A 215000-nucleotide genomic window follows, 5' to 3' on the forward strand; every position below is an offset into this window, starting at 1 on the left:
CCTGCAGACGTTACAGTCTGTTTACCCGCTGCAGACGTTACAGTCTGTTTACCTGCTGCAGACGTTACAGCCTGTTTACCCGCTGCAGACGTTACAGTCTGTTTACCTGCAGACGTTACAGTCTGTTTACCCGCTGCAGACGTTACAGTCTGTTTACCCGCTGCAGACGTTACAGTCTGTTTACCTGCAGACGTTACAGTCTGTTTACCCGCTGCAGACGTTACAGTCTGTTTACCTGCAGACGTTACAGTCTGTTTACCTGTTGCAGACGTTACAGTCTGTTTACCCGCTGCAGACGTTACAGTCTGTTTACCTGCTGCAGACGTTACAGTCTGTTTACCTGCAGACGTTACAGTCTGTTTACCTGCAGACGTTACAGTCTGTTTACCCGCTGCAGACGTTACAGTCTGTTTACCTGCTGCAGACGTTACAGCCTGTTTACCCGCTGCAGACGTTACAGTCTGTTTACCTGCAGACGTTACAGTCTGTTTACCCGCTGCAGACGTTACAGTCTGTTTACCCGCTGCAGACGTTACAGTCTGTTTACCCGCTGCAGACGTTACAGTCTGTTTACCCGCTGCAGACGTTACAGTCTGTTTACCCGCTGCAGACGTTACAGTCTGTTTACCTGCTGCAGATGTTATAGTCTGTTTACCTTCAGACGTTACAGTCTGTTTACCTGCAGACGTTACAGTCTGTTTACCTGTTGCAGACGTTACAGTCTGTTTACCCGCTGCAGACGTTACAGTCTGTTTACCTGCAGACGTTACAGTCTGTTTACCCGCTGCAGACGTTACAGTCTGTTTACCTGCAGACGTTACAGTCTGTTTACCTGTTGCAGACGTTACAGTCTGTTTACCCGCTGCAGACGTTACAGTCTGTTTACCTGCTGCAGACGTTACAGTCTGTTTACCTGCAGACGTTACAGTCTGTTTACCCGCTGCAGACGTTACAGTCTGTTTACCTGCTGCAGACGTTACAGCCTGTTTACCCGCTGCAGACGTTACAGTCTGTTTACCTGCAGACGTTACAGTCTGTTTACCCGCTGCAGACGTTAGAGTCTGTTTACCCGCTGCAGACGTTACAGTCTGTTTACCCGCTGCAGACGTTACAGTCTGTTTACCCGCTGCAGACGTTACAGTCTGTTTACCTAAAAAACCTCTGAGTTAAAGGTCTGTGTTAATGTTCCTGTTTCCCTCTCTGTGTTTTCAGGACGTGTCGCGGGCCTCTCTGGCGGAGCTGCTCCTCTCTGACATCCTGCAGATGGAGAACGAGGCGTTGGAGGAGGAAAACTTCCCTCTGAACGAAGGAGAAGCTGAAGACGTCCACGTAGATCTGGAGCGAGCGGCCGGCAGCGGGCCGCTTCTCGCCCCCCGAGAGAGGAAGGCCGGCTGCAAGAACTTCTTCTGGAAGACATTCACCTCGTGCTGAGCCTCGGTCAGACGCTGTACAGACTGTGTGAAGAGTTCAGACTGTTCTCAGCTGATCCTTTCTGAATGTAAACACCATCAAGCTATTTTTAATTGTTAGTTTGAATAAAATCTGTTTGAGACAAATGCTGGCTGAGTCTGCTGATGGAGGAGGAGAGGAAATAAAAGGTTTTTATTGGAGCTGCTCATTAACAGCTGGGGGGGGGCAGCTGTGAAATAAAAGTTAATGAAGGTTAATAAAGATGGAGGAGTCTTCATGGCAAACAGAGAAAACACATTTTAGCTTGCCATCAGCTGTTTAGTCACACAAGAGATCAGAGAAGAAGACTTCCTGAGTCACACGTTAAAGCTGCACAGGACGAAGACTCCCAACATTAAAAGCATCAAATTTAAACATCAAACTTCCTTTCATTTTGAGGTTAGAAACGGTTAATCAGCAGTGAAAAGATGAGACAAATATTTATAAGAAAAAATGAATAAAGCATTTCCAGCATGGAGACCGCCATCGATGGGACTCCAGCGCCCCCTGCAGGAACAGACGGGGGACGTCACTCAGGCTTCGAACATTCAGATTTACAGACTATGGTGTAGGCTGTGTCCTGATTTTGTTCTAAAACATATCTGTTAATTTGAGTAGTGGAAAATATAAACAAAGGAGGTCTGGGCATTTAAATGAACTAAATGAAAACCATTCAACTTCTCACTGATGGTCTGCTTTACTTTCTTAGATAATAAAGATCTTTAAGTTCTACATTCAGACAGATTCATGAGTCCATCACAGGAGCTGTAAAAAAACAAAAACAAATTAACAAACAATCATATTCCATGTACCAGAGTTGGGAACCAGACTATGTTTAGGCAGGCTTGTTGCTTTCAGCTGATTATTCCACCTTTTGTTCAGCATAGAAAGAACTTTCAAATGTGGCGGGACAGGTGTTAATGCACGCCTGCCTGTGCGGTTGTACGTCAGTGCACATATACAGTTGCATCTTTTTCCTGCAGCACATTAATCTCAAGTCCTCTTTCTGAGAGAACCGCCACTGCATCTGTGTCGGTTTTCAATTACTATTTATTCTTTTTAATTTTAGTGTCAGAAGAAATGGTGTTGTCAAATTGTACATTGACAAAAAAAACAAAGTAAACACAAACTATAAATTCCGTCACGCGGGGAATCATGGGAGCTCTCTCTGCTGCTGAGTTGACTGTAGTTGAGACGATCTAATGTATCCGAGTTTAATCTACATGATGTTTTTATCACAGCAGAACATACAGCGACAGTAAGGCAGCTTCTAGTAGCAGCTCACGCTCCTTATGTACCGGCCTTTATACAACTACTATAGTTGCAACTATAAACATTTGGTGACAAAAAAAAGTAGTCCACCAAATGACGTGACTCCCCAGAGTTACAGAGAAGTTGGTTTGATGTTTTTTTTCCAATGATGGTTCTTATGACGGTTCTGATTCTGGTTCTTATGACGGTTCTGATTCTGGTTCTTAAAATAGTTCTTAAAATTGGTCTTGTGATAATTCTAACATGGTTCTGATGATGGTTCTAACATGGTTCTTATGATGGTTCTAACATTGTTCTGATGATGGTTCTAACATGGTTCTGATGATGGTTCTAACATTGTTCTGATGATGGTTCTAACATCGTTCTGATGATGGTTCTAACATCGTTCTGATGATGGTTCTTGTGATGGTTCTTGTGATGGTAATAAAACAAGCTCTGCGTTTTAGAATAAATCAAAGAACAAATATATGAGAGGGACGACTTTTTTGGAAACATTCACAAGTTGAGTTCAGAGCACAAGTCCTGGTGTTAAACTGGTCCTCAGCTATTACACACTTTGAGAGGGTGTGTGTGTGTGTGTGTGTGTGTGTGTGTGTGTGTGTGTAGCAGCTGCTGCAGTCAGATTAGCAGCTCCTTTCATTCATTAGCTCTTTGTTAAGAAAAGCTTTCAGGAAGTAAAACCTTAATGAGAGCTGATGAATGACAGCTCAGGCATTCACACACTCACACACACACACACACACACACACACACACACACACACACACACACACAGGGGAGGCTTTGCTCGTCACTAACTAAAGATAAACTTGCTCATACTTATGGATGAGTATGTGCTGTTATGTCAAAGTAGATTTTTAAACCTTGTATTAATTTATTTTTGGGACATTTTTTCATTTATTGGGTCAGACAGCTGAAAAGAGACAGGACACATCTGGAGAGAGCTGGGGACGACATGCAGCAAAGGGCCGAGGTCCGACCCAAACTCACAGCCGCTGTGACCACAGCCCCCGCACACGGGAAATCATCGGAAGGCTGTCGGCCCCCAGATTTTTGAATATTTATTGAGAGATCATCTCTTATCGTCTGAAAGTCTCACTCATTGTAAAAATATTTAATGTATGATTCATTTTAGCAATCTTTGATCCCAGGACCTTTTTTTACTTTCTGTTCCAAACATCAGAACTGAACCGGTGAAAAGGTTTGTTGCTCCCTTTACTTGGGAGTGAATTACAAAATGATGCAGACTAAACGAGCTGCTCTGATTGGATGAATTTAAAGGGATGTTAAACGACTTGGAGGACACATCTGGCTGTAGACGATCTCTCTGATGTGTTTGTGGACGGTCTTGACAAACATTTGCTTTTAAAATTTGTTATTCTTGTTGTTAAATGTCTCATAAAGGCTTTAAATTTGTCTTAGATCTGAACTGAAGACCGACTTTATAAACTGCATTCTTGCGCATGTTTTGCTACAGTGACTGATTTTTTATTGAGCAGCACAAAAACATTGAATAATTTGCGCGATGCTGTCGTCAATGAGTGTGTGTGTCTGTTTTATGAAGGTGAGTGTGCAGGTGTCTTCAGTCGCTGACAGGAAGCGGTGATGACATCACACACCTCTCCGTCTTGTTGAGAAGTGAGCGTTTCTTTAATAAACAGGAAGCAGCTGCTGCCGCCGCACCAGAAGCCTCAGCCGGTACTTAACCTGTCAGCCAATCAGACGCTAGCATTTCAAACGGCTTCAATAAACTTTAATGAGCTTTAATTACAGCTGAGAGCTTCACTGGAACGCATACACACACTGCCTTTTAACTTTTTGCTTGTGCGTGTGAATGAATGGCTGCTGATGCCGTTTTCAACCTTAGAAAGTCGATTCATTGAAAACAAAAAGACGACTAATCAGCCGCATTATACAGCATATCACACACACACGTACGCACACACTCAGAACACGATGACATAAGCACTGGTGAAGGTCAGAGGTCAAACTGCTGTCAAATGTCTGAACCAATCAGAGAATGTCTGATAACCCAAAGAAACAAAGCTTGCGTCTCCATGGTAACATTATCAACAGAGTCCAGGTTTGGGGGTTTGTGAGGTCTTTGTTGAGCCTGGAGACTCAAAATCAAATGGTAATGTGTAGACAGGTTAAAACACAGCAGTTCCTCTAGTGTCCACTAGAGGCAGTCTCATACCTGTTTGACTATTTCTGGTAGTTCCCTGGAGCTGGCAGGGTCTGTTGATTCAGGAGCTGATGAACATGTTATGGACAGTGGGTTAACAGCTTCAGCTGACCCTGGTACCTCTGCCTTGTCCTCAGGAGACCAGCACACTGGATGTCCGGCAATTCTGATTTATCGCTCACTGTTCTCCTGCCTTGAGCTTAACCATGTCAGGTAACCACTAAGAAAGGCTCTCATTTCATTTAATAGACTCACCTGAATTTTCACTTGTTTTGGGTTATCCTCGGTTAAAGAAACGTAACCAACACATAGACTGATCAACTGGGGTGATTTTGGGATGAATTTTGCCAATCATCCTTCCTTGTGTCTGGTTGACCAAATATCTGTACCAAGAACTCTGACTCCTCAGATTTTCCTGATCCCTTTCATGTCCCTCTCGTCTACCTGGATTTAGAAGAGGTGTGACTGCCTCCCTAAGCTCTCCTCTCCAAAAGGTCACCTCTACTTGCTGTCTGCCCCGGAGAAGGAGGCCATTCAAAGATCCCAGGATGCAGGTATCATTCGTCCCTCCTCCTGCCTTGCTGGAGCATGTTTCTTTTTTGTGGATAAAAAAGGCAAGTTGCTCCTACATTTGATTCAGAGGCCTGAATGATATGGTATCCTCTTCCACCCATTTCCTCTGTTTGAACAGTTGCATCTAGTTCAGTGGTTCTCAACTGGTGGGACTGGACCCAATAGTGGGTCGCAAAAAGGGTGCCTGGAAAAAAATGTTGTCAAAGGGAAGTGATTCATAAACCTGTTTGTTTTAATCCATCTCTTTGTTCTGTTACATGTTTTCAACCATCTGAGGTCCAAACTGCACCATTTTTCATTAAATAAATTTGATTGGTACAAAAAATTTAAATTTTGATCACAATTTCTCTTTAAGGAGTTGGTGGTGGGTCCTGAGGCTGAATGGGATGAATGGAAAACCGCCTTGAACACACCTCATGGCCACTAAGAATATCAGGTCATGTCATTTCACTAATGCCCCAGCAGCTTTTTTTCAGGCCCTGGAGAATGATATTCTGAGGTACTGGTTCTCAACTGGTTTAGCCTCAGGACTCATCACCAACTCCTTAATGAGAAAGTCCCACCCAAACTTCTGATATTTTTCAACCATTTAGATCTGTTAATGAAAAAAGGTTCGGACCTCAGACAGTTCAAAACATGACAAAGAGAGGAAAACAAAACAAACATGTTTTAAAAGTGCTTCATAGATTTTTTGACACTTTTTTCCCCAGGCACACCTTCGCGAGCCTCTGAAAACGGCTAAGCGACCCACTTTTGGGTCCCGACCCATGAGTTGAGAACCACTGTTCTAAAAGACATGTTGAACAAGGTTGTTTTTGTCTACCTTGATGAATTTTGATCTTCTCCAGCCAGGGGAAGAGCACGTGTTACAATGGTTGCTGGAGAATCAACAATTTGTCAAGGTGGAGAAAAGATTTCCAGGGTTTGCTAACTTCTATTGACATTTTATTCGGAACTATTTACATATCTCCTCCTGGGGCATTCCGAGGTGTTCCAAGGCTAGATGGGATATATAATCCTAAGATACCTAAACTTCTTCACTTGGGGTAAGGCTGACTCCCCACCTGGAGAGAGCAATCTATTGTTTTCCAGCAGAGAACCATGGCCTCAGACTTAGAGGTGCTAACCCTCGTCCTAGCCGTTTAGCACTTGGCTGCAAACCGTCCCAATGCCTGCTGGAGGTCCCAGCATGAGGAAGACAACAAACCACATCATCTTCAAAAAGCAGAGATGAGATTTTTCACCTTGGGTTTCTGTCCAGGAAAATCACAAACACAAGGGGCAACCCTGGCAAGGCCAAAACCCATTGGGAACGTGTCTGACTTTGTGCTGAGGATGCGGACTCAGCTCCCACTTGTGTCATACAGGAACCGGATGGCTTGTAGCAACGGCCCCGGGACCACATATTCCCGCAGTACTCCCCACACTATCATCTGAGGGACACGGTCAAAAGCCTTCTCCAAGTCCACAGAACACTGGATGAGCAAATTCCCATTCCCAAGACAGCCCAACAATGTTCAGAGCCTTCAGGCATCTCCAGGCATCTCATCCACACACACACACACACATATATATTTATATATGAAGAGCTCTTTTCCAAACGCGATAAACGCCAAATTAAAAAAAAAACGATCTCGCAATGCCATTCTGTTGTGTACTGATCCTATTCACTGCTGCATCAAAGTTTTGTGCCAGACCGCTATATATCCTTGTTTAAAATGTACCTCAAAGTGCAGTTTCTTTCCAAACCGCGATAAGCGCTGTGACTGTTTTTTGGCTAAACGCAGTATCTCCTCTCGACCAATCAGCGTTCGATCAGCGTTCTAAACTATTCAAGATGGCGGCGCCCTGAAGCGAGGAGTTTTGTTTGCCGGTCTCACTCTTGAAACTGTAATAGCTTTTAAAATGAACACTTTTGACGGTTCAGATGAGCAGGTGATACTTTCATCAGGTGGAAGACGAAGTCGATTGAACAAAGAGAACCATCAACGCGAACAAATTAAGAAAATTTGCCATTCTGGTGGCGGATTGATTCCAACAGCAGGATGTACACACACTGCTGCCACACGCTTTTGCCATGCAGATAAACTGACACCCGATGACTTGGTCATGAATTTTCACAAGTTTTATGACAAACCTGAAAAGGTTGAACAGAACAGGGCTCTACTTCATCTGATGACTGTAACAACGGTGAAACGGCAGCGTCAAAAGGTCGAGGTCGAGGACAAACGAAAGGGAACGTGTCCGTGAAGTTCAGTCTGCTGTGTAACGACCATCCAGATAAAGTGCCTGTCTGCAAAGCAACATTCCTCACAGTGTTAGGTGAGTATTGTTTTCATTTAAGAAATAATTGAATACCACTTCGTAGATAGTTTTTACCAAATGTTTACTTCCAACCTATATTGTCTCTATCCTTTACTGGTAAGTTCTGTACAGCAAAGTTAGTACTAGCTTAAAGCTTATTATAATGAATTCACAAATGTGTGTCAGTACAATTTGGACTGGTGGAAAAGGTTTTATTACACTAATGTCTTTTATCAAGAGAGGCATTTTAAGTGTGTTCAGAGTAAATGAAGTTTGTTACGTGAACCTAATGCTGTTTATCTCACATTGGTTTAAACTGTAAAGGTAGTAGCCTATCTAATTAAGGTAGATGACTGACAACCTCAATAATTACATTTTTCAGGCATCAGTAAGGACCGTGTCTCTCGGGTTTCACAATATTATGCCAAGACTGCTGATGCACATCCAGAGAGAAGAGGTGGTGAGTAAATTTCTCAGAGTTTGAGGGTGGTGTGGTGAATTTAATAAAAAAAAACCTGTAGTGGCAGGTGGTGTTTACAGTGTTCTTGACTTGGAAAGTCATGTTCCTCAGGACTTCCTATGTTCATCTTCAGTTCAGTTGCTGATGTAAAAAGCAAAGGATTAGGGTTAGGGTAGGGTATGTATTGTAAACAGTGTTTCTTTTAAATGGTTACCTTTTGCCATACTTTTAATAGAGCCTGGCTCTTTGGCATTGTGGTCAAGTGGCACGTTTAGTACTCTTGAGACCTGGGTGGGGTGACCTCGAACCCAGAGACGTGCCACTAGACGCGTCAGAGCGCACACTCAACCGTAGTGACGGGTCACTCTGTCACAGATGCACTTTGAATGGTCCTAATTATTAGGACCATGTTGTTTTATGTGGCGGACAATGTTGTCCTACTATTAGAAGTTTCAACACTTTACTGAATGACTATTGAATGTATTTTTTATCATTGTTGTTATTTTATTTGATTGGTTGTTTTTTGCCATGCTTTAAAGATGCTTTGAAAGGTCCTCATTTTAAGATTGAACACAATAGGCCAATTTTATGTTTGTTATTGTTTATGAAGTTATTTTTTTTATGTGGTGGACAATGGGAACTCCAATCAGTGTTCTTTTTAAAAACATGAGATTTAAACACAAGGTGATTATATATATATATATATATATATATATATATATAACATATTATTGATTGTATTTTGTTTTAAATATGAGCTTTTGATATTGCAGGTCCACTGCATGTTCTTTTGTTTTAAAAAAGAAAAGACAGAAAAATTGTAATGCCTGGATTTATAGCGTTTTGTAAAAAAATATAATAAACTTTGTTTTTTTAATCAACAACATTGTTGTAAGATTTCACAATTATTGTTGAACATTTTTAGACTGAGCCAATAAACTTTTTTAACAGGATAAAATTAATCTTTGTAAAATTTGTTTTTGTTGATTTTATAATATTTCATGTTTTACTTTTCTACATAAAACACAGTCTATCAAAGTCACATTCCTCGTATCTGTGAACATACCTCGCAAATAAAGCTGATTCTGAGTCCAGGATTCTCTTGTACCTCAGAAAGATCTTGTTTAATCTCAACATGGTGTTACAGTATCATTCAAATATAAAAGAAAAACAAATGAACTAAAGTATTTTATTCTTTATGATTTTTCATATCACTGAGGATTGCAGGTAAGAGTGATAAAACATTTACAATCTAAGTGATGAAATCAGAATAATTCATTAGTTTGAAACAGAGAGAACAGAGTCAGCTGATCTTCAGTCAGCAGAGTTTCTCAGACTGACACAGAGACACTGAAGAACCATGAGACCAGAGCCTAAACCCAGGATAGAGAGGTTCAGTGAATGTGGTGTTGAAGGTGTGGAGGTGGATCAGTCTGTCAGAGGAGACTCTGTAGAAGGACAGAGAGCCAGCAGGACAGTCCACATACACTGCTACTCTGTGAGAGACAGAGGAGGAGGAGGAAGAGGAGGAGGAGGAGGAGGAGGAGGAGGAGGAGAAGGAGGAGGAGGAGGAGGAGGGGGAGGAGGAGATCTTTGTTCTTACGTCATTGTGCCAGACAGAGTAACCTCTATCAGAGCAACTCAGACTCCAGGACTGATCATTATATCCAAACACACATTCATCACTGTTTCCTCTCCTTCTGATTCCTCTGTAACTCACTGATACAGAAACATCTCCTCTCCACTCGACCTCCCAGTAACAGCGACCAGTCAGACCAGTCCTACACAGCAGCTGACGCCAGTATTCAAATCTGTCTGGATGATCAGGATATGACTGAAGCTCCTCCACACGTGTCACCTTCCTGTTGTTGTCAGACAGTTTCAGTTCTCTGTTCACTGTGTTTGTGTCCAGTTCCAGCTCACAGGCGTCTGATGGAGAGAACAACAACACAGCTGCAGGTTATCATCTGTTCATTCATCAACAACTTTACTGACACTTACTGAGAGTAGGCCTGGGCGAAAAAAGAAAAAAATGTCATATCAGTCGATATCGATAATTATCACGATAATTGTCAATAATTATTTCTTTCAAATTTAAAAGCTGATTTTTGTTCCTGAGTGAAAGTTGAAGAAACCAGATGGTTAATGATGGTTTAATTATACTTTATTATCAGAACATGAAGAATTATAATGAAACAGAAACATTTCAGCATCATAAGCTCAGAGCACGGAGCTGAAACACTGATATGACAGTTTGTTGCTGTGGAGTCACACTCACTGGCCCGCTGGGGTCCACACCATGCATAGACAGTTTATATTATCTACAATACGCTCCACACTAACACTCGTTTATGACATTTGGACATTTATTTCCTTCTGTGTGTTTTAATGGATCATATTGTTTCCAATGGGGGAACAGGTTCGTAGTGTCGTCGTTTTAGCTGCACTTCTCTTCAGCACAGTTAACAGAGAACTTTACTGTTTTTTGTCGGACTGTAAAGAGCCAAAATGTGTCTAAACTCCGGACGTTAAGCGTCCTTTCTTGTCGTCTTGTCGAGGATATTCTCTCCTGCTTTGAGACGGTAGGTTCAGCGTTTTCTTCAGAGTAGCTCTCACTAATTTCAGCTGTTTCCTTTCCCCTCCTGAGGTCTGTAAGCCTGCCCGGCGCTGAGCCTGTCTAACCATATCCCTGCGACATGATTGGCTGTACGTAGTCTTTTTCTTCTTCTCTTTAATGTCGGGTGGCAACTAGCGTCCAAGGCGCATTAGCGCCCCTGTTTCCCTGTGGTTGGATGGTGTAAATACAGGTTTACATCTATCGACCTTTTATCGAACATTTTTTATATTTATATTGACAAATTATATCGCGATAATTATCGTTATCGTTTCATCGCCCAGGCCTAACTGAGAGCCAATCAAATTTACAGTTCATATTCAGCACTGAATGATGTTTGACACTGGAATGTAATAATCCACTTCTAATCTAGTTCAAATGTAGTTACCATGGCAGTCAGGATGAATGGAGATCCAAATCAACAAACACATGCAGTGAATAAAGTCTGACTAATCAAAGTGCAGCACAAAGAAGCTGTGAACCATCTGCTGTCTCCAACTGTTCTGTCCTCAGAGGTCACATTCAGCACATTCTGGATTATCACTTTTATTTCAGTTTATATTTTTTATTGTTTACTATTTCAACTCTCATGAGTTTCCATCACCCTCACTTTTATCATCACTTTGTGTTACTTCCAGCCCTCATCCAACATGTGCTGCTGTGTTCTGATGAAGAGAAATGAAAACACACTCACACTTCCTCAGACCAGGTTTCAGTGTGTGCAGTCCACCATGGTCCAACCTGGAGGAAGAAACCAGATCAGAATATACTTCATACATCTAGATTTAAATCCACCATTAGTTCATCATTCAGAAACAGTGAGACAGCTTCTGTGTGTCTGTCTGTCTCAGAGGTTGCGCTAGACTTTCTTGTCATACATTTTCCGTCATAATCTAAAACAATCTGTCATTTTCATTTTGTATATTTTTATGATAATGAGACATTGCCTATTTATTTATTTTAGCATATGATTATAGAAACAAGTCGATCACATGTTACATTTAATTTGCAGAACAATCTTACAGATAATAATTTTATAAGAGCATGAGGAGAAAAATCAACACCGACCCTGTGAAGTCACTTTTATCGTCAATAAAGCTACGGAGCAACATTTGTTTTCCGGTCACAGTTACACATTTTTTAAATTACGTTAAATAATACATTCAAACAAAACTTTAACATAACAAGACATTTTGTCTAAATTTAAAGAGCATATTGCAGGTTACATTTTTAATAAATTAAAACTTAACTTTGTCTGATAAAGGCTCTAGAATATGTCAATGTTTGATTTGATGTGTTATACAACACTAAAGGGCAAAAATTAGAGGAGAAAGTGTCCGTTTTCAGTATAGCTGTTTAGAACGCTCTTTTTTTCAACATGGCGTCATATGACGTAGCATGGGGGACTCGCGTTCTCTGACTCTGCTTTGATCCAATGTGCAGCAGGTGGTAGTGGGTGAGAGCGGGAGTTTCGGGTCGTGTTTATTGTGTTTATTCCATTGTTTAACATTTAATTGGACCAGTCAGATGGTTAAATATTGTTTAAATAATGTTAACCTAATAGGAAGAAACATGGAGTTAGCTTTCGTGCCTGGATTGGTTTTGTGCAGTTTCAACATTTTGTGACCATCATGCAGATAGCTTAACCATGCTATGAAAACAACCATAGACAACGAAGTCATGCAAGTGAGGTCAGCCTACAGGACAAGACAATAACTAATTAATTATGCACACTCGCCACCAACTGGACTGGGAGGTCTACTGCAGGTGCTTTACATGTGGTTAATGACAGAGTTGTGTGAGAATTAGAAAGGAGTGGTGGACACCCAGTGATTCTAATCAGTCAAAACCTTCAGATTCTTTTTCGTCATTGTTCAAAAAATTCTGTCAAAGACGGAGAATATTCGGTTAACGCGACCTCTAGTCTGTCTGTACCTCAGTGTCTCCAGTCTGCAGTGTGGATCCTCCAGTCCAGCAGCCAACAGCTTCTCTCCTCGTTCTCCTGGATGATTGTAGCTCAGGTCCAGCTCTCTCAGGTGGGAGGAGCTTAGAGCTGAGGCCAGAGACGCACAACCTTCTTCTGTGATCAGACAACCTGACAGACTACACACACACACACACACACACACACACACACGATCATAAAAAGGACTTAACAGATCTTCATATTTAACTTTCTTTATTCCAGTCCAGCTTCCTCAGACTAAAAGACTGGGAGCTACAGAACGAGCTCAGAGCTTTACAGTTTTAATGTGGTAACATACAGTAACTAAAACTTTAAACCACTCATTAAAGGAACATTTAATAAATGATGCATCAAGAAAATGATCTTAGAGGAATAATCTGGATCAGCTGCACACTAACCTGAGAGTGTCCAGTCTACAGAGAGGACTCTTTAATCCAGAGGACAGCAGCTTCACTCCTGAATCCTGCAGGTTGTTGTTGCTCAGGTCCAGCTCTCTCAGACTAGAGGACTGGGAGCTGAGGACTGAGGACAGAGCTTCACAGCTTCTCTCTGAGAGGTTACAGCCACTCAGCCTGAAGAGGATTCAGAACAACACAAATGAAAGCAATTAAAAACAATAGTTATTATTTCTGAATAAAGAGAACTACATTAAACCTGGATAGTTATGTGGACACATACAGAGCTTTGTTTGAAGCTTTGATCACAGGCAGCAGCCTCAGAAGAGCCTCCTCTGAAGCAGAGTATTTCTTCAGGTCAAACACGTCCAGATCTTTTTCTGATGACAGTAAGATGAAGACCAGAGCTGACCACTGAGCAGGAGACAGTTTATCTGTGGAGAGACGTCCTGATCTCAGGGACTGTTGGATCTCCTCCACTAGAGAACGATCATTCAGTTCATTCAGACAGTGGAACAGATTGATGCTTTTCTCTGCAGACAGATCCTCACTGATCTTCTTCTTGATGTACTCAACTGTTTTCTGATTGGTCTGTGAGCAACTTCCTGTGGGTGTCAGCAGACCTCGTATGGGATTCTGATTGGTCTCTAGAGAAAGACCGAGGAGAAAGCGGAGAAACAAGTCCAGGTGTCCATTTGGACTCTGTAAGGCCTGGTCCACAGCACTCTGATATAAAAGTCTTGGGTCAGGTTTTTCTCTGGATACTTCAGACCTGGATGTTGTTTGTTCTTCTGACATCAGATTGACTCCAGAGTTGATGAAGGTCAGATGGACATGAAGAGCAGCCAGAAACTCCTGAACACTCAGATGGATGAAGCAGAACACCTTGTCCTGGTACAGTCCTCTCTCCTCTATGAAGATCTGTGTGAACACTCCTGAGTACACTGAGGCTGCTTTGATATCGATGCCACACTCTGTCAGGTCTGAGTCATAGAAGATCAGGTTTCCTTTCTGCAGCTGCTCAAAAGCCAGTTTTCCCAGAGACTCAATCATCTTCCTGCTCTCTGGACTCCAGTGTGGATCTGTCTCAGCTCCTCCATCATACTTGATGTTTTTCAGTTTGGACTGAACCACCAGGAAGTGGATGAACATCTCAGTCAGGGTCTTGGGCAGCTCTCCTCCCTCTCTGGTCTTCAGCACATCCTCCAGAACTGTAGCAGTGATCCAGCAGAAGACTGGGATGTGGCACATGATGTGGAGGCTTCTGGATGTCTTGATGTGGGAGATGATTCTGTTGGCCTGCTCCTCATCTCTGAATCTCTTCCTGAAGTACTCCTCCTTCTGTGGATCAGTGAACCCTCTGACCTCTGTCACCCTGTCAACACACTCAGGAGGGATCTGATTGGCTGCTGCAGGTTGTGTGGTTATCCAGAGGCGAGCAGAGGGAAGCAGTTTCCCCCTGATGAGGTTTGTCAGCAGCACATCCGCTGACTCTCTGGACTCTGTGACATCAGTCAGGGTCTGGTTGTTTTTAAAGTCCAGAGGAAGTCGACACTCATCCAGACCGTCAAAGATGAACACAACCTGGAACTCTTCAAACCTGCAGATTCCTGCTTCTTTGGTTTCAGGAAAGAAGTGATGAACAAGTTCCACCAAGCTGAACTTTTTCTCTTTCAGCACATTCAGCTCTCTGAAAGTGAATGGAAATGTGAACTGTATGTCCTGGTTGGCTTTGTCTTCAGCCCAGTCCAGAGTGAACTTCTGTGTTAAGACTGTTTTCCCGATGCCAGCCACTCCCTTTGTCATCACTGTTCTGATTGGTTCATCTCTTCCAGGTGAGGCTTTAAAGATGTCTTCTTGTCTGATGGTTGTTTCTGGTCTGTGTGGTTTCCTGGATGCTGTTTCAATCTGTCTGACCTCGTGTTCATCATTGACCTCTGCAGTCCCTCCCTCTGTGATGTAGAGCTCTGTGTAGATCTGGTTCAGAAGGGTTGGCTTTCCTGCTTTAGCAATCCCCTCAAACACACACTGGAACTTCTCCTTCAGGTTAGGTTTCAGTTTACATTGCACTGCACCAAATGGTCCTGAATAAAGAAAGAACTGAAATCACTGAACAGATCCTGATATAGATCACATGACTATCTGAGTTTGGAATTTTAAACCCTTTTGTCCTTTTTCTAAAATACTAAATCTGTTAAAATGTTCTTACTGCTCTGCAGACGGTCAGCCAGCTCCTCCTGCTTCATTCTCCTCAGGAAGTGGAGAGTGATCTTCAAAAAATCCTCTTTACAGCTTCTCCCCTGCTCTTCATCCTCACTCTGACTCTCTAAGCATTCTGGGTAATCTGGACTCAGAACCCTCTGGACTCTCTTCAGCTCGTTCTTCACAAAGGTGATGATGTTCTCCTCCAGCAGCTGGAACAGAAGGAGACACTGGATATTTAATATAAACTGGTAGAACTCAACATGTGGTTCATCTGTCAGTCTGAAGGTCAGCTGGTCGAAACAGAACAATAACTTAGCATTAAATTATTGTAATGGTAGTAAATTATATAAGAGTGTGTTGAACAGACCATAAAGATGGAGTCCAGGTCTGTTGGATTCTGCTGGTCTGATTGATCTCTGGGAACCTCGGAGCTCTCCTGTTGAACTCTGTGACACAAGAAAAACAATGTGTCATATATTATGAAGCTCTGAACCAAGATATGAGTCTTTAAACAACAGAGTCAGAACATTAACTTCACTTTCAGATTTCTGATGAAATCAAAGTTAACAGAAGAAGACTCAAACATAAACACAGCTCAGAGAGATGACACCAGGAACAATAAAGGTTAGGAGTCCAACCTGCATTTTCAGAGAAAAAGAACTCAGGCTAGCTACAGACAGATGTTCATGAAGAAACTACAAGTGGCCACCAGGGGGGGCAGAAGGACAACCTGAGAGAGTAATCTGTAGGAACAGGAGACTGGCTGGACCTCTGAAAGAGAACCATGAACAAGCCGAGGCCAGACTGTTTATTGGGAAACAGGAGCAGGTGAGGGACAGACTGTGGACTGAAAACAGATGTTGACCAGGCTGTCGACGTGGAACGAGGCAGGATTGGTGTTTGGTTAAAGGACTTCTTCTGTGTCCCCCACATGAAAATAACTTTACAAGTCATATTCTATAACTTAAAAGAATATCATGTTGTTAAGTATGTTTAGTATCAGAAAAGCTTATATTAATAAAATACAGTATATCTAACTTTGACTTAATTAGATATTCTGGTTAACATCGAGCTAGATTGAACCTGAAAGGAGCTACAACAATGGTTTATCATATCTCAGCAGAGGAACAAGATTGTTTTCTTTATTTTGAGGATAAGACCACTTAGAGAACTTCTGGATTCAAGAAAGTTCAAAAAGGACACAAGTTAAAGTTTGTTCATAGAGAGCAGGAATCCTTCCTCTGTCTCTGATGATTATAAAAGTGTTCTTGTCCTGAATACTGGACTCAGTGTAGTTAATGAAGCATGTTATGACTGTGGCTCTTATATTATGAGCTTTCTTATTGAAATGTGTGTCAGTGTAAATTGTTCTACCACCCTGCTGAGGGTTGGTGCTGTTGTCTTTGTCACGTCTCTCTCTCTCTTTGTGCTGCAGGTGAGTAGGATAGAGGGGAAGGTCTGGGCTGTTTAAAGAAGAGAAGGAGGTGTATTCTGAGGGCCTCTGGTGGAGAAGTAGGAGAAACAGGAGGAAAGTACTGGGAGAGGTGAACATGGACTGAAGACAGGAAGTGAGAGTGATGTAAATGTCTGAGGATGAAAGAGTTGTAGAAAAGCAGAACAGAGCTCTTTGTCTGTGCTGCCTCTGACAAAGAGCTGCTAAACTGCCTCTCACTGTTTTTATAGCAATGACATTAAAGATCTATTCTTTTATTTTCTGTTGTAATGATCCGAGGGATAATTAGAAAAAATATGACCTCTGCTCATCAAGCTCCATCTTTGAAATCAGCTGCTACTCTGTAAACTGGATTTCTATTTAAAGAAACACAAACTCAGTGATATGGTTTATCATGATGAGTCTGATCACTCAACTCTCTGACTGGTGAACACTGTGATGTCACTGCCCGGGATTAAAACAGAAAAGAAAATGTCCAAAAATTCTCAAAGTATAAAACAAGTACAAAAAAACAATTTGAAGGTGTTTTCTATCTAAGAAATAAAATTGACAAATTTTTCTTTTTTGAAGCTCAAGATCTAGGCTGACAGATGTGAGCTTGCTTCTTTTTAACAAATTTGACCTACAGTCAAGTGAATTTAATGCCTATATAAATTAACAGGTGCAGCAGGTGAAGCAAGTGAAACTCTGAAAAGTAAATGAAGTTAGGGGGGTCTGGGGGGTTTCTCCCCCAGAGGAAAAATCTAGCTATTTTAACATTCAAATGAGGCTTTTGGAGCATTTTGAGATTATATCCTGATAAATGAGGAACTTGTTTTGACACTAAATAAGAAGCCGACTCTGTTCTTAACCTTAAGCAGTCTAAAGTAGTAACAACACAGAAATACCCTCAAACAAGTTACAGAAGTTAGAGTACAAACGTATCAGACTTCAGTCTGGAGTAACAAATGAATAATAGTTTCTTTGCAAAAATGTACCTTTTACAGAATATTAATTATATATATTTTTAATGCATTAATGTGTTCCTCATTTTGTTGTCATTGCTACAGTTGGATCTAATCCTATTTACATACCTGTATCTGGATACCTTGTGAATTCACAGGGCATGTAATAAAGATATTTAGACAAATAGTGTATTCATCCTATTTTGCATTATAAATCTGAATCTGAGAAGTAACTAGCAAACAAATTTAAGATTTTCTATAAATTCAGTGGAGTAAGAAGTATATTTTTACTAAGTACAAGAAGGCTTTTTTAAACATTTTTTTTTAACACAGAACTTATTTTATTTTATTTATTTGTTTGTTTATTTAACATGGACACACAGTAACATTGGTGCTGTAACATTTAACCATGCACAAGTTTATAGCAAAATGCTAATTTGCAACACCTGTCCACGGGAGGCTTTTAGAAACAACAGAGATAAAGATAAAAAGGGTAAGAAAAAGAAAACAGTTCAGTTATAAATACAGTGCAGTTATGAATGCAACAGGGATAAAATACTAATGAAGCTTTTAAAGCTAAACATATTGTGCACCTCTAATACACGACAATGGTGCCATCTCATCGTTTTTTTCTCCATGATTTTTAATGATTGGTTATATAGGGATATGATTGGCTTTAAAGTTGTTTGTGAGGCTTGAGACCAAGAACTGATGCAATATGATAAATGTGATAATATCATAGCATGTATATATAGCTGAGCTGTACTAAATGAGAGGTATTTTCTAATGATTCTGAAGCAGTTTAGATTAGATCTCGCTTTTTTACAGGTGTAATCTACGTGTTTTTCGAATCGTAGGTCAGTCTAGAACAATCACTTTACAAGTACTTTACATCTTCAACCACATTGATGGTCTCATTATTTATTTTAACTAAGAATGTTTCTTTATCCCTTTGTTTGAGCATAGAAAAGCATATTGAAACTGTTTTCTTAATATTTAATGTTAAGTTAGAAGACTCAAGCCATTTTGCAATACAGTGCAAGGAGTCATTGAGGTGGGCAGCAGATTGCCTAGCAGATCTTGCAGGTGTGTATATAACCGTATCGTCGGCATACATTTGGCAGCCAACTGCAGGACAGATCTCAGGTAGGTCATTGATGTACATGCTGAATAGCAGTGGACCTAGAACTGACCCCTGGGGTATCCCCATGCTGTTGTTACGGAAGATGGACTTTTGCCCACTGACTCTGACACATTGCACTCTTCCACTTAGGTATGAGTCAAACCACTGCGAAGCCTGATCAGAGAATTGAAATTTAGAAAGTTTGGATAGCAACACATTGTGGTTAACAGTGTCGAAGGCCTTTTTTCAAGTCTAGGAAAACTCCTCCCACAACATGTCCCTTATCCAGAAAGCATTTTATTTTCTCAATAAGATAACATTTTGCAGTCTCAGTAGAATGTTTGGGTCTAAACCCGAATTGTTGTTGATGCAGCAAGTGGTTTGTCTCAAGATGTAGTATGAGTTGCTCTGCAACAACTTTTTCTAATATCTTGGACACAACTGGGAGAATGGCAATGGGTCTACAAATACATGTCAAGTCTGGCTCACCACTTTTGTAAATTGGACTGATAATGGCTTTTTTCCAGCTCTCAGGGAAAGTTTTTGTTTGAATTGACATATTCACCAGATGTGTTATTGGCTTAAGTAATTGAGTTCTATGATATTTGATCAGTTCACCATCCAAATCATGAATATCCCTAGTCTTTGAGTTGTTCAGGTTACTCATGAACTTTTTCCAAAGTTACTTCTTTGATGTAAAATCCATTTTGAGTTTTCTGACTGAGTGTGTCTGGTCTTAACTCGACAGGTTTGAAGTTTTTGGATAGTTCCTGAACTGATTCTATAAAGAAAGCATTAAACTCACTTGCAACCAATGCGTTGTCTGAATTAAATGTGTTGTTTATTGTTAAACCCTTAATTCTATGATGTTTTGAGGCATTGGAGTTGATTTAAGTGTTAATGTTCTTCCACAGTGCAGAGCTATTGCCTTTGGACTCTTCAATAAGCTTTGAAAAAAAATTCATCTGAGCCCTGCGTAGTTCAGCTACAACTTTGTTTCTTAAGCCAGTATAAATTAAATGATCAGTGTTAGTTTTAGAGATAAGACATTTTGTAAGAGCAAAGTCACATCTTTTCATTAATTGCCAAAGGTCTTGACTAAACCATGGGAGCGAGTTTCTTATTGGTCTGCTCTTCCATGTTTTAGTGTGTTTGTCAATTAATCCAGTGATAGCTGTTGTAAAATGATCACAGCATTTGTCCACGTTATGTGTTTGTGGGGTGAGAAAGGCTCCACTGGAAAGGCAGATGTATTACCCAAAGTGCTAGTCAGCTGTCGAGTTGGGCCTGGATTTAAGTGCACATTGCCGGCAAGTAGAAGAAGAGTAAACAAAATCCGAGCAGCTCTCCAGCCCGCGTCTGGTGGCTGTGTGGCTCGCCCCGAACTCGCTGCTGCATGTCGGCCACCGTGGTGGAAAAGGGAGGCGATAGCCATGTAGCCATGACCATAGAAGTTAATCCGTGGTTTGATGGATAATAATCCCATTGGATCTATGATGCAACTTTGGGCTTTGAAGCTGAGTTTTGCGATCGGGTCTTGCGCATGGTCACAGGTGTACACCAGAGGAAGCAGCAACAGTCATGTTGGGTCAGTGTGAGGACACAGAGGAGGGGGTCCCTCCTGCTCCCCCTCCCATTGGCTCAAGCAGAATTCTCCAGAGAATATCCTGCTGCGTTCTCAGCTCACTCTGAATTGCTGCTGAAAAAATGACTCGGGGTCTGAGAGGAGAAACTCTGGGTGAAGTTCGAGCAAAACATTTCTGCTCGTGTGAAAGCACTATAAATCTAAGGTATGATGTTCTATAGTGTGAACACATGGAGAGGCTCTCTGAGGGAGAACTTTCTGATCATCATTCTCTGTTTGGATTCTACTTCATGCACTGTGCTCACCTTATTTACATTCAGATACATGTTATTTTATATTGGAAGCCCACCAGCTGTCATTCAACATTTAATGATGACGGTTCAACAAAAAGTTAAAAGCTTTTAGTTACCGTGGCTTTAAAAGCTATTATAAAAAGTTTTCATACAATCACAAATGATCAGATAGAAGAGTCTGTTTACCTCTTCAACAGAGCTCTGAGCATGGTTTGAAGAAACGTATGATGTCATGAATAAACATTCTCATGTCTCTTCAGGGTTTAACTTCTCACCCTCTCTCCTGTTTTTTTTTATCTGTAAGGATCTGAATGCTCTGACATTTCTCCTCTCCTCGTGCTGTCATGGCGTGCAGTGAGTGAGAGGTGGAGCGAGCCCGAGAGAGTCCCCCTCCCCCCTTCATCTGTCAGAGTAGACCTCCCGAGAGACCGGAGTTCAAGAGATTTCTGTATGTGTGAAAAGAGTTTAACTGTCCGGTTAGCATGTTAGCATGTTAGCATGTTAGCATAGCCTGCGTGCTAAACTGAGAGTCATCGTGTTCCCTTTACTTCTACTGTAATAAGAGCAGCTAATGAACCTGGGGGCTAACTGTTAGCTTACAGCTCTTTTGAGACTTAAATTAAACAGAGAGTCTGAACAACAGTGAAAAGAGTCTCTTACCTTCAACCAGAGGATTATAATATTTTACAGGACTCTGCCTTCAACACGGAGAACAGAACTACGTCACCACTGGAGAAAGTATAAAGTAGTGATGTGTCGGTCATGAACGATTCGTTCAAAACGAACGAATCATCTGGGTGAACGAACTGAATCACTTACTGAAAAGAGTCGTTCATTTCTCAACTTCAGTTGTTCTCTCCTCTCTCCCGTCTCGTGTCTCAAAGCTCCCGTTCACAGTACGTTCAGTGAACGAACTGAACGAGAGTTCCGACGTGAATCACTGAACGAACTGAACGAGAGTTCCGACGTGAATCACGCTCCGACGTGAATCACTGAACGTACTGAACGAGAGTTCCGACGTGAATCACTGAACGAACTGAACGAGAGTTCCGACGTGAATCACTGAACGAACTGAACGAGAGCTCCGACGTGAATCACTGAACGTACTGAACGAGAGCTCCGACGTGAATCACTGAACGAACTGAGAGGGAGAGAGAGACTCAGAGCTCCCGTTCAGAATCAGTACACACAATCACTTTCACCACCCGTTTTTCATATTTTAGGTTTCACTATGCAAATAAAAGATGTACGCAAATAAATATTAGGTTATTAATTATTTTTAATTAGATAAAATGAAAACAATAAAAAATAAAAGTGAGAAACATAAATTACAGTGCAATTAAAAAAAACTACATGTAGCCTATATTAAGTAAAATTAATTGTCATTCATGATAATGTTTGCAAACTGAAAGCTTCATAACAACAAGCACATACATTTTCGCGACACCCAGCTTAATTGTTATTAATTAATGATCGTACAAATCATTGACTGACTGGTGAAAGTGATTGTGTGTACTGATTCTGAACGGGAGCTCTGAGTCACTCTCTCCCTCTCAGTACGTTCAGTGATTCACGTCGGAGCTCTCGTTCAGTTCGTTCAGTGATTCACGTCGGAGCTCTCGTTCAGTTCGTTCAGTGATTCACGTCGGAGCTCTCGTTCAGTTCGTTCAGTGATTCACGTCGGAGCTCTCGTTCAGTTCGTTCAGTGATTCAGGTCGGCGCTCTCGTTCAGTTCACTGATGATGATGATTCAGTTCTACTCCTTCAATCTGAACTTCATGAGGGCAGAGAGGTTCAAATCTTCCTTCTACAGTTGGTGTGTCTGTGAGGTGAATAAAGGTGAACCAGGTGAATAAAGATGTCCACCTGTTGAACTCCACACTTCCTCCTCCTTGTTGTCGCTCTGTTCTTCTATTAAACTGTAACACCAATAAAACTTATCCACTCTGAAGTTGCTCCGTGATATTTTCCTCCACAATGTAATGAATTAAAAAAGTATGAAAAGTTCAACTGTAGACAAACATGATCAGTATCTGTAATCTTCATCTTTTTGACCGTTTAATTAAAGTTAAATATTTATTCTCTGCTGGTCTTGATGTAATCCTCATTTCAGAATAAGCAGGGCTCAAATTAAACAGATTGGTACTCAACGTGTGAGCTGTAACAATCCAGAGGAACCTCCAAGACCTGAAAACCTCCAAGACCTGAAAACAATGTGTTTGTTTGTTTGTTTGTTTGTATCCCTGTTAGCTTCCCCCGTTAACAACATCATATCTACAACAACTAAAGAATAATAAAGACGTTTTACAGAAATGAACAAAAGAAACAGACAAAACGTTTACAGCGTCTAACAGATAAACACAGTGACACAGAAAGGCTCATCGTCCCTTCAGTACTGACTAAAGCTTCTCTGTACAAAATGTTTTTTTAAACTGTATACAGGGTTTTGACTTGTTGGTGAATTGTCTCTGTACGTTACTGAGCGTTGAGATGATGATGAACGACCTCCCACAGCTCGTTGGATGATGGTGTGTATCAGTACTGAAAGATAATCTGACAAGTTAAAAGAGTTTTATTTGTTATTACGTTCAGTAAGAAAACCATCAGTGAATACAATAATCTGTGTTTGACTTCTAACCAACAGACATTTGATGTGAAACCACAGGAGAGAGAGAGCAGCTTTATTCTGGACCTGTTGTGATTATTTAATGTTACTTGTTACTTTAGCATTCATGTTGTGGAGTTTGCAAAGCGGTTTTGTAAATGCATTCTTCTGACCCCTCCCAGCCACCGTAGATTTAAACTTGAAGATGAAGTCGGAGTGTAAAATGTAAAATGTGCTGAAACAAGTCAAACAGACACATCGTCACGTCTCCACCTTCATCTCAGAGTCTATTAAATCATTTAATTGTAACATAGATGTCACATGGCGTTGGTGGTATAGTGGTTAGCATAGCTACCTTCCACGCGGAGGCCAGCCGCGTGTAGCCGTAGAGGACAAATCCACGAACTGGAGGCGCTTCACGTTTGAGCAGGTTCAAATCCAGCTTGACCCAAAAACAAATCCAATATTTGGACCAGAATAATTAACGCAGACATTTTCCTCAACATCGTCCTGTTTATAAAATAATGATTAAATAAATGTTTAATCATTTATTGTTATATATATCTTTGTTGTACTCCTTTAACCTCATGATGTTCTAATAAAACAGAATACTCTGTGCTGCTATGACGGTCCCTCCTTCCCTCTAAACACCTGAGCGATGACTTTGATCATTCTGTCATTCAATTAATCAGAACCGCTTCATAAGACCCGTTTCTCTCACGGTGCCGTATTTAACCCGCCGGTAAACAGACGTTTTATAAATGGGTTCGTTTCACTCACGTGATGTACACACATAGGCTGCACACACACACACATAGAGATCTGTACACTCGCGGCCATCCAGACGCCTCAGAGACACAGATCGTGCAGGGCCGAACTCGGCCTCTTTAGACAATAGACCATGCCAGGTCTTTGTTATGTGTGCGCCATCGTAAGGGCGACCACGTGGGTATGAAGCCATCTCCCCCCTCTCTCCCCCTCCTTTCTCTGTCTCATCCACACACACACACACACACACACACACACACACACACACACACACACATCTACACTTTTACTCCTCCTCCACAAGCCTTTGCTTGATAATGTTTGTTGCTTAGATTAGTTTATGATCGTGATTTGTTTGATTAAGTTCATTGATTTTGGATTGATGTTGCTTTGTTTAAATAAATTCTGTTATAATTTAAGAGAGCAGTTGTTTGTGATTACTGGTGTATTTACATTGTGACATAAGCTGGGTGCGAAGGCTTTGTGTACGGATTTCACGTCTTCAATTTATTAAATATAGTTATTAATTATTAATAATATGAATAATTAAATAACTAATTTGAGACTGATTTGAGTGATATTTTGGTTATTTTTCCCTGATTTCAGGGTGGTGCCCCCGAGTTGATTAAACATAGTTTAATGATATTGTTATTTATATTGTTAATAATTAAATATAATTCTTAAAGTATAACTAAAGTTGACTTGATAAAATCCCTTGTCGTTCCACTGCTAACTGTCCTCTTGCTCCTGCACCCTGCCGCCTCCTTGGTTCAAATTAGATGCTTTGTCGGCCTGGGCCGCTGCTGCGTTTGCCTGAGCCCTATTGGTTGAGCAGACGTTAGCTTCACTGCTGGTGTCACATGCTCCTGCTGGAGGTGGCGAGACACCAACAGATGTCTCTGTCCTCGCTTCTTTACGAACAAAAACGCTTGCAATAGCAGCTACATTTTGAATAGTGGTTGTGCCGCTATTGTTTTTTTCTTTGGTTTTTGTTTATCTACCACCACGTAGCTGATGCCTGTCCATTTTGAATTGGTCTGATTATGACATCAATGACGAACCAATGATGGCACAGGGAGGGGGAGGGGCCAGGCACTTCTTTATAACCCACACATGAAGTGCCTCTTTGTGTAGTTTTATACTGAAGACATATTGGATGAGTGTTTCCGACTTTACGACAACCACAGCTGAAAGTCACCAGATTACACGGACACTCTTTAAACCATAACACCGTTTCAGACGCCTCACAAAAACACAGTTTTTTGTCTGAAACGCTACCTCCTTTTTAAACTAGGCTACAATAAATATAAAGATTGAATAAATGATAAATGATAAAGATGAAAGTTACATTTTATTTATTGATTATTTGGATCCCCATGAGCCACTACCTAGGTAGCAGATACTCTTCCTGATCCACTCGTACAAATATGAATTAAAATCCACACAAATTAAAAATCCACACAATTTAAATTATTAAAAGTCCAAGATGGAACAGAAAAGATAAAAATATAAATCAATGACAGCACAACAACAGGCAAAGTACAAATCAAGAACAACCTACTGCAAGTCAGAAAGGTAATCTCTCATATGTTCACGTTATATCGATGCATTAAATGAAATACAGCGTTGGACAAATCTTGTCATTATTGGTCCAACTTAAAACTAAACAACAACTAAGAAGTACATTTACATTTTTGGTTGAAGGATTCTCTCGTAGAAAGATCTTGTTTTATCTCAACATGGTGTTTCTTAAAGATGTTACATATCACTGAGGATTGAAGGTTAAAGAGATCAAACATAATCAAAGTGATGAAATCAGAATAATTCATTAGTTTGAAACAGAGTGAACAGAGTCAGCTGATCTTCAGTCAGCAGAGTTTCTCAGACTGACAAATGACACAGAGACACTGAAGAACCTGGTAACCAGAGCCTAAACCCAGGATAGAGAGGTTCAGTGAATGTGGTGTTGAAGGTGTGGAGGTGGATCAGTGTGTCAGAGGAGACTCTGTAGAAGGACAGAGAGCCAGCAGGACAGTCCACATACACTGCTACTCTGTTAGAGACAGAGGAGGAAGATGAGGAGGAGGAGGAGGAGGAAGAGGAGGAGGAGGAGGAGGAGGAGGAGGAGGAGGAGGAGATGTTTGTTTTTATGTTATTGTGACAGACAGAGTAACCTCTATCAGAGCAGAACAGACTCCATTGATCATTATCTCCAAACAAACATTCATCACTGTTTCCTCTCCTTCTGATTCCTCTGTAACTCACTGATACATAAACCTCTCCTTCCCACTCGACCTCCCAGTAACAGCGACCAGTCAGACCAGTCCTACACAGCAGCTGACGCCAGTTTTCAGATCTGTCTGGATGATCAGGATATGACTGAAGCTTTGTCGCATATATGACCTTCTGGCTGTTTTCAGACTGTATGAGGTATCTGCTCAATGTGTTTGTGTCCAGTTCTAGCTCACAGACGTCTGATGGAGAGAACAACAACACAGCTGCAGGTTATCATCTGTTCATTCATCAACAACTTTACTGACACTTACTGAGAGTAGGCCTGGGCGAAAAAAGAAAAAAATGTCATGTCAGTCGATATCGATAATTATCACGATAATTGTCAATAATTATTTCTTTCAAATTTAAAAGCTGATTTTTGTTCCTGAGTGAAAGTTGAAGAAACCAGATGGTTAATTATGGTTTAATTATACTTTATTATCAGAACATGAAGAATTATAATGAAACAGAAACATTTCAGCATCATAAGCTCAGAGCACGGAGCTGAAACACTGATATGACAGTTTGTTGCTGTGGAGTCACACTCACTGGCCCGCTGGGGTCCACACCATGCATAGACAGTTTATATTATCTACAATACGCTCCACACTAACACTCGTTTATGACATTTGGACATTTATTTCCTTCTGTGTGTTTTAATGGATCTTATTGTTTCCAATGGGGGAACAGGTTCGTAGTGTCGTCGTTTTAGCTGCACTTCTCTTCAGCACAGTTAACAGAGAACTTTACTCTGTTTTTTGTCGGACTGTAAAGAGCCAAAATGTGTCTAAACTCCGGACGTTAAGCGTCCTTTCTTGTCGTCTTGTCGAGGATATTCTCTCCTGCTTTGAGCCGGTAGGTTCAGCGTTTTCTACAGAGTAGCTCTCACTAATTTCAGCTGTTTCCTTTCCCCTCCTGAGGTCTGTAAGCCTGCCCGGCGCTGAGCCTGTCTACCCATATCCCTGCGACATGATTGGCTGTACGTAGTCTTTTTCTTCTTCTCTTTAATGTTCGGTGGCAACTAGCGTCCAAGGCGCATTAGCGCCCCTGTTTCCCTGTGGTTGGATGGTGTAAATACAGGTTTACATCTATCGACCTTTTATCGAACATTTTTTATATTTATATTGACAAATTATATCGTGATAATTATCGTTATCGTTTCATCGCTCGCGCTCAGACATGAACAACAACAGGAGTACACCTTACGTTTTGAAAAGTTCCACTCGATATTCTGTTATATTTCAGTCCTGAAACAACAGCAAGCAGCTGAATATCTGTTAATGTAGACCTACATTAACAGATATTCAGTTAATGTAGACCTACTATATTTTCGGAGGTGGTACGTAGTCTAAAAAGTTTGAGAACCACTGGTTTAGAAGAAGAAGAGCAGTTTGATCCATCAGACTAATCAGCTGTTTCATGATACTTTATCTGTTCTGATCAACTCTAAACACATATTTATTATTGATCTTCATGGACTCTAATGTCAGATATGTTGGAGTTGGATCACTGTGTTCACTTTCTGTGTTTTGATCTGAATTCTAAAATCTTTCAATCAGAGACAAAAACAGAAACTCATTTCTTTAACTTGAGTTCAAAAGTGACGAGTCCTGTCAACAAATACAAACATAGACATTTCATGAAGTTCAGGTGGATTTGATCCAAATGGTTTGATGAAAATAGAGCCAAATGTAATCTGTAATTGTCTTTCATTCATCATTGATGGTTGTCAACACAAACTGTTTCTGTTGTCATTGAAGGAAAGGAGCCTCGAGGGTGGAAGTCACAGAGAGTGATGATAAGAAAGGAGGAGATGAAAACTTGTGATGTGAAATATGAAGCAGTCTAAATGTTTGTGTGTCTGTCCATATCTGAAGTGTTGAAGTGATTGTGATTGAAATTCAAAGTGATTATCCAGTGATAAGATAATCACCATTCATCACATCCAACAGAAATGTATCGTTTACAGCACACACGTTTTGTGACTTCCAGCTTAAACTGGAACATTATACATTTCTGGATTATCACTTTTATTTCAGTTTATATTTTTTATTATTTAATATTTCAACTCTCATGAGTTTCCATCACCCTCACTTTTATCATCACTTTGTGTTACTTCCAGCCCTCATCCAACATGTGCTGCTGTGTTCTGATGAAGAGAAATGAAAACACACTCACACTTCCTCAGACCAGGATCCAGTGTGTGCAGTCCACCATGGTCCAACCTGGAGGAAGAAACCAGATCAGAATCTACTTCATACATGTAGATTTAAATCCACCATTAGTTCATCATTCAGAAACAGTGAGACAGCTTCTGTATCTGTCTGTCTCTCGCTAGACTTTCACTCTGCTGCCACACTGGACACTGAAATAACCAGCGCTACTTCAGAGTTTGGAATTCTAATATTAATACTGCAGTTGCATTCATGTTGTCTGCTGTTTTTCTGTGGGAGCTTACATGTTTGATATAATGTAAATATGAACTGCTTTTGTTGTTAGTTTGTTCATCAGCAGTGTATTATATTCTATAAAACCATCGTGACAGTCGGATCCCTTCCCCATTCATTGTGTATTGAAAGCTGGTTGCACGCTGTGCTGGAAAAGAAGGCGACACACAGACCAGCGTGGCTGCGTGACTTTTTTTCACATCTTTTCTTCCTCACAAGGTCATAATCATGCATTTACAGAAACAGTGGTATATTGTTCCAGTAAACAGACCTTGTGGAGTTCTCTTTTGATTGAAAGACTCCTATATTAAAGTTAAAGAGTGACCAGAGGAGTCGGGCAGCGCGACTTGCAAGCTAGGAGTCTGTGCCTCTGCCTCACAACTTTCCCTGCAGGCTGAGAGCTCAACTACTGTACTGTAGCTAGTAGGAGCGCAAACTCCCGAAGGTGAAAAAGACGGGACTTTAAGAGCAACACAGCTGTACAGAAAATGCACGTTGTAGACATCGCTGAACACAATATAAGTCGTCACGCAGGAAAACAGTTTAAAGTTTTTATTTATCTCAAAGAGACCTTAAAAACAGGGTGTGACTTATATACCGGTGCGACTTATATTCTGGATTTTACGGTAAAGTACTTATTTGACGCACTACCCTGGAGGCATCACGGGCAGCCAGTGCAGTTGGGTGTGCACCACAGTGAATATTTACGAGGTAGGGACTGTCATTCTGACACAGTTGTTGTGCAACATGCTTTTCAATTGCAGCACTCTGGCTAACCACCCTGGAAGCCATAATGTGGCTTCGGCTGGTTTTGTGATCATTCAGAGCAGAGTTCTTCATAGTTTTGCACCGTCTGGTAAATCTGTTACTCATGTTAGCTTTTCTGAAGACGTCACAGAACATTTTGTCATCTTCGCTCTGAAGCCACGGGAATTCTTGCTCCCATTGAACACGGTAATCCCTCCTTGCTCCCACATTGCTGCAACTTGCTTGTCCCGTAGCTTTAGCTGCTACCTGCTGATTATCTTCATCAGTTGTAGGTGCTTATTCTTCAGCCTCCTCCACTGCATCAGTCCCTCTTTTTTCACCACGTCTACCATCATCACCAGCAAAATAATTTTTTCAAAGAACGCAGTACACTGTTGTTTCAACAGTTTGTGACCATCATGCAGATAGCTTAACCATGCTATGAAAACAACCATAGACAACGAAGTCATGCAAGTGAGGTCAGCCTACAGGACAAGACAATAACTAATTAATTATGCACACTCGCCACCAACTGGACTGGGAGGTCTACTGCAGGTGCTTTACATGTGGTTAATGACAGAGTTGTGTGAGAATTAGAAAGGAGTGGTGGACACCCAGTGATTCTAATCAGTCAAAACCTTCAGATTTTTTTTCGTCATTGTTAAAAAAATTCCGTCAAAGACGGAGAATATTCGGTTAACGCGACCTCTAGTCTGTCTGTACCTCAGTGTCTCCAGTCTGCAGTGTGGATCCTCCAGTCCAGCAGACAGCAGCTTCTCTCCTCGTTCTCCTGGATGATTGTAGCTCAGGTCCAGCTCTCTCAGGTGGGAGGAGCTTAGAGCTGAGGCCAGAGACGCACAACCTTCTTCTGTGATCAGACAACCTGACAGACTACACACACACACACACACACACACACACACACACACACACTCACACACACACACACACACACACACACACACACACACACACACACACACACACACAGGATCATAAATAGGACTAAACAGATCTTCATATTTAACTTTCTTTATTCCAGTCCAGCTTCCTCAGACTAAAAGACTGGGAGCTACAGAACGAGCTCAGAGCTTTACAGTTTTAATGTGGTAACATACAGTAACTAAAACTTTAAACCACTCATTAAAGGAACATTTAATAAATGATTCATCAAGAAAATGATCTTAGATGAATAATCTGGATCAGCTGCACACTAACCTGAGAGTGTCCAGTCTACAGAGAGGACTCTTTAATCCAGAGGACAGCAGCTTCACTCCTGAATCCTGCAGGTTGTTGTTGCTCAGGTCCAGCTCTCTCAGACTAGAGGACTGGGAGCTGAGGACTGAGGACAGAGCTTCACAGCTTCTCTCTGAGAGGTTACAGCCACTCAGCCTGAAGAAGATTCAGAAGAACACAAATGAAAGCAATTAAAAACAATAGTTGTTATTTCTGAATAAAGAGAACTACATTAAACCTGGATAGTCGTGTGGACACATACAGAGCTTTGTTTGAAGCTTTGATCACAGGCAGCAGCCTCAGAAGAGCCTCCTCTGAAGCAGAGTATTTCTTCAGGTCAAACACGTCCAGATCTTTTTCTGATGACAGTAAGATGAAGACCAGAGCTGACCACTGAGCAGGAGACAGTTCATCTGTGGAGAGACGTCCTGATCTCAGGGACTGTTGGATCTCCTCCACTAGAGAACGATCATTCAGTTCATTCAGACAGTGGAACAGATTGATGCTTTTCTCTGCAGACAGATCCTCACTGATCTTCTTCTTGATGTACTCGACTGTTTTCTGACTGGTCTGTGAGCCACTTCCTGTGTGTGTCAGCAGACCTCGTATGTGATTCTGATTGGTCTCTAGAGAAAGACCGAGGAGGAAGCGGAGGAACAAGTCCAGGTGTCCATTTGGACTCTTCAAGGCCTGGTCCACAGCACTCAGATATAAAAGTCTTGGGTCAGGTTTTTCTCTGGATACTTCAGACCTGGATGTTGTTTGTTCTTCTGACATCAGATTGACTCCAGAGTTGATGAAGGTCAGATGGACATGAAGAGCAGCCAGAAACTCCTGAACACTCAGATGGATGAAGCAGAACACCTTGTCCTGGTACAGTCCTCTCTCCTCTTTAAAGATCTGTGTGAACACTCCTGAGTACACTGAGGCTGCTCTGATATCGATGCCACACTCTGTCAGGTCAGAGTCATAGAAGATCAGGTTTCCTTTCTGCAGCTGCTCAAAAGCCAGTTTTCCCAGAGACTCAATCATCTTCCTGCTCTCTGGACTCCAGTGTGGATCTGTCTCAGCTCCTCCATCATACTTGATGTTCTTCAGTTTGGACTGAACCACCAGGAAGTGGATGTACATCTCAGTCAGGGTCTTGGGCAGCTCTCCTCCCTCTCTGGTCTTCAGCACATCCTCCAGAACTGTAGCAGTGATCCAGCAGAAGACTGGGATGTGGCACATGATGTGGAGGCTTCTGGATGTCTTGATGTGGGAGATGATTCTGTTGGCCTGCTCCTCATCTCTGAATCTCTTCCTGAAGTACTCTTCCTTCTGTGGGTCAGTGAACCCTCTGACCTCTGTCACCATGTCAACACACTCAGGAGGGATCTGATTGGCTGCTGCAGGTCGTGTGGTTATCCAGAGGCGAGCAGAGGGAAGCAGTTTCCTCTTGATGAGGTTTGTCAGCAGCACATCCGCTGAGGTGGACTCTGTGACATCAGTCAGGGTCTGGTTGTTTTTAAAGTCTAGAGGAAGTCGACACTCATCCAGACCGTCAAAGATGAACACAACCTGGAACTCTTCAAACCTGCAGATTCCTGCTTCTTTGGTTTCAGGAAAGAAGTGATGAACAAGTTCCACCAAGCTGAACTTTTTCTCTTTCAGCACATTCAGCTCTCTGAAAGTGAATGGAAATGTGAACTGTATGTCCTGGTTGGCTTTGTCTTCAGCCCAGTCCAGAGTGAACTTCTGTGTTAAGACTGTTTTCCCGATGCCAGCCACTCCCTTTGTCATCACTGTTCTGATTGGTTCATCTCTTCCAGGTGAGGCTTTAAAGATGTCTTCTTGTCTGATGGTTGTTTCTGGTCTGTGTGGTTTCCTGGATGCTGTTTCAATCTGTCTGACCTCGTGTTCATCATTGACCTCTCCAGTCCCTCCCTCTGTGATGTAGAGCTCTGTGTAGATCTGCTTCAGAAGGGTTGGGTTTCCTGCTTCAGCAATCCCCTCAAACACACACTGGAACTTCTCCTTCAGGTTAGATTTCAGTTTACATTGCACTGCACCAAACGGTCCTGAATAAAGAAAGAACTGAAATCAATGAACAGATCCTGATATAGATCACATGACTATCTGAGTTTGGAACTTTAAACCCTTTTGTCCTTTTTCTAAAATACTAAATCTGTTAAAATGTTCCTACTGCTCTGCAGACGGTCAGCCAGCTCCTCCTGCTTCATTCTCCTCAGGAAGTGGAGAGTGATCTTCAAAAAATCCTCTCTACAGCTTCTCCCCTGCTCTTCATCCTCACTCTGACTCTCTAAGCATTCTGGGTAATCTGGACTCAGAACTCTCTGGACTCTCTTCAGCTCGTTCTTCACAAAGGTGACGATGTTCTCCTCCAGCAGCTGGAACAGAAGGAGACACTGGATATTTAATATAAACTGGTAGAACTCAACATGTGATTCATCTGTCAGTCTGAAGGTCAGCTGGTCTAAACAGAACAATAACTTAGCATTAAATTATTATAATGATAGTAAATTATATAACAGTGTGTTGAACAGACCATAAAGATGGAGTCCATGTCTGTTGGATTCTGCTGGTCTGATTGATCTCTGTGAACCTCGGAGCTCTCCTGTTGAACTCTGTGACACAAGAAAACAATGCGTCATATATTATGAAGCTCTGAACCAAGATACACATTATACACCAATCACTCTTCATGGACACACAGCTGGGTCCAGGAGAGTCTGGTCTCTGTCTCTTCATCCTGATACAAACAAACAGCTGGTTAATGAAAGCTTTTAAAACAAAGATCATTTTTAATCAGATTGTTCCAGTTCAAACTAGCAGATGGATAATCAGTGATCAGGAGGCAGAGCTGAAGTTCTCCACAGCTCTCTCTGTTTCTATTAGAACAGTATCTCACTCAGAATACAGACAACACTGTGTCTGTCCTCAGATTCTTTAGACTGATGGAATCAAAGTTAACAGAAGAAGACTCAAACATAAACACAGCTCAGAAAGATGACACCAGGAACAATAAAGGTTAGAAGTCCAACCTGCTAGCTACAGACAGATGTTCATGAACATGCTGCCTACCGCAGCAATAGGAATACAGAGGATGCAGTTTCCACTGCGCTGCACTCTGTGCTCACTCATCTGGACAATAACAACACATACGCACGAATGCTGTTTGTTGATTTTAGCTCAGCATTCAACTCTGTCATCCCCTCCAAGTTGAACACTAAACTCGGAGACCTGGGCTTCAACTCCTCCCTCCGTCACTGGATAATGGACTTTCTGACCAACAGACCCCAGTATGTTAGGTCTGGACACACCTGCTCCACCACCATCACACTCAACACAGGCGTACCACAGGGCTGTGTGCTGAGCCCATTCCTCTACTCCCTCTTCACCCACGACTGCAGACCTGTACATGGATCCAACACCATCATCAAGTTTGCGGACGATACAGCGGTGATTGGCCTCATCAGCAACAACGATGACACGGCCTACAGGGAGGAGGTACAGCATCTGGCCGCCTGGTGTGCTGACAACAACCTGCTCCTCAACACCAGCAAGACGAAGGAGATCATCGTGGACTTCAGGAGAGAAAGAGGAAGCACGCACAACCCCATTCACATCAACGGGATGGCTGTTGAACGTGCCTCCAGCTTCAAGTTCCTGGGGACCCACATCACAGAGGACCTCTCCTGGTCCACTAACACCTCCAGTCTGGTTAAGAAGGCTCATCAACGCCTCTTTTTCCTGAGGACACTGAAGAGACACCACCTGTCTTCAGCTGTACTGATGAACTTCTACCGCTGTGTGATCGAGAGCATCCTGACCAGCAGTGTCTCAGTCTGGTACGGAAACTGCTCTGTCACAGACCGCAAGGCGCTACAGCAGGTGGTAAAAACCGCCCAGTGCATCACAAGGTGTCCACTTCCTGCCATTGAGGACGTCCAAAGAAAACGCTGTGGCGAGCTCACGGCATCCTTAAAGACTCCTCCCACCCTGCCCACAGACTGTTTACCCTCCTGCCCTCCGGCAGGCGCTTCAGAAGCCTCCGGACCAGAACCAGCAGACTGAGGAACAGCTTTTTCCCCAGAGCTGTTTCTCTACTGAACTCTACCCCCCAAACTCTGAACTCTGTCTCTCTCTCTCTCTCCCTCTCTCTCTCCGCACCCTGCTGACCCCCCTTTCCCCTCCATATCACCTCACACCCATCATCCCCCCACCACTCCTCCTGGTCACACGCACACATCTCTCATCCATCTGTACTATTGTATTATAGTATGTTCATATCACCTCAATAAGTTATCGACCTGTACAATATGTCCATATTCTTTATATTATCTGTAAACTACTATAGCATGCTAGGTGCTAAGGTGCTCACTGCACCTTAATCTGTATATTATATTGTATATTATAATCCTAAGAATACACTTATATTTATAGCATTTATTTATATTTACAGCATCCCATTAATCCAGCCATCCAGATATACCTAATAATTCACTTTTTTTAGTCTACATCTGTAAATTTTGTAATTACTGTACATAGCACAGACTCTTACACTTTCTGCTTATTTGCACTTCTGGTGAGATGCCAAACCTCATTTCGTTACTCTATACTTGTATATGTGTAATGACAATAAAGTTGAATCTCATCTCATCTCATGAAGATACTACAAGTGGCCACCAGGGGGGGCAGAAGGACAACCTGAGAGAGTGATCTGTAGGAACAGGAGACTGGCTGGACCTCTGAAAGAGAACCATGAACAAGCCGAGGCCAGACTGTTTATTGGGAAACAGGAGCAGGTGAGGGACAGACTGTGGACTGAAAACAGATGTTGACCAGGCTGTCGACGTGGAACGAGGCAGGATTGGTGTTTGGTTAAAGGTCTTCTTCTGTGTCCCTTGCAAGTCATCTTCTATAACTGCTGGAGACAAAGATGAATCGTCTAGAAGTGAATGTGGAAGTGAACGGACTGTGCGAGAATGACACCACATTACCACTAACTCAGAATAGTGGACAAGAGCAAGCTAAGACACAGCTAAGGAGCACAGAGACCTCTACAAAGACAAAGGTGGGCTCTGTTTTGTCTAATAAGTCTACTAATGGTAGTCCTCCTTGGAAATGTCTTGGTGCTAAGCCAAAGACAGGCAGGCAGAGCACAGCGAGCTGAGATATGTGATGAGACCGGCTGGCCTGCACTACCTCCCCTGCAAAGTGCCTCTTCAACCCCTGTATCAAGAGGGACACAGCCAAGGACAGCTGCGAAAGGGAAGGTTAGGAACAAACCTCCCCCACAAATGAATGTGGAACTACAGAACAGATATTCCCCTCTGTTGCAGAGTCCTGGATCTTCATCTGCTTCTCCATCCTCAGACACCAGGGTAAGGACTGAAAACATATCAAAAAGTAAAAGGCTACAGGGAAAGCCTGGGCTTGAGACTCTGATTGTGGGTGACTTTGCTGTTAAAGATGTACAAAGGATGTGCGGTAAAAACACTACTGTGTTTTCCCAGAGATATGGTCTCTGATTTAGCAGAAAGGATCCTGCATATTGTGGCTGAACACCCGACTGTGAAGAATGTCATACTACACATTGGGTCAAATGATGTCACAAAACAACAATCTGAAGTCTTGAAGCAGGACTTCACTGGTCTGCTGAAGATGGTCAGTCCCTTGGATGTGGATGTGTTTATCAGTGGTCCCATACCACCAGTCAGAAGAGCAGAGGAGAGATTCAGCAGGTTGTTGGCACTGAATAATTGGCTCACAACTGCATGTAATGCCCATTCAGTGAATTTTATTAATAATTTTTACATTTTCTGGGAGCGCAGACATCTTTTTAAGGCAGATGGATTTTGCCTGAACATGTCAGGGGTGAAACTGTCCACCTCTAACCTATTTTACTCCCTGCCTCAACCATCAGTTCTCCCTGCCAAGGACAAGAGACAAAAGAAAACAGCTTTCAAGAAAGACAAAACACAGCGGGATGAAAACCTTCGTCAAGAATAACGTCTGGCAGTATCTGAGGAGAGACCTAAAGAGGAGAGACATCAGAACCAAGAGGAGGGGTCTCCATCCACCTTTGACCCCCTCACCAACACCAACACCTGTGAAGTCTCACCGCCCTTACCCCCTCGAACCCCGGTCAGATCATCATCTCCCTCCTCCCCCCACCTGGAGTTCACTGACCAGATGAAGGAGCTGGTCAATGCTGGATTAAAAAGTACCCCCCGTCCTTCTCCCTTTTTCTCTTCCATAAACACCCGACGGCGCCCACCATCGCCCATTCCGAGACGGCTCTCACCCCCCCCCCCCCCACCGTCCCTCCACGGGTGCGTCATGTTTTGTCTCCTCAGCTTGATAAGGATGAAATGCAAAACATTCAGTCCACCCCCAGAGCCATGTTCCTAAATATTTACAGGCCACCTAAATACTGTGCAAACTTTTTTGATGATTTCACTGAACTGCTGTCTGTGATCTGTATTGACTTTGACTGTGTTATTATTGTTGGTGATTTTAACATCCATGTTGATAACCCCCAGGACAGAGGGACTAAAGAACTGTTTCACACTCTTGACAGCTTTGGACTGACTCAGCACGTGACAGAGCCCACACACAACAGAAGGCACACTCTGGACTTAATCATCTCCAAGGTTGTTGTTTCAGATGTTGCCCTCTCTGATCACTCCTGTGTTTTATTTGAGAGTACTATGTCAGTGTACAAAAGTATTCAAACAAAAGTGATTACAAAACGGTATATCACTGAAAACACCAGTGAAATCTTTAACCAGGTTTTCTCTTCCACAGCTGCCTTGTCCTGGGGCTCAGTCTAAAATCACAAATGTTATTGATTCCATTGCTCCCACTAAGGTGAAGGTTGTCTCTCAAGAAAAAATCTCCATGGAGAAATTCGACACTGGTAAGAAACAGAAAAAGAGTAAAACTAATCTCCAGGTTCATTATGACATCTACAAAGAGAGACTTCACACTTATAATTCACAACTGAGGAATGCAAGGCAATCTTTCTTCTCTGACATCATCACCAGAAACAATAACAATGCTCGTGCCCTGTTTGCTACTGTCGACAGGCTAACAATCCGTCCTGTGTCAATAGCATCTGAATTTCATTCTACCAGAGCCTGTAATACATTTTCCACCTTCTTTACTGAAAAAATCCAGAAAATTAGACAAACTGTCAGTAACTCATCATCAGGATCAGGAAATGTGCTGTGTCCATTTAAAACCAACTTAAGCACCATGACACAATTTAATCAAATCAACCTTAAAAACCTGGAGGACATTATACAACAATTAAATTCTTCCTCCTGCTGTTTTGATATTCTGCAAACAGGTTTTTTCAAAAAAGTTTCCCAAGTCATGGCTCCAGATCTGTTACAAATTGTAAACCTGTCTCTTCTCTCAGGTGTCTTCCCACAGGCCCTGAAAACAGCAGTCATCAAGCCACTATTAAAAAAGAACAATCTAGACAAGTCAATAATGAACAATTACAGGCCGATATCAAATCTTCCTTTTTTAGGTAAAATAATCAAAAAAGCTGTTTTTCAACAGTTAAATAACTTCTTGACATTGAGCGACTGTTTCGATGTCTTCCAGTCAGGTTTTAGACAAAATCACAGCACTGAGACAGCTCTGGTTAAAGAGTTTAATGACATCAGTTTAATCACAGACAGTGGCAGAACCTCAGTCTTAGTTTAACTTGATCTCAGTGCTGCGTTCAACACAGTTTATCACAATATATCACTCGACCGAATGGAAAACTTGGTGGGAGTTTCTGGCACAGTACTAAACTGGTTTGAATCCTACTTAAAGGACAGGGACTTCTTCGTGTCTAGTCAGACAACAGCAGCTGATCCAGAATGCTGCTGCTAGAGTTCTCACCAAAACCAAGAAAGTGGATCACATCAGTCCAGTTCTGAGGTCTTTACACTGGCTCCCAGTCTGTCAGAGAATAGACTTTAAAATCCTGCTGCTGGTTTATAAAGCGCTTAATGGTTTAGGGCCAAAATACATCAGTGACCATCCAGACCGCTCAGGTCGTCTGGTACAGGTCTGCTCTCTGTCCCCAGAGTCAGAACCAAACATGGAGAAGCAGCGTTCAGTTTCTATGCTCCTTATATCTGGAACAAACTCCCAGAAAACTGCAGGTCTGCTGAAACTCTCAGCTCTTTTAAATCCAGGTTGAAGACTCACCTGTTTACAGCCTTTCATTAAACAGCTTTAATAAGATTTTAAACTTTAACTCTGCACTGTAACTTTTAACTCTTTTTATATTTTTACTTTATTTATTTAAATTAATTTCAATTGAATTATTTTTATTTGAACACATGTTCAGATTTAATAATTTCAGTGATTTTTAAGTCTTCTATTTTAATGTTTCTTTTCGGCGAATTTCAAGTTTGCACCTCTGATGTTGATTTTATCGATGTATTGTTACTTTGTGGTTTTTATCTCTACTTTGTAAAACTTTAAATAAAATGTATTAAGATGTAGAATCATCTTTCAGTGGATCGACTTTTAAAATAGACAAATAAATCTAGCTAATTATTTTGGCAGGTTTATTTTTCTTGAATCAAGACAGTTTGACTTTATCTAAGAATATTTAACTTCTTTGCAGTAGGGTTTTTTTGCGAGAGGTGAACATGGACTGAAGACAGGAAGTGAGAGTGATGTAAATGTCTGAGGATGAAAGAGTTGTAGAAAAGCAGAACAGAGCTCTTTGTCTGTGCTGCCTCTGACAAAGAGCTGCTAAACTGCCTTTCACTGTTTTTATAGCAATGACATTAAAGATCTATTCTTTTATTTTCTGTTGTAATGATCCGAGGGATAATTAGAAAAAATATGACCTCTGCTCATCAAGCTCCATCTTTGAAATCAGCTGCTACTCTGTAAACTGGATTTCTATTTAAAGAAACACAAACTCAGTGATATGGTTTATCATGATGAGTCTGATCACTCAACTCTTTGACTGGTGAACACTGTGATGTCACTGCTGAAACAATAAACTGATGAGTCCTACAACACATCATGAAGCTCTGAGACAAGATATGAGTCTTTAAACAACAGAGTCAGAACATTAACTTCACTTTCACATCTCACCTTCCATCAGCAGGACGTCCATCTTTAAAGTGAATAATAAGACCTTTAGACCGGTCACTCTTCATGGACACACAGCTGGGTCCAGGAGAGTCTGGTCTCTGTCTCTGCATCCTGATACAAACAAACAGCTGGTTAATGAAAGCTTTTAGAACAAAGATCATTTTTAATCAGATTGTTCCAGTTCAAACTAGCAGATGGATAATCAGTGATCAGGAGGCAGAGCTGAAGTTCTCCACAGCTCTCTCTGTTTCTATTAGAACAGTATCTCACTCAGAATACAGACAACACTGTGTCTGTCCTCAGATTCTTTAGACTGATGAAATCAAAGTTAACAGAAGAAGACTCAAACATAAACACAGCTCAGAAAGATCACACCAGGAACAATAAAGGTTAGAAGTCCAACCTGCATTTTCAGAGAGAAAGAACTCAGGCTAGCTACAGACAGATGTTCATGAAGATACTACCAGTGACCACCAGGGGGGGCAGAAGGACAACCTGAGAGAGTGATCTGTAGGAACAGGAGACTGGCTGGACCTCTGAAAGAGAACCATGAACAAGCCGAGGCCAGACTGTTTATTGGGAAACAGGAGCAGGTGAGGGACAGACTGTGGACTGAAAACAGATGTTGACCAGGCTGTCGACGTGGAACGAGGCAGGATTGGTGTTTGGTTAAAGGACTTCTTCTGTGTCCCCCACATGAAAATAACTTTACAATTCATATTCTATAACTTAAAAGAATATAATCTTGTTAAGTATGTTTAGTATTAGAAAAGCTTATATTAATAAAATACAGTATATCTAACTTTGACTTAATTAGATATTCTGGTTAACATCGAGCTAGATTGAACCTGAAAGGAGCTACAACAATGGTTTATCATATCTCAGCAGAGGAACAAGATTGTTTTCTTTATTATGAGGATAAGACCACTTAGAGAACTTCTGGATTCAAGAAAGTTCAAAAAGGACACAAGTTAAAGTTTGTTCATAGAGAGCAGGAATCCTTCCTCTGTCCCTGATGATTATAAAAGTGTTCTTGTCCTGAATACTGGACTCAGGGTAGTTAATGAAGCTCTTTTAAATCCAGGTTGAAGACTCACCTGTTTACAGCCTTTCATTAAACAGCTTTAATAAGATTTTAAACTTTAACTCTGCACTGTAACTTTTAACTCTTTTTATATTTTTACTTTATTTATTTAAATTAATTTCAATTGAATTATTTTTATTTGAACACATGTTCAGATTTAATAATTTCAGTGATTTTTAAGTCTTCTATTTTAATGTTTCTTTTCGGCGAATTTCAAGTTTGCACCCCTGATGTTGATTTTATCGATGTATTGTTACTTTGCTGTTTTTATCTCTACTTTGTAACACTTTAAATAAAATGTATTAAGATGTAGAATCATATTTTAGTGGCTCGACTTTTAAAATAGACAAATAAATCTAGCTAATTATTTTGGCAGGTTTATTTTTCTTGAATCAAGACAATTTGACTTTATCTAAGAATATTTAACTTCTTTGCAGTAGGGTTTTTTTGCGAGAGGTGAACATGGACTGAAGACAGGAAGTGAGAGTGATGTAAATGTCTGAGGATGAAAGAGTTGTAGAAAAGCAGAACAGAGCTCTTTGTCTGTGCTGCCTCTGACAAAGAGCTGCTAAACTGCCTTTCACTGTTTTTATAGCAATGACATTAAAGATCTATTCTTTTATTTTCTGTTGTAATGATCCGAGGGATAATTAGAAAAAATATGACCTCTGCTCATCAAGCTCCATCTTTGAAATCAGCTGCTACTCTGTAAACTGGATTTCTATTTAAAGAAACACAAACTCAGTGATATGGTTTATCATGATGAGTCTGATCACTCAACTCTTTGACTGGTGAACACTGTGATGTCACTGCTGAAACAATAAACTGATGAGTCCTACAACACATCATGAAGCTCTGAGACAAGATATGAGTCTTTAAACAACAGAGTCAGAACATTAACTTCACTTTCACATCTCACCTTCCATCAGCAGGACGTCCATCTTTAAAGTGAATAATAAGACCTTTAGACCGGTCACTCTTCATGGACACACAGCTGGGTCCAGGAGAGTCTGGTCTCTGTCTCTGCATCCTGATACAAACAAACAGCTGGTTAATGAAAGCTTTTAGAACAAAGATCATTTTTAATCAGATTGTTCCAGTTCAAACTAGCAGATGGATAATCAGTGATCAGGAGGCAGAGCTGAAGTTCTCCACAGCTCTCTCTGTTTCTATTAGAACAGTATCTCACTCAGAATACAGACAACACTGTGTCTGTCCTCAGATTCTTTAGACTGATGAAATCAAAGTTAACAGAAGAAGACTCAAACATAAACACAGCTCAGAAAGATGACACCAGGAACAATAAAGGTTAGAAGTCAAACCTGCATTTTCAGAGAAAAAGAACTCAGGCTAGCTACAGACAGATGTTCATGAAGAAACTACAAGTGGCCACCAGGGGGGGCAGAAGGACAACCTGAGAGAGTGATCTGTAGGAACAGGAGACTGGCTGGACCTCTGAAAGAGAACCATGAACAAGCCGAGGCCAGACTGTTTATTGGGAAACAGGAGCAGGTGAGGGACAGACTGTGGACTGAAAACAGATGTTGACCAGGCTGTCGACGTGGAACGAGGCAGGATTGGTGTTTGGTTAAAGGACTTCTTCTGTGTCCCCCACATGAAAATAACTTTACAAGTCATATTCTATAACTTAAAAGAATATAATCTTGTTAAGTATGTTTAGTATTAGAAAAGCTTATATTAATAAAATACAGTATATCTAACTTTGACTTAATTAGATATTCTGGTTAACATCGAGCTAGATTGAACCTGAAAGGAGCTATAACAATGGTTTATCATATCTCAGCAGAGGAACAAGATTGTTTTCTTTATTTTGAGGATAAGACCACTTATGGATTCAAGAAAGTTCAAAAAGGACACAAGTTAAAGTTTGTTCATAGAGAGCAGGAATCCTTCCTCTGTCTCTGATGATTATAAAAGTGTTCTTGTCCTGAATACTGGACTCAGTGTAGTTAATGAAGCATGTTATGACTGTGGCTCTTATATTATGAGCTTTCTTATTGAAATGTGTGTCAGTGTAAATTGTTCTACCACCCTGCTGAGGGTTGGTGCTGTTGTCTTTGTCACGTCTCTCTCTCTCTTTGTGCTGCAGGTGAGTAGGATAGAGGGGAAGGTCTGGGCTGTTTAAAGAAGAGAAGGAGGTGTATTCTGAGGGCCTCTGGTGGAGAAGTAGGAGAAACAGGAGGAAAGTACTGGGAGAGGTGAACATGGACTGAAGACAGGAAGTGAGAGTGATGTAAATGTCTGAGGATGAAAGAGTTGTAGAAAAGCAGAACAGAGCTCTTTGTCTGTGCTGCCTCTGACAAAGAGCTGCTAAACTGCCTTTCACTGTTTTTATAGCAATGACATTAAAGATCTATTCTTTTATTTTCTGTTGTAATGATCCGAGGGATAATTAGAAAAAATATGACCTCTGCTCATCAAGCTCCATCTTTGAAATCAGCTGCTACTCTGTAAACTGGATTTCTATTTAAAGAAACACAAACTCAGTGATATGGTTTATCATGATGAGTCTGATCACTCAACTCTCTGACTGGTGAACACTGTGATGTCACTGCCCGGGATTAAAGCAGACAAAAAAAATGTCCAAAAATTCTCAAAGTATAAAACAAGTACAAAAAAACAATTTGAAGGTGTTTTCTATCTAAGAAATAAAATTGACACATTTTTCTTTTTTGAAGCTCAAGATCTAGGCTGACAGATGTGAGCTTGCTTCTTTTTAACAAATTTGACCTACAGTCAAGTGAATTTTATGCCTATATAAATTAACAGGTGCAGCAGGTGAAGCAAGTGAAACTCTGAAAAGTAAATGAAGTTAGGGGGGTCTGGGGGGTTTCTCCCCCAGAGAAAAAATCTAGCTATTCTAACATTCAAATGAGGCTTTTGGAGCATTTTGAGATTATTTCATGATAAATGAGGAACTTGTTTTGACACTAAATAAGAAGCCGACTCTGTTCTTAACCTTAAGCAGTCTAAAGTAGTAACAACACAGAAATACCCTCAAACAAGTTACAGAAGTTAGAGTACAAACGTATCAGACTTTAGTCTGGAGTAACAAATGAATAATAGTTACTTTGCAAAAATGTACCTTTTACAGAATATTAATTATATATTTTTTTAATGCATTAATGTGTTCCTCATTTTGTTGTCATTGCTACAGTTGGATCTAATCCTATTTACATACCTGTAGCTGGATACCTTGTGAATTCACAGGGCATGTAATAAAGATATTTAGACAAATAGTGTATTCATCCTATTTTGCATTATAAATCTGAATCTGAGAAGTAACTAGCAAACAAATTTAAGATTTTCTATAAATTCAGTGGAGTAAGAAGTATATTTTTACTAAGTACAAGAAGGCTTTTTTTAACATTTTTTTTTAACACAGAACTTATTTTATTTTATTTATTTGTTTGTTTATTTAACATGGACATACAGTAACATTGGTGCTGTAACATTTAACCATGCACAAGTTTATAGCAAAATGCTAATTTGCAACACCTGTCCACGGGAGGCTTTTAGAAACAACAGAGATAAAGATAAAAAGAAAAAGAAAACAGTTCAGTTATAAATACAGTGCAGTAATGAATGCAACAGGGATAAAATACTAATGAAGCTTTTAAAGCTAAACATATTGTGTACCTCTAATACACGACAATGGTGCCATCTTATCGTTTTTTTGTCCATGATTTTTAATGATTGGTTATATAGGGATATGATTGGCTTTAAAGTTGTTTGTGAGGCTTGAGACCAAGAACTGATGCAATATGATAGATGTGATAATATCATAGCATGTATATATAGCTGAGCTGTACTAAATGAGAGGTATTTTCTAATGATTCTGAAGCAGTTTAGATTAGATCTCGCTTTTTTACAGGTGTAATCTACGTGTTTTTCGAATCATAGGTGAGTCTAGAACGATCCCTAAGTACTTTACATCTTCAACGACATTGATGGTCTCATTATTTATTTTAACTAAGAATGTTTCTTTATCCCTTTGTTCGAGCATAGAAAAGCATATTGAAACTGTTTTCTTAATATTTAATGTTAAGTTAGAAGACTCAAGCCATTTTGCAATACAGTGCAAGGAGTCATTGAGGTGGGCAGCAGATTGCCTAGCAGATCTTGCAGGTGTGTATATAACCGTATCGTCGGCATACATTTTGCAGCCAACTGCAGGACAGATCTCAGGTAGGTCATTGATGTACATGCTGAATAGCAGCGGACCTAGAACTGACCCCTGGGGTATCCCCATGCTGTTGTTACGGAAGATGGACTTTTGCCCACTGACTCTGACACATTGCACTCTTCCACTTAGGTATGAGTCAAACCACTGCGAAGCCTGATCAGAGAATTGAAATTTAGAAAGTTTGGATAGCAACACATTGTGGTTAACAGTGTCGAAGGCTTTTTTCAAGTCTAGGAAAACTGCTCCCACAACAGAAAGCATTTTATTTTCTCAATAAGATAACATTTTGCAGTCTCAGTAGTATGTTTGGGTCTAAATCCGAATTGTTTTTGATGCAGCAAGTGGTTTGTCTCAAGATGTAGTACGAGTTGCTCTGCAACAACTTTTTCTAATATCTTGGACACAACTGGGAGAATGGCAATGGGTCTATAATTACATGTCAAGTCTGGCTCAACACTTTTGTAAATTGGACTGATAATGGCTTTTTTCCAGCTCTCAGGGAAAGTTTTTGTTTGAATTGACATATTCACCAGATGTGTTATTGGCTTAAGTAATTGAGTTCTATGATATTTGATCAGTTCACCGTCCAAATCATGAATATCCCTAGTCTTTGAGTTGTTCAGGTTACTCATGATCTTACTGACTTTTTCCAAAGTTACTTCTTTGATGTAAAATCCATTTTGAGTTTTCTGACTGAGTGTGTCTGGTCTTAACTCGACAGGTTTGAAGTTTTTGGATAGTTCCTGAACTGATTCTATAAAGAAAGCATTAAACTCACTTGCAACCGATGCGTTGTCTGAATTAAATGTGTTGTTTATTGTTAAACCCTTAATTCTATGATGTTTTGAGGCATTGGAGTTGATTTAAGTGTTAATGTGCTTCCACAGTGCAGAGCTATTGCCTTTGGACTCTTCAATAAGCTTTGAAAAATAATTCATCTGAGCCCTGCGTAGTTCAGCTACAACTTTGTTTCTTAAGCCAGTATAAATTAAATGATCAGTGTTAGTTTTAGAGATAAGACATTTTGTAAGAGCAAAGTCACGTCTTTTCATTAATTGCCAAAGGTCTTGACTAAACCATGGGAGCGAGTTTCTTCTTGGTCTGCTCTTCCATGTTTTAGTGTGTTTGTCAATTAATCCAGTGATAGCTGTTGTAAAATGATCACAGCATTTGTCCACGTTATGTGTTTGTGGGGTGAGAAAGGCTCCACTGGAAAGGCAGATGTATTACCCAAAGTGCTAGTCAGCTGTCGAGTTGGGCCTGGATTTAAGTGCACATCGCCGGCAAGTAGAAGAAGAGTAAACAAAATCCGAGCAGCTCTCCAGCCCGCGTCTGGTGGCTCGCCCCGAACTCGCTGCTGCATGTCGGCCACCGTGGTGGAAAAGGGAGGCGATAGCCATGTAGCCATGACCATAGAAGTTAATCCGTGGTTTGATGGATAATAATCCCATTGGATCTATGATGCAACTTTGGGCTTTGAGGCTGAGTTTTGCGATCGGGTCTTGCGCATGGTCACAGGTGTACACCAGAGGAAGCAGCAGCAGTCATGTTGGGTCAGTGTGAGGACACAGAGGAGGGGGTCCCTCCTGCTGGAAGAGCTGCACTTATTTATTGACTCCTCGACACTCACATATTGAGATCCAGTTTCTGTGGTGCAGTGCTGCACTGAGAGTTTACTTTAGGAGAGAAGCTGGACTCACTTTTCTGGGAGTATCAGTTTTTCTTACAGTCACAGTACAGAAACATAACTCCCCCTCCCATTGGCTCAAGCAGAATTCTCCAGAGAATATCCTGCTGCGTTCTCAGCTCACTCTGATTTGCTGCTGAAAAAATGACTCGGGGTCTGAGAGGAGAAACTCTGGGTGAAGTTCGAGCAAAACATTTCTGCTCGTGTGAAAGCACTATAAATCTAAGGTATGATGTTCTATAGTGTGAACACATGGAGAGGCTCTCTGAGGGAGAACTTTCTGATCATCATTCTCTGTTTGGATTCTACTTCATGCACTGTGCTCACCTTATTTACATTCAGATACATGTTATTTTATATTGGAAGCCCACCAGCTGTCATTCAACATTTAATGATGACGGTTCAACAAAAAGTTAAAAGCTTTTAGTTACCGTGGCTTTAAAAGCTATTATAAAAAGTTTTCATACAATCACAAATGATCAGATAGAAGAGTCTGTTTACCTCTTCAACAGAGCTCTGAGCATGGTTTGAAGAAACGTATGATGTCATGAATAAACATTCTCATGTCTCTTCAGGGTTTAACTTCTCACCCTCTCTCCTGTTTTTTTTATCTGTAAGGATCTGAATGCTCTGACATTTCTCCTCTCCTCGTGCTGTCATGGCGTGCAGTGAGTGAGAGGTGGAGCGAGCCCGAGAGAGTCCCCCTCCCCCTTCATCTGTCAGAGTAGAAGTGGTTTCCTGATGTTGACTCACTTCCTCTTACCCAGAGAGGAAGGGGGAAGGGGGGGGGGACGTATCAGGAAGTTGGGTGTTATAAGCTGCAGCAACTTAACACATCTCAGACGTGTGAAAATAAATACAGAAAAAAGTGTAAATAAAGCACTTCAAACTTTGAGTATGACTCTTAATACTTCATTAAAACATGATTCACTGGTTCCCCTCCCCACCGTTGGGTCAGTGGTGGTCAGGCCCATACTGACGCCCTGCTGCGGGGTTTCCTTTTTTGTTCTGCATGGAAGGGGACCCTAACCACCCCACATAGCCTAAAGCCCCTCCGGGTAGCCAAACCGGAGTTCAAGAGATTTCTGTATGTGTGAAAAGAGTTTAACTGTCCGGTTAGCATGTTAGCACGTTAGCATGTTAGCATAGCCTGCGTGCTAAACTGAGAGTCATCGTGTTCCCTTTACTTCTACTGTAATAAGAGCAGCTAATGAACCTGGTGGCTAACTGTTAGCTTACAGCTCTTTTGAGACTTAAATTAAACAGAGAGTCTGAACAACAGTGAAAAGAGTCTCTTACCTTCAACCAGAGGATTATAATATTTTACAGGACTCTGCCTTCAACACGGAGAACAGAACTGCGTCACCACTGGAGAAAGTGAAAGTATAATGTATAAACAGGAAATAGCACAGGATGTTTATCACCATGGCAACAGGGTTTCAAAGGTCACAGCCTTCATTGGAGATAAGAGTGTGATTAAACATTTAATAAAACACTGATGATGATGATTCAGTTCTACTCCTTCAATCTGAACTTCATGAGGGCAGAGAGGTTCAAATCTTCCTTCTACAGTTGGTGTGTCTGTGAGGTGAATAAAGGTGAACCAGGTGAATAAAGATGTCCACCTGTTGAACTCCACACTTCCTCCTCCTTGTTGTCACTCTGTTCTTCTATTAAACTGTAACACCAATAAAACTTATCCACTCTGAAGTTGCTCTGTGATATTTTCCTCCACAGTGTAATGAATTAAAAAAGAATGAAAAGTTAAACTGTAGACAAACATGATCAGTATCTGTAATCTTCATCTTTTTGACCGTTTAATTAAAGTTAAATATTTATTCTCTGCTGGTCTTGATGTAATCCTCATTTCAGAATAAGCAGGGCTCAAATTAAACAGATTGGTACTCAACGTGTGAGCTGTAACAATCCAGAGGAACCTCCAAGACCCGAGAGCTCAGGAGCTCCCAGGAAACAATGTGTTTGTTTGTTTGTTTGTTTGTATCCCTGTTAGCTTCCCCCGTTAACAACATCATATCTACAACAACTAAAGAATAATAAAGACGTTTTACAGAAATGAACAAAAGAAACAGACAAAACGTTTACAGCGTCTAACAGATAAACACGGTGACACAGAAAGGCTCATCGTCCCTTCAGTACTGACTAAAGCTTCTCTGTACAAAATGTTTTTTTAAACTGTATACAGGGTTTTGACTTGTTGGTGAATTGTCTCTGTACGTTACTGAGCGTTGAGATGATGATGAACGACCTCCCACAGCTCGTTGGATGATGGTGTGTATCAGTACTGAAAGATAATCTGACAAGTTAAAAGAGTTTTATTTGTTATTACGTTCAGTAAGAAAACCATCAGTGAATACAATAATCTGTGTTTGACTTCTAACCAACAGACATTTGATGTGAAACCACAGGAGAGAGAGAGCAGCTTTATTCTGGACCTGTTGTGATTATTTAATGTTACTTGTTACTTTAGCATTCATGTTGTGGAGTTTGCAAAGCGGTTTTGTAAATGCATTCTCCTGACCCCTCCCAGCCACCGTAGATTTAAACTTGAAGATGAAGTCGGAGTGTAAAATGTAAAATGTGCTGAAACAAGTCAAACAGACACATCGTCACGTCTCCACCTTCATCTCAGGGTCTATTAAATCATTTAATTGTAACATAGATGTCACATGGCGTTGGTGGTATAGTGGTTAGCATAGCTACCTTCCACGCGGAGGCCAGCCGCGTGTAGCCGTAGAGGACAAATCCACGAACCGGAGGCGCTTCACGTTTGAGCAGGTTCAAATCCAGCTTGACCCAAAAAAAAATCCAATATTTGGACCAGAATAATTAACGCAGACATTTTCCTCAGCATTGTCCTGTTTATACAATAATGATTAAATAAATGTTGAATCATTTATTATTATATATATCTTTGTTGTACTCCTTTAACCTCATGATGTTCTAATAAAACAGAATACTCTGTGCTGCTATGACGGTCCCTCCTTCCCTCTAAACACCTGAGCGATGACTTTGATCATCCTGATTAATTCAATTAATCAGAACCGCTTCATAAGACCCGTTTCTCTCACGGTGCCGTATTTAACCCGCCGGTAAACAGACGTTTTATAAAGGGGTTCGTTTCACTCACGTGATGTACACACATAGGCTGCACACACACACATAGAGATCTGTACACTCACGGCCATCCAGACGCCTCAGAGACACAGATCGTGCAGGGCCGAACTCGGCCTCTTTAGACAATAGACCATGCCAGATCTTTGTTATGTGTGCGCCATCGTAAGGGCGACCACGTGGGTATGAAGCCATCTCCCACAAGACATCTACACTTTTACTCCTCCTCCACAAGTTTTGCTTGATAATGTTTGTTGCTTAGATTAGTTTATGATCGTGATTTGTTTGATGAAGTTCATTGATTTTGGATTGATGTTGCTTTGTTTAAATAAATTCTGTTATAATTTAAGAGAGCAGTTGTTTGTGATTACTGGTGTATTTACATTGTGATATAAGCTGGGTGCGAAGGCTTTGTGTATGGATTTCACGCCTTCAATTTATTAAATACAGTTATTAATTATTAATAATATGAATAATTAAATAACTAATTTGAGACTGATTTGAGTGATATTTTGGTTATTTTTCCCTGATTTCAGGGTGGTGCCCCCGAGTTGATTAAACATAGTTTAATGATATTGTTATTTATATTGTTAATAATTAAATATAATTCTTAAAGTATAACTAAAGTTGACTTGATAAAATCCCTTGTCGTTCCACTGCTAACTGTCCTCTTGCTCCTGCACCCTGCCGCCTCCTTGGTTCAAATTAGATGCTTTGTCGGCCTGGGCCGCTGCTGCGTTTGCCTGAGCCCTATTGGTTGAGCAGACGTTAGCTTCACTGCTGGTGTCACATGCTCCTGCTGGAGGTGGCGAGACACCAACAGATGTCTCTGTCCTCGCTTCTTTACGAACAAAAACGCTTGCAATAGCAGCTACATTTTGAATAGTGGTTGTGCCGCTATTGTTTTTTTCTTTGGTTTTTGTTTATCTACCACCACGTAGCTGATGCCTGTCCATTTTGAATTGGTCTGATTATGACATCAATGACGAACCAATGATGGCACAGGGAGGGGGAGGGGCCAGGCACTTCTTTATAACCCACACATGAAGTGCCTCTTTGTGTAGTTTTATACTGAAGACATATTGGATGAGTGTTTCCGACTTTACGACAACCACAGCTGAAAGTCACCAGATTACACGGACACTCTTTAAACCATAACACCGTTTCAGACGCCTCACAAAAACACAGTTTTTTGTCTGAAACGCTACCTCCTTTTTAAACTAGGCTACAATAAATATAAAGATTGAATAAATGATAAATGATAAAGATGAAAGTTACATTTTATTTATTGACTATTTGGATCCCCATGAGCCACTACCTAGGTAGCAGATACTCTTCCTGATCCACTCGTACAAATATGAATTAAAATCCACACAAATTAAAAATCCACACAATTTAAATCATTAAAAGTCCAAGATGGAACAGAAAAGAGAAAAATATAAATCAATGACAGCACAACAACAGGCAAAGTACAAATCAAGAACAACCTACTGCAAGTCAGAAAGGTAATCTCTCATATGTTCACGTTATATCGATGCATTAAATGAAATACAGCGTTGGACAAATCTTGTCATTATTGGTCCAACTTAAAACTAAACAACAACTAAGAAGTACATTTACATTTTTGGATGAAGGATTCTCTCGTAGAAAGATCTTGTTTTATCTCAACATGGTGTTTCTTGAAGATGTTACATATCACAGGATTGAAGGTTAAAGAGATCAAACATAATCAAAGTGATGAAATCAGAATAATTCATTAGTTTGAAACAGAGTGAACAGAGTCAGCTGATCTTCAGTCAGCAGAGTTTCTCAGACTGACACAGAGACACTGAAGAACCAGGAGACCTGATCCTAAACCCAGGATAGAGAGGTTCAGTGAATGTGGTGTTGAAGGTGTGGAGGTGGATCAGTGTGTCAGAGGAGACTCTGTAGAAGGACAGAGAGCCAGCAGGACAGTCCACATACACTGCTACTCTGTTAGAGACAGAGGAGGAGGAGGAGGAGGAGGAGGAGGAAGAGGTCTTTGTTTCTCTGTTATTGTGACGATAGGACACACAGCTTGCTGGGTCCTTGTCTTTCTTGTGAATGAGAGATATAGAAGCTTGCATGAGCGTGGGTGGCAAGGTGCCCTGGTGGTATGATTGGTTAAACATTCCGAGTAGGAGTGGAGCAAGCAGGTCAGAAAACCATTTAAAAAACTCCACAGGATACCCGTCAGGGCCTGGTGATTTGCCACTGCGCATTGAACTAATGGCCTCTTTGATTTCAGAGAGTGTTAAAGGGGCATCTAGTGTCTGACTATCATTCGGCGAAACTTTTGGTAAAATTAATTTATCAAAGAAATTACATAACTGACTTTCATCGTTAGAGGACACGGAGGTATACAGCTTAGAATAAAATGACCTAAATATGTTGTTTATCCTATCTGGGTCAGAGGTTAAAGAACCTGACTCGTCTCGTGTCTGGGTGATCTGGTTGGAAGCCAATCTGGCCTTTAGTTGGTGGACCAGAAGGCGACTCGCCTTGTCAACATGTTCGTACATAGACCCACGAGAGCGGAGGAGGAGACGTTCAGCTTCTGTAGTGAGAAGAAGGTCAAGCTCTGTTTGGAGTCCTAGCCTTTCTTTGTACAAGTCAGGTGATTGGGAAGTCGACAGTAAGACATCAAGATTAGCTATAGATTTTTCTAATTCCCTCTGGCGAGCCCTGCGCAGCTTGTTCGCATGAGACGTGTACGAGATAATTCTACCTCTAATGAAAGCCTTCAGGGTTTCCCACAATAATGAGGGGGAGGTTTCATCATTCTTATTAGTTTCGCAGAAAAAACTAATCGAATCAGCAATGTATTTGCAAAAGTTTACATCGGCCAGCAATAGTGGGTCTAGGCGCCAAACTCTGAATTCCTTTGGTCTGAGGTCAAAGCGGAGGTCCAGAATCACAGTAGAATGATCAGACACAGTAATAAGAGAGTATTGGGTGGAAATAATTGACGGAATAAGTGTTTTATCAACCAAAAAATAGTCTATCCGAGAAAACGATCGGTGAGCGTGCAAGAAAAAGGAATATTGTCTGGTAGAGGGGTGCGAAAACCTCCAGGGATCGACATAACCATATTGATCCATAAAGGCCGAAAGGGTCTGTGACATTTTTTAAGATTTGCATGGAATATTGAATTTCAGTCCCTCAAGGTTCTCCTCTGCTCCAACCATCAACCCCCAACACTCCCCTCTCCCCAGCAAAGTTTGACATATCTCCTCCTGGGGCATTCCAAGGCGTTCCAAGGCTAGATGGGACATATAATCCCTCCAGCAAACTCTGGGTCTACTCCGATACTTAAACTTCTTCACTTGGGGTAAGGCTGACTCCCCACCTGGAGAGAGCAATCTGTTTTCCAGCAGAGAACCATGGCCTCAGACTTAGAGGTGCTAACCCTCGTCCCAGCCGTTTAGCACTTGGCTGCAAACTGTCCCAATGCCTGCTGGAGGTCCCAGCATGAGGAAGACAACAAACCACATCATCTTCAAAAAGCAGAGATGAGATTTTTCACCTTGGGTTTCTGTCCAGGAAAATCACAAACACAAGGGGCAACCCTGGCAAGGCCAAAACCCATTGGGAACGAGTCTGACTTTGTGCTGAGGAGGCGGACACAGCTCCCACTTGTGTCATACAGGAACCGGATGGCTTGTAGCAACGGCCCCGGGACCACGTATTCCCGCAGTAGCCCCCACATTATCATCTGAGGGACACGGTCCAAAGCCTTCTCCAAGTCCACAAAACACTGGATGAGCAAATTCCCATTCCCAAGACAGCCCAACAATGTCCAGAGCCTTTAGCATCTCCAGGCATCTCATCCACACACACACATATATATATTTATATATGCGCATTCATATAAATGCACAAACGTGAATGATTGATAGACACTTGTGTAATATTTGAGAAGAACTGAGGAGAGGGGTGGACAGATTTTCTAAAATGGCTAATTTTGTCCCTCTGCCAAAGCTTCCTTCTGACATGGAGATGGCAGAGGTCATGTTATCTCATGTTTTTCAGCTGTATGTAAACCCTCAGGATGTTGTGTCAGACCAGGGGCCCCCAGTTTGCCTCTTGGTTTTGGAAGGAGTTCTATAGACTCTTTGGGGCCACAGCTAGTCTGTCCTCTTGTTTCTACCTGGAAGACTACAATCAGGAGCTTGAGACCAGACTCCACGCTAACCAATCTTAAAAATGTACTATCTTTATAATCTTCAAATGTCAAGCTGGCTTTGTTTGAAGTGGCCGGAGAAGGAGCGAGCAGGCTGCAGCAGCTGAGATTTTAAAAGCTTCAGTGTCAGCATTCGGTCACTACCGTCATGGCAATTCTCTTTTCTCCCTCCACTCAGCAGCAACATCCATCACCACCAGATTAACCTAGACACACTACTGACACAGATACACACCCACACACTGCAGGGGCAGAGACAGGGGTGCACATTTCACTATTGACATGATCAATACATAATGAGGTCGTGTTGGGTCAATACCTCATGTAAATGAATCCATCTGTTACACAATAACATCATTTATTATCATGTGAATTAGCATCTTTGCACGTCACACACCAGCACTATTGTCTCATGTAGGCTTGTATATTTAATGTTTTCAATGATTTTATAATATTTCATGTTTTACTTTTCTATATAAAACACAGTCTATCAAAGTCACATTCCTCGTATCTGTGAACATACCTAGCAAATAAAGCTGATTCTGAGTCCAGGATTCTCTTGTACCTCAGAAAGATCTTGTTTAATCTCAACATGGTGTTACAGTATCATTCAAATATAAAAGAAAAACAAATGAACTAAAGTATTTTATTCTTTATGATTTTTCATATCACTGAGGATTGCAGGTAAGAGTGATAAAACATTTACAATCTAAGTGATGAAATCAGAATAATTCATTAGTTTGAAACAGAGTGAACAGAGTCAGCTGATCTTCAGTCAGCAGAGTTTCTCAGACTGACAAAGAGACACTGAAGAACCTGCTAACCAGAGCCTAAACCCAAACCCAGGATAGAGAGGTTCAGTGAATGTGGTGTTGAAGGTGTGGAGGTGGATCAGTGTGTCAGAGGAGACTCTGTAGAAGGACAGAGAGCCAGCAGGACAGTCCACATACACTGCTACTCTGTTAGAGACAGAGGAGGAGGAGGAAGAGGAGGAGGAGGAGGAGGAGAAGATGTTTGTTTTTATGTCATTGTGCCAGACAGAGTAACCTTCATCAGAGCAGAACAGACTCCAGGACTGATCATTATATCCAAACAAACATTCATAACTGTTTCCTCTCCTTCTGATTCCTCTGTAACTCACTGATACATCAACCTCTCCTCTCAACTCAACCTCCCAGTAACAGCGACCAGTCAGACCAGTCCTACACAGCAGCTGAGGCCAGTGTTCAAATCTGTCTGGATGATCAGGATATGACTGAAGCTCCTCCTTCACACGTGTCACCTTCCTGTTGTTGTCAGACAGTTTGAGGTATCTGCTCACTGTGTTTGTGTCCAGTTCCAGCTCACAGGCGTCTGATGGAGAGAACGAGACACAACACAGCTGCAGGTTATCATCTGTTCATTCATCAACAACTTTACTGACACTTACTGAGAGTCAATCAAACTTACAGTTCATATTCAGCACTGAATGATGTTTGGCATTGAAATGTAATAATCCACTTCTAATCTAGTTCAAATGTAGTTACCATGGCAGTCAGGATGAATGGAGATCCAAATCAACAAACACATGCAGTGAATAAAGTCTGACTAATCAAAGTGCAGCACAAAGAAGCTGTGAACCATCTGCTGTCTCCAACTGTTCTGTCCTCAGAGGTCACATTCAGCACAAACAGGAGCCTCATTTCCACTTTCACTGTCACACACAATGTGATGTAGTCACACCCTGAATCATCTGTGTGCTCATCAATCCTTGTGTCTATGGCTGGGGGATCAAACTGTCTCCATAGGACTTTGTACATTTTACTGGATAAAGATGGAACAGCCTATCACACAGAGAGGAGAAGGACACGCCCACTTCACAGTGTAAACTTTAGTTTGAGCTGCAGTAAATAAAGTGGAGGTCTGATCCAAAAACAGAAATCCCAAAGTGGAGCTGAAAGTGAACTCCTGTTCTCCTCCTTGGTGTCATGATGTCACTTCTATGGACGTGAACAGCAGCACCCTCAGCACACATCCTGACAAATATTCACACTACAGATATTCATTTAGATTTATTAGGATCAATATTTAAAACATGATGTGATCATATGTTCATATGAGCCAGCCCTTCTTTAGTGTGTCGACCCGTCAGTGAACAGAAAGGATTAGAACAGTGGTTCTCAAACTGTGGTACGTGTACCACCGGTGGTACGCGGGCTCCCTGTGGTGGTACGCAAAGAAATCTCCACAATGTTTAAAAAAATAAAAAATAAACCTGTTCAGCATAAAACGCCATTTTTTTATTGTTGTCGTGCTCCTATCTTATCTGTCTTGTATCTTTGGGTTGTATTTATATCAAATGTGTTTTCCCCTCTAAATTAATCTAGTTTTTGTAACAAACAACTTTAATCTGCTCAATTTTTGCTCGCGCTCAGACATGAACAACAACAGGAGTACACCTCACGTTTTGAAAAGCTCCACTCGATATTCTGTTATATTTCAGTCCTGAAACAACAGCAAGCAGCTGAATATCTGTTAATGTAGGCCTACATTAACAGATATTCAGTTAATGTAGACCTACATTAACTGATATTCAGTTAATATAGACCTACATTAACAGATATTCAGTTATTTATTGGAGTTCAGTACACAATCAGCAGCAAGCAGCTGAACATTTTTAAAACGGAGCCAGAAGGAGCTTCAGTTGAGATGCATGTATGCTCTCTCTCTCTCTCTCTCTCCCCCTCTCTCTCTCTCAGGCATGCAGCAGGGAAACACTGGAGATTAAATATTCTCAAACAGGTTGTTGGTATAAAGTTGTCATTTTTATTGTGCTGCACTATTTTAGATTTGGGTAAATGTCAGAGTTAGTTTAAGTGTCAGTTCTAGCACTAGCCCTTAGTAGTCCTATAGTGTGGCTGCCAACAGTCAACAATAAATAACCTCCTGATTAAAATGTGTGTAGAAATAGGCCTACAGTGTATTTTAAGATCTACCATAATGGTGGTACTTGGAGAGCCAAATATTTTCGGAGGTGGTACGTAGTCTAAAAAGTTTGAGAACCACTGGTTTAGAAGAAGAAGAGCAGTTTGATCCATCAGACTAATCAGCTGTTTCATGATACTTTATCTGTTCTGATCAACTCTAAACACATATCTATTATTGATCTTCATGGACTCTAATGTCAGATATGTTGGAGTTGGATCACTGTGTTCACTTTGTTTTGATCTGAATTCTAAAATCTTTCAATCAGAGACAAAAACAGAAACTCATTTCTTTAACTTGAGTTCAAAAGTGACGAGTCCTGTCAACAAATACAAACATAGACATTTCATGAAGTTCAGGTGGATTTGATCCAAATGGTTTGATGTAAATAGAGCCAAATGTAATCTGTAATTGTCTTTCATTCATCATTGATGGTTGTCAACACAAACTGTTTCTGTTGTCATTGAAGGAAAGGAGCCTCGAGGGTGGAAGTCACAGAGAGTGATGATAAGAAAGGAGGAAATGAAAACTTGTGATGTGAAATATGAAGCAGTCTAAATGTTTGTGTGTCTGTCCATATCTGAAGTGTTGAAGTGATTGTGATTGAAATTCAAAGTGATTATCCAGTGATAAGATAATCACCATTCATCACATCCAACAGAAATGTATTGTTTAGAGCACACACGTTTTGTGACTTCCAGCTTAAACTGGAACATTATACATTTCTGGATTATCACTTTTATTTCAGTTTATATTTTTTATTGTTTAATATTTCAACTCTCATGAGTTTCCATCACCCCTCACTTTTATCATCACTTTGTGTTACTTCCAGCCCTCATCCAACATGTGCTGCTGTGTTCTGATGAAGAGAAATGAAAACACACTCACACTTCCTCAGACCAGGATTCAGTCTGTGCAGTCCACCATGGTCCAACCTGGAGGAAGAAACCAGATCAGAATATACTTCATACATCTAGATTTAAATCCACCATTAGTTCATCATTCAGAAACAGTGAGACAGCTTCTGTATCTGTCTGTCTCTCGCTAGACTTTCACTCTGCTGCCACACTGGACACTGAAATAACCAGCACTACTTCAGAGTTTGGAATTCTAATATTAATACTGCAGTTGCATTCATGTTGTCTGTTGTTTTTCTGTGGGAGCTTACATGTTTGATATAATGTAAATATGAACTGCTTTTGTTGTCAGTTTGTTCATCAGCAGTGTATTATATTCTATAAAACCATCGTGACAGTCGTATCCCTTACCCATTCATTGTGTATTGAAAGCTGGTTGCACGCTGTGCTGGAAAAGACGGCGACACAGACCAGTGTGGCTGCGCAACTTTTTTTCACATCTTTTCTTCCTCACAAGGTCATAATCATGCATTTACAGAATCAGTGGTATATTGTTCCAGTAAACAGACCTTGTGGAGTTCTCTTTTGATTGAAAGAGTCCTATATTAAAGTTAAAGAGTGACCAGAGGAGTCGGGCAGCGCGACTTGCAAGCTAGGAGTCTGTGCCTCTGCCTCACAACTTTCCCTGCAGGCTGAGAGCTCAACTACCGTACTGTAGCTAGTAGGAGCGCAAACTCCCGAAGGTGAAAAAAACGGGACTTTAAGAGCGACACAGCTGTACAGAAAATGCACGTTGTAGACATCGCTGAACACAATATAAATCGTCACGCAGGAAAACAGTTTAAAGTTTTTATTTCTCTCAAAGAGACCTTAACAACAGGGTGCGTCTTATATACCGGAGTGACTTATATTCTGGATTTTACGGTAAAGTACTGATTTGACGCACTACCCTGGAGGCATGGCGGGCAGCCAGTGCAGTTCGGTGTGCACCACAGTGAATATTTATGAGGTAGGGACTGTCATTCTGACACAGTTGTTGTGCAACATGCTTTTCAATTGCAGCACTCTGGCTAACCACCCTGGAAGCCATAATGTGGCTTCGGCTGGTTTTGTGATCATTCAGAGCAGAGTTCTTCATAGTTTTGCACCGTCTGGTAAATCTGTTACTCATGTTAGCTTTTCTGAAGACGTCACAGAACATTTTGTCATCTTCGCTCTGAAGCCACGGGAATTCTTGCTCCCATTGAACACGGTAATCCCTCCTTACTCCCACATTGCTGTAACTTGCTTGTCCCGTAGCTTTAGCTGCTACCTGCTGATTATCTTCAGCAGTTGTAGGTGCTTATTCTTCAGCCTCCTCCACCGTATCAGTCCCTCTTTTTTCACCACGTCTACCATCATCACCAGCAAAATCACTTTTTCAAAGAACTCAGTACACTGTTGTTTCAACATTTTGTGACCATCATGCAGATAGCTTAACCATGCTATGAAAACAACCATAGACAACGAAGTCATGCAAGTGAGGTCAGCCTACAGGACAAGACAATAACTAATTAATTATGCACACTCGCCACCAACTGGACTGGGAGGTCTACTGCAGGTGCTTTACATGTGGTTAATGACAGAGTTGTGTGAGAATTAGAAAGGAGTGGTGGACACCCAGTGATTCTAATCAGTCAAAACCTTCAGATTCTTTTTCGTCATTGTTCAAAAAATTCCGTCAAAGACGGAGAATATTCGGTTAACGCGACCTCTAGTCTGTCTGTACCTCAGTGTCTCCAGTCTGCAGTGTGGATCCTCCAGTCCAGCAGCCAGCAGCTTCTCTCCTCGTTCTCCTGGATGATTGTAGCTCAGGTCCAGCTCTCTCAGGTGGGAGGAGCTTAGAGCTGAGGCCAGAGACGCACAACCTTCTTCTGTGATCAGACAACCTGACAGACTACACACACACACACACACACACACACACACACACAGGATCATAAATAGGACTAAACAGATCTTCATATTTAACTTTCTTTATTCCAGTCCAGCTTCCTCAGACTAAAAGACTGGGAGCTACAGAACGAGCTCAGAGCTTTACAGTTTTAATGTGGTAACATACAGTAACTAAAACTTTAAACCACTCATTAAAGGAACATTTAATAAATGATTCATCAAGAAAACAATCTTAGAGGAATAATCTGGATCAGCTGCACACTAACCTGAGACTGTCCAGTCTACAGAGAGGACTCTTTAATCCAGAGGACAGCAGCTTCACTCCTGAATCCTGCAGGTTGTTGTTGCTCAGGTCCAGCTCTCTCAGACTAGAGGACTGGGAGCTGAGGACTGAGGACAGAGCTTCACAGCTTCTCTCTGAGAGGTTACAGACACTCAACCTGAAGAGGATTCAGAAGAACACAAATGAAAGCAATTAGAAACAATAGTTGTTATTTCTGAATAAAGAGAACTACATTAAACCTGGATAGTTATGTGGACACATACAGAGCTTTGTTTGAAGCTTTGATCACAGGCAGCAGCCTCAGAAGAGCCTCCTCTGAAGCAGAGTATTTCTTCAGGTCAAACACGTCCAGATCTTTTTCTGATGACAGTAAGATGAAGACCAGAGCTGACCACTGAGCAGGAGACAGTTTATCTGTGGAGAGACGTCCTGATCTCAGGGACTGTTGGATCTCCTCCACTAGAGAACGATCATTCAGTTCATTCAGACAGTGGAACAGATTGATGCTTTTCTCTGCAGACAGATCCTCACTGATCTTCTTCTTGATGTACTCGACAGTTTTCTGATTGGTCTGTGAGCCACTTCCTGTGGGTGTCAACAAACCTCGTAGCTGATTCTGATTGGTCTCTAGAGAAAGACCGAGGAGAAAGCGGAGGAACAAGTCCAGGTGTCCATTTGGACTCTGTAAGGCCTGGTCCACAGCACTCTGATATAAAAGTCTTGGGTCAGGTTTTTCTCTTGATACTTCAGACCTGGATGTTGTTTGTTCTTCTGACATCAGATTGACTCCAGAGTTGATGAAGGTCAGATGGACATGAAGAGCAGCCAGAAACTCCTGAACACTCAGATGGATGAAGCAGAACACCTTGTCCTGGTACAGTCCTCTCTCCTCTTTGAAGATCTGTGTGAACACTCCTGAGTACACTGAGGCTGCTCTGATATCGATGCCACACTCTGTCCGGTCTGAGTCATAGAAGATCAGGTTTCCTTTCTGCAGCTGCTCAAAAGCCAGTTTTCCCAGAGACTCAATCATCTTCCTGCTCTCTGGACTCCAGTGTGGATCTGTCTCAGCTCCTCCATCATACTTGATGTTCTTCAGTTTGGACTGAACCACCAGGAAGTTGATGTACATCTCAGTCAGGGTCTTGGGCAGCTCTCCTCCCTCTCTGGTCTTCAGCACATCCTCCAGAACTGTAGCAGTGATCCAGCAGAAGACTGGGATGTGGCACATGATGTGGAGGCTTCTGGATGTCTTGATGTGGGAGATGATTCTGTTGGCCTGCTCCTTATCTCTGAATCTCTTCCTGAAGTACTCCTTCTTCTGTGGGTCAGTGAACCCTCTGACCTCTGTCACCATGTCAACACACTCAGGAGGGATCTGATTGGCTGCTGCAGGTCGTGTGGTTATCCAGAGGTGAGCAGAGGGAAGCAGGTTCCCCCTGATGAGGTTTGTCAGCAGCACATCCACTGACTCTCTGGACTCTGTGACATCAGTCAGGGTCTGGTTGTTTTTAAAGTCCAGAGGAAGTCGACACTCATCCAGACCGTCAAAGATGAACACAACCTGGAACTCTTCAAACCTGCAGATTCCTGCTTCTTTGGTTTCAGGAAAGAAGTGATGAACAAGTTCCACCAAGCTGAACTTTTTCTCTTTCAGCACATTCAGCTCTCTGAAAGTGAATGGAAATGTGAACTGTATGTCCTGGTTGGCTTTGTCTTCAGCCCAGTCCAGAGTGAACTTCTGTGTTAAGACTGTTTTCCCGATGCCAGCCACTCCCTTTGTCATCACTGTTCTGATTGGTTCATCTCTTCCAGGTGAGGCTTTAAAGATGTCTTGATGTATGATTGTTGTTTCTGGTCTGTCTGGTTTCCTGGATGCTGTTTCAATCTGTCTGACCTCGTGTTCATCATTGACCTCTCCAGTCCCTCCCTCTGTGATGTAGAGCTCTGTGTAGATCTGGTTCAGAAGGGTTGGGTTTCCTGCTTTAGCAATCCCCTCAAACACACACTGGAACTTCTCCTTCAGGTTAGATTTCAGTTTACATTGCACTGCACCAAACGTTCCTGAATAAAGAAAGAACTGAAATCAATGAACAGATCCTGATATAGATCACATGACTATCTGAGTTTGGAACTTTAAACCGTTTTGTCCTTTTTCTAAAATACTAAATCTGTTAAAATGTTCTTACTGCTCTGCAGACGGTCAGCCAGCTCCTCCTGCTTCATCCTCCTCAGGAAGTGGAGAGTGATCTTCAAAAAATACTCTTTACAGCTTCTCCCCTGCTCTTCATCCTCACTCTGACTCTCTAAGCATTCTGGGTAATCTGGACTCAGAACTCTCTGGACTCTCTTCAGCTCGTTCTTCACAAAGGTGACGATGTTCTCCTCCAGCACCTGGAACAGAAGGAGACACTGGATATTTAATATAAACTGGTAGAACTCAACATGTGATTCATCTGTCAGTCTGAAGGTCAGCTGGTCTAAACAGAACAATAACTTAGCATTAAATTATTGTAATGATAGTAAATTATATAACAGTGTGTTGCACAGACCATAAAGATGGAGTCCAGGTCTGTTGGATTCTGCTGGTCTGATTGATCTCTGTGAACCTCGGAGCTCTCCTGTTGAACTCTGTGACACAAGAAAACAATGTGTCATATATTATGAAGCTCTGAACCAAGATATGAGTCTTTAAACAACAGAGTCAGAACGTTAACTTCATTTTAAGATCTCACCTTCCATCAGCAAGACGTCCATCTTTAAATTCAATAGCTAATCTTTTAGACCGGTCACTCTTCATGGACACACAGCTGGGTCCAGGAAAGTCTGGTCTCTGTCTCTTCATCCTGATACAAACAAACAGCTGGTATTATTATTATTGTTATTAAAAGATGTGCCAGATTTTGAACACAAAACTTAACTAAACAGGTAATCCAGGCTTTAATATTGTCCAATCTTGACTATTGCCCAGCAGTATGGTCTAATTGGTTCAAAACAGAGCAGCTAGTGTAGCGCTCCGTTGTGAATACAGAATGAATGTTGTTACGATGCATAATTGTCTAGCTTGGTCATTTGTTAAGAACAGATTCGTTTATTCATTACTTGTATTCTTCAGAAATATTTCAGTGATAAAGAACCTCGCTCCTCTGTTCCTCTCTGAACTCCTGCACATCAACACACCCACCCGCACTCTCAGGTCTTCTTCTTCTATTCACCTCACTGCACCACCCGCCTGTCCACCAGGGGGTCCAGAGCCTTCAGCTGCTCTGCCCCTCCCCCGCCTCTGGAACTCCCTCCCACCACACATCCGTAGTATTGACACTCTCTCCATTTTTAAATCTCATCTCTAAACACATCTTTTTAAACTGACATATTCAGTCTGATCATTCCCCTTCCAGTCTCATAAATCCTCTACATCCTGTAAATACTTTTTAATGTTGATTTTATGTATTGTTACTTTGCTGTTTTTATCTCTACTTTGTAAAACTTTAAATAAAATGTATTAAGATGTAGAATCATCTTTCAGTGAATCGACTTTTAGAATAGACAAATAAATCTAGCTAATTATTTTGGCAGGTTTATTTTTCTTGAATCAAGACAATTTGACTTTATCTAAGAATATTTAACTTCTTTGGGGTTTTTTTGCGAGAGGTGAACATGGACTGAAGACAGGAAGTGAGAGTGATGTAAATGTCTGAGGATGAAAGAGTTGTAGCTCTGAGACAAGATATGAGTCTTTAAACAACAGAGTCAGAACATTAACTTCACTTTCACATCTCACCTTCCATCAGCAGGACGTCCATCTTTAAAGTTAATAATGAAATCTTTAGACCGGTCACTCTTCATGGACACACAGCTGGGTCCAGGAGAGTCTGGTCTCTGTCTCTTTATCCTGATACAAACAAACAGCTGGTTAATGAAAGCTTTTAGAACAAAGATCATTTTTAATCAGATTGTTCCAGTTCAAACTAGCAGATGGATAATCAGTGATCGGGAGGCAGAGCTGAAGTTCTCCACAGCTCTCTCTGTTTCTATTAGAACAGTATCTCACTCAGAATACAGACAACACTGTGTCTGTCCTCAGATTCTTTAGACTGATGGAATCAAAGTTAACAGAAGAAGACTCAAACATAAACACAGCTCAGAAAGATGACACCAGGAACAATAAAGGTTAGAAGTCCAACCTGCATTTTCAGAGAGAAAGAACTCAGGCCAGCTACAGACAGATGTTCATGAAGATACTACAAGTGGCCACTAGGGGGGGCAGAAGGACAACCTGAGAGAGTGATCTGTAGGAACAGGAGACTGGCTGGACCTCTGAAAGAGAACCATGAACAAGCCGAGGCCAGACTGTTTATTGGGAAACAGGAGCAGGTGAGGGACAGACTGTGGACTGAAAACAGATGTTGACCAGGCTGTCGACGTGGAACGAGGCAGGATTGGTGTTTGGTTAAAGGACTTCTTCTGTGTCCTTTGCAAGTCATCTTCTATAACTGCTGGAAACAAAGATGAATCGTCTAGAAGTGAACGTGGAAGTGAACGGACTGTGCGGGAATGACACCACATTACCACTAACTCAGGATAGTGGACAAGAGCAAGCTAACAGACGGCTAAGGAGCACAGAGACCTCTACAAAGACAAAGGTGGGCTCTGTTTTGTCTAATAAGTCTACTAATGGTAGTCCTCCTTGGAAATGTCTTGGTGCTAAGCCAAAGACAGGCAGGCAGAGCACAGCGAGCTGAGATATGTTATGATACCGGCTGGCCTGCACTACCTCCCCTGCAAAGTGCCTCTTCAACCCCTGTATCAAGAGGGACACAGCCAAGGACAGCTGCGAAAGGGAAGGTTAGGAACAAACCTCCCCCACAAATGAATGTGGAACTACAGAACAGATATTCCCCTCTGTTGCAGAGCCCTGGATCTTCATCTGGTTCTCCATCCTCAGACACCAGGGTAAGGACTGAAAACATATCAAAAAGTAAAAGGCTACAGGGAAAGCTAAAGCCTGGGCTTGAAACTCTGATTGTGGGTGACTTTGCTGTTAAAGATGTACAAAGGATGTGCGGTAAAAACACTACTGTGTTTTCCCAGAGATATGGTCTCTGATTTAGCAGAAAGGATCCTGCATATTGTGGCTGAACACCCGACTGTGAAGAATGTCACACTACACATTGGGTCAAATGATGTCACAAAACAACAATCAGAAGTCTTGAAGCAGGACTTCACTGGTCTGCTGAGGATGGTCAGCCCCTTGGATGTGGATGTGTTTATCAGTGGTCCCATACCACCAGTCAGAAGAGCAGAGGAGAGATTCAGCAGGTTGTTGGCACTGAATAACTGGCTCACAACTGCATGTAATGCCCATTCAGTGAATTTTATTAACAATTTTAACATTTTCTGGGAGCGCAGACATCTTTTTAAGGCAGATGGATTTTGCCTGAACATGTCAGGGGTGAAACTGTCCACCTCTAACCTATTTTACTCCCTGCCTCAACCATCAGTTCTCCCTGCCAAGGACAAGAGACAAAAGAAAACAGCTTTCAAGAAAGACAAAACACAGCGGGATGAAAACCTTCGTCAAGAATAACGTCTGGCAGTATCTGAGGAGAGACCTAAAGAGGAGAGACATCAGAACCAAGAGGAGGGGTCTCCATCCACCTTTGACCCCCTCACCAACACCAACACCTGTGAAGTCTCACCGCCCTTACCCCCTCGAACCCCGGTCAGATCATCATCTCCCTCCTCCCCCCACCTGGAGTTCACTGACCAGATGAAGGAGCTGGTCAATGCTGGATTAAAAAGTACCCCCCGCCCTTCTCCCTTTTTCTCTTCCATAAACACATTATGACATCTACAAAGAGAGACTTCACACTTATAATTCACAACTGAGGAATGCAAGGCAATCTTTCTTCTCTGACATCATCACCAGAAACAATAATAATGCTCGTGCCCTGTTTGCTACTGTCGACAGGCTAACAATCCGTCCTGTGTCAATAGCATCTGAATTTCATTCTACCAGAGCCTGTAACACATTTTCCACCTTCTTTACTGAAAAAATCCAGAAAATTAGACAAACTGTCAGTAACTCATCATCAGGATCAGGAAATGTGCTGTGTCCATTTAAAACCAACTTAAGCACCATGACACAATTTAATCAAATCAACCTTAAAAACCTGGAGGACATTATACAACAATTAAATTCTTCCTCCTGCTGTTTTGATATTCTGCAAACAGGTTTTTTCAAAAAAGTTTCCCAAGTCATGGCTCCAGATCTGTTACAAATTGTAAACCTGTCTCTTCTCTCAGGTGTCTTCCCACAGGCCCTGAAAACAGCAGTCATCAAGCCACTATTAAAAAGAACAATCTAGACAAGTCAATAATGAACAATTACAGGCCGATATCAAATCTTCCTTTTTTAGGTAAAATAATCAAAAAAGCTGTTTTTCAACAGTTAAATAACTTCTTGACATTGAGCGACTGTTTCAATGTCTTCCAGTCAGGTTTTAGACAAAATCACAGCACTGAGACAGCTCTGGTTAAAGAGTTTAATGACATCAGTTTAATCACAGACAGTGGCAGAACCTCAGTCTTAGTTTAACTTGATCTCAGTGCTGCGTTCAACACAGTTTATCACAATATATCACTCGACCGAATGGAAAACTTGGTGGGAGTTTCTGGCACAGTACTAAACTGGTTTGAATCCTACTTAAAGGACAGGGACTTCTTCGTGTCTAGTCAGACAACAGTAGCTGATCCAGAATGCTGCTGCTAGAGTTCTCACCAAAACCAAGAAAGTGGATCACATCAGTCCAGTTCTGAGGTCTTTACAGTGGCTCCCAGTCTGTCAGAGAATAGACTTTAAAATCCTGCTGCTGGTTTATAAAGCGCTTAATGGTTTAGGGCCAAAATACATTAGTGACCATCCAGACCGCTCAGGTCGTCTGAGACAGGTCTGCTCTCTGTCCCCAGAGTCAGAACCAAACATGGAGAAGCAGCGTTCAGTTTCTATGCTCCTTATATCTGGAACAAACTCCCAGAAAACTGCAGGTCTGCTGAAACTCTCAGCTCTTTTAAATCCAGGTTGAAGACTCACCTGTTTACAGCCTTTCATTAAACAGCTTTAATAAGATTTTAAACTTTAACTCTGCACTGTAACTTTTAACTCTTTTTATATTTTTACTTTTTTTATTTAAATTAATTTCAATTGAATTATTTTTATTTGAACACATGTTCAGATTTAATAATTTCAGTGATTTTTAAATGTTCTATTTTAATGTTTCTTTTCAGCGAATTTCAAGTTTGCACCCCTGATGTTGATTTTATCGATGTATTGTTACTTTGTTGTTTTTATCTCTACTTTGTAAAACTTTAAATAAAATGTATTAAGATGTAGAATCATCTTTTAGTGGCTCGACTTTTAAAATAGACAAATAAATCTAGCTAATTATTTTGGCAGGTTTATTTTTCTTGAATCAAGACAATTTGACTTTATCTAAGAATATTTAACTTCTTTGCAGTAGGGTTTTTTTGCGAGAGGTGAACATGGACTGAAGACAGGAAGTGAGAGTGATGTAAATGTCTGAGGATGAAAGAGTTGTAGAAAAGCAGAACAGAGCTCTTTGTCTGTGCTGCCTCTGACAAAGAGCTGCTAAACTGCCTTTCACTGTTTTTATAGCAATGACATTAAAGATCTATTCTTTTATTTTCTGTTGTAATGATCCGAGGGATAATTAGAAAAAATATGACCTCTGCTCATCAAGCTCCATCTTTGAAATCAGCTGCTACTCTGTAAACTGGATTTCTATTTAAAGAAACACAAACTCAGTGATATGGTTTATCATGATGAGTCTGATCACTGAACTCTTTGACTGGTGAACACTGTGATGTCACTGCTGAAACAATAAACTGATGAGTCCTACAACACATCATGAAGCTCTGAGACAAGATATGAGTCTTTAAACAACAGAGTCAGAACATTAACTTCACTTTCACATCTCACCTTCCATCAGCAGGACGTCCATCTTTAAAGTAAATAATAAGACCTTTAGACCGGTCACTCTTCATGGACACACAGCTGGGTCCAGGAGAGTCTGGTCTCTGTCTCTTCATCCTGATACAAACAAACAGCTGGTTAATGAAAGCTTTTAGAACAAAGATCATTTTTAATCAGATTGTTCCAGTTCAAACTAGCAGATGGATAATCAGTGATCAGGAGGCAGAGCTGAAGTTCTCCACAGCTCTCTCTGTTTCTATTAGAACAGTATCTCACTCAGAATACAGACAACACTGTGTCTGTCCTCAGATTCTTTAGACTGATGGAATCAAAGTTAACAGAAGAAGACTCAAACATAAACACAGCTCAGAAAGATGACACCAGGAACAATAAAGGTTAGAAGTCCAACCTGCATTTTCAGAGAGAAAGAACTCAGGCTAGCTACAGACAGATGTTCATGAAGATACTACAAGTGGCCACCAGGGGGGGCAGAAGGACAACCTGAGAGAGTGATCTGTAGGAACAGGAGACTGGCTGGACCTCTGAAAGAGAACCATGAACAAGCCGAGGCCAGGCTGTTTATTGGGAAACAGGAGCAGGTGAGGGACAGACTGTGGACTGAAAACAGATGTTGACCAGGCTGTCGACGTGGAACGAGGCAGGATTGGTGTTTGGTTAAAGGACTTCTTCTGTGTCCCCCACATGAAAATAACTTTACAAGTCATATTCTATAACTTAAAAGAATATCATGTTGTTAAGTATGTTTAGTATCAGAAAAGCTTATATTAATAAAATACAGTATATCTAACTTTGACTTAATTAGATATTCTGGTTAACATCGAGCTAGATTGAACCTGAAAGGAGCTACAACAATGGTTTATCATATCTCAGCAGAGGAACAAGATTGTTTTCTTTATTTTGAGGATAAGACCACTTAGAGAACTTCTGGATTCAAGAAAGTTCAAAAAGGACACAAGTTAAAGTTTGTTCATAGAGAGCAGGAATCCTTCCTCTGTCTCTGATGATTATAAAAGTGTTCTTGTCCTGAATACTGGACTCAGTGTAATTAATGAAGCATGTTATGACTGTGGCTCTTATATTATGAGCTTTCTTATTGAAATGTGTGTCAGTGTAAATTGTTCTACCACCCTGCTGAGGGTTGGTGCTGTTGTCTTTGTCACGTCTCTCTCTCTCTTTGTGCTGCAGGTGAGTAGGATAGAGGGGAAGGTCTGGGCTGTTTAAAGAAGAGAAGGAGGTGTATTCTGAGGGCCTCTGGTGGAGAAGTAGGAGAAACAGGAGGAAAGTACTGGGAGAGGTGAACATGGACTGAAGACAGGAAGTGAGAGTGATGTAAATGTCTGAGGATGAAAGAGTTGTAGAAAAGCAGAACAGAGCTCTTTGTCTGTGCTGCCTCTGACAAAGAGCTGCTAAACTGCCTTTCACTGTTTTTATAGCAATGACATTAAAGATCTATTCTTTTATTTTCTGTTGTAATGATCCGAGGGATAATTAGAAAAAATATGACCTCTGCTCATCAAGCTCCATCTTTGAAATCAGCTGCTACTCTGTAAACTGGATTTCTATTTAAAGAAACACAAACTCAGTGATATGGTTTATCATGATGAGTCTGATCACTCAACTCTCTGACTGGTGAACACTGTGATGTCACTGCCCGGGATTAAAGCAGGAAAAAAAAATGTCCAAAAATTCTCAAAGTATAAAACAAGTACAAAAAAACAATTTGAAGGTGTTTTCTATCTAAGAAATAAAATTGACACATTTTTCTTTTTTGAAGCTCAAGATCTAGGCTGACAGATGTGAGCTTGCTTCTTTTTTAACAAATTTGACCTACAGTCAAGTGAATTTTATGCCTATATAAATTAACAGGTGCAGCAGGTGATCTATATAAAACTTTGAATAAGTTAAAGTCTGAAAAGTAAATGAAGTTAGGGGGGTCTGGGGGGTTTCTCCCCCAGAGAAAATATCTATTGTAACATTCAAATGAGGCTTTTGGAGCATTTTGAGATAATTTCATGATAAATGAGGAACTTGTTTTGATACTAAATAAGAAACCGACTCTGTTCTTAACCTTAAGCAGTCTAAAGTAGTAACAACACAGAAATACCCTCAAACAAGTTACAGAAGTTAGAGTACAAACGTATCAGACTTTAGTCTGGAGTAACAAATGAATAATAGTTACTTTGCAAAAATTTACCTTTTACAGAATATTAATTATATATATTTTTAATGCATTAATGTGTTCCTCATTTTGTTGTCATTGCTACAGTTGGATCTAATCCTATTTACATACCTGTAGCTGGATACCTTGTGAATTCACAGGGCATATAATAAAGATATTTAGACAAATAGTGTATTCATCCTATTTTGCATTATAAATCTGAATCTGAGAAGTAACTAGCAAACAAATTTAAGATTTTCTATAAATTCAGTGGAGTAAGAAATATATTTTTACTAAGTACAAGAAGGCTTTTTTTAACATTTTTTTTTAACACAGAACTTATTTTATTTTATTTATTTGTTTGTTTATTTAACATGGACATACAGTAACATTGGTGCTGTAACATTTAACCATGCACAAGTTTATAGCAAAATGCTAATTTGCAACACCTGTCCACGGGAGGCTTTTAGAAACAACAGAGATAAAGATAAAAAGGGTAAGAAAAAGAAAACAGTTCAGTTATAAATACAGTGCAGTTATGAATGCAACAGGGATAAAATACTAATGAAGCTTTCAAAGCTAAACATATTGTGTACCTCTAATACATGACAATGGTGCCATCTTATCGTTTTTTTGTCCATGATTTTTAATGATTGGTTATATAGGGATATGATTGGCTTTAAAGTTGTTTGTGAGGCTTGAGACCAAGAACTGATGCAATATGATAGATGTGATAATATCATAGCATGTATATATAGCTGAGCTGTACTAAATGAGAGGTATTTCCTAATGATTCTGAAGCAGTTTAGATTAGATCTCGCTTTTTTACAGGTGTTTTTCGAATCGTAGGTGAGTCTAGAACAATCCCTAAGTACTTTACATCTTCAACCACATTGATGGTCTCATTATTTATTTTAACTAAGAATGTTTCTTTATCCCTTAGTTTGAGCATAGAAAAGCATATGGAAACTGTTTTCTTAATATTTAATGTTAAGTTAGAAGACTCAAGCCATTTTGCAATACAGTGCAAGGAGTCATTGAGGTGGGCAGCAGATTGCCTAGCAGATCTTGCAGGTGTGTATATAACCGTATCGTCGGCATACATTTGGCAGCCAACTGCAGGACAGATCTCAGGTAGGTCATTGATGTACATGCTGAATAGCAGTGGACCTAGAACTGACCCCTGGGGTATCCCCATGCTGTTGTTACGGAAGATGGACTTTTGCCCACTGACTCTGACACATTGCACTCTTCCACTTAGGTATGAGTCAAACCACTGCAAAGCCTGATCAGAGAATTGAAATTTAGAAAGTTTGGATAGCAACACATTGTGGTTAACAGTGACGAAGGCCTTTTTTCAAGTCTAGGAAAACTGCTCCCACAACATGTCCCTTATCCAGAAAGCATTTTATTTTCTCAATAAGATAACATTTTGCAGTCTCAGTAGAATGTTTGGGTCTAAACCCGAATTGTTTTTGATGCAGCAAGTGGTTTGTCTCAAGATGTAGTATGAGTTGCTCTGCAACAACTTTTTCTAATATCTTGGACACAACTGGGAGAATGGCAATGGGTCTATAATTACATGTCAAGTCTGGCTCACCACTTTTGTAAATTGGACTGATAATGGCTTTTTTCCAGCTCTCAGGGAAAGTTTTTGTTTGAATTGACATATTCACCAGATGTGTTATTGGCTTAAGTAATTGAGTTCTATGATATTTGATCAGTTCACCGTCCAAATCATGAATATCCCTAGTCTTTGAGTTGTTCAGGTTACTCATGAACTTACTGACTTTTTCCAAAGTTACTTCTTTGATGTAAAATTCATTTTGAGTTTTCTGACTGAGTGTGTCTGGTCTTAACTCGACAGGTTTGAAGTTTTTGGATAGTTCCTGAACTGATTCTATAAAAGAAAGCATTAAACTCACTTGCAACCGATGCGTTGTCTGAATTAAATTTGTTGTTTATTGTTAAACCCTTAATTCTATGATGTTTTGAGGCATTGGAGTTGGTTAAAGTGTTAATGTGCTTCCACAGCGCAGAGCTATTGCCTTTGGACTCTTCAATAAGCTTTGAAAAATAATTCATCTGAGCCCTGCGTAGTTCAGCTACAACTTTGTTTCTTAAGCCAGTATAAATTAAATGATCAGTGTTAGTTTTAGAGATAAGACATTTTGTAAGAGCAAAGTCACGTCTTTTCATTAATTGCCAAAGGTCTTGACTAAACCATGGGAGCGAGTTTCTTCTTGGTCTGCTCTTCCATGTTTTAGTGTGTTTGTCAATGAATCCAGTGATAGCTGTTGTAAAATGATCACAGCATTTGTCCACGTTATGTGTTTGTGGGGTGAGAAAGGCTCCACTGGAAAGGCAGATGTATTACCCAAAGTGCTAGTCAGCTGTAGAGTTGGGCCTGGATTTAAGTGCACATCGCCGGCAAGTAGAAGAAGAGTAAACAAAATCCGAGCAGCTCTCCAGCCCGCGTCTGGTGGCTGTGTGGCTCGCCCCGAACTCGCTGCTGCATGTCGGCCACCGCGGTGGAAAAGGGAGGCGATAGCCATGTAGCCATGACCATAGAAGTTAATCCGTGGTTTGATGGATAATAATCCCATTGGATCTATGATGCAACTTTGGGCTTTGAGGCTGAGTTTTGCGATCGGGTCTTGCGCATGGTCACAGGTGTACACCAGAGGAAGCAGCAGCAGTCATGTTGGGTCAGTGTGAGGACACAGAGGAGGGGGTCCCTCCTGCTGGAAGAGCTGCACTTATTTATTGACTCCTCGACACTCACATATTGAGATCCAGTTTCTGTGGTGCAGTGCTGCACTGAGAGTTTACTTTAGGAGAGAAGCTGGACTCACTTTTCTGGGAGTATCAGTTTTTCTAACAGTCACAGTACAGAAACATAACTCCCCCTCCCATTGGCTCAAGCAGAATTCTCCAGAGAATATCCTGCTGCGTTCTCAGCTCACTCTGAATTGCTGCTGAAAAAATGACTCGGGGTCTGAGAGGAGAAACTCTGGGTGAAGTTCGAGCAAAACATTTCTGCTCGTGTGAAAGCCCTATAAATCTAAGGTATGATGTTCTATAGTGTGAACACATGGAGAGGCTCTCTGAGGGAGAACTTTCTGATCATCATTCTCTGTTTGGATTCTACTTCATGCACTGTGCTCACCTTATTTACATTCAGATACATGTTATTTTATATTGGAAGCCCACCAGCTGTCATTCAACATTTAATGATGACGGTTCAACAAAAAGTTAAAAGCTTTTAGTTACCGTGGCTTTAAAAGCTATTATAAAAAGTTTTCATACAATCACAAATGATCAGATAGAAGAGTCTGTTTACCTCTTCAACAGAGCTCTGAGCATGGTTTGAAGAAACGTATGATGTCATGAATAAACATTCTCATGTCTCTTCAGGGTTTAACTTCTCACCCTCTCTCCTGTTGTTTTTATCTGTAAGGATCTGAATGCTCTGACATTTCTCCTCTCCTCGTGCTGTCATGGCGTGCAGTGAGTGAGAGGTGGAGCGAGCCCGAGAGAGTCCCCCTCCCCCCTTCATCTGTCAGAGTAGACCTCCCGAGAGACCGGAGTTCAAGAGATTTCTGTATGTGTGAAAAGAGTTTAACTGTCCGGTTAGCATGTTAGCACGTTAGCATGTTAGCATAGCCTGTGTGCTAAACTGAGAGTCATCGTGTTCCCTTTACTTCTACTGTAATAAGAGCAGCTAATGAACCTGGTGGCTAACTGTTAGCTTACAGCTCTTTTGAGACTTAAATTAAACAGAGAGTCTGAACAACAGTGAAAAGAGTCTCTTACCTTCAACCAGAGGATTATAATATTTTACAGGACTCTGCCTTCAACACGGAGAACAGAACTACGTCACCACTGGAGAAAGTATAAAGTAGTGATGTGTCGGTCATGAACGATTCGTTCAAAACGAACGAATCATCTGGGTGAACGAACTGAATCACTTACTAAAAAGAGTCGTTCATTTCTCAACTTCAGTTGTTCTCTCCTCTCTTCCGTCTCGTGTCTCAAAGCTCCCGTTCACAGTACGTTCAGTGAACGAACTGAACGAGAGTTCCGACGTGAATCACGCTCCGACGTGAATCACTGAACGAACTGAACGAGAGTTCCGACGTGAATCACGCTCCGACGTGAATCACTGAACGAACTGAACGAGAGTTCCGACGTGAATCACGCTCCGACGTGAATCACTCATAGACTGTAAATATTACTGGACGAACCCTGACCCGTCTGTGACATAGGCAGAAAATGAGTCCAATCGACGGCCGCATCAATATTGGATTTGCAGTCTCAACCTAACTTCGGATCAACCTAACGACAGCAGTAAGGCGGGACCGGCGGGACTTAACTCCGCCCATTCAGCTCGACGTCAGCAGTCCACTTGACAGCATAGCTAACAGCTAGGCTGCTATCATCAACTATTCCTGCTCATCCTGAGAAAACTCTACAAACAGTAAGTTAACATTTAACTTTTCTACAACACAGTTAAAACGAATTATATTCAACCCAAATATGTAATTAAAGTCTTAAAACTACACTTTGTTAAATATACAACTATGGTTATTAGTTATTTGTCAGAGCAGTTAGACTTTGTCAGTGTTAGCAGAGAAATACATTAACAAAGTTTTATCCATAAACTGTAAATAAATATGAGACATCCAGAAGAAATCAATATTACAAAGCATACAGTTCATGTTACTGTTCTGACAAAAAGAGGAATGTCTGTGTTTTATATTTACTGATGTCAACAGCGATGAGGTGAACATGACAACTGAACAAATAATTATTTAGTATTTATTATAAGACATTTGTTTTCTATTGAACCTGTGAAGTCATGGAGTCTGTGGACAGTGTCAGCTTCACACCAAAAACTTTAAGTATTAGAAACAATTATGTTTAAGACTGGCATCTATTATGATGAGTTGCAGCTACCTTGTTCAATATTATTCCTGCAGATGTGGCTCAGAACAAAAAAACAGCCTGAGCTGTCACATGTAGTTAACTGTACATTTTGTCTGAGGCATTAATTGAACACCTTTGTATTTCTCCTATAGACACAGTGTGGATTATTGGTGACTGGTCCGTCGAGGTGCCCAGAGAGCTGCAGAGACAGAGGAAGAAACCTGAGCCTCAACAACATCTGTGTTTGTTGGTTCTTCTGGGGTGGACTTCAGTTTCTTCTCTTCAACAGCTCGCTGTGAGGGAGGTCTCCCCCGGATGGACTGAGTGATGTCACCCACAGGCTGAGAGCTGAGGCGGGTTTTAAACCTCCTGACAAACCGTTACACCGCGCCCACCTGTCAATCAGGTCAGCTACACGCCTTATTGTGAATAACTCTTATCCTTCATCAAATCAAAACTGATGAGTCATCAAAACATTCACCCCCCGTACAGTGTGTGTCCATCCAGACATGAGCTAATCACAACTATTTGTTTGTTTTGTACCAAGCTGTAAACATGTTCATCTCTGCTGTAAAAACAGGCTTTTTTTAATGTTGTTTTTCAGATTAAATAAATATTTCTATATAAATGCACTCCTTTATGTCTACTTATGAGTATACATTTCAGATTAATGCTCAACTCAATAGCTTAGGGAAGGAAGTCTACTTTTACACAACTTCTTACTCTTTTGATAAATACTAATGTAGTTCATTTCTGAAAGTGGGATGGAACAGAGTCATTGCAAAAATTTGCCCTTAAACACAGCCCCATTCTTAAATCAAGATACATGGAGAGTAAATAAGATCAATAACTTGTGAATAAAAACAGTTAAAAATGATTTAGAAATGTAGACTTATCAGCTCAATATCACATAATATCAACTTCTCCCATCTAAACTGGACAAAGGGTTTTAAAATGGGAAGAAAATAGTTTGATTGCAAGTTGTTTGGAGGAGATCTAGTTTTATTTGAACAGCATGAATACAGTCTTCCAAGGTGCAAACCCTCCTCCTCCTCCTGAAGCCTGTGGAGCTCCTTCATGTACTGCTGTCTTATCTGCTGGCCATCTTCTCTCAGAAGAACTTTGACTGTTGAAAAGTCATTCTGAAGAAGCTCGAGCATGTGACATGGATCCAGGAGAACATGGACTTTTAGTGAAGGGTCTTCAGGATGGCAAAAAAAGAGAGAAAATATCAGTTATTCATTAAATCATTTTGTTTGTTCTCATCTATTTTTCTGTATTCATCTGTGTGTAAGAACACATTTATAAATTCAACAGTGTACTACCCAGACAACAAAGGTACAGTATTCAGGTAATCAACATCTATTCAAAGTTAAGAAGATAAACATTATTGTAATCATGCTGTTTTCAGCTCTCTCACTCACACAATGATATTCCACATCAAATGGTCTCAGATTTTGTGTGAGGAAAAATTAAGCAGTTTATTGTGGATAGTACTTCATCTTAACATGAAACAAATATAACCTGAATTATTTAAATCATTAACAGGTCCCAACTCTCTGTGCTTTAGTACAGAACATACAGTAACTCATTTATTATTAACATGAGCTCAGTACATGGCTGTATTCTTCAAACTATTTATTATACTTTATATCTATGTGCTTTAAATCTTATTTTCATTCCATATGTTATTTATATTTTATATTTCTACAGCTATATTCTGTGTATGAGTTCAGTGAAAATTAATCTGGTTATTAATATAGTTCTTAATGGTTACAGATGCTCTTACAAAGTGAAGTTTTTTTTATTTGTTAACAGTTTGCTCAAATCTTAAGACACGACATCAACCATGTAACTTTAATGTCATCCTCTATAACCTACACAGCACATTAGGTTCAGTTCAGTTTATGTTACTGACGGATAATTACTACACAAAGTTTGTTTTTAATGTCCACATTTACGTGGAATATAACATTCATCATAACGTCAGATAACCATATTTACAGTCTGTGGTTAACCACCGAGATGAACCTTTAGCTTCTAACATCACACAAACTCACTATTTTCAACAACAACATCTTAACAACAAACATTTCTAAATAATGTAAATGATGTAAATAATGTAAATAATGAGCTACACAGTTAGCCGACTGGTTTACAAGCTAACGCTAAACAAGTTAGGTCCGTAAATATAAACACATGAGTAAGCAGTAAATATAACACTACTATATCACTTACCGAAGAAAACTGAAGCATCAACTTGTTGGATGGTCTGTTAACCGCACAGCAAGCCATGTATGTTGTCAGATATGTGTTAAACAAACTCTCCAAACGAAGTAAGAAAGAGAAATCAGACGGATCAAGCTGTTAGCCTCCTGACCTGCTGACCTCCTGACCTCCTGACCTGCTGACCTCCTGACCTGCTGACCTCCTGACCTCCTGACCTGCTGACCTCCTGACCTGCTGACCTGCTGACCTCCTGACCTGCTGACCTCCTGACCTGCTGACCTCCTGACCTCCTGACCTGCTGACCTCCTGACCTCCTGACCTGCTGACCTCCTGACCTGCTGACCTCCTGACCTGCTGACCTGCTGACCTCCTGACCTCCTGACCTGCTGACCTCCTGACCTGCTGACCTGCTGACCTGCTGACCTCCTGACCTCCTGACCTGCTGACCTCCTGACCTCCTGACCTGCTGACCTCCTGACCTGCTGACCTCCTGACCTCCTGACCTGCTGACCTCCTGACCTCCTGACCTGCTGACCTCCTGACCTGCTGACCTCCTGACCTGCTGACCTCCTGACCTCCTGACCTGCTGACCTGACAGACAGATGCAGCGCACAGAGCTGTCAATCAAATCTGACACAACCAAATATGGGCATAGTCGTTTTCCTTAATAGAATAAAATCTGATGAGTTATAAAAAAATTCCCCCCCCACAGTGTGAGGAGAAGGGGCCGTCAACTTATCAGATATATCTCGTTTTTTGTCCCAGGCTGTAAACATGTTGATTCCTGTGGTAAAAACGGGCTTTTTTGGCTGTGGGCTTATGGCACTTCCAGCGCTTCTGCAGCCAGCCTCAAGCGGAACCTCGAGGAACTGCAGTTTTTTGTACTTCCGCATTGGCTTCATTTTTCGAGACCGGAGGTTTCCCCTTGTATAAAACATGCAGAGCAGCAGGAAGACACACTCACTGTAAATATAGCTGTAGAGATATAGCAGGCCTTAGCATTAGCTTCAACACCTGTTGTTACTGTGAGGAACAGAAGGTGACTAAAGCATCAGGTATGAATAATGAGGGCCTGAACACTGTATGAGCACATTATGAAGCTAACATTAGCAGCACCATGAACTAGCTGGCTTCAGTAGCTAACTACAGCTACACAGTTAAAACTTCTTCACACACACACACACACACACACACACACACACACACACACACACACACACACACACACCTCCATGTTTACCTCCTTCAACTTATCCCACAAATAATCTCTATAAACACACATTATTAATGCACATCTGTAGAGCAGGGAGCAGATGGTTACTGTCTCTCCATGTTTTTATGGTCATTCGAGCCAACAGAGACTAAACGCAGTGACTCCATATTTGGTCCAAACTGAGTTCACGTTTGCTTTACTTTAAAAACAGATCAGAGCAGAGAAGAGTTTCATTTCTGTGAAAAGTGTTTTTTAAATGTGTTGTGACTCAAACTGCAGTGACTGCACTCTGACTGTGTCATCTGTCATCTACCTGCCAGCTTCACATTCATTCAGCTAAATACACATCTGAAGCTACACACCTCAACTTTCATCAAGGCTAAGCTAGCTGCTCTCATAGCACAGTTAGCCTTAGCTAAAGCTGCTACTAAAGCTGCTAGCTTAGCTGCTAACTGATCTCCCCCTGGCTGTTATCTGGAAATAGAAACTATATTCTTGATAAACTCACATCTTGTGTGTTCAGTCTGTTTTTCTACACGACTAAATGAAGCAGCAGCTAAATGTGATCATGATGAGAACAGTTCAACTGCTGTTAAAGATAACTAGCTTAGCATAGATCTCAGTGACCTTTGACTGGAGGGGAATTCATGTGATTTGGTGCTTAAACTACCTCTAAATCATAGATTTAAATATAATGATGTGTTGATTTATTCCATAGAAATATGACTCAGAGATACATTCAGACTGTAGATCAACAGTTTGTGGTTGTAGCAGCTTCTATATCACTGATGTTCACACAGTAAATGGACCTATTACAGCCTCTCTACCTGTTTGTCTCCATGGAAACTTAAAATGCTTTTTCCTGTGCTGTGACTGTAGTTACTGCTCTCTGCCTCTAGAGGGCAGTATAGCTCTGTACACCTCCAAACAAACCTGAGTGTAGTGAGGAGACAGACTCTTGGCTCAGCTCATAAAAGTCTCAGACAGGCCGAGTCACAAAGAACTGACCAATGAGAAACAAGTGAATCTTCATATGTGTGTATGAACTGCTGTGAATTTAGACTTCTTCTTCTTCTGTGGTGACACAATGTGAAATAACTCCAGTTCATCATGAAGTGAACACAATACATCAGTGGAGTGTGCTGGAGGTGATATCAGCTTCCTGTTCACTGTGAGTCACATCTAACACTCTTACCTGTGCTGAGTTCAAGGCCTGCATGGATCGTCTGTAAAAAACAGAAACAACTGTTAGAAAATATCTGGTTCCTTCATAAAAACATGAGAACATAAAAAGTGAACATTACATGAATCCAGTCAATATATTTATATTTTGATACTGTATATCATTTATAAACTCACTACTGTTCATCCCTTCAGTTTACAGTTTTTAATCAATATTCTTTTCTTAACCTCAGTTTGAAGAGTAAACTTGCTCTGGACTACACTTCCCATGATTCTTAGGGTTTTGTGGACGTAAACATGAAGTGAAAAGTCTCCATGAAGTCGGTGAGTTAGCCGTGGGCGACACGTGAAGCTCTGTTTGTTATATTGGTTAACATTCAGTCCAATAGTGTCCATGAACAGTGAGCTGAATGAGCTGTTAGCAGCTCCTGTTCTCATGTTGTTCACACAAATATCACTGGATTACTTTGATCCTGAAGAAAACGTCCAAACATGAGGATTCTCAGGCAGCTTCTGCACTTATTATCAAAGCAGAGTTCAAGTGTCAGTCACAGCCAATCCAAATCTGTCTGTGTTCAAACCTGACGCAGGTATGACTGGACTAACAAAGGGACTACTACAGGTGATTTACAGTACCTGAGTGTCACTGCTGACAAACTAGAATAACTAACTAACTTCCTGCTTCCAACACCTGCACACACCTGTCCCTTTCAGCCCTCACGTCTCTGCTGCCAGCTCTCCTCACAGTGTGACAGCCTCTGTTATAGTCAACTACTGAGACTCAGTTATATAGAAGAGAATGAGTGATAAACTGAGAGATTTCACAAAGAGCAGCACTTTAACACCTGGATGTACCTGCAGGATTCATGACGTCATCACTAGTTAGGAGCCAATCAGGGTGCAGTATGAAACTTACAGTGTGATAAAGCAACAAACACACAAACACTGAGACTTTACAGTGAAGTAGGAGACGTGTTGTGTCCAACAGTTCAACTTTACAAATGAAACATATTGAAATATTTAGTTTCCATATGAAGAGGTTCTGGGTTTTTACATGAGGTGTAAGGAGAGTCATTATAATCATTTAACTCAGTTTCTTATCTTTGTTTCAGTTAAAAACATGTCAGACACAAACTATTATTCAAAGTAGAGCATTTTAAATGATCTTTTATGAAATGATCCTCACTAATAATCAGTATTAGGTCGGTTTGTTTGACACCTCTCTGACTCAGGAGACTCCAGCTAGCATAAAGTCCAGTGAGCTCCGTTTCAGCTCATGGAGGAGAGAAAACTCGAGGTGTTTGTAAAAGTGAGTTTGAGACACTGTGGAGCTTTAGATAAATCACACATCACTTACCTGTGCAGTGAATAAAAAATCAAACTCCACATCAGAAGGTTTTCAGTCCCAAACCCCCTCCAGGATTAAACAACGGGCCGATTTTCTCCAGTAAATACACGGAGCCGGCCGGTGTTTCAGAGAGCCTGGGAGAGGGGAGCGTCCCCTGATTATACACATCAGCTCGATATTTTACAAACATATTGATGTATTTTCTGCCAAAGTCAAAGCTTCAGTTTTAAAGAGGTCATATTCTGCCCTTTTTGGGGTTCATATATTTAATCTATGTATCTACTAAAGTATGTTCACAATAGATAAAGTTCTAACAAAGTGTCTGTTTTCATGAACTGCCGCTCCATGCACCGGCTCTCTTCTGACTCTCTCTCTAAGGCTCTGAAGTGCCCACGTTCAGAGTCCCCACGTGTGGGCGAGCACTGTAGCTGTTCCCACTCAACGTTCTTGAAGCCAAAATACGCCGCTTACGGGCGCTTCCATCTTGCGATTTTGACGTCTTTTGGAGCCAGAGTCTGCGCAGTAGGGTCCGGGGGGAGGAGCCCTGGTAACACGCCCCGCCCACTTAGCGTACTGATGACTTACGCAGCCCAGCTACGCCGAAAGCGCTCTGCCGGTCTACGATGAAGAAATGTGTAAGTACAACAAACCACCGTATTCAAAGTCTAATATTTAAACTCTGTGTTTTAAAAAATCCAGTTATTTTGATCATTATTGAAAACACGTGGGCTGCTGGGTCCTCTGGTTTTAATGAAATCGTTCTATATTGAAGCTATATTTAAGCTAGGTTAGCACCACAGACCGTAGACTACAGGTGGTAAGATATGTTGTATTCTGTTAGAAACTGATAGTCTGCAATGTGAGTCATGTCTGCTTTTCTAATATATTTAAGTGAACAGTAAATCAATTGTTTTTTGTGTCTTCATTTAGGCAAAGAAGAGATAAAAGCAGCTGGTCTGACATCTTCCACAGAGGTGAAGTGTAAGTTAAAATCATCTGTTAAAAGTTTTATATCCTGTGATTTTTATTTAAGTTTCATAAGAGGATTGTAAAAACAAACTATAGTTAACAATACAGTCTTCTAAAATAAAAATCACAGAGTCATACACCAGCTAAATGTTAAATAGAAAGGTGATGTTTTCTTTTCCATTTTACAATCAACTGAACCTAAAAATGACTCATTTCAACCTTCATCTGCACACCTGTTACAGAGGTCAGGCTGGGGTCACATAGTTTGAAGGAACCTCCTCCTTTTATCACCTGTGCCAGATGCCCTGCTCATCCACTGTGGGAGAAATGACCTTACACCAGCAGCTCTCCCAGATGAAGAGTCCTCTCTGCCATCACCCAGAGGAGCTGATCGACGTCTGAAGAAGGTGGACAGAGTCTGGAGCTTTGTGACAGTGAACAGTGAGAAGGCTACCATAGTCATCCTCAGATAAAACACAGAGATCCTGGTCAATATTTAATTTATTTTTCTTAACATGATGTTGCCCTGTGTTTGAAAGGCCAGATGCTGGAGGGTTGTGTTGGATTTGCCTTTCCATCATATTTTAACAGTCAAACAATCATCCAGGATCTCTTTACTTTATTTGATTTTTGTTTGGATTTCTTTGTTAAATTATGTTTTATACTTTCTCCTATGTCCCAGCAGTTTGACCTGATGGTCTCTCTTACTTATTTTCCACATGGTTAATGAAGCCAGGGGTTGTTTTTTGAAGTTTTCTTTTCATAAAATGTTTAAATAAACTTTTTAAAAATCTGACATGACTGTCTCTGATTAACTGGAGTACAACAACGTGTTGGTCACAGTAAAATAATTTAGCAGTTAAGTTTATAGCTCACATTTGAAAAGGCCTTGAACTGACATTCATTTCTTCTTGACCAACAACAGCTAAGACAACAGCAAAGCTAACAGACGAGCTCAGCTTGTCACAGCCGGGCTCGTCTGAGATAAATGGCCTTCAAACTTATTTAATATTAAACATTTAAAGCCAATAAGCATAGCAAGATACGCATGAGATTCCATTTCAATTTATTCAATCACAGACTTGTCAAACAGTCTGGCATGTTGTGCTGCTGTTTTCAAGAGTTAATAACTGAAGAGAAGAAGACCATCAAGAGAGGACAGGAAACACTCAGGGGACGAGTCCTCCATGTTGTCAGGGGACGAGTCCTCCATGTTGTCAGGGGACGAGTCCTCCATGTTGTCAGGGGACGAGTCCTCCATGTTGTCAGGGGACGAGTCCTCCATGTTGTCAGGGGACGAGTCCTCCATGTTGTCAGGGGACGAGTCCTCCATGTTGTCAGGGGACGAGTCCTCCATGTTGTCAGGGGTTGTTGATGGATCTGAATCTGAGAGCATCTTCTGGAATAAAGAAAAACAATCATGGAGTTAAATGTATAATGAATATTACTGTGATGTTTCTGCCTCAGACCTGAAATCAGATCTGTCCTCAGGTTCTGCTAAACTTCAGGTTCTAAAGTTTGTTTTAAAGACAGGAGAACTATTTATGAGACATGATGAATTCAATAATATGATCAGCTTTATGAATTTATGTTTTAAGACAAAAGTGTTCCTGCCACTTTCTATTGAAGATTATTTTAAACTGTCATCACATGGGCCAGCCTGATTAATTAAACTAATGTTAAATATTCTCATATAATCAGATTTGTGTGCAGAACCTCACCGGAGCTGGAATCAGAGTCTGGACTGCTGTTTCCTTTGGGCATTGATTTCCTTGAAGACAGAAAGAAGAACAATTTAAACATGAACTTCTTGCAGAACCATAGAGGCTGTTAAAATCTTCTGCTAGTCTTCCTTACATTTTAAGAAGGATTATAAATTGTTACTAAAATTACTTTGATGCTGATAGCGGTTACAATAACACGGTCCAATCATATGAGAGATCATTTTACCTTTGAGTCCTATTTGAAGGTGTTCTCTTCAGAATCAGCGCTGCAAAGACAAGATGATGGCGTCCACCTTCACAAGCTGCTGCTTCAGTCTGGCTGCATCATGGTCACCTACAGGAACAGCACAGAAATGCACGATCTTTATGTCTTCTTTGATTGTGCCTATGTCTCCTCCTAACTTCAATAACATCAGCCTGTTGTGTGTAACACTGGTCTCCTGCATTAACACCTTCCTTTCAAAGGTGATAAATACAGACACAGTCACAATCACCGCAATGTTTGTCAGGTTTTGTCAATTTTTAGAACAATTTCTCAATGAGTGTCATTAAATTTACAATATGATCAACTTGTGACTGTTGAATTGGTGTGTGGAAGACAATTCAGAATATTTATCAGTTTAAGCAGCATGATGCTCGGTTAATATTACATTACACCGCCGCCGGTTGTTGATGTTTGTGTTCACGCTTCGGTTAGTCTCTTAAATCAGTAACAGTTATATTAAATCACATCTTACCTTTAGTTTTATCTGGATCTTAAATCAGTAACAGTTATATTAAATCAGAGCTTACCTTTAGTTTTATCTGGATCTTAAATCAGTAACGGTTATATTAAATCACATCTTACCTTTAGTTTTAACTGGATCTTAAATCAGTAACAGTTATATTAAATCACATCTTACCTTTAGTTTTATCTGGATCTTAAATCAGTAACGGTTATATTAAATCACATCTTACCTTTAGTTTTATCTGGATCTTAAATCAGTAACGGTTATATTAAATCACACCTTACCTTTAGTTTTATCTGGATCTTAAATCAGTAACAGTTATATTAAATCAGATCTTACCTTTAGTTTTATCTGGATCTTAAATCAGTAACAGTTATATTAAATCACACCTTACCTTTAGTTTTATCTGGATCTTAAATCAGTAACAGTTATATTAAATCACATCTTACCTTTAGTTTTATCTGGATACATAGAGAAATATTCTCCCCTCGTATATAGTCCTATGAATTTCAGCCTTCGTGAAAGTAAAACCTGTTCCTCTCGGTATAGTCCACTTATCACTCAGACTGTAAACATGTTCACATTAGTAATGATGCAGGCCAGATTACAATTACGTGACTTTGTTTTTGCCCTAGATATTTTTTTGAGACTTTACCAGATGTTTTTATTTTTGCTGTAAAATAACTGTACAGTCAATGAACCGCATCTATGAACGGATTTTATATTACGATTCTTGGTTTTAAATACAATTTTAATCACAATAACAACATAACAATATCAAGAAACATAGCATGTCAGTTATTAGGTTTGCTCATTTAATAAAATAAAATAAAAAGATAAATCATGCCGGATAAGTAACCTAGCTTTACAACATTTCAGCTAACTTAGACTGCTTATGTGTTAGCTAGCTAGATAACGACTTCAACCAATGACACATAAATCATTTTTTACTTACCGAAAAAGCTGCAAAGATCCCTTAGCTCCCACAGGTCGGTTAGAACAGTTTACTGCAGAACAACTCATTTTCCAGCTCAAAAAAGACGAAAAAACTGAACGGAAAAATTCAATGGCCAGAAAAAGCATAATATGGGACCTTTAAAGTATTGCTTCAGTTATTCCTGGACGTCTTTATTTGTTATTTTACCCAGAAACTTACCTCTGTGCTTTTCCTGTGAGGGAATGTGTCAAAAATCATATCAGAGGTACAGACAGCTGCGTGAACGGCGGGAGTTGCTATGGATACATCATCATTTGCGTGAACGGCGGGAGTTGCTATGGAGACATAATCAGCTGCGTGAACGGCGGGAGTTGCTATGGAGACATCGTCAGCTGCGTGAACGGCGGGAGTTGCTATGGATACATCATCATTTGCGTGAACGGCGGGAGTTGCTATGGAGACATAATCAGCTGCGTGAACGGCGGGAGTTGCTATGGAGACATCGTCAGCTGCGTGAACGGCGGGAGTTGCTATGGAGACATCAACCGGCCGGTTTAAAGGGGTCATATTATGCTTTTTCTGGTTTTATATGCTCTTCAGTATATAAAAATTTGTCAGTGTGACGTCTTGTCAGTGTGAGATCACTGATCGAAGCCCATTGGCTTGTTGTGGCCCTGCAGCTCATGTTGCACGCTCATTAACTTCTGTAGCACGCCCACGATATGCCGCAGCCTGCGGTAGCACAGTAGTGCTAAGGTGCTAATGCACGTTAGCTTGAGCAAAAGACGGACTTGGAAAGAAGATTCAGCTTCTTCTCTCTGTGGAGATTCTGATGCTTCTGGAAGTTCACAACCACAACATGTAAGTACGCTTCATTAATTGTCATTTTTATTTGTTTGAAAACAACTTTTGAGCTGCTGGATACTTTAGTTCTGTGAAGGCTGTCTGTAGCTGAACTGTAAGCCTCGGCTAACATGCTAAGTAATGCTATTTTTCTAAATTAGAGCAGTACTAAACTATTTATCAACTTTCATCTAAAGCGGTAACAGGTATAGCATTGTTAACCACCCTCAGCATTATAGGACTCTGCAAACGGCTGACATTGTTGTGGTTAGCCTCTCTCTAGGTTTTGTTACTTGGTATTTGTTTATTGGTGTGAGAAGCTTGAATGGTGCTAAAGTTCGGGTTTATGACCGTGGTTGGAGACGGTCTCATGAATGTAAAACCCACTTTGTTACAGTATCTGAGCTTTATAAGACTCGGCTAACTTCCCGGCTAACACAGCTGTTGTTATCCTCTTTCTACTCTCTTATCCACCTCTGAGTAAAACTGCTTTGTTACGTGGTGAATTTTTATCGATGTAGTAAGCCAGACCATTGCTAAAGTATTGATAATTGATCTAAACAGCTCGACCAGTGTTCAGGTGGTGTTGTTTAATTATGGCACTGACTGCAAAAGAACGGGTTAACCCATATATATATATATATATATAAGATGTGTGCAGCAGGCACTTTGTTTTGAAAGATGTGTGGTCTAAATATTTAGCTATGAACAAGAAGACAGTGCATTTCTGAATCATGTTAGATTGCCATGCTAAATTTGCTATTTAGGGTTAGGGTTAGGGTTAAAAAGCTTTTTTCAGAGTACATCACAGCAGATTACACAGACAACAAGCTCCAGTATCCTAACGAGTGTACGAAGGTTCCATGATGAGGTTGGGTGGCAGACAGACTCCCCACAAGTCTCAGAGGCCACACAGACATACCTACCTCCAAAGGGGTCATCAGTCCACACACAGTTGGCCTGAGGTACACTAAGGGACAAGCAAAGGTACGCACACACACCTAAAAAATTGTCCAACTGCTGAAATCTGAGCAAGAATATCAGAAAACTGTGATTTCATTACATGATTGCTGGTTTCAGCTTTTTGTATTGTAGCTTGTTGCTGTCTGTGATGCATAACAACGAACATGCTGAACGTAATAAAGCAACAACCTCTACAGGATAGCTGGTCTATAAGGTGGCAATCCTCAAATCCAAAAAAAACATACACAACATACAGAGAGTTACAAATTATTTTATTTTTTAAACCCAAAAGCACAATCTATTTTTAAACCTTTAAAGTGATAAATAACTATTTAAATATACCTTCAAAGTCTTTGTAAACATTTCCAAAAAACAGATGAGTGCGAATAATGAGCAATAACCAAACATTATGAAATAGATTTTTGTTCTTGAATTACTTTTTTACAGGATATGTCGGGGACTTGATGGCACTGGTGTTGGAGGAGGTGTTTCAGGAACCAGAACCATTCATGGAGGAGCTGCAGAAAATACCTGACTCTCAAAAAGAAGGAGGGGTGGCTCGACACGTGTCCAGGTGTAGTCAAGGGACGGGATGAATTCAAAAATGAATTTGATTGAAGATGTAAATCATTATTTATAATGAACATACTCTTCTGCAGTTCTCTGTGATGTTCTCCTCTGAAGATGTTGTGGATGTTTTGAAGTGTATATGGGTTTAAACAGTCCTGGATGTTTGTGGTACAAGGAACAGGCAGTGGATTCATTCTCCTGATGAAAGAAGAAGATACTGATTAAAATGAAATAATGTTCAATAAGAAGGAAAATAATGACAGAGGAGGAAACATTATTGCATGAGATATTGATCCAACAAACACGTGATTATCACCTGAGCTTTTGTAGTCAAAGTAAGTCTATGATGTCATTGATACTTACAATTGTTTATTTAATTTTTAATCACATCAAGGAGGTGATATACAATGCAGAACAAGGTGAGTCGCTGCAATAAACAACGTACAGTACTAATGTAAATACAATAAAATGTATTGTACAGAACACATTTGTGGTGCTGTGTATGCTGCAAAATAAATACCTCCAACACTGAAACGTCTTGCTCATGCCTTCGTGGCAAAGGTTGTTGTGTTTGTTCCTCCTCTCTGTCAGATTGGTGAAGTTGCCATTGCCGTTTGCATACCGGTGTTTTTGCTCCCCCTCGGAGCCAGTAGCTGCATTCCCAATATGGTAAAAGGGGCGGGAAGAGAGCCGGTGCATGGAGCGGCAGTTCATGAAAACAGACACTTTGTTAGAACTTTATCTATTGTGAACATACTTTAGTAGATACATAGATTAAATATATGAACCCCAAAAAGGGCAGAATATGGACTCTTTAAATAAATTTGGTTTGTACAAAATAAATTAAAATTTGGGTCGCAATTTCTCTTTAAGGAGTTGGTGGTGGGTCCTGAGGCTGAATGGGATGAATGGAAAACCGCCTTGAACACACCTCGTGGCCACTAAGAATATCAGGTCATGCCATTTCACTAATGCCCCAGCAGTTTTTTTTTCAGGCCCTGGAGAATGACATTCTGAGGTACTGGTTCTCAACTGGTTTAGCCTCAGGACTCATCACCAACTGCTTAATGAGAAAGTCCCACCCAAACTTCTGATATTTCTCAACCATTTAGATCTGTTAATGAAAAAAGGTTTGGACCTCAGACAGTACAAAACATGAGACAGAACAAAGAGAGGAAAACAAAACAAACATGTTTTAAAAGTGCTTCATAGATTTTTTGACACTTTTTTTCCCCAGGCACACCTTCGCGACCCTCTGAAAAAGGCTAAGCGACCCACTTTTGGGTCCCGACCCATGAGTTGAGTACCACTGTTCTAAAAGACATGTTGAACAAGGTTGTTTTTGTCTACCTTGATGAATTTTGATCTTCTCCAGCCAGGGGAAGAGCACGTGTTACAATGGTTGCTGGAGAATCAACAATTTGTCAAGGCGGAGAAAAGATTTCCAGGGTTTGCTAACTTCTATTGAGATTTTATTAGGAACTATAGTTCTGCTGCAGCCCTTCTCAATGCTCTCATTTGCCCAGGAACAAGATATGCATGGAATATTGAAGCTGAAGAGGCTCTTTCAATCCCTCAAGGAGTGGTTCTCCTTGGCTCCAACCATCAACCCCCAACACTCCCTCAAGAATTAAATACAAGCCCAGCTGGATGCCTGGGCATGCTAATCCCCGGCAGCACCAACCCAGACTACATCTCTCCTCCTGGGGCATTCCGAGGCGTTCCACAGCTAGATGGGATATATAATCGAAGGAACAACCCACATCTACAACCTGTTTCCATCGGGGGAGGTCGACCTGGAGGTGGTCAAGACCTACGGGTACCTGGGGCTGCAGTTGGACGACAGGCTGGACTGGTCATCAAACATGGACACTATCTGCAGGAAGGGACAGAGCCGTCTGTACTTCTTGAGAAGGCTGGGGTCCTTCAACATCTGTAAGAAGCTGCTGCAGATGTTTTACCAGTCCGTGATGGCCAGCGTCCTCTTCTATGCTGTGGTGTGCTGGGGAGGAAGCAGCAAGAAGAGGGACGCAGCACGGCTGGACAGACTGGTGAGGAAGGCTGGCTCTGTGGTGGGCGCAGAGCTGGACTCTAGGTCATAGGGTCTGGCTTACAACCTGGGTTTTCACCACATCTAAAGCAGCTGTGTCAGGTGAAGGAGGAGGCCTTTAGGAGTGGGGACCAGTATCTGTACAAGCAGGCCAAAAACCAGCTGACAAAACAGATCAGAGCAGCTAATAAGAGCTAAAACACAGCTTCTCAGACGACCCTGCGTCAGTTTGGAGAGACCTGCAGGACATCAACTACAGTAGACCCTCCTCCCAACCTGTAGGCACAATAGACTGGCTGAAGACCTGAATAGCTTCTACTTCAGCTTTTCCTTTTTTTGGACATCAGGAGAAACTCCCCTTCACCCACTCTTCACACTCCCAAGAAATCCAGCAGCCCAAGTCAACTTCCAACAGCAGTTTATTTTCTTCAGAGCAGAAAATAACAAGCAAAAGGTGGGTAGCAACAACCCTAATCTTTCTTTACATCAAAATAAAGCAAACAAAATGACATTTGTGAAAATCACTTCTGTGTGGTGCACAATTTCTTACAGTGTTTAAATTTACATACAGTATATTTACAAAACAACTCTCTATTTAGCTATGTACACACGCTAATCAATCTTAAAAATGTACTATCTTTATAATCTTCAAATGTCAAGCTGGCTTTGTTTGAAGTGGCCGGAGAAGGAGCGAGCAGGCTGCAGCAGCTGAGATTTTAAAAGCTTCAGTGTCAGCATTCAGCCACTACCGTCATGGCAATTCTCTTTTCTACCTCCACTCAGCAGCAGCATCCATCACCACCTGATTAACCTAGACACACTACTGACACAGATACACACCCACACACTGCAGGGGCAGAGACAGGGGTGCACATTTCACTATTGACATGATCAATACATAATGAGGTCGTGTTGGGTCAATACCTCATGTAAATTAATCCATCTGTTACACAATAACATCATTTATTATCATGTGAATTAGCATCTTTGCACGTCACACACCAGCACTATTGTCTCATGTAGGCTTGTACATTTAATGCTTTCGTTGATTTTATAATATTTCATGTTTTACTTTTCTACATAAAACACAGTCTATCAAAGTCACATTCCTCGTATCTGTGAACATACCTAGCAAATAAAGCTGATTCTGAGTCCAGGATTCTCTTGTACCTCAGAAAGATCTTGTTTAATCTCAACATGGTGTTACAGTATCATTCAAATATAAAAGAAAAACAAATGAACTAAAGTATTTTATTCTTTATGATTTTTCATATCACTGAGGATTGTAGGTAAGAGTGATCAAACATTTACAATCTAAGTGATGAAATCAGAATAATTCATTAGTTTGAAACAGAGAGAACAGAGTCAGCTGATCTTCAGTCAGCAGAGTTTCTCAGACTGACACAGAGACGCTGAAGAACCATGAGACCAGATCCCAAACCCAGGATAGAGAGGTTCAGTGAATGTGGTGTTGAAGGTGTGGAGGTGGATCAGTGTGTCAGAGGAGACTCTGTAGAAGGACAGAGAGCCAGCAGGACAGTCCACATACACTGCTACTCTGTTAGAGACAGAGGAGGAGGAGGAGGAGGAGGAGGAGGAGGAGAAGGAGGAGGAGGAGGAGGAGATCTTTGTTCTTATGTCATTGTGACAGACAGAGTAACCTTTATCAGAGCAGTTCAGACTCCAGGACTGATCATTATCTCCAAACAAACATTCATCACTGTTTCCTCTCTTTCTGATTCCTCTGTAACTCACTGATACAGAAACCACTCCTCTCCACTCGACCTCCCAGTAACAGCGACCAGTCAGACCAGTCCTACACAGCAGCTGAGGCCAGTTTTCAAATCTGTCTGGATGATCAGGATATGACTGAAGCTCCTCCACACGTGTCACCTTCCTGTTGTTGTCAGACAGTTTCAGTTTTCTGTTCACTGTGTTTGTGTCCAGTTCCAGCTCACAGGCGTCTGATGGAGAGAACAACAACACAGCTGCAGGTTATCATCTGTTCATTCATCAACAACTTTACTGACACTTACTGAGAGTCAATCAAACTTACAGTTCATATTCAGCACTGAATGATGTTTGACACTGAAATGTAATAATCCACTTCTAATCTAGTTCAAATGTAGTTACCATGGCAGTCAGGATGAATGGAGATCCAAATCAACAAACACATGCAGTGAATAAAGTCTGACTAATCAAAGTGCAGCACAAAGAAGCTGTGAACCATCTGCTGTCTCCAACTGTTCTGTCCTCAGAGGTCACATTCAGCACAAACAGGAGCCTCATTTCCACTTTCACTGTCACACACAATGTGATGTAGTCACACCCTGAATCATCTGTGTGCTCATCAATCCTTGTGTCTATGGCTGGGGGATCAAACTGTCTCCATAGGACTTTGGGAGACGATGTCAATAACAACAATAAACTTTGTACATTTTACTGGATAAAGATGGAACAGCCTATCACACAGAGAGGAGAAGGACACGCCCACTTCACAGTGTAAACTTTAGTTTGAGCTGCAGTAAATAAAGTGGAGGTCTGATCCAAAAACAGAAATCCCAAAGTGGAGCTGAAAGTGAACTCCTGTTCTCCTCCTTGGTGTCATGATGTCACTTCTATGGACGTGAACAGCAGCACCCTCAGCACACATCCTGACAAATATTCACACTACAGATATTAATTTAGATTTATGAGGATCAATATTTAAAACATGATGTGATCATATGTTCATATGAGCCAGCCCTTCTTTAGTGTGTCGACCCGTCAGTGAACAGAAAGGATTAGAACAGTGGTTCTCAAACTGTGGTACGTGGACCACCGGTGGTACGCGGGCTCCCTGTGGTGGTACGCAAAGAAATCTCCACAATGTTTAAAAAAAAAAAAAAAAACCTGTTCAGCATAAAACGCCATTTTTTATTGTTGTCGTGCTCCTATCTTATCTGTCTTGTATCTTTGGGTTGTATTTATATCAAATGTGTTTTCCCCTCTAAATTAATCTAGTTTTTGTAACAAACAACTTTAATCTGCTCAATTTTTGCTCGCACTCAGACATGAACAACAACAGGAGTACACCTCACGTTTTGAAAAGCTCCATTCGATATTCTGTCATATTTCAGTCCTGAAACAACAGCAAGCAGCTGAATATCTGTTAATATAGACCTACATTAACAGATATTCAGTTAATGTAGACCTACATTAACAGATATTCAGTTAATATAGACCTACATTAACAGATATTCAGTTAATGTAGACCTACATTAACAGATATTCAGTTATTTATTGGAGTTCAGTACACAATCAGCAGCAAGCAGCTGAACATTTTTAAAACGGAGCCAGGAGGAGCTTCAGCTGAGATGCATGTACGGACAGTCGCTCACCCTCTCTCTCTCTCTCTCTCTCTCTCTCTCTCTGTCTCTCTCTCTCTTTTTTAGATTTGGGTAAATGTCAGAGTTAGTTTAAGTGTCAGTTCTAGCACTAGCCCTTAGTAGTCCTATAGTGTGGCTGCCAACAGTCAACAATAAATAACCTCCTGATTAAAATGTGTGTAGAAATAGGCCTACAGTGTATTTTAAGATCTACCATAATGGTGGTACTTGGAGAGCAAAATATTTTCGGAGGTGGTACGTAGTCTAAAAAGTTTGAGAACCACTGGTTTAGAAGAAGAAGAGCAGTTTGATCCATCAGACTAATCAGCTGTTTCATGATACTTTATCTGTTCTGATCAACTCTAAACACATATTTATTATTGATCTTCATGGACTCTAATGTCAGATATGTTGGAGTTGGATCACTGTGTTCACTTTGTGTGTTTTGATCTGAATTCTAAAATCTTTCAATCAGAGACAAAAACAGAAACTCATTTCTTTAACTTGAGTTCAAAAGTGACGAGTCCTGTCAACAAATACAAACATAGACATTTCATGAAGTTCAGGTGGATTTGATCCAAATGGTTTGATGTAAATAGAGCCAAATGTAATCTGTAATTGTCTTTCATTCATCATTGATGGTTGTCAACACAAACTGTTTCTGTTGTCATTGAAGGAAAGGAGCCTCGAGGGTGGAAGTCACAGAGAGTGATGATAAGAAAGGAGGAGATGAAAACTTGTGATGTGAAATATGAAGCAGTCTAAATGTTTGTGTGTCTGTCCATATCTGAAGTGTTGAAGTGATTGTGATTGAAATTCAAAGTGATTATCCAGTGATAAGATAATCACCATTCATCACATCCAACAGAAATGTATCGTTTAGAGCACACACGTTTTGTGACTTCCAGCTTAAACTGGAACATTATACATTTCTGGATTATCACTTTTATTTCAGTTTATATTTTTTATTGTTTAATATTTCAACTCTCATGAGTTTCCATCACCCTCACTTTTATCATCACTTTGTGTTACTTCCAGCCCTCATCCAACATGTGCTGCTGTGTTCTGATGAAGAGAAACGAAAACACACTCACACTTCCTCAGACCAGGTTTCAGTGTGTGCAGTCCACCATGGTCCAACCTGGAGGAAGAAACCAGATCAGAATATACTTCATACATCTAGATTTAAATCCACCATTAGTTCATCATTCAGAAACAGTGAGACAGCTTCTGTATCTGTCTGTCTCTCGCTAGACTTTCACTCTGCTGCCACACTGGACACTGAAATAACCAGCGCTACTTCAGAGTTTGGAATTCTAATATTAATACTGCAGTTGCATTCATGTTGTCTGTTGTTTTTCTGTGGGAGCTTACATGTTTGATATAATGTAAATATTAACTGCTTTTGTTGTTAGTTTGTTCATCAGCAGTGAATTATATTCTATAAAACCATCGTGACAGTCGTATCCCTTACCCGTGACAAATACAAAGCATTTCTCTAAAAAAAAACTCAGATAAATTTTTTTTTAGCTTTTAGCTTTTGTTCCAGCCTATGGTTTCAAGAATGATTTATTTATAATTCTAAGATAAGACTTTGACTTATAAAGGAAGACTTTACCTTTCATCTCGTGAAAATAAAATGCTGGAATAACGTGTTTTAACGAGGCTTTTTATGAAGGCTGTAAATTTAAAAAGTTAGACTATAAAGCTGTCAGACAGTTTTAATGTTGTAAAAATATAATATTATTCTCTGAGGGGTATATGAAGAATAAAGAACAAATAAAGTGTGACTGGATGCCTTAAATTTGTACTGAAGTACTAGCTTATGTGCTTACATTCTAACACTGCTTACCTGGCTCATTCATCAAGTCTTTTAGATTAGCAAGGGTCATGTTGAGGACAGGTTGGATAGAGGAAATGTTCATATCTTCCTTTTGGAAAGTGAGGTTCATGCGGTTCACCACAGCCAAGACATCGTTGGCAAGTGGGTCAATGCAGGGAACGTGTACGTCAGGATGCATTTTCTTAAACCTTTCTCTACCGGGCAGTTTTTTGTAGCTTCCTCCTCCTCCAACTCCAGCACCTTAACTGCCCTCTCCAGGGACAACCTGCAAATTGCCGATGGTTGCTTTAGGCTCAGCAGATAATTTTCCTCCATTTCATTTTGGAGTTTGTATAGTCTGTGTGTTTGGATGGGAGAATTCTTGTAGTAGGTGTAGATGTTATTGATAGTGGTCACATACCGTAAAATCCGGTGTATAAGACGCACTTTTAATACCTATTTTTTCGTCTTAAAAGTTGGCTGCGTCTTATACACCAGTATAAAATAATGAAACACGCGCCGTCATTACCGCAGGTGCAGCTGCCACTACTGCGACCTGGTGCGATCAAAAACCCTTCCCCATTCATTGTGTATTGAAAGCTGGTTGCACGCTGTGCTGGAAAAGACGGCGACACAGACCAGTGTGGCTGCGTGACTTTTTTTCACATCTTTTCTTCCTCAGAAGGTCATAATCATGCATTTACAGAAACAGTGGTATATTGTTCCAGTAAATAAACCTTGTGGAGTTCTCTTTTGATTGAAAGACTCCTATATTAAAGTTAAAGAGTGACCAGCGGAGTCGGGCAGCGCGACTTGCAAGCTAGGAGTCTGTGCCTCTGCCTCACAACTTTCCCTGCAAGCTGAGAGCTCAACTACCGTACTGTAGCTAGTAGGAGCGTAAACTCCCGAAGGTGAAAAAGACGGGACTTTAAGAGCGACACAGCTGTACAGAAAATGCACGTTGTAGACATCGCTGAACACAATATAAGTCGTCACGCAGGAAAACAGTTTAAAGTTTTTATTTCTCTCAAAGAGACCTTAAAAACAGGGTGTGTCTTATATACCGGTGCGACTTATATTCCGGATTTTACGGGAAAGTACTTATTTGACGCACTACCCTGGAGGCATCGCGGGCAGCCAGTGCAGTTCGGTGTGCACCACAGTGAATATTTACGAGGTAGGGACTGTCATTCTGACACAGTTGTTGTGCAACATGCTTTTCAATTGCAGCACTCTGGCTAACCACCCTGGAAGCCATAATGTGGCTTCGGCTGGTTTTGTGATCATTCAGCGCAGATTTCTTCATAGTTTTGCACCGTCTGGTAAATCTGTTACTCATGTTAGCTTTTCTGAAGACGTCACAGAACATTTTGTCATCTTCGCTCTGAAGCCACGGGAATTCTTGCTCCCATTGAACACGGTAATCCCTCCTTGCTCCCACATTGCTGTAACTTGCTTGTCCCGTAGCTTTAGCTGCTACCTGCTGATTATCTTCATCAGTTGTAGGTGCTTATTCTTCAGCCTCCTCCACCCCATCAGTCCCTCTTTTTTCACCACGTCTACCATCATCACCAGCGAAATCACTTTTTCAAAGAACTCAGTACACTGTTGTTTCAACAGTTTGTGACCATCATGCAGATAGCTTAACCATGCTATGAAAACAACCATAGACAACGAAGTCATGCAAGTGAGGTCAGCCTACAGGACAAGACAATGACTAATTAATTATGCACACTCGTCACCAACTGGACTGGGAGGTCTACTGCAGGTGCTTTACATGTGGTTAATGACAGAGTTGTGTGAGAATTAGAAAGGAGTGGTGGACACCCAGTGATTCTAATCAGTCAAAACCTTCAGATTTTTTTTCATCATTGTTCAAAAAATTCTGTCAAAGACGGAGAATATTCGTTAACGCGACCTCTAGTCTGTCTGTACCTCAGTGTCTCCAGTCTGCAGTGTGGATCCTCCAGTCCAGCAGCCAGCAGCTTCTCTCCTTGTTCTCCTGGATGATTGTAGCTCAGGTCCAGCTCTCTCAGGTGGGAGGAGCTTAGAGCTGAGGCCAGAGACGCACAACCTTCTTCTGTGATCAGACAACCTGACAGACTACACACACACACACACACACACACACACACACACACACACACACACACACACACACACACACACACACACACACACACACACACACACAAACAGGATCATAAAAAGGAATAAAAAACTGATCTTCATATTTAACTTTCTTTATTCCAGTCCAGCTTCCTCAGACTTAAAGACTGGGAGCTACAGAACGAGCTCAGAGCTTTACAGCTTTAATGTGGTAACATACAGTAACTAAAACTTTAAACCACTCATTAAAGGAACATTTAATAAATGATGCATCAAGAAAACAATCTAAGAGGAATAATCTGGATCAGCTGCACACTAACCTGAGAGTGTCCAGTCTACAGAGAGGACTCTTTAATCCAGAGGACAGCAGCTTCACTCCTGAATCCTGCAGGTTGTTGTTGCTCAGGTCCAGCTCTCTCAGACTAGAGGACTGGGAGCTGAGGACTGAGGACAGAGCTTCACAGCTTCTCTCTGTGAGGTTACAGACACTCAGCCTGAAGAGGATTCAGAAGAACACAGATGAAAGCAATTAGAAACAATAGTTGTTATTTCTGAATAAAGAGAACTACATTAAACCTGGATAGTTATGTGGACACATACAGAGCTTTGTTTGAAGCTTTGATCACAGGCAGCAGCCTCAGAAGAGCCTCCTCTGAAGCAGAGTATTTCTTCAGGTCAAACACGTCCAGATCTTTTTCTGATGACAGTAAGATGAAGACCAGAGCTGACCACTGAGCAGGAGACAGTTTATCTGTGGAGAGACGTCCTGATCTCAGGGACTGTTGGATCTCCTCCACTAGAGAACGATCATTCAGTTCATTCAGACAGTGGAACAGATTGATGCTTTTCTCTGCAGACAGATCCTCATTGATCTTCTTCTTGATGTACTAGACTGTTTTCTGATTGGTCTGTGAGCCACTTCCTGTGGGTGTCAACAAACCTCGTAGGTGATTTTGATTGGTCTCTAGAGAAAAACCGAAGAGAAAGCAGAGAAACAAGTCCAGGTGTCCATTTGGACTCTGTAAGGCCTGGTCCACAGCACTCTGATAGAAAAGTCTTGGGTCAGGTTTTTCTCTGAATACTTTAGACCACCAGGATGTTGTTTGTTCTTCTGACATCAGATTGACTCCAGAGTTGATGAAGGTCAGATGGACATGAAGAGCAGCCAGAAACTCCTGAACACTCAGATGGATGAAGCAGAACACCTTGTCCTGGTACAGTCCTCTCTCCTCTTTAAAGATCTGTGTGAACACTCCTGAGTACACTGAGGCTGCTCTGATATCGATGCCACACTCTGTCAGGTCTGAGTCATAGAAGATCAGGTTTCCTTTCTGCAGCTGCTCAAAAGCCAGTTTTCCCAGAGACTCAATCATCTTCCTGCTCTCTGGACTCCAGTGTGGATCTGTCTCAGCTCCTCCATCATACTTGATGTTCTTCAGTTTGGACTGAACCACCAGAAAGTGGATGTACATCTCAGTCAGGGTCTTGGGCAGCTCTCCTCCCTCTCTGGTCTTCAGCACATCCTCCAGAACTGTAGCAGTGATCCAGCAGAAGACTGGGATGTGGCACATGATGTGGAGGCTTCTGGATGTCTTGATGTGGAAGATGATTCTGTTGGCCTGCTCCTTATCTCTGAATCTCTTCCTGAAGTACTCTTCCTTCTGAGGGTCAGTGAACCCTCTGACCTCTGTCACCATGTCAACACACTCAGGAGGGATCTGATTGGCTGCTGCAGGTCGTGTGGTTATCCAGAGGCGAGCAGAGGGAAGCAGTTTCCTCCTGATGAGGTTTGTCAGCAGCACATCCACTGAGGTGGACTCTGTGACATCAGTCAGGGTCTCATTGTTTTTAAAGTCCAGAGGAAGTCGACACTCATCCAGACCATCAAAGATGAAAACAACCTGGAACTCTTCAAACCTGCAGATTCCTGCTTCTTTGGTTTCAGGAAAGAAGTGATGAACAAGTTCCACCAAGCTGAACTTTTTCTCTTTCAGCACATTCAGCTCTCTGAAAGTGAATGGAAATGTGAACTGTATGTCCTGGTTGTCTTTGTCTTCAGCCCAGTCCAGAGTGAACTTCTGTGTTAAGACTGTTTTCCCGATGCCAGCCACTCCCTTTGTCATCACTCTTCTGATTGGTTCATCTCTTCCAGGTGAGGCTTTAAAGATGTCTTCTTGTCTGATGGTTGTTTCTGGTCTGTGTGGTTTCCTGGATGCTGTTTCAATCTGTCTGACCTCGTGTTCATCATTGACCTCTCCAGTCCCTCCCTCTGTGATGTAGAGCTCTGTGTAGATCTGGTTCAGAAGGGTTGGGTTTCCTGCTTTAGCAATCCCCTCAAACACACACTGGAACTTCTCCTTCAGGTTAGATTTGAGGTTATGCCGGCACACTGCAGCGACAGTTCCTGAATAAAGAAAGAACTGAAATCAATGAACAGATCCTGATATAGATCACATGACTATCTGAGTTTGGAACTTTAAACCGTTTTTTCCTTTTTCTAAAATACTAAATCTGTTAAAATGTTCTTACTGCTCTGCAGACGGTCAGCCAGCTCCTCCTGCTTCATTCTCCTCAGGAAGTGGAGAGTGATCTTCAGAAAATCTTCTCTACAGCTTCTCCCCTGCTCTTCATCCTCACTCTGACTCTCTAAGCATTCTGGGTAATCTGGACTCAGAACTCTCTGGACTCTCTTCAGCTCGTTCTTCACAAAGGTGACGATGTTCTCCTCCAGCAGCTGGAACAGAAGGAGACACTGGATATTTAATATAAACTGGTAGAACTCAACATGTGGTTCATCTGTCAGTCTGAAGGTCAGCTGGTCTAAACAGAACAATAACTTAGCATTAAATTATTGTAATGATAGTAAATTATATAACAGTGTGTTGAGCAGACCATAAAGATGGAGTCCAGGTCTGTTGGATTCTGCTGGTCTGATTGATCTCTGTGAACCTCGGAGCTCTCCTGTTGAACTCTGTGACACAAGAAAACAATGTGTCATATATTATGAAGCTCTGAACCAAGATATGAGTCTTTTAACAACAGAGTCAGAATGTTAATTTTTTCAATTCTCACCTTCCATCAGCAGGACGTCCATCTTTAAAGTCAATAGGGAAACCTTTAGACCAATCACTCTTCATGGACACACAGCTGGGTCTAGGAGAGTCTGGTCTCTGTCTCTTCATCCTGATACAAACAAACAGCTGGTTAATGAAAGCTTTTAGAACAAAGATCATTTTTAATCAGATTGTTCCAGTTCAAACTAGCAGATGGATAATCAGTGATCAGGAGGCAGAGCTGAAGTTCTCCACAGCTCTCTCTGTTTCTATTAGAACAGTATCTCACTCAGAATACAGACAACACTGTGTCTGTCCTCAGATTCTTTAGACTGATGGAATCAAAGTTAACAGAAGAAGACTCAAACATAAACACAGCTCAGAAAGATGACACCAGGAACAATAAAGGTTAGAAGTCCAACCTGCATTTTCAGAGAGAAAGAACTCAGGCTAGCTACAGACAGATGTTCATGAAGATACTACCAGTGGCCACCAGGGGGGGCAGAAGGACAACCTGAGAGAGTGATCTGTCGGAACAGGAGACTGGCTGGACCTCTGAAAGAGAACCATGAACAAGCCGAGGCCAGGCTGTTTATTGGGAAACAGGAGCAGGTGAGGGACAGACTGTGGACTGAAAACAGATGTTGACCAGGCTGTCGACGTGGAACGAGGCAGGATTGGTGTTTGGTCAAAGGACTTCTTCTGTGTCCCCCACATGAAAATAACTTTACAAGTCATATTCTATAACTTAAAAGAATATCATCTTGTTAAGTATGTTTAGTATTAGAAAAGCTTATATTAATAAAATACAGTATATCTAACTTTGACTTAATTAGATATTCTGGTTAACATCGAGCTAGATTTAACCTGAAAGGAGCTACAACAATGGTTTATCATATCTCAGCAGAGGAACAAGATTGTTTTCTTTATTTTGAGGATGAGACCACTTAGAGAACTTCTGGATTCAAGAAAGTTCAAAAAGGACACAAGTTAAAGTTTGTTCATAGAGAACAGGAATCCTTCCTCTGTCTCTGATGATTATAAAAGTGTTCTTGTCCTGAATACTGGACTCAGTGTAGTTAATGAAGCATGTTATGACTGTGGCTCTTATATTATGAGCTTTGTCTTTGTCACGTCTCTCTCTCTCTTTGTGCTGCAGGTGAGTAGGATAGAGGGGAAGGTCTGGGCTGTTTAAAGAAGAGAAGGAGGTGTATTCTGAGGGCCTCTGGTGGAGAAGTAGGAGAAACAGGAGAAACAGGAGGAAAGTACTGGGAGAGGTGAACATGGACTGAAGACAGGAAGTGAGAGTGATGTAAATGTCTGAGGATGAAAGAGTTGTAGAAAAGCAGAACAGAGCTCTTTGTCTGTGCTGCCTCTGACAAAGAGCTGCTAAACTGCCTTTCACTGTTTTTATAGCAATGACATTAAAGATCTATTCTTTTATTTTCTGTTGTAATGATCCGAGGGATAATTAGAAAAAATATGACCTCTGCTCATCAAGCTCCATCTTTGAAATCAGCTGCTACTCTGTAAACTGGATTTCTATTTAAAGAAACACAAACTCAGTGATATGGTTTATCATGATGAGTCTGATCACTCAACTCTTTGACTGGTGAACACTGTGATGTCACTGCTGAAACAATAAACTGATGAGTCCTACAACACATCATGAAGCTCTGAGACAAGATATGAGTCTTTAAACAACAGAGTCAGAACATTAACTTCACTTTCACATCTCACCTTCCAGCAGCAGGACGTCCATCTTTAAAGTCAATAGGGAAACCTTTAGACCAGTCACTCTTCATGGACACACAGCTGGGTCCAGGAGAGTCTGGTCTCTGTCTCTTCATCCTGATACAAACAAACATTATTAGTTACTGTGAGCAGCAGATGAGACAGTGATGATGATGGAGTGAAGTGAAATCCTCATCTCACCTCAGAGCTTCATGTTCCTCACACAGAGAGGTTTTAGAGGGAGGGACCCCCTCCTCTGTGTCCTCACACTGATCCATAGCAGAGCGCCCCCTGCTGGAAGAGCTGCACTCTGTCACAACAACAACACTGATGGAGTTCAGCTGCTGAAGTCACATCCACTCAAAGATCTTCAGCTGTGGAGGAAACAAACAGATGAAGCTGCTGATTCACCTTCATCATCATCACCTCACTGTCAGTCTACAAACATCACATCTACCTGGTTCACCTGCTAACATGATCTAATCTTCTGTTCTCTCTTATAGGAGATGGTATATTACTGTCAGATGTTCTGTACTTGTTAGACTGCTTATCCAGCTGAAGTACTAAACTAGTTCTAGGTTCTGTGTGTATTCACTGCACAGTCTGTAACTAGGACATGAATCACTCTTTTCATTTCTGTAATCATCTCATTCTCCTTATTTGATGAATTCTTATGTTTTAATTAAACTTTTTTCTCTCCTTGTTTTGCTGAAACGTTTGAATTTATGCTCCAGCATCAATAAAGTTTTATCTTATCAGAGGAGGCTTTACTGCAGGACTTTGAATCATAAAATGGATTAAAAAACGTTGAACACGCCCAACAAGTCATTTATTAACCAAGTATGACTTTACAGTTCATAACAATTAAACAACAAAAATATTTTCCCTTGATTCCATGAATTTTAATGTCACTGAAATTATTTTTATCATATAATATACAAGTATACTGTACAAAGCAGGAACACCAGCCTGCTGGAAAGTTGAAGTCAAATATTTATTTTATTCACTGTTTCATTGCTTTGTCTGTAAGGTGACCTCGAGTGACATGAAAGGAGCCCAAAAATAAAATGCATTATTATTATTATTATTATTATTATTATTATTATTATTATTATTATTATTTAAGCTGTTTGAGAGAGTTATTAAAACTTCTTCTTATGAATTAATTCAGAACGAGTTTCACGGTAAACAAACATCATTAAGAAAAATGATGTTGAGAACAACACTCACACTGATGAGTTTTAATTAGAATATTTAAATCACAGAAGATAAAGTGATTATCTCAATGAAAGAAACTCTGAATTTTCCAGAGCGGGCTCGTCTTCAATTGTGTTAGCACAGTTAGCATGGTTAGCATAGCCTGCATCGTGACTGAGTCACTGATCATTGTGTTTCCTTCACTTCTGCTGTAGTCAGAGCAGCTAATGATCCCGGTGGCTAACTGTTAGCTTACAGCTCTTTTACACTCAAATTAAATGAGAGTCTTTCAAACATTTAAAAAAGTGTCTCTTACCTTGAACACGGAGAACAGATCTGCGTCACAACAGGACTAAGTCAAAGTCAAGTCTCCTGTCACCAGGAAATACCAAAGTCTAATAATCACCATAGCAACAGGGAATCAAAGGTCACAGCTTTATTATTTTATTGAAGGAAGCTTGTTTATTGTGTCAGATGATTTACAAAGATAGATCCTTTATTACTTTGATATCAGATATATTGTGTGTATAGAAGTTTAAAGTGTTTGAGGCAGTCTGTTGTCCTGCAGTGGTCTGTAAAAAAAGGAAGAGCTGCTGGGCCCTCCTTACCAGGAACCAGGGCTGTGTCTGAAATCACTCACTCATTCCCTACTCACTATATAGTGAATTAGATGTAGTGGACTATATAATGCACTCACTCAGCTAAATAAAAAAAACATTTTGGACACTACTCGCTCACTCGCCGGCCGCTGACAGTGACGTAATCACTGTCGCACAACTAAGACGTCGCTCATGGACGGCTGGGGATTTACAGTCATCAACACTGTGAACAGCATGGATTTCAGTGATAACTAATATTATACTTAGCATATTTTTCCACATTAATCAAATATAATGAATAAATGTATTACACGTTATTTTCAATAAATAAATACCAACCAAATATTCGCGCCACAACTTATTGGAGTGTCTCGTGCCTGACTTTATCTTTACCGTTACTCCGTTTCAAAACTGTGAAAACCTTTATCACTTAACGGCCTTTATAAAGCTACAGATTGACTCTGAAAGATGCCACCTAATATCAATATTTCTGTTTTTCTTTTGACTCTTATTCAACTTATTTTATTTGAAGAAGAATCAGAATAACTAGAGAAAGACAGAGAGGACTGAGACGTGCCGCCGTTGCTATACTAGCAAGACGTAGCCAAACTGTAAGTTAAAAGATGATATTAGTCCTTTGCATTTATATTAGATAATGTGGAACTACAGTATGTAAAGTTGTAGTGTCAGACTACACCCCCTCCTGGGGACACTTAGACATGTCACAGTATTGTAGCCACATAAATCTTCTACTGAGTCATTTTGACATACCTTTTGATCACATTACATTTAAAAACATCATATCATGAGAATCAATATCTTTATTTACAGTTCAGACATCAATCTCAGTACTGCAGAGTGAACCGCCATGTTCCAGATCTGGCCATGTATTTTGATGGCCAAAGTGACCTCCGTCCTGACTTCCGCCTCTCCAGACCCACCATACTCCACCTTATCGACATCCTGCGCTCACCATCTGACCACGGCTGGGGATTCGATCTGGAGATTCTTGTTTTTTTGTTTTGGTTGGTAAGCGCCACGTCTTACCGCGTGGTTTCTCGAGCCTTTGACATTCCACGCTCAACTGTACATGACATTGTACACAGGGTATCAAAGAAAGTAATCGGGCTAAAGAACAGGGTCATCTACTTGCCACCCCAAGATGACCTTGCAAGAATTGGTGCAGGCTTTGAAAACCTGGCAGGATCCGTGGCTTTCAGTCGTGTTGTTGGCAGCATCGATGGCTGCCACATAAGAATTAAGCCTCCAAGTGATGACGCTCAGTGCTATTTTAACAGACAGTTGTTTTACTCAGTGCAGATGCAGGCTGTGTGTGACCACCAGTGTCAAGTTTTAGACATATTTATTGGGTATCCAGGGTCAGTACATGACTCTGGTTTTAAAAAATAGCCCACTCTTTGTACAGAGCCTGTTCCCACCTGAAGGCTACTGTATTTTGGGTGATATCCCTGTGTGTCACGGCCAGTCACCCTAATAACACCATACAGGGAGCCTGTGAGAGGTGCAGTGGCAGCTCGATTTAACAGGCACCATTCAAAGGCCCGTTCAGTTATTGTCAGGGTTTGAGAAAAACTCAGAGGAGGACCCAGACGCAGATCTAACAAAAAATATTTATTTAAACAAAAAGGCTAAAGACAAACACACAACTTACTACAGTAGAAAACTAGCCATGAGGAAACCATAAGCAACACTAGAGCACGAGGAAAACAGACATCTACTGACACTGATAACTGACATACAAACAACAATGAACTGACACAGAAGGGAAGAAACACAGAGACTAAATAGAAATGGGGTAATCAAACACAGGTGAGTCTAATAACACAGGTGAAGACAATCAAGGCAGGGAGAAACACTGAGGACAATACAAAATAAATCATGAAACACTAAAGACACACAGAACTCAAGAGTCTAACAAAACACACTAGAACACGAGGATAATAAATGACAAAATAAAACAGAAAACACTGAAGACAAAACTAGGAAACCATCAACACTAGGAAACATTAACACACAAGGGAAACAAGCAACACTGGGGTAAAACAGGGACACTCAAATTCAAAACCAAATCATGACAGTTATCGAGCGGGCCTTTGGTATTATGAAGGCTAGATGGCGCTCCGTCTTTTTCAAGGCCCTAGAAGTGAGCCCTGTGTTCTCTGTGGAGGTGGTGGCTTGTTGTGCCATCCTCCACAATTTCTGCCTCAGGGATGGCGACACAATTGAGCCAGTTAAAGAGGCACTGAGGCCGGATGATGGAGACGGCCAGCTTCAGCCTGACTCGCAGTGTGGGGAGCAGCTGCGTGGACGCATGGCTGCTGCTCTTTCAGCCCTGATTGAAAAGCCGCCAGCTCTGGATGATCATGACTACAATTAAGAAAAAAATACAGCAATATTTTTGTTAAGACTTGAATTCATGTAAATAGTTTAATATTCAGTGTTAATAGTTGTAAATATGTAGTTATTAGTAGTTATCAGTTATTTATAAAATCTTCTTCCTTCTTTCTTAAAAATTAGCCGAGATGTTGTATCAGTTACTTTAAAATCAGTTCTTTCAAGTTTCAATGTTGTGATGTTGATGGTAAAAACTGATTCATAAAACATTTATTTTAATGTGCAGATTTTAATTGTATCACATTTTTTCTATAATCTTTTCCATCAAACTCAACAACCTTTCCTCCCTGGCCTCATCTCTCCTAACTCTCTGTTCTGCCCTTTCTTCTGCCCTCTCCAAAAAGTTAAGGATGTTGTCACCACCACCACATCTCTGCCTCCTCTGACCCTCTCCCTGGCTCTCTCTCAGTGTCAGATGGCACTGAATCAGGGGATTCTGGCTGGGACATGGAAGAGTTCTCTCCCCATGCTGAGGCAATGAGGCATGGAGGCCTTATGGATGGCCTCCCACCTATTGCCTCATCCATGAGGGAGAACCACTTCCATGTCCCAGCAGTGGCCTCCCCTGATTCAGTGCCACTCCCTGTGAGCTCCTGCACACAATCACATACATATCAACTATTAGCTATGCACAATTATACATGTTAAAGTCAATTTCAGATTCCGAATACAACATAGGAAGATACTAAAGGAGAACATGAAGTGCCATTTCTAATCTAAACTTTAATTATCCAGGGCTACAGTTAAATACAACAAATACAAACCTTGTACGTTTTCTTCAAGTTCTCCCACTTTTTATCCGCCCGAGCAGGACTGACTCGATCAGACAGCAGCATGTCTTTCAGCAAAGTTCTTCAAAATGTAAAAGAAAAACATACAAATATATTACACAATAGCCTACAAAGTGTCTCAAAATCATGAATAACTATAGCCGACTAGAAAGCTAAAAGTCAAGAACATTTGACCTCCAATATAATGACACATCACAATAAGAAAGCTATTAATAATAATGAAATGTCTCACTCTCATCCTGCAGCAGCAGCAAACCGCCTCCCGCTGAAGGTCCTTCTCCCTCCTCAGCCGGATCAGCTGGGCTACATCGTCATCAGTCCCTGAACAGAATAAGATCAATTTTGCTCCGGTACTTTAGTGAAATGCCAATGCAATTTACCGCTGACGCTAGTTAGCAATGCTAACATGCTACTAATGGTGGCTAAAAGATAGCTAAAGGCTAATGCTAGCTAGCTGGGTTTTTACCGTAGAGGCGTAATTATAGTACCTGTGATATACAAGTTATAACGTGTCTCATAATCCTGAAAAGCGGAAATCCAAAGTGAAACAATCGTTGAACATTTTAAAAGTCAGCTCCCGCTGCACGCTTTCGTGGTCCTGTCTGTCGGCCATTTCTTCTGTTTGAACCGCAATGCATGATGGTATATATTGCTCGCATAGTGACCATCGCTCATACACTACTTTTCAAAATGCATTGTGGGATACATTGAGTGGACTATATAGGGTATGACCATGCTCACTCAGAATTCGGACAGCACTACAAAATGGCGTGTCCACTACATAGTGGATAGGGAGTGATTTCAGACACAGACGAGGTGTTCAGGATCCAGGTGTTCAGGATCCAGGTGTTCAGGAACCAGGTGTTCAGGATCAAGGTGTTCAGGATCCAGGTGTACAGGATCCAGGTGTTCAGGAACCAGGTGTTCAGGATCAAGGTGTTCAGGATCCAGGTGTTCAGGATCCAGGTGTTCAGGATCCAGGTGTTCAGGAACCAGGTGTTCAGGATCCAGGTGTTCAGGAACCAAGTGTTCAGGATCCAGGTGTTCAGGAACCAGGTGTTCAGGAACCAGGTGTTCAGGATCCAGGTGTTCAGGAACCAGGTGTTCAGGATCCAGGTGTTCAGGATCCAGGTGTTCAGGAACCAGGTGTTCAGGATCAAGGTGTTCAGGATCCAGGTGTTCAGGATCCAGGTGGTCAGGAACCAGGTGTTCAGGATCAAGGTGTTCAGGAACCAGGTGTAAAGGAACCGGGGGTTCAGGATCAAGGTGTTCAGGATCCAGGTGTTCAGGATCCAGGTGTTCAGGAACCAGGTGTTCAGGATCAAGGTGTTCAGGAACCAGGTGTAAAGGAACCAGGTGTTCAGGATCAAGGTGTCCAGGATCCAGGTGTTCAGGATCCAGGTGTTCAGGAACCAGAGGTGTTCAGGATCAAGGTGTTCAGGATCCAGGTGTTCAGGATCCAGGTGTTCAGGAACCAGGTGTTCAGGATCAAGGTGTTCAGGAACCAGGTGTAAAGGAACCAGGTGTTCAGGATCAAGGTGTCCAGGATCCAGGTGTTCAGGATCCAGGTGTTCAGGATCCAGGTGTTCAGGAACCAGAGGTGTTCAGGATCAAGGTGTTCAGGATCCAGGAGTTCAGGATCCAGGTGTTCAGGAACCAGGTGTTCAGGATCAAGGTGTTCAGGAACCAGGTGTAAAGGAACCAGGTGTTCAGGATCAAGGTGTCCAGGATCCAGGTGTTCAGGATCCAGGTGTTCAGGAACCAGAGGTGTTCAGGATCCAGGTGTTCAGGAACCAGGTGTTCAGGAACCAGGTGTTCAGGATCCAGGTGTTCAGGATCCCGGTGTTCAGGATCCAGGTGTTCAGGATCCAGGTGTTCAGGATCCAGGTCAGGTCCTCAGATTCATGAACTCCAAGTTACTAAAAACTGGTGACCTGATTCAAAGGATGATGATGATGAAGTATCATTAGCTGTTGTTTATCATTGAATAATAATATATTCATAAAGCTCCAGATTAAAAAAGTGTTAGCTCATGACTCCTTCCATAAAGAAGAGGTGTAGACTGTACTCTGTGTAATATTATCATCATCTTACTGACATTAATGAAGCATCTTTATTTCACTTCATACTACTTCTCTTTCCTGTCTGAACTTGTTGGATGTCTTTTCTTTTGAAATGTCTGTTTAACTTTAGCTCTGATAAAAACTCCTGTTCCCTGTAAACTGAGTATTTGATACGAGACAATGAGAATGAAGTCGACCTCGTACCTGGTTTGAAGTGGTTCTGTAATCATGTGATCAGTCAGCATGGCGGCAAAATAAATCTTCCATCGTCATCGGAAACGACTTCCTGGAAAACGAATCATTCAATGTGGACGTGACGTTCCTTCACACTCTGCAGGTGAACATTTGACCAATCAGATGAAGCCTCAGCTTGTTGTACATTTAGTGCTGAGAGCGAGGTTAGCTAACACGATGGCTGAGGCAGAGAGAAGAGCGAGGACGATGATGATGATGATGATGATGATGAAGACATGGTGCTGAAAGAGAACAGCGTACCAAAGAGTGTTCAGGCTGCAGCTTTCAGCCTCTCTATCAGGATGAATTGCTGCAGCATGCGTGCATGTGGTGGCGCTGTGTACACCTCCATAGCTCATCAGTGATTTCTCTGTGAAGATTCTCTTTCTCCTCTGCTGCTCATCGTTTGACTCGTTCCTTTGATTCACATAGTTTCAATATGAATATATTCTGTGTGCTACCACTACAGGGCACTATAACCATGATATTTATCCTGATGTAAGACAGGAAGCTGCTTCTTCTAGACCATGCCTCCTGATGACATCACTTCCTGTGCTGTGATCTGAAAGTATGAGCTATGAGACAGAAATAAGTCCTACCTGTGTTCTAAGTGAGAGCACACTGAGACGGTCACAAAGAGCGTCCACACAGCACTGCTGCTGATTGGACTGAATTCAGATGGAGTAGAGACGACGTGGTACGTACAAAGATACCGTATAAAACATGCAGAGCAGCAGGAAGACACACTCACTGTAAATATAGCTGTAGAGATATAGCAGGCCTTAGCATTAGCTTCAACACCTGTTGTTACTGTGAGGAACAGAAGGTGACTAAAGCATCAGGTATGAATAATGAGGGCCTGAACACTGTATGAGCACATTATGAAGCTAACATTAGCAGCACCATGAACTAGCTGGCTTCAGTAGCTAACTACAGCTACACAGTTAAAACTTCTTCACACACACACACACACACACACACACACACACACCTCCATGTTTACCTCCTTCAACTTATCCCACAAATAATCTCTATAAACACACATTATTAATGCACATCTGTAGAGCAGGGAGCAGATGGTTACTGTCTCTCCATGTTTTTATGGTCATACGAGCCAACAGAGACTAAACGCAGTGACTCCATATTTGGTCCAAACTGAGTTCACGTTTGCTTTACTTTAAAAACAGATCAGAGCAGAGAAGAGTTTCATTTCTGTGAAAAGTGTTTTTTAAATGTGTTGTGACTCAAACTGCAGTGACTGCACTCTGACTGTGTCATCTGTCATCTACCTGCCAGCTTCACATTCATTCAGCTAAATACACATCTGAAGCTACACACCTCAACTTTCATCAAGGCTAAGCTAGCTGCTCTCATAGCACAGTTAGCCTTAGCTACAGCTGCTACTAAAGCTGCTAGCTTAGCTGCTAACTGATCTCCCCCTGGCTGTTATCTGGAAATAGAAACTATATTCTTGATAAACTCACATCTTGTGTGTTCAGTCTGTTTTTCTACACGACTAAATGAAGCAGCAGCTAAATGTGATCATGATGAGAACAGTTCAACTGCTGTTAAAGATAACTAGCTTAGCATAGATCTCAGTGACCTTTGACTGGAGGGGAATTCATGTGATTTGGTGCTTAAACTACCTCTAAATCATAGATTTAAATATAATGATGTGTTGATTTATTCCATAGAAATATGACTCAGAGATACATTCAGACTGTAGATCAACAGTTTGTGGTTGTAGCAGCTTCTATATCACTGATGTTCACACAGTAAATGGACCTATTACAGCCTCTCTACCTGTTTGTCTCCATGGAAACTTAAAATGCTTTTTCCTGTGCTGTGACTGTAGTTACTGCTCTCTGCCTCTAGAGGGCAGTATAGCTCTGTACACCTCCAAACAAACCTGAGTGTAGTGAGGAGACAGACTCTTGGCTCAGCTCATAAAAGTCTCAGACAGGCCGAGTCACAAAGAACTGACCAATGAGAAACAAGTGAATCTTCATATGTGTGTATGAACTGCTTTGAATTTAGACTTCTTCTTCTTCTTCTGTGGTGACACAATGTGAAATAACTCCAGTTCATCATGAAGTGAACACAATACATCAGTGGAGTGTGCTGGAGGTGATATCAGCTTCCTGTTCACTGTGAGTCACATCTAACACTCTTACCTGTGCTGAGTTCAAGGCCTGCATGGATCGTCTGTAAAAAACAGAAACAACTGTTAGAAAATATCTGGTTCCTTCATAAAAACATGAGAACATAAAAAGTGAACATTACATGAATCCAGTCAATATATTTATATTTTGATACTGTATATCATTTATAAACTCACTACTGTTCATCCCTTCAGTTTACAGTTTTTAATCAATATTCTTTTCTTAACCTCAGTTTGAAGAGTAAACTTGCTCTGGACTACACTTCCCATGATTCTTAGGGTTTTGTGGACGTAAACATGAAGTGAAAAGTCTCCATGAAGTCGGTGAGTTAGCCGTGGGCGACACGTGAAGCTCTGTTTGTTATATTGGTTAACTTTGATCCTGAAGAAAATGTCCAAACATGAGGATTCTCAGGCAGCTTCTGCACTTATTATCAAAGCAGAGTTCAAGTGTCAGTCACAGCCAATCCAAATCTGTCTGTGTTCAAACCTGACGCAGGTATGACTGGACTAACAAAGGGACTACTACAGGTGATTTACAGTACCTGAGTGTCACTGCTGACAAACTAGAATAACTAACTAACTTCCTGCTTCCAACACCTGCACACACCTGTCCCTTTCAGCCCTCACGTCTCTGCTGCCAGCTCTCCTCACAGTGTGACAGCCTCTGTTATAGTCAACTACTGAGACTCAGTTATATAGAAGAGAATGAGTGATAAACTGAGAGATTTCACAAAGAGCAGCAGTTTAACACCTGGATGTACCTGCAGGATTCATGACGTCATCACTAGTTAGGAGCCAATCAGGGTGCAGTATGAAACTTACAGCGTGATAAAGCAACAAACACACAAACACTGAGACTTTACAGTGAAGTAGGAGACGTGTTGTGTCCAACAGTTCAACTTTACAAATGAAACATATTGAAATATTTAGTTTCCATATGAAGAGGTTCTGGGTTTTTACATGAGGTGTAAGGAGAGTCATTATAATCATTTAACTCAGTTTCTTATCTTTGTTTCAGTTAAAAACATGTCAGACACAAACTATTATTCAAAGTAGAGCATTTTAAATGATCTTTTATGAAATGATCCTCACTAATAATCAGTATTAGGTCGGTTTGTTTGACACCTCTCTGACTCAGGAGACTCCAGCAAGCATAAAGTCCAGTGAGCTCCGTTTCAGCTCATGGAGGAGAGAAAACTGGAGGTGTTTGTAAAAGTGAGTTTGAGACACTGTGGAGCTTTAGATAAATCACACATCACTTACCTGTGCAGTGAATAAAATCTCAAACTCCACATCAGAAGGTTTTCAGTCCCAAACTCCCTCCAGGATTAAACAACGGGCCGATTTTCTCCAGTAAATACACGGAGCCGGCCGGTGTTTCAGAGAGCCTGGGAGAGGGGAGCGTCCCCTGATTATACACATTAGCTCGATATTTTACAAACATATTGATTGATTGATTGATTGATTTTTTGATTACATTTATTTCAGACATATCAAATAAAATCAAACATATCAAAAATACAAAACAAAATGAAAAGCACGAAAATACAATAAACAAAAAACAATGTTCAAATTATTTCACAAAAAAAGAAAAAGAAAAACAAAATTACATATATTCAATTGTTATGCCTGAAAAGGAGAGGGAAGAAGTATAAAACTTATTTAATCCTACCCCTTTTCCACAGCTCAATAATTAATATTTATTAAATTAAGTTCCTGTGTTCCTTATAAGTTATCTATATACAATTTGCTATACTATTATTACTATTATTATTATTATTATTGTATATTATATATTATGTATATATGTATATTATTTTTTGTTATTTTTCCTTCTTAAAGCTCTCCCTCGTCCCTGTACCTTTTGAAAATCATTGCTTTGTACATGTTTTTAAACTGGATCATGTTTGGACAATGCTTTAGCTCCGTGCTCAAACCATTCCACAGTTTCACACCACCAATTGAAATGCATTGACTTTTTAAAGTCGTGCGAACAGCTAGCATCTTAAAATTTAAATTTTCCCTCAAATTATAACCCCCCTCTCTGTCAAAAAAAGTTTATGAATATTACCTGGTAGCAGTTTGTTTCTTGCTTTGAACATGATTTGTGCCACTTGATAGTCAACCAGGTCAATGAACTTTATAGTACGGGAATGTAAAAACAGGAGGTTGGTGTGATCATAATATTCTGCTTTATTGATTGTTCTTATGGCTCGTTTTTCAAGTGTGACTAGTGGTAGCAGTGAGCTTTTGTAAGTGGTCCCCCAGACCTCCACACAGTCATTTAAATAAGGTAAGATCATTGAACAGTAGAGAATATGCAATGATTTGTGATCCAATATATGCTTTGCTTTACAGAGGACTGAGATGCTACATGACAGTTTAGATTTAACATGTTTTATGTGAGGTTTCCAGCAGAGCTTGTGGTCTATTGTCACACCCAGGAATTTATTTACATACACTCTTTCAATATTAACACCATCTATCTTAACATTTACGTCATTATTTAATTTACAATTTACAAACATGATTTTTGTTTTGCTTAAATTCAATGATAATTTATTATTGTCAAACCACCTTTTTAATTTGCTCATTTCAGATGTAATTAACTCCAGAAGCTGTTGCAAATCCTCTCCCGTACAAAAAATATTTGTGTCATCTGCAAATAACACAAATTGTAGAATATTTGAGGTTTTACATATATCATTTATATAGAGAATAAAAATAATTGGGCCCAACACTGACCCCTGGGGGACACCACAAGCAATGTCCAAACAAGATGACGTGTATTCACCCAACTTCACAAACTGTTGCCTGTTATGTAGATAGCTCCTCAGCCAGTTTAATACAACCCCCCTGATACCATACCGTTCTAATTTATTAATTAATCTGTCGTGATTTATTGTATCAAATGCTTTTTTGAGATCAATAAAAACACCAGCTGCATAATTCTTTTGGTCCAGGGAATTTGTGATTTTTTCAATTAGCTCAATGACTGCTAATGAAGTGGATCTGTTGGGTCTGAATCCATATTGGCTGTCAGTTAGTAAGTTGTGTTTATTGATAAATTTATTTAGTCTGTCAGCAGCAAGAGTTTTTCTAAGATTTTTGAAAATTGAGGAAGCAGTGAAACAGGCCTGTAGTTTGTGAAGTGGTGTTTGTCTCCAGTTTTGTACAGCGGTACGACTTTTGCAATTTTCATTTTTCTTGGGAATTTACCAGTTTTAAATGATAAGTTACAGATGTGCGTTAGTGGTTTTGCAATTCCCTGAATGACCTGTTTAACTATTCTCATGTCAATGTCATTATAGTCAGTAGAAGTTTTGTTTTTACATTTATGAACAATCTCTATAATTTCACTCTCTTCCACTGCTGTTAGAAACACTGATTTTGGATTAATGTCTATGAAATCATAATTCTTGTCGTCAGATCTCACAGAAACAGGGATTTTTTCAGCCAGTATTGGTCCAACATTTACAAAATAATTATTGAAGCCATTAACTGCATCATCCATATTATCAATAGTCATATCATTATCAATAAAGTCATGTAGATATTTAACTAGTCTAGAACCATTTCCAATAACACTATTTAATATAGTCCATAAACCTTTACTATTGTTTTTATTTTTATCTAATAATTTGCTGTAATATTCTTTCCTACAATTTCTCATAATATTAGTTAGCTTATTTCTATATTTCTTATATTTATTTCCTGCATCTTTGGTTCTAAGTTTTATGAGTTCTTTATATAGTGTATTTTTCTTTTTGCAGGCATTTTGTAATCCCTTAGTTATCCATGGACTATCTGAACATTTAAATTTCATTTTGATTTCTCTTATTGGACAATGTTTATCATACAACAACTTAAATACCCCTAAGAATTTTTCATAAGCTCTGTCAATGTTTTCTTCTTTATATAATATTTCCCAATTTTGATTTATTAATTCATTTTTTAAAGCGTTCATTGACTCTTCTGTCCGTACTCTTCTGTACTTGACTGTACTCTCCTGTTTTTCCCTCTTGTAGTCGTTATTGAAAACTATAAACACTGGCAGATGGTCACTGATGTCATTGATCATTAATCCACTTATTGTATTATTGTCTATAACGCTTGTAAATATGTTGTCAATCAATGTGGCACAGTGAGATGTAATCCTGCTGGGTCTGGTGATTTTTGGATAGAGGCTTAGACTGTACATTGTATTGATAAAGTCTTCAGTTGGTTTGTGGTTATTGGGATTAAGCAGATCTATATTAAAATCCCCACAGATGAACATGACCTTTTGATTAGATATTGTGAACATTTCTTCCACCCATTCTTTGAATATATCAATATTGGAACCCGGTGCTCTATAAATACAGCTAACAATTACCGATACGTTCTTCTTTGTTTCCATGCAGATTTCAACAGTTAAACATTCTAATAAATTTCCGATTGCAGTTGTCTTTCCATCTACCACCTTGCAATTAAGGTTTTTGTCGACATACGCAGCCACACCTCCTCCAGTTTTGTTCTCTCTGTTCTTGTAGTTAAGTTCATAGCCATCTAATTCAAAGTCCACACCCTTTTCAGGGTTGATCCAAGTTTCTGATATTGCAATTATGCTAAATGGTTGTGCAAATTGACGTAAATATTCCTTAATGTTGTGGGAATTTGCATACAGACTTCTACTGTTAAAATGAATGATTGATAGTTTCTGATCTGCCTTAATGGTCTTATTGTACTGTTCATCTGTGTAATAGCCGCAGTCGTCATTGATGTTTAAGAAGAAGTTATTTTCCGGGTCGATATTGTATTCCATGTCTTGTAAATTGTGCTCCGTGTATTCCAATGTTTTCAGTTCCAGATTCTCATTATCAGCAATCATTTGGGTTATAGGTATAATGTCTCCAGATGTAGATGAATGATTTCCTTTAGAGTGTGTCACGATTGTATAGGTTTTTTACTCACTTGTGTTTCCAGTTCGGCCTCATTGGAACTTGTCCAGCTCCGCAATGTCTCTGATCACCATCACTTTGGCCTCCTCCAGTGTTCCGTTCAGCTTTATGAAGATTTTGCAGTTGGTGGTCCACGTGGATTGTATTTTATTTTGTTTCTTGATAATCATGCTTGCCTGGCTATATCTGCATTTCGTTTTGTTAAGTGTTCATTGATGTAGACATCTGTCCCCTTCAGCTGCCTGCCTTGTTTCAGTAGTGCAATTTTGTGTTTACGGTTCACAAACCTCATTATTATTGCCGGTTTGTCAGTGTTGTTTTTGCGGGGCAGAGGATGACAAGCCTCAATGGTGTTACAGTCAAAGTCGATTCCCTTTGACTGTAGGAATGCTGCCACTTGTTGCTCCGAGGACTCGGAGACTGCCTCTGGTTCGCCGTCACGGTCAGCAGTCACTCGGAGACTGCCTCTGGTTCGCCGTCACGGTCAGCAGTCACTGCCCGTGCATACGACCGGGGTTTTATTTTGAGCCCCGATATAATAATATCATTCATTCTGGTGTATTGCTCCAGGTCGGCCACTCTGCTCTCCAGGAACACGATCTTCTCCTCGTTCTCCAGCCTCAGCGCCTTAACCTCGGCCACCAGGTCCAGGATGGATTTCTGCTGCAGCCTGACAGCGGTAATCTCCCCCGAGAGAAAGTCCAGCGACTTCTTAATGTCGTCGTCTTCCTCCATCGCCGATGGTTTTTTCAGTGGCATGGTGACTCTGGCTTGTTGCCAGCCGGCTTTGTCCAAGTGCAAGCTAACCAAAGAGTGCCTTGGCCTGGCCTGGTGGAGCTGGCTGCTGGTTAATCCTGGGCCTGGCCTGGTCAACATATTGATGTATTTTCTGCCAAAGTCAAAGCTTTAGTTTTAAAGAGCCCATATTATGCCCTTTTTGGGGTTGGTATATTTAATCTATGTACTTACTAAAGTATGTTCACAATAGCTAAAGTTCTAAAAAAAAAGTGTCTGTTTTCATGTACTGCTGCTCCATGCACCGGCTCGCTTCTGACTCTCTCTCTAAGGCTCTGAAGTGCCCACATTCAGAGTCCCCACATGTGCCAAGTCTGATCTGATTGGTCGGCCTGTTGGCTCTGATGCTGTGATAGGTCAGTCGCTCAGCCACTTTGGCTCCGAGGAGAGCATAAACATTAGCACCTTAGCATAATAATAATATTTCCTCTGGGAAATATTATGAGGAAACACTCCATACAGTTTCATTGTTATGCAGATGATACTCAGCTTTATGTATCAATGATGAAGCCCGATGGCACCAGTCAGTTATGTCAGCTAGAAACGTGCCTTAAGGACGTTAGGACCTGGATGACCAGAAATGTTTTGCTACTTAACTCAGACAAGACTGAAGTTATTGTGCTAGGCCCTAAAAACCTCAGAGAGACTTTTTCTAGTGATGTGACTGTCCTTAATGACATCAGCCTGACATCTAGCACCACTGTTAGGAATCTAGGAGTTTTATTTGATCAAGATATGTCCTTTACCTCTCACATCAGGCAAATTTCAAGAACAGCCTATTTTCACCTTCGTAATATATCCAAGATCAGGAATATCCTGTCGGAAAATGATGCAGAAAAACTAGTTCATGCATTTGTTACCTCCAGATTGGATTATTGTAACTCTCTTTTGTCAGGGTGCTCTGGTAAGTCTCTAAAGACTCTTCAACTAGTCCAGAACGCTGCAGCTCGACTAGAACTCGGAAAAGGGACCACATTACTCCTGTGTTGGCTTCTCTGCACTGGCTCCCTATACAGTCTAGAATAGAGTTCAAGATCCTTCTTCTCACTTACAAAGCTCTAAATGGCCAGGCACCATCTTATCTTAAGGAGCTGCTAGGGCCGTACGGCCCCTCAAGAACATTACGGTCCCAGAATGCAGGCCTACTAGTGGTACCTACAGTCTCTAAGTGTACTATGGAAGGTAAAGCCTTCAATTATCGGGCTCCTCTCCTCTGGAATCATCTTCCAGCCGGGGTTCGGGAGGCAGACACAGTCTGTATTTTTAAGAATAGACTTGAAACTTTCCTTTTTGATAAATCTTATAGTTAGTGCTGGTGTAGACCAGCTCTTAGTTATGCTGCTATAGGCTTAGACTACCGGGGGAACTGGCACCTTGAGCTCCTCTCTCTCTCTCTCTCTCTCTCTCTCTCTCTCTCTCTCTCTCTCTCTCTCTCTGTGCACTTACACTACATCATATTACTGCATGTATCTATCTGTAAATCTCAGTCACTTACCACCTACTTTCCTGGGAGCTCTTGAGCTCTCTTAAGCTCCTCAAGATCGTTGGTTGACGGCCTGCCAGAACAGCTACAGCCAACAGGAGGACGTAGGAGAAGCCTCATTTACGCGGACTTTGAATTTCTGCAAATAGATGTGCCTAAACATGCACAGGACACTTGGAAAACACACTGAAGGGCATATAAAACCAGAAAAAGTATAATATGGGACCTTTAAAGTATTGCTTTAGTTATTCCTGGACGTCTTTATTTGTTATTTTACCCAGAAACTTACCTCTGTGCTTTTCCTGTGAGGGAATGTGTCAAAAATCATATCAAAGGTACAGACAGCTGCGTGAACGGCGGGAGTTGCTATGGATACATCATCAGCTGCGTGAACGGCAGGAGTTGCTACGGAGACATCATCAGCTGTGTGACTGGCGGGAGTTGCTATGGATACATCATCAGCTGCGTGAACGGCGGGAGTTGCTATGGATACATCATCAGCTGCGTGACTGGCGGGAGTTGCTATGGATACATCATCAGCTGTGTGACTGGCGGGAGTTGCTATGGATACATCATCAGCTGCGTGAACGGCAGGAGTTGCTACGGAGACATCATCAGCTGTGTGACTGGCGGGAGTTGCTATGAAGACATCATCAGCTGCGTGAACGGCGGGAGTTGCTATGGATACATCATCAGCTGCGTGACTGGCGGGAGTTGCTATGGATACATCATCAGCTGTGTGACTGGCGGGAGTTGCTATGGATACATCATCAGCTGCGTGAACGGTGGGAGTTGCTATGGCGTCATCAACCGGCCGGTTTAAAGGGGTCATATTTTGCTTTTTCTGGTTTTATATGCTCTTCAGTATATAAAAATTTGTCAGTGTGACGTTTTGTCAGTGTGAGATCACTGATCGAAGCCCATTGGCTCGTTGTGGCAATTCCAGCAACTCATGTTGCACGCTCATTAAACTTCTGTAGCACGCCCACGATATGCCGCAGCCTGCAGTAGCACAGTAGTGCTAAGGTGCTAATGCACGTTAGCTTGAGAAAAAGACAGAATTGGAAAGAAGATTCAGCTTCTTCTCTCTGTGGAGATTCTGATACTTCTGGAAGTTCACAACCACAACATGTAAGTACGCTTCATTAATTGTCTTTTTTATTTGTTTGAAAACAACTTTTGAGCTGCTGGATACTTTAGTTCTGTGAAGGCTGTCTGTAGCTGAACTGTAAGCCTCGGCTAACATGCTAAGTAATGCTATTTTTCTAAATTAGAGCAGTACTAAACTATTTATCAACTTTCATCTAAAGCGGTAACAGGTATAGCATTGTTAGCTGAGCTCATTTTTCAGATGAGTGTGAAAAATGAGCAATAACCAAACATTATGAAATAGATTTTTGTTCTTGAATTACTTTTTTACAGGATATGTCGGGGACTTGATGGCACTGGTGTTGGAGGAGGTGTTTCAGGAACCAGAACCATTCATGGAGGAGCTGCAGAAAATACCTGACTCTCAGAAAGAAGGAGGGGTGGCTCGACACGTGTCCAGGTGTAGTCAAGGGGCGGGCGGAAGCCAACATACTGTCCAGTCGGGTCAGGAAACTCGGGGTGAATCCTCAGGACGACACACGACAGGATAACCACTCCAACCACTGCCAAGTGTCTGCACAGCCTGTATGAGACAATATAGATGGATGTAAAAATGTTACTTCTCATTGTATATTCACACGTATAGTTCTACACATTTAAATGTTTTTTAACCTTAGCTGAGAATAAAGCACTTTCAACAAATAATGTTCTCACTTGTTTACTTTTATTCCTCTGAAATAGTGAAACTGTTTGATTAGAATGAATTTGTTTGAAGATGTAAATCATTATTTATAATATATAAATGTATATGGGTTTAAACAGTCCTGGATGTTTTTGGTACAAGGAACAGGCAGCGGATTCATTCTCCTGATGAAAGAAGAAGATACTGATTAAAATGAAATAATGTTCAATAAGAAGGAAAATAATGACAAAGGAGGAAACATTATTGCATGAGATATTGATCCAACAAACACGTGATTATCACCTGGGCTTTTGTAGTCAAAGTAAGTCTATGATGTCATTGATACTTACAATTGCTCATTGAATTTTTAATCACATCAAGGAGGTGATATACAATGCAGAACAAGGTGAGTCGCTGCAATAAACAACATACAGTACTAATGTAAATACAATAAAATGTATTGTACAGAACACATTTGTGGCCAATAATCATATTGTAATAAAGCCAAACTTTGTGAAGCCACGAGTAAGATATATATTTTTGGATTAGTGAAATATGCTGGTAGGTCCAGTCAGTGAAATTGGAAGAGGCTAACGTATGCTGCAAAATAAATACCTCCAACACTGAAACGTTGTGCTCATGTCTTTGTGGCAAAGGTTGTTGTGTTTGTTCCTCCTCTCTGTCAGATTGGTGAAGTTGCCATTTCCGTTTGCATACCGGTGTTTTTGCTCCCCCTCGGAGCCAGTAGCTGCATTCCCAATATGGTAAAAGGGGCGGGACATTTCCGAGAACCGTACTGAGCGACTGACCAATCACGACAGAGCCCACAGGCCGACCAATCAGATCAGACTGGGCACACGTGGGGACTCTGAACGTGGGCACTTCAGAGCCTTAGAGAGAGTCAGAAGAGAGCCGGTGCATGGAGCGGCAGGTCATGAAAACAGACACTTTGTTAGAACTTTATCTATTGTGAACATACTTTAGTAGATACATAGATTAAATATATGAACCCCAAAAAGGGCAGAATATGGACTCTTTAAATAAATTTGGTTTGTACAAAATAAATTAAAATTTGGATCGCAATTTCTCTTTAAGGAGTTGGTGGTGGGTCCTGAGGCTGAATGGGATGAATGGAAAACCGCCTTGAACACACCTCGTGGCCACTAAGAATATCAGGTCATGCCATTTCACTAATGCCCCAGCAGTTCTTTTTCCAGTCCCTGGAGAATGACATTCTGAGGTACTGGTTCTCAACTGGTTTAGCCTCAGGACTCATCACCAACTCCTTAATGAGAAAGTCCCACCCAAACTTCTGATATTTTTCAACCATTTAGATCTGTTAATGAAAAAAGGTTCGGACCTCAGACAGTTCAAAACATGACAAAGAGAGGAAAACAAAACAAACATGTTTTAAAAGTGCTTCATAGATTTTTTGACACTTTTTTCCCCAGGCACACCTTCGCGACCCTCTGAAAACGGCTCAGCAACCCACTTTTGGGTCCCGACCCATGAGTTGAGAACCACTGTTCTAAAAGACATGTTGAACAAGGTTGTTTTTGTCTACCTTGATGAATTTTGATCTTCTCCAGCCAGGCGAAGAGCACGTGTTACAATGGTTGCTGGAGAATCAACAATTTGTCAAGGTGGAGAAAAGAGTCCCAGGGTTTGCTAACTTCTATTGACATTTTATTAGGAACTATAGTTCTGCTGCAGCCCTTCTCAATGCTCTCATTTGCCCAGGAACAAGATATGCATGGAATATTGAAGCCGAAGAGGCTCTTTCAATCCCTCAAGAAGTGGTTCTCCTTGGCTCCAACCATCAACCCCCAACACTCCCTCAAGAATTAAATACAAGCCCAGCTGGATGCCTGGGCATGCTAATCCCCGGCAGCACCAACCCAGACTACATCTCTCCTCCTGGGGCATTCCGAGGTGTTCCAAAGCTAGATGGGATATATAATCGAAGGAACAAGCCACATCTACAACCTGTTTCCATCGGAGGAGGTCGACCTGGAGGTGGTCAAGACCTACGGGTACCTGGGGCTGCAGTTGGACGACAGGCTGGACTGGTCATCAAACATGGACACTATCTGCAGGAAGGGACAGAGCCGTCTGTACTTCCTGAGAAGGCTGGGGTCCTTCAACATCTGTAAGAAGCTGCTGCAGATGTTTTACCAGTCCGTGGTGGCCAGCGTCCTCTTCTATGCTGTGGTGTGCTGGGGAGGAAGCAGCAAGAAGAGGGACGCAGCACGGCTGGACAGACTGGTGAGGAAGGCTGGCTCTGTGGTGGGCGCAGAGCTGGACAGTGACAGTGGCAGAGAGAAGGACCCTGAACAGAATGCTCTCCATTATGGACAACACCCACCACCCTCTGCACAGCACCTTCACCAGGCAGAGGAGTGTGTTCAGTGGCAGACTGCAGTCACAATCCTGCTCCACAGACAGACTCAAGAACTCTTTTGTCCCCCTGGCCATACGTCTGTACAACACCTTACGGTTATGGAACACTTGGACTAAAATCTTCCTTTTTCCATTTCCTTTCTGCACAGCTGTCCCAAGAGTCAGCCTCTAGTTGGACACTTTAATGATCACCTCAATTACTTACATAGCACCTTTAATTTATTGTTTGCACTGCCTGTTATTTAATGTCTGTTTTTGATAACTCTGCACTATCTGCTTTTAAAACATTGCTGTACATATATAAACAACACAACTTCAGAAGGTCAATATTTTTTTTTTTTTATATTCAGGTCTAATTACAGATTTTTTCCCTCAACTGTTTATAGGATCTTGTTTTAAATTACACATATATTTTTATCCCTGCACGGGTTATGTACATTTCTTGTATAAGTCTATTTTTAATTGCACAGTTTAAGTTTGATTCATCTAGAGGTATTCTTTAAATCTTTTTCAGGTTAATATATGAGTATGGGGGGGGGGTCGTTTTGTGGTTAATTTGTGACAAATGTTTCATGTCATGTACGTCTTTGTAACCTGCTACTGGATGCTTTGAATTTCCCTCGGGATCAATAAAGTATCTATCTATCTATCTATCTATCTATCTATCTATCTATCTATCTATCTATCTATCTATCTTTCTAATCCCTCCAGCGAACTCTGGGTCTGCCCCGGTGGTCACCCTAAGATACTTAAACTTCTTCACCTGGGGTAAGGCACACTCCCCAGCTGGAGAGAGCAATCTACTGTTTTCCAGCAGAGAACCATGGCCTCAGACTTAGAGGTGCTAACCCTCGTCCCAGCCGTTTAGCACTTGGCTGCAAACCGTCCCAATGCCTGCTGGAGGTCCCAACATGAGGAAGACAACAAACCTCATCATCTTCAAAAAGCAGAGATGAGATTTTTCACCTTGGGTTTCTGTCCAGGAAAATCACAAACACAAGGGGCAACCCTGGCAAGGCCAAAACCCATTGGGAATGTGTCTGACTTTGTGCTGAGGATGTGGACACAGCTCCCACTTGTGTCATAAAGGAACCGGATGGCTTGTAGCAACGGCCCCGGGACCACGTATTCCATCTGAGGGACACGGTCAAAAGCCTTCTCCAAGTCCACAAAACACTGGATGAGCAAATTCCCATTCCCAAGACAGCCCAACAATGTCCAGAGCCTTTAGCATCTCCGGGCATCTCATCCACACACACACATATATATATTTATATATGCGCATTCATATAAATGCACAAACGTGAATGATTGATAGACACTTGTGTAATATTTGAGAAGAACTGAGGAGAGGGGTGGACAGATTTTCTAAAATGGCTAATTTTGTCCCTCTGCCAAAGCTTCCCTCTGACATGGAGATGGCAGAGGTCATGTTATCTCATGTTTTTCAGCTGTATGTAAACCCTCAGGATGTTGTGTCAGACCGGGGCCCCAGTTTGCCTCTTGGTTTTGGAAGGAGTTCTATAGACTCTTTGGGGCCACAGCTAGTCTGTCCTCTTGTTTCCACCCGGAAGACTACAATCAGGAGCTTGAGACCAGACTCCACGCTAACCAATCTTAAAAATGTACTATCTTTATAATCTTCAAATGTCAAGCTGGCTTTGTTTGAAGTGGCCGGAGAAGGAGCGAGCAGGCTGCAGCAGCTGAGATTTTAAAAGCTTCAGTGTCAGCATTCGGCCACTACCGTCATGGCAATTCTCTTTTCTCCCTCCACTCAGCAGCAGCATCCATCACCACCTGATTAACCTAGACACACTACTGACACAGATACACACCCACACACTGCAGGGGCAGAGACAGGGGTGCACATTTCACTATTGACATGATCAATACATAATGAGGTCATGTTGGGTCAATACCTCATGTAAATTAATCCATCTGTTACACAATAACATCATTTATTATCATGTGAATTAGCATCTTTGCACGTCACACACCAGCACTATTGTCTCATGTAGGCTTGTACATTTAATGTTTTTGTTGATTTTATAATATTTTATGTTTTATTTTTCTACATAAAACACAGTCTATCAAAGTCACATTCCTCGTATCTGTGAACATACCTAGCAAATAAAGCTGATTCTGAGTCCAGGATTCTCTTGTACCTCAGAAAGATCTTGTTTAATCTCAACATGGTGTTACAGTATCATTCAAATATAAAAGAAAAACAAATGAACTAATGTATTTTATTCTTTATGATTTTTCATATCACTGAGGATTGCAGGTAAGAGTGATAAAACATTTACAATCTAAGTGATGAAATCAGAATAATTCATTAGTTTGAAACAGAGTGAACAGAGTCAGCTGATCTTCAGTCAGCAGAGTTTCTCAGACTGACAAATGACACAGAGACACTGAAGAACCTGGTAACCAGAGCCTAAACCCAGGATAGAGAGGTTCAGTGAATGTGGTGTTGAAGGTGTGGAGGTGGATCAGTGTGTCAGAGGAGACTCTGTAGAAGGACAGAGAGCCAGCAGGACAGTCCACATACACTGCTACTCTGTTAGAGACAGAGGAGGAGGAGGAGGAGGAGGAGGAAGAGGAGGAGGAGAAGAATGAGGAGTAGATCTTTGTTCTTCTGTCATTGTGCCAGACAGAGTAACCTCTATCAGAGCAACTCAGACTCCAGGACTGATCATTACATCCAAACACACATTCATCACTGTTTCCTCTCCTTCTGATTCCTCTGTAACTCACTGATACATAAACCTCTCCTCTCCACTCAACCTCCCAGTAACAGCGACCAGTCAGACCAGTCCTACACAGCAGCTGACGCCAGTTTTCAAATCTGTCTGGATGATCAGGATATGACTGAAGCTCCTCCACATGTGTCACCTTCCTGTTGTTGTCAGACAGTTTCAGTTCTCTGCTCATTGTGTTTGTGTCCAGTTCCAGCTCACAGGCGTCTGATGGAGAGAACAACAACACAGCTGCAGGTTATCATCTGTTCATTCATCAACAACTTTACTGACACTTACTGAGAGTCAATCAAACTTACAGTTCATATTCTGCACTGAATGATGTTTGGCACTGAAATGTAATAATCCACTTCTAATCTAGTTCAAATGTAGTTACCATGGCAGTCAGGATGAATGGAGATCCAAATCAACAAACACATGCAGTGAATAAAGTCTGACTAATCAAAGTGCAGCACAAAGAAGCTGTGAACCATCTGCTGTCTCCAACTGTTCTGTCCTCAGAGGTCACATTCAGCACATTCTGGATTATCACTTTTATTTCAGTTTATATTTTTTATTGTTTACTATTTCAACTCTCATGAGTTTCCATCACCCTCACTTTTATCATCACTTTGTGTTACTTCCAGCCCTCATCCAACATGTGCTGCTGTGTTCTGATGAAGAGAAATGAAAACACACTCACACTTCCTCAGACCAGGATCCAGTGTGTGCAGTCCACCATGGTCCAACCTGGAGGAAGAAACCAGATCAGAATCTACTTCATACATCTAGATTTAAATCCACCATTAGTTCATCATTCAGAAACAGTGAGACAGCTTCTGTGTGTCTGTCTGTCTCAGAGGTTGCGCTAGACTTTCTTGTCATACATTTTCCATCATAATCTATAACGATCTGTCATTTTCATTTCATATATTTTTATGATAATGAGACATTGCCTATTTATTTATTTTAGCATATGATTATAGAAACAAGTCAATCACATGTTACGTTTAATTTGCAGAACAATCTTACAGATAATAATTTTATAAGAGCATGAAGAGAAAAATCAACACCGACCCTGTGAAGTCACTTTTATCGTCAATAAAGCTACGGAGCAACATTTGTTTTCCGGTCACAGTTACACATTGTGGAATACTGTTTTTTAAAACTACGTTAAATAATACATTCAAACAAAACTTTAACATAAGACATTTTGTCTAAATTTAAAGAGCATATTGCAGGTTACATTTTTAATAAATGAACACTTAACTTTGTCTGATAAAGGCTGTAGAATACGTCAATGTTTGATTTGATGTGTTATACAACACTAAAGGGCAAAAATTAGAGGAGAAAGTGTCCGTTTTCAGTATAGCTGTTTAGAACGCTCTTTTTTTCAACATGGCGTCATATGACGTAGCATGGGGGACTCGCGTTCTCTGACTCTACTTTGATCCAATGTGCAGCAGGTGGTAGTGGGTGAGAGCGGGAGTTTCGGGTCGTGTTTATTGTGTTTATTCCATTGTTTAACATTTAATTTGACCAGTCAGATGGTTAAATATTGTTTAAATAATGTTAACCTAATAGGAAGAAACATGGAGTTAGCTTTCGTGCCTGGATTGGTTTTGTGCAGTTTCAACAGTTTGTGACCATCATGCAGATAGCTTAACCATGCTATGAAAACAACCATAGACAACGAAGTCATGCAAGTGAGGTCAGCCTACAGGACAAGACAATAACTAATTAATTATGCACACTCGCCACCAACTGGACTGGGAGGTCTACTGCAGGTGCTTTACATGTGGTTAATGACAGAGTTGTGTGGGAATTAGAAAGGAGTGGTGGACACCCAGTGATTCTAATCAGTCAAAACCTTCAGATTATTTTTCGTCATTGTTCAAAAAATTCTGTCAAAGACGGAGAATATTCGGTTAACGCGACCTCTAGTCTGTCTGTACCTCAGTGTCTCCAGTCTGCAGTGTGGATCCTCCAGTCCAGCAGACAGCAGCTTCTCTCCTCGTTCTCCTGGATGATTGTAGCTCAGGTCCAGCTCTCTCAGGTGGGAGGAGCTTAGAGCTGAGGCCAGAGACGCACAACCTTCTTCTGTGATCAGACAACCTGACAGACTACACGCACGCGCACACACACACGATCATAAAAAGGACTTAACAGATCTTCATATTTAACTTTCTTTATTCCAGTCCAGCTTCCTCAGACTAAAAGACTGGGAGCTACAGAACAAGCTCAGAGCTTTACAGTTTTAATGTGGTAACATACAGTAACTAAAACTTTAAACCACTCATTAAAGGAACATTTAAGAAATGATTCATCAAGAAAACAATCTTAGAGGAATAATCTGGATCAGCTGCACACTAACCTGAGAGTGTCCAGTCTACAGAGAGGACTCTTTAATCCAGAGGACAGCAGCTTCACTCCTGAATCCTGCAGGTTGTTGTTGCTCAGGTCCAGCTCTCTCAGACTAGAGGACTGGGAGCTGAGGACTGAGGACAGAGCTTCACAGCTTCTCTCTGAGAGGTTACAGACACTCAACCTGAAGAGGATTCAGAAGAACACAAATGAAAGCAATTAAAAACAATAGTTATTATTTCTGAATAAAGAGAACTACATTAAACCTGGATAGTTATGTGGACACATACAGAGCTTTGTTTGAAGCTTTGATCACAGGCAGCAGCCTCAGAAGAGCCTCCTCTGAAGCAGAGTATTTCTTCAGGTCAAACACGTCCAGATCTTTTTCTGATGACAGTAAGATGAAGACCAGAGCTGACCACTGAGCAGGAGACAGTTTATCTGTGGAGAGACGTCCTGATCTCAGGGACTGTTGGATCTCCTCCACTAGAGAACGATCATTCAGTTCATTCAGACAGTGGAACAGATTGATGCTTTTCTCTGCAGACAGATCCTCACTGATCTTCTTCTTGATGTAATGGACTGTTTTCTGATTGGTCTGTGAGCCACTTCCTGTGGGTGTCAACAAACCTCGTAGGTGATTCTGATTGGTCTCTAGAGAAAGACCGAGGAGGAAGCGGAGGAACAAGTCCAGGTGTCCATTTGGACTCTTTAAGGCCTGGTCCACAGCACTCTGATATAAAAGTGTTGGGTCAGGTTTTTCTCTTGATACTTCAGACCTGGATGTTGTTTGTTCTTCTGACATCAGATTGACTCCAGAGTTGATGAAGGTCAGATGGACATGAAGAGCAGCCAGAAACTCCTGAACACTCAGATGGATGAAGCAGAACACCTTGTCCTGGTACAGTCCTCTCTCCTCGATGAAGATCTGTGTGAACACTCCTGAGCACACTGAGGCTGCTCTGATATCGATGCCACACTCTGTCAGGTCTGAGTCATAGAAGATCAGGTTTCCTTTCTGCAGCTGCTCAAAAGCCAGTTTTCCCAGAGACTCAATCATCTTCCTGCTCTCTGGACTCCAGTGTGGATCTGTCTCAGCTCCTCCATCATACTTGATGTTCTTCAGTTTGGTCTGAACCACCAGGAAGTGGATGTACATCTCAGTCAGGGTCTTGGGCAGCTCTCCTCCCTCTCTGGTCTTCAGCACATCCTCCAGAACTGTAGCAGTGATCCAGCAGAAGACTGGGATGTGGCACATGATGTGGAGGCTTCTGGATGTCTTGATGTGGGAGATGATTCTGTTGGCCTGCTCCTTATCTCTGAACCTCTTCCTGAAGTACTCTTCCTTCTGTGGGTCAGTGAACCCTCTGACCTCTGTCACCCTGTCAACACACTCAGGAGGGATCTGATTGGCTGCTGCAGGTCGTGTGGTTATCCAGAGGTGAGCAGAGGGAAGCAGTTTCCTCCTGATGAGGTTTGTCAGCAGCACATCCACTGAGGTGGACTCTGTATCATCAGTCAGGGTCTGGTTGTTTTTAAAGTCCAGAGGAAGTCGACACTCATCCAGACCGTCAAAGATGAACACAACCTGGAACTCTTCAAACCTGCAGATTCCTGCTTCTTTGGTTTCAGGAAAGAAGTGATGAACAAGTTCCACCAAGCTGAACTTTTTCTCTTTCAGCACATTCAGCTCTCTGAAAGTGAATGGAAATGTGAACTGTATGTCCTGGTTGGCTTTGTCTTCAGCCCAGTCCAGAGTGAACTTCTGTGTTAAGACTGTTTTCCCGATGCCAGCCACTCCCTTTGTCATCACTGTTCTGATTGGTTCATCTCTTCCAGGTGAGGCTTTAAAGATGTCTTCTTGTCTGATGGTTGTTTCTGGTCTGTCTGGTTTCCTGGATGCTGTTTCAATCTGTCTGACCTCGTGTTCATCATTGACCTCTCCAGTCCCTCCCTCTGTGATGTAGAGCTCTGTGTAGATCTGGTTCAGAAGGGTTGGGTTTCCTGCTTTAGCAATCCCCTCAAACACACACTGGAACTTCTCCTTCAGGTTAGATTTCAGTTTACATTGCACTGCACCAAACGTTCCTGAATAAAGAATAAACTGAAATCACTGAACAGATCCTGATATAGATCACATGACTATCTGAGTTTGGAACTTTAAACCGTTTTGTCCTTTTTCTAAAATACTAAATCTCTTAAAATATTCTTACTGCTCTGCAGACGGTCAGCCAGCTCCTCCTGCTTCATTCTCCTCAGGAAGTGGAGAGTGATCTTCAAAAAATCTTCTCTACAGCTTCTCCCCTGCTCTTCATCCTCACTCTGACTCTCTAAGCATTCTGGGTAATCTGGACTCAGAACTCTCTGGACTCTCTTCAGCTCGTTCTTCACAAAGGTGACGATGTTCTCCTCCAGCAGCTGGAACAGAAGGAGACACTGGATATTTAATATAAACTGGTAGAACTCAACATGTGATTCATCTGTCAGTCTGAAGGTCAGCTGGTCGAAACAGAACAATAACTTAGCATTAAATTATTGTAATGGTAGTAAATTATATAACAGTGTGTTGAACAGACCATAAAGATGGAGTCCAGGTCTGTTGGATTCTGCTGGTCTGATTGATCTCTGTGAACCTCGGAGCTCTCCTGTTGAACTCTGTGACACAAGAAAACAATGTGTCATATATTATGAAGCTCTGAACCAAGATACACATTATACACCAATCACTCTTCATGGACACACAGCTGGGTCCAGGAGAGTCTGGTCTCTGTCTCTTCATCCTGATACAAACAAACAGCTGGTTAATGAAAGCTTTTAGAACAAAGATCATTTTTAATCAGATTGTTCCAGTTCAAACTAGCAGATGGATAATCAGTGATCAGGAGGCAGAGCTGAAGTTCTCCACAGCTCTCTCTGTTTCTATTAGAACAGTATCTCACACAGAATACAGACAACACTGTGTCTGTCCTCAGATTCTTTAGACTGATGGAATCAAAGTTAACAGAAGAAGACTCAAACATAAACACAGCTCAGAAAGATGACACCAGGAACAATAAAGGTTAGAAGTCCAACCTGCATTTTCAGAGAGAAAGAACTCAGGCTAGCTACAGACAGATGTTCATGAAGATACTACCAGTGACCACCAGGGGGGGCAGAAGGACAACCTGAGAGAGTGATCTGTAGGAACAGGAGACTGGCTGGACCTCTGAAAGAGAACCATGAACAAGCCGAGGCCAGACTGTTTATTGGGAAACAGGAGCAGGTGAGGGACAGACTGTGGACTGAAAACAGATGTTGACCAGGCTGTCGACGTGGAACGAGGCAGGATTGGTGTTTGGTTAAAGGACTTCTTCTGTGTCCCCCACATGAAAATAACTTTACAAGTCGTATTCTATAACTTAAAAGAATATCATCTTATTAAGTATGTTTAGTATTAGAAAAGCTTATATTAATAAAATACAGTATATCTAACTTTGACTTAATTAGATATTCTGGTTAACATCGAGCTAGATTGAACCTGAAAGGAGCTACAACAATGGTTTATCATATCTCAGCAGAGGAACAAGATTGTTTTCTTTATTTTGAGGATAAGACCACTTAGAGAACTTCTGGATTCAAGAAAGTTCAAAAAGGACACAAGTCAAAGTTTGTTCATAGAGAGCAGGAATCCTTCCTCTGTCTCTGATGATTATAAAAGTGTTCTTGTCCTGAATACTGGACTCAGGGTAGTTAATGAAGCATGTTATGACTGTGGCTCTTATATTATGAGCTTTCTTATTGAAATGTGTGTCAGTGTAAATTGTTCTACCACCCTGCTGAGGGTTGGTGCTGTTGTCTTTGTCACGTCTCTCTCTCTCCTTGAGCTACAGGTGATTGGATGGGAGCTGATGGTAATTGGACTTGAGCTTATATAGCACTTTTCTAGTCTTCCGACTACTCAAAGCTCTTTTACATCACCTGTCATACCCACCCATTCACACACTGATGGTAGTGATCACTATGTAGTATCATCCATTAGAAGTAACTAAGTTTACTGCCTGTTTTAAGTAAAATAATGGAAAGAACAGTGAGTGAACAAATTAAAGGCTATTTCTCTTTGAATGATTTAACCACTGACTTTCAACATGCATACAGAGAAGGGCATTCAACAGCTACTGCTCTGACTCAGATGACTGATGATTGGCTGAGAGAAATAGAAGAGTAAAATGGTGGCAGCTGTCCTTCTTGATTTTACAGCAGCATTTGACATTATTGATCAAAAATTATTAATACAAAAATTAGAATGTTATGTCTTTTCAACATGTGCATTATCTTGGATGGAGAGCTATTTAACTAACAGAAACCAAACTGTTTTTTTTACTGGGAGCTATTCAGATGTTAAAAAGGTAAGGTGGGGAGTGCAACATGGAAGCTGTGTTGGTCCATTGCTTTACACCATTTTCACAAATAACTTACCACTTGTCTTAAATGAGGCCAACATTTCAATGTATACTGATGATTCAACTATATATATGTTGGCATTCACAGCCAATGAGTTAAACACAGTTTTATATTCAGAGTTACGATCAGTGGTTGAATGGATAAAGAAAAATAAATTGGTCCTGAATCTCTCAAAGACAAACAGCATTATATTTGGGTCGAATTATGTTCTGAGCAGAGAACCAAATTTAAATCTGTGTATAAACAATGTGTCTATAGACCAAGTGCAAGAGACTAAGCTGCTGGGAATGATCTTGGATAGTCAACTATCATGGACTCGACATATAAATAAAGTTGTAGCTAAGATGGGTAATGGTCTTTCTGTTATTAAAAGATGTGCCAGATTTTGAACACAAAACTTAACTAAACAGGTAATCCAGGCTTTAATATTGTCCAATCTTGACTATTGCCCAGCAATATGGTTTAAAAAATATGACCTCTGCTCATCAAGCTCCATCTTTGAAATCAGCTGCTACTCTGTAAACTGGATTTCTATTTAAAGAAACACAAACTCAGTGATATGGTTTATCATGATGAGTCTGATCACTCAACTCTTTGACTGGTGAACACTGTGATGTCACTGCTGAAACAATAAACTGATGAGTCCTACAACACATCATGAAGCTCTGAGACAAGATATGAGTCTTTAAACAACAGAGTCAGAACATTAACTTCACTTTCAGATCTCACCCTCCATCAGCAGGACGTCCATCTTTAAAGTTAATAATGACATCTTTAGACCAGTCACTCTTCATGGACACACAGCTGGGTCCAGGAGAGTCTGGTCTCTGTCTCTTCATCCTGATACAAACAAACAGCTGGTTAATGAAAACTTTTAGAACATTTTTGTTAAGTATGTTTAGTATTAGAAAAGCTTATATTAATAAAATACAGTATATCTAACTTTGACTTAATTAGATATTCTGGTTAACATCGAGCTAGATTGAATCTGAAAGGAGCTACAACAATGGTTTATCATATCTCAGCAGAGGAACAAGATTGTTTTCTTTATTTTGAGGATAAGACCACTTAGAGAACTTCTGGATTCAAGAAAGTTCAAAAAGGACACAAGTTAAAGTTTGTTCATAGAGAGCAGGAATCCTTCCTCTGTCTCTGATGATTATAAAAGTGTTCTTGTCCTGAATACTGGACTCAGTGTAGTTAATGAAGCATATTATGACTGTGGCTCTTATATTATGAGCTTTGTTATTGAAATGTGTGTCAGTGTAAATTGTTCTACCACCCTGCTGAGGGTTGGTGCTGTTGTCTTTGTCACGTCTCTCTCTCTCTTTGTGCTGCAGGTGAGTAGGATAGAGGGGAAGGTCTGGGCTGTTTAAAGAAGAGAAGGAGGTGTATTCTGAGGGACTCTGGTGGAGAAGTAGGAGAAACAGGAGGAAAGTACTGGGAGAGGTGAACATGGACTGAAGACAGGAAGTGAGAGTGATGTAAATGTCTGAGGATGAAAGAGTTGTAGAAAAGCAGAACAGAGCTCTTTGTCTGTGCTGCCTCTGACAAAGAGCTGCTAAACTGCCTCTCACTGTTTTTATAGCAATGACATTAAAGATCTATTCTTTTATTTTCTGTTGTAATGATCTGAGGGATAATTAGAAAAAATATGACCTCTGCTCATCAAGCTCCATCTTTGAAATCAGCTGCTACTCTGTAAACTGGATTTCTATTTAAAGAAACACAAACTCAGTGATATGGTTTATCATGATGAGTCTGATCACTGAACTCTTTGACTGGTGAACACTGTGATGTCACTGCCCGGGATTAAAGCAGAAAAAAAAAATGTCCAAAAATTCTCAAAGTATAAAACAAGTACAAAAAAACAATTTGAAGGTCTTTTCTATCTAAGAAATAAAATTGACACATTTTTCTTTTTTGAAGCTCAAGATCTAGGCTGACAGATGTGAGCTTGCTTCTTTTTTAACAAATTTGACCTACAGTCAAGTGAATTTTATGCCTATATAAATTAACAGGTGCAGCAGGTGATCTATATAAAACTTTGAATAAGTTAAAGTCTGAAAAGTAAATGAAGTTAGGGGGGTCTGGGGGGTTTCTCCCCCAGAGAAAAAATCTATTCTAACATTCAAATGAGGCTTTTGGAGCATTTTGAGATTATTTCATGATAAATGAGGAACTTGTTTTGATACTAAATAAGAAGCCGACTCTGTTCTTAACCTTAAGCAGTCTAAAGTAGTAACAACACAGAAATACCCTCAAACAAGTTACAGAAGTTAGAGTACAAACATATCAGACTTTAGTCTGGAGTAACAAATGAATAATAGTTACTTTGCAAAAATGTACCTTTTGCAGAATATTAATTATATATATTTTTAATGCATTAATGTGTTCCTCATTTTGTTGTCATTGCTACAGTTGGATCTAATCCTATTTACATACCTGTAGCTGGATACCTTGTGAATTCACAGGGCATATAATAAAGATATTTAGACAAATAGTGTATTCATCCTATTTTGCATTCTAAATCTGAATCTGAGAAGTAACTAGCAAACAAACTAAAGATTTTCTATAAATTCAGTGGAGTAAGAAATATATTTTTACTAAGTACAAGAAGGCTTTTTTTAACATTTTTTTTTAACACAGAACTTATTTTATTTTATTTATTTGTTTGTTTATTTAACATGGACATACAGTAACATTGGTGCTGTAACATTTAACCATGCACAAGTTTATAGCAAAATGCTAATTTGCAACACCTGTCCACGGGAGGCTTTTAGAAACAACAGAGATAAAGATAAAAAGGGTAAGAAAAAGAAAACAGTTCAGTTATAAATACAGTGCAGTTATGAATGCAACAGGGATAAAATACTAATGAAGCTTTCAAAACTAAACATATTGTGTACCTCTAATACACGACAATGGTGCCATCTTATCGTTTTTTTGTCCATGATTTTTAATGATTGGTTATATAGGGATATGATTGGCTTTAAAGTTGTTTGTGAGGCTTGAGACCAAGAACTGATGCAATATGATAGATGTGATAATATCATAGCATGTATATATAGCTGAGCTGTACTAAATGAGAGGTATTTCCTAATGATTCTGAAGCAGTTTAGATTAGATCTCGCTTTTTTACAGGTGTTTTTCGAATCGTAGGTGAGTCTAGAACAATCCCTAAGTACTTTACATCTTCAACGACATTGATGGTCTCATTATTTATTTTAACTAAGAATGTTTCTTTATCCCTTTGTTTGAGCATAGAAAAGCATATGGAAACTGTTTTCTTAATATTTAATGTTAAGTTAGAAGACTCAAGCCATTTTGCAATACAGTGCAAGGAGTCATTGAGGTGGGCAGCAGATTGCCTAGCAGATCTTGCAGGTGTGTATATAACCGTATCGTCGGCATACATTTGGCAGCCAACTGCAGGACAGATCTCAGGTAGGTCATTGATGTACATGCTGAATAGCAGTGGACCTAGAACTGACCCCTGGGGTATCCCCATGCTGTTGTTACGGAAGATGGACTTTTGCCCACTGACTCTGACACATTGCACTCTTCCACTTAGGTATGAGTCAAACCACTGCAAAGCCTGATCAGAGAATTGAAATTTAGAAAGTTTGGATAGCAACACATTGTGGTTACAACTGGGAGAATAGCAATGGGTCTACAATTACATGTCAAGTCTGGCTCACCACTTTTGTAAATTGGACTGATAATGGCTTTTTTCCAGCTCTCAGGGAAAGTTTTTGTTTGAATTGACATATTCACCAGATGTGTTATTGGCTTAAGTAATTGAGTTCTATGATATTTGATCAGTTCACCGTCCAAATCATGAATATCCCTAGTCTTTGAGTTGTTCAGGTTACTCATGATCTTACTGACTTTTTCCAAAGTTACTTCTTTGATGTAAAATCCATTTTGAGTTTTCTGACTGAGTGTGTCTGGTCTTAACTCGACAGGTTTGAAGTTTTTGGATAGTTCCTGAACTGATTCTATAAAGAAAGCATTAAACTCACTTGCAACTGATGCGTTGTCTGAAATAAATGTGTTGTTTATCATTAAACCCTTAATTCTATGATGTTTTGAGGCATTGGAGTTGGTTAAAGTGTTAATGTGCTTCCACAGCGCAGAGCTATTGCCTTTGGACTCTTCAATAAGCTTTAAAAATAATTCATCTTAACCCTGCGTAGTTCAGCTACAACTTTGTTTCTTAAGCCAGTATAAATTAAATGATCAATGTTAGTTTTAGAGATAAGACATTTTGTAAGAGCAAAGTCACGTCTTTTCATTAATTGCCAAAGGTCTTGACTAAACCATGGGAGCGAGTTTCTTCTTGGTCTGCTCTTCCATGTTTTAGTGTGTTTGTCAATTAATCCAGTGATAGCTGTTGTAAAATGATCACAGCATTTGTCCACGTTATGTGTTTGTGGGGTGAGAAAGGCTCCACTGGAAAGGCAGATGTATTACCCAAAGTGCTAGTCAGATGTAGAGTTGGGCCTGGATTTAAGTGCACATCGCCGGCAAGTAGAAGAAGAGTAAACAAAATCCGAGCAGCTCTCCAGCCCGCGTCTGGTGGCTGTGTGGCTCGCCCCGAACTCGCTGCTGCATGTTGGCCACCGCGGTGGAAAAGGGAGGCGATAGCCATGTAGCCATGACCATAGAAGTTAATCCGTGGTTTGATGGATAATAATCCCATTGGATCTATGATGCAACTTTGGGCTTTGAGGCTGAGTTTTGCGATCGGGTCTTCCGCATGGTCACAGGTGTACACCAGAGGAAGCAACAACAGTCATGTTGGGTCAGTGTGAGGACACAGAGGAGGGGGTCCCTCCTGCTGGAAGAGCTGCACTTATTTATTGACTCCTCGACACTCACACATTGAGATCCAGTTTCTGTGGTGCAGTGCTGCACTGAGAGTTTACTTTAGGAGAGAAGCTGGACTCACTTTTCTGGGAGTATCAGTTTTTCTTACAGTCACAGTACAGAAACATAACTCCCCCTCCCATTGGCTCAAGCAGAATTCTCCAGAGAATATCCTGCTGCGTTCTCAGCTCACTCTGAATTGCTGCTGAAAAAATGACTCGGGGTCTGAGAGGAGAAACTCTGGGTGAAGTTCGAGCAAAACATTTCTGCTCGTGTGAAAGCCCTATAAATCTAAGGTATGATGTTCTATAGTGTGAACACATGGAGAGGCTCTCTGAGGGAGAACTTTCTGATCATCATTCTCTGTTTGGATTCTACTTCATGCACTGTGCTCACCTTATTTACATTCAGATACATGTTATTTTATATTGGAAGCCCACCAGCTGTCATTCAACATTTAATGATGACGGTTCAACAAAAAGTTAAAAGCTTTTAGTTACCGTGGCTTTAAAAGCTATTATAAAAAGTTTTCATACAATCACAAATGATCAGATAGAAGAGTCTGTTTACCTCTTCAACAGAGCTCTGAGCATGGTTTGAAGAAACGTATGATGTCATGAATAAACATTCTCATGTCTCTTCAGGGTTTAACTTCTCACCCTCTCTCCTGTTTTTTTTATCTGTAAGGATCTGAATGCTCTGACATTTCTCCTCTCCTCGTGCTGTCATGGCGTGCAGTGAGTGAGAGGTGGAGCGAGCCCGAGAGAGTCCCCCTCCCCCCTTCATCTGTCAGAGTCGACCTCCCGAGAGACCGGAGTTCAAGAGATTTCTGTATGTGTGAAAAGAGTTTAACTGTCCGGTTAGCATGTTAGCACGTTAGCATGTTAGCATAGCCTGCGTGCTAAACTGAGAGTCATCATGTTCCCTTTACTTCTACTGTAATAAGAGCAGCTAACGAACCTGGTGGCTAACTGTTAGCTTACAGTTCTTTTGAGACTTAAATTAAACAGAGAGTCTGAACAACAGTGAAAAGAGTCTCTTACCTTCAACCAGAGGATTATAATATTTTACAGGACTCTGCCTTCAACATGGAGAACAGAACTGCGTCACCACTGGAGAAAGTGAAAGTATAAAGTATAAACAGGAAATAGAACAGGATGTTTATCACCATGGCAACAGGGTTTCAAACGTCACAGCCTTCATTAGAGATAAGAGTGTGATTAAACATTTAATAAAACACTGATGATGATGATTCAGTTCTACTCCTTCAATCTGAACTTCATGAGGGCAGAGAGGTTCAAATCTTCCTTCTACAGTTGGTGTGTCTGTGAGGTGAATAAAGGTGAACCAGGTGAATAAAGATGTCCACCTGTTGAACTCCACACTTCCTCCTCCTTGTTGTCACTCTGTTCTTCTATTAAACTGTAACGCCAATAAAACTTATCCACTCTGAAGTTGCTCTGTGATATTTTCCTCCACAGTGTAATGAATTAAAAAAGAATGAAAAGTTAAACTGTAGACAAACATGATCAGTATCTGTAATCTTCATCTTTTTGACCGTTTGATTAAAGTTAAATATTTATTCTCTGCTGGTCTTGATGTAATCCTCATTTCAGAATAAGCAGGGCTCAAATTAAACAGATTGGTACTCAACGTGTGAGCTGTAACAATCCAGAGGAACCTCCAAGACCCGAGAGCTCAGGAGCTCCCAGGAAACAATGTGTTTGTTTGTTTGTTTGTTTGTATCCCTGTTAGGTTCCCCCGTTAACAACATCATATCTACAACAACTAAAGAATAATAAAGACGTTTTACAGAAATGAACAAAAGAAACAGACAAAACGTTTACAGCATCTAACAGATAAACACGGTGACACAGAAAGGCTCATCGTCCCTTCAGTACTGACTAAAGCTTCTCTGTACAAAATGTTTTTTTAAACTGTATACAGGGTTTTGACTTGTTGGTGAATTGTCTCTGTACGTTACTGAGCGTTGAGATGATGATGAACGACCTCCCACAGCTCGTTGGATGATGGTGTGTATCAGTACTGAAAGATAATCTGACAAGTTAAAAGAGTTTTATTTGTTATTACGTTCAGTAAGAAAACCATCAGTGAATACAATAATCTGTGTTTGACTTCTAACCAACAGACATTTGATGTGAAACCACAGGAGAGAGAGAGCAGCTTTATTCTGGACCTGTTGTGATTATTTAATGTTACTTGTTACTTTAGCATTCATGTTGTGGAGTTTGCAAAGCGGTTTTGTAAATGCATTCTCCTGACCCCTCCCAGCCACCGTAGATTTAAACTTGAAGATGAAGTCGGAGTGTAAAATGTAAAATATGCTGAAACAAGTCAAACAGACACATCGTCACGTCTCCATCTTCAGCTCAGAGTCTATTAAATCATTTAATTGTAACATAGATGTCACATGGCGTTGGTGGTATAGTGGTTAGCATAGCTACCTTCCACGCGGAGGCCAGCCGCGTGTAGCCGTAGAGGACAAATCCACGAGGCGCTTCACGTTTGAGCAGGTTCAAATCCAGCTTGACCCAAATCCAATATTTGGACCAGAATAATTAACGCAGACATTTTCCTCAGCATTTTCCTGTTCATACAATAATGATTAAATACATGTTTAATCATTTATTATTATATATATCTTTGTTGTACTCCTTTAACCTCATGATGTTCTAATAAAACAGAATACTCCGTGCTGCTATGACGGTCCCTCCTTCCCTCTAAACACCTGAGCGATGACTTTGATCATCCTGATTAATTCAATTAATCAGAACCGCTTCATAAGACCCGTTTCTCTCACGGTGCCGTATTTAACCCGCCGGTAAACAGACGTTTTATAAAGGGGTTCGTTTCACTCACGTGATGTACACACATAGGCTGCACACACACACATAGAGATCTGTACACTCGCGGCCATCCAGACGCCTCAGAGACACAGATCGTGCAGGGCCAAACTCGGCCTCTTTATACAATAGACCATGCCAGGTCTTTGTTAGGTGTGCGCCATCGTAAGGGCGACCACGTGGGTATGAAGCCATCTCCCACAACACATCTACACTTTTACTCCTCCTCCACAAGTTTTGCTTGATAATGTTTGTTGCTTAGATTAGTTTATGATCGTGATTTGTTTGATTAAGTTCATTGATTTTGGATTGATGTTGCTTTGTTTAAATAAATTCTGTTATAATTTAAGAGAGCAGTTGTTTGTGATTACTGGTGTATTTACATTGTGATATAAGCTGGGTGTGAGGGCTTTGTGTACGGATTTCACGCCTTCAATTTATAAAATACAGTTATTAATTATTAATAATATTAATAATTAAATAACTAATTTGAGACTGATTTGAGTGATATTTTGGTTATTTTTCCCTGATTTCAGGGTGGTGCCCCCGAGTTGATGAAACATAGTTTAATGATATTGTTATTTATATTGTTAATAATTAAATATAATTCTTAAAGTATAACTAAAGTTGACTTGATAAAACCCCTTGTCGTTCCACTGCTAACTGTCCTCTTGCTCCTGCACCCTGCCGCCGTCTTGGTTCAAATTAGATGCTTTGTCGGCCTGGGCCGCTGCTGCGTTTGCCTGAGCCCTATTGGTTGAGCAGACGTTAGCTTCACTGCTGGTGTCACATGCTCTTGCTGGAGGTGGCGAGACACCAACAGATGTCTCTGTCCTCGCTTCTTTGTAGTGAGAAGAAGGTCAAGCTCCGTTTGGAGTCCTAGCCTTTCTTTGTACAAGTCAGGTGATTGGGAAGTCGACAGTAAGACATCAAGGTTAGTTATAGATTTTTCTAATTCCCTCTGGCGAGCCCTGCGCAGCTTGTTCGCATGAGACGTGTACGAGATCATTCTGCCTCTAATGAAAGCCTTCAGGGTTTCCCACAATAATGAGGGGGAGGTTTCATCATTCTTATTAGTTTCGCAGAAAAAACTAATCGAATCAGCAATGTATTTGCAAAAGTTTACATCGGCCAGCAATAGTGGGTCTAGGCGCCAAACTCTGAATTCCTTTGGTCTGAGGTCAAAGCGGAGGTCCAGAATCACAGCAGAATGATCAGACACAGTAATAGGAGAGTATTGGGTGGAAATAATTGACGGAATAAGTGTTTTATCAACCAAAAAATAGTCTATCCGAGAGAACGATCGGTGAGCGTGCAAGAAAAAGGATTATTGTCTGGTAGAGGGGTGCGAAAACCTCCAGGGATCGACATAACCATATTGATCCATAAAGGCCGAAAGGGTCTGTGACATTTTTAAGAGTGGGGCGGGCCGTGAGCTAGATCTGTCTAATATTGGGTCTATGACACAGTTCATGTCACCCCCAAATATCAGAGTATGAGAGTTCAAGTTCGGGATAGAGGACAGTAACAACTTCATAAAATGATGGTCGTCCCAGTTCGGAGCACAGACCGACGTCAGGACAACCGGCTTCTGGTATAGTATGCCTGAGATAATCACGTAACGGCCGTCTGAATCTAGGATTGTGCTAGTAGAAGTGAAATGTACATTTTTCCTTCTTAATATGGCTGTGCCTCTTGTTTTCAAATTACATTTAGAGTGAAAGACCTGACCAATCCACTGCCTGCTCAACTTCCGGTGATCAGAGTTTTATAAATGTTTCTCCTGAAGGAACATTATGTCGGCATTGAGACTCTTAATATGTGTCATGATTTTAGTTCGCTTCACTGCAGTATTTAAGGAGACGATCCTCACCGCCTGTCCACCAGCCGCCCCCCCACTGGTCACACCAGCCATGACACAGCACAGTGCAGCAAAAGTTTCTGGTCAATCCTAGGATGCGAGCAGCAAAAGAGTGAAAAGCAGCGAGTGCCTGAGCAACATAGCACAGTAACAACAAAATTAACATGTACAAAACAAACATTACAAAAATGATAAGTCAACAAAGAAGTCCCCCTCCCTACACATCTGTGAAGCTGGCACTTCCTTCCAGCTTCAACTCTCCCTCCCAAAATAACCTCCCCATAGAAAGAACGATCCTCCCATCCCTCCCAACCCACTTTACCCATGTCCCTTAACAAATCTTTATCAACCAAAACAAAAGATGTGTTCTTCCCTTTCTGCGTCCTCACTCCTTCAAGATTCATCTCAGATCCCATAACTCGTAAAAGAGAAAAATCAGATATGTAAACATGTAACCCTCTGAACACAATATCAAATATTGGCCCACCACCGTACAAAAAATAAACAGTCTGCAAGTCTCAAATTGAGGTCTTAAGACAGTCTGAGCTATACTACATTGAATAAAAACAATTAAAATAAGAGAAATACAAACACAGAATGAACCCTTATTTGGTCAAGCTAGCTATGGTCAGATAATATGCCTAACTGGCTCCAAGCTGCGGAATGATAGATTTATTCAGCACCAAGTGTGAATGAGATATAAGGCCTCATTTAAAAATACAATTTGTAGACATTGCAGCCACAGAAACATTGTGAACTTTAGCACCTCAGAACCATGGACACCTCAGATAAAGTGCCAGCCTATGAGCATCAATGATATAGACTTCTACAACATAATAGAAAAAGGTGGAGAGATAAAACAAAGACAACAATCAAACATAATGTGTCCGAGTAAACAACAAACTCAGAATACCACAATATATCGTCTCTCATCACGGCACTTTAAGTGTACATGATGATGGTATGGCTAGCCGGTTAGCCTCCAGGCCAACAGTAAAGTGCAAAGGGCTATCAGAACATCCCAGACCTGGAGTGTCACCATAGTGTCCTTTACGTCCCGATACAGCCAAAGGGATTGTGCACTTGAAGCATTTTCAAATTGTCAAAGAGTCTTACCCTGGCCATGTCGGTATTGCTTGATGAAAGACCGTGTTAGCATGGCTAGTGTGGCTAGCGCTCAAACTCCGAGTGAGCTAGCAGTGCAGCTAAACGGGCCTCGGGGTGTGTTGATAGTTAGCCGCAAAGGTGTTAGCCTTCTCGGGGGACGAGAACCTCTTCTTTACCCCGCCATCCAATCTTATCTGCAAGCGGGCTAGGAAGAGCAGAGCCGGCCTAAAAGCGAGGTTGTACAGTTTAGCCATGACCGCCCGATATTTAACGCGTTCCTCAACAACCTCCGGAGCGTAGTCTTAGCGTAGTCTTCCTCAGTTTTGCTTGTAGGGGTGGAAAAAAAGTAGGGTTTTTAAGAGTAAATTGAAGTTAGAGTTATGGGGGATGGAGACTACGCTGTGCTCACATACTCACCAAACCAGAAGTCCCTGTGCTTCATAGACTTTTTGACAATTTTTTTCCCCAGGCACACCTTCGCAACCCTCTGAAAACGGCTAAGCGACCCACTTTTGGGTGCCGACCCATGAGTTGAGAACCACTGTTCTAAAAGACATTTTGAACAAGGTTGTTTTTGACTAACTTGATGAATTTTGATCTTCTCCAGCCAGGGGAAGAGCACATGTTACAATGGTTGCTGGAGAATCAACAATTTGTCAAGGCAGAGAAAAGAGTCCCAGGGTTTGCTAACTTCTATTGACATTTTATTAGGAACTATAGTTCCGCTGCAGCCCTTCTCAATGCTCTCATTTCCCCAGGAACAAGATTTGCATGGAATATTGAATTTCAGTCCCTCAAGGTTCTCCTCTGCTCCAACCATCAACCCCCAACACTCCCCAGCAAAGTTTTACATATCTCCTCCTGGGGCATTCCAAGGCGTTCCAAACTCTGGGTCTACCCCGATACTTAAACTTCTTCACTTGGGGAAAGGCTGACTCCCCAGCTGGAGAGAGCAATCTGTTTTCCAGCAGAGAACCATGGCCTCAGACTTAAAGGTGCTAACCCTCGTCCCAGCCGTTTAGCACTTGGCTGCAAACCGTCCCAATGCCTGCTGGAGGTCCCAGCATGAGGAAGACAACAAACCACATCATCTTCAAAAAGCAGAGATGAGATTTTTCACCTTGAGTTCCTGTCCAGGAAAATCACAAACACAAGGGGCAACCCTGGCAAGGCCAAAACCCATTGGGAAAGTGTCTGACTTTGTGCTGAGGATGCGGACTCAGCTCCCACTTGTGTCATACAGGAACCGGATGGCTTGTAGCAACGGCCCCGGGACAACGTATTCCCGCAGTACCCCCCACATTATCATCTGAGGGACACGGTCAAAAGCCTTCTCCAAGTCCACAAAACACTGGATGAGCAAATTCCCATTCCCAAGACAGCCCAACAATGTCCAGAGCCTTTAGCATCTCCGGGCATCTCATCCACACACACACACATATATATATTTATATATGCGCATTCATATAAATGCACAAACGTGAATGATTGATAGACACTTGTGTAATATTTGAGAAGAACTGAGGAGAGGGGTGGACAGATTTTCTAAAATGGCTAATTTTGTCCCTCTGCCAAAGCTTCCCTCTGACATGGAGATGGCAGAGGTCATGTTATCTCATGTTTTTCAGCTGTATGTAAACCCTCAGGATGTTGTGTCAGACCAGGGGCCCCCAGTTTGCCTCTTGGTTTTGGAAGGAGTTCTATAGACTCTTCGGGGCCACAGCTAGTCTGTCCTCTTGTTTCCACCCGGAAGACTACAATCAGGAGCTTGAGACCAGACTCCATTTTGCTGTATCCCATGATCCTTCACTCTGGAGCAAGCATTTGAATATGGATTCAGTATGGTCACAATTCTCTCCCTGTCTCTGCCATAGGACTTTCTCCTTTCCACTGTGTGTGTAGTTACCAGCCACCATTGTTTCCTGAAGTAGAGGGGTAGGTTGTGGTGCCATCAGCTCTGGCTTTGGTGCGTCTCTGCCACATAACCTGGAGAAAACCAGAGCAGCTCTCCTCTGCTCCTACAGCTGGTACAAGAGGTTGGTAGACAAGCGCCCTCTCCTGCTCCTTGCCACAGGGTGGGTCATAGGGTCTGGCTTACAACCTGGGTTTTCACCACATCGAAAGCAGCTGTGTCAGGTGAAGGAGGAGGCCTTTAGGAGTGGGGACCAGTATCTGTACAAGCAGGCCAAAAACCAGCTGACAAAACAGATCAGAGCAGCTAATAAGAGCTAAAACACAGCTTCTCAGATGACCCTGCATCAGTTTGGAGAGACCTGCAGGACATCAACTACAGTAGACCCTCCTCCCAACCTGTAGGTAGCAATAGACTGGCCGAAGACCTGAACAGCTTCTACTTCAGCTTTTCCTCTTTTTGGACATCAGGAGAAACTCCCCTTCACCCACTCTTCCCACTCCCAAGAAATCCAGCAGCCCAAGTCAACTTCCAACAGCAGTTTATTTTCTTCAGAGCAGAAAATAACAAGCAAAAGGTGGGTAGCAACAACCCTAATCTTTCTTTACATCAAAATAAAGCAAACAAAATGACATTTGTGAAAATCACTTCTGTGTGGTGTACAATTTCTTAGTGTTTAAATTTACATACAGTATATTTACAAAACAACTCTCTATTTAGCTATGTACACACGCTAATCAATCTTAAAAATGTACTATCTTTATAATCTTCAAATGTCAAGCTGGCTTTGTTTGAAGTGGCCGGAGAAGGAGCGAGCAGGCTGCAGCAGCTGAGATTTTAAAAGCTTCAGTGTCAGCATTCGGCCACTACCGTCATGGCAATTCTCTTTTCTACCTCCACTCAGCAGCAGCATCCATCACCACCTGATTAACCTAGACACACTACTGACACAGATACACACCCACACACTGCAGGGGCAGAGACAGGGGTGCACATTTCACTATTGACATGATCAATACATAATGAGGTCGTGTTGAGTCAATACCTCATGTAAATTAATCCATCTGTTACACAATAACATCATTTATTATCATGTGAATTAGCATCTTTGCACGTCACACACCAGCACTATTGTCTCATGTAGGCTTGTATATTTAATGTTTTCAATGATTTTATAATACTTCATGTTTTACTTTTCGACATAAAACACAGTCTATCAAAGTCACATTCCTCGTATCTGTGAACATACCTAGCAAATAAAGCTGATTCTGAGTCCAGGATTCTCTTGTACCTCAGAAAGATCTTGTTTAATCTCAACATGGTGTTACAGTATCATTCAAATATAAAAGAAAAACAAATGAACTAAAGTATTTTATTCTTTATGATTTTTCATATCACTGAGGATTGCAGGTAAGAGTGATAAAACATTTACAATCTAAGTGATGAAATCAGAATAATTCATTAGTTTGAAACAGAGAGAACAGAGTCAGCTGATCTTCAGTCAGCAGAGTTTCTCAGACTGACACAGAGACACTGAAGAACCTGCTAACCAGAGCCTAAACCCAAACCCAGGATAGAGAGGTTCAGTGAATGTGGTGTTGAAGGTGTGGAGGTGGATCAGTGTGTCAGAGGAGACTCTGTAGAAGGACAGAGAGCCAGCAGCACAGTCCACATACACTGCTACTCTGTGAGAGACAGAGGAGGAGGAGGAAGAGGAGGAGGAGGAGGAGGAGGAGGAGGAGAAGATGTTTGTTTTTATGTCATTGTGCCAGACAGAGTAACCTTCATCAGAGCAGAACAGACTCCAGGACTGATCATTATATCCAAACAAACATTCATAACTGTTTCCTCTCCTTCTGATTCCTCTGTAACTCACTGATACATCAACCTCTCCTCTCAACTCAACCTCCCAGTAACAGCGACCAGTCAGACCAGTCCTACACAGCAGCTGAGGCCAGTGTTCAAATCTGTCTGGATGATCAGGATATGACTGAAGCTCCTCCTTCACACGTGTCACCTTCCTGTTGTTGTCAGACAGTTTGAGGTATCTGCTCACTGTGTTTGTGTCCAGTTCCAGCTCACAGGCGTCTGATGGAGAGAACAACAACACAGCTGCAGGTTATCATCTGTTCATTCATCAACAACTTTACTGACACTTACTGAGAGTCAATCAAACTTACAGTTCATATTCTGCACTGAATGATGTTTGGCACTGAAATGTAATAATCCACTTCTAATCTAGTTCAAATGTAGTTACCATGGCAGTCAGGATGAATGGAGATCCAAATCAACAAACACATGCAGTGAATAAAGTCTGACTAATCAAAGTGCAGCACAAAGAAGCTGTGAACCATCTGCTGTCTCCAACTGTTCTGTCCTCAGAGGTCACATTCAGCACAAACAGGAGCCTCATTTCCACTTTCACTGTCACACACAATGTGATGTAGTCACACCCTGAATCATCTGTGTGCTCATCAATCCTTGTGTCTATGGCTGGGGGATCAAACTGTCTCCATAGGACTTTGGGAGACGATGTCAATAACAACAAGAAACTTTGTACATTTTACTGAATAAAGATGGAACAGCCTATCACACAGAGAGGAGAAGGACACGCCCACTTCACAGTGTAAACTTTAGTTTGAGCTGCAGTAAATAAAGTGGAGGTCTGATCCAAAAACAGAAATCCCAAAGTGGAGCTGAAAGTGAACTCCTGTTCTCCTCCTTGGTGTCATGATGTCACTTCTATGGACGTGAACAGCAGCACCCTCAGCACACATCCTGACAAATATTCACACTACAGATATTCATTTAGATTTATTAGGATCAATATTTAAAACATGATGTGATCATATGTTCATATGAGCCAGCCCTTCTTTAGTGTGTCGACCCGTCAGTGAACAGAAAGGATTAGAACAGTGGTTCTCAAACTGTGGTACGTGGACCACCGGTGGTACACGGGCTCCCTGTGGTGGTACGCAAAGAAATCTCCACAATGTTTAAAAAAAAATAATAATAAACCTGTTCAGCATAAAACGCCATTTTTTTATTGTTGTCGTGCTCCTATCTTATCTGTCTTGTATCTTTGGGTTGTATTTATATCAAATGTGTTTTCCCCTCTAAATTAATCTAGTTTTTGTAACAAACAACTTTAATCTGCTCAATTTTTGCTCGCGCTCAGACATGAACAACAACAGGAGTACACCTCACGTTTTGAAAAGCTCCACTCGATATTCTGTTATATTTCAGTCCTGAAACAACAGCAAGCAGCTGAATATCTGTTAATGTAGACCTACATTAACAGATATTCAGTTAATGTAGACCTACATTAACAGATATTCAGTTAATGTAGACCTACATTAACTGATATTCAGTTAATGTAGACCTACATTAACAGATATTCAGTTAATGTAGACCTACATTAACAGATATTCAGTTATTTATTGGAGTTCAGTACACAATCGGCAGCAAGCAGCTGAACATTTTTAAAACGGAGCCAGAAGGAGCTTCAGTTGAGATGCATGTATGGAGACTCTCTCTCTCTCTCTCTCTCTCTCTCTCTCTCTCTCTCTCTCTCTCTCTCTCTCTCTCTCTCTGTCTCTCTCTCTCTCTCTGTCTCTCTCTCTCTCTCTCTCTTTCTCTCTGTCTCTCTGTCTCTCTCTCTCTCTCTCTCTCTCTCTCTCTCTCAGGCACGCAGCAATTTTATGAATAAATGAAAAATTAAATGAGAACAGGTCTGAAATATACTTGGGCCCAGTTATCGTCTATTAGTGGGAAACACTGGAGATTAAATATTCTCAAACAGGTTGTTGGTATAAAGTTGTCATTTTTATTGTGCTGCACTTTTTTAGATTTGGGTAAATGTCAGAGTTAGTTTAAGTGTCAGTTCTAGCACTAGCCCTTAGTAGTCCTATAGTGTGGCTGTCAACAGTCAACAATAAATAACCTCCTGATTAAAATGTGTGTAGAAATAGGCCTACAGTGTATTTTAAGATCTACCATAATGGTGGTACTTGGAGAGCCAAATATTTTCGGAGGTGGTACGTAGTCTAAAAAGTTTGAGAACCACTGGTTTAGAAGAAGAAGAGCAGTTTGATCCATCAGACTAATCAGCTGTTTCATGATACTTTATCTGTTCTGATCAACTCTAAACACATATTTATTATTGATCTTCATGGACTCTAATGTCAGATATGTTGGAGTTGGATCACTGTGTTCACTTTGTGTGTTTTGATCTGAATTCTAAAATCTTTCAATCAGAGACAAAAACAGAAACTCATTTCTTTAACTTGAGTTCAAAAGTGACGAGTCCTGTCAACAAATACAAACATAAACATTTCATGAAGGTGGATTTGATCCAAATGGTTTGATGAAAATAGAGCCAAATGTAATCTGTAATTGTCTTTAATTCATCATTGATGGTTGTCAACACAAACTGTTTCTGTTGTCATTGAAGGAAAGGAGCCTCGAGGGTGGAAGTCACAGAGAGTGATGATAAGAAAGGAGGAGATGAAAACTTGTGATGTGAAATATGAAGCAGTCTAAATGTTTGTGTGTCTGTCCATATCTGAAGTGTTGAAGTGATTGTGATTGAAATTCAAAGTGATTATCCAGTGACAAGATAATCACCATTCATCACATCCAACAGAAATGTATCGTTTAGAGCACACACGTTTTGTGACTTCCAGCTTAAACTGGAACATTATACATTTCTGGATTATCACTTTTATTTCAGTTTATATTTTTTATTGTTTAATATTTCAACTCTCATGAGTTTCCATCACCCCTCACTTTTATCATCACTTTGTGTTACTTCCAGCCCTCATCAAACATGTGCTGCTGTGTTCTGATGAAGAGAAATGAAAACACACTCACACTTCCTCAGACCAGGATCCAGTCTGTGCAGTCCACCATGGTCCAACCTGGAGGAAGAAACCAGATCAGAATATACTTCATACATCTAGATTTAAATCCACCATTAGTTCATCATTCAGAAACAGTGAGACAGCTTCTGTATCTGTCTGTCTCTCGCTAGACTTTCACTCTGCTGCCACACTGGACACTGAAATAACCAGCGCTACTTCAGAGTTTGGAATTCTAATATTAATACTGCAGTTGCATTCATGTTGTCTGTTGTTTTTCTGTGGGAGCTTACATGTTTGATATAATGTAAATATGAACTGCTTTTGTTGTTAGTTTGTTCATCAGCAGTGTATTATATTCTATAAAACCATCGTGACAGTCGTATCCCTTACCCGTGACAAATACAAAGCATTTCTCTAAAAAAAAACTCAGATTAAGTTTTTTTTAGCTTTTAGTTTTTGTTCCAGCCTATGGTTTCAAGAATGATTTATTTATAATTCTAAGATAAGACTTTGACTTATAAAGGAAGACTTTACCTTTCATCTCGTGAAAAATAAAATGCTGGAATAACGTGTTTTAACGAGGCTTTTTATGAAGGCTGTAAATTTAAAAAGTTAGACTATAAAGCTGTCAGACAGTTTTAATGTTGTAAAAATATAATATTATTCTCTGAGGGGTATATGAAGAATAAAGAACAAATAAAGTGTGACTGGATGCCTTAAATTTGTACTGAAGTACTAGCTTATGTGCTTACATTCTAACACTGCTTACCTGGCTCATTCATCAAGTCTTTTAGATTAGCAAGGGTCATGTTGAGGACAGGTTGGATAGAGGAAATGTTCATATCTTCCTTTTGGAAAGTGAGGTTCATGCGGTTCACCACAGCCAAGACATCGTTGGCAAGTGGGTCAATGCAGGGAACGTGTACGTCAGGATGCATTTTCTTAAACCTTTCTCTACCGGGCAGTTTTTTGTAGCTTCCTCCTCCTCCAACTCCAGCACCTTAACTGCCCTCTCCAGGGACAACCTGCAAATTGCCGATGGTTGCTTTAGGCTCAGCAGATAATTTTCCTCCATTTCATTTTGGAGTTTGTATAGTCTGTGTGTTTGGATGGGAGAATTCTTGTAGTAGGTGTAGATGTTATTGATAGTGGTCACATACCGTAAAATCCGGTGTATAAGACGCACTTTTAATACCTATTTTTTCGTCTTAAAAGTTGGCTGCGTCTTACACACCAGTATAAAATACTGAAACACGCGCCGTCATTACCGCAGGTGCAGCTGCCACTACTGCGACCTGGTGCGATCAAAAACCCTTCCCCATTCATTGTGTATTGAAAGCTGGTTGCGCGCTGTGCTGGAAAAGACGGCGACACAGACCAGCGTGGCTGCGTGACTTTTTTTCACATCTTTTCTTCCTCACAAGGTCATAATCATGCATTTACAGAAACAGTGGTATATTGTTCCAGTAAATAGACCTTGTGGAGTTCTCTTTTGATTGAAAGACTCCTATATTAAAGTTAAAGAGTGACCAGAGGAGTCGGGCAGCGCGACTTGCAAGCTAGGAGTCTGTGCCTCTGCCTCACAACTTTCCCTGCAGGCTGAGAGCTCAACTACCGTACTGTAGCTAGTAGGAGCGCAAACTCCCGAAGGTGAAAAAGACGGGACTTTAAGAGCGACACAGCTGTACAGAAAATGCACGTTGTAGAAATCGCTGAACACAATATAAGTCGTCACGCAGGAAAACAGTTTAAAGTTTTTATTTCTCTCAAAGAGACCTTAAAAACAGGGTGTGTCTTATATACCGGTCTGACTTATATTCTGGATTTTACGGTAAAGTACTGATTTGACGCACTACCCTGGAGGCATGGCGGGCAGCCAGTGCAGTTCGGTGTGCACCACAGTGAATATTTACGAGGTAGGGACTGTCATTCTGACACAGTTGTTGTGCAACATGCTTTTCAATTGCAGCACTCTGGCTAACCACCCTGGAAGCCATAATGTGGCTTCGGCTGGTTTTGTGATCATTCAGAGCAGATTTCTTCATAGTTTTGCACCGTCTGGTAAATCTGTTACTCATGTTAGTTTTTCTGCAGACGTCACAGAACATTTTGTCATCTTCGCTCTGAAGCCACGGGAATTCTTGCTCCCATTGAACACGGTAATCCCTCCTTGCTCCCACATTGCTGCAACTTGCTTGTCCCGTAGCTTTAGCTGCTACCTGCTGATTATCTTTATCAGTTGTAGGTGCTTATTCTTCAGCCTCCTCCACCGCATCAGTCCCTCTTTTTTCACCACGTCTACCATCATCACCAGCAAAATCACTTTTTCAAAGAACTCAGTACACTGTTGTTTCAACAGTTTGTGACCATCATGCAGATAGCTTAACCATGCTATGAAAACAACCATAGACAATGAAGTCATGCAAGTGAGGTCAGCCTACAGGACAAGACAATAACTAATTAATTATGCACACTCGCCACCAACTGGACTGGGAGGTGTACTGCAGGTGCTTTACATGTGGTTAATGACAGAGTTGTGTGAGAATTAGAAAGGAGTGGTGGACACCCAGCGATTCTAATCAGTCAAAACCTTCAGATTTTTTTTAATCATTGTTAAAAAAATTCCGTCAAAGACGGAGAATATTCGGTTAACGCGACCTCTAGTCTGTCTGTACCTCAGTGTCTCCAGTCTGCAGTGTGGATCCTCCAGTCCAGCAGCCAGCAGCTTCTCTCCTCGTTCTCCTGGATGATTGTAGCTCAGGTCCAGCTCTCTCAGGTGGGAGGAGCTTAGAGCTGAGGCCAGAGACGCACAACCTTCTCCTGTGATCAGACAACCTGACAGACTACACACACACACACACACACACACACACACACACACACACACACACACACACACACACACACACACACACACACACACACACACACACACACACACACACACACACACACACACACACACACACACACACACACACACACACACACACACACACACACACACACACACACACACACACACACACACACACACAGAACGAGCTAAGAGCTTTACAGTTTTAATGTGGTAACATACAGTAACTAAAACTTTAAACCACTCAATAAAGGAACATTTGATAAATGATTCATCAAGAAAATGATCTTAGAGGAATAATGTGGATCAGCTGCACACTAACCTGAGAGTGTCCAGTCTACAGAGAGGACTCTTTAATCCAGAGGACAGCAGCTTCACTCCTGAATCCTGCAGGTTGTTGTTGCTCAGGTCCAGCTCTCTCAGACTAGAGGACTGGGAGCTGAGGACTGAGGACAGAGCTTCACAGCTTCTCTCTGAGAGGTTACAGACACTCAGCCTGAAGAGGATTCAGAAGAACACAAATGAAAGCAATTAGAAACAATAGTTGTTATTTCTGAATAAAGAGAACTACATTAAACCTGGATAGTTATGTGGACACATACAGAGCTTTGTTTGAAGCTTTGATCACAGGCAGCAGCCTCAGAAGAGCCTCCTCTGAAGCAGAGTATTTCTTCAGGTCAAACACGTCCAGATCTTTTTCTGATGACAGTAAGATGAAGACCAGAGCTGACCACTGAGCAGGAGACAGTTTATCTGTGGAGAGACGTCCTGATCTCAGGGACTGTTGGATCTCCTCCACTAGAGAACGATCATTCAGTTCATTCAGACAGTGGAACAGATTGATGCTTTTCTCTGCAGACAGATCCTCACTGATCTTCTTCTTGATGTACTGGACAGTTTTCTGATTGGTCTGTGAGCCACTTCCTGTGGGTGTCAACAAACCTCGTAGCTGATTCTGATTGGTCTCTAGAGAAAGACCGAGGAGAAAGCGGAGGAACAAGTCCAGGTGTCCATTTGGACTCTGTAAGGCCTGGTCCACAGCACTCAGATATAAAAGTCTTGGGTCAGGTTTTTCTCTTGATACTTCAGACCTGGATGTTGTTTGTTCTTCTGACATCAGATTGACTCCAGAGTTGATGAAGGTCAGATGGACATGAAGAGCAGCCAGAAACTCCTGAACACTCAGATGGATGAAGCAGAACACCTTGTCCTGGTACAGTCCTCTCTCCTCTTTAAAGATCTGTGTGAACACTCCTGAGTACACTGAGGCTGCTCTGATATCGATGCCACACTCTGTCAGGTCTGAGTCATAGAAGATCAGGTTTCCTTTCTGCAGCTGCTCAAAAGCCAGTTTTCCCAGAGACTCAATCATCTTCCTGCTCTCTGGACTCCAGTGTGGATCTGTCTCAGCTCCTCCATCATACTTGATGTTCTTCAGTTTGGACTGAACCACCAGGAAGTGGATGTACATCTCAGTCAGGGTCTTGGGCAGCTCTCCTCCCTCTCTGGTCTTCAGCACATCCTCCAGAACTGTAGCAGTGATCCAGCAGAAGACTGGGATGTGGCACATGATGTGGAGGCTTCTGGATGTCTTGATGTGGGAGATGATTCTGTTGGCCTGATCCTTATCTCTGAACCTCTTCCTGAAGTACTCCTCCTTCTGTGGGTCAGTGAACCCTCTGACCTCTGTCACCATGTCAACACACTCAGGAGGGATCTGATTGGCTGCTGCAGGTCGTGTGGTTATCCAGAGGCGAGCAGAGGGAAGCAGTTTCCCCCTGATGAGGTTTGTCAGCAGCACATCCACTGACTCTCTGGACTCTGTGACATCAGTCAGGGTCTGGTTGTTTTTAAAGTCCAGAGGAAGTCGACACTCATCCAGACCGTCAAAGATGAACACAACCTGGAACTCTTCAAACCTGCAGATTCCTGCTTCTTTGGTTTCAGGAAAGAAGTGATGAACAAGTTCCACCAAGCTGAACTTTTTCTCTTTCAGCACATTCAGCTCTCTGAAAGTGAATGGAAATGTGAACTGTATGTCCTGGTTGGCTTTGTCTTCAGCCCAGTCCAGAGTGAACTTCTGTGTTAAGACTGTTTTCCCGATGCCAGCCACTCCCTTTGTCATCACTGTTCTGATTGGTTCATCTCTTCCAGGTGAGGCTTTAAAGATGTCTTCTTGTCTGATGGTTGTTTCTGGTCTGTCTGGTTTCCTGGATGCTGTTTCAATCTGTCTGACCTCGTGTTCATCATTGACCTCTCCAGTCCCTCCCTCTGTGATGTAGAGCTCTGTGTAGATCTGGTTCAGAAGGGTTGGGTTTCCTGCTTTAGCAATCCCCTCAAACACACACTGGAACTTCTCCTTCAGGTTAGATTTCAGTTTACATTGCACTGCACCAAACGTTCCTGAATAAAGAAAGAACTGAAATCAATGAACAGATCCTGATATAGATCACATGACTATCTGAGTTTGGAACTTTAAACCGTTTTGTCCTTTTTCTAAAATGCTAAATCTGTTAAAATGTTCTTACTGCTCTGCAGACAGTCAGCCAGCTCCTCCTGCTTCATTCTCCTCAGGAAGTGGAGAGTGATCTTCAAAAAATCTTCTCTACAGCTTCTCCCCTGCTCTTCATCCTCACTCTGACTCTCTAAGCATTCTGGGTAATCTGGACTCAGAACTCTCTGGACTCTCTTCAGCTCGTTCTTCACAAAGGTGACGATGTTCTCCTCCAGCAGCTGGAACAGAAGGAGACACTGGATATTTAATATAAACTGGTAGAACTCAACATGTGGTTCATCTGTCTGAAGGTCAGCTGGTCTAAACAGAACAATAACTTAGCATTAAATTATTGTAATGATAGTAAATTATATAACAGTGTGTTGAACAGACCATAAAGATGGAGTCCAGGTCTGTTGGATTCTGCTGGTCTGATTGATCTCTGTGAACCTCGGAGCTCTCCTGTTGAACTCTGTGACACCAGAAAACAATGTGTCATATATTATGAAGCTCTGAACCAAGATATGAGTCTTTAAACAACAGAGTCAGAACGTTAACTTCATTTTAAGATCTCACCTTCCATCAGCAGGACGTCCATCTTTAAATTCAATATATAAACCTTTAGACCAGTCACTCTTCATGGACACACAGCTGGGTCCAGGAGAGTCTGGTCTCTGTCTCTTCATCCTGATACAAACAAACAGCTGGTATTATTATTATTGTTATTAAAAGATGTGCCAGATTTTGAACACAAAACTTAACTAAACAGGTAATCCAGGCTTTAATATTGTCCAATCTTGACTATTGCCCAGCAGTATGGTCTAATTGGTTCAAAACAGAGCAGCTAGTGTGGCGCTCCGTTGTGAATACAGAATGAATGTTGTTACGATGCATAATTGTCTAGCTTGGTCATTTGTTAAGAACAGATTCGTTTATTCATTACTTGTATTCTTCAGAAATATTTCAGTGATAAAGAACCTCGCTCCTCTGTACCTCTCTGAACTCCTGCACATCAACACACCCACCCGCACTCTCAGGTCTTCTTCTTCTAATCACCTCACTGCACCACCCGCCTGTCCACCAGGGGGTCCAGAGCCTTCAGCTGCTCTGCCCCTCCCCCGCCTCTGGAACTCCCTCCCACCACACATCCGTAGTATTGACACTCTCTCCATTTTTAAATCTCATCTCTAAACACATCTTTTTAAACTGACATATTCAGTCTGATCATTCCCCTTCCAGTCTCATAAATCCTCTACATCCTGTAAATACTTTTTAATGTTGATTTTATCGATGTATTGTGACTTTGTTGTTTTTATCTCTACTTTGTAAAACTTTAAATAAAATGTATTGAGATGTAGAATCATCTTTCAGTGGATCGACTTTTAAAATAGACAAATAAATCTAACTAATTATTTTGGCAGGTTTATTTTTCTTGAATCAAGACAATTTGACTTTATCTAAGAATATTTAACTTCTTTGCAGTAGGGTTTTTTTGCGAGAGGTGAACATGGACTGAAGACAGGAAGTGAGAGTGATGTAAATGTCTGAGGATGAAAGAGTTGTAGAAAAGCAGAACAGAGCTCTTTGTCTGTGCTGCCTCTGACAAAGAGCTGCTAAACTGCCTTTCACTGTTTTTATAGCAATGACATTAAAGATCTATTCTTTTATTTTCTGTTGTAATGATCCGAGGGATAATTAGAAAAAATATGACCTCTGCTCATCAAGCTCCATCTTTGAAATCAGCTGCTACTCTGTAAACTGGATTTCTATTTAAAGAAACACAAACTCAGTGATATGGTTTATCATGATGAGTCTGATCACTCAACTCTTTGACTGGTGAACACTGTGATGTCACTGCTGAAACAATAAACTGATGAGTCCTACAACACATCATGAAGCTCTGAGACAAGATATGAGTCTTTAAACAACAGAGTCAGAACATTAACTTCACTTTCACATCTCACCTTCCATCAGCAGGACGTCCATCTTTAAAGCCAATATATAAACCTTTAGACCGGTCACTCTTCATGGACACACAGCTGGGTCCAGGAGAGTCTGGTCTCTGTCTCTTCATCCTGATACAAACAAACAGCTGGTTAATGAAAGCTTTTAGAACAAAGATCATTTTTAATCAGATTGTTCCAGTTCAAACTAGCAGATGGATAATCAGTGATCAGGAGGCAGAGCTGAAGTTCTCCACAGTTCTCTCTGTTTCTATTAGAACAGTATCTCACTCAGAATACAGACAACACTGTGTCTGTCCTCAGATTCTTTAGACTGATGGAATCAAAGTTAACAGAAGAAGACTCAAACATAAACACAGCTCAGAAAGATGACACCAGGAACAATAAAGGTTAGAAGTCCAACCTGCATTTTCAGAGAGAAAGAACTCAGGCTAGCTACAGACAGATGTTCATGAAGATACTACCAGTGACCACCAGGGGGGGCAGAAGGACAACCTGAGAGAGTGATCTGTAGGAACAGGAGACTGGCTGGACCTCTGAAAGAGAACCATGAACAAGCCGAGGCCAGACTGTTTATTGGGAAACAGGAGCAGGTGAGGGACAGACTGTGGACTGAAAACAGATGTTGACCAGGCTGTCGACGTGGAACGAGGCAGGATTGGTGTTTGGTTAAAGGACTTCTTCTGTGTCCCCACATGAAAATAACTTTACAAGTCATATTCTATAACTTAAAAGAATATCATGTTGTTAAGTATGTTTAGTATCAGAAAAGCTTATATTAATAAAATACAGTATATCTAACTTTGACTTAATTAGATATTCTGGTTAACATCGAGCTAGATTGAACCTGAAAGGAGCTACAACAATGGTTTATCATATCTCAGCAGAGGAACAAGATTGTTTTCTTTATTTTGAGGATAAGACCACTTAGAGAACTTCTAGATTCAAGAAAGTTCAAAAAGGACACAAGTTAAAGTTTGTTCATAGAGAGCAGGAATCCTTCCTCTGTCTCTGATGATTATAAAAGTGTTCTTGTCCTGAATACTGGACTCAGTGTAGTTAATGAAGCATGTTATGACTGTGGCTCTTATATTATGAGCTTTCTTATTGAAATGTGTGTCAGTGTAAATTGTTCTACCACCCTGCTGAGGGTTGGTGCTGTTGTCTTTGTCACGTCTCTCTCTCTCCTTGTGCTGCAGGTGAGTAGGATAGAGGGGAAGGTCTGGGCTGTTTAAAGAAGAGAAGGAGGTGTATTCTGAGGGCCTCTGGTGGAGAAGTAGGAGAAACAGGAGGAAAGTACTGGGAGAGGTGAACATGGACTGAAGACAGGAAGTGAGAGTGATGTAAATGTCTGAGGATGAAAGAGTTGTAGAAAAGCAGAACAGAGCTCTTTGTCTGTGCTGCCTCTGACAAAGAGCTGCTAAACTGCCTTTCACTGTTTTTATAGCAATGACATTAAAGATCTATTCTTTTATTTTCTGTTGTAATGATCCGAGGGATAATTAGAAAAAATATGACCTCTGCTCATCAAGCGCCATCTTTGAAATCAGCTGCTACTCTGTAAACTGGATTTCTATTTAAAGAAACACAAACTCAGTGATATGGTTTATCATGATGAGTCTGATCACTGAACTCTTTGACTGGTGAACACTGTGATGTCACTGCCCGGGATTAAAGCAGAAAAACAAATGTCCAAAAATTCTCAAAGTATAAAACAAGTACAAAAAAACAATTTGAAGGTGTTTTCTATCTAAGAAATAAAATTGACACATTTTTCTTTTTTGAAGCTCAAGATCTAGGCTGACAGATGTGAGCTTGCTTCTTTTTTAACAAATTTGACCTACAGTCAAGTGAATTTTATGCCTATATAAATTAACAGGTGCAGCAGGTGATCTATATAAAACTTTGAATAAGTGAAAGTCTGAAAAGTAAATGAAGTTAGGGGGGTCTGGGGGGTTTCTCCCCCAGAGGAAAAATCTATTGTAACATTCAAATGAGGCTTTTGGAGCATTTTGAGATTATTTCATGATAAATGAGGAACTTGTTTTGATACTAAATAAGAAGCCGACTCTGTTCTTAACCTTAAGCAGCCTAAAGTAGTAACAACACAGAAATACCCTCAAACAAGTTACAGAAGTTAGAGTACAAACGTATCAGACTTCAGTCTGGAGTAACAAATGAATAATAGTTACTTTGCAAAAATGTACCTTTTACAGAATATTAATTATATATATTTTTAATGCATTAATGTGTTCCTCATTTTGTTGTCATTGCTACAGTTGGATCTAATCCTATTTACATACCTGTAGCTGGATACCTTGTGAATTCACAGGGCATGTAATAAAGATATTTAGACAAATAGTGTATTCATCCTATTTTGCATTATAAATCTGAATCTGAGAAGTAACTAGCAAACAAATTTAAGATTTTCTATAAATTCAGTGGAGTAAGAAGTATATTTTTACTAAGTACAAGAAGGCTTTTTTTAACATTTCGTTCTAACACAGAACTTATTTTATTTTATTTATTTGTTTGTTTATTTAACATGGACACACAGTAACATTGGTGCTGTAACATTTAACCATGCACAAGTTTATAGCAAAATGCTCATTTGCAACACCTGTCCACGGGAGGCTTTTAGAAACAACAGAGATAAAGATAAAAAGGGTAAGAAAAAGAAAACAGTTCAGTTATAAATACAGTGCAGTTATGAATGCAACAGGGATAAAATACTAATGAAGCTTTTAAAACTAAACATATTGTGTACCTCTAAAACATGACAATGGTGCCATCTTATCGTTTTTTTGTCCATGATTTTTAATGATTGGTTATATAGGGATATGATTGGCTTTAAAGTTGTTTGTGAGGCTTGAGACCAAGAACTGATGCAATATGATAGATGTGATAATATCATAGCATGTATATATAGCTGAGCTGTACTAAATGAGAGGTATTTCCTAATGATTCTGAAGCAGTTTAGATTAGATCTCGCTTTTTTACAGGTGTTTTTCGAATCGTAGGTGAGTCTAGAACAATCCCTAAGTACTTTACATCTTCAACCACATTGATGGTCTCATTATTTATTTTAACTAAGAATGTTTCTTTATCCCTTTGTTTGAGCATAGAAAAGCATATGGAAACTGTTTTCGTAATATTTAATGTTAAGTTAGAAGACTCAAGCCATTTTGCAATACAGTGCAAGGAGTCATTGAGGTGGGCAGCAGATTGCCTAGCAGATCTTGCAGGTGTGTATATAACCGTATCGTCGGCATACATTTGGCAGCCAACTGCAGGACAGATCTCAGGTAGGTCATTGATGTACATGCTGAATAGCAGCGGACCTAGAACTGACCCCTGGGGTATCCCCATGCTGTTGTTACGGAAGATGGACTTTTGCCCACTGACTCTGACACATTGCACTCTTCCACTTAGGTATGAGTCAAACCACTGCGAAGCCTGATCAGAGAATTGAAATTTAGAAAGTTTGGATAGCAACACATTGTGGTTAACAGTGTCGAAGGCCTTTTTTCAAGTCTAGGAAAACTGCTCCCACAACATGTCCCTTATCCAGAAAGCATTTTATTTTCTCAATAAGATAACATTTTGCAGTCTCAGTAGAATGTTTGGGTCTAAATCCGAATTGTTGTTGATGCAGCAAGTGGTTTGTCTCAAGATGTAGTATGAGTTGCTCTGCAACAACTTTTTCTAATATCTTGGACACAACTGGGAGAATGGCAATGGGTCTATAATTACATGTCAAGTCTGGCTCACCACTTTTGTAAATTGGACTGATAATGGCTTTTTTCCAGCTCTCAGGGAAAGTTTTTGTTTGAATTGACATATTCACCAGATGTGTTATTGGCTTAAGTAATTGAGTTCTATGATATTTGATCAGTTCACCGTCCAAATCATGAATATCCCTAGTCTTTGAGTTGTTCAGGTTACTCATGATCTTACTGACTTTTTCCAAAGTTACTTCTTTGATGTAAAATCCATTTTGAGTTTTCTGACTGAGTGAGTCTGGTCTTAACTCGACAGGTTTGAAGTTTTTGGATAGTTCCTGAACTGATTCTATAAAGAAAGCATTAAACTCACTTGCAACTGATGCGTTGTCTGAATTAAATTTGTTGTTTATTGTTAAACCCTTAATTCTATGATGTTTTGAGGCATTGGAGTTGGTTAAAGTGTTAATGTGCTTCCACAGCGCAGAGCTATTGCCTTTGGACTCTTCAATAAGCTTTAAAAATAATTCATCTTAACCCTGCGTAGTTCAGCTACAACTTTGTTTCTTAAGCCAGTATAAATTAAATGATCAGTGTTAGTTTTAGAGATAAGACATTTTGTAAGAGCAAAGTCACGTCTTTTCATTAATTGCCAAAGGTCTTGACTAAACCATGGGAGCGAGTTTCTTCTTGGTCTGCTCTTCCATGTTTTAGTGTGTTTGTCAATTAATCCAGTGATAGCTGTTGTAAAATGATCACAGCATTTGTCCACGTTATGTGTTTGTGGGGTGAGAAAGGCTCCACTGGAAAGGCAGATGTATTACCCAAAGTGCTAGTCAGCTGTAGAGTTGGGCCTGGATTTAAGTGCACATCGCCGGCAAGTAGAAGAAGAGTAAACAAAATCCGAGCAGCTCTCCAGCCCGCGTCTGGTGGCTGTGTGGCTCGCCCCGAACTCGCTGCTGCATGTCGGCCACCGTGGTGGAAAAGGGAGGCGATAGCCATGTAGCCATGACCATAGAAGTTAATCCGTGGTTTGATGGATAATAATCCCATTGGATCTATGATGCAACTTTGGGCTTTGAGGCTGAGTTTTGCGATCGGGTCTTCCGCATGGTCACAGGTGTACACCAGAGGAAGCAGCAACAGTCATGTTGGGTCAGTGTGAGGACACAGAGGAGGGGGTCCCTCCTGCTGGAAGAGCTGCACTTATTTATTGACTCCTCGACACTCACATATTGAGATCCAGTTTCTGTGGTGCAGTGCTGCACTGAGAGTTTACTTTAGGAGAGAAGCTGGACTCACTTTTCTGGGAGTATCAGTTTTTCTTACAGTCACAGTACAGAAACATAACTCCCCCTCCCATTGGCTCAAGCAGAATTCTCCAGAGAATATCCTGCTGCGTTCTCAGCTCACTCTGATTTGCTGCTGAAAAAATGACTCGGGGTCTGAGAGGAGAAACTCTGGGTGAAGTTCGAGCAAAACATTTCTGCTCGTGTGAAAGCCCTATAAATCTAAGGTATGATGTTCTATAGTGTGAATGTAAAGGGTTGAAAAATGTGTTTTGTCTTAAGCTAAAAAACAAAGGTTATTTAAAGGTTAAAAATGGATCACAAGATTCAAGGTTTAAAGCCATTGGGACATTGTAAAAGTTAATTATAGTGAAAATACAGTTCATTGCTAAAAGAACAAGTTAAATGAGTTAAACAGAGACCCCAATATATGTTTTTATGTTTATGTATCTCAAATAGCTATTTAAAGCTAGATTCCAGTGCACTGAGCTAAGTACAATGTTATTACAATACCGAACCAGGTTGCTAGAGGGCGCATAACGCTTGTGAGGAGCATTATACCCCAAAGAGGCAAAATCTGCAGAATAAATCCTGCAGCCGAGCTGAACACAGATAAACTTTGCTGCTTCTTTGTATTTACATACAGGTGGGTTTAATGTCTTCAAAACCACATGCATAAACACCAGTATAATGGTTAATAGTGTCAGGAATTTTGTCAGTGAAGTATAAGGTTTGAAACCAAGTATTTTTACAGTTATGTATATGTGAAAAGTAGAAATGTGAAGATGTAAACTAGCATGCTAGGCTAGCGCACCTGTTGCTAATGAATAGCAACTTTACGGAGCACGTGGAAATGCTGAGATACGTTAAAGGGGTTTGTTTTGTTTTGATAATGATTCAGAAATCATACAGAGAGTTAATGTGAACATTTCATGGTCTAATTTATGTGTGTATGTTTCTGGTTGACTCAAGAAGAGAAGATGTGTGTTTAATATGTAAAGGAAACAGAGAATAAATCCTGCAGCCGAGCTGAACACCGTTAAACTTTGTTGCTTCTTTGTATTTACATACAGACAGACCACTGCAGGGTAAAGACACACTCCTCCCTGGCACCCCTAGGCCAGGTCAGGGGAGCAACAAGAACACATGGAGAGGCTCTCTGAGGGAGAACTTTCTGATCATCATTCTCTGTTTGGATTCTACTTCATGCACTGTGCTCACCTTATTTACATTCAGATACATGTTATTTTATATTGACCCTGTACAAGACCTGACTGGTCCAGCTTTAAGTCTACCTAGCTCCACCAACCAATGAACAGCTGTCCCTGCTTTAGGGGCCGGCTGGTAAAAGTGAACTTTCTCAGTTCATGAAAGTACGTGGTATGTCAGATGGTCAGTCACATGAACACATCAGGGATAATAATCTGCTCATATATGAGATTACAGTCCAACACTCACACTGTGTAGTTTAACTTCTAATATCTTAACAACAGAAGTCAAAGTGATCCAACTTTAACTTTGATCCGACTCATGTTTCAGCTCCTCTCGTGTCAGAGCTCCAACATTACACTGTTTGATTTACACTGAACTCACTCAGAGAGCCTCAGGCCTGTCTGAAGAGGACAGACTCCCCTTCCTCTCTCTGCTGTCTAACTGTCCTGTTAGCATGTTAGCATAGCCTGCGTGCTAAACTGAGAGTCATCATGTTCCCTTTACTTCTACTGTAATAAGAGCAGCTAATGAACCTGGGGGCTAACTGTTAGCTTACAGCTCTTTTGAGACTTAAATTAAACAGAGAGTCTGAACAACAGTGAAAAGAGTCTCTTACCTTCAACCAGAGGATTATAATATTTTACAGGACTCTGCCTTCAACACGGAGAACAGAACTGCGTCACCACTGGAGAAAGTATAAAGTAGTGATGTGTCGTCATGAACGATTCGTTCAAAACGAACGAATCATCTGGGTGAACGAACTGAATCACTTACTAAAAAGAGTCGTTCATTTCTCAACTTCAGTTGTTCTCTCCTCTCTTCCGTCTCGTGTCTCAAAGCTCCCGCTCACAGTACGTTCAGTGAACGAACTGAACGAGAGTTCCGACGTGAATCACGTTCTGACGTGAATCACTGAACGAACTGAACGAGAGTTCCGACGTGAATCACGCTCCGACGTGAATCACGTTCTGACGTGAATCACTGAACGAACTGAACGAGAGTTCCGACGTGAATCACGCTCCGACGTGAATCACGTTCTGACGTGAATCACTGAACGAACTGAACGAGAGTTCCGACGTGAATCACGCTCCGACGTGAATCACGCTCCGACGTGAATCACTCATAGACTGTAAATATTACTGGACGAACCCTGACCCGTCTGTGACATAGGCAGAAAATGAGTCCAATCGACGGCCGCATCCATATTGGATTTGCAGTCTCAACCTAACTTCGGATCAACCTAGCTACAGCAGTAAGGCGGGACTTAGCTCCGCCCATTCAGCTCGACGTCAGCAGTCCACTTGACAGCATAGCTAACAGCTAGGCTGCTATCATCAACTATTCCTGCTCATCCTGAGAAAACTCTACAAACAGTAAGTTAACATTTAACTTTTATACAACACAGTTAAAACTAATTATATTCAACACAAATATTTAATTAAAGTCTTAAAACTACACTTTGTTAAATATACAACTATGGTTATTAGTTATTTGTCAGAACAGTTAGATTTTGTCAGAGTTAGCAGAGAAATACATTAACAAAGTTTTATCCATAAACTGTAAATAAATATGAGACATCCAGAAGAAATCAATATTACAAAGCATACAGTTCATGTTACTGTTCTGACAAAAAGAGGAATGTCTGTGTTTTATATTTACTGATGTCAACAGCGATGAGGTGAACATGACAACTGAACAATAATTATTTAGTATTTATTATAAGATATTTGTTTTCTATTGAACCTGTGAAGTCATGGAGTCTGTGGACAGTGTCAGCTTCACAACAAAAACTTTAAGTATTAGAAAAAATAGTGTTTAAGACTGGTATCTATTATGATGAGCTGCAGCTACCTTGTTCAATATTATTCCTGCAGATGTGGCTCATAACAAAAAAACAGCCTGAGCTGTCACATGTAGTTAACTGTACATTGTGTCTTGTCTGAGGCATTAATTGAACACCTTTGTATTTCTCCTATAGACACAGTGTGGATTATTGGTGACTGGTCCATCGAGGTGCCCAGAGAGCTGCAGAGACAGAGGAAGAAACCTGAGCCTCAACAACATCTGTATTTGTTGGTTCTTCTGGGGTGGACTTCAGTTGCTTCTCTTCAACAGCTCGCTGTGAGGGAGGTCTCCCCCGGACGGCCTGAGTGATGTCACCCACAGGCTGAGAGCTGAGGCGGGTTTTAAACCTCCTGACAAACCGTTACACCGCGCCCACCTGTCAAGCTGGTCAGCTACACGCCTTATTGTGAATAACTCTTATCCTTCATCAAATCAAAACTGATGAGTCATCAAAACATTCACCCCCCGTACAGTGTGTGTCCATCCAGACATGAGCTAATCACACCTATTTGTTTGTTTTGTACCAAGCTGTAAACATGTTCATCTCTGCTGTAAAAACAGACTTTTTTTAATGTTGTTTTTCAGATTAAATAAATATTTCTATATAAATGCACTCCTTTATGTCTACTTATGAGGATACATTTCAGATTAATGCTCAACTCAATAGCTTAGGGAAGGAAGTCTACTTTTACACAACTTCTTATTCTTTTGATAAATACTAATGTAGTTCATTTCTGAAAGTGGGATGGAACAGAGTCATTGCAAAAATTTGACCTTAAACACAGCCCCATTCTTAAATCAAGATACATGGAGAGTAAATAAGATCAATAACTTGTGAATAAAAACAGTTAAAAATGATTTAGAAATGTAGACTTATCAGATCAATATCACATAATATCAACTTCTCCCATCTAAACTGGACAAAGGGTTTTAAAATGGGAAGAAAATGGTTTGATTGCAAGTTGTTTGGAGGAGATCTAGTTTTATTTGAACAGCATGAATACAGTCTTCCAAGGTGCAAACCCTCCTCCTCCTCCTGATAAAGCCTGTGGAGCTCCTTCATGTACTGCTGTCTTATCTGCTGGCCATCTTCTCTCACCAGAACTTCGACTGTTGAAAAGTCATTCAGAAGAAGTTCGAGCATGTGACATGGATCCAGGAGAACATGGACTTTTAGTGAGGGGTCTTCAGAATGACAAAGAAAGAGAGAAAATATCAGTTATTCATTAAATCATTTTTTTTGTTCTCATCTATTTTTCTGTATTCATCTGTGTGTAAGAGCACATTTATAAATTCAACAGTGTACTACCCAGACAACAAAGGTCCAGTATTCAGGTAATCAACATCTATTCAAAGTTAAGAAGATAAACATTATTGTAATCATGCTGTTTTCAGCTCTCTCACTCACACAATGATATTCCACATCAAATGGTCTCAGATTGTGTGAGGATAAATTAAGCAGTTTATTGTGGATAGTACTTCATCTTAACATGAAACAAATATAACCTGAATTATTTAAATCATTAACAGGTCCCAACTCTCTGTGCTTTAGTACAGAACATACAGTAACTCATTTATTATTAACATGAGCTCAGTACATGGCTGTATTCTTCAAACTATTTCTTACACTTTATATCTATGTGCTTTAAATCTTATTTTCATTCCATATGTTATTTATATTTTATATTTCTACTGCTATATTCTGTGTATGAGTTCATTGAAAATTAATATGGTTATTAATATAGTTCATAATGGTTACAGATGCTCTTACAAAGTGAAGTTTTTTTTATTTGTTAACAGTTTGCTCAAATCTTAAGACACGACATCAACCATGTAACTTTAATGTCATCCTCTATAACCTACACAGCACATTAGGTTCAGTTCAGTTTATGTTACTGACGGATAATTACTACACAAAGTTTGTTTTTAATGTCCACATTTAGGTGGAGTATAACATTCATCATAACGTCAGATAACCACCGAGCTGAACCTTTAGCTTCTAACATCACACAAACTCATTATTTTCAACAACAACATCTTAACAACAAACATTTCTAAATAATGTAAATAATGAGCTACACAGTTAGCCGACTGGTTTACAAGCTAACTCTAAACAAGTTAGGTCCGTAAATATAAACACATGAGTAAGCAGTAAATAAAACACTACTATATCACTTACCGAAGAAAACTCTCCAAACGAAGTAAGAAAGAGGAGAAATCAAACGGATCAAGCTGTTAGCCTCCTGACCTCCTGACCTCCTGACCTCCTGACCTGCTGACCTCCTGACCTCCTGACCTGCTGACCTCCTGACCTCCTGACCTGCTGACCTGCTGACCTCCTGACCTGCTGACCTCCTGACCTCCTGACCTCCTGACCTCCTGACCTGCTGACCTCCTGACCTCCTGACCTGCTGACCTGACAGACAGATGCAGCGCGCAGAGCTGTCAATCAAATCTGACACAACTAAATATGGGCATAGTCGTTTTCCTTAATAGAATAAAATCTGATGAGTTATAAAAACATTCACCCCCCCCCACAGTGTGAGGAGAAGGGGCCGTCAACTTCTCAGATACATCTCGTTTTTTGAACCAGGCTGTAAACATGTTGATTCCTGTGGTAAAAACGGGCTTTTTTGGCTGTGGGCTTATGGCACTTCCTGTACTCCTGCAGCCAGCCTCAAGAGGAACCTCGAGGAACTGCAGTTTTTTGTACTTCCGCATAGGCTTCATTTTTCAAGACCGGAGGTTGCCCCTTGTATAAAACATGCAGAGCAGCAGGAAGACACACTCACTGTAAATATAGCTGTAGAGATATAGCAGGCCTTAGCATTAGCTTCAACACCTGTTGTTACTGTGAGGAACAGAAGGTGACTAAAGCATCAGGTATGAATAATGAGGGCCTGAACACTGTATGAGCACATTATGAAGCTAACATTAGCAGCACCATGAACTAGCTGGCTTCAGTAGCTAACTACAGCTACACAGTTAAAACTTCTTCACACACACACACACACACACACACACACACACACACACCTCCATGTTTACCTCCTTCAACTTATCCCACAAATAATCTCTATAAACACACATTATTAATGCACATCTGTAGAGCAGGGAGCAGATGGTTACTGTCTCTCCATGTTTTTATGGTCATACGAGCCAACAGAGACTAAACGCAGTGACTCCATATTTGGTCCAAACTGAGTTCACGTTTGCTTTACTTTAAAAACAGATCAGAGCAGAGAAGAGTTTCATTTCTGTGAAAAGTGTTTTTTAAATGTGTTGTGACTCAAACTGCAGTGACTGCACTCTGACTGTGTCATCTGTCATCTACCTGCCAGCTTCACATTCATTCAGCTAAATACACATCTGAAGCTACACACCTCAACTTTCATCAAGGCTAAGCTAGCTGCTCTCATAGCACAGTTAGCCTTAGCTACAGCTGCTACTAAAGCTGCTAGCTTAGCTGCTAACTGATCTCCCCCTGGCTGTTATCTGGAAATAGAAACTATATTCTTGATAAACTCACATCTTGTGTGTTCAGTCTGTTTTTCTACACGACTAAATGAAGCAGCAGCTAAATGTGATCATGATGAGAACAGTTCAACTGCTGTTAAAGATAACTAGCTTAGCATAGATCTCAGTGACCTTTGACTGGAGGGGAATTCATGTGATTTGGTGCTTAAACTACCTCTAAATCATAGATTTAAATATAATGATGTGTTGATTTATTCCATAGAAATATGACTCAGAGATACATTCAGACTGTAGATCAACAGTTTGTGGTTGTAGCAGCTTCTATATCACTGATGTTCACACAGTAAATGGACCTATTACAGCCTCTCTACCTGTTTGTCTCCATGGAAACTTAAAATGCTTTTTCCTGTGCTGTGACTGTAGTTACTGCTCTCTGCCTCTAGAGGGCAGTATAGCTCTGTACACCTCCAAACAAACCTGAGTGTAGTGAGGAGACAGACTCTTGGCTCAGCTCATAAAAGTCTCAGACAGGCCGAGTCACAAAGAACTGACCAATGAGAAACAAGTGAATCTTCATATGTGTGTATGAACTGCTGTGAATTTAGACTTCTTCTTCTTCTTCTGTGGTGACACAATGTGAAATAACTCCAGTTCATCATGAAGTGAACACAATACATCAGTGGAGTGTGCTGGAGGTGATATCAGCTTCCTGTTCACTGTGAGTCACATCTAACACTCTTACCTGTGCTGAGTTCAAGGCCTGCATGGATCGTCTGTAAAAAACAGAAACAACTGTTAGAAAATATCTGGTTCCTTCATAAAAACATGAGAACATAAAAAGTGAACATTACATGAATCCAGTCAATATATTTATATTTTGATACTGTATATCATTTATAAACTCACTACTGTTCATCCCTTCAGTTTACAGTTTTTAATCAATATTCTTTTCTTAACCTCAGTTTGAAGAGTAAACTTGCTCTGGACTACACTTCCCATGATTCTTAGGGTTTTGTGGACGTAAACATGAAGTGAAAAGTCTCCATGAAGTCGGTGAGTTAGCCGTGGGCGACACGTGAAGCTCTGTTTGTTATATTGGTTAACATTCAGTCCAATAGTGTCCATGAACAGTGAGCTGAATGAGCTGTTAGCAGCTCCTGTTCTCATGTTGTTCACACAAATATCACTGGATTACTTTGATCCTGAAGAAAACGTCCAAACATGAGGATTCTCAGGCAGCTTCTGCACTTATTATCAAAGCAGAGTTCAAGTGTCAGTCACAGCCAATCCAAATCTGTCTGTGTTCAAACCTGACGCAGGTATGACTGGACTAACAAAGGGACTACTACAGGTGATTTACAGTACCTGAGTGTCACTGCTGACAAACTAGAATAACTAACTAACTTCCTGCTTCCAACACCTGCACACACCTGTCCCTTTCAGCCCTCACGTCTCTGCTGCCAGCTCTCCTCACAGTGTGACAGCCTCTGTTATAGTCAACTACTGAGACTCAGTTATATAGAAGAGAATGAGTGATAAACTGAGAGATTTCACAAAGAGCAGCAGTTTAACACCTGGATGTACCTGCAGGATTCATGACGTCATCACTAGTTAGGAGCCAATCAGGGTGCAGTATGAAACTTACAGTGTGATAAAGCAACAAACACACAAACACTTAGACTTTACAGTGAAGTAGGAGACGTGTTGTGTCCAACAGTTCAACTTTACAAATGAAACATATTGAAATATTTAGTTTCCATATGAAGAGGTTCTGGGTTTTTACATGAGGTGTAAGGAGAGTCATTATAATCATTTAACTCAGTTTCTTATCTTTGTTTCAGTTAAAAACATGTCAGACACAAACTATTATTCAAAGTAGAGCATTTTAAATGATCTTTTATGAAATGATCCTCACTAATAATCAGTATTAGGTCGGTTTGTTTGACACCTCTCTGACTCAGGAGACTCCAGCTAGCATAAAGTCCAGTGAGCTCCGTTTCAGCTCATGGAGGAGAGAAAACTCGAGGTGTTTGTAAAAGTGAGTTTGAGACACTGTGGAGCTTTAGATAAATCACACATCACTTACCTGTGCAGTGAATAAAATCTCAAACTCCACATCAGAAGGTTTTCAGTCCCAAACCCCCTCCAGGATTAAACAACGGGCCGATTTTCTCCAGTAAATACACGGAGCCGGCCGGTGTTTCAGAGAGCCTGGGAGAGGGGAGCGTCCCCTGATTATACACATTAGCTCGATATTTTACAAACATATTGATGTATTTTCTGCCAAAGTCAAAGCTTTAGTTTTAAAGAGGTCATATTCTGCCCTTTTTGGGGTTCATATATTTAATCTATGTATCTACTAAAGTATGTTCACAATAGATAAAGTTCTAACAAAGTGTCTGTTTTCATGAATTGCCGCTCCATGCACCGGCTCTCTTCTGACTCTCTCTCTAAGGCTCTGAAGTGCCCACGTTCAGAGTCCCCACGTGTGGGCGCGCACTGTAGCTGTTCCCACTCAACGTTCTTGAAGCCAAATTACGCCCCTTACGGGCGCTTCCATCTTGCGATTTTGACGTCATTTGGAGCCAGAGTCTGCGCAGTAGAGTCCGGGGGGAGGAGCCCTGGTAACACGCCCCGCCCACTTAGCGTACTGCCCTGATGACTTACGCAGCCCAGCTACGCCGAAAGCGCTCTGCCGGTCTACGATGAAGAAATGTGTAAGTACAACAAACCACCGTATTCAAAGTCTAATATTTAAACACGGTGTTTTTAAAAAATCCAGTTATTTTGATCATTATTGAAAACACGTGGGCTGCTGGGTCCTCTGTTTTTAATGAAATCGTTCTATATTGAAGCTATATTTAAGCTAGGTTAGCACCACAGACCGTAGGCTACAGGTGGTAAGATATGTTGTATTCTGTTAGAAACTGATAGTCTGCAATGTGAGTCATGTCTGCTTTTCTAATATATTTAAATAAACAGTAAATCAATTGTTTTTTGTATCTTCATTTAGGCAAAGAAGAGATAAAAGCAGCTGGTCTGACATCTTCCACAGAGGTGAAGTGTAAGTTAAAATCATCTGTTAAAAGTTTATATCCTGTGATTTTTATTTAAGTTTCAAAAGAGGATTGTGAAAACAAGCTGTTGTTAACAATACAGTCTTCTAAAATAAAAAATCACACTGAGTCATACACCAGCTAAATGTTAAATAGAAAGGTGATGTTTTCTTTTCCATTTTACAATCAACTGAACCTAAAAATGACTCATTTCAACCTTCATCTGTACACCTGTTACAGAGGTCAGGCTGGGGTCACAGAGTTTGAAGGAACCTCCTCCTTTTTTCACCTGTGCCAGATGCCCTGCTCATCCACTGTGGGAGAAATGACCTTACACCAGCAGCTCTCCCAGATGAAGAGTCCTCTCTGCCATCACCCAGAGGAGCTGATCGACGTCTGAAGAAGGTGGACAGAGTCTGGAGCTTTGTGACAGTGAACAGTGAGAAGGCTACCATAGTCATCCTCAGATAAAACACAGAGGTCCAGGTCAATATTTAATTTATTTTTCTTAACATGATGTTGCCCTGTGTTTGAAAGGCCAGATGCTGGAGGGTTGTGTTGGATTTGCTTTTCCATCATATTTTAACAGTCAAACAATCATCCAGGATCTCTTTACTTTATTTGATTTTTGTTTGGATTTCTTTGTTAAATTATGTTTTATACTTTCTCCTATGTCCCAGCAGTTTGACCTGATGGTCTCTCTTACTTATTGTCCACATGGTTAATGAAGCCAGGGGTTGTTTATTGAAGTTTTCTTTTCATAAAATGTTTAAATAAACTTTTTAAAAATCTGATATGACTGTCTCTGATTAACTGGAGTACAACAACGTGTTGGTCACAGTAAAATAATTTAGCAGTTAAGTTTATAGCTCACATTTGAAAAGGCCTTGAACTGACATTCATTTCTTCTTGACCAACAACAGCTAAGACAACAGCAAAGCTAACAGACGAGCTCAGCTTGTCACAGCCGGCTCGTCTGAGATAAATGGCCTTCAAACTTATTCAATATTAAACATTTAAAGCCAATAAGCATAGCAAGATACGTATGAGATTCCATTTCAATTTATTCAATCACAGACTTGTCAAACAGTCTGGCATGTTGTGCTGCTGTTTTCAAGAGTTAATAACTGAAGAGAAGAAGACCATCGAGAGAGGACAGGAAACACTCAGGGGACGAGTCCTCCATGTTGTCGGGGGACGAGTCCTCCACGTTGTCGGGGGACGAGTCCTCCACGTTGTCGGGGGACGAGTCCTCCACGTTGTCGGGGGACGAGTCCTCCACGTTGTCGGGGGACGAGTCCTCCACGTTGTCGGGGGACGAGTCCTCCACGTTGTCAGGGGACGAGTCCTCCATGTTGTCAGGGGTTGCTGATGGATCTGAATCTGAGAGCATCTTCTGTGATAAACAAAAACAATCACAGAGTTAAATGTAAAGTATAAAGACTTTTACTGTGATGTTTCTGCCTCAGACCTGAAATCAGATCTGTCCTCAGGTTCTGCTAAACTTCAGCTTCTAAAGTTTGTTTTTAAGACAGGAGAACTATTTATGAGGAAAAACAAAATATATAATAAGACATGATGAATCCAATAATATGATCAGCTTTATGAATTTATGTTTTAAGACAAAAGTGTTCCTGCCACTTTCTATTGAAGATTATTTTAAACTGTCATCACATGGGCCAGCCTGATGAATTAAACTAATGTTAAATATTCTCATATAATCAGAAAGCCAGTTTGTGTGCAGAACCTCACCGGAGCTGGAATCAGAGTCTGGACTGCTGTTTCCTTTGAGCATTGATTTCCTTGAAGACAGAGAGAAGAACAATTTAAACATGAACTTCTTGCAGAACCATAGAGGCTGTTAAAATCTTCTGCTAGTCTTCCTTACATTTTAAGAAGGATTATAAATTGTTACTAAAATTACTTTGATGCTGATAGCGGTTACAATAACACGGTCCAATCATATGAGAGATCATTTTACCTTTGAGTCCTATGTGAAGGTGTTCTCTTCAGAATCAGCACTGCAAAGACAAGATGATGGCGTCCACCTTCACAACCTGCTGCTTCAGTCTGGCTGCATCATGGTCTCCTACAGGAACACCACAGAAATACAATCAAAGTACTTCACTGTATTTATCAGAGGATGCAAAGTAAAAAAAAAATAGCTGTAATTCCTCAAAAAGATTTGAGACTGCTTTGTTATTTGAGAGCACAGATTGTTTCTTTTCCCTTCTCTCTGTTTGCCTGTACATGACCTTTCAGTGCTGTAGAAGATGCTACAGTAAATCCTGGATCAGCTGTGTGGATGGTGTGACTGTGTGCTAAAGCTTTGTTAAAGTTGTCACACACATACTCATATGTCTTTGGAGAGTAAAAGTGCAGTGTGGTGGCAAACTGCTTATAAAATATAAAATAGTATTTTATTGGTGGGGTGCCCCAATCAGAGCGTCCTACAGAGTATCAGCAGCTTTAGAGGGAGGAGACGAGAGCATTATGGAGAGGAGCGCACCGCAGGGGGCGAGCTGGAGGAGAGAAGCGCAACCCGAGAAAAAGGAAATCCCAAGTTTAAAATATAATGTTGGTGAAAAGAGGGAAACAGGACATAAATGTCACTGTTGAAATTGTTTTGAATACAGAGGCTGTGAATGTTCAGTTTTCTTTGGCTATAAAAAGACAACAACAGCCTGTAGTTTAATCCTGGTGTTTCTCTTTGTTAACGATTATTGAAGCGAAATAAAAAATAAATGCATGACATTTAAAACATATTAACATGTGTGGGGGGAAAACGTGATCTTTATGTCTTCTTTTATTGTGCCTCTGTCTCCTCCTAACTTCAATAACAGCAGCATGTTGTGTGTAACACTGGTCTCCTGCATTAACACCTTCCTTTCAAAGGTGATAAATACAGACACCGTCACAATCACCTCAATGTTTGTCAGATTTTGTCAATTTTTAGAACAATTTCTCAATGAGTGTCATTAAATTTACAATATGATCAACTTGTGACTGTTGAATTGGTGTGTGGAAGACAATTCAGAATATTTATCAGTTTAAGCAGCATGATGCTCGGTTAATATTACATTACACCACCGCCGGTTGTTGATGTTTGTGTTCACGTTTCGGTTAGTCTCTTAAATCAGTAACAGTTATATTAAATCAGATCTTACCTTTAGTTTTATCTGGATCTTAAATCAGTAACAGTTATATTAAATCAGATCTTACCTTTAGTTTTATCTGGATCTTAAATCAGTAACAGTTATATTAAATCAGAGCTTACCTTTAGTTTTATCTGGATCTTAAATCAGTAACAGTTATATTAAATCACATCTTACCTTTAGTTTTATCTGGATACATAGAGAAATATTCTCCCCTCGTATATAGTCCTATGAATTTCAGCCTGCACGGTGAAAGTAAAACCTGTTCCTCTCGGTATAGTCCACTTATCACTCAGACTGTAAACATGTTCACATTAGTAATGATGCAGGCCAGATTACAATTATGTGACTTTGTTTTTGCCCTAGATATTTTTTAGAGACCTTACCAGACTTTTTATTTTTGCTGTAAAATAACTGTACAGTCAATGAACCGCATCTATGAACGGATTTTATATTACGATTCTTGGTTTTAAATACAATTTTAATCACAATAACGACATAACAATATCAAGAAACATAGCATGTCAGTTATTAGGTTTGCTCATTTAATAAAATAAAATAAAAAGATAAATCATGCCGGATAAGTAACCTAGCTTTACAACATTTCAGCTAACTTAGACGCTTATGTGCTAGCTAGCTAGATAACGACTTTAACCAATGACACATAAATCATTTTTTACTTACCGAAAAAGCTGCAAAGATCCCTTATCTCCCACAGGTCGGTTAGAACAGTTTACTGCAGAACAACTCATTTTGCCAGCTCAAAAAAGACGAAAAAACTGAACGGAAAAATTCACTGGCCAGAAAAAGTATAATATGGGACCTTTAAAGTATTGCTTCAGTGATTCCTGGACGTCTTTATTTGTTATTTTACCCAGAAACTTACCTCTGTGCTTTTCCTGTGAGGGAATGTGTCAAAAATCATATCAGAGGTACAGACAGCTGCGTGAACGGCGGGAGTTGCTATGGATACATCGTCAGCTGCGTGAACGGCGGGAGTTGCTATGGAGACATCTTCAGCTGCGTGAACGGCGGGAGTTGCTATGGAGACATCGTCAGCTGCGTGAACGGCGGGAGTTGCTCTGGATACATCATCAGCTGCGTGAACGGCGGGAGTTGCTATGGCGTCATCAACCGGCCGGTTTAAAGGGGTCATATTATGCTTTTTCTGGTTTTATATGCTCTTATTTGCCAGTGTGACGTCTTGTCAGTGTGAGATCACTGATCGAAGCCCATTGGCTCGTTGTGGCAAGCCCTGCAGCTCATGTTGCACGGTCATTAACTTCTGTAGCACGCCCACGATATGCCGCAGCCTGCGGTAGCACAGTAGTGCTAAGGTGCTAATGCACGTTAGCTTGAGCAAAAGACGGACTTGGAAAGAAGATTCAGCTTCTTCTCTCTGTGGAGATTCTGATGCTTCTGGAAGTTCACAACCACAACATGTAAGTACGCTTCATTAATTGTCATTTTTATTTGTTTGAAAACAACTTTTGAGCTGCTGGATACTTTAGTTCTGTGAAGGCTGTCTGTAGCTGAACTGTAAGCCTCGGCTAACATGCTAAGTAATGCTATTTTTCTAAATTAGAGCAGTACTAAACTATTTATCAACTTTCATCTAAAGCGGTAACAGGTATAGCATTGTTAACCACCCTCAGCATTATAGGACTCTGCAAATGGCTGACATTGTTGTGGTTAGCCTCTCTCTAGGTTTTGTTACTTGGTATTTGTTCATTGGTGTGAGAAGCTTGAACGGTGCTAAAGTTCGAGTTTATGACCGTGGTTGGAGACGGTCTCATGAATGTAAAACCCACTTTGTTACAGTATCTGAGCTTTATAAGACTCGGCTAACTTCCCGGCTAACACAGCTGTTGTTATCCTCTTTCTACTCTCTTATCCACCTCTGAGTAAAACTGCTTTGTTACGTGGTGAATTTTTATTGATGTAGTAAGCCAGACCATTGCTAAAGTATTGATAATTGATCTAAACAGCTCGACCAGTGTTCAGGTGGTGTTGTTTAATTATGGCACTGACTGCAAAAGAACCGGTTAACCCATATATATATATATATATATATATAAGATGTGTGCAGCAGGCACTTTGTTTTGAAAGATGTGTGGTCTAAATATTTAGCTATGAACAAGAAGACAGTGCATTTCTGAATCATGTTAGATTGCCATGCTAAATTTGCTATTTAGGGTTAGGGTTAGGGTTAAAAAGCTTTTTTCAGAGTACATCACAGCAGATTACACAGACAACAAGCTCCAGTATCCTAACGAGTGTACCAAGGTTCCATGATCAGGTTGGGTGGCAGACAGACTCCCCACAAGTCTCAGAGGCCACACAGACATACCTACCTCCAAAGGGGTCATCAGTCCACACACAGTTGGCCTGAGGTACACTAAGGGACAAGCAAAGGTACGCACACACACCTAAAAAATTGTCCAACTGCTGAAATCTGAGCAAGAATATCAGAAAACTGTGATTTCATTACATGATTGCTGGTTTCAGCTTTTTGTATTGTAGCTTGTTGCTGTCTGTGATGCATAACAACGAACATGCTGAACGTAATAAAGCAACAACCTCTACAGGATAGCTGGTCTATAAGGTGGCATTCCTCAAATCCAAAAAAACAGACACAACATACAGTGAGTTACAAATTCTTTTATTTTGTAAACCCAAAAGCACAATCTATTTTTAAACCTTTAAAGTGATAAATAACTATTTAAATATACCTTCAAAGTCTTTGTAAACATTTCCAAAAAACAGATGAGTGCGAAAAATGAGCAATAACCAAACATTATGAAATAGATTTTTGTTCTTGAATTACTTTTTTACAGGACATGTCAGGGACTTGATGGCACTGGTGTTGGAGGAGGTGTTTCAGGAACCAGAACCATTCATGGAGGAGCTGCAGAAAATAGCTGACTCTCAAAAAGAAGGAGGGGTGGCTCGACACGTGTCCAGGTGTAGTCAAGGGGCGGGATGAATTCAAGAATGACTTTGATTGAAGATGTAAATCATTATTTATAATGAACATACTCTTCTGCAGTTCTCCTTGATGTTCTCCTCTGAAGATGTTGTGGATGTTTTGAAGTGTATATGGGTTTAAACAGTCCTGGATGTTTTTGGTACAAGGAACAGGCAGCGGATTCATTCTCCTGATGAAAGAAGAAGATACTGATTAAAATGAAATAATGTTCAATAAGAAGGAAAATAATGACAGAGGAGGAAACATTATTGCATGAGATATTGATCCAACAAACACGTGATTATCACCTGGGCTTTTGTAGTCAAAGTAAGTCTATGATGTCATACTGATGACTTACATTTGCTCATTTAATTTTTAATCACATCAAGGAGGTGATATACAATGCAGAACAAGGTGAGTCGCTGCAATAAACAACGTACAGTACTAATGTAAATACAATAAAATGTATTGTACAGAACACATTTGTGGCCAATAATCATATTGTAATAAAGCCAAACTTTGTGAAGCCACGAGTAAGATATATATTTTTGGATTAGGGAAATATGCTGGTAGCTCCAGTCAGTGAAATTGGAAGAGGCTAACGTATGCTGTAAAATAAATACCTCCAACACTGAAACGTCGTGCTCATGCCTTCGTGGCAAAGGTTGTTGTGTTTGTTCCTCCTCTCTGTCAGATTGGTGAAGTTGCCATTTCCGTTTGCATACCGGTGTTTTTGCTCCCCCTCGCAGCCGGTAGCTGCATTCCCAATATGGTAAAAGGGGCGGGACATTTCCGAGAGCCGCACTGAGCGACTGACCAATCACGACAGAGCCCACAGGCCGACCAATCAGATCAGACTGGGCACACGTGGGGACTCTGAACGTGGGCACTTCAGAGCCTTAGAGAGAGAGTCAGAAGCGAGTCGGTGCATGGAGCGGCAGTTCATGAAAACAGACACTTTGTTAGAACTTTATCTATTGTGAACATACTTTAGTAGATACATAGATTAAATATATGAACCCCAAAAAGGGCAGAATATGGGCTCTTTAAATAAATTTGATTTTTACAAAATAAATTAAAATTTGGATCGCAATTTCTCTTTAAGGAGTTGGTGGTGGGTCCTGAGGCTGAATAGGATGAATGGAAAACCGCCTTGAACACACCTTGTGGCCACTAAGAATATCAGGTCATGTCATTTCACTAATGCCCCAGCAGTTCTTTTTTCAGGCCCTGGAGAATGACATTCTGAGGTACTGGTTCTCAACTGGTTTAGTCTCAGGACTCATCACCAACTCCTTAATGAGAAAGTCCCACCCAAACTTCTGATATTTTTCAACCATTTAGATCTGTTAATGAAAAAAGGTTCGGACCTCAGACAGTTCAAAACATGAGACAGGACAAAGAGAGGAAAACAAAACAAACATGTTTTAAAAGTGCTTCATAGATTTTTTGACACTTTTTTCCCCAGGCACACCTTCGCGACCCTCTGAAAACGGCTCAGCGACCCACTTTTGGGTCCCGACCCATGAGTTGAGAACCACTGTTCTAAAAGACATGTTGAACAAGGTTGTTTTTGTCTACCTTGATGAATTTTGATCTTCTCCAGCCAGGGGAAGAGCACGTGTTACAATGGTTGCTGGAGAATCAACAATTTGTCAAGGTGGAGAAAAGAGTCCCAGGGTTTGCTAACTTCTATTGACATTTTATTAGGAACTATAGTTCTGCTGCAGCCCTTCTCAATGCTCTCATTTTCCCAGGAACAAGATATGCATGGAATATTGAAGCTGAAGAGGCTCTTTCAATCCCTCAAGAAGTGGTTCTCCTTGGCTCCAACCATCAACCCCCAACACTCCCTCAAGAATTAAATACAAGCCCAGCTGGATGCCTGGGCATGCTAATCCCCGGCAGCACCAACCCAGACTTCATCTCTCCTCCTGGGGCATTCCGAGGCGTTCCAAAGCTAGATGGGATATATAATCGAAGGAACAAGCCACATCTACAACCTGTTTCCATCGGGGGGGTCGACGTGGAGGTGGTCAAGACCTACGGGTACCTGGGGCTGCAGTTGGACGACAGGCTGGACTGGTCATCAAACATGGACACTATCTGCAGGAAGGGACAGAACCGTCTGTACTTCCTGAGAAGGCTGGGGTCCTTCAACATCTGTAAGAAGCTGCTGCAGATGTTTTACCAGTCCGTGGTGGCCAGCGTCCTCTTCTATGCTGTGGTGTGCTGGGGAGGAAGCAGCAAGAAGAGGGACGCAGCACGGCTGGACAGACTGGTGAGGAAGGCTGGCTCTGTGCTGGGCGCAGAGCTGGACTCTCTAGTGACGGTGGCAGAGAGAAGGACCCTGAACAGAATGCTCTCCATTATGGACAACACCCACCACCCTCTGCACAGCACCTTCACCAGGCAGAGGAGTGTGTTCAGTGGCAGACTGCTGTCACAATCCTGCTCCACAGACAGACTCAAGAACTCTTTTGTCCCCCTGGTCATACGTCTGTACAACACCTCACGGTTATGGCAGGGGGAAAGCAGCACACACTTGGACTAAAATCTTCCTTTTTCCATTTCCCATCTGCACAGCTGTCCCAAGAGTCAGCCTCTAGTTGGACACTTTAATGATCACCTCAATTACTTACATAGCACCTTTAATTTATTGTTTGCACTGCCTGTTATTTAATGTCTGTTTTTGATAACTCTGCACTATCTGCTTTTAAAACATTGCTGTACATATATAAACAACACAACTTCAGAAGGTCAATATTTTTTTTTTTTATATTCAGGTCTAATTACAGATTTTTTCCCTCAACTGTTTATAGGTTCTTGTTTTAAATTACACATATATTTTTATTCCTGCACGGGTTATGTACATTTCTTGTATAAGTCTATTTTTAATTGCACAGTTTAAGTTTGATTCATCTAGGAGTATTCTTTAAATCTTTTTCAGGTTAATGTATGTGTATGGGGGGGGGGGTCGTTTTGTGGTTAATTTGTAACAAATGTTTCATGTCATGTACGTCTTTGTAACCTGCTACTGGATGCTTTGAATTTCCCTCGGGATCAATAAAGTATCTATCTATCGATCTATCTATCTATCTATCTATCTATCTATCTATCTATCTATCTATCTTTCTAATCCCTCCAGCGAACTCTGGGTCTACCCCGGGGTCACCCTAAGATACTTAAACTTCTTCACCTGGGGTAAGGCTGACTCCCCAGCTGGAGAGAGCAATCTACTGTTTTCCAGCAGAGAACCATGGCCTCAGACTTAGAGGTGCTAACCCTCGTCCCAGCCGTTTAGCACTTGGCTGCAAACCATCCCAATGCCTGCTGGAGGTCCCAGCATGAGGAAGACAACAAACCACATCATCTTCAAAAAGTAGAGATGAGATTTTGCACCTTGGGTTTCTGTCCAGGAAAATCACAAACACAAGGGGCAACCCTGGCAAGGTCAAAACCCATTGGGAACGAGTCTGACTTTGTGCTGAGGATGTGGACACAGCTCCCACTTGTGTCATACAGGAACCGGATGGCTTGTAGCAACGGCCCCGGGACCACGTATTCCATCTGAGGGACACGGTCAAAAGCCTTCTCCAAGTCCACAAAACACTGTATGAGCAAATTCCCATTCCCAAGACAGCCCAACAATGTCCAGAGCCTTTAACATCTCCAGGCATCTCATCCACACACACACATATATATATTTATATATGCGCATTCATATAAATGCACAAATGTGAATGATTGATAGACACTTGTGTGATATTTGAGAAGAACTGAGGAGAGGGGTGGACAGATTTTCTAAAATGGCTAATTTTGTCCCTCTGCCAAAGCTTCCCTCTGACATGGAGATGGCAGAGGTCATGTTATCTCATGTTTTTCAGCTGTATGTAAACCCTCAGGATGTTGTGTCAGACCGGGGCCCCCAGTTTGCCTCTTGGTTTTGGAAGGAGTTCTATAGACTCTTCGGGGCCACAGCTAGTCTGTCCTCTTGTTTCCACCCGGAAGACTACAATCAGGAGCTTGAGACCAGACTCCACGCTAATCAATCTTAAAAATTTACTATCTTTATAATCTTCAAATGTCAAGCTGGCTTTGTTTGAAGTGGCCGGAGAAGGAGCGAGCAGGCTGCAGCAGCTGAGATTTTAAAAGCTTCAGTGTCAGCATTCGGCCACTACCGTCATGGCAATTCTCTTTTCTACCTCCACTCAGCAGCAGCATCCATCACCACCTGATTAACCTAGACACACTACTGACACAGATACACACCCACACACTGCAGGGGCAGAGACAGGGCTGCACATTTCACTATTGACATGATCAATACATAATGAGGTCGTGTTGGGTCAATACCTCATGTAAATTAATCCATCTGTTACGCAATAACATCATTTATTATCATGTGAATTAGCATCTTTGCACGTCACACACCAGCACTATTGTCTCATGTAGGCTTGTACATTTAATGTTTTCATTGATTTTATAATATTTCATGTTTTACTTTTCTACATAAAACACAGTCTATCAAAGTCACATTCCTCGTATCTGTGAACATACCTCGCAAATAAAGCTGATTCTGAGTCCAGGATTCTCTTGTACCTCAGAAAGATCTTGTTTAATCTCAACATGGTGTTACAGTATCATTCAAATATAAAAGAAAAACAAATAAACTAAAGTATTTTATTCTTTATGATTTTTCATATCACTGAGGATTGCAGGTAAGAGTGATAAAACATTTACAATCTAAGTGATGAAATCAGAATAATTCATTAGTTTGAAACAGAGAGAACAGAGTCAGCTGATCTTCAGTCAGCAGAGTTTCTCAGACTGACACAGAGACACTGAAGAACCTAACCAGAACCTGAACCCAGGATAGAGAGGTTCAGTGAATGTGGTGTTGAAGGTGTGGAGGTGGATCAGTGTGTCAGAGGAGACTCTGTAGAAGGACAGAGAGCCAGCAGGACAGTCCACATACACTGACACTACTGAGAGTAGGCCTGGGCGAAAAAAGAAAAAAATGTCATATCAGTCGATATCGATAATTATCACGATAATTGTCAATAATTATTTCTTTCAAATTTAAAAGCTGATTTTTGTTCCTGAGTGAAAGTTGAAGAAACCAGATGGTTAATTATGGTTTAATTATACTTTATTATCAGAACATGAAGAATTATAATGAAACAGAAACATTTCAGCATCATAAGCTCAGAGCACGGAGCTGAAACACTGATATGACAGTTTGTTGCTGTGGAGTCACACTCACTGGCCCCCTGGGGTCCACACCATGCATAGACAGTTTATATTATCTACAATACGCTCCACACTAACACTCGTTTATGACATTTGGACATTTATTTCCTTCTGTGTGTTTTAATGGATCATATTGTTTCCAATGGGGGAACAGGTTCGTAGTGTCGTCGTTTTAGCTGCACTTCTCTTCAGCACAGTTAACAGAGAACTTTACTCTGTTTTTTGTTGGACTGTAAAGAGTCAAAATGTGTCTAAACTCCGGACGTTAAGCGACCTTTCTTGTCGTCTTGTAGAGGATATTCTCTCCTGCTTTGAGCCGGTAGGTTCAGCGTTTTCTTCAGAGTAGCTCTCACTAATTTCAGCTGTTTCCTTTCCCCTCCTGAGGTCTGTAAGCCTGCCCGGCGCTGAGCCTGTCTACCCATATCCCTGCGACATGATTGGCTGTATGTAGTCTTTTTCATCTTCTCTTTAATGTCGGGTGGCAACTAGTGTCCAAGGCGCATTAGCGCCCCTGTTTCCCTGTGGTTGGATGGTGTAAATACAGGTTTACATCTATCGACCTTTTATCGAACATTTTTTATATTTATATTGACAAATTATATCGTGATAATTATCGTTATCGTTTCATCGCCCAGACCTAACTGAGAGTCAATCAAACTTACAGTTCATATTCAGCACTGAATGATGTTTGACACTGAAATGTAATAATCCACTTCTAATCTAGTTCAAATGTAGTTACCATGGCAGTCAGGATGAATGGAGATCCAAATCAACAAACACATGCAGTGAATAAAGTCTGACTAATCAAAGTGCAGCACAAAGAAGCTGTGAACCATCTGCTGTCTCCAACTGTTCTGTCCTCAGAGGTCACATTCAGCACAAACAGGAGCCTCATTTCCACTTTCACTGTCACACACAATGTGATGTAGTCACACCCTGAATCATCTGTGTGCTCATCAATCCTTGTGTCTATGGCTGGGGGATCAAACTGTCTCCATAGGACTTTGGGAGACGATGTCAATAACTACAATAAACTTTGTACGTTTTACTGGATAAAGATGGAACAGCCTATCACACAGAGAGGAGAAGGACACGCCCACTTCACAGTGTAAACTTTAGTTTGAGCTGCAGTAAATAAAGTGGAGGTCTGATCCAAAAACAGAAATCCCAAAGTGGAGCTGAAAGTGAACTCCTGTTCTCCTCCTTGGTGTCATGATGTCACTTCTATGGACGTGAACAGCAGCACCCTCAGCACACATCCTGACAAATATTCACACTACAGATATTCATTTAGATTTATTAGGATCAATATTTAAAACATGATGTGATCATATGTTCATATGAGCCAGCCCTTCTTTAGTGTGTCGACCCGTCAGTGAACAGAAAGCATTAGAACAGTGGTTCTCAAACTGTGGTACGTGTACCACCGGTGGTACACGGGCTCCCTGTGGTGGTACGCAAAGAAATCTCTACAATGTTTAAAAAAATAAAAAAAAACCTGTTCAGCATAAAACGCCATTTTTTATTGTTGTCGTGCTCCTATCTTATCTGTCTTGTATCTTTGGGTTGTATTTATATCAAATGTGTTTTCCCCTCTAAATTAATCTAGTTTTTGTAACAAACAACTTTAATCTGCTCAATTTTTGCTCGTGCTCAGACATGAACAACATCAGGAGTACACCTCACGTTTTGAAAAGCTCCACTCGATATTCTGTTATATTTCAGTCCTGAAACAACAGCAAGCAGCTGAATATCTGTTAATAGATATTCTGTTAATGTAGGTCTATATTAACTGAATATCTGTTAATGTAGGTCTACATTAACTGAATATCTGTTAATGTAGGTCTACATTAACAGATATTCAGTTAATGTAGACCTACATTAACAGATATTCAGTTAATATAGACCTACATTAACAGATATTCTGTTAATGTAGGTCTACATTAACAGATATTCAGTTAATGTAGACCTACATTAACAGATATTCAGTTAATGTAGACCTACATTAACAGATATTCAGTTATTTATTGGAGTTCAGTACACAATCGGCAGCAAGCAGCTGAACATTTTTAAAACGGAGCCAGAAGGAGCTTCAGTTGAGATGCATGTATGGACAGTCGCTCACCCTCTCTCTCTCTCTCTCTCTCTCTCTCTCTCTCCCCCGCTACCTCTCTCTCTTTCTCTCTCTCTCTCTCTCTCTCCCCCACTACCTCTCTCTCTTTCTCTCTCTCTCTTTCTCTCCCTCTGTTTCTTGGGCCCAGTTATCGTCTATTAGTGGGAAACACTGGAGATTAAATATTCTCAAACAGGTTGTTGGTATAAAGTTGTCATTTTTATTGTGCTGCACTTTTTTAGATTTGGGTAAATGTCAGAGTTAGTTTAAGTGTCAGTTCTAGCACTAGCCCTTAGTAGTCCTATAGTGTGGCTGTCAACAGTCAACAATAAATAACCTCCTGATTAAAATGTGTGTAGAAATAGGCCTACAGTGTATTTTAAGATCTACCATAATGGTGGTACTTGGAGAGCCAAATATTTTCGGAGGTGGTACGTAGTCTAAAAAGTTTGAGAACCACTGGTTTAGAAGAAGAAGAGCAGTTTGATCCATCAGACTAATCAGCTGTTTCATGATACTTTATCTGTTCTGATCAACTCTAAACACATATTTATTATTGATCTTCATGGACTCTAATGTCAGATATGTTGGAGTTGGATCACTGTGTTCACTTTGTGTGTTTTGATCTGAATTCTAAAATCTTTCAATCAGAGACAAAAACAGAAACTCATTTCTTTAACTTGAGTTCAAAAGTGACGAGTCCTGTCAACAAATACAAACATAAACATTTCATGAAGGTGGATTTGATCCAAATGGTTTGATGAAAATAGAGCCAAATGTAATCTGTAATTGTCTTTCATTCATCATTGATGGTTGTCAACACAAACTGTTTCTGTTGTCATTGAAGGAAAGGAGCCTCGAGGGTGGAAGTCACAGAGAGTGATGATAAGAAAGGAGGAGATGAAAACTTGTGATATGAAATATGAAGCAGTCTAAATGTTTGTGTGTCTGTCCATATCTGAAGTGTTGAAGTGATTGTGATTGAAATTCAAAGTGATTATCCAGTGATAAGATAATCACCATTCATCACATCCAACAGAAATGTATCGTTTAGAGCACACACGTTTTGTGACTTCCAGCTTAAACTGGAACATTATACATTTCTGGATTATCACTTTTATTTCAGTTTATATTTTTTATTGTTTACTATTTCAACTCTCATGAGTTTCCATCACCCTCACTTTTATCATCACTTTGTGTTACTTCCAGCCCTCATCCAACATGTGCTGCTGTGTTCTGATGAAGAGAAATGAAAACACACTCACACTTCCTCAGACCAGGTTTCAGTGTGTGCAGTCCACCATGGTCCAACCTGGAGGAAGAAACCAGATCAGAATCTACTTCATACATCTAGATTTAAATCCACCATTAGTTCATCATTCAGAAACAGTGAGACAGCTTCTGTGTGTCTGTCTGTCTCAGAGGTTGCGCTAGACTTTCTTGTCATACATTTTTCATCATAATCTATAACGATCTGTCATTTTCATTTCATATATTTTTATGATAATGAGACATTGTCTATTTATTTATTTTAGCATATGATTATAGAAACAAGTCGATCACATGTTATGTTTAATTTGCAGAACAATCTTACAGATAATAATTTTATAAGAGCATGAAGAGAAAAAGCAACACCGACCCTGTGAAGTCACTTTTATCGTCAATAAAGCTACGGAGCAACATTTGTTTTCCGGTCACAGTTACACGTTGTGGAATACCGTTTTTTAAAACTACGTTAAATAATACATTCAAACAAAACTTTAACATAACAAGACATTTTGTCTAAATTTAAAGAGCATATTGCAGGTTACATTTTTAATAAATGAACACTTAACATTGTCTGATAAAGGCTGTAGAATACGTCAATGTTTGATTTGATGTGTTATACAACACTAAAGGCCAAAATTAGAGGAGAAAGTGTCCGTTTTCAGTATAGCTGTTTAGAACGCTCTTTTTTTCAACATGGCGTCATATGACGTAGCATGGGGGACTCGCGTTCTCTGACTCTGCTTTGATCCAATGTGCAGCAGGTGGTAGTGGGTGAGAGCGGGAGTTTCAGGTCGTGTTTATTGTGTTTCTTCCATTGTTTAACATTTAATTTGACCAGTCAGATGGTTAAATATTGTTTAAATAATGTTAACCTAATAGGAAGAAACATGGAGTTAGCTTTCATGCCTGGATTCGTTTTGTGCAGTTTCAACATTTTGTGACCATCATGCAGATAGCTTAACCATGCTATGAAAACAACCTTAGACAACGAAGTCATGCAAGTGAGGTCAGCCTACAGGACAAGACAATAACTAATTAATTATGCACACTCGCCACCAACTGGACTTGGAGGTCTACTGCAGGTGCTTTACATGTGGTTAATGACAGAGTTGTGTGAGAATTAGAAAGGAGTGGTGGACACCCAGTGATTCTAATCAGTCAAAACCTTCAGATTTTTTTTCATCAATGTTCAAAAAATTCCGTCAAAGACGGAGAATATTCGGTTAACGCGACCTCTAGTCTGTCTGTACCTCAGTGTCTCCAGTCTGCAGTGTGGATCCTCCAGTCCAGCAGCCAGCAGCTTCTCTCCTCGTTCTCCTGGATGATTGTAGCTCAGGTCCAGCTCTCTCAGGTGGGAGGAGGAGCTTAGAGCTGAGGCCAGAGACGCACAACCTTCTTCTGTGATCAGACAACCTGACAGACTACACACACACACACACACACACACACACACACACACACACATACACACACGATCATAAAAAGGACTAAACAGATCTTCATATTTAACTTTCTTTATTCCAGTCCAGCTTCCTCAGACTAAAAGACTGGGAGCTACAGAACAAGCTCAGAGCTTTACAGTTTTAATGTGGTAACATACAGTAACTAAAACTTTAAACCACTCATTAAAGGAACATTTGATAAATGATTCATCAAGAAAATGATCTTAGAGGAATAATCTGGATCAGCTGCACACTAACCTGAGAGTGTCCAGTCTACAGAGAGGACTCTTTAATCCAGAGGACAGCAGCTTCACTCCTGAATCCTGCAGGTTGTTGTTGCTCAGGTCCAGCTCTCTCAGACTAGAGGACTGGGAGCTGAGGACTGAGGACAGAGCTTCACAGCTACTCTCTGAGAGGTTACAGCCACTCAGCCTGAAGAGGATTCAGAAGAACACAAATGAAAGCAATTAAAAACAATAGTTGTTATTTCTGAATAAAGAGAACTACATTAAACCTGGATAGTTATGTGGACACATACAGAGCTTTGTTTGAAGCTTTGATCACAGGCAGCAGCCTCAGAAGAGCCTCCTCTGAAGCAGAGTATTTCTTCAGGTCAAACACGTCCAGATCTTTTTCTGATGACAGTAAGATGAAGATCAGAGCTGACCACTGAGCAGGAGACAGTTTATCTGTGGAGAGACGTCCTGATCTCAGGGACTGTTGGATCTCCTCCACTAGAGAACGATCATTCAGTTCATTCAGACAGTGGAACAGATTGATGCTTTTCTCTGCAGACAGATCCTCACTGATCTTCTTCTTGATGTACTGGACTGTTTTCTGATTGGTCTGTGAGCCACTTCCTGTGTGTGTCAGCAGACCTCGTATGGGATTCTGATTGGTCTCTAGAGAAAGACCGAGGAGAAAGCGGAGAAACAAGTCCAGGTGTCCATTTGGACTCTGTAAGGCCTGGTCCACAGCACTCTGATATAAAAGTCTTGGGTCAGGTTTTTCTCTGGATACTTCAGACCTGGATGTTGTTTGTTCTTCTGACATCAGATTGACTCCAGAGTTGATGAAGGTCAGATGGACATGAAGAGCAGCCAGAAACTCCTGAACACTCAGATGGATGAAGCAGAACACCTTGTCCTGGTACAGTCCTCTCTCCTCTTTGAAGATCTGTGTGAACACTCCTGAGTACACTGAGGCTGCTCTGATATCGATGCCACACTCTGTCAGGTCTGAGTCATAGAAGATCAGGTTTCCTTTCTGCAGCTGCTCAAAAGCCAGTTTTCCCAGAGACTCAATCATCTTCCTGCTCTCTGGACTCCAGTGTGGATCTGTCTCAGCTCCTCCATCATACTTGATGTTCTTCAGTTTGGACTGAACCACCAGGAAGTGGATGTACATCTCAGTCAGGGTCTTGGGCAGCTCTCCTCCCTCTCTGGTCTTCAGCACATCCTCCAGAACTGTAGCAGTGATCCAGCAGAAGACTGGGATGTGGCACATGATGTGGAGGCTTCTGGATGTCTTGATGTGGGAGATGATTCTGTTGGCCTGATCCTGATCTCTGAATCTCTTCCTGAAGTACTCCTCCTTCTGTGGGTCAGTGAACCCTCTGACCTCTGTCACCATGTCAACACACTCAGGAGGGATCTGATTGGCTGCTGCACGTCGTGTGGTTATCCAGAGGCGAGCAGAGGGAAGCAGTTTCCCCCTGATGAGGTTTGTCAGCAGCACATCCACTGAGGTGGACTCTGTGACATCAGTCAGGGTCTGGTTGTTTTTAAAGTCCAGAGGAAGTCGACACTCATCCAGACCGTCAAAGATGAACACAACCTGGAACTCTTCAAACCTGCAGATTCCTGCTTCTTTGGTTTCAGGAAAGAAGTGATGAACAAGTTCCACCAAGCTGAACCTTTTCTCTTTCAGCACATTCAGCTCTCTGAAAGTGAATGGAAATGTGAACTGTATGTCCTGGTTGGCTTTGTCTTCAGCCCAGTCCAGAGTGAACTTCTGTGTTAAGACTGTTTTCCCGATGCCAGCCACTCCCTTTGTCATCACTCTTCTGATTGGTTCATCTCTTCCAGGTGAGGCTTTAAAGATGTCTTCTTGTCTGATGGTTGTTTCTGGTCTGTGTGGTTTCCTGGATGCTGTTTCAATCTGTCTGACCTCGTGTTCATCATTGACCTCTCCAGTCCCTCCCTCTGTGATGTAGAGCTCTGTGTAGATCTGGTTCAGAAGGGTTGGGTTTCCTGCTTTAGCAATCCCCTCAAACACACACTGGAACTTCTCCTTCAGGTTAGATTTCAGTTTTTGTTGGCATACTGCACCAAACGGTCCTGAATAAAGCAAGAACTGAAATCACTGAACAGATCCTGATATAGATCACATGACTATCTGAGTTTAGAACTTTAAACCTCTTTGTCCTTTTTCTAAAATACTAAATCTGTTAAAATGTTCTTACTGCTCTGCAGACGGTCAGCCAGCTCCTCCTGCTTCATTCTCCTCAGGAAGTGGAGAGTGACCTTCAAAAAATCCTCTTTACAGCTTCTCCCCTGCTCTTCATCCTCACTCTGACTCTCTAAGCATTCTGGGTAATCTGGACTCAGAACTCTCTGGACTCTCTTCAGCTCGTTCTTCACAAAGGTGACGATGTTCTCCTCCAGCAGCTGGAACAGAAGGAGACACTGGATATTTAATATAAACTGGTAGAACTCAACATGTGATTCATCTGTCAGTCTGAAGGTCAGCTGGTCTAAACAGAACAATAACTTAGCATTAAATTATTGTAATGGTAGTAAATTATATAACAGTGTGTTGCACAGACCATAAAGATGGAGTCCAGGTCTGTTGGATTCTGCTGGTCTGATTGATCTCTGTGAACCTCGGAGCTCTCCTGTTGAACTCTGTGACACAAGAAAACAATGTGTCATATATTATGAAGCTCTGAACCAAGATATGAGTCTTTAAACAACAGAGTCAGAACGTTAACTTCACTTTCACATCTCACCTTCCATCAGCAGGACGTCCATCTTTAAAATCAATAATGACATTTTTAGACCGGTCACTCTTCATGGACACACAGCTGGTTCCAGGAGAGTCTGGTCTCTGTCTCTTCATCCTGATACAAACAAACAGCTGGTTAATGAAAGCTTATAGAACAAAGATCATTTTTAATCAGATTGTTCCAGTTCAAACTAGCAGATGGATAATCAGTGATCAGGAGGCAGAGCTGAAGTTCTCCACAGCTCTCTCTGTTTCTATTAGAACAGTATCTCACTCAGAATACAGACAACACTGTGTCTGTCCTCAGATTCTTTAGACTGATGGAATCAAAGTTAACAGAAGAAGACTCAAACATAAACACAGCTCAGAAAGATGACACCAGGAACAATAAAGGTTAGAAGTCCAACCTGCATTTTCAGAGAGAAAGAACTCAGTCCAGCTACAGACAGATGTTCATGAAGATACTACCAGTGGCCACCAGGGGGGGCAGAAGGACAACCTGAGAGAGTGATCTGTAGGAACAGGAGACTGGCTGGACCTCTGAAAGAGAACCATGAACAAGCCGAGGCCAGACTGTTTATTGGGAAACAGGAGCAGGTGAGGGACAGACTGTGGACTGAAAACAGATGTTGACCAGGCTGTCGACGTGGAACGAGGCAGGATTGGTGTTTGGTTAAAGGACTTCTTCTGTGTCCCCCACATGAAAATAACTTTGGAAGACATATTCTATAACTTAAAAGAATATCATCTTGTTAAGTATGTTTAGTATTAGAAAAGCTTATATTAATAAAATACAGTATATCTAACTTTGACTTAATTAGATATTCTGGTTAACATCGAGCTAGATTGAACCTGAAAGGAGCTACAACAATGGTTTATCATATCTCAGCAGAGGAACAAGATTGTTTTCTTTATTTTGAGGATAAGACCACTTAGAGAACTTCTGGATTCAAGAAAGTTCAAAAAGGACACAAGTTAAAGTTTGTTCATAGAGAGCAGGAATCCTTCCTCTGTCTCTGATGATTATAAAAGTGTTCTTGTCCTGAATACTGGACTCAGTGTAGTTAATGAAGCATGTTATGACTGTGGCTCTTATATTATGAGCTTTGTTGTTGAAATGTGTGTCAGTGTAAATTGTTCTACCACCCTGCTGAGGGTTGGTGCTGCTCTACAGGATGTAGAGCGGTTTGACCCAGATAACTCAGACCTCTGCATCGATGATTACCTCGGAGCGATTAACCTGTGTCTCAGTGAGGTACCTGATGCATCCACAAGAGAAAAACTCAGGCTGATCTGGAAGACAACTTCCAAGAGTGTCCATAACTTCAAGACTACCCTTCACCCTGAGATCAGATACCAGTACTCTGCGCTCTGCAATGCTTTGCGCCAGGAATACTCCACCTACATTGACCCTGCATCTGCCCTTCTTATTGCTTTCAGCATACTGATCTGCATATTTCCAGGGACGTGAGGCTCCAGGTTTGGAAGAGAACCCAACTTTCAAGTCCATCTTCATGCACAATCTGCATGGCTGCGTGCGTTCAGATGTCACCCTGCATAGTCGTACACATCATCTTAGTATGAAAGAGATCAAGAGATTCCCACAGGCGGTTTGGCAGACACGCTTACGTCACGTGTCACGTGAGGGCAACAAGTTGCCTCGTGCTAGGAATAAGAGACCATATCACCGGCAGAATAGAGAACAGAGCCAGGGGGGTGAAGGTGGGACTCAACCACAGAGTAGGTTCCAGCCTGGAGAACTGATCGCTACCAGATCTGAACGGAACTCTCGGGATGGCCGTAGCCTGAGACAGAAGGGTAGGTATAACCGGAGTTCCTACGAGCTCCCTAAGGAAGCAAGTTCTGACAGTTCTGCCAGGGAGTTGGAGCGCATGAAAGATGTGGTATGTCAGGGGGTCTCCCTCGCTTACAGAGAACCCGATTCTGACTCCACGTAGGAGTGGGGGTGTAGCCTCCATTCTGGAAACACAACAATGTCACTCTACCGACATGAATGTTTCCTAGTCCCTGTTTTGTGTTTTGACATTGGTAGGGAGACACATAATGTACCTGTACATTTACACACCTACATGCCACAAACACCTTCCCACAGGCTTACTTAAGAGTTTAAAACTCTTGTTGTTGTTTCAGACCGCTGCGTCCTATATGTGTTTAGTGTAACAGCATTATAACTGGGTATTACTCTTCTGATCAGAAAGGCCAGTGTAAGCCGTATTAACTTGAATTCGGCTATTGGTTTGTTTCTGTGAATGAAGGGAATTACTCCGAGTTGTGGGAGTCGGACTGTGATCCGGCCTCTTCAGGCACGCATTTCTCTTTTATTCTCTTTTATCCTCTTTTATTTCCCCTTCTACGAACATATACACACACATATTCCCGTGTAAACGTACATCTGGAGACTAACTCCAGACACACACACACACACACACACACACACACACACACACACACACACACACACACACACACACACACACACACACACACACACACACACACACACACACAAGCCTTTGCTTGATAATGTTTGTTGCTTAGATTAGTTTATGATCGTGATTTGTTTGATTAAGTTCATTGATTTTGGATTGATGTTGCTTTGTTTAAATAAATTCTGTTATAATTTAAGAGAGCAGTTGTTTGTGATTACTGGTGTATTTACATTGTGATGTAAGCTGCCTACAATTTATTAAATATAGTTATTCATTATTAATAATATTAGTAATTAAATAACTAATTTGAGACTGATTTGAGTGATATTTTGGTTATATTTACCTGATTACAGGTTGGTGCCCCAAAACGAGATTAAACATAGTTTAATGATATTTTATTTATATTATTAATAATTAAGTATAATTATTAAAGAATATAACCAAAGTTGACTTGATACAACCCCAACAACATGGAGAAGAGTCATGGACACATAATGTGCGTCCTAATTGTCATTTTTGCTCAGCAAGTATCCTAACTGAGTGAAATGATCCGGTAGCATTTAAGAGGCGGCCATGATTTGTCTTTTAGTAAAGACAAAACTGTTTTCTCTAATCTGAACCTGACACAATTAATTACTGAGCCCACAAGAGTCACTCCTACTTCTCAATCTCTACTTGACTGGATTTTAGTCTCACATCCAGATAGAATTTCAAAAGCTGGTGTTTTGTCAGACTGCTTTGTATTGTGTGTGGAAGATTAAAATACCTAAAGCTCCACCAAAATGTATTAATGTTAGACAGAATAGAAAAATGGACCCACACATGTTTATTCATGATTTAGTTGCTATTAATTGGGAGAGATTCCAACTGATACCTGATGTCCAAAATGCTTGAGGTTTCTTTCTATCTGAATTTAATAAAGTAATTGACAAACACGCTTCGTGGAAACTAACACAAGTGAAAGGCAGATACTTACCTTGGATCAACTCTGAAATTATATCTCTTTTTAGGCAGAGGGATAAAGCATGGGCTAAATTTCGGCAGACAAGGGATCACACTGATTGGGAATTGTACAGGAAATTAAGAAATGTTAGCAAGACTGAAGTCCGGAATGCTAAGTCTAATTATTATAAAGAATGTCTGAGTAATAATTTAAGAACTCCAAAACAATTCTGGAGCAAAATAAAAAACATTCTCCATACACCAGACAATTGCAACACTACTCAGCTAAGAGTTTTGATACAATTTTGAATGATCCCACATGCATGTGCTTTCAATCAGCACTTCTTCTCCGTTTGTTCTAATACCCTTCCTAGCAATGTACACTTGTGTTCGAACCCCACTTCCGTTTCAGAAACGTCATTTGACTTTCAAACAATAACTCCTTTAGATGTTGAAAAAGCCTTTCTTGGTTTGAAAGACTGCAGTGGTTCTGGACTTGACGGAATTGAAACAAGGTTCATCAAAATTGCATCTCACATACTCATTTATCCATTGGCCGATCTGTTTAATCTGTCATTGTGCACTCATGAAATACTAGCTATATGGAAAAATTCCCGTATTTCTCCTCTTCTTAAGGGTGGTGACAAACTTGATCCAAATAATTATAGACCAATCTCAATTATCTGCTCCATTGCCAAAGTATATATAACATAATATTTATAATCAATTATCACATTACCTTGACAATAATAATATCCTTTCTCAACATCAATTTGGTTTCAGATCTAATTACTCTACAACTACTGCCCTCTTAAAATTCACCAATGATGTTTTTTCTGCATCTGAACATGATAAACTTACTGGTGCTTTATTGATCTCACTAAAGCCTTCGATCTGGTTGATCATCATCTTCTTTTGGATAAATTCCATAAAATTGGTCTGTCAATGTGTGGTTTTCAGAGGGTGTATATCCGATGTACTCACCCAACAGATAGGTGTGCCTCAGGGCTCAACTTTAGGACCTTTTATTTTCTATATGTGTTTTGTTTTGTTGTTGTGTGTATTACTTTGTTTGTTTCGTCTGTAGTGTGTTATGTTTCGGTTTTGTATTGCTGTGTTGTACCTGTGACTTTGTAAATATATGTATGGCACCCCTTGAAAAAGAGGTGATACACCTGAAGGGGCTTATCCTAATATAATCAATTTCTCAAATGAGTCTTGATTTTTAATTTTTACCTTCCATTAGCAGGCATCAATGACAAGCTGGACATTGATTAAGTCAGAACAGCATAAAAGGAGGAGCTGGGGAGGAGGAGGGTTGCAAATGCGTTTGCAGAGGGGGCAGAAAAAGAAGGCAGGCTATAGCAGTACAAATAAGGCGGCATAAGCACTATTTAGCCAATAGCCTGGCCTGCCTGAACGCCGTGGCCTGCCTGAACTAACGCAATGCTCAATTTCAAGGATAAATAATGGTAGATTACTAAAGGTGTTCTGACATGACTACAATATGACAGGCCATGAATGTAGTTAATTTAACAGCAACATGACATCTACATGAACAACTTCGGGAATACTGCTATCAGAGAAATGTGATCATGTTTGAACTGATTGAACCCTCAGAATAAAGAGTTATACAAGACAAGAAGAGTCAAATGAAAGAAGGTAAGAGATCTGTTTTGGAAGCAGATCATTCCTAATGAGTAATGTTGGACCCTCTGTACCTCTGAGCAGAGGAAATACCTGATATTTTCAGGAAACCTTGACATTTAATTATTCATTATTTTCTCATGACAGACTTTATCATAAACTCTGTTTTCTTGAAAGGTGACCGTTTGAATAAAGTAACAAAATACATTTCACTTTTCAGATCTCACTTTCCATCAGCAGGATGTCCAGCTTTAAAGTTCATAGGTTGTGCTATGGAGCGGTCACTCTTCATGGACACACAGCTGGGTCCAGGAGAGTCTGGTCTCTGTCTCTTCATCCTGATACAAACAAACATTATTAGTTACTGTGAGCAGCAGATGAGACAGTGATGATGATGGAGTGAAGTGAGATCCTCATCTCACCTCAGAGCTTCATGTTCCTCACACAGAGAGGTTTTAGAGGGAGGGACCCCCTCCTCTGTGTCCTCACACTGATCCATAGCAGAGCGCCCCCTGCTGGAAGAGCTGCACTCTGTCACAACAACAACACTGATGGAGTTCAGCTGCTGAAGTCACATCCAGTCAAAGATCTTCAGCTGTGGAGAAAACAGTAGAAAATAAAAAAGTGGCTGTCAGATTATCAAATAATAATGATAAACGCTGGTTGGAGGACCCCCTGTGAAATTTTGCCTAGGGGCCTAAAAGACTCGAGGATCTCCATTGGTTAGATCAATCTGACACAGATATCTGATTGGAAGGAGACATTCAATAAGAGCTGATCATAGAGAATAACTACAGCAGACAGAGTTTGTCTTTATAAATCTATCTACTAGAATCACACACTCTGATTTCACTGCTGTGATTAAAACATAGATCTGCAGAATTAGGCCTCTGGTCTGTGCTGATCTCTGCTGCTGGTGCAGAGGAGTGTTTGTGTTGCTTAGCAACCATCCAGTTTCAGAGAAGTTGTGGAACCAGTTGAGCTGATGAAGTGATTTTTTTCAGTCCTCACTGATAAGGACAGACTCCACGCCCTCCCTCTGCTGTGTAAAACTGTACTGTTAGCATGTTAGCATAGCCTGCATGCTAACTGAGAGTCATTGTGTTCCCTGAACTTCTGCTGTAGTCGGAGCAGCTAATGAACCTGGTGGCTAACTGTTAGCTCTTTTGACACATAAATTAAACAGAGAGTCTTAAAAACAGTGAAAAGAGTCTCTTACCTTCAACACGGAGAACAGATCTGCGTCAGAACGGGACAGAGTCAGAGTCAGCACTGCTGAGACCAGGAAATACCACAGCTGGTTCATCAACATACCAACATACCACAGGGACTTGGGTTGGGAACCGGATGGTCCAAATATGGAAGTTGGTTCTGTAGCTAGAGAGGTGCCAGATTGCTTCCTGAGCACTGCAGAGGTGCCCTTGAGCAAGGCACCAAACCCCCTACCCACCACCAGCTCAGGAGCGCCCTCTGTGGGCCGCTCCGTCACTCTGACATCTCTCCATTAGTGCATGTCTATAGGATCCTGTTTGTGCATGTGTGTGTATATTTCAGCCTATGTGTGTGTTGCATGACTTACAGAGTGTAAAAACAGAATTTCCCCTTGTGGGATCAATAAAGTAAATCTTAATCTTAATCTTAATCTTAACAGGTGATCAAAGGGCAAACCCTCCATTTCTCCCTGAAGGAAGCTTGAGTTTTTTATTTTACGATTCATGAGAAGAAATAAAATTGTTTCTGTGATCAGAAGCAGCAGAGATCGTCTTCATGTTGAAACCTGAACTGTCAATCAAGAAAAGAACATTCAGACTGTCATATAACATAAAGACAAAACCCGAAAAGGGTTTTATTATTACTTAAGTGTCTCCAAAGTTCAGCCACTGAAAAGCTTTTTGTATAGGTGGAAGCCCCCACACGAGCTAGAGATAAACCGTTGGACTCTTTACTTACTTCTTGACAACATTTCCTTGGAACCTTTTAAAGCTAGAAATAATGTTGCTCAGGACAGTTCAAAACACACTTTGTACAGGGCTCTAGAGAAAATCAAATTAAGCTTCAACATCCAGTTAATCTTTAAAGTAACATCTGATGACGTTCTGTTGTCCTACCCTGCAAGATAGTGCTGTAGCACTCGAAATTGGTCTTGGTCTCGAAACCACTTTTTGAAGGTCTCGGTCTCCAAATCCTACAGCATTTTATCTCGGCCTCGGTCTAAGAATGGGGGGACAGGGAAGATATTTATTATTTACTGTGAGATGTTATTTGACCTCCATCATTGAAAATAAAAAGATTTAAAATCCTCTAATCATTTTGAGGCTTTTCTCGACCTCTGCAGATTTATAAATCCAGAGATGTAAATGATGTCAGCGGTTTGTTTGTTTGTTGTTTGAAATGAAAGACGTTTCTTCAGATCTGATGTAATCTGCACTCAGCTGTTTTCACTTATTAAAACCTGCAGTTCACAGCAGCGGCTCACTGAGTCCCAGCAGTCTCACTGAAGAACAGGTCATTAATCCCAGCATCCTCCTCACAGGAAAACAAACTCTGAGTTTGGACCTCGGAGACAATTAGCTCAGAGAAACAACGACAACAAACCTCCAGCTGAGAGTCCTGAAGGAAGGAGCCGAAGAATAACTGAACAGTTGAAACCTCAGAGGAAACACAGAAGTGCAACTCATTAACTGTTTCAGTGACAAAGCCGAGGGGGAATATATCCGACTGCTTTCAGGTTAGTTTGATCGGAGACTTTTCGATGTGGTCAGACTGCAGAGTTTGTACTTTTCTGTTGTTTTCAGTGTAAACTTTAGATCGTTAAAACATGAACTTTTTCAAAAGTGATTTTTGGGCCTTTTTGTCTTCTTTGGATCGGACAGGAAATGTCGGGAGGAGAGAGAATGGGACGACCCGCAGAAAAGGGCAGAGGTCGGATTTGAACCCACAACCACTGCCCAGAGGACTACACCCTCTGTACATAACCACTAGGCTCCAAACATGTACATTTTTAATTTGTCTTCAGTTCATTCATTTATTTAAAACATATATATTGTTATATATAACAACTATACATGCAAACATCGTTTTCTGTTTGAACTCGTCCATGTTTAAAAAGGAGGAAGTTATAAAAACGATTCCAGTCAGACCCCTTCTTTTCTTTTAAGATGTATTAATTAATCCCATGCCCTTTCAAAATAAAAGTCAAAGAATACTAATAACAAGCTAAGCAACTCAACAAATAGAATATATGACACTCATCAGATGATTCTTCAGTTTTATATCTGTTAAATATGTTCATCTTGGACCTGCTGGAACGGTCCTGATTAGTGTTGTAGTCAAGACCAGACTAACGGGGACCAAGACATACCCGAGACCAGGGCGCTCCGAGACCAAGACTAGACCAAAACATATAGGCATAGAGGCCGAGTCAAGACTACACTAACCGGGGACCAAGACATACCCAAGACCAAGACCAAGGCAGGGCGAGACCAAGACAAGACCAAGACATTTAGGGGCCGAGACCGAGACAAGACCAAGACCAGGGCAGGGTGAAATCCTCATCTTGTGTTTAGGGGGCGTGTCACTCACTGAGACTGCAATACCGGGAAGGTTGCGTCCGTAACCGGGGGATAAAAATCAAACTACAAATGAACTGAAGTTATTTGTTTTTTTAGAAAGAGGAGTTTTCCCGCCATGCTGACGTGACGGATCAGTGGTGGTCTTGACCGGTCTTGATTCATGAACTAAATGTACGCTACACTGAAAAGAATTCACAGCTCGTAAGCAAGCCCCTTTGTTTGAGCACGACTTCGGCACAGCGTATGCGTTCCTCCGCCGCTCGCATCAACAGCAACGTAAATCACTAAAACAGAAAGATGAGCACGAAGACGTTTGTGTTCGATAATTAAAACAACAACAACGTGATAATTAGACTGTGAGGTTTTGGAAAAAGGAAACATGAAGTCAACATGTTGATTAAACTCTGGAGAGTCTTTCAGCTCAGGGACCTTTAAACCGGCTCAAACCGGTTTTACATTGGTGCTGCGTTCAAGGTCAGTCCCTCCGTGGGACGTTTGGACCTCAGGTATAAAAAGAAGCCAGAAGAGAGAGAGACCTTCCTGAAGACGGACTGATCAACCTGAGCAGGTAGGAAAGAGCGATATTTCATATTTGATTTGTTTATTCTTGATCACATTTCTGTTCCCGCCTCGTGAAGACAAACTGATTGTTCACTTTGTGATGTTTTCCATTTTGAACATGGTGAATTATTAACATTTGATTTGATACTTTAAACGATTTGAAAAAATAACTTTGATGTTTGCTGAAGGAAATCTAAAAAGGGCTTCTCTGCAGTCTGATTCAAATGTTTATTTTCGTTTACACACTTGAGGAATCTGACTTTGTGTTGACTAAAACCATCGGCAAAAGACGAAAGATACCAAAGTAAGAAGCTTCAAAAGCTCCTGCTGACCGCTTCAATAGAATCATTTCTCACTGTTTGATACGAGTCCCAACATTCAGGAGAGAAATATAAGTTTTTTCCTGACCAAACAGTTCAGAGGACTTTTTGAAGTTGAACTATCTACGAGGGAGTTTCCTGAGAACTAAACACAATGGGGACTTTTTCTGTCTGCATTCACACCACCATGATACCGACTCTGAAGCAGGAGCTAAAAAGGATCCTCTAAACAGGTTCTAAGAACTGAAATACTAGTAGTTCCTGCGGTGAAGAATGAATAAAAAAGGAATAGGGTTTGAAACGGTTCCTGGAACCACATGTTGTGTTCTTTATGTTTTCAGTCAGTACAGGATGGGCAGAAATAAACCTTGGGCTTCAGCCTATTCCTCTTTTGGTCACTGATTGTTTGAATTTTATTGTGTGAAATGGAATGGAAGTGTAAACGTGTGATGTTTTTTTTTTTTTTTGACTATTTACACAAATATTTTTGACTCTTGTTATTCTTTAATGAATGACCAAAATAAAAAAGATTCATTCATTCAAGTCGGATTAAGATGAAAAAACTAAAGTCGGTGAGTTTTGATGACGAGACTACTGTTTCTTTAATTTTTCACTTTGATAAAATGACTTTTACTTGTTTGTTTCAGGCGTCACAGAAGATCGATTTTTCTAGCCCTGCCACTATTTGATGGGATTTGTATTTTTATTTTTATTTTTAATGAACTTTTATTTAAGCAGGTCATTAACACATCGAGATCAAAATCTCGTTCATGAGGGTGACCCGGCCAAGAGAGCAGCAGCACCCGTCATAATAATATTAATGATTAAGAAACTGGAAGTTAACAACAATTACAAAGAGCAGATTGTTTCACAGATTACGTGCAGAGTCGTGATCACAGATTACGATTCAGAAACACTTCAGGCTCCGTCCGATGGTCTCTCATTTGTCTTTTGAGATCGAGCCAAAGGCTTCAAGGAGAGTTTGAATGAGAGACATGTCAGTTACACTTTATAATAACATCATTGATAAAGGGTGAATTACTAGTTCAACTTTAATGAATAGTGATTTTTGTATGTTTACTCTTCTTTGGTTTGTTCATTCTTTGTGCTGTTGTAATTTTCTGTCTTATTTGGTAATTGTCTATCTTAGTGTTGCTTGTTTTCAAGATTATTCTTTAGTGTTTCCTGTTTTATTTTGTAGTTCTTTTCCTCAGTGTCTCTTGTCTTCATGCCTCTGTGTGATTCCCTCCACTTCTGATCGCCCTCATGGTCTCACCTGTGTCTGATTTCCCCTGTGTCTAATTGGAATTGTCTTTTTTGCTTAGGAAGGTTCCTAACTGAGTGAAATGACCCAGAAGCATTTAAGTGGTGGCCATGATAACAGCTGTTCAAATTCTCTAAAAGCGAAGGAAAGGTCCTTTATGAACACTCCACACATCTTTCCTTAACCCTCTCTTGATGTCTGTTCATTGTCAGTGTCGGTTTTCCTCGTGGCTCCCAGTGTGTTTTTTTAACCTTTTGTGGATTTTTCAGTTTGGACATTTTTCACTAATCCTTTGTTTTGCCTTTTTTGTTTAATAACTATTTTCATTTAGCTTCTGCACTTGGGTCCAGTTCCTTTTTATTTTTTAGAAATGTGGAAATTTTACTGTTAAACGACGAACTGATCGTTAATAATGTTAGCTCATTATCTGTAAAGCTATCGACGATGTTAACAGTATATTGAGACACACGTTATAACATTTTATACTCTACATAAAGTGTTTGTTCATGATTTTAAACCTTTGAAGAGATCATTTATAAAACATCTTTAAACACAGATACGTGGAGCAGATGTTTGTTCACGGTTCATTAATATTTTGCAAGCCATCCAAATAATGTTAACAGACGGTTTGATTAACTATTAGTTCATTGTTTGTTGACAGTAAAATAACTATTCACTACAGTTTAGTTTATTATTAATTTACCTGTTATACATAATGGTAATTACAAAGTGTGACCAACATGTCTGTCAGTCATTCTTCTGATTTACGGCTCTCTCACAGTGATATAAAGTATGCGTATATTATGTATTTCCTGAATCCTCAGATTTTTGTGAGTTTTCCAGTTTCCCTCTTTTGTGTCCCTGATGTTCCCAGATGTCACGGGGCTAAAGGAGAACGTATATATCAGGGTTGTGTCAGTGACTACTTGAAGAGCCACAGTTACCTCAATGATTGAAAGCCAAGAAAGTCCTATTATTATTATTCAATATTAAAAAATGCCTCGACCATGAGCCTAAACATGGATATTGGACATTTTTATAAATAGAGACCTGTCAATCACAGGTAGCCCCGCCCTGGCCAAAAGTGACCAAGAGGCGGAGCTGGAGAGGAGCGAACATAACTCATTTCCAGCTCCGCCCTCTTGTCCAAATATGGTCACTTCCTTTGACACAAGGTGCTTACTGAAAGCTTGAGCAGTCATCTCCTCAGAACACTTTTATGGTTTCATGGTATCGACTTGTCAATCACAGTAAGCCCCGCCCTAACTCCTCCCCCATCATTTATTATGTTATTGGCTCTCTGCATTCGACTGTTTCTGTCTGATCTTTGCTCAGGTGAGTTCGGCATCATGTTGGAGGCGTCTCTGGGCAGGAACTTCTCCCACAGCACCTTCGTGTTCAGAGGGTTTCCTGGGCTGCACAGACACCGCCGGCTGCTGGCGCTGCCGTTCTGCATGTCTTACCTGCTGGTGCTGCTGGGAAACATTCTGCTGGTGTACGTGATCCACAGCGTGGAGAGTCTGCACAGCCCCATGTACCTGCTCATCTGCACGCTCTGCGTCGTCGACATCCTCGTGGTGACCACCATCATCCCCAACATGCTGCTCAGCCTCCTCTTCGGCTGGGACCAGATCTCATTGGCCGGCTGCTTGACTCAGATGTTCTTCACTCACTTCCTGTCTTCACTGGAGTCCACGCTGCTCTTAGCGATGGCGCTGGATCGTTACGTGGCTATCTGCATGCCGCTGCGCTACGCCAAAATCATAGACACGTCCATGTTTGTGAAGCTGCTGCTCTTCACTCTGGTTCGCAGCTGCTCCATCATGGCCACACTGGTTGGTTTGGCGGGTTCTCTAGAGTTCTGCAACTCCAACACGATCCAGCACGGCTACTGCGACCACATGGCGCTGGTCCGCCTGGCGTGTGACAGCACAGAGAAAAACAGCGCCATGGGCCTCGCTGTGATCATCTGCTTTGTGGGCCTGGACATCCCGCTCATCTTCCTCTCCTACATGAAGATCCTGAGTGTCGTCCTGCGGGCGGCCGCCGCTGGCGAGGACCGCTGGAGGGCGTTTCACACCTGTGGCACTCACCTGATCGTCATGCTGTGTTTCTACCTGGTGGGAAGCATCACGTTCCTCTCTCACAACCTGAACATCCCCATATCAACAGACGTCAACACCTTCATGGGGCTCATGTACATCCTGTTTCCCGCGACCGTCAACCCCGTCATCTACGGCGTCCGGACCAAAGAAATACGAAACGGGTTCTTTAGGATTTTCAAACTCAGAACAAAGAAATGGATGACGGTGAAGGTTTCTCCTGCCCTGAAAACATGACGCTTTTTCTTCTTCTGTTTGTGACTGACGTGATCCGTCAGGTGACTGGAACCGGCAAGTTACATCACCGATGTTTGAAGATTATTTTAAAGATGAACAGTATAAAACTGTCCGAACGAACGAAGCAAAGTTTGACTGTCCGGCTGTTCTTGGTGTTTCTTGTTCACATTAAATGTATTTCTTCAAAAGGTCTCTGAGGAAGGTCTCAGGCTGTAGCTGACGGGTTCACCGTTTTCTCAGAGCGAGACTCGTCTGCACTCGAGGCGATGGTTTCCACGTTAAAGCTCAAAGAATTCTTGATCAGTTTGTGATGAGAGTGTTTTCAAAGGCGTGTGCAAAGGCTTAAAGGAAGATTGTCCAACTTTTTGATCCACTAGGTGTCGCCCTTGAGCTCCAGCATGAAACCAAAACAAACTGCTGTTAGGCCACGCCTCCTCCATACTGAAGCCTCCGCTCTCCTCCAGAGACACACCTCTACTCACGTTTGCGTGAAAGAGTTTAGCCCAAGCGGCGGACTAACTTGCCCTCGGATCGAGCTGGAATCAGCTGTGTCCTGCATTGTTGTGTTAGCATGCTAATGTTAGCGCTCTTTAGTTAGCTCGTAGCTTCACATTAGCTGTGTCCTGATTGTTGTGTTAGCATGCTAATGTTAGCGCTCTTTAGTTAGCTCGTAGCTTCACATTGTTGTGTTAGCATGCTAATGTTAGCGCTCTTTAGTTAGCTCGTAGCTTCACATTAGCTGTGTCCTGCATTGTTGTGTTAGCATGCTAATGTTAGCGCTCTTTAGTTAACTCGTAGCTTCACATTGTTGTGTTAGCATGCTAATGTTAGCGCTCTTTAGTTAGCTCGTAGCTTCACATTGTTGTGTTAGCATGCTAATGTTAGCGCTCTGTAGTCAGCTCGTAGCTTCACATTGTTGTGTTAGCATGCTAATGTTAGCGCTCTTTAGTTAGCTCGTAGCTTCACATTGTTGTGTCAGCATGCTAATGTTAGCGCTCTTTAGTTAGCTCGTAGCTTCACATTGTTGTGTCAGCATGCTAATGTTAGCGCTCTTTAGTTAGCTCGTAGCTTCACATTGTTGTGTCAGCATGCTAATGTTAGCGCTCTTTAGTTAGCTCGTAGCTTCACATTGTTGTGTTAGCATGCTAATGTTAGCGCTCTTTAGTTAGCTCGTAGCTTCACATTGTTGTGTTAGCATGCTAATGTTAGCGCTCTTTAGTTAGCTCGTAGCTTCACATCGTTGTGTTAGCATGCTAATGTTAGCGCTCTTTAGTTAGCTCGTAGCTTCACATCGTTGTGTTAGCATGCTAATGTTAGCGCTCTTTAGTTAGCTCGTAGCTTCACATTGTTGTGTTAGCATGCTAATGTTAGCGCTCTTTAGTTAGCTCGTAGCTTCACATTTCATGTAAAGTGACACAGAATGAGCGTGATCTAAAAACTCTTACTAACATCCAAATAATCAGTGAGTATGTTCTTCTTCTTCTCTCTAGTTCTTGACTAAAACAGCTTTTATACACAAGGGGAGGAGCCGGCCGTCCCGTCCATGTAAACACGGCTCTGACAACAACACAGCCAGCGGGACTCGAGCTTCTCCCTCATTGTAGACAGTCAGGACTCAGAGACACATTTACACAGGAGAGACTTTATGATTTATTGATGTGGAACATGTCACACATTCTTCCTTTAAAATGTGGCTTCACAGGTGCTCAATCGATCAGGGATCAGATACACCTGTAGAGTAAGTTACCTGTAGAGGGACTCATCATGCATACTTCACTTTGAACAAAATAACTGATGTCTGTTCAGCCTTACCTCAGCCTTTGTCTCTCTGTCCTTTCTTGCTGCACACTTAATGGATGGATGCCATGTCCTCATCAGCTGCAAGCCTCAGTAGGTTTTTCCTTACTGGCAGGTAAACGTTCCTTTAATGCCCATATAAGGACATGAGACTGCAGGGCCATGCAGGGCAGGCCCAAATGAAAACAATCAAGCTCCAAATGTGCGAACCATAGATGCAAACATGCAGACTTATTGTTTTACATTGAGTAAGATCCCTGATGGACATTATATAAACTGAAAATATACGCTCTGACTGGATTTTACTGTTCTGCTTTGTTCTGGTTGACTCGGGACGTTTCTGGGGGCGGAGCTGGTGTGTTTCCTCCAGCCAATGACAGCGCAGCAGGTGAGCTTAGGAGTAGATACAATTCAGAGATTGGACGCCATTCAAAGTGTAAGTGTAAATGTCTGATATGAATCATGTTTCTGTGTGTTAGACCTCTGCAGCGTCAGCCACATCATTCAGCACCCAATGAATAAAACCAAATACATGCAGTGCACAGACAATCCACCAGGGGGCAGGAAGCTGCTGTACAGGATTAGAGGAGGTCAGAGCTCTTGTGAATATTTTCACACATGTTAAGAAAGATGCAGAAAAACATTCAGACAGTTTCTGATACTTCAACAGAGATATTTACTGGATTCAAATGATTCATTTTTGTTTGTGGAATATTTAAAATCATGTTTAATAAATAAGATATTACAAGTGATTTTATATTTTTTATTTTACACTTTGTGGATCACATGGAGAGCTGTTTTCTCTTCTGTTATAAAAGTTAAACTTTTATTAACGTCCCGGGCTTTTATCATAAATCAAAGGAACTGGACTGTGAGGGTGAAGCGTGCTTGGGCACGGTACGGATGGCCTAGTGTCAGTGTGCGTCCTTTCTGTAAATACCATAATTAGATATATTTAGTGTGAACATCATATTTAAAGATGATATTGTGTTTTTATATGAAATATGTTGTAACTTAAATCCTGAGTTATTGGGTCACTTGCTAATCATTATTCTCTTCTCAATAAAAATGATCGATGAAGAAATTAATGACACAATAATGTTTTATTTTTGGTTCATTTTTAGACAGCCAATAAAGTTTCTCAGAGGGAGAATCAAAAGTTTGAAATGTTGTCTGTGTTTTTATTTTTATATTTCTAAACTAGTATATAAAAAAAAAACGCTGATGTATCAAATGTGAAAACAAAACATGATTTTTTTTCCTCATATCCGGGGTCGGGTCATGGTGGCAGCAGGCGCAGTAAGTCTCCCGAGACGTCCCTCTCCCCAACAACACTTTCCAGCCCCTCCTCCTGGAGGATTCTGAGGCGTTCCCAGGCCAGACGGGATAAATCCCTCCAGCGTGTTCAGGCTCTGCCCCGGGGTCTCCTCCCTGTTGGGCCTCCAAAGGGAGGCGTCCAGGTGGATCCTAATCAGATGCCCGAACCACTTCAACCGGCTCCTTAAGATGTGAAGGAGCAGCGGCTCTACTCCGAGTTCCGCCCCCTCTCTCTAAGGCCGAGCCCACACACCCTCCAGAGGAAACTCATTTCGACGTCAGTCTAACACAGCGTTCGCAATACTGCAGCGACCGCAGCCTGTCAATCTGGAGATCCATTTTACCCTCACTCATGAACAAGAACCAGAGATACCTGAACTCTTACGCTTAAGGCAGAGACTCACTCCCCACAGTAATGTGTTATTCAATTATTTATTTCTTATCGTTCAATTTAATTGACAGACCCAACACCATTCTCAAAACAAGTTGGTGTAATGTCAAACTGTAGTGACTGGCACCCCGGGGTTTTGGGTTTCCAGGGTGCCTCAGGACTGTGGCCGACACAGACAGAGCTCAAAAGAACGGTAACAAAAAGGAAACCGGCAACCTTCCATTTGAGAGACGACCGACTCTACCACTGAGCCACAGCCGCTCCAAATCTGTTTGTTGTCATTAAATCTGTTTGTTTTGGGGTCATGGCGCTGAAGTAAGACAGCTGAACTAAACTGTACAGTCAAACAGAAACAGCCGGGACGTCCTGCTCTCTTGTCACCATGTTCCTTATTTTTTGGATGAAATCATAAAGTTATGAAACCTTTGATGTAACACTCGTAACATTTACAGGTTTTAGTGAAATGAAGCCAAAAACAGCCAGAAACAACATCATAGTATGTAAAAGCATCCCCGACTTCTGTCTGTTTGTCCTGCAGAGAAAACTGTCGACTCATCGTCACACTCGGCTCATGATAAGAATATCTCAAATATTAGAAAATGTACAGACATATTCTCATAACATTTCTGTTTCAGAGACCTGATGCACGCTATGATTGTCAAACCATGAAATGTTTTAATCGTAATTAATCACATTTTAATTGTGTGTTTAAAATTCCATTATTTCACATTTAAAGATAAAAATAGATAGGCTTTTATTTTGAAATGTCCTGCTGAGAGTACTTTACTCGCTGTGTGCTTTTATTTTGAAATAAAGTAAGGCCCTTCCTGTAGATTGAAGGTTAGGACAGGAAGTTAAGCCCAGAAACAGGAAGTGGTTAGGGATCCCAAACTGACGTCAAGCAGCTCAAAGGAACGGCAACAAAGGTCAATGTGTGATGTCATTATGTCAATGTGTGATGTCATAAGGTCAATGTGTGATGTCATTACGTCAATGTGTGATGTCATCAGGTGGATATTACTGTCTGAGAGTTTGTTAAAGTGAAATGAGACATTCAAAGATGCAGCAGTGTTCTTCTTTTACATCACTGAGACTACAGGGAGACACTGAGGACCACTATCTACGGAGTAGGGACAAAATATGAGATGAATTGCTATTTTTAAAAATGTAATAAATTCAGACCTTAATAAATCGAGATGAATCGTCAATGCTGACAGCCGTAGAATAAAGATAAACTATCATCACACACAAACTTGTACCACAGCTCCGCTCCTCTACCACATTTTCAGTCACTGTTGAACTTTAAATTTGCAAACAAAAAACAGTGTTTTGTGAATAAATGTTCAGTAATAACACACTTTAATAATCTCCTGAAGTCTGCTCATGTTTCACAAATAAATCAAAAAAATAAAAACCCGGATTAAATACTCTCGAGTTATTTCAGCAACAATCCACTAAACTTTCCTCCATCACTAATTCAATGATTTCCTTCTTTCTGGAATTCCACACCACATGGTTTCACTTCATTTCTGACCGTCAGAGAACAGCCTGTCTTTTTAATTTAAAGAGGAGTGCGTTGGATTTAGTGGGATCCACTGGTGAGATTTAATTACCACCTCCCTCACAGCCTGGAGGAGAACCAGTGTTCTCAGAGGAAGGTCGGCGTTTGGTTGGTCCATTCTGGGCTGCTGTAGAAACATGGCTGACTCAAACCGACCTGCTCCCTCCCTTGCAGCCTCATGAAAACAGATTTCCAAAGTGCTAATTTTCTGTTTCGTTGAAGGTTTTCACATTTAATTTCCTCCGTGAGAAGTCGTTAACACTGCAGGTGTTTCAGGGTATTAAATTAAATGTTTCTCATTTCTACGGTTTGTTGGGGGATATGGGGTACCAGGGTCATTGATAAGGTTTGTTGGCGGATATGGGGTACCAGGGTCATTGATATGGTTTGTTGGGGGATATGGGGTACCAGGGTCATTGATATGGTTTGTTGGGGGATATGGGGTACCAGGGTCATTGATAAGGTTTGTTGGGGGATATGGGGTACCAGGGTCATTGATAAGGTTTGTTGGGGGATATGGGGTACCAGGGTCATTGATATGGTTTGTTGGGGGATATGGGGTACCAGGGTCATTGATAAGGTTTGTTGGCGGATATGGGGTACCAGGGTCATTGATATGGTTTGTTGGGGGATATGGGGTACCAGGGTCATTGATAAGGTTTGTTGGCGGATATGGGGGTACCAGGGTCATTGATATGGTTTGTTGGGGGATATGGGGGTACCAGGGTCATTGATAAGGTTTGTTGGGGGATATGGGGTACCAGGGTCATTGATAAGGTTTGTTGGCGGATATGGGGTACCAGGGTCATTGATAAGGTTTGTTGGCGGATATGGGGTACCAGGGTCATTGATATGGTTTGTTGGGGGATATGGGGTACCAGGGTCATTGATAAGGTTTGTTGGCGGATATGGGGTACCAGGGTCATTGATATGGTTTGTTGGGGGATATGGGGGTACCAGGGTCATTGATATGGTTTGTTGGCGGATATGGGGTACCAGGGTCATTGCTATGAGATTTGGTCCTTGAATACCTCTCAGACTCAGCATCCTAAGCAAAAAGTCAAACATGCTTCCCGTGTTGGCCTCTGCCAGGTCTGTTCTTTGTCAACAAATCGGTCTTCATTTTATTGTGTTTTATTTGTTTTTGTATTTGTATTTTTTATTTATTTGTATTTGCTCATTATTTTTGATTCTTTTGCTTTTCTTATGAAATGTGCTTTTAAACGAAGCCTCCGTGTCTGAAATCCAAGCAAGTCTTCTATTTTCATTCTGGGCCGTTTTCATGTTTGCTACAAACATATTTACCTCAAGTCTTTAACAGATTCATATTGAGGATGGACATGTGAGTTGATTGTTTGTACAGAAATGAAGTGAAACCATGACTGAATGGAAGGAAATCAAGCTAAATACTGTTGATTCAAAATGATCAGCCGGTAGAAAAATGTGTAAACTTCACTTCTCTGTAAAGGTTGATCGATCATGAACAAATATAGTATTGAAGTAACACATGCACACAAGGCCCGCAGTTCGTCTCAACTGATTGGCTCTCTAACAGGATCAGGTCCTGTCGGGTCGAGAAGTCCTGCAGGTGGTTGTGCTCTGGTGTTTCTTGACGCTCTGCAGCCTCGTCTGCACACGGGCGGTTACTGAACGTCGGCGGGCGTCCATGTTGTGGCTCGAGGGCTGGACTGGTCCAGATCAACCAAAGTTGGCAGTGTTGTTGTTTTGTCTGATACGACACATCAATACTAACCGCGACTTAACCTGTCGGGTCCCTAATGGAAACATGTAGAACAAAGTGACATTAGAGGCATGCTACCAGACGCCATTATGACGCGGCGTCCACCAGCCCGGGTCTCCGGCCGGCCAGTGTGGACTGCTCTGTCTGAAAACACGACTGAGGTCTAGGCTGCAGTACTCTAGTTTGTACACCCTGCAGGAAGCAGAGAGAGGACGAACATGAACGAGAACACAAACACGGCACCGCCCATCATTTAAAGGGTGTCCAGACTGTGGTTTGACCTTAAGGTGACCTCCGTTAGCTCAACACTACAAACAGTGGCTAAACATCAACAGCAGCGGTGCAGCGGTGACTCTCGATGTCTTTATCTGTCGTCCAGTTTGGGCGAGTCCACCGGCTCATCGTCTTCATCCTTATCGTCCTTCGCTCCGATCAGTCGCTGGCGGGCGAAGTCTTCAAAGATGATGTCATCATCGCTGAGGGAAAAGAGGGAGATTAAGGGGTGAGTCAGTGTAAAATTAAGTCTCTGGATTAGATAAGAGTCATTTTCAGGTGAAGGGGCAGCGGGATCACTTTGAGGATGGGGTCAGAGCAGATCTCAGAGACCCACATTTTCTAAGAATGGATTGCAGCCACTAACGCGTTGCTCCTGATAGTTTGCTCTTAGCGTGCGCTCGGTTCTGTCAAAATAAAAATGATGAGAAAACTCACATAGTCATCATGGTAACCGCTTTAGAGCGTGTCCACTGATGTGGATGAAGTGTGGAGCCCCTGGTTATTTTAATAATAGTCATGTCAGAGTCATATTTACACAGCTTTTATTTTGGAGGGGCATCCAGAGGTGGAATAGTTTTCCTGATCACTGCGGCGCAGTTACCACCAACTCTCAGCAGATGGTCATTATTTTTCACTGTAACTGTACACGGCTGATAGCACCGCTGTCGGTGAATTCGATGCTTCTCCAAAGGGGCCGATCTGTATCGAAAAGGAACAATTTTCCTCAAATGATTAAATTCATGTCAAGAGCACAAGAGACGCTGTTTGCTGCACAGCGCAGTTAGGGCAGCATTTAACCCTTAAAGGCTTTATATGTGATGTTTTGATCCAGCAGATGTCGCCCTTGAGCTCCAGCATGAAACCAAAACAACTGCTGCTGCATTGTTGTGTTAGCATGCTAATGCTAGCGATCTTTATTCTGCTGGTATCTTCACACTGCATGTAAATTTACCTGAAATGAGCGTGATCTAGAAACACAGTTAAGCAGTGAGTACAGTATGTTATTCTTCTTTTCTCTCGTCCCTCAATTAAACAACTTTTATACACGAGGGGAGGAGTCAGCCGGCCGTCCCGGCGATATAAACAAAGTGAAGATAGGACTCTGAAAACTCTGAAAACATCACAGACAGTGGGACTCGGGTGTTACACCCATTGTAGACAGTCATGACTCACAGAGTTATTTTCAGAGGATATTGATTTCTACATTTAAGGGTGAAAAATCACATAGAAAGACTTTAACGGGCGTTTGTGAATTAGACGGAGTCTTATTGATTCATTTGCACGGGTTAGGCAGATGTGAAGCTATCCTTTGAGAATCCCAAAAAATGTTGCTGTCAATTGCCTGACAGCAAAAAACAGTTTGCCTAAAAACACCCTGAGACAACAAGAATAATAAAGAGAAACATGTTTCAGTTTGTGGCACCTTCAGTCTTCGTTTTTCTGTCATGTTTCCAAACTGAAAAAGACAGACCGGAAACATTTATTTCACCTCGGCTGTGAACAGAAATTATTTAAACTCTCTTTTCAAACAGAGACAATCTGTTCTGTTATCTGAGCGTGAAATGACGAGCAGTAAAACTGCTGTGAAGACCAGTTTCCACTTCCTGCTGCAGCATTAGGACGCATTAAAGCTGAGCCTCAGGAGACGAATCATCACTGATCGGGTTTCAGCAGGAAAACCTCTCAGAGTATTGACGAGGCCGTTCACCAGAGCTCAGCCAATCAGATCAGAGACAGGAAGAGCGGCAGACAGACAGGCAGACAGAAAGGCAGACGGGCAAAGAGACGGCTGCTCACTTTGTGTCAAATTCGATCAGGTTTGTGTCGACTGGAGCTTCGTCTGCAGCTGCAGAGAGAGAGAGAGAGAGAGAGAGAGAGAGAGACAGAGACAGAGAGAGAGAGAGAGAGAGAGAGAGAGAGAGAGAGAGAGAGAGAGAGAGAGAGAGAGAGACAGAGACAGAGAGAGAGAGAGAGAGAGAGAGAGAGAGAGAGAGAGAGAGACAGAGAGAGAGAGAGACAGAGACAGAGACAGAGACAGAGAGACAGAGACAGAGAGAGAGAGAGAGAGAGAGAGAGAGAGACAGAGAGAGAGAGAGACAGAGACAGAGACAGAGACAGAGACAGAGAGACAGAGACAGAGAGAGAGAGAGAGAGAGAGACAGAGAGAGAGAGAGACAGAGACAGAGACAGAGACAGAGAGACAGAGACAGAGAGAGAGAGAGAGAGAGAGAGAGAGAGACAGAGAGAGAGAGAGACAGAGACAGAGACAGAGACAGAGAGACAGAGACAGAGAGAGAGAGAGAGAGAGAGAGAGAGAGAGAGAGAGAGAGAGAGACATGTTCACAGACAGACCGCTGCATTTTTGTTTGTTTGCTGAAAAACTTAAATTGCAATAGTTTCTCCATCACCTCGATCTGTTTGATATGTGTGTGAATGTTTGGATTCATGAGGTTATATTTGGGGACACATGCACAACAAATCACAACTTTAAACCATTAATCTTACTTCATACAGTCATATTCTGAATCTGAGTTTGTATGTGTGTGTAGAAAAGGTGAGGCGTTCACAGCCTGCTGGGAAACATGACTGACCGTCTCTGTAGAGGGATTCCTCCAGCGGCTTCGGGTGCATTAATGTGAAAGGCAGCTCAACAGAGACGTCGCTGAGAAACACAGACGATCTGAAGTTTAACAGACCATGAAGGCACCACGGCAGCTCATTTGAAAGATGTTTCTTTGTAAATCTCAGTGTGTGTGGTTTCTATCAGTGTGTTGACAGAATGTGAATAGTTACCTGGCGGCCAGGTCTCCCAGGAGCCTGAAATCAATAAAGATGAAAACAGTTTCAGAGTCACATCAGCAGCAGCACAGAGCCTCTACTCATCTCCACTGACGAGCTCATTAACTGTCAGAGCTCCAGAGCTAATAAACGAGCTGCTGACTGATTCACTGCAGCAGAGATTTACTTCATGGAGATGGAACACATTTATTATTCTCACATCGACATTATCTCTTCATATCTGCAAACAATCTGCAGCGCTGACAGCAGGAACACAGACTACAGATTCACACTGAAACTGAAACAGAATAACACTACTGACTCCTGAATAGTACACATGTATACAACATAGGGAGGGGAGTATGGAGGAGTATGGAGCAGTGAATGGAGCGGCTTATGAAAAGCGTTTATATCTTGCTGGATGATATCAGCGATGTGATATAATAAAACTATTTAAAGAGACAGCCCACACAGACTTTACAAATAACAACCCATGAGAGAAACACGTTAGAGAAACTCATGAAGACTTCAGGTTATAATGTATGTTGAGGGCACTGACCCGCCACGGGACACGACCAGCTTCACTTTGACTTTGTATGACACGATGATGCCCAAAATCTCCTTATTGGCTCCTTCTCTCAACCTGCAGAGACAGAGAACAGCAGCCAATCACAGCGCAGCTCTGAAGTCACCAAGATGTTCAAACTGAGCATTCCCTGAATATGACGCATCC

General features: G+C 41.1%; 8 protein-coding genes and 3 long non-coding RNA genes across 49 annotated transcripts in view; 4 read left to right on the plus strand and 7 right to left on the minus strand.

Annotated features, from left to right (window-relative positions):
• The window catches only part of sst1.1 (somatostatin 1, tandem duplicate 1), a 4797-nt gene extending 3241 nt beyond the window's left edge, over positions 1-1556 (plus strand). Inside the window, exon 3 of the mRNA XM_029282766.2 lies at positions 1213-1556. Coding sequence (XP_029138599.1) covers positions 1213-1431 — 219 coding nt within the window. The 3' untranslated portion in view covers positions 1432-1556. The remainder of the gene's footprint in view (positions 1-1212) is intronic.
• Positions 1557-9194: 7638 nt separating this feature from the next.
• On the minus strand, positions 9195-164432 carry LOC114919286 (NLR family CARD domain-containing protein 3-like). 30 transcript variants are annotated; one of them, XM_065960426.1, is made up of 18 exons: positions 103831-103982; positions 102519-102691; positions 102324-102434; positions 100603-100713; positions 68374-68484; positions 64156-64266; positions 42025-42135; positions 40022-40132; positions 33597-33650; positions 33447-33525; positions 33084-33288; positions 31161-32958; positions 30881-31054; positions 13222-13395; positions 12793-12960; positions 11552-11598; positions 9571-10172; positions 9195-9276 (listed from the first exon to the last, which is right to left on the minus strand). In XM_065960426.1, the coding sequence occupies exons 2-18, from the start codon at positions 102593-102595 to the stop codon at positions 9274-9276; spliced, it is 4047 nt and encodes a 1348-aa protein (XP_065816498.1). In that variant the 5' UTR covers positions 102596-102691; positions 103831-103982; the 3' UTR covers positions 9195-9273. The 30 variants fall into 30 exon arrangements, with proteins under 30 accessions (XP_065816498.1, XP_065816497.1, XP_065816496.1 ...); XM_065960425.1 differs by lacking the exons at positions 9195-9276; positions 103831-103982 and adding an exon at positions 164344-164432 and having other exon boundaries at positions 9341-10172; positions 102519-102627; XM_065960424.1 differs by lacking the exons at positions 9195-9276; positions 103831-103982 and adding an exon at positions 138627-138732 and having other exon boundaries at positions 9341-10172; positions 102519-102627.
• LOC136180525 (serine-aspartate repeat-containing protein G-like) lies at positions 83465-84715 on the minus strand. Its single transcript, XM_065960566.1, has 3 exons — positions 84367-84715; positions 84138-84187; positions 83465-83815 (listed from the first exon to the last, which is right to left on the minus strand). The coding sequence occupies exon 3, from the start codon at positions 83810-83812 to the stop codon at positions 83540-83542; it is 273 nt and encodes a 90-aa protein (XP_065816638.1). The 5' UTR covers positions 83813-83815; positions 84138-84187; positions 84367-84715; the 3' UTR covers positions 83465-83539.
• On the minus strand, positions 90633-99227 carry LOC114918386 (tripartite motif-containing protein 16-like). The gene is made up of 7 exons (XM_065960493.1): positions 99063-99227; positions 98471-98494; positions 98131-98417; positions 97851-98024; positions 97357-97524; positions 94694-94740; positions 90633-92195 (listed from the first exon to the last, which is right to left on the minus strand). Exons 1-7 carry the CDS (start codon positions 99225-99227, stop codon positions 91612-91614), a joined length of 1449 nt encoding a protein of 482 aa, XP_065816565.1. The 3' UTR covers positions 90633-91611.
• On the minus strand, positions 93111-93655 carry LOC136180496 (uncharacterized). The gene is made up of 2 exons (XR_010667132.1): positions 93456-93655; positions 93111-93393 (listed from the first exon to the last, which is right to left on the minus strand). It is a non-coding gene; the product is annotated as an uncharacterized lncRNA (long non-coding RNA).
• LOC114919311 (NLR family CARD domain-containing protein 3-like) lies at positions 145852-197677 on the minus strand. Of its 9 annotated transcripts, none has more exons than XM_065960454.1 (13): positions 197570-197676; positions 196773-196945; positions 196578-196688; positions 191316-191426; positions 157505-157615; positions 156174-156227; positions 155934-156012; positions 155575-155779; positions 153649-155449; positions 153369-153542; positions 152865-153032; positions 150200-150246; positions 145852-147415 (listed from the first exon to the last, which is right to left on the minus strand). In XM_065960454.1, the coding sequence occupies exons 2-13, from the start codon at positions 196847-196849 to the stop codon at positions 146829-146831; spliced, it is 3525 nt and encodes a 1174-aa protein (XP_065816526.1). In that variant the 5' UTR covers positions 196850-196945; positions 197570-197676; the 3' UTR covers positions 145852-146828. The 9 variants fall into 9 exon arrangements, with proteins under 9 accessions (XP_065816526.1, XP_065816525.1, XP_065816527.1 ...); XM_065960453.1 differs by having other exon boundaries at positions 156117-156227; XM_065960461.1 differs by lacking the exons at positions 145852-147415; positions 150200-150246 and adding an exon at positions 150411-151214 and having other exon boundaries at positions 156117-156227.
• Positions 164985-166185, plus strand: LOC136180547 (uncharacterized). The gene is made up of 2 exons (XR_010667173.1): positions 164985-165100; positions 165706-166185. It is a non-coding gene; the product is annotated as an uncharacterized lncRNA (long non-coding RNA).
• Positions 173152-175353, minus strand: LOC136180555 (serine-aspartate repeat-containing protein G-like). The gene is made up of 3 exons (XM_065960773.1): positions 174087-175353; positions 173858-173907; positions 173152-173501 (listed from the first exon to the last, which is right to left on the minus strand). The coding sequence occupies exon 3, from the start codon at positions 173496-173498 to the stop codon at positions 173226-173228; it is 273 nt and encodes a 90-aa protein (XP_065816845.1). The 5' UTR covers positions 173499-173501; positions 173858-173907; positions 174087-175353; the 3' UTR covers positions 173152-173225.
• Positions 197678-203416: 5739 nt separating the features above from the next.
• or55e1 (odorant receptor, family 55, subfamily E, member 1) lies at positions 203417-205586 on the plus strand. Its single transcript, XM_020659586.2, has one exon. The coding sequence runs from the start codon at positions 203417-203419 to the stop codon at positions 204404-204406; it is 990 nt and encodes a 329-aa protein (XP_020515242.1). The 3' UTR covers positions 204407-205586.
• A 4417-nt stretch (positions 205587-210003) lies between these two features.
• Positions 210004-210319, plus strand: LOC136180466 (uncharacterized). Its single transcript, XR_010667118.1, has 2 exons — positions 210004-210130; positions 210211-210319. It is a non-coding gene; the product is annotated as an uncharacterized lncRNA (long non-coding RNA).
• Positions 210320-210482: 163 nt separating this feature from the next.
• The window catches only part of arrb1 (arrestin, beta 1), a 21284-nt gene continuing 16766 nt past the window's right edge, over positions 210483-215000 (minus strand). For both annotated transcript variants that reach the window (XM_065960213.1, XM_065960212.1), the window contains exons 12-16: positions 214827-214910; positions 214283-214306; positions 214081-214151; positions 213287-213335; positions 210483-211689 (exon numbers count right to left, since the gene is read on the minus strand). In XM_065960213.1, the coding sequence (XP_065816285.1) occupies positions 211578-211689; positions 213287-213335; positions 214081-214151; positions 214283-214306; positions 214827-214910 (340 nt within the window). In that variant the 3' untranslated portion in view covers positions 210483-211577. The remainder of the gene's footprint in view (positions 211690-213286; positions 213336-214080; positions 214152-214282; positions 214307-214826; positions 214911-215000) is intronic.

This window comes from Labrus bergylta, chromosome 11 (assembly GCF_963930695.1).
Source record: "Labrus bergylta chromosome 11, fLabBer1.1, whole genome shotgun sequence".
NCBI lineage: Eukaryota > Metazoa > Chordata > Actinopteri > Labriformes > Labridae > Labrus > Labrus bergylta.

Coding starts and splice junctions, on each gene's coding strand:
- LOC114919311 (XM_065960453.1), bottom strand. CDS start 196,849: ATGGATCAGTGTGAGGACACAGAGGAGGGGGTCCCTCCCTCTAAAACC. Junction 153,543..153,648: donor AAAGCTTCAAACAAAGCTCT/GTATGTGTCCAC, acceptor AATCCTCTTCAG/GCTGAGTGTCTGTAACCTCT. Junction 150,247..152,864: donor TGCAGACTGGAGACACTGAG/GTACAGACAGAC, acceptor TTCTTCCTCCAG/GTTGGACCATGGTGGACTGC.
- LOC136180555 (XM_065960773.1), bottom strand. CDS start 173,498: ATGCTCTCAGATTCAGATCCATCAGCAACCCCTGACAACATGGAGGAC.
- LOC114919286 (XM_065960425.1), bottom strand. CDS start 102,595: ATGGATCAGTGTGAGGACACAGAGGAGGGGGTCCCTCCCTCTAAAACC. Junction 68,485..100,602: donor GGACGTCCTGCTGATGGAAG/GTGAGAATTGAA, acceptor TGTTTGTATCAG/GATGAAGAGACAGAGACCAG. Junction 10,173..11,551: donor GAAACCTGGTCTGAGGAAGT/GTGAGTGTGTTT, acceptor TCTCTCCATCAG/ACGCCTGTGAGCTGGAACTG.
- LOC136180525 (XM_065960566.1), bottom strand. CDS start 83,812: ATGCTCTCAGATTCAGATCCATCAACAACCCCTGACAACATGGAGGAC.
- or55e1 (XM_020659586.2), top strand. CDS start 203,417: ATGTTGGAGGCGTCTCTGGGCAGGAACTTCTCCCACAGCACCTTCGTG.
- LOC114918386 (XM_065960493.1), bottom strand. CDS start 99,227: ATGGTGACAGAGGTCAGAGGGTTCACTGACCCTCAGAAGGAAGAGTAC. Junction 98,025..98,130: donor AAAGCTTCAAACAAAGCTCT/GTATGTGTCCAC, acceptor AATCCTCTTCAG/GCTGAGTGTCTGTAACCTCA. Junction 97,525..97,850: donor TGTAGACTGGACACTCTCAG/GTTAGTGTGCAG, acceptor GTGTGTGTGTAG/TCTGTCAGGTTGTCTGATCA.